This window comes from Apodemus sylvaticus, chromosome 4 (genome assembly GCF_947179515.1).
Source record: "Apodemus sylvaticus chromosome 4, mApoSyl1.1, whole genome shotgun sequence".
Classification (NCBI taxonomy): Eukaryota; Metazoa; Chordata; class Mammalia; order Rodentia; family Muridae; genus Apodemus; species Apodemus sylvaticus.
Window position 1 is genome coordinate 60,900,752 of NC_067475.1, and position 233,118 is coordinate 61,133,869.

A 233,118-nucleotide genomic window follows, 5' to 3' on the forward strand; every position below is an offset into this window, starting at 1 on the left:
TCATGTATTTAACAGATGAAGCACCTGAGCTCTGTCCCCAGCCCCATGACTGACATTCCACTGATTGCTGTTGACTACAATCAGTGATTTTCCTGAAAAGGAAATAAATAAAGGAGAAATTGACATTTTACATCATCAGGTCACAGAGAACATAACACTACCAACTGAGGCAGCACCGGAGGCTGAGGCAGGGCTGTGAGCTGTTGTAGTCCAGGCCCTCCGGAGATGAACCCCTTCCTCCCTCTCTTCTTTTTTGAGACATTTTTGTAAAAAGGGGAACGTTAATACACTACAGTGATAGGACAGTGGTGACATATCCCAAGAACCTCTAAAAACTGTCACAGCCAGTGAACTTAACAAGGTAAAAAGAAAGAGAAGTGACGTACCACGCGACCGCCTTACCTCCAGCTGAGCTAGTCTCTCCTGAACCTTACAGAACTGGTTATCATCCACCTGAACAGCTCTCCGCATCACCGCTCCCATTTCACAGATTCTATCGATCTGACTTTCAATTTCCTGCAAAAACAAGATGAAGAAAGAGTTCCTAGCTGTGAAGACCATGGAATGTATGCACAATATGAATTTTATGTCTACTAAAAACCTTGAGAAATAAGAATAAGTGGGAGTGGTTCACTTAGTACGTGCTACAGAACTTACACTTCAATAGCACTGTATTTCGAGCTATGATAATTCAATCTGTGGCATTTCAGGTAATTTCCAAGTTTCAAAAGAATGTTTGATATCCTGGTGCCAGGTGTGATGGCACACTTGTGCAATCCTAGCCCTTGGGAGGCCCAGGAAGGATGGTTAGGAATTAAGAGGTCAGCCTGGGCTAAATGAGACCTAGCCTCAAAACAAAACAAAATGAAACAAAACCCTAAATAAACAAACAAAACACCCATCAAACCAACCAAAAAAGTAATAGAACAGACAACTCAAATATTTAAATATTTAAAAATATTCAAATATTTTAAACACTCCATTGCCTAAAACTCCTAACTATAGAAGATGAAATGTAGCACATCTTTCACTGTAATAAATAGTTGTTTCCAATTAATTACTATAGATTAAAACACAGTTCACACTAAAATAGGGCAAGGAAGCACCCTACAAACTACAAGGCAATTGCCGGCTCCTCCAAGTTAAACTCCTCCAAGTTAAACAGTAAGGGATCAAAGTGTAGGAACTGCTATAAAACAAACAAGGCTCACCCTCCCCTATAACCCAGCCTGAGTCATTTAATGACATTAGTGACTGCTTGCTATGTGGAAGAGAAGGATAAAATCCAACTCCTGCCCTTGGAACTACAAAGCTTAAGGCTTGATAAAATGTACAATAATCAGCTGAGTAGTCACTGAGCACCTTCAACGCTGGCTGGCAACGGCTTGGTATGTAGCTTGCTATGTAGCCCAGGTTGGCCTACTCTAAATCTCTCAGGGTCAGGTTGAAAAGAGATCCTTGGTGAGGCTGGGAGAGGCCCTTATCCCCTTCTCTTATTCCTATCTTCACAAAGCCACAGCCAAATACAGAGTGATTATGAAAATACACAGAAAGAGGAACATGGTTTTCTGCAAACAAAGGAACAACCTCACGATTTCAGTTCAATTTCTTTACAATTTATTTATCAGTGTTTCTTACTGCAGAGTGAGACTGGTGAGCTTTCAAAACTGGTTCAGCATCCACTGCTTTTTTAGCAACCATCAACTGTAACATCTGTTTCCGGTACTTGCTCATGATGAGTTCCAACGCATCCTGGTGCTCCTCCAAGGAAACCCACAGCTCTAAGAACGACAACCACAACAACGAAAAGCAAGCATTTGGGCAACAACGTCTATGACAGGTCTGAAGGCAAACCCAACAGTGGGAGCTCTCGGACATTCCACGGGACACTGGGAATCCAAAGTTGGAAATCAGTATTCAAGCCCACAGAAGTGAACCATGTACCTGAAAAACAACTCTCTAGGCTGTAGAGCCTTGTGGAAATAAAATGGGATGTGTAATCACAAGGCATGGACTGAATCCGGTTTTCTAATTTACTTCTTAGAAACAAAAATGAGCTCATTAAAAAAAAATTACTCCATTTAGTTGATTTGTGTGAACCACAGCACATGTGGGCTCAGAGACCTTGGTTCCTCGGAATCTTGGGTCCTCAGGATTGGCAATTCAGGCCTTCTGGCTGCTACCATCGCCTGCTGGCTCATTTCGCTGGTGCATGTGAACCCGTTTCTTAAACTGCATCGTGTAAATACTTGGACAGGGGGACATAGTGGAATGACAGATGTAAAAGATCTCTGTAAGACAACTACCATACTGTTGTCGTTAACAACCCTAAGAATATATATTTGGGGGACAAAGTTCTAGCCTTCCATCTTGCACAGGCACATTAAAGAAACCTTGATCTTAACTTTAGTGTTCACTCTAATTAATATAGAAATGTTACATTGGAGAGTATGAACTTTAGTTATACATGCCTTCATTTGGTATATGCCCACTCCCCAGTCATCTAACAACTTAACTCTACTAAACTACTAAACACCTTTTTCAAGGTCATCAATTAGAAGGCTTTTAAAAGAGCAATCTAACAGATTTTACAGTTACCAGTTGACCCTTTAAGCACTGGTCTAAATATAGTATGGGATGTGCACTTTTGTGAACTGTTCAGGTACTTGTGTAAGAACGTCCAAAGCATTACCAGAAAAAAAAAATCCTAGACACACACACACACACACACATGCCTGACTAACCTCTGTTTTCCTGCTGCAAGTCTCTAATCTGGGTATTCTCTTGAGACAGCAGAATATGAGGTTTATATTTAGACATGTCCTTCACGTCGGATGCATCCTCTTGGTACTGGACAGAGAGACAGACTAAGGCACTGCAAACACAGGCAGGTGCTGCGGGGGACGCAGCAGTCCCACCCACTACACAGGAAGTTCTCACATCCGCCCTGCCCTCCGGACCAAGATAGAACAGGACGTGCGACCCCACCCACCCGCCCGCAGCGTCCACCCAAGGGCGCGGCCCGGCCCCCGGCCGACCTGCTCCGGTAACACGGCGCCCGCCTCCCGCATCGCCGCCACCCGCCGGTGCAGCGCGGCCGACTGGTCAACCAGCGACTCAGCCGCCGCATCGTGCTCGCGCAGCCGCTCCAGCAGCGTCTTGGCGTCCGTCAAGATCTTCTCGATAGTGCAACTCATAGTGGCCGAGGAGGCGCGCCCGGCCCGCTAGCCTCGGCGATTCGCTCAGCCCTTCCCCGGCCCTGGCTCAGCACGACTTGCGTCACTTCCGGGTACACTTTAAAGGCGCCCCGTAGTAGCTCGGTTGGCGCCTGCGCAGTGGTGGATTCTTGGTTACCTTGAAGCTTCACCACAGCCTTGCAAGAGTGGAGCAGCAGAGGTCGGATTGGTGCCACATCCTGGTTTTTCACGATGTTATTTCTGTTCTGGTCTCAGTTCAACTTTTCTTCTGGTTTTGATTGATGCGGTTTGTTATTTAGTAATGGGTTTTTAACAAATTGATGAAACAACTACCCTCCCCCAACAAGTGGAAAATACACCGGAAGCTCTCCCTTCCTCCTTCCTTCCAATCCTTCTCTTCTTTCTCTTCATCCCCCCTTTCCTTCCCTCCCTTCTTCTTTTAAAATGTGAACAGTGTCTGGGAATGACACCTGAGGTTGTCGTTTGACTTCCACAACTGCACCTGTGTATACAAACAAACAGTTGCATGTGCATGCACATACACAATCAGAACTCTTTCCTTAATGCATTGTTGAAAGCCTTTTGATTTGGGAGGTATTCTGCTATTCTACAGCACTGACTGTGTTTAACGCGTTCAGTGGCTGACAAGGAATTCTTTCGTAAAACATTTTTGTCCAGAAGATTCTAGGACAGTAGAATAGTAGTAATGTTGTGTTTTAAAGAATCATTTTCCCTGTCCTACAGTCTCTTTTATTTTGAGTTCAGATGTAAAATTTAGAAACTCGTGATGTTAGGTGTACTTTTGTGATTTGGGGAAGTGCCTACTGTAAAATTTTACACCTATAAAACTGTGTTAAAAGGTTGCTTCTAGCCGAGCGGTGGTGATACACGCCTGTAATCCCAGCACTCTGGAAGGCAGAGGCAGGAGGATTTCTGAGTTCGAGGCCAGCCTGGTCTACAGAATGAGTTCCAGGACAGCCAGGCTATACAGAGAAATACTGTCTCGGTAAAAAAAAAATAAAAAAAAAAAAATAAAAAATAAAAAAAAAATTCAAACAAACAAACAAGAAAGAAAAGGTCGCTTCTGGGAAGATGAAATAATTTTCATGCAGAAGGAAAAGAACTTTGGAAAAATAGAAGAATAACCTCGAATAAGTTTACAACAAAGACCAGGATATATTTGTAAATGTTTTGTGGGGGAGCATTTCCCAGGACTCTTAGAAATAATTGAATATACAATTCCTTTGAAGTTGTGCAGGATGAGGGCTCAGATTATGTGAGCTGGACATTAAAAGATAAAGATTCCCTCAGTTCTGGATAAATTGAGGGGGACACTTGAATGGTATACTGGTAGCTCAAATAAACTTAATTAAGGCATGTGGACATAGGTTAGGACATTAGGAAGGGCTGAGGTGGGGGCAAGTTTCCAGTTACCAGCAGTACAGGTCTAAGATGAGAAGGGAGGGACCTCCCTGATGCCAGCTGCCACAGGTGAGACTAATCCAACTTGTGGACAGGCTAGGTGATTTATTTCTAACATACTTTGCTTCATTTCCTCCTCTTGTCTCTCTGGTACTCTTTAACTCTTAATTCCTTCTGATTGATTTTGGCCACACCTCTGACTTAAAGTTCTGTTCCTGTTCAGAAGACTGGCATTATATTTATTTATTGGATTATAGCTGTTGGGCCCTTGGTCTTAACTCAAGGACTTGGCGCATATGCAAGTGCGTACCAACACACAGGCACAGACATATAGACGTGCATGCGCGCGCGCGCGCACACACACACACACACACACACACACACACAAAGGCAGATGGAGACAGAAAGATACCAGTACTTCAGGTCTCAAAATGAAGCTATGACATTTTGGGATGCTGAAAATGCTTCAATATTAGATTGTGCAGATTGTAGAACTCTGGGAGGGTAAGCAAAACTACTGAAGAGCACTTTGCAGTGTGGCAGTGGCTGTTGGGATGATACCTAGGGATACAATGCAGTGCAACACACCCAAGACTTACATCTCTAGTGCATAGAACTCTACATCTTCCCACCCCCCACCCCTCACCCTCCATCCCCCCCAGCTACTCTTCTGAAGGTTCTGCGTTCAAATCCCAGCAACCACATGGTGACTCACAACCATCTGTAATGAGATCTGATGCCCTCTTCTGGGGTGTCTGAAGACAACTACAATGTACTTACATATAATAAATAAATAAATCTTAAAAAAAAAAACCAAACTAAAAGCTTAGTATAAACAGCAATTTCTATGAACAGAGTAAATTTAGCTTTAATAAATTGGAAAATTGAGTTGGATAAGTTTCTTTGCTTACTCTTTTTCTTTATAAAACTTTGGGAGTCAGCAAGAGGGCTGAGTGAGTAAAAGTGCTTGCCGGGACACACCCATACATTGTCCTCTGTCCCCAAACCCCAGTTAATCAAAATGCTAAAAAATAAGATGAGTGTCATTGGTCAGCAGATGGAGGTTCTTGCGTACAGGCTGACTGCCTGAGTTTGACTCCTGGATCCCACAAGTTGTTAGGGAAGATCTATGCTTGGGACTTGTCCTCGGACCTCTACACAGGCATCTGAATTAACACTCTTTCTCTGTCTTTCTCTCTCTCTCCCCTCCCTCTCCTCCCTTCTCCTTCTTCCTCCCTTACCCTTCCCATCTCCCCCTTACTTTCTATAAATAAATAAATAAATAAATAAATAGCCTTTAAAGCAATGAGTAGTCTCCGTATATGTGGGCGCATTGGTAGGGCTATGACGCCGGCTTTGCTCTTTCCGCGTGGCCATGTGGGAGAATTCCTCTCTGGCCTGTTGCCATTGTTCCCACAGGGTTTGGGGATTGTCAGTATTCTTAGTAAAGGTTAAGGAATGTCAAGTGACTCCCACACGACGTCAGCATTTTGGGTATCGTTAAACATTTTTCCCCTTTAAAAAAAAGTGGGATTTTTCTGGTCGATTTGACTTAATGTATCATCTTTACTAAGTAGAATAAAAATAGGGCTGTTGGGAAGACTTAGAGGATAAAGGCTCTTGCTGCTAGGCCTGAAAACCTAAATTCAATCCCGATACCAATGTAATTGGAGAGAACTTGCATCTACGAGCTGTCCTCTATCCTCAACATGCGCTTTGTGGCATGTGTGCAAATCCCACCCACTGCCTCATGTGAAAAATTAATACAATTAAAAACAGGAAAGTATCAAAACTTAAATTGAGTATATCCACCCAATGCACCTAAGTACCTTTACATTTTTATTTTTTCTTGTTAAGTGTTATGTGTTTTAGCGTTTCAGTTGTACACACAGAAGTGCACCTTGTACATGCAGTATGGTCAAAGCAAAGCCAGAGGTGGGCCTCAGATCCCCCTTGGAATGGAGTTATGGACAGCTGTTAGCTTGATGGGGCTGAGAACTGCATCTGAGTCCTCTGCAGCAGCAGCTGGTGGGTTTAACTATTGAGGTTCTTTTGTTTGTTTGTTTTTCAAGACAGGATCTCTCTGTGTATATAGCCCTGAATGTTCTGGAACTCACTCTGTAGACCAGGCTAGCCTCAAAGTCAGATATCCACCTGTCTCTGCCTCCAGAATGTTAGGATTAAAGGCGTGCACTGCCACCACTACCTGGCTGTTGAGGCATCTTTCCACCTCCCAAAGTATCTTATCACCGCCTGCACTACCACCTATACCACCACCACCATCATCACAGCAACACTGGAGATTCATTGACCACTTTTTGTGTTTTAGGCGTGTATAAACAGCTACAGGTATTACTTTAGTCTTCACAGAATTTTATCAAATAAACACCAATAGCCAGGTGTGGTGGTGGACATCTTTGATCTCAGCACTCAGGAGGCAAGGGAGGCAGAACTCTGTGAGTTTACAAAGTGAGTCCAGGACAACCATGGCTACATAGACAAACCCTGTCTTGAAAAACAAACAAAAACAAAAGAAAACAAAACAAAAAGAAGCATAGATTATATTTTAAAACTCTCCAATTTTTAAAAAATTTAATAATGGTAAGTTTTTAATTCTTTCTATTTCTATGTGTTGGGAACCTCACAGGTTCTAGGTGTGTGCTCTATCACTAAGCTACACCCCCAGCCTACATCTTAACATCGAAAAGAGAGAAGAAGCGAGACATGGTAGAATATGCCATGTCCGTACTTGGGAATCAAGTACTTGGGAGACCGAGGTAGGAGGCTCATGTGCCCTTGGCCAGTCCAGGTCACATATGATCTACAGTCTGGTCTAGACTTTATCAAGACCTCAGCTCAAAATAAACATAACCAACCGGCCAACCAACAACAAAACTACCAACTAATGTCTCAAACCAATAAAACAATAGGGAAAAAGAAAAAACAGAGAGGAAGAGATTAAAAGAGATTTAAATTGTACATTCAGATTTTTTTTTTTAAAGATAGGGTCTTACCGTGTAGCCTTGGCTGTTCTGAGCTCCCGGTGTAGATCAGGCCTCACAGTCACAGGGATCCACCTACCAGTGCCTTCTGAGTGCTGAGATAAAAGGTGCACTCCACCCTGGATGGCTATTTAAATACCCGTAAAGACTGTATAATAAAAAAAATAGTTGTTATGTCATTTTATCAGTAATATTCTTTCTTCCACCCAGCCTCTTCTTGAGGCACAGTCCTTCCATTTACTCCAGGCTGGCATTGTAGCATGCTGCCATGCCTACTTAATTTATTGTTGCTGTGGTGCTGGGAGTGGAGCCATGGGCTTACACATACTAGACAAATATTCAACCATAGACCCGAACCTACTCATGTTTACCAATTCAGTTTAATTTTAGCTTTATAATACTAAATATTTAAATAATTGTTCTACATATTTGATTGAAACTTGTAAGCCATACTATTTCCCTTAGCCTTATTGTTGCCTTGTATGTTATTTTAAAATTGAGTAACCAATTAAAACAGCCTTGGTTGTGCTGGAGTTCAGTGGTTAAAGCAGGCATGATGGCTCATCTTTGTAATCCCAACACTTGGAGGCAGGAGGATCAGGATCTGGAGTTCAAAATGAATGTGAGCTGCATAGTGAGTTTTAGGAGAACTTGGGCTATATGAGACCATGCGTCAAAAACAAACCACCATCACCACTACTACACCGTACCTCCTACCCCCTTCTCCCACCCACCCACAACTATCACAAGCACAACCACCTCCACCACCATCACCACCACCACCACCACCATAGTAGGCAAATGGGACTTGAAGGAAACATGAGTTCATTTTTGGTTTTAGTCTCTCCAACTGCTCTGTGGCCTTAAATACATTCCTCAGTTTTGGCTTTCCGCTGTGGACTGCCACCTTTGCTCACTCCTTTCATTTAGTTCTGATTTTTTTCTCCCTGGTGAACAGTTGTATGTTCCAGTAGATAAGGAAATTAGAATTTAGATTTGCTTTATATTTAGATTCTAATCTTACATCGATGCCACAATGTCATTTCTGGACGAAGGGAAATAATAGATATTTTACAGATGAGCATTAAATGGGATAAATAATCGAATAGTTCTTATGTAATAGATTGTAAATCAGTTTCTATCATTATTGATTCTGTAATCTTTAAATGCTGAAGATTGTCTTTTTTGAGACATGGTCTCTGTCTCTGTCTCTGTTTCTCTCTCCCCCCCCCTCTGTATGTGTGTTTGTGTGCCCATATATATGCATAAGTGTTTATGTGGAGGTCAGAGGTCAGCATCAGTGTCTTCCTCTATTGCTCTTTACCTTCTGAAGAGGTTTCTTGATGACTCAGGAACCATTCTTCTCAGAAACGTTGGAGAGATAATATGAGTACCTTTCCCCAGTGTCCAGGATTGGTACCAGCTTGGAGATTGTGTACACTGTTCCCTTAAAATAATCCTTTCTTTAATGAATCTCAGCTTTCTAAGTTTCTCAAATATATTTTCCATCTCATTCTTTTGAAATAATTTTCCTTTAAAATATTGAGGAGGCTTTTCCCCTTTCCCCTCAACATAGCTGTGGCTGTCCTGGAACTTACTGTATAGACCAGGTTGGCCTCAGACACACAGAGATCCTCCTGCCTCTGTCTCCTGAAAGCTAAGATTAAATATATATGCAACCATGCCCAACAAATGTTTTCTTATGCCTTATAGTTTCATAAAATGATACATTTTTTCCTGCATGCTAACCTGATACATTCTTTTATTTCTGACAGATCCTTTAAGGCCCAACTCAAATTATTTCTTATTTTTTGGACCTCAATTTAAGCATCTTTCATCAGAGAAAATTTCTGTAGTCTCTCTACGATAGTCTTGTCAACTTGACAAAATCTAGAAAAATCAGAAAGGTGGTTTAGATTAGATTGGCTGCAAACTTGTCTGTAAGGAATTCTCTTTGTTTGTCTTAGTTGAAGTGGGAAGAAACACCCCCAGTAGGTGGCATCATTCCCTAGTCAGGAACTTTTAAACTGAGGAGAAAGTAGGGGCTGGAAAGATGACTCAGAGGATAAAAATGGCTGCTTTGAGGAGGACCTGGACTCAATTTTAGCAGCAACCATGTAGTGGCTCACAACAACCATCTGTCCGTCCAGTTCAGGGGACTCAATGCCCTCTTGGCCTCTGTGGGAGCCAAGCACACAGGTGATATACATACAGACATACATGCAGGAAAAAAAATACACATACACAAAAAATTTTCAATTTTTAGAAGAGTGGAGAAAATGGAGAATGGAGAAGCAGCGAGTGTTTGTGTCTTTGTTGTCTCTGCTGTCGGCTGTGAATGTGCCCAGCAGCATCCAAGTTCCTGCTGCTTTGACTTTGCTGCTATGATAGACTGTGGTCCACAGTTGTGGCTGAGATAAACCCTCTCTCCTATCACAGTAACAGAGAACAAAACTAAGACACTGTCAGTTTTGTTAGTTCCTTCGTTCCATACTGGCCTAGTCCGTGCTTTTTAGAGTGCTTATTTCACTTAAATTATATTTTCCTTGGTTATGAGATTAATGTCCCATGTAAGACAGTAGTCTCCACAAAATTAGAAATGGTTGTTCCCTAGCATCTGAAAAAGTGCCTGAAAAGCAGTTGATACTCAATATTGTTAAAGAATGGATTGTAGCTGAGTAGGTGGTGGCACACACCTTTAGTCCCAGCACCCAGGAGGCAGAGGCAAACAGATCTCTGAGTTTGAGACCAGCCTGGTCTACAGAGTGAGTTTCAGGACAGCCAGGGGTACACGAAGAAATCCTGCCTTAACTCCACACCCCCAAATTAAAAAAAGAAAGAAAAGTATGGATTGTATTCTCTGGGCCTTCTGAACTAATATCTTTAGCTTGAATTTGAGTGCTCCTTAACTTGATTATGGAGGTGAGTCTACTTTGGAGGCAATTCTTGTGACTCCATTATGAGTGGTAGAGACTGCTTAACATCTTGGGTTAGGTCAACAGGTAGAACTATGGGAGAAGAATAGCCAGCTGCTGTTGTTAATTGCTGTTTGATGTCTATGGTTGGTTTGAGTGGAGAATCACTCATTTCAAAGTTATGTGTTGCCTATATAATGGCTACCATAACTGGAAGATAAAGTTTACAGTAAAAATTTATGAGACCCAAAGGAACGCTCAAAACTGCGTTGTAGATTTGGACCAGCAAAGACTTCCCAACCAGCTTTCTCATGCTCAGACAGTGTTCAAGCACACACTCTGTTCTCACTCCATGTGGTATTTGCAGTTGCAGCCAGAAAACTACAGTCTGCACAGTCTTCACTGGACAGGGCTAGGGTAGTGCTGTTGTCTGATCAGTTGGACTTTAGTCATAGGCCTGCATTTTAGCCGCAAGAGAGGATAGTTAAAAATTTATAGTGAAAGAAGGGCATATCGTATAAGAATAATATATGGGGAGATTTAATGAAAATAGACAAGAATTCAGATAGTAAATAGCCAGAAAAGAATAATGTCAACTATAAATGTTTGTTGTGGGAAATACAAATTATTTCTTCTATTGCTCTGTTCCTGTGAGTCTTTGTTTATCCAGTGATTACCACTGGATAGTATTATATGTATACATATATGTATTATAGTACATATAATATATGTACTATATAGTGTAGTATTATATGTATACATGTTTTCTTTTCAACCTGAAAGGAACTATGTTTTATTCATTTTTGCATTCCTTTAGTAACTAATAAACTTCTACCTTTATTGTAAATTAGGAAGGGTTTGGAATAGGCATTAATATGGGTTGTTGAGAACCTGCTGGCCAGCAATTCTATGAATACCTGCAAGTTCTACTGAGTTACATTTTTCATAGAGGCTTTTTACTTTAAATATTATGATCTGAAAATTCTTTAATTTGGTGTTCATATTCAATATGTAACAAAGATTTTCCTGATATCCATAATTCTTTTATCTTGAATTCTGAAGATTAAATAATTGTTGTGGCTTTTCTAAGTTAGCTCTCCTCTGCATTTTTATTTTCACCATCACCAGGGAATAGATTTATGTTAATTGACCCTAAAACAACTACTTAATGCTGCCTCATCCTTCCACCGCCTTTACTTTTTATCATATGCTCTCCTATTAGACTGAAGAAAACGGATCATTTTTTTTAACTTGAATTTTTAGTGTTTAGCTTTAGCTTGATAAAAATACTTAAATGTGTGTACCAAGTAAAAAATGAGGTTGCTAAAGGTTAATGCGTTAATGCTTTTAACAACTATCAGCAGCGTGCCTGCTTCTTGTCAGCGTGATGCATACTCTCTGTGAGGAACCAGAAGAGCTCCAAAGAGAGGATCCATTGATCTAGTCAAAAAAAGGAACAGTGAAGGCAATCCTTCTCCTCCCTAGATAATTTGGAAATGCCCATTCAGACTCTGGCATTAGCATAAATAAAACTGCCCGGTAGTTATAAACATTGCATCCAAAATGTGAATACTCCCTCCTTGCATTCAGAGCCTGATCTAATCCATCCCTGTCCACCGCACAAAGCCAGCTATCAGCGCTCCCGAGGAAAGTTCCCAGCTCTGCAGAGACACAAAGCAAAGAGAGAGGGCTGCCAGAACCGCTGCCGGAACCGCGAGTCTTCTGCAGCGTTAGGCCAGACAAGGCTTGAATAGAGAGTGCAGTGAAGCCGCAGTGGTTAATGGTATTCCACAAAAGATACAAAGTATCTGGCAGTCTAAAAGCAAAGGTGGGATTTCTAAGTAAAATACCAGAGTTCTAAATTCCCAGTGATAAGTTCAGTTCTTCAGTTCACACAAACGTACTTTACTTGGCCATTTCAACCAGTGGCTTTTTTTTTTTTTTTTTTTTTTTGAAAGGTGAGTTCTCTTAATACGAGCTCTTAGAGTTTTACTTTTTGTTTGTATGTTTTGACTTCATGTATTTGGGTGCACCTCGTGCCTGCCTGGTACCTGTGGAGGTCAGAAGGGAGTGTTGGATCCCCTGGAACTGGAGTTACAGATGGTTGTTAGTTGCCTTGTGGATATGGGGAAGTGAACGCCAGTACTCTCTAAGAGCAGCCAGTGTTCCTAATGCTGAATGAAACATTGCTTCAGCCCTGATAAGAGCTCATACATTTTTGACTGCAGTTATGCAAAAGATATCAGGCAATATTTATTTTCTTAATTCTCTAGATGGAAAAATTGTACTGTTACATTAGAAAATTTACTGTCCTTGATATTGAGATCATGAAATTTAATTTCTCCATAGTGATTTTCAATTTTTTTTTTAAATTAAGGCTTTAATAATGGCTCCAAAATCAAGATCGAGAGCATGGATTGCTCATACAGTGGACCCTGGTTCAGTTTCTCAGGACTAGCATGGCTGCTTACAACCATCTATATAACTATAGTTCCTGGGGATCTGGTGCCATATTCTAACTTCTACAGTCAATAGGCAGATAAGTGATGTACAACTTACATTCAGGCAAAAAGCTTATACACACAACAAAAAACCCAAAACCCTGTTGTGTGAAGGCAGACATGTGTGCATATGCGTGCGTGTGTGTGTGTGTGTGTGTGGGGGGGGGGGCAGAGGTGGTTGTTATGGTGTCTTATAACACTCTCCACTTTCATTTTTGATTATTATGCACAATGTATGCACAATGTGTGTTGTGAGGATCATGGCATCACGCATGTGAGGAAGACTGAAGACAGCTTTGTGGAGTCTGTTCTTTCCTTCTATTTTTATCTAGGTTCAGGGAGCACAAACCAGGCTGCAAGACTTGTATGATAAAGCTGTTTTACTCACAGAGCCTCTGCCTGTTCCCACTTCCACTTCATTATTTGGTACAGTGTCTTGCAATGTCTTTTATTGGCCATGGAGCTCATGGATTGGCTAAACTGTCTGGCACAATGGGGACCTGCCTGTTTCCCTTATAGGTACCACCATGCTGGCTTCATTGAATACTAGGGATCTGAGTCAGGTTATAGTCCCAGCTTTCATGCTGATTTAATTGATGTGTTTGGAATGTATATGTAAAAGACCACTAGAGCAATTTCATTAAAATGTCATCTAGTTCTAATTAGAAGCCATAATGTTTTGAGTCATTTTGAAAATTAAGACAGTTGTTGGGAACAGGGACATAGCTTGATGATAGAGTACTTGCTTAGCATGTTTGAAGTACTAGATTGGAACTGTAGTACTACAAAAGCCACCCATCCCCCATAACAGTAATACACCCCCTTAACATTATGTGTTGTTAGTTTTTGTTTTTGTTTTTGTTTTTGTTTTTTTTTTTTGTTAACTCGACAGAAGCTGAGTCATCTGGGAAAAGGGAAGTTCAATTGAGAAAACACCTCCATCAGATTGGACTGTAGGCAGGTAAATGGAGCAGCTTTTTGACAGATGATTGATTGATGTGGGAGGGTCCAGTCACAATGAGCAGTGTCAATCCTGGGCAGGTGGTCCTGGGTTATAAAAAAAAAAAGCAAGCCAGTAAGAGGCATTCTTCCATGGTCTCTGCTTCAGTTCCTGCCTCCTGGTTCCTGTTCTTTTTCAGTTCCTGCCTTGGCCTTTCTCAGTGTGGACTGGGATATGTAAGCCCTTCCCTCCCCCAGTTGCTTTTGGTGAAGCACATTTGGACTAATTATCAACAGGGTACAACAGGTAGAAATGGCCTTGACATTTGTTATAGATTATTCTGAAAAGTCTGTATTATATTACTATAGTAGGAACAGCATGGAAATCAAGAGAAAGAGGCTGGTGAGGTGGCCCAGCAGGGAGCAATGGTTCTCATGCACCCTGGGTACCTGAGTTTGATTCCTGCATCTCATAATGAAAGGAGAAAATGGATTCCCCCAAATTATCATCTGACCCAGAAGCTTATGCTGTGGCATGCACACACTCACACTCAAATGAGAATAATAAATAAAATGAAAAATTAAAGAAGAGAAAAAAATTTCAGAAGACGTGCTTTGGTTTCAACAAGTATTTATTGAATATTGTTTATACATAAATTTCTGTAGTAAGTACCAGGGAAGTAAAGATGGTGTCTCTTTTATAAAATATACACAACTGATTAGTTTAGGCAGATGTAAATGGAGACAGTTGCAACCCAGTGAGATAAAGCGTCGACAGAGGCACAAACAAACTGTCTACTGCTGGTGTTCAGCTGCACGCCTATAAAACTAGAGTCAATAGACCTTGTGTTCCAAACAGAAGGTCTGGGTCAGGAACTCCTTAACTGAGTGTTGCTCCTGTGTGCGGGAGGCAGTGTAGCTGTCACAGGAGCCAATCATTCTTCCTCATTTACCACACTGAGCTCGCCTTGAGGCAGGCCGTGTCAGCAGTGGGAGCTCAATCACGAAGAAGATGGAGACCAAGAGACTGCTGGAATAATAATCAGGGGAAAAGCATGTATTTGATCTCCTACCATATATTGGAGCTTATCTCTTTCTTCTTCTTCTTTTTAAAAAGATTTATTTATTTCATTTATATGAGTACATTGTAGTTGTCTTCAGACACACCAGAAGAAGGCATTGGATCCCAGTACAGATGGTTGTGAGTCACCATGTGGTTGCTGGGAATTGAACTCAGGATCTCTGGAAAAGCAGCCCATGCTCTTAACCACTGAGCCGTCTCTCCAGCCAGCCCTCTTTCTCTTTCTTCTTCTTCTTCTTCTTCTTCTTCTTCTTCTTCTTCTTCTTCTTCTTCTTCTTCTTCTTCTTCTTCTTCTTCTTCTTCTTCTTCTTCTTCTTTAAAAAAGAATATTTATTCATTTGAGTGCATGCATCTGCACACCATGGTGTATGTTGTCACAGAGGACAGAGAATTTGCAAGAGTTGGTTCTCTCATCCACTCTGTAGATTCTGGGGATCAAACTCAGGGCATCAGGCTTGGCAGCAAGAGACTTTTACCTGTTGAGTCAGCTCATGACTTTTTCTTACTCTACAGTTACAGACTGGTCCCTTTAGCTAGGCAAGTGCAATAATGAACTAAAACAATAGTTCAGCGGTCACACTCACCTGGCATCAGTCCTGCCTGCCATATGTGCTTCTATCTCCCACATGTTTTGAGCTGCATTGCAATATTTTCCTTGATCTTAAAAAAATTAGTGTCCGTAACCTTATAAAATATTAAACTTTAGGGAGGAATTATCACAATAAAGGAGTGTATCTTCTTACTAATTACTTAAAACTTTGTGGCATTCTCATTAAATCTGAGCAAACAAAATTTTGCAATTGGAAATTTAGTTTTGTTTTCTAGTATATATAAGCTATAATTTTGTCATGCCATCTCACGAGGAATGTGTCTTTCTGTTTTTTTAAATTCTAGAAATATATCTTTTTTATTAGATATTTTCTTTATTTGAAATACATCTTAGACTAAGAAATATGTTTTTTTTTCTGCTTCCTTTTACTTGGGATTGGAAAATAGCTAGATAGAAAACAAGATCTGCAGTGTGGCTTGTTTAAGTAGGGAATGCCATTTTTGCTATTTATACATGTAGATAAGTAGCTGGAAACTCAGCATTTCACATACTGGATAAAACACTTCTGTTAAATTACTATCCTTGTATAAAATAATTCAGATAGACTGCTGGACAGCTATGCCAAAGGACACATTGCGGGTCTCTAGAAAACAACAACAAAATAACTAAAATACTCATGTAATTAGTAGAAATAGCTTCTAACAGGCTCTTGCTTGTCCAAATCTTGTTCTTTGTTTAAATTCTGTGTGACAGCTTTTTATTAATGATTGGTGGTTTCTGTTTCATTAATGTGGTTGATAATGGTTAATTACTGAAGTTGAGTAAACAGTTGAGAGCCAGATTAAGACTGAAAAGCCAATTATATAGAAACAATCCAGCTGCAGTTAATATAGTTTCCTTTTGCTATTAAAAACCTCACGGATGTTTTTAAAATGCTTTAGGAAAAAAACCCAACTAAATCGCTTATCTTTAACTCTGGTTTGCACTGTTTTGTTTAGGATTAGAAGCTGCATCTAGTTTTGTTTTCAAATTCAATGAAACAGCTTCAAAACAAAATGGAATTCACGTGAACCAAACAAAAGGTGGATCAGTACTGTTAGAGGTCATTTCTGGTGGCTTAGTGTGAACTGTCTACAAAGTCTGGCTCATAAAAAATCAACTACGATTCATAAAACATAGAATTAACTATTGTAAAATATCTGTTTTATTATGTATATGAGCATTTGCCTCGTGTCTGAGAGACTTGCTTGTTTTTATGTTCACACATGCGTGTGCCTGGAAGCTGTGGAGGTCAGAAGGCATCTGATTCAATGGACCTGGAGTTACAAACGGCTGTGAGCTGCCATGTGGGTGCTGGGTATCGATACTGGGTTGTCTAGAGTGGCAGCTGGCATTCTCAGTTTCTGTTGTTATATCTCCCTTTTCATTTCAATTTTGTTAATTTGGATACTATCTCTGTGTCCTCTGGTTAGTCTGGCTAAGGGTTGATCTGTCTTGTTCATTTTCTCGAAGAACCAGCTCCTGGTTTTGTTGATTCTTTGTATGGCTCTCTTTGTTTTTACTTGATTGATTTCAGTCCTGAGTTTGATGATTTCCTGTCTTCTACTTCTCTTGGGTGAACTAGCTTCTTTTTGTTCCAGGGCTTTCAGGTGTGCTCTCTCCAGTTTCTTTTTAGAGGCACTCAGGGCTTTGAGTTTTCTTCTTAGCACTGCTTTCATTGTGTCCGATAAATTTGGGTATGTTGTACCTTCATTTTCATTAAATACTAAAAAGTCTTTGATTTCTTTCTTTACTTCTTCTTTCTTTATTTCTGAGTAGAGTATTGTTCAGCTTCCATGTGTATGTGGGCTTGCTTTTGAAGACCATAGTGATCTGATAGGAGGCACGGGATTAGTTCGATCTTCTTATATCTGTTGAGGTCTGTTTTGTGACCAATTATATGGTTGATTTTAGAGAAGGTACCATGAGGTGCTGAGGAAAAGGTATATTCTTTTGCTTTAGGATGAAATGTTTATATATATCTGTTAAATCCAATTGTCCCAAAGTTTCACTGTGTCCCTGTTTAGTTTCTGTTTTCCTGATAGGTCCATTGAGGAGAATAGAGTATTGAAGTCACCCACAATTATTGTGTTAGGTGCAATGTGTGCTTTGAGCTTTAGTAAAGTTTCTTTTTATGAATGAAGGTGCCCTTGCATTTGGAGCATAGATGTTCAGAAATGAGAGTTCTTCTTGGTGGATTTTTTTCTTTGACCAGCAAGAAGTGTCCTTCTGTGTCTCTTTTGATGACTTTAGGTTGAAAGTCAGTTTTATCTGATATTAGAATGGCTACTCCGGCTTGTTTTCTGAGATTATTTGCTTGTAAAATTGTTTTCCAGCCTTTTACTCTAAGGTAGTGTTTGTCTTTGACACTGAGGTGTGTTTCCTGTACGCAGCAAAATGTAGGGTCCTGCTTTTGTATCCAGTCTGTTAGTCTATGTCTTGAGTCCATTGATGTTAAGAGATATTAAGGAATAGTGATTGCTGCTTCCTGCTATTTTTTATGTTATTTTTATGCTTAAGTGGTTATCTTTTGGGTTTGATGAAAGAAGGTTACCATCTTGCTTTTTCCATGGTGTAGTTCCCTCCTTGTATTGGCATTTTCCACCTATTATCTTTGTAGGGCTGGGTTTGTGGAAAGATATTGTGTACATTTGGTTTTATAATGGAATATCTTGGTTTCTCCATCTATAGTGATTGAGAGTTTTGCTGGGTATAGCAGTCTTGGCTGGCATTTGTTTTCTCTTAGAGTCTGCATGAGATCTGCCCAGGATCTTCTAGCCTTGGTCTCTGGTGAGAAATCTGGTGTAATTCTGATAGGTCTTCCTTTATATGTTCTTGGCCTTTTTCTCTTGCTGCTTTTAATATTCTTTCTTTGTTTCTTTGTACATTTGGGGTTTTGATTATTATGTGATGGGAGGTATTTCTGTTCTGGTCCAGGCTTTTTGTATGCTCATGCTCATGGGTATCTCTCTCTTTAGGTTAGGGAAGTTTTCTTCCATAATTTTGTTGAAGATATTTCCTGGCCCTTTAAGTTGTAAATCTTCACTCTTATCTATACCTATAATCCTTAGGTTTGGTCTTCTCATTGTGTCCTGGATTTCTTGGATGTTTTGTGTTACAAGTTTTTTCCATTTTGTATTTTCTTTGACTGTTGAGTCAATGGTTTCTATGGTATCTTCGGCATCTGAGATTCTTTCTTCTACCTCTTGTATTCTGTTGTTGATATTTGCATCTATGACCCCTGATTTCTTCCCAAGGTTTTCTATCTCCAAAGTTGTCTCCCTTCGTGATTTCTTAGTTGTTTCTACTTCTGTTTTTAGATCCTGGATGGTTTTCTCAGTTCCTTCACTTGTTTGTTTGTGTTTTCCTGTAATTCTTTAAGAGATTTTTGTGTTTCCTCTTTCATGGCTTCTGCCTGTTGACCCAAATTCTTCTGTATTTCTTTAAGTGATTTTTTGCATTTCCTCTTTATTGGCTTCTATATGTTGACCCATTCTCCTGAATTTCTTTAAATGATTTTTGTTTCCCTTGTAAGGGCTTCTGCCTTTTGATTCATGTTCTCCTCTATTACTTTAAGAGATTTATTTATGTCTTTCTTGTAATTCTCTAATAGAATCAAGATATGTGGTTTTAAATCCAGATCTTGTTTATTCTGGTGTGTTGGGGTATCCAGGACTTGCTGTTGTTGGAGAATTGGGTTCGGATCCTGCCATATTGCCTTGATTTCTGTTAGTAATGTTTCTATGTTTGCCTTTTGGCATCTGGTTATCTCTGAAGCTAGTTGGTCCTGTTGTCACTGGCTGGTGCTTGAACCTCCTGTGAGCCTGTAAGGCTATTTCCACATCACTGGATGTGCCAGTGTTTCCCCTGGCACAGATTGCTGATGGGCTACCCTACTCTTGGGTGACGTTGGAGCTCTGGTGTGCCTTGCCCGAAACAACATTATACTTGGGTTGTCTCTGTGTACCTGGTATTGCCTGTCTGTTCTGTCCAGGAGCAAAGATGATGGAGGCTGTGGGGACCCCTTCCAAGTGCTGGTCACTCTGCAGGGCAAACGTCCCCAAACAGGGCTGGCATACAGATGGTCAGAAGAGCTGCCCAGGCCTTGGGTGCAGGCAGAAGCCTGGCGGGCTGTGTCCCGTGTGATGTTAAAGTTGGGATATCTCTGTGTACCTGGTGTTGCCTGTCTGGTCTGTCCGGGAGCAAAGATCTCGCCAGCACCTTCTAGTTCACTAGCACCTTTAGCTACTGAAACCTCTCCAGTCATTCTCTCTCCTGGGAGCTCAGAGAGTATTGAAGGTCTATGGTGGAAACTATATTTCAAACTTAAAGAGGCAAATGCCTTTGGCTATCTTGATTCATCAATTGTGAGTAGCAGTGAATTTGGGGACCTTGTATAGGAAACATGACAGTTTGGGGGGAAATAAGGAAGATGGTACTGCTGATTGGTTGCTCTTAGCAGCTCTGGATAAAGTGATAAAGGATAGGATGAGCAGTGGGATAAAATTAACCAACTGCAGAATATGGTAAAGGACAACAGTGAACTTAGTGATAAAGACAGACCAGTTCCAGATGCACAGAAACTGTCTGAAGTTTTCTAAGTGTGCCCTTGAAGAGAATCTTCTCTCTACCAGCCATAGGGCTTGTATTGTGGAAAATCAAACCAAAGCCCTCATATAAGGCTGGCTGAATTACAGAGAAAATTGAAGTCTCGGTTTCAGAGGGTATCAGCAGTTACAGTAAGGGTGTTAACTGGTAAAGAATGGAATCCTATAACTTGGTATGTGGCTGTGTGGGAGACCCTATTGAAGCTGAGAACTTTGAAACTTCATATTCTCAAGGGTTTATCTGACCCAAGGAAGCTGTACCCTCAGCCCCACCCCTTGAAATATTGCCTTCTCCGCCCCCCCCCCCCACTTTTTACTGAGAAAATCAATCCTTTGGTGTCAGCTAAAATAGTGGTGACTTTCTCTGAAAAAAAAAAAAAGCCAAGCAAGACAATGCTGATGTTCCTCACGACCCACCAACAGTTGCCTCTAGACCTATAACCTGACCGAAGGCCAAGCAGGCCCCTAGAGGGGGGTAGAAAGTGTAACCCATCAGAAAGTGTGGCACACTAATATTAGGAGCTTAATGAGTTTTTAGTTTATTCAAGCAGTAAAGTCTGGGAAATATGTGTGGATTATTGCAAAAAACAGTCTCAGCCAGTGAATCCATTTCTAGACTTGAGTCAGTTTTCAGACCTAGAACCCCTTGAATAAAGGGGTGTCCAGGTTCTCCTGGACCTTATCAAGGACTTTGATAAGACACCTAAAAGTTTTACTGTTAGCCTTACTTCAGTTCTTCCCCAGAGGGATCTATGTATGGCCTTTTACAGGATAACTGTACACTGGAGGAAAGGAAACAGATTTTCCAGAATCTGTTGGATACTGGTTATAAGTTGATGATAATTTCTGGTGATCCCAAGAAACAATGTGGTCCTCCAGTTAAAATAGGAGCTTATGGAGGTCATGTGATTAATGGAGTTTTGGCTGATGTCTGACTCAGAGTAGGTCCAGTGGAACCCTGAACCCATCCTGTGAACTTATTTCCACAGTCCCAGAAAGTATTACTGGGATAGATATACTTAGAAGTTGGTAGAATTTTTACATTGGTTCCCTGACCAATGGAGTGAGGGCTATTATGGTTGGAAAGGCTAAATGGAAGCCTTTAGAGTTGTCTCTGCCAAAGACAATAGTGAATCAAAAATGGTGTCACATCCCTGGAGGAATTGCAGAAATTAGTGCCACCATCAAGGACTTGAAAGATGCAGGGATGGTGTTTCCTACCAAATCTCCCTTTAACTCTATCTGTCCAGTGCAGAAGACAGATGGATTGTGAAGAATGACATTTGACTATCAACAACTTCAGCAGGTAGTAATTCCAATTGCAACTGCCTTACTAGAAGGGATGTCTTTACTTGAGCAAATTAACACATCTTCTGGTACACAGTATGCAGCTATTGATCTAGCAGATGTCTTTTTTGGTTGTTTTTTTTTTGTTTTTTTTTGTTTTTTTTGTTTTTTTTCCCCCCGAGACAGGGTTTCTCTGTATAGCCCTGGCTGTCCTGGAACTCACTCTGTAGACCAGGCTGGCCTCAAACTCAGAAATCCGCCTGCTTCTGCCTCCGCCTCCTGAGTGCTGGGAGTAAAGGCATGTGCCACCACTGCCTGGCACAGATGTCTTTTTCTCAGTACCTGACAATAAGGACTACCAGAAGGAATTTGCTTTCAGTTGGCAAGGGCAGCAGTATACCTTTACAGTTTTCCCTCAAGGATATATTAACTCTCCTGCCCTGTGTCACAGCTTAGTTAGAAGGGACCTTGATTGTCTCTTTCACAAAATCTCACAGTGGTCCACTATATTGATGACATTATGCTGACTGGACAAAGTGAGTAAGATGGTAGTAACTATTTTGGGCTCATTGGTAACATATATGTTTATCAGAGGATGGGAAATATCTTCAACCAAAATTCAAGGTCCTTCTACCTCAGTGAAATTCTTGGGAGTCCAGTGGTGTGGAGCATGCAGAGATATTCCTTCTAAGGTGAAGGATAAGTTATTACACCTGGCCCCTCTCACCACCCAGAAAGAAGCACAGCACCCAGAAAGAAGCACAGCATTTAGTGGACCTATTTGGATTCTGGAGACAGCACATTCCTCACTTGGGTGTGTTACTCTGGCTCATATATCAAGTGACGCAGAAAGCTGCAAGCTTTGTGTGGGGCCTGGAACAGGAGACGGCTCTTCAACAAGTCCAGGCTGCTGTGCAGGCTGTTCTACTACTTGGACCATATGATCCAGCAGATCCAATGGTATTTGAGGTGTCAGTGGCAGATAGAGATGCTGTTTGGAGCCTTTAGCAGGCTCTTATAGGTGAATCACAGAAGAGACCTTCGAGATTTTGGAGCAAGTCTCTTCCATCATCTGCAGAAAACTATTCTCCCTTTGAAAGATAGCTCTTGGTCTGCTATTGGGCTGGAGTAGAGACTGAATGTTTGACAATGGCCACCAAGTTCCCATGTGTCCTGAGCTGCTTTTTATGAGTTGGGTGTTATATGACTCTCCAAGTCATAAAGAAGGATGTGCACAGCAGCAGTCTATTATCAAATGGAAGATATATATATTGCTCAAGTAGTTCCTAAAAGTACAAGCAAGTTACATGAAGAAATTGTTGCCCATATGCCTAGGTTTCTCCTACTGTTAGGTTGCTGTCTGCTGCCAAGCATGCACCTAAATCTGCATAGGGTTTTCCCAGTGATTGGGAAGAGAATACTACAGCCTGGTTTACTCATGGTTCTGCATGTCATGCAGGCACCACCCAGAAGTGGGCAGCTGCAGCATTACAGCCACTTTCTGCAACAACCCTGAAAGATACTGGTGAAGGGATGTTCTTCATGGTGGTCAGAACCTGGGCAATACACACGGTCATACAATTTGTTTGGTAGGAGAAATGGCCAGATGCATGGGCTGTCTAGCCAGTGGATTGGTTGGATGGTCAGGGACTTGGAGAAATCATGATTGGAAAGTTGGTGAGAAGGACATCTGGGGAAGAAGTATGTGGATAGATCTCTCCAAATGGGCAAAGGATGTGAAGATATTTGTGTCCCATGTAAGTGCTCATTAAAAGGTGACTTCAGCTGAGGAGGAATTTAATAATCAAGTGGCTAAGATGAACCATTCTGTGGACAGTCAACCTTGCTGCTGAGTGCCAGACCTGCCAACAGCACAGACCAATAAAGAGCCTCAGATATGGCACCATTTCCTGGGGTGGTCAGCAAGCAACCTGGTCTCAGGTTGACTACATTGGGCCACTCTGTGGAAAGGACAAAGCATTGTACTCACTGTAGTAGATACTTATTCTGGTTATTGATTTGACTTTTTCACCCCATAATGCTTCTACAAAAACCACCATCTGTGGACTTACAGAATGCCTTATTTACCAATATGGTATTCCACATAGTATTGGTTCTAACTAAGAAACTCACTTCACAAGAAAAGTGTGACCGTGGGACCATGTTCATAGAATCTTACCATGGTCTGTACCATTCTGAAGCAGCTGGCCTAATAGAACCTTTAGAAGACACAGTTACAGTGACAATTAGGTGGCAGCAGGCTGGAGGCCTGGGACATAGTTCTCTAGAAGACAGTATATGCTTTGAATCAGCATTCAATATATGGTACAGTTTCTCCCATAGCCAGGATCCATGGGTCCAGGAATCAAGGGGTGGAAAAGAGAATAGTTCTACTCACTACCTTTCCTGGTGACTCATTAGGAAAATTTCTGCTTCTTGCTCCTGAGACCTGAAGTTCTGCTGGCCTAGAAGTTTTGGTTCCAGAGTGGAGGGCACACTTGCCAGGAACCACACAAACATTCCATTTTACTGGTAGCTCTGACTCTCAAGAACAGACTAAGAACCCAGTCTAGTTCTAACACTATGTAACAGTGTTAGGACTGGTGACTGATCCAAATTACCAAGGGAAATTGGATTGCTTCTCCACGATGGAGGTGAGAAAGATTACGTCTGGAGTGCTGGGTAGAGAGAGGATAGAGATGATTCATTTCTCCCAGGCTTGTAGCTTATCAGACGTGTGTGGGTGTGGCTGGGGTAGGGTAGAGAGAGTAATTTTCTCTCTGAAATCCAAACAGGTTGCACCAGAAAGGACTGCTGGTGTGTGTGCTGAGTCTGTCCTACTTTTCAAGCCAGGGCCCTTACTCCTGTGGCTTGCTGCTTGGCTGCCAGTGTTGACTTTGTAGGACCTTCAATGTGCCAGGGCTTGTAGCTGCTCTCAAACTGTTCGTGCTGGCTAAGCCTGTGGCCTAGCGGCAGAGGTGTGCTACCATTGGGTATGTGGGTGTGGGAAATGACTGAGCAGCAGCTTTAGTCCATCAAGTGTCCCTCAGGCTTTGAGAGTGTAGACTATAGTCAGGACAGAGCAGTGCTTGGGGTAGGGGTGAGGCAAGGCCTGGGTACTGAGTGGTTGTGCTTGCATGTGGCCTTACTGAATGGTCCTGTTTGCCCTCAGCCTAATTTCTCTATCCCAGCTCTATATGTGTGTGTGTATGTATGTGTATATATATATATACATACATACACACCACACTTTCGCCTTTCGCCTTTCTGCTTGGTGGCAAGGACCCTCTTTTCCTCCCTGGCTCCTTATTGTTTCTTTTACCAATTTAAAGCCTAGTGATCCTGGTTTTCATCTGGTCTTTAACTGTCCCTCAGTGACTGTCACATTCTTGGGGCTTTCCTTATCGCACATCATTCTATACAGCTGTGTGCTTTCTCAGTCTGCGGTTTGAAACACACACACAGTCGTTAGAAGGTGCCCAGCATCTCTAATCCTCCATATATATTTTTTTAACCAGGTTTCCTTTTATTTTCTTTTTTTCCCCCTTGGATTCTTTTTGCCACTACCCACCTTCTTTTCTTTTATTCAATATATTCTTTTTTCCTTTCCTTTTCTTTTCTTTTTTCTTTCTTTCTTTCTTTCTTTCTTTCTTTCTTTCTTTCTTTCTTTCTTTCTTTCTTTTTTTTGTTTTTTGGATTTGGTTTTTTTGAGGCAGGGTTTCTCTGTATAGCCCTGGCTGTCCTGGAACTCACTCTGTAGACCAGGCTGGCCTCAAACTCAGAAATCCACCTGCCTCTGCCTTCCAGAGTGCTGGGATCACTGGCATGCGCCGCCAACACCTGGCTTGATATATTCTTTATTTACATTTCAAATGATTTCCCCTTTCTTTGATTCTCCCCCAAAAGTCCCATAGGCCCTCTTCCTTCCCCCTGTTCCCCCATTCACCCCTTCCCACTTCCCTGTTCTGGTATTCCCCTACACTGCTGCACTTTCCACACAAACATTCCATTTTACTGGTAGCTCTAACTCTCAAGAACAGACTAAGAACCCAGTCTAGTTCTAACACTATATAACAGTGTCCTTTCCAGAACCAGGGGCCACTCCTTCCTTCTTCTTGGGCATCATCTGATATGTGGATTGTGCCTTGAGTATTCCAAGCTTCTAGGCTAATATTCGCTTATCAGTAAGTGCATACCATGAGTGTTCTTTTGAGACTGGGTTACCTCACTTAGGATGATGTTCTCCAGCTCCACCCATTTGTCTAAGAATTTCATGAATTCATTGTTTCTAATGGCTTAATAGTACTCTATTGTGTATATATACCACATTTTCTGTATCCATTCCTCTGTTGAGGGACACCTGGGTTCTTTCCAGCTTCTGACTATTATAAATAGGGTTGCTATGTACAAATTGGAGCATTCATCCTTATTGCATGCCAGGGAATCCTCTGGGTATATGCCCAGGAGTGGTATAGCAGGGTTCACAGGAAGTGTCGTGCCCAGTTTTCTGAGGAACCACCAGACTGATTTCCAGCATGGTTGTACCAGCTTGCAATCCCACCAGCAGTGGAGGAGTGTTCCTCTTTCTCCACATCCTCGCCAACACCTGCTGTCTCCTGAGTTTTTAATCTTAGCCATTCTGACTGGTGTAAGGTGAAATCTCAGGGTTGTTTTGATTTGCATTTCCCAAATGACTAATGATGGTGAACAAATCTTAAGGTACTTCTCAGCCATCTGAAGTTCTTCAGGTGAAAATTCTTTGTTTAGCTCTGTATCCCATTTTTTAATAGGGTTATTTGGTTTTCTGGGGTCTAACTTCTTGAGTTCTTTGTATATATTGGATATTAGCCCTCTGTCAGATGTAGAGTTGGTGAAGATCTTTTCCCAATTTTCTAACCCACCATCTTAACCAGGCCTTGGTAACATAACTTTGCTCTGTATTAGTCAAGCTTTGCAACACAGGCCTAGATACTAAGAGCTACCTGCCACTTAATTTCCAAATAGTCCCAGTTCACTGTCTTCAGCTTCTCATTTCTGGTCAGCTTCTGATCATGATTAGAGTGTTAGTTAGCGCTGGTGCTATATTCAAACCCTGCCCCAGATACCAGGAAAGAAGAGTTCTCTTACAACAGAGGGCCTAGGACTAGGCACATCTTTTTTTTATTTTATTTATTTATTTATTTATTTATTTATTTATTTGATTCCCCCCCCCCCCCCCAGACAGGGTTTCTCTGTATAGCCCTGGCTGTCCTGGAACTTACTCTGTAGATCAGGCTGGCCTCGAACTCAGAAATCCACCTGTCTCTACCTCCCAGAGTGCTGGGATTACAGGCATGTGCCACCACTGCCCAGCTTATCTTTTTTATTTTAACTTCTAGCTGCACGTAGGGGTTAAGTTAGGAGCAAATCAAGTCAGTAAGTCACAGGAAAGCACAGAGCAAGCCCAAGCACTGTGGCCAATTCATGCCTTTGGCTGTTTACATCCAGATACTATTGTTATCTGGATGTAAGAGTGGAGAGGTATCTGAGCTAGCTTGCCCACTGCCACCCTAGGCAGTCTTAGGAGTCTCGGAGTCACACTCTGCTTGTCAGGAAGCAGAAGCCCCCTAGGATTTTTATATCCTGAGCTCCAAAGGCCTCTACTCTCTGACAAACCTGGGACAAACTAACTGAGGTGCTATTAACATATCAACCTGGCCTCCAGGTTCTCCCAGCATCCCTCCATTACAGGTTCCTCCTGCCGGCACCTCCTACCCTGAACTCTCCAGCCCTGGCTGGGCCTGCCCTTCTCCCAGATGCTCTTTCTTATATAATCCACTTGTGTTGGATACTGACCTTTTACCCTTTCACCACTTTGGACTCTCCGACTCCTCTCCCCTCTCCCACTACATGGCCTGGCTCAGTCTGGCCATGTTCTTTCTGGACCCTTCCAGATTGCCTCTGACTATGCTCTCCCTTTATATATATATATATAATATATTCTTTATATATATATGCATATATATATATATATATTCTATATTCTTTGTTTACCTTCCAAATGATTTCCCCTTTCCCAGATCCCTCCTCCCCATATGTCCCATAAACCTTCTTCTCTCCACCCATTCTCCAACCACCTCTCTCCTTTTTCTCTGTCCTGATACTCCCCTCCAACGCTAGATCAATCCTTTCCAAGATCAGGACCCTCTCCATACTTCTTCATGGGAGTCATTTGTTATGCTATTTGTGCCTTGGGTATTCAGAGCTTCTGGGCTAATTAATATCCACTTATCAGAGATTGCATTCCATGTGTATTCTTTTGTGATTGGGTTACCTCACTTAGGATGATATTTTCCAGATCAAACCATTTGCCTAAAAATTTTGTGAATTGTTTCTAATTGCTGAGTAGTATTCCATTGTGTAAATATACCACATTTTCTGTATCCATTCCTCCTTTGAGGGACATCTGGGTTCTTTCCTATGCTCTTCCTTTTATCTACAATAAATTTTTTCCTCCACCACGCTTAGGAGCAGTCATGCTCTCCTCTGTCTTGAGACTTGGTGAAATGAAGTAATCATTTCCTAGCTCTACCTGTGACTAAGCAATGAGTGATACAGTTTTGATCAAGAGTCAAAGCAAAAATGATATTCATGTGAAAGACTAGGTATAGAGACTCAGTCTACTTTGATAAAGAGCATCTACAAAATTCCTTTAGCCAGCATCACAACGTTGGAAAGATACTTGGGTGCTAGCTGCTTGGGGTGGCCAAAGACCACAATCCTTGGGAAAGGCTGAGGAGGGCAGATCATTCAACGACAGCATGGCGTACCCAGGGAGTTCAAGTCTAGCTTGAGCTATGTGGGGAGACCTTGTCTAAAAAACAAAAACTTCCAGGCATGGTGACACCTGCCTTTAATCACAGCACTCTCAAGGCAGAGGCAGACAAACTGTGTGAGTTTGAGGTCTACACAGTGAGTTCTAGAACATCCAAGGGCTATATACTATCTCAAACAAACAAATGAACAAACATCCCAAACCACAAGAGTAAAAATAAATAAATAAATAATCAACCAACTGAACAGGCAACAAAAACAAACAAACAGAAAACCAAACCAAAAGGCCACTTTTTTTTCCTCTTAAGGTTGGGGATGAAGCTAGGATGTTTACTTTGATCATCAGGTTCACCATACTTCCTATAAAGATCCCCCTGAGATGACTTCTGCAGCTTATCTTTAATTTTGAACATTACACTAAAAAGTAGAGGTTATCGCTGGATGACGGCGGCATACACCCTTGATCCCAGCGCTTGGGTGGCAGAAGCAGAAAGATCTGAGTTTGAGGCCAGCATGATCTATATAGCTAGTACCAGGACAGCCAAGGGTGCCCAGAGAAACCCTGTCTCAAACCCAAACCCAAACCCAAACCCAAACCCAACCACACAAGACATAGAGGTTATGGAAAACTAAAATCTTGCCAGGTCCAGGCCCAGCATGTGTTACAGTACTAAGAGCAGTGTGGAAAATACACATCCACAGAAATGTTCTCAACTGAATTGTGACAAATGTGCAAAACAGTTCAAAGGAGAGCATACCACGTTTCAACAAATAGTTTCTGCAAATATCACCTTCCTGCAAAATGGAATTGAACATTCATAGACAAATACCAATGCCCCTGAGATTCCTTAACCCAAAGCTAATAGCTTATACATTTGTGACCTAAACATGTGTGAGACTTTAAATAAGGAAACAACTCTTCTGTATACACAATTAATCAATCAGGCATAGGGGTTTTATATTGAATGCTAGGAGCAGGATCCATAAACAGTGCATTTGATACATTGTAGATAATCAAAATGAAAAATGTTTGCTCTGCAAAAGACCTTTTGGAGCAGATAGAAAGACAAACTATGTCCTGGGACAGTCTTACAACTCACAAATGCCGAAACAGGCTGCCTAATAGATAAAGTTTAAAAATCAACAGTGGAAAGATAAACAGTTAGGATGGAAGCGGAGGAGGAGGGATGGGTGACGAGGACCTGAGATGTTTAGCATGATTAGCCACGAAAAGATGCAAATGAAAACCACTGCAAGTTATTTCAACACAGCAGTCAATCAAGTGATGATATTGAGCATAGATACATAAATAAGAGAAGTGGGTAGGTGTCTAGCCCTTCAGATCATTGCTGGCAAGGCAACCATGTTAATATTTATTATAAACAAATGCCAGGCAGTGGTGGTACATGCCTTTAATCCCAGCATTTGGGAGGCAGAGGCAGGTGGATTTCTGAGTTCAAGGCCAGCCTGGTCTACAAAATGAGTTCCAGGACAGTCAGGGCTACACAGAAAAACCATGTCTCGGAAAAACAAAAACAAAAACAAAAACAAAGAAAACCCCCAAACAAACAAACAAACAAACAAAACAACCCCCCCCCCCAATTTCTCTGTCTTTGGGATGTCCGTGACTGAATGATAGTCTCAGAGCATTCCCCACTGACCCTTTGGAGCACGCTGGTGAACTGTGCGATTGAGTTGAATGCAGGTGAGTGTCCTGTGCGAAATTTGAAAATTGCTTTGTTTCACAAAACAAAGTATCTAAAAACTTTGCCATATATTTACACATATCTTGAAATCTCTTGGAATGACCACTTCCCTGTTTCTTTTGCTTCTTCATGGTTGCGAGTATGATGAAATCAAACGGACAGGGTGGGAGCAGATCTTGCTGCCTTGTGTCTAGGTCTTTTGACTGCATGCCAAATCTGGGGTTGTTCATTCCACCTGTTTAACCTGCCTGGGACATCACTAATGTTCCCACCCCTGTGTTCATCAGTGATATCAATTTGCCAACAAACAAGGTTCATTGTCATAGTTAGAAACCGATGGTGACTTTGGAGCACAGCCAGGAGGGGGCCTTGCACTTTCTTGTTTTCAGCACTGTTGATTGAGTGTCCCTGTGCTCGGTGGTTCTGGTGGCACACAAGGATGACACGTGGAAGAGTGTTAACTCCCTTGTACAGTTAGAGCCTGTCTCTGGAATGCAAAGATCACCTGATCTAATTGTCCCGAGGTTTACCGCCTCTGTCTGCGCACCTAGGCCTGATCCTGGAAGCTTCTGGCCTCCATACAATCTAATCTAGGCTTAGAATATTTTCGGTCTCAGACTTACTGCTGGATGTTCTCACCCTTTCTTGTTCTTTCTGATCTCTGACTGGCTGATTCAACTCAGCTGTTCTGGCTCAAACTCCTCTCCAAACTAACAGATTCAATGTAGCTTCTTTATCTCTCCCGAATTGTTCTGCTTGGCCTCTTACTAACCTTGGCAATCTGTTCTAGTCTTCTGGCTCCTTCCCATTCTCTGGCTTTGCCTCATGTTCTGTCTTTACCTGTATCTAGCTTGTTCTCTCTTCAACCTATCTCTGTAAAACTTGCCTGGTAAAACTGCCTTCTTCTTTCTCTCTCTTAAGTAGCTTCCTCTCTCTCTTCTCCTAAGAGTTGGATATAGCCTATTCTGTCAAATCTTTCTCTGATTATCACTTTGTCTGCCACTCAGTTAGCCATCACTTTCAAACATGGTCGTTTCCTTTACAAACTAACTTTATCTTCATTGTTTGGGTGTGTCTGTATTCTAGCCAGAGGGATTAAGGGTGTGTGCTAAGGTTGAGCCATACCACCACTAGAAACAGGTTTTTTTCCCAGCAAATAACACAATTTCAGGGGTCACAGTGTGATCAAATATTCTGCAGCAGTGCTGTGACTTTATTATTTGGTGCATAGACTAAACATTTTGTGACATAGGACCTCCTATTAAGAAACTGGGCCTGGTGGTGATAGCATACACCTTTAATCCCAGTGCTCTTGAGACAGGCAGTCAGATCTCTGTGAGTTCAAAGTCAGGCTGTTCTGTAGAGTAAGTTCCAGGTCGGCTAGGCCTACACAGTAAAACCGTGTCTCAGAAAACAAACAAACAAACAAATAAAAAACACAAAAACCAAACAAAAACCAAACAATCAAGTTGGTACAACAGGGAACAGTGTTGCAAGTCTATAATTTCAGACATTGGGAGATAGAAGCAGGAGGATCAGAGGTTCGAGGTTGTCCCGAGTTATGTTGCAAATTTGGGCCAGCCTGGGCTATATGACACTCTGTCTCAATTTAAAACAAAAACAAAGATGAAAGCAGCACAGTTTAATGTGCCATGACTTGGAGATTTCATCAGGAGTTCTTCCTTGTGGAAATAAACTATAATTCACCATGAGTGTAACAGTTGCAAAGTCAGAAGCTGGGTTAAGATTAAAGCGGCAAGTCAGACAAAGCAGGTGAGGCCTTTGGCCAGAGAAGACATGACCAACAAAATCAGAGTTTAACAGTGGAACTGCGTAACCTTGCCTCCTAACAGTGCCTTAAAGCAGCGGTTCTCAACCTGTGGTCTGACACCCTTTAGGGGTCCAATGACCCTTTCACAGGAGTTGCCTAAGACCATCAGAAAACAGGGATGTTTGTGTTACGGTTCATAACAGTAGCAATGTTACAGTTATAAAGTAGCAACAAGAATAATTTTATGGTTGGGGGTCACCAGAACACGAGGAACTGTATTAAAGGGTCGTGGCATTAAGAAGGTTGCGGACCATTGCATTATAGGGATGAGATCATAAGACTAATGTCCAACACATTTTGCTTATATAAGCGGCATCTTATGAGACGACAGTAAAGCTATTTACATATCTTGCTTGGATGTACAAGGAGTCTCATCTCTTATTAATTGGCTATGAGAGTCTAAGCAAGCACTGGAGTCTGGTGTTTATTTATTTATATTACTTTTTTTTATGAGAGAGGAAGGAAACACAGAGAGTGATACACTGAACAGTGTACTAATTTATAAACCACTATTTATACACTTAATTGGTGTAGCAACTAATTTATAAACCACTACTTATACATTTAATTGGTGTAGGGAAAAGAAGATACAGGACAAACAAATTGTCCCATCACCTTTGCTAATGGATTTTTCAATCAATGTGGATCCTAGCTCTTCCTGCACAGGTCCCCCCACTTCTGCATGTATTACTTACTGGTTTGCAGAGACCCAATGTTTTCTAGCTAAAGTGGAAGAATATCAAATTCAAAACACAAAGCATTTGTTAAGTAAACAATAAGAAGCTCTGAAGAGGGGGACCTGCAGGTCCCAAAGGCCCCAGTCCCTGATGGACTGGTTATATTTTGATTTATGGCAGCCTGTAATTGCCCAGTTTTGACCCCAGAGAGGACTGTGTGGGAAGTTTGTCTGTGAGATAGAACTGAGGCACTGCTCTGCAGAGTGTCTGGAGCCTGCTAAGAGGATGCAACGTCCACTGTCCAGCCTCTGATAAGCCCGGGAAGTGCCTGCTGTACTCAGCTGGGAAGTCAACGGAGCTGTGCATTTCTGTTCTCATTCTGTAAGGAGGAGGGCAGACTGCAGGAACACTATCAAATTGTGAGTACTTCATTTTCTCTAAAATAAGACAATTTAAAAATCTTCCGCTGTCTGAATTAAATGAGTGTTAATTTTTTTGTTGGTTTGGGTGTATACTAAACTGTACAGTGTTGTCAAAAAGATATTTTGGGGGGCTTTAACCTCTACTATCACAAGTTCTTATTTTGCAAAAGTGAATGAGCCAATTGTTATTTAGAGGTAAACCCTGAAAACCACTTTCCTTAAAAATAAGAAATTGTGTGGATTACAGTAGATTATAAAGTAATTTCATTCTTGCCCATAGAAGCTCAGAGGGATTTTGGACGGTAGTTGAAGTTAGCTGACGATTGGTCTAATGATGTGATTCTCCAGGAGGGATGCTCACTGCCTCTCTTGCTGTTGGAACCTGTTTTTAAATCAAGAGCTTGCTGATATGTGCTTTGTCTTGAGAGGGAAGGTTATAAGTAGATCCCACGCACCATGAAATATACGCCGTGTCCGACATGTCTGTTGAAACTGTTATGATATAAAGACTAGACTAGGGAAATAGACACAAATTATGTTTCTGAAATATAATTTCAGTATTTTTAAAATATTAGCATGTTTTATCTTTTGCTATCATTACTAATCCATAAAATTTATTTGAGATAATTTTAAAAAATAAATACCTTTATTTTTTAAAACTATATGCCCAAACTTATGGCTCTTTTGCATGAAATATCTAGACTAGATGAATCTGTCAAAAAGGGAGGAGACATGATGACAGGTGTTTGGGAAAGGGTATGAGATGTGACCCATGCTGGATTTGAGGTCTGAAGGCATAAGGGGCTCTGGAGTTGTGTGGTGATGTGAATATTCTGAATTCTATAGTTAAAGTTGAGTTTCATGAGTTAATTATATGTCAATAAATTACTATCAAAAACTATAGGTTAATAGTCCATGTTGGAAAGTGCCTTCTATATTCTAAAGTATAAACTCTCATAGAAGAGTTAATAAACCTTATTTTCTGTTGTTCAAAGACATTTTTCTGATTTTCTCTGACTAGAGTAAATTTTGACTGTAGAACCTTGGCTAAAGATTCATCAGCATGAAAAGTCTTTTTTTTTTGTACAATATTTGCATTAAAGAATAGCTTTGCCATACAAAACATTTTTTTGTAATGATACATTATTCTTTTGGAAGTACTATGAAAATGAAAACATTTTCCTTCTAGAGCAATCTACTTCATTTATTCAGAATTCAGGTGATATACACTGTAAGAGTAGATCTCAATGGTGTGAAGCCCCCACCATGCCATCTAGTTCTCAAGAGTCAGTGTTTCTCTTTCCTGTTAAAAGTTGAGACAGAGAAAAATCTTTGAGACCAATGTTTTGATTAAGGAGAAGGAAATGCAAAAGCTTTTATAGAATTAAGCATCTTTTTAGCAGAACACCTACCAGTGGCAATTTGTGAAAAGTACACTTTTTAGTAAGTTATAGATATTAAAGGAAAAACAGATTTTGTCTATATCGAGTTGTTCATCTTGATAAAAGGTCCCGTGTTAGCTAAACTGTTTTGTTTTAAATAAATATTTACTAGGAAAGATAACAAGACAAAGTCCTTCCAGATCCACAGAGCTTTTGCTCTCTAGTAGGGCAGAAATTTTCTCATGCCTCTAGTTTACTAGTAACCTACTTGAGTGTTTTAAAAATTATGTTATATTTATTTATTTGTGTTGTTTGTGAGTGTGTGCACGAGCATGCAGACACATGTGGTATAAAGCCCGTGAGGAGGGCAGGAAACAACCTGTGGGAAGTGCTTTTCTCTTTCCATCATGAGGTGTCAATCACCAGGTCATCACATTACAGGGCAAGTGTCTCTACACAAAGGTGTGTCTTGTTGACCCTATAGCATGTTTTAAAATTAATTTTATTAATATTTTATTTTTGAAAGTTTATCTTGCTGTATATCTATATACGATACTCCTATTAAATATTTTAAGGACTTTGTTATACAACCTTGTAAATCAGAAAACATTTCAGCAAAATTAAATATGAAAAGTCTGGAATTTTGCGAAAAATTTGAGATAGAAAATGATGCAAATGCCAGGTGTTTAGTTGTTTTATACTGTGCTATATGAAGCTTAAATGATAAAGAGTCAATTTTAAAGATAAAGAACAACTTCAATATTCCATGTTCTTCTGCATCATTCTAGTGTCTAAGTGAAACTCAGAAAAGACATTTAGAAAGAACTATATGATATTGCTAAAATTAGTACCTAAATCAGACTAATAGTGCTTTTGTTTTTGAGACAAGTAGCCTAGGCTGGCCTTGAACTCACTCTGTGACTGCGTTGGCTTTGAACTCACAGTGTAGCTGAGGCTAGCCTTGAACTTACAGTGTAGCCGAGGTTGGCTTTGAATTTACTGTGTATCAATCAGAGGGGCCTTGAACTCCTGATCCTTCTTCCTCCACTTCCCAAGTGCTAAGGTTGTGGGACTGTGCTATCACATTCAACTCAGAATTCTCTTTATATGGCGAGTCAGCTGACCTGTGGTAATGGAGAGACAAACATGCAGCATGGTTGTTGGTGGTGTTATTACATGGGAAACTTCATATGGAAGCATTGCTCCTGCTTCATTCAATTCACGCCGTACAAGACTGTGATTGGACCAGTGGAAACTGGGAGGCTCATGTGTTTTTTAAAGGAGCAGGATATGACTTCTAGACATATCAGGGTGGGAATCATCTTTAGAGAGGAAGAAATCTTGCTTACAGAGCTCATTGGAGTAACACACCAGAGGAAAAAAATTAAAATAATTTCATGGCTGGAGAGATGGCTTGGTGGTTTAGAGCACTGACTGCTCTTCCAGAGGTCCTGAGTTCAATTCCCAGAAATAACATGGTGGCTCACAACTATTTGCTATGGGATCTGATGCCCTCTTCTGGTGAATCTGAAGACGGGCTGCAGTGTACTCATATAAATAAATAAGTGTTAAAAAATTTTCAGATACTCAGACCTGTGTCATTTGTATGTTTGGTTTTTTTTTTTGGGGGGGGGGGTGGGTGATTTAAAAATCCTGTCTTCTCTGGGTATGGTGGCACAACAAAGTCAGCCTGGGTTACATAAAACTTTATCTCAAAAAACAAAACAATCAAATAAACCAAAGAAAATAACTGTCTACATTCCTGTAAAGCAACAAACCCATCTTCTTTTCTGTTTTCTTTTGGGATAATATTTTTCATTCTTTTTGGTTCATTCTCTCTGTGTATTCCAGGCCTCAAACTCACGAGCCTCCTGCCTCAGTTTTCTGAGGACTGCAGCACTGAGTCAGCCCCTTCTCTTCTACTGGAGAGGAGAAAGCTCCAAACTGGGAGAGCCTCTATGACGATCTCCCTCCTTCCAAATGACTCCCAGCTTGGGAACTGTGCTATTTAAAGACACATCCTGTTTTGGAATTCCTTCCCGGGGAATAACAAAAACATGCAAATTCCCCCTAAGGAATAGTCTTAGATTGTGCTAATTTTTCCTAATAACTTTCACTTTTTTGTATCTTTCTATTCAAAGTATAGCTGATGGAACTTTGCCAACATTGATGCTTTAATATTTACCAAAAGTGTTTACAAAGGATGATTAGAAAATACCGTGAAAGCTATGGTTTCACAGTCCCCAACTTCCTCTGTATTTGCAAAAAAGTCATATTTTCTTTAAATCTCACCCTAATTTAGAACATGGAGATCTGAAAAACCATTAGAATAATTTAAAAAAGATTTGTTTATTTTGAGACAAGCTCTCATTGTGTCTCCCTGGCTTGCCTGGAACTCTCTGCTAGACCATCTCTTCAAAGTCAGAGAGATTCAATTGTCCTTTGCCTCCTCAATGCTGAGTTTAAAGGCATCTGCCACTATGCCTCCCTGAGTTAGAACAAAAAATTACAGTTCTCGCTCTCTCTTCCTCCTTTCCCTTCCCCCTTTCTCTCCCTTCCCCTTTCTGTGTGCAAGCTTGTGTGTGTGTGTGTGTGTGTGTGTGTGTGTGTGTGTGTGTGTGTGTGTGTGCATGCCAGAAGAGGGTGTTGGATTGCCTGGAGCTGGTGTTGCAGGCAGTTGTAAGCTTGAAACCAAACTTTGTCCTATGGGAGAGCAGCAGGTCTCTGAAATGCAGAGTCATCTCTCCAGTCCCTAGAGCAACAGTTTTGGGGACTCAGTTACTGTTAGGAGCTGTGCTGAGTTTCTCAGACACCAACAGCTTTGCTAGGAGAGTGTCTGTGCTACAGCTAAGGTTCAGAGAGGTGTAATAAGTTACCCAAAAGTAAGCAGTGAACCTATGTTTAAGTTCTAACTTCAAATTTGGTATGCCTCTAATGGTTATTGTCAAAACTATTAAAGGCTAAGCAATAAGAAACTGGCAAAATTAAATAACTTTGTGTTTGAAAACAAAAAAAATCATTATAATGGAAATATATGTCTCATGTATAAATTCTGCAAATTTCACTTCTTTTCTAAAAAATGTTAATATGTGTGTGTGCATGCACACATGTGTGCACATGTGATGTATGTGTGTGTGCACACATGCTATAGAACACAGGTGGAGGGCTGATGACAGCCTTCTGGGATTGGCTCTCTCCTCCCACAGTTCTGCAGATTCTGGGATTTGAACTCAGGTTGCCAGGCTTCTGCTGCAAGCTTCTTTATCCCATGAGCCATCTAACCAGCTTAAAATTTTTATATAAAAAAAATAAGCCATTGTAACTTGTTGTTGTTGGCACGGAATCGTGCTACATAGCTTGGGCTGGTTTTGAACTTACTGTGTAGTCCTGGATGTTTATAGTGACACTCTTCTTGTCTCAGTCTCTACAGTGCTGAAGTCACATGCATGTGCCACCATGCCTGGCTTTCCACTGTTATGTAATAAAATCATAAATAGTCTGTTACAATTCCACCCCCTCAGGTTTTATTCTGAAAGAGTTTAGCATTGCTTAAGGAAACAAACGGAAGCTGGACCAGAGAATGGCAAATACCTATGTCACAACGTCTGATGGGTACTACCTCGCTGAACCCACACAGTATTATGGTATGTAATAAAAATAAAATATTTTTGTGTGTGGCTGGATAGATGGCTCTGCAGTTAAGAGCACTGACTGCTTTTCCAGAAGATCAGAGTTAGATTCCTAGAACCCACATGTTTGCTCATAACCATCTGCAATTCTAGTTCTACAGGCTCTAATACCTTTCTCTGGCTTCTTCTGGTACCAGACACACAAGAGGCACACAACACAGACATACTTTAATGAAAAATTCTCACATACACAAAATAAGTAAGTCTAAAAAAAACTGTATTCAGTTAAAACAGGAATTAACTCACAAAAATTTACGGACAAATAGAGGCAAACTTTTATGTCAGATTGTACATGAATCTTACAGTAGTTATAGTTGATAGAATTTTTTGAAGATTAATTGTGTGTGTGTGTGTGTGTTTGCAGCACAGGTTCCCATGGAAGTCAGAGGCATTGGATTTGCTTGTGAATCTCAATGTGGGTGTTGGGAATTGAATCCCAGTCCCCCGCAAGAGCAGAATACATTTTTTCTTCTTTCATGCATTACATCATGACCAGAATTTTCCCTCCCTCCCCTTCTTCCTATGTCTCCTCTCTTCCAGATCTACCCCTTCTGCCTCCTGTCAGAAAAGAGCAGGCCTCACAGGGACATCAACTAAACATGGCATAACAAGCTACAAAAAGACCAGGCACATACCATCACATCAAGGCTGGACTAAGCAACCCAGTAGGAAGAAAGGGGTCCCACAAGCAGGCATAAGAGCCAGAGACACCCCTTCCCTGTCACCATGTACACTGTTAGGAATCCCACAAGAACATGCAGAACTCATTTGTAAAAGCTGAGCCTCCTCTCCAGCACTTGAAAAAATTGTTAAGATTCGTTTGCTTATTTTTCTATTTTCTGTGTATATCTGTGTGTGACTGTGTGCTCTCTGTGTACCACGTGAGAGTGGGTGCCGGGAAGGCAAGAAGCTGGGCTTACAGGCAGCCGTGAGCCACGCTGTGGGTCTGGGTATTGAAGCCTGGGCTCTCTGCGCCGGCTGCGAGGGCTCTTAGTTACGGCTATCTCCTCAGGCCCCAGCTGTGCTTGACATGCTAATATTAGTATAAATCTCATAAAACATAAAGACATGACAAGAAGAATGCAGGTAACACTAGAAACTTTCTACACACAGACTACAGCAATGCTATAGATGTAATATTACACACAGTTTTCAAAGGAACTTAAACTCTCATTCCATGGGGTGAGAAAGATTTGCTTTGGACAGTCAGCCAGTAGGCTCCCTTTAAAAAAAAATCTGTTTTACTGATTTCTTTTTTCTGGTTTGTTTGTGGTGCTGAGGACTGAACCCAGGATCTTGGCATGTTCTGCAAGCACTTTACTAGAGAACTGTATCCCCAGAGACATTTCCTTGTATCAAGCTATTTGATAGTATTCAGCCCTGCACTGGTGTTAGATGCTATAGGATTATAAATGATTTGTGTGAATAATTTTTATTGATCCTGATGGCAGACTTTTGAAGATAATTTTAAATCTAATTATCTGATGGCTCGGCTCCAGGAAAAAAATACAATCCTTACCAACTGCAGACATAGCATAACCAAGGACTGCTCAGCTCTTTCAGCAGATAGAGCTGCTGAAAATTTTTAATTAAGCCCAGAAATTTTCTTGAAAGCAGGGAATAAATTAGCTTTCGGAACTTCTGGTGATCATGGCCATCATGTGCTATCTTATAGTTTATATGTGCTTTAAATTTTTATTTATTTATTTATTTATTGCCAGGGTTGACACTACTTGACACTTGAGATGCTTGGAATTCTCTTCTTTCTGCCTCCCATCTCACTGTAGGAATGCTAAGATTAGAAATGTATACCACTGCATCAGGCTCTGGGTGGCCTCTGTTTATAGAACCAACAGGTCATCCAGCTTGGGTGGTTAATGTTTTTATGGGTCGGGCCATTTTGAGGACCCTAGGCTATGTTTTTTAAAAAAAAATTATATGTATGTGTCCCAAGAACACACACACACACACACACACACACACACACACCCAGGGTCAAGCATGCAACATACATTGAGGCATACTCATGCTGCAGTGTAAGCATAGAGGTCAGGGGCTAACCTTGGCCATCATCCTCACTTTCCATCTGGTTTGAGATAGTCTCTGCTTGGTTATTGCTGTTCTAGGTGCACTCTGATCTTGCTGAAGTCATTCTGGGATTACAGTGTACATTCCGGACCAGCTGGATGTGGGTTCTCCGAGACCCAACTCAGGTCTTTGTGCTTGAGCGAATTAGCCCACTGAGTCACCTTACCAGCCCCATTAATACAAGTCTTTAACTATCACATTTCATTTAAATCTTATAGTAATTCTTCAAGGTTGGGAAGTTGATCTATATATACATAATAAATTGAAAAAGAAGCTAGTAACACCGGCATACAAATATTAAAAGAGAGCACTGAGATGCTATAAAGGAGAATTCCAAACAAAAGGCCCTTTGCTGTTGTTTTGTTTTATTTGAAATGCGTGGGTTTTTTTTCCTTTTGGGGTGAGCTAATTTGCTAATTTATATTGTTTATGGCCCGGCTGTACTTTGAAGGTTAGAGACAGGTGTGGCTCAGTAGGCGCTTGGAGTTGGATCGTTCTTCAGATAAAAGGTTTATCAGAGCTCACTTCATGGTGGGGTCTGAAACAAATTCAGCAGGCTTAAGGAGCATAAAGGACATTCTATTATATTTTTTAATTAAAGAACATTTTTTGGAGACAAGGTCTTATTGTGTAAGGGTGTGAAATTGGGAGAGGCAGCTGACATGCCCCCAGGAAGTGGGTCTAAAGTTGACATTACCCAATTAGGCCAAGAGGCACTATTCTACGAGGTTTGGGCTGGACAGCTGTTTGGGAAGTCTCAAGAAATTTCCAGATAAGAATGGGCCTAGTTAAAACCCAACTAATGGGTTGGCTGTGGTCAATGGGTTGCCTCTGGGCCTGTGTGGGATGCTGAAAGCGTTCTTACCATGCCTGAAGCCTTCTCTGCTGTGCTGTGGCAACAACCACATGCATAAGGTAGGGAAAAACTCAATTAAAAATCTGGGAGATATTCAGTTTCCCTTAAGGAGAGAGACGAGATTGGTGCATGCACCACTAGCAACTAATGCCCTTTCTTCTGGCTCCTGACCTACCTCTGCACACCTCTGCGGTCACAGCATTTATTAGGTATTGTAGTTCCATTTACTGTGTTCCTATTGTTCTGGACAGCAAGCCCTGAGATGTAGTAGATATGTTGAACTAACTTTTTGTTAGTATAAAACATTTTGAAGTTTAAAGCAATTATGAATATGAATGTTTTTTAACCTTTTATGATTTGTTTTTTTATGTTAATAAAACCAGATATTTTGCCAGAACAATTCCATTATCAGCTGTGTAACACGGATTTCCAAGAACCACCCTATTGCCAATATTCCACTGCTCAGTTCCCTCCAGCATTACAGTCCCCATCTTTACAAAGCCATCTCAACACACATGGCTTGGATCCACAGTACAGTGGTGGCGGTTGGTGCGGACTCGACGCTCGAGAATCTAGTCAGTCCACTTATGTGGTTGTTCACGATGATGAGGATGGCTTCCCTGGGACACAGACATGCAGACCGACTTGTTCTTTACGCTGGAAGGGACAAGATGAGCTCTGCATGGTCTGTGGTGATAAGGCGTCAGGATATCACTACAATGCACTTACCTGTGAGGGCTGCAAAGGTAAGGGTAAGGTGGAACCAAACAGACGGTGCTGCACACAGCTGGTACACACACGTGTGTGTGTGTGTGTGTGTGTGTGTGTGTATGAAAAACAAAACCAGGAATCAATCTGTGATAAAAGACAGGAGAATAAAATGTTAAGTTTACGGTTAGTTTCTTCTTCCTTCTTTTTTCCTTCTTTTTTCTTTTGAAATAGGGTCTCATTGTGTAGCCCAGGCTGGCCTATAACTTACTATGGACATCAGATTGGCCTCAAACTCACAGAAAACTGCCTGTCTCTGTCTTAGGTGCTAGGATTAAGGTTGTGGGCCACCGTCCTGGCCCTAGGGTTCATTTCATTTCTTTCTTTTCTTTTTCTCTTCCCTCCTCATTCTTGTCTTCACCTTCCTCCCCTTCCTCTTCCTCCTCTTCTTCCCCCTCCTCCTCATTGTCTTTCTTCTTTTTTTGAGAAAAGGTCTCTCTATGCATCCCTGGCTGTCCTTGAACTCTCAGAAATCCACCTGCCTCTGTATCCTTACTGCTGGTATTAAGAGTGTTCACTCCCAGGTCTGTCTCTTCATTTTTGATGAAGACTTTCACATTTTACTTTAAACTCAATACATATAAGCAAATGTTTCCCCTGTTTTTAGAAGAATTTGATGCTGGAACAAAACATGACATTATAAAGATCTATCAACCTTTTTATGTGGTTGGAAAAAATTTGAAATAAATGATGTCTAGGATTCTAAGTCAAAAGATTTTTTTAAAGTCTTTCGAAAAGAAAAAGAACAAGCTGGGTATGTGGAGCTGAGGGCCAGGGTTGGCGGCGATGTTTGTAAAGAGCAAAGAGTGGCAGGGTCTTTGCTAATCACAGTTCTGAAGCAGCCCAGCACTTCAGTAATCAGTCAACATCGGGATGGGAATGCAGGTCGGTGGCAGAGCACTCAGCACCTACTTTTGGATTTGATCCTTGCACCCTCAGAAACAAAGCAAACCACGCCAAACAACAGAGAACAGTTCGCCAATATAACACAAATAAATGTGTTTGTTTAGGGTAAAATTTTATCTGTAAATCTTACACCTTGTCTTAGTCAAGGTTTCTATTCCTGCACACACTTCATGACCAAGAAGCAAGTTGGGGAGGAAAGGGTTTATTCAGCTTACACTTCCACATTGCTGTTTATCACCAAAGGAGGTCAGGACTGGAACTCAAGCAGGTCAGGAAGCAGGAGCTGATGGAGAGGCCATGGAGGGAGGTTTCTTACTTCCTGGCTTGCTCAGCTTGCTTTCTTACAGAACCTAAGACCACCAGCCCAGAGATGGCACCACCCACAATGGACCCTCCCCACTTGATCACTAATTGAGAAAATGCCCCACAGCTGGATCTCATGGAGGCACTTCCCCAACTGAAGCTCCTTTCTCTGTGCTAACTACAGCCTGTGTCAAGTTGACACACAAAACCAGCCAGCACACACCTCAACACTAGCAAAGGAAATAGGGTACAAGAGTTCTGAGGAGAGTAGTTAGGCTAGGCAGGGGTGGCCTGCTCTCGACGGGCTACTGTTAAAACTGAGCTGAAGAACCCTGCATAGTTTTGAAAACCTGAGCTGAGCCTTTTCTTCCTTAGTTGAATTGAAATGGTGAAACTCCATCTCTCAAGTGTCAACAGGAGAAGAATGAGTGGCGGGGCTTAAATGGGGCTTTGAGTAAGTGAGGCAGTTCATGGGAGGGAGAGCAGGGAATGGCAGGATTGCTGTGGATGAGGTTCGAAGGAGGAAAAGGGAAGGGAAAGGCTTTCTCATCTGACAAGTGCTGCGAAAGGGAGGGAAGGGAGTGTGCAGGGGGCAGACTGCCTTGTGGACTGGACTCAAACTGTGAGGGCTCAGAAAGCGAGACTTTTCTGATATTTTTGTTTATTTTAGGTGACTACGTATATTCTCAAAAGAAACTTGAGAGATGCTTTGTGGGCTCTTGATATTCTGTAAAGTGCAGTTTAAAATTCTTATAGGTAATTTACCTATAGTAGGGCAGAAAGTCGTATTAATGTGATAAAGATCCTCGGGCTGTAAAGACCCAGCCTCAGGATGTTAACTGGAAAGAATTAGATAACTTTCCAGATAAATGTATATTTAAACAAATATCCGGGGCTGGAGAGACGGCTCTTCCAAAGGTCATGAGTTCAAATCCCAGCAACTACATGAGGGTTCATAACCATCCATAATGAGATCTGATGCCCTCTTCTGGGGTGTCTGAAGACAGCTACAGCAAGCAAGCAGGACCAGGATGAGAAGGAAAAGTGTCTGAGGACAGCCACAGTGTACTTACATATAATAAATAAGTAAATCTTAAAAAAAAAACCAAACAAATATCAGGAGAGAAAAACCCCTCATTTAATTGAGATACAGTTAACTTGATTACTTTTTTTTTGTTTTTTTGGGTTTTTTTGTTTGTTTGTTTGTTTTTTGAGACAAGGTTTCTCTGTATCGCCCTGGCTGACCTGGCACTCACTCTGTAGACCAGGCTGACCTTGAACTCAGAAATCCACCTGCCTCTGCCTCCCAAATGCTGGGATTAAAAGTGTGTGCCACCATAGCCCGGCTTTGATTACTTTACTATAAAGGTAAAATGTTAATAAAAATGAGAAGTAACTAATATCAATGTTAAACTTTGACAATTTTTGTTGTTAGGTTTTTTCCGGCGCAGCATTACCAAAAATGCAGTGTATTCTTGCAAGAATGGTGGCCACTGTGAGATGGACTTGTACATGCGCAGAAAATGCCAAGAGTGCAGACTGAAAAAGTGCAAGGCGGTGGGGATGTTGGCAGAATGTAAGTGCCATTGTGCTCGCTGCTCGTGCTTCTGAGGGGATTTAACTTTTCCCAACCTTACTTTCCTGACAGGGAAGACATGATAACAGTGGTGGTTTTCTCAGGACAAGGTTCACCCATTGCACTAGGAGTGTGCTGACTGAGCCCTGTGGTTTCCACAAATGTGGGAAACTCGGTTGCATAATTTGTGTTAGAGGAGGACTGTATCCACACTCTCCTCTATTTATTAAAAATGAATTTAAAAATAATAAAAATGTAAAAATTTTCCAACCTTACTGAGAACATAAAGAGTTATTTTGAACATTGTCATATTCGTTTGTATATACACACCACACATGTACAGTGATTGTTCCATGTGGGTGGCTTGTTATCAATATAAGTAGTGCTTCCTATAAATGTTGCCCTGTACTATAGTGCTCTAATTTTGAAATCAGTGACAGTTCCATCTTAATTAGATGTTCTCTGGGAGCGGGAGAGTGGCTCAGCAGTTAAGAGCTTTTGCCCAGGCCCTGGGCCGCTTCCCAGCTTCCACACTGCAGCTCAGATCATTCCTTTTTTTATTTTTTTTTATTCGATATATTTTTTTTATTTACATTTCAAATGATTTCCCTTTTTCTGGCCTCCCACTCCCCGAAAGTCCCATAAGCCCCCTTCCCTCCCCCTGTTCTCCCACCCACCCCTTCCCACTTCCCTGTTCTGGTTTTCCCCTATACTGCTTCACTGAGTCTTTCCAGAACCAGGGGCCACTCCTCCGTTCTTCTTGTACCTCATTTGAAGTGTGGATTATGTTTTGGGTATTCCAGTTTTCTAGGTTAATATCCACTTATTAGTGAGTGCATACCATGATTGATCTTTTGAGACTGGGTTACCTCACTTAGTATGATGCTCTCCAGCTCCATCCATTTGCCTAAGAATTTTAAGAATTCATTGTTTCTAATGGCTGAATAGTACTCCATTGTGTATATATACCACATTTTTTGCATCCATTCTTCTGTTGAGGGATACCTGGGTTCTTTCCAGCTTCTGGCTATTATAAATAGGGCTGCTATGAACATAGTGGAGCATGTATCCTTATTACATGCTGGGGAATCCTCTGGGTATATGCCCAGGAGTGGTATAGCAGAATCTTCCGGAAGTGACGTGCCCAGTTTTCTGAGGAACCGCCAGACTGATTTCCAGAGTGGTTGTACTAATTTGCAACCCTCAACACTCTTCTGTTGAGGGATACCTGGGTTCTTTCCAACTTCTGGCAATTATAAATAGGGCTGCTATGAACATAGTGGAACATGTAGCCTTATTACATGCTGGGGAATCTTTTGGGTATATGCCTAGGAGTGGTATAGCAGGATCTTCTGGAAGTGAGGTGCCCAGTTTTCTGAGGAACCGCCAGACTGATTTCCAGAGTAGTTGTACCAATTTGCAACCCCACCAGCAGTGGAGGAGTGTTCCTCTTTCTCCACATCCTCGCCAACACCTGCTGTCTCCTGAATTTTTAATCTTAGCCATTCTGACTGGTGTAAGGTGAAATCTCAGGGTTGTTTTGATTTGCATTTCCCTAATGACTAATCAAGTTGAGCATTTTTTTAAGATGTTTCTCAGCCACCCGAAATTCTTCAGGTGAGAATTCTTTGTTTAACTCTGTACCCCATTTTTTAATAGGGTTGTTTGGTTTTCTGGAGTCTAACTTCTTGAGTTCTTTATATATATTGGATATTAGCCCTCTATCTGATGTAGGGTTGGTGAAGATCTTTTCCCAATTTGTTGGTTGCCGATTTGTCCTTTTGATGGTGTCCTTTGCCTTACAGAAACTTTGTAATTTTATGAGGTCCCATTTGTCAGTTCTTGATCTTAGAGCATATGCTATTGGTGTTCTGTTCAGAAACTTTCTCCCTGTACCGATGTCCTCAAGGGTCTTCCCCAGTTTCTTTTCTATTAGCTTCAGAGTATCTGGCTTTATGTGGAGGTCCTTGATCCATTTGGATTTGAGCTTAGTACAAGGAGACAAGGATGGATCAATTCACATTCTTCTGCATGCTGACCTCCAGTTGAACCAGCACCATTTGTTGGAAAGGCTATCTTTTTTCCATTGGGTGTTTTCAGCCCCTTTGTCGAGGATCAAGTGGCCATAGGTGTGTGGGTTCATTTCTGGATCTTCAATCCTGTTCCATTGATCTGCCTGCCTGTCACTGTACCAATACCATGCAGTTTTTAACACTATTGCTCTGTAGTATTGCTTGAGGTCAGGGATACTGATTCCCCCAGAATTTCTTTTGTTGATGAGAATAGTTTTAGCTATCCTGGGTTTTTTGTTATTCCAGATGAATTTGATAATTGCTCTTTCTAACTCTGTGAAGAATTAAGTTGGGATTTTGATGGGTATTGCATTGAATCTGTATATTGCTTTTGGCAAAATGGCCATTTTAACTATATTGATCCTGCTGATCCATGAGCATGGGAGGTTTTCCCATTTTTTGAGGTCTTCGTCCATTTCCTTCTTCAGTGTCTTGAAGTTCTTGTCATACAGATCTTTCACATGTTTGGTAAGAGTCACCCCAAGATACTTTATAGTGTTTGTGGCTATTGTGAAGGGGGTCATTTCCCTAATTTCTTTCTCAGCTCAGATCATTCCTAAGGCAGTCCCTGAGGATCCAAAGACCTCTACTGACCTCTGCAGGCAGGAATGGGTTGTGCATACACACACAAGCAAAACACTGACACACATAAAATAATCTACACAATGATTTAAAAAAAGATCTTGTATTTTTATGTTACTAAACCGAAAAATATATGCTGCCTTGAAAAGTGCAAAGTTAAAGTTAGTAGTTTCCAAAAAGAGAGAGGGGAGGAGGAGAAGGCGTTCTCAGAGTCCTAACACATGGCACTTAGGACAATTGTAAAGTAAATTGAAAAGTAAAGGATCCCTGATAACCTCACATGCAAAGTCCACTAATAGTCGTGCGCCAGGACCTATCTCCGAATATCAACTCATTAGACAGTAGCGCTTCAGTGAGCTTTGGGAGATACAATTCAGTCCAAAGCAACCCTTGAAGAAGTTGCCTTTTATTTTATTCATTAATTTAATTTGTATTCAGGATCTCACTTTGTAGCAGGCCTGCAACTTCCTATGTATGCCAGGCTGGCATCAAACTCAGAGATTCCCCCTGCCTTTCTGCCCTCCAATTTCTGGCCCAAAAGTGTTCTTTTAATCCTTGTCAGGAACCGTGTGTGGAAGGGATGTCGGAGTCTTCTGAGGGACTCTATACATAAAACGAGTCATTCTTCACTTTAACTTAATTAAATTCTGGCAACGTGAAGCTCCAGAGAATAGGTGAGCACAGTCACCGTGACTGGGGAGCACAAGCCTGGTCCACATGAGTCCCCGCCCACACCCTGCCTCTGCTGCTTGCATCTGCACACTACAGTTACCTTTCTTACTTTTTTTTTTCAATTTTTTTATTCGATATATTCCTTATTTACATTTCTTTTTTTCTTTATTTACATGTAAAATGATTTCCCCTTTCCTGGATCCTACAGTTACCTTTCAGTTGTCCTAATCCCGCTGTGTTAGTGCTCTGAAGGCCCCTCCTCTTCTCCTCTTCTCCTCTTCTCCTCTTCTCCTCTTCCTTTCCTCATTGTCTTCTCCTTTTCCTCTTTCTCCTCTTCTTTCTCTTCATCCTCCTCTTCTTCCCCCTCTTCTTCCTTCTCTTCTTCCTCCTCTCCCTCCTTTTCCTCTTCTTCTTCCTCCTCCTCTTCCTCCTCCTCTATTTTCTCCACTTCCTTCTCCTCCACCTCCTCCTCCTCCTTCTCCTCCTCCTCTTGTGGTTTTACTTCTTGTGGTACTGGGGGTTGAGTTCAGGTTTCCCATATCCTAGACAATCTACCACTAAGCTACACCCACAGACTCCTTTTCTATTAAAAAAATATTGAAGATGGGGTTTGTCTGAGTTGCCGTGGCTGGTATTCAATGTGTGATCATCTTGTAATAGTTCTCTTGAGTAGTTTGGGTTACAGGTGTTTACTACCATGTTCAATACTTAATATGCTTAACATGGCTTCTTTTTTGTGTATTCTGTTCTCTGACAAATAATAAAATAATATAGAAGGGTTTTTGTTTTGTTCCATACTTCAGCTCATTAGTTTTTAATTTTATAGGTATATTTTTAAATATTTATGAAAATGACAGATATATTAATACTTAAATACTTTTAGTAGCTGCTAAAAGGCTTAGGGAAGCTGCTGCTGGTCCAGTAATGACACAAATGGAAGATTCAACACTCTATAAAAACAACAATCCCCAGGCTGGAGGAACAGCTCAGTGATTAAGGGCATACACTAGTCCTACAGAAGACCTGAGTTCAGGTCTCAGCACTCATACTGGATAGCTTATGACCAACTCTAGTCCCAGCTCAAGGGGATGTGACCCCTCTGGGCTCTGTGGGCACCTGCTCTCACCTGTACCTTTCCCCATACAGACTCACACAAGTAATTATAATATATTTAAAAATAAACAAACAACCCTCAAATAAATATTATTTGCCTTTGAAAAAGAATTGAATGCTTTGTCTGGCTTATAGGAAAATTTGACTTATTTTTAAAAATCCTGAGATAGTCTTTCTTAACCTTATTAATAAAACCAGTGATAATAGTTATCATGTAATTCTACTAGTCTATCAAATGACTGCTTCACTTCCAAGATGCAACTAATGTGTAAATTTCTTATATAAAAACCTAAAAATAATTTGGAAATGAAAACGAATCCTTAATCTTAGTTATAACTATTTTCAAGCAGACAAGGCAGCCATGAAGGGAAAAGCAGTATAGGAAATTTAATAGATGCACACATGCTCAAGCAATGTCTTTGACTGTTTACTCACTTAAGACCATTTTAACCAAATCCCACAGTGTTGGCTTCCAAGCCAAAAGTACTTACTGTGAATTTTGTGATGTTGCAGGTTTGCTCACAGAGGTCCAGTGTAAGTCAAAGAGACTTCGAAAGAACTTCAAGCATGGGCCTGCCCTGTACCCTGCCACCCAAGTGGAAGATGAAGGAGCAGACACCAAACACGTGTCATCCACCTCTAGATCTGGGAAAGAGGCAAGACTTTTCTTCCATACAGTCTCTTGTTTCTTTACGAACAATGTGTAACAGGCACACATTACAGGTGCCCCTCTGTTTCCTTATAGGTTCAGGACAACGTGACTCTAACTCAAGAGGAACATCGTCTTCTGAATGCCATAGTGACTGCTCATCAAAAATCCCTGATTCCCTTAGGGGAAACAAGCACACTTGTATGTATCCATTACTGGCAAGAAGTAACTTGTAATGAATGTTGTTAGGAAATGATAGTATGCCTCAGTAATTATCAGGAAGACAATACTATGCATCATTTTAATTTCTTTTTATGGACCAGCTACAGGAGTCTTCCAACCCAGAACTAAGTTTTCTGAGACTCTCAGAGGTATTAATCCTGCACATCCACAGGCTGATGACGTTTACCAAGGGACTCCCAGGTAAAATTGTTTCATTATTTTTTTAAGATTTATTTATTTTTATGTTTATATGCATGTTTTTTGAAATTATATATCAATATCATGTATACAACATACTGTGGAGGCCAGAAGAGAGTATACCGGCTACCCTAGAACTGGAGTTTCTTACGGATGGCCGGTTGTGAGTTGTCATTGGGTGCTGGAACCAGAGTCTCTGCAAGAGCAAGAAATGCTCTGAACTGCTGACCTGTCTCTCAGCCCCAAAGTTTCTTTTCTTTTCTTTCTTTTTTTTTTTTTTTAAGGTAAAGCAATAGTATATCAAACAAAAACTTCTAATTGTGGTACTGGATAAACCGTTCAGAGGCAGAGCACCTGTCCAATGTATGTGAGGTCCTGGGTTTTCTAGCAATGTTGCTTCTAACTAAAAAAAAAAAAAAAAGTTTATTTTATCTTTGTCAATTAATCAGGTGAGTGACAATCTAAATATGTACAAAAATCATTACACTGATGTGGGTTTTTCTTAGATGAAACAAGAAACAAAGAAAGTTTCCTGTACAATACTAGAACAAGCCACAGTTTAACCAAAACTTACATATAACTCATCTTTATTATATATTTACAGGTACAGAAACTCTTTATAAAATTACATTCTTAAAGGCTAATGCAGCTATGTTTGATTTGTCTTTGCTATAAGAAAGTGTTACCTAGTTCTGATAAAAGTGTCCTAAAATATTACTATGTAGAATCAAGAATTTTATTCAGATTTGAATTTGTTCAAAATTCCCCAGAAACACTTAGGGTTAATAAGTAAATAAATATTTTTAAACATTTAATTTATGAACATTCTCTTTTGATATCTGTTTCTTCATGCTTTATTTTTTCTTTAAGGATTTGAAAATTTAACCACTGAGGATCAGACTGCGTTACAGAAGGAGTCAAAAACTGAAGTGATGTTCCTTCATGTAGCCCAGCTTTATGGTGGGAAAGGCTCAACCTCTGGAAGTAAAAAGAAAAAAAGAATTTTATTCAACTTTAAGTATACATAGACACACACAGACACACAGGCACACAGACACACACACACACACACACACACACAGACACACACACATTTTTAAACACTGTTTTTTTTGTTTGTTTGTTTTTTTGTTTTTTTTTTTTTGTTTTTTTTTTTTTTGTTTTTTGGGAAATAGAATTTCATGTGGCCCAGGCTACCTAGAACTCATTATGTAGCTAAGGAGGATCTTGAACTCCTGCTGTGTCTGCTCCTACCTGCCAAACAGAAGCCTAGAGACCTGTGCCTGTTTGGTGCTGGGGACAGGAGCCAAGGTCTGTGTTTAGTAAGCCAGAACTCTGCCTCTCATTTATCTTTTAATTTTATTTTACCTGTTAGCATAGGAACAATGTCTCATAATAGCTGTTTATAAATAGTTTCACATTCATCTAGCATTTTCTCTCCATAAAGTAATTCTTTGAACAACTGTATTTCTTGATCTTATGAGAATTTATACATGTATTAAGTATTTTTTCAATCTTACTCACCTCCCTTCCTGCCAACTCCTCCAGAATTCCCCATACTTTTCTCTCCTAACTTCATGTCCTCCTCTGACCCTTCTTTTTCACAATAACCCATTGACTCTAAATAGTGCTGCTCATGTACACGGGGGTTATCCACTGAAGCAAGGCCAACTTCGAGGGCTCAGCTCCCTAAAGAAACTGGACTGTTCCTCCCCTAGCAGCTGTCAACTGACAACAGCTCCTCAGCTGTGGGTGGGGTTTCTGTGCTTCCATTGAGGAGGACTTTACAGGTGATCAAACCCTAAAGTGTTGGTGATTCTAAGACACAAAGGAGCTCTGTGGGAGGGCTGTGAGCTTGTGTAGAAACTCATAATCACGACTACTGTTGGTGGAACACCTCTGCACTGGGGTGAAATGCTATTAGGTTAGTGTTGAACCAAGTATGCAGGACCTCACTTCCATAAAAGCACAAGCATTTTTTTTAAATCAATGAACCATTTGAATAGAGCAGGAAAGCCATCATTGTATAGTGTGTGAATGTAAGAATCCAATCTGTAAAGTTGTATGTTGGTTGAGGACATGGGAAGAGGCAGCATGACAAAATCAAAACCAAAGCCAACAAAACATTTGCCAGCAATGCCAGCTGCCTTCACTACCTGCACCTGTTGCAGTGCATAGCCTTTAAAAATATCCTTATTTATTGGTTGTTCTTCTCTGCATACACTAGACCAGAAGGCTGCCAAAGGGAGGCCCTTCACGGCCTGGTCCACGTTTGCTTGAGTAGTGTTTGCTTAAGAGTCTCCACAGCTTTTGGTGCACTGAGTGGTGTGTGGAGGGTGTGTGTTTAAGAAAGCCATTCTTAGTTTCCATTCCATTGTAATGCCATGGAAAACTCATTTTGGAGGGTCTTCTGTACAATATTTTTACAAAACATAAACTAATATCTGGTTTTATGTTCCAGTAACAAAAATGAGAGAGATATCATTTTAGGGGATTTTTTTTTTACATAATAGTTATGCTGGATTCTGAAAAGATACTGAATTTACTATTTATATAATGATTAGGAAAGAATATCAGACTTTGTGTTTTTCTCTTTTGCTAGGTACTGTGAGACCAGCAAAGCCCTCAGCTGGGACACTGGAGGTGCATAACCATAGGGGTGAGGAAAGTGGTCCTTCTTCAGGAAACTTGTTCAAGGAAGGCTACCCTTTGGCTACTCTAACTGGTAACATTGTGCAGTATGAAGCATCACCTTGGGTGGACATGATGTGCCCCTTTTCATTTGTTTAAAGAGAAGATCATGGTTCTCACAGTTCACAGGTGTCTCTACAGTGGCAAAGGGTTTATAGACATAGCCAATTCAGTTAGTGTTGGCAGGTCATCAGTGAGTATTCTATTTGTAACCATTTTCTTTTTTCTTTTTTCTTTTTTGTTTTGTTTTGCTTTTTTTTTTTTTTTTTTTTTTTTTGAGACAGGGTTTCTCTGTATAGCCCTGACTGTCCTGGAACTCACTCTGTGGACCAGGCTGGCCAAGAACTCAGAAATCCACCTGCCTCTGCCTCCCAAGTGCTGGGATTAAAGGCACACACCACCACCGCCTGGTGTTCTGGTCCTTTTCAGTAGCACACCAAACCAGCCCAATCTTGAGGTTCAGGCTTGGGCTTCAAGGGCACAACAAAGTGGATTGTTGGTGCTGGCCATCACACAGGCAGTCATCCTGAACCCCACCCAAGATAATCACAATGTGCTTCTGTGCTACCTGTGGATGAAAATTCACTTATATTAATCTTTTCAGGTATTACTAAAGAATTTATTGCCTCACTGTCTTACTTCTACAGAAGAATGAGTGAACTTAATGTAACGGATACTGAGTATGCTCTGCTTACAGCCACAACAGTGCTTTTCTCAGGTACACACCGTGAGAAGTTAGGCTCGGGTGACTTCCGGACAGGGAATCACTAAGTTCTTTTTATGGAACTATGAAGTGAAGTTGAATGTACAAATTTCATCCCACCGTGGTTTGCTTTCTGTGAGCATTCCTTTAGCTCACCACTGTGTTATAATTTCTTGCATCTTAAAAAAAATGCCTTCTTGTCCTCATAGCCCCTGAGATATACTCTCCCAGTCCCTGATAGAGAGAGGTTCTTTAGGGCGCTAGCCATATTCTAGTCTCCACCTTACTTCTGCTCACTCCTGAGTCCTCCACAGTCACATTTCATTCCACCCTCTCCAGTCCACTACAACCTGTCAGGATCTTCAGCACATGACATCGCTGATTGACTGGTCAATGCTCCGTCTTCATCTTATTTGATCCATTGGTGTATTTAGAGAAGATCATAAGCATCTGAAAGAAAATAAGGGGATATCCTATTTCCTGTGAGTCCTTCAGCAGAGTTTTGAAGCCATGGTGAAGATGTCTGGTGTGTTAGGAGAATTTCTCATGCTTTTTGTGTCAATTCATAGTCTTCTTGACATGCTTGTAACCTCATTACAAACTAGACCCAGGCTGAAGTGAGACAGTCGCTCAGTATGGGTAATCCATTGCCCAAGCCAGCCTAGTCTTCCTAGGGTGCCACTGTTCTGTCTCCTTTACTGATCCGGACATGTTTGTGTTCTTTTATATTCTAACTTGCTGTGATGTCAGGGTTCATGAACACTCACTAAGTATGAGCATCTGAAGTTGAATCACATAGGCTCTGGTGCAGCTACATTATATTGTCTACTTCTATTATGCTTCATTTCAAGAAGTTCTGTAAGCCACCATGTGATGAAAAGGGAAGAGTAAAGGACTTAGAAGGCAGGAGGGATAGCAGTGTTGGCTGTCATCGGAATATGAATATTTGGAAAACCAGCTTGGACTATTACCTAGGGACAGTTCACCTTGGCTGGACCATAAAAGTCTTCTTTCTTTCAGCCCAGTGTGGGAATTAAGCTACAAATTCTGGATGGTGTGGTACCTTAGAGCCTCGGTGTGCTGGCTGTGTGAGGATTTCCCTGTCTCTCAGGAGTGGGACTAATAATGCCTGTGGCCATCATCCTTTATCTTGCTTGGCAGATCTTTTTAAAACAAGGACTGCATCATACTCTCTACATTTAAGAATGTTTCAATGGGGCCAAGGGCTCCCCTAAATTATAAAGTTCTCATGAAGATACACTCATCACATCCCTTCAGCAGATCTTTGATTTTTCGGGGCTAATATTTGATTCCCAACAACTCACCCTTTCATAATCTTGGCATTCCTACTTACTGTTAGGTAGAAAATAGTATGTTCTCCTTGTAGACTGCATCCACCTAAAAACTTGCCTCCAGCCTTGTTAACATTCAACACCACAAGCAGAGCTAAAATCATGCAAAGAACTGTAGAAGCATGGCAGTCTCAGGAAGTTTCCACTCCCAAATAACCACCCACTCACTAACTCACATAGATGGTTTTGTTTCTTTTTGGTAGACATTTAAAATTCTATTTATTTATTTGTTTGCTTGTTTACTGTATTTTTGTGTGTACATGTTAGGCATGTGGAGGTCAGAGGACAGCCTATGGGAACTGTTTCTCTCTTTCTATTACGTGTGTCCTGGGGTTTAGGTAGTCAGGCTGGGTGACAGCATCGTCCCTGCTGAACCATCCCGCTGGCAGCGGTGTTGCCTCACTGAGTCTGGAACATCACCCTCCTGATTTCCCGTATTCTTTCTGTGCCTTCTTTCTTCTGCCATCTTCATCTCTCACAATGACAAATGCCTAAGTTGTCCTAGGACTCAGTTTTCTTTTAAATTATTTCATGCTTTTATGCATATGTTTCACCTGCATCTATGCACCATGGTGTGCCTCATGCTGCTGGTCAGAAGGTGTCAGATCCCTTGGGACATGGGTTACGGAGGTTGTGACAAGGCTAGGTTTTCTTTTCTTTTTTCTTTCTTTCTTTTTTTTTTTTTAGACTGAAAACTTGCTACTTTATTTTTTTTAAACAGTTTTTGTAATTTGTATTTTTTTATTTGATATATTCTTTATTTACATTTCAAATCATTTCCTCTTTCCTGGATCCCCCTCCCCAAAAGTCCCATACACCCTCTTCTTTCTCCCTGTTCCCCAATCACCCCCTACCCGCTTGTACTGAGCCTTTCCAGGACCAGAGGCCTCTCCTTCCTTCTTCTTGGGCATCATTTGATATGTGGATTGTTTCTTGGGTATTCCAAGCTTCTAGGCTAATATCTGCTTATCAGTGAGTGGATACCATGTGTGTTCTTTTGTGATTGGACCGTCTCACTCAGGATGACATTCTCCAGTTCCACCCACTTGCCAGGTTTTGTTCTGCACTGGCTTCCTTCCTGATTCCACCCTAACTCTTGGCATTAAAGGTCTGTGTGGATTTGAGACTCCCAGACTTATCTGTGAACTTGGTGTGCTCTTCAGAATGCATTAGCTTCCTCAGGATTTCCATGTAACTGTCAAGCAGGTATATCAAATTTAAAATGCCCAAAGCTGGACTCTTGACACCTTTATACCTTAGCTTTTCATATTCCTCTCCCATCTGGACTAAACCATATTTTCGTTTTCTAAATTGCGTGTGCAATTTTTTTTTTAAATCCTTACTTTCTTTTCTTTCTCTTATAGTCACATCACACATGCACCAATTCTGTTGATTCAACCCTAAGATAACCGCTTCCTACTGTGTGTAGCTTAGGCAGTGTAGTTGAATCCACTTTTCTAATTGGATTTTCTGACTCTATGTTTTATAGACTCTCTCTGTGTTAGTACACAGAGGGGTTTCCTGAATATGTAAGTCAGATGACAGTATTCCTCTGGAACCGTCCATGGCTTCCTAATTTGCTTAGACCGTTGGTCTAGTCTGTCTTGCTCCTTTGTTGTCCTCGCCCTGCCCACATTGCTTTGACACAGACATCCCTTGAGCCCTCCCTACAGGCTCCTGCTTCAGGCTCTACTGCTCTTGATGCATCTTTTGCCCCCTTTGCTCAGATGCCCACATGATGCCATCTTTCACTGTTTTGTCATTTTATTTATTTAGTTTTTCTCTTTTACCATTTTGGGTGTGGGTTAAATGTTGTTATATCCCTAATTAGTCTTTGCAAATAGCTACCATCCCTCCACCCAAGTCTTATCTATTTCCCTGTTTACTTTTCTTTATATTGCATCATTATTTTGATTTTGCTTTTTTAAAAAATATTTTTTATTCATTTACTTTTATTGATGTGTATGTCTCCTGTGTCTGTATGTATACCCCATGTGTGCAGTATCTGTGAGTCTGCAAGAAGGTGTCAGATCCCCTGGAACTGGAGTTACAAATGGTCATGAGCCACCATGTGGGTGTCGGAATTGAAGCCCAGTACTTGGGAAGAGTAGCCAGTGCTCTTAACTGTTGATAGGTCTCCCAACCTCTATTTTTATTTTTGAAGATGTGTGTAACTCTCTCCTTCCTTATTTCTTTCATATTAAGAATACAAGAACAATAAAGGGGGCTGGAGAGATAGCTCAGTGGTTAAGAGCACTGACTGCTCTTCTAGAGGTCCTGCGTTCAAATCCCAGCAACCACATGGTGGCTCACAACCATCTGTAATGGGAGCTGATACCCTCTTCTGATGTGTCTGAAGACAGCTACAGTGTACTTATATATAATAAATAAATTAAAAAAAAAGAACAATAAAGGGAGAAAATTTTGCTTGTGAATTTCTTTGTGGTATAGTTAGCAAAAATGACTGAATGAATAAAGGCTGTCTAAGCCCCCAGGACTTCCTGGTTAGCTTATCTACTTCTGTTGACTGTAGAGAGGTTACTTACTACTATTTTAAAGTTTCAGGCAAGCTTTCATGGCTGTTATATCCCCAACCTTACCCACTGATTGCTTCCTTCCCATGTGACTTTATGGAAATTACTTAACTCCCTACATTTCAGGTAGTTAATCTGAAAAATGTGATAAAAATAGAACGCAGCTCAATAGAATATAGTGATGATTAAGTGAAATCACGAATAAAGAGAATTTTATTAGCAAACCTAATGTGTATGAGGATTCTGCAAGTACTTATGATTTTATGACTCAATAACTCACTGTTTTAAGTGCATTCATTATTTCCACCGCTTTGAATCAACATTAAGATAAATATAATGTTTTTCAGATCGTCCATGTCTTAAAAATAAGCAGCATGTAGAAAACCTACAGGAACCAGTCCTGCAACTTTTGTTTAAGTATTCAAAACTGTACCATCCAGAAGACCCACAGCGCTTCGCTCACCTCATAGGGAGGCTTACTGAATTGAGAACTCTGAGTCATAGCCACTCAGAAATCCTTAGCACTTGGAAAGCAGAAGACCCCAAGCTGGTTATGTTATTCTCTGAGAAATGGGATTTGCACTCGCTTTACTGAAAATTTAGAGTGTTGAGGTTTGCCTTAAAATTTCAAAATCAAAATTGGATGAAAGATTTGAAAAACGTGAACAAAATCATTGAGTTATCACACAACATCGCAGCCTGGAGATCCGAGGGCTCCTTGGAGTTCCCCGAACTTTCAGCTCTTAGAAGTTGAACACTCCAGGGCTCTCCTCACGATTGGATGCAAAGGAGAAAATGGAGCAGGTGGTGGCATAGTCTCCACTCTTGAGAGACAGAGGCAAGAGGACCCCACGTTTAAGGCAGTCCTGGGCTATGTAGCGAGACTCATCTCAGAAGAAGAAAGGAAAGACTGACAGCCATCGTTTTGTCTACAGTCCTCACCTACAGAAATGATTTTTTTTTTTTTGCTTAGCTGAAATACATAATGTACAAATGTGAACAAAGGTCAGTTATGATTAGGATCAGGCAGTTTGTGTGCCTCACTGATTAAGGACACATGGATGGAATAGAAACTAATGCTTAGAACCTCTTCTTCACGAATGATTAAAGAGGAACAAACCCTTTTCAAATTGAATCTGCTTTATATTTTTAATAAGTACATGCTAAGTGTACAGAATGGTAGTTTTATTATGGAAATTTCATACATGTAGACTGGATATTTCTAGTGTTCCCCACACTGCTGATGCCCTTCTCACTTCCCCCCAATATTTCCCCTCCTCTTCCATGCCCTAAAAATCGAGATTCACACATGCAAGAAAACATTTGATCCCAGCCCAAGTCTGGCTTATTTCCTTTGACATGAATATCTCATCTATTTTTCTGCAAATGACACAATTCATTCCTCTAAGGACTGGATTGTGTGTGTATCGTCTGTATAGATCACATTTTATTTACCTAACTGCTGATGACACCTAGTTTGGTTCTGTATCCTGGCCACTATGAACCGTGCTGTAATAAACATGACTGTAGGTTTTGAGCTTTTATGTGGCTCTTCATTCCTTTAGGTGTTCTCCCAGAGGTGGTATGGATTATATGATAACTCTATTTTAGATTTGAAGGAAACTATGTAGTGATTTTCCCAGTGACTACCTTCTTCTCAACAGTGTATAAAGATTCATTTCCCTTCACAATTCTTGCCAACTTTTGTTTTTCTGTTTCCTTTTCTTTTTAGTTAAAAAGTGTGTTTGTGTGTGTGTGTGTGTGAGTGTGTGCGCGCACGCCATGGACATTGGAGGCCAGCTCTGTGGGATATATTCTCCTTCCACCTTTATGGGCCGTCTCCTCCAACCCCTATCTTGCCATGGCCTGCATGGCTTGGTTCTGGAAGCCTGACTGGGGTGAGGAGTGAATGAAGAAATGACAGACACGAAGACACAAGTACAGAAAAGCTGGGAGTGGGTGGTGTCTTAGTTTCTTTCCTATTGCTGTAAAGAGACACAGGGACCAAGGCAACTTATGAAAGAAAGCATTGCATTTGGGGGCTTGCTTACAGGTTTAAAGGGTGAGTCCATGATGATCGTGGCAGGCGGCACGGCACCAGGCATGCACTGGAGCAATATCTGAGGAGCTTACATTCTGATCTGCAAGTTGGAGGGAGGGGAGAGAAGAAAGTGGCTGACAGGGCGTGGGACAGGGTTTGGAAATCTCAAAGCCCATCCCTAGTGACACACGTCCTCCAACAAGGCCACACCCAGTCCTCCTCACATAGGTCCGCCAAGTAGGGACCAAGCAGTCAATATAGGAGGGAGTTGGGCCCAGGCCATTCAAACCACACAGTTGGGGCTCTGATGGAAGGCATCAACTACACCACAACCCAGAAACTTAGCACATTTATTATGCACACTACAAGGAGCCAGGATAGCTAGTCTTAGCTGAAGGTCCTTGAGGCTGGGCACGCTCAAGTTGTAGTCATCTCAGAGGAGGAAGCAGACGGTGCTAGTTTTTGCACACTGTCAATATCCACGCATGGAACAGGAAGGCTTTGCCATCCCATAGGTCTGAGGCATTGATCATTTTTGGCATGGCTGTATGCCCATCAATAACCCACATTCACTTAGCATTCCCTTTTACACTGCTTAATTTATTCCACCAAAGGAAATATCAGCTAAAGATAAAGGAATACATTTTTATTATTCTGTGATGTCATACATACAGATAGCCTTTTTTGTATGCATTAAATTTTTCTCTTGAGAGTACCCAGTGCAGCTTGATTTCAGTAGCTGAATTTTTAAAGAAAGATCTGAAATAAATGCTAATGAGAGATCTGGCTCTTTGATGGAACCATCAGGGCTGATGAACTTGTCAGAATTAATGTGAAAGTGAGGAGGTGAAGCTGAAACACTTTGAAGAGCAGTGTTTTTAAACAGTTTCATTTTTCTCCCTCTTTAGAACAGATGCAGATTTAATGGTCTATGTGGATGCACGGTGATCTCGTTAACTGCTGTCTACACGCAGTTCTGTGGGTTTAAACAGCATGCCTTCATATATAGCATGCAGATAATAGCATAGGATGTAAAAAGAAGCACTTAACCTTATGAACATCATTTATGAAATGTATTGCTATTACAATGTCTCTATTTGGGAAGAAGAAGGGGAGAAGGAAAAATAGAGCAAAAGAGATAAAAGAAAAAGAAAAGAAATAGAGCCAAAAAATTTTAAAAATAGCCATTAAGGTACCTCAGGGAACTTTTGAGTGTGGATACTGTTAGGTTTATAAAAAGAGAAAGAGGTTTAGAGAATATGGTATACGGCAGTGTGGGGAAGGGGTGCCCCAGCAGGCCCATGCCCAGGCATCCCTGCCCCCTGAGACACACACAGACATGGTATAGAGTTTATTCAGGGCAGAGGATGGGAGTAATGGGGTAGTGGAGGCAGAGAAAGGCAGAGAGAGCAGAGAGTAGAGAAGTGGAGGCCCGCCATGACCATGTTGGGGGGGAGAGGGGGGGAGGAGAGCCCAAGAGTGCAAGAGGAGTAAGAAGAGGGAGAGGAGGAGCCTAATACCCTCTTTTATAGGCCAGGCCTACCTGGCTGTTGCCAGGCAACTGTGGGGGAGGGGCATACCTGGCTGTTGCAGGTTAATTGTGGGATGGAGCTTAGACAGAATCCTAACATTTGTCAGTTTTGGTTTAATTAAAAGAAAAAAATTAAAAAAATGTGATGGCAAAGCAGGAGCCCTAACAGATCCAATGTAAGTACCCACTGCCACATTCTCCTGTCTCTAGGCCATATTATTTCCACATCCTGAGAAACTAAGGTTTAAATAACATAATAGTAATAATAATAATATTAATAATAATAATAAGCTAGTTTGTTTGGTAAAAGTCATCTTAAGATAGCATTATTGGGTGTGGTAGTTACTACTTACTGCTTTTAAGCAGTGTTTACAGCAACTGAGCAGAAAGATATGAAAAAATGTTCACTTTTTGGGTGGAAAGTATCTTGATCGATCTTAAACTGGCAGAGAGAAGGGTGTTACTTGTTAAGAATATTACTGCAGTTTAGGAGAAGTTTTTGAAAACAAGAGGCTCCTTAAGATCACTGATTGATACACTGTAAGACTCTAGCTTTCAAAAAACGCAAATTCATTTGGAAGGAGAGAGTGGATTGACAATGCACCTGAACACATGGGTTCTCTGCAGGGCTCCCTGCCTGAAAACAACCTCTTAAACAAGTGTTTCCCTAGATTTGGCCTCGAAGGCAGATAGAGGATGCTGTAGTTGAGGTCCAAGGAACCAGTTTATGTCTTCAGCTGGCGACAGAACTTGAAGGTCAGCACTGATTTTGCAGGCAGGCTAGATGCAAGAACGAGGGGGTCAGGAAAACTGTACCGCTCACTGAGATCAGGCAATATGTAATAGGGTCTGATTCCCTGCAAGCCGGCCCTGGAGGCGATTGTATGAAGCTGTGACGGTCAAGCCCCGGTTATAATGGAGAATCCAGCGTGGTTGGAGATGCCAGGACTGTGAAGTATCTGCTGAGGAAATCTGCAGGCATGAAGTGGAGTTAGCCCAGTCGGGCAGAGTTGGGTCATGGCATGTCTAAAGACTATAATGGTGATATATCTAGTTAGCCAAACCTGCTTCTTTGATTTCCCTTCCTTTTAAGTTAAAAGGCAAATGTATTTTCCAGCTGATACCTCATCTCCACCACCCCCGTGATCCATCATCTTGTCCTAGGTAGTAAAACGGGCTCACCCCATAAACCGGAAGCATTCTTCCTACCATGAATTTCTTCCAAGCATGATCATGCTAACCCTGATGCTCAAAATTTCACGAGCTTAACCTGTAAAGTCCAAAACACGCCCCGGCCCCAACCACAGTTTTAGCCTTCCCGCTCTTATGTCCAGCCTCACTTTCCATTTTCCTACCCAGTCCATCCCCCCTCCCTCATCCTACTTCTTGGTCTCATTAAGACTCACAGTTCCACCTGCTTAGTCGCGGGTCTTGTGTAGCCACAGCAAAAGCAGTTACAACACATACAGGACCTGCGAAGTTCTACAGACTCCCTAAGCCATCGTGGCACCCAGCGTCCGTCCTCAGGGATCCTTAGAAATGACTCCTTTTTATGTGGCTATGGCTGTAGCAGAGGACCCATGTTTGGTTCCCAGCATCCACATGGCAACAACCAACCACCTGTACCTACAAATCCAAGGGATCCTCCTCCCTCTTATGGCCGCCCGGGGCCCTGCACGTGGTGCACATGTGTACATACATTCACATGAAATGCTTAATAACACACACCCGAATGTAAGAAATCCTTAAAAAAAGAAAGAAGGAAAGAACTGAGACGCCTTTAAATGGCTATACGCTAATGTGATAGCTGGATAAGGTGGTGAGCTCCGCAGCTCTTTGGTCTGAGCGCCAGGAGAGTTTTCCCAGCGCTCTTTGACAATTCTGAAGGCAGACTTGGTGGAGAATCCGAACCCGCCGGTGGGAAGGGAAATCCCGCGAGAAGTGCCGCACGTGAGATCCCGGCCAGCTGCACCAACGGTTAAATTTAGCCGCTACAGCGCAGCTGCCCAGTCCGGCGTGTTCTCGGGCTTCCAGGAGGTTCTGGGGCAGAAGCTCGCGGTTCCATTCGATGTCTTCGTGAAGAAGCGCTCGCGGGGCACGGCGCCTGCCGACGGTGAGGGTGTGGAGGGTTTCCGGGGGCCCGAGGCCCACGCGCGCACGCAGCTCCGTCACGCGTGTCCGGGTGCGTGGCTTCGCGGGCTTCTCGGGCTAGGGAGGCCTAGCCTGGGCCTCAGGCCTTCGCAGGCCGCCTTCGAGGTTCGGGCAGGGCCTGTGGCCGCGTGGCGGCGGGAGCGGGGAGATGGCCGGACCGCGCAGGCTTTTACCCTGCAGGCCGCACGCCCCGTGGGGTGACACAAGGACGCCGGGCCCCTCGTGGGGACCTGGCTCACTCCGCGTCAGCTTTCTCACCAACCGCGTGACCTCTTCCCTTCCCCCGAGGCCCAGTGGACAGCATGGAGAAGCAAAAGCCCTTCACGTTGTTCGTCCCACCGAGACTGAGCAGCAGTCAAGTGTCGGCCGTGAAGCCGCAGACAGCGGGAGGAGACTCCAACTACTTCAAGGTCAGTTTGCGTGGGTCCTTCGAGAAGGTGCCTGGTGGTGGGGGCACTGCGTGGGGGAAGGCGCTTGCCGCCACGCCCGAAGACCCGAGTTCGATCCCTAGAACCCGCGAGGTCAGAGGCGAGGAGCAGCCCCCAAGTGTTTTCTGACTTCCACACCACGCGTGTCCGCGAGTCCGCAGAGGCACACGAGAGTTCGATGCTAATCAGAAAAACATGCCTTTCGTTTGTTACCGTGATAGCTGAGAGACACTAACATTTTGAATGGCTTTTTTTTTTGACCTGAAATTACAGGCTTTATTGTATGTTGACAGCATCCCAACTTTAAAAGACTTTTTTTTTTTTTTTTTAAGCTTTACGAAAAAGTTTTTATTTAAAAAAATTCAGCCGGGTGGTGGCGGTGGTGGCGGCGGCGGTGGCGCACGCCTGTAATCCCAGCACTTGGGAGGCAGAGGCAGGCGGATTTCTGAGTTCGAGGCCAGCCTGGTCTACAGAGTGAGTTCCAGGACAGCCAGGGCTACACAGAGAAACCCTGTCTCGAAAAATCAAAAACAAACAAACAAAAAACAAAAAAAAAACTAAAAAAATTCTAAGTTTTAACATGAATACATAAGTAAGGCATGTTCTGGTAAAGAATCTCTGCTGGGATGGAGAAATGGTTCCCCCCCCCAAACACATACAGTTGCCAATATTTCTGCTCTTGCAGGGCTGGGTCTTTGATATCATCTCTGTGTGTGTGTGTGTGTGTGTGTGTGTGTGTGGGCGCTCGCCCACACACACACACACACATACCCAAACACACAACTTAAAAATTTTAAAAGAATTGCTGCTGTAAAACTGCATAAATATAAATGATTTCCTTATTTAAATTATCTTCCTGCTTAAATGATTTGAAAATTTTTAATGTTTTTACTAGCATTAATTTGTAGGTAGTAATGGGTTTCATTATGACATTTTCACATATGTAAATTATACTTTAAACACTGTACTTAAAAGGGTTTATAATTATAGTGGCTTCTTTTAAAGTCACTATGTATATATGTATATGTGTGTGTATATACATGGTTATATATACATGTATACACACATGCATATATGTATATGCATGTGTGTATACATGTATATATATATGTAGATATATATTTAAAAATGTATTTGAGTATTAGCATTATTGAGTATCAAAGTGATATTGAATAGTATTTAAGAATCTCCATTCCCTTCTCATGCCCCTCCCACTAATTCCTTCCCTTCCCAACTGTTCCACCTTCTACTTTTATGCTTGTTTTGTGTGTGTGAGTGATCCAGCATGTTTCATTAGAGTTGCTTACTGAAGCATGAGCTCTTTCTTAACTAGTGGCTAAACCACTGAAGAATGTCTCTCAGGATTTGAGGCAGTTTATAAGGAAAAAAATACGAAAAAGGTAAAGATTTTACCAAGGAAAAATAAGACTATTTGGTGAAATAGTTCTATGTGGGTAGTAATTAATATTGTGACTAAGCTTCTTGGTAGGTAGGGTAAAAGGGAAATTCATTTATAGTAAAATTCTAATTGAAAAGAATTACACAAGATTTCTCAGGTGAAACAGCTTTTTATATTATTTAAATTTCTTAAGCTTTTTATATTTAAATTTCTTCACTTTCTATGAAAATGATATGTTAATATTTTAATTTTACATACTGCAGATAATTTCTGCTGTAGCCAAACTATATCATTGATATTTGATTCAATGAAGATCTCAATTTTGTTGAGATTGAAGGAAACCATATACTATTGAAATTACTAATATTCTAGAATATTTACAAAGCTTCTGTTATGTAATTTATAGTTTAGGTCCATCTTTTTTTGTTTTGTTTTGTTTTGTTTTGTTTTGTTTTTTGAGACAGGGTTTCTCTGTGCAGCTCTGGCTGTCCTGGAACTCACTCTGTAGACCAGGCTGTCTTGGAACTCAGAAATCCACCTGCCTCTGTCTCCTGAGTTCTGGGATTACAGGCATGCGCCACCAGGCCCAGCTAGGTCCATCTTACTAGAGGAGATAATTAAAATTTTTTGCTTTGTTTGCTTAGCAGAAGTATTTGATATTTTAAACACCATATATCATAAGATTTATCATTACAGTAACTAAGTATACTATATTTGCATACTATATTTGTATATTATACTGTGGTATTGATCAGAATATTTAAAGAACCTTTTTTTATTTCTAGACTGTCAGCAGATGTACAGAAGGTGATTTTGGTGTTCCATTTACAATGTCTAATCTATCAAAAAATCGGGAAAATATTGATACAGGTAGGTTTGGACAAATATGTAAACTTCATAGAAACATTTTTATATACCAGTTAGATAACACAAGTATTACATTAATACTCTTGACATTTAGCTAGATAAAGTAATATAAAATATAACATTTTCTTATTTTGCAGATCCTGCTTTTCAAAAACTTAGCATTTTGCCCATGCTCGAACAGGTTAGTAAGTGTGTGTCCATACAGTCTATTAGAGATTGAATTATTTGAAGAGCAAAAATTTGTAGTTGTGTTATTAGTTGTTTTGTGTAATTTAATTCTTATTACATTTATGTGTATATGTGCTTATGTATATTTATATGTATGTGAGGTGCACATACCATGATCTATGCATGGAGGTCATACTATGACTTGTAGACCTGGGCTCAAATCAGGTTATCATTGTGGCCATCATTGTTACTCATGGAGCCATTCTGCTAGTCATAGTCTAGTGTATTTAACTGTCATTAGTTTTAAAACTATAATCTTACAGGTGTTTTTTTCTTTTAGGTTGCTAATTCTGGCAGTTGCCACTATCAGGAAGGAATAAATGACTCTGATTTTGAGGTCAGATATTTCCTTCTTATTACTGGAATTTCATTTATTATTTGAATATATTCTTTTAAGTTCCCAAAGTATTCATATTTGATTAATGTTTTAAAATATATTCTTTGAAGTCTTTTAGTGGCTCTGGGGAAACCAGAGGCTCATGCACTTGGAAACCAGAGGCTCATGCACTTTAAAGTGGCAACTGTTCTATAACAAAGTTGTATAATTTTCATCTTAATGTATTTGAAGTGCTAATTTTTTGTATTTTTCTAGGTAAAAAGAAAACAATTCTTTTGAGGAAAAAATTATTTAATTTTAAATAAAAAAATTAAACTAGTGGAGTAGAGATAGATATGTGGAAAGGCCAGCATTTTACAAAAATAATCTTTTGACAGGTAAAATTGTCATTTGGCTGCTTTATTATATAAGAAATTTATTTGAAGAATATGGTATGGTTTCTGTATTATAAGAATCATTCTTACAGCATATCTTATAAATTAAGGGAAATTTCAGGGCCTGATAAGTGCTGTATGTGTATTGCAAGGGTTAATAGTGTCACAGAATAAAAAAAAATTGGAGTCAGTTTATATTTTGATATCAGGTATCAGTTTATTTTTTAAATATGACTTGGAGTATATTTTCATGTTAGAGTTATGTTATTTGTTTAGCATGTGAGATGCCCTGTGTTAGCTCACCAGCTCCAACATGAAAAGCAAACCCAAATTCCTCTAGCATTTATAAAATGATGTGGATAAAAAAAGGCAAGAAATCTAAAACCTCAGGCTCATTGAAAATTACATATTTTATTTGCTATTTTTGTTATTTTCTTAATACTCTTAATCCTCAAATGATTTCTCTAAACAAAGTGCTTTAATGCAGTTGTTAACATTTATGTATTTTCTGTGGAGTGATGTATTTTAGCTGTTATTAGTCAAATTCTCCTACTGTATTGTTTTAACTTTAGCATTTTTCAGTTTTGGTTTTATTCAGTAATTTTAGTGAAGTTTAGCATATGATGTCTTGATACTATGAAAGTTAATCTTGCTACAGTTTAAATCAAATAGTTTGTCACCATCAGTGTATATATGTATATGTGGTAGGTAACTATTGTTGGTTATATTAAAATTTAGACAATTAACTTTTAGAATTCAGAGCCAATGAGCAGACTGTATTCAAAGCTGTATAAAGAGGCTGAAAAGATAAAAAAGTGGAAAGTGAACATAGAATCTGAACTGAAGCAGAAAGAAAATAAGTTGCAAGAAAACAGAAAGATAATAGAAGCCCAGCGAAAAGCCATTCAGGAACTTCAGGTATAATGGCATTTTGATTTATAGATTTGGCAAATAAATACTGTTTGAATGAAAAAATAAAAGAAAGATAAAATATGGCACACATTAAATGTTAGCATAATGTATTGGAAATAGAACATTAATTCAAAGTGAATTGCATTTATGTGGCAGATATTTTGAGAACAAGGCTTTTTTAAATTTCACTAATAAAAGTTACAGGTCAGATTCGGGACTGAATATAGGACAAATTCCACAAAATTCCATGAAGATGATTAAGGAAATAATTAGATAATGTCAAATTTAGTCACATTCATTCATTAAAAAAGTAAAAATTTTTAAGTCCTATTATTGATGTTTAATTTGATATGATATATATCAGAATGTATTTATAAAACTTTGAAACTGTTTAGTTATAGCATAAAATGAGAAAGTGAAAGTATAAGCAGCTAATACACTTCAGTATTATTAGAGATAATATTCTCTATTATTGAATGCTTTTACTGGTCATTCAGCAAATTTTAAGCTGATAAAAGTGAAAGGTTCGCTCCTCCCTTTTTACATTATTTAGTATATTAATGTGTGTGTGTGTTTAAGTCAGAGGACAACTTCTGGGATTCAGTCTTCTGCCTTTATCAAGTAGGTTCTGAGGATTGAACTCAGCTCGCCAGGGATGATAGCATATATCTTAACTGGCTGAGTCATCTGTACTCCCTTTCCCTTTCTTGTGATGGCGTTTAGTCTTGTGTAGCTCAGGCTGGCCCCAGATTCCTGATGATCATGCTCCCACCTCCCAAAGACGACTCATATTTTTATGGACAATTCATAAGTTGTAACAAAAAATTTTCTTTTATGTGGAAAGAAAATAATTTTATAGAATTTATTTAATAATATGCTAGTAAAGAAAACTTGCTTAATGAATCTACTCTATGCTCACTAATTTTTAAGTGAAATGTAATTAACTTATTCTATTTTATAAATTAGTTTGAAAATGAAAAAGTAAGCTTGAAATTAGAAGAAGAAATTCAAGAAAATAAAGACTTAATAAAGGAGTAAGTAGTAATTTTACTTCCAAACTTATTATTAAAATAGTTTTTATTTGTTGAGTACTTTTTTGTGTTATACATCATAGCAATAATAATGTCTGAGTGTGTGGGGAGCCTAGAAAGCTCTGAGTGGTTGTGGAAGGAGTGGATGATGTCCTGAGTGAATGTGTACTGTTTGATGTAGCTAAGCCTTAGACCCTTGAGAGTGATGAGGCCTTTCCAGGGTGAAGCGTGAGGGATAAAAGCTTTAGGTTTTTGTTTTTGTTTTTTGTTTTTTTGTTTTTTTGTCTTTTGGATTTGTTTTTTTCGAGACAGGGTTTCTCTGTATAGCCCTGGCTGTCCTGGAACTTACCCTGTAGACCAGGCTGGCATGGAACCTCAGAAATCTGCCTGCCTCTGCCTCCCAGGAGTCCTGGATTACAGGCGTGCGCCACCACTGCCGGGCCTAAGAGAGTTAATTGTATGCAAGTAAGAATATTTATGAATGTTGACCACTGGGTTCAAACATTGGTAACTGTAGTTTCCTGAGGCTGCTCCCCTACAGAGTCCTCCTACCAAGACTAGCTCCTCCTGGTGTGTTGTCTATGAATTTATTATGTTTATTACATAATCTCATATTATTATATATTATATACAATATAACATTTTATAACTACATAACTATATAATTATACATAATGTATAATAAAACAGCATACTTATGTAATACAAAATATTTATATATATAATGTTATATAATATTATACAAAGTATATGAAATATATTACCTATATTATTTATGTAGTATAAAGTATGAGATAGTTAAATATTTATTGTGTACAACAACATGGTTGTTGCATAGTTGGGGCATCTCCATCAAAGTGAGCGCAGCTCACCTGATTCTGGCTTTTCTATATGTGTGTCTGTGTGTCCTTTCTTCATTCCTTTGCCACTTCAGTTAAGTTTCCAGGACCAAGCCATCAGGTCATGGCATCAGTCATATGGAAAAAAAGGAAGTATGCCTATTTTACCTTTTTAGATTTAGCAAGCTAGCTAATGATGAATAACTTCTCACTTTCTAAAATGTCAGGGGTCAGGAAGAATCATTTCCTGGAATCAAAAAAGATGTCTTTAAACTCCTTGGCATGTTGTCCATCTGCCTGTGTCACTGTTTAACACTTAAAGAACACAATTTGGAACTGCTTTTCCCTCTGAAATGCCTTTTTATTTTATTTTTTTTAAAAATCCTTTTGGTCTGTAGTAATTCATTTGTCCTGAAAAATTAAATGTTGAAAATTAAACCAAATTGTTCTTTATATTAGTAAATTATTACAGATAGAGATTTTGTTTACACAATGAACACCTACTGAGAAAATTAACCTTTTGGTTTTGAAGATTAGGCCTTGTGATTTTTTCTTTCCCCTCCCCTCCCCTCACCCTCCCCTCCCCTCCCCTTCCCTCCTCTCCCTCCCCCTCCCTCTCCTCCCTCCCCTCCCTCCCCCTCTCTCTCCCCTCCCCTCCCTCCCCCTCCCCTCCCCTCCCTTCTCCTCCCTCCCCCCCTCCCCATCCCTTCTCTTCCCTTTCCCTTTCCCCCTTTCCCCTTTTTTCCCCTTTCCCCTTTCCCCCCTTTTCCCCTTTTTCCCTTTCCCCCCTTCCCCCCTTTCCCCTCTTTTTTCCCCTTTTCCCCTTTCCCCTTTCCCTCCTTTTCCCCCTTTCCCCCTTCCCCCCCTTTCCTCCTTTCCCCTCTTTTTTCCCTTTCCCTCCTTTTCCTTTTTTCCCCCTTTCCCCTTTCCCTCCCTTTCCCCCCTTTCCTGCCTTTCCCCCCTTTCCCCCTTTTCCCCCTTCTCCTCTTTTTCCCCTTCCTTCCTTTTCCCCCTTTTCCCCCCTTTTCCCCCTTTTCCCCCTTCCCCTTTCCCCCCTTTTCCTCCTTTTTCCCTTTCCCCCTTTCCCACTTTCCCCTTTTTCTTCCTTCCCCCCCTTTCCCTCCTTTCCCCCCTTTTCTTCCTTTTCCCCTTCCCCCTTTTCCCTCCTTTCCCCCTTTCTCCCCTTTCTCCCTCTTTTCCCCTTTCCCCTTTCCCCTTCCCCCTTTTCCCTCTTTTCCCCCCTTTTACCCTTTCTCCCCCCTTTTCCCCTTTCCCCTTCCCCTTCCTCTTCCTTCTACCCCCTTCCCCTCCCCCTCCCATTTCTCTCCCCTCCCCTCCTCTTCCCTTCCCTTCATTTTTTATGTCTGTTAGAAGCTTGAGTCATCTTAGATGAGGGAGCCTCTATCAGATTGAACTATGGGCAAGTCTGGTACATTTTTCTTGATTGATTATTGATGTGGGAGAGCCTAGGCATTTGAGCAGTATCATTCTGGGCAGGTGGTCCCAGCTGTTAGGAAAGGAGGCTGAGTAAGCCATGAGGAGCAGATCAGCATTACTCCATATTTTCTGCCTTTGCACTTGCTTGTTCCTGCCCTGATTTCTCTCAGTGATTGACTGTGATCAGAACTTGGGAGGTCAAACTCTTTTCTAGTTGCTTCTAGTCCTGGTATATCACAGCAATAGAACTCAAACTAGAACAGGCATTAAGAACAGTTTAACATAATTAGTAAATGAAAAGTTTAACCCTGTACACTTATCATTTCTCCTAGACAAATCTGGAACATTTTTCTGAGAGGGTATTCATAGTAATAGTAATTTGCTAGAGACTGGGAAGGAGCTGTCCCTTTTACTCAGAGGAGGAAAGCAGTTATTAAGTGATTTGCCAATAGTACAGTCACTACCTGATTGTTACTGAGTGATATACCGTGCGCACAAAATTATTGTTTATAAATTTCTCTAAAATTTTAGCTATATATCTTATAAGTTTCATGTATGATTTTGCTTTCAGATCAGATTACATTTAGGGAAACTTTTTTTTTCAGGACTAATGCTACAATACATTGGTGTAACCTACTCAAGGAAACCTGTGCTAGATCTGCAGAAAAGACAAATAAATGTAGGTATCTTTCTTCTTTTATGTGGTTTTATCAATTTATTATTCATTTAATGGTGGAGGCAGGAGGAGAACCTGTTTTTTACTTGTTTTTTTTGTTTTTGGACTTTTTTTATTTGATATTTTCTTTATTTGTATTTCAGATGTTATCCTTTTTAGCTGTTCCTCCCACCCCCCCCAGAAATACCCTGTCACATCCCCACCTTCCCCTGCTTTTATGAGGGTGTTCCCCTACCCACCCACCCACTCCTGCCTCCCCACCCTGGCATTTCCCTACACTGGGGCATCGGAGCCTTCACAGGGCCTCTCCTTCCATTGATGCCCAACAGGCTATCCTCTGTTACATATGTGGCTGGAGCCATGGGTCTCTCCATGTCTACTCTAGTGTCTTAGTCAGGATTTCTATTCCTGCACACACTTCATGACCAAGAAGCAAGTTGGGGAGGAAAGGGTTTATTCAGCTTACACTTCCACATTGCTGTTGATCACCAAAGGAGGTCAGGACTGGAACTCAAGCAGGTCAGGAAGCAGGGGCTGACGCAGAGGCCATGGAGGGATGTTTCTTACTGGCTTGCTTCCCCTGGCTTGCTTAGCCTGCTCTCTTATAGACCTGGGACTACCAGCCCAGGGATGGCACCACCCACAAGGGGCCCTCCCCCATTGATCACTAATTGAGAAAATGCCCACAGCTGGATCTCATGGAGGCACTTCCCCAACTGAAGCTCCTTTCTTTGTGATAACTACAGCCTGTGTCAGGTTGACACACAAAATCAGCCAGTACATCTAGTTTTGGTAGTTTAGTCCCTGGGACTCTGGGGGTCTGGTTGTTTGTTATTGTTGTTCTTCCTATAGGGTTACAAACCTTACTTAATCCTTTCTCTGACTCCTCCATTGTGGACCCAGTGCTCAGTCCATTGCTTGGCTGCAAGCATCTGCCTCTGTATTTGTCAGGCTCTGGCAGAGCCTTTCAGGAGACAGCTATATCAGACTCTTGTCAGCATGCACTTCTTGGCATCCACAATAGTGTCTGGGTTTGGTAACTATATGGGATGGATCCCAAGGTGGGGCAGTCTCTGGATGGCTTTTGCTTCAGTATTTGCCCTACATTTTGTCTCCACATTTGCTCCTGTGAGTATTTTGTTCCCCCTTCTAAGAAGGATGGAAGCATCCACACTCTACTCTTCCTTCTTCTTGAACTTCATGTGGTCTGTATCTTGGGTATTCGGAGCTTTGGGGCTAATATCCACTTACCAACGAGTACATACCATGTATATCCTTTTGTGATTGGGTTACCTCACTCAGGATGATATTTTCTAGGCCCATCCATTTGTCTAAGAATTTCATGAATTCATCATTTTTAATAGCTGAGTAGTAGTACTACTTGTGTAAATGTACCACATATTCAGTATCCATTCCTTAGTTGAAGAACATCTGGGTTCTTTCCAGCTTCTGGCTATTACAAATAAGGCTGCTATGAACATAGTGGAGCATGTGTCCTTGTTATATGTTGGAGCATCTTTTGGGTATATGTCCAGGAGTGGTACATCTGGGTCCTCAGATAGTACTATGTCCAATTTTCTGAGGAACCGCCAAACTGAATTTCAGAGTTTGCCATCTCACCAACAATGGAGGAGTGTTACTCTTTCTCCACATCCTTGCCAACATCTGCTGTCACCTGAGTGTTTGATCTGACCCATTCTGATTGGTGTGAGGTGAAAACTCAGGGTTGTTTTGATTTGCATTTTCTGATGACTAAGGATGTTGAATATTTCTTTAGGGGCTTCTCCACCATTCTTTATTCCTTAGTTGAGAATTCTTTGTTTAGCTCTGTACCCCATTTTTAAATAGGGTTATTTGATTACCTGGAGTCTAACTTCTTGAAGTCTTTGTATATACTGGATATTAGCCCTCTAGATTTTTTCCCCCTGTCTGTTGGTTGCCATTTTGTCCTATTGCCTTAATGAATCTTTGCAATTTCTTGAGGTCCCATTTGTCTATTGTTGATCTTGGAGTGTAAGCCATTAGTGTTCTCTCCAGGAACTTTCCCCTGTGCCCATGTGTTAAAGGCTCTTCCCCACTTTCCCGTCTGTTAATTTCAGTGTATCTTGTTTTTATGTGGCGGTCCTTGGTCCACTTGGATTTGAGCTTTGTATAAGGAGATAAGAATGGATTGATTTGCATTCTTCTAAATTCTGACTTCCAGTTGAACCAGCACCTTTGTTCAAAGCTGTCTTTTTTTTCTACTGGATGGTTTTAGCTCCTTTGTCAAAAATCAAGTGAGCATAGGTGTGTGGGTTCATTTCTGGGTCTTCAATTCTATTCCATTGATCTCCCTGCCTGTCTCTGTACCAATACACCATACAGTTTTTTATCACTCTTGCTTTTTAGTATAGCTTGAGGTCAGGGATGGAACTTTCCCCAGAAGTTCTTTTATTGAGAATAGTTTTTGCTATCCTGAGTTTTTTTGTTATTCTAAATGAATTTGCAAATCATTTTTTCTAACTCTATGAAGAATTGAGTTGGAATTTTGATGGGGATTGGTTTTGGCAAGATGGCCATTTTTTCTTTTATTAACCCTCCCAATTCATTAGTTTGGGAAATATTTCCATCCTCTGACATCTTCTTTGATTTCTTTCTTCAGAGACTTGAAGTTCTTGTCATACAGATCTTTCACTTGCTTGGTTAGAGTCACATCATGGTATTTTATATTATTTGTGACTATTATGAAGGGTGTTGTTTCCCTAATTTCTTTCTCAGCCTATTTATAGAGGAAGGCTACTGATTTGAGTTAATTTTATATCCAGCCACTTTGCTGAAATTGTTTATAAGGTTTAGGAGTTCTCTGGTAGAATTTTGAGGTCATTTAAGTATACTATCATATCATCTGCAAACAGTGATGTTTTGACTTCTCCCTTTCCAATTTGTATCCCTTTGATCTCCTTTTGTTCTCTAATTGTTCTGGCTAGGACTTTGAGTCCCTGATTTTAGTGGGATTGCTTTAGGCTACTGGTTTGCTATATATTGCTTTTACTATGTTAAGGTATGGTTTTTGAATTCCTGGTCTTTCCAAGAGTTTTACCATGAAGGGGTATTGAATTTTGTCAAATGCTTTCTCAGCATCTAATGAGATGATCATGTATTTTTTTCTTTGAGTTTGTTTATATAGTGGATTACATTGGTGGATTTTCTTATATTGAACCATACCTGTATCCCTGGGATGAAGCCTATTTGATCATGATGGATGATTTTTTGATGTGTTCTTGGATTTGGTTTGCAAAAATTTTATTGAGTATTTTTTGCATCGATATTCATAAGGGAAATTGGTCTGAAGTTCTCTATCTTTGTTGGGTCTTTGTATGGTTTAGGTATAAGTGTAATTGTGGCTTCATAGAACAAATTGGGTAGTGTTCTTTCTGTTTCTATTTTGTGGAATAGTTTGAAGAAATATTGGTATTAGGTCTTCTGTGAAGGTCTGACAGAATTCTGCACTAAACCAATCTGGTCCTGTTTTTTTTTTGGGAGACTTTTAATGATGGCTTTTATTTCTTTAGGGTTATGGGACTGTTTCGATGGTTTATCTGATCCTGATTTAACTTTGGTATCTGGTATCTGTCTAGAAAATTATTTGTTTTATCCAGATTGTCCAGTTGTGTTGAATGTATGCTTTTGTTGTAGGATCTGATGATTTTTGAATTTCCTTGGTTTCTGTTGTTATATCTCCCTTTTCATTTCTGATTCTGTTAATTTGTGTATACTATCTCTGTGCCCTCTGGTTAGTCTGGCTAAGGGGTTTATCTATCTTGTTGATTTTTCTCTAAGAACCAGGTCCTGGTTTTGTTGATTGTTTGTACGGTTCTTTTTGTTTCTACATGGTTGATTTCAGCCCTGAGTTTGATTATTTCCTGCTATCTACTCCTCTTGGGTATATTTGCCTTTTTTTGTTCTAGAGCTTTCAGATGTGCTGTCAAGCTGCTAGTGTATGTTCTTTCTAGTTTGTTTTTGGAGGCACTTAGAGCTATGAGTTTTCTTCTTAGCACTGCTTTTATCGTGTCCCATAAGTTTTGGCATGTTGTGCCTTTATTTTCATTAAATTCTAAAAAAGTCTTTAATTTCTTTATTTTTTTCTTGACCAAATTATCACTGAGTAGAGCATTGTTCAGCTTCCATGTGTATGTGGGCTTTCTGTTGTTTTTGCTGCTATTGAAGACCAGCCTTAATCCATGGTGATCTGATTGGATACATGGGATTATTGCATCTTCTTGTAATGGTTGATGCCTGTTTTGTGACCAATTATATGGTTAGTTTTAGAGAAGGTACCATGAGGTACTGAGAAGAAGGTATATTCTCTTGTTTTGGGATGAAGTGTTCTATAGAAAGGAGGAGTGGCCCCTGGTTCTGGAAAGACTCAGTGAAACAGTATTCGGCAAAACCAGAACGGGGAAGTGGGAAGGGGTGGGTGGGAGGACAGGGGAAGAGAAGGGGGCTTACGAGACTTTCGGGGAGTGGGGGGGCTAGAAAAGGGGAAATCACCTGAAATGTAAATAAATTATATCGAATAAAAAAAATTTAAAAAAAAAGACATGAGAAAAAAAATCTGTTAAATCCATTTGGTTCATAACTTCTGTTAGTTTCACTATTTCTCTGTTTAGTTTCTGTTTCCATGATCTGTCCATTGATGAGAGTGGGATGTTGAAATCTCCCACTATTATTGAGTGAGGTGCAATGTGCGCTTTGAGCTTTAGTAGTTTCCTTTTTGAATGTTGGTGCCCTTCCATTTGGAGCATAGATGTTCAGAATTGAGAGTTTATCTTGGTAGATTTTTCCTTTGATGAGTATGAAGTGTCCTTCCTTTTCTTTTTTGATAACTTTGGACTGGGTGGGGGTTTGTGTTTCCCTGGTTCCTGTGGGAGGGTCCCAGTTATGCTGGGTGGCCTCATCTATGATCTTGAGTGTGTTAGAGCTCCAGTGCTTCTGGGGATGTCCGATCTCCTGGGAGTCGAGCTTCCTTTTTGATTTCGTGATCCTGTGATCCCATGATCCTGGGCGTTTCAGAGCATCTGAGAGTTGGACTCCCTTTATGTATTTTAAGAGTGGCTGAGGAGCCAGTGTCCCAGGTCTGTTCCAGGTGCTGGTTCACTCTGGAAGGAACCCGTGCCACTGTCTGGGTAGGAGTTCCTGTATCCCTGGATCCTGGGGACCCAGTTCCTCTGGGTGTTGGGGCAGATGTTGTGGTCTCCTTACCTGTGATTCTGGGTGTGTTAGAGCACCTGGGATTCCAGTTTTTGCACTTTTGATTTCAATGACTATTATGTATCTCAGACCTTTCTTATATAAGTTGCGTCTAAGTCTTTCCTTTTGAAAGGTAATAAATGTCAAGAAGTTCATATATTTGCAGTTTATAATTAGTTTCATTCATTAAAATGTGATTTATTTTGAGACAAGGTTTCTCTAGCCCTAGTTGTCCTGGCACTAACTATAGACCAGGATGGCCTTGAACTCATAGATTCTCATGCCCCTACCTCCTAAGTATTGGGATTAAAGGTATGAGCCACCATCACCTGGCTTAAAGTGTGACTTTAAGACTACCATTTTCTGTCTAGAACTACCATGGCATTTAATCAAGGATAAGATATATAGCCATGTTCATAATAGGAAATAATAATGCTGTGGGGTAGGCATACTATAGTAAGGTATAATAATACATTTTATAACTACACTAATGTCAATAAGAGAGTGCATAACAGGACATTGGTACCATAAAAATATAAAGAGTTAAATATTTTCATCTAGCAATGGATTGTTTGTAACACTGTAGACACTAATTTGTAGTAATGTTATATAAACACGTCTGCATTGCAAGTTGTATAAAAGTATATCACATATATTATTTAATATTAATAAGTATTACTGCTTTTCAAAGTTTCTAGACTAAATTTTAGGTTTCTATTTAAAAATGTGCATTAATATTAAATAAAGTTAGATTTAAAACAGTCTGAAGCAAGCCTTCAAAGGTATTCTAGATGAAAGCATTTTTGCCATAGGGTATGAACAGTTCCAGTGTGTTCCTGCACCTGAAAATTTTCCAATGGAGCAAGATATGGAAGTAGAATACAGTGATGTTTATTATCTTGATACTGTGTATGTATCAGATAAATTGTGTATATCTTCTTTTTAAGCAGAAAATTGAAATAGTGCTAGGTATAGTGATATAATGCTTTTCAACCCTAGCATTCAGGTAACTTAGTCTGAAAGATTACAAGTTTGAAGGCAGCATGGGTTATGCAGTTGGATTCTGTTTCAAAGAACAAAGGAAAAACGTGCTTAAAAAGGATATAAAGAAAAACTATTTTTGTATAGCTGTACAGTATTTTGTTTTGACTCTTGTAGACATTAAAGTTTATATTGTAAAATAGCTGCAACAAGCTTAGGCTAATTTATTATTAAAGGAAAAAAACCCTAAACTTATTATAATCCAATTGGGCAGGTTACTGGTGGTATGTAGTAATGTTCTAGGTCTTCACATTCACTTACCCCTCACTCATTGACTCACTCAGTAAAACTTACATAGATTATATATTGCACCAAGTAAGAATAAAGGTAACAAGACTAGCATGGGGGCACGTGCCTGTAATGGGAACTAGAGGCAGGATTTTGAATTCAAGGCCTGAGCTACATAGTGAAACCTTGTTTTAATAATTAAAAGTGAAGGCCTGTGACTGTAGCTTAGTGGTAGAGTACTTGTCTAGCATGTTTAAAACCCTGTGTTTGAACCTAGTACTGAAGAATTTTTTAAATTCTTCATTATTCCTTCTTTGATGCTTGTCTTTACACAGATCTGGATATCTTACTTATGCTACTTCCTTCTCTCTAAAGAACTTGTAACATTTTTGAAGCCTGTGTATTGACAGTAAATTCTCTCACCTTGTTTAGAGAAAGTTTAAAAGATTAAATTACATTTATTTATTGTGTGTGTGTGTATGTGTGCATATGTACACTATGGCACATTTGTGGAGGTCAGAGGACAACTTATGGGAGGTGATTGCTCTGATTCACCATGTAGTACTTGCTATCACTGGGCCTCAGTCTTCTCATCTAAGCCTTGCAAATAAAATGTTTTTATTTTCTTTCATTTATAATTTCTTTTTATATCTTAGTTATTTTATAATTCTTTGTTTCTTCATTAGAAATTTTCCTTTTAGTTTCTTTATCTTTGGTTTTATTTAGGTTGAACATGATAGAATTAGATGTAATTTTTTTCGTTTTTCTCTTTTGGTGTTTAACTTGCTTTTGTTCCCTGACTCTCCTAGATATGTGGTTCAGTGTCTGAATTTGGGGAAATTATTAGTTGTTATTGTCTGAAATATTCATTTGTTTCTTTTTTTTCTAGTGTTTCTGTGTGACTATTTTATCTTTAACAACTATCACAATTCTGTTGGTTTTTTTCTGAAAATTTCTTCTTGTTTTTCATTAAAATTTTTATTACATTGTTTTATGTTTATCGTAATTCCTGTCATCTCTGCCCAGTTTAGTCCTTGTTATGATGTTTAGTTTGCGGTTTTTGTCATTACTACTTTATAGCTGGACATGGAACTGGTATAAATTAGTCTTTAGTAAGCATGATACTGTATAGAGGATAGGGAGAAGTATAGGATATATTCTGTAGACCTGTGATTATGCCTCATTTTTTCTGTAAATCTTTGTCTACAAATTATGAACTTTCAAGTACTTTTCCTTCTCTTTAGGCGGGACAAGATACAAAATGCAAAATGGCTAGTGTGTGCTGGAGTTTGGTATTTAGTCTTTTCCCTTTTATCTTTCTCCTTTCCCTTTCCTTCCCTTTCCTCTTCCTCTCCCCTTCTTTCCCTTCCACCTTTTTTTTTTTTCATTTTCCCTCACTTTATTTCCCTTTTTTCTCCTATATAGTAGTCTAGAGATGGGTAGAACAGTATATTTTTATTCCTCTATATGGAAGGCTGGAATCATTTCTCTTTCCTACCCTAGGTCATTTTATGATTTAGCCCTAGTTTAGTTTCTCCTATAGGAAAACTCATATTAAGAACAGGATGCCTTAATCTCTATTTGCTTCTTATTTTTGGAATATGAGACAATATTTCTTTAAACCTAGGAAAAATTTAAGAGGTTAAACTTGTAAGGATGTTGTGCCTACTCAGATTCATCCACATGGAGTGTGTAGCAATGCCAGTTATAGTTTAGGTATTTTGCCTTTTGTTTTTTGAATGCTGACTCTGGTCTCCAGAATTTTTTTTTCTTTTCTTTTTTTTTTATTATTATTCGATATAATTTATTTACATTTCAAATGATTTCCCCTTTTCTAGCCCCCCCACTCCCCGAAAGTCCCGCAAGTCCCCTTCTCTTCCCCTGTCCTCCCACCCACCCCTTCCCACTTCCCCGTTCTGGTTTTGCTGAATACTGTTTCACTGAGTCTTTCCAGAACCAGGGGCCACTCCTCCTTTCTTCTTGTACCTCATTTGATGTGTGGATTATGTTTTGGGTATTCCAGTTTTCTAGGTTAATATCCACTTATTAGTGAGTGCATACCATGATTCACCTTTTGAGTCTGGGTTACCTCACTTAGTATGATATTCTCTAGCTCCATCCATTTGCCTAAGAATTTCATGAATTCATTGTTTCTAATGGCTGAATAGTACTCCATTGTGTAGATATACCACATTTTTTGCATCCACTCTTCTGTTGAGGGATACCTGGGTTCTTTCCAGCATCTGGCAATTACAAATAGGGCTGCTATGAACATAGTAGAACATGTATCCTTATTACATGGTGGGGAGTCTTCTGGGTATATGCCCAGGAGTGGTATAGCAGGATCTTCTGGAAGTAAGGTGCCCAGTTTTCGGAGGAACCGCCAGACTGATTTCCAGAGTGGTTGTACCAATTTGCAACCCCACCAGCAGTGGAGGAGTGTTCCTCTTTCTCCACACTCTCTCCAACACCTGCTGTCTCCTGAATTTTTAATCTTAGCCATTCTGACTGGTGTAAGATGAAATCTTAGGGTTGTTTTGATTTGCATTTCCCTAATGACTAATGAAGTTGAGCATTTTTTAAGATGCTTCTCCGCCATCTGAAGTTCTTCAGGTGAGAATTCTTTGTTTAACTCTGTACCCCATTTTTTAATAGGGTTGTTTGGTTTTCTGGAGTCTAACTTCTTGAGTTCTTTATATATATTGGATATTAGCCCTCTATCTGATGTAGGATTGGTGAAGATCTTTTCCCAATTTGTTGGTTGCCGATTTGTCCTCTTGATGGTGTCCTTTGCCTTACAGAAACTTTGTAATTTTATGAGGTCCCATTTGTCAATTCTTGCTCTTAGAGCATACGCTATTGGTGTTCTGTTCAGAAACTTTCTCCCTGTACCGATGTCCTCAAGGGTCTTCCCCAGTTTTTTTTCTATTAGCTTCAGAGTGTCTGGCTTTATGTGGAGGTCCTTGATCCATTTGGATTTGAGCTTAGTACAAGGAGACAAGGATGGATCAATTCGCATTCTTCTGCATGCTGAGGTCTCCAGAATTTTTTTGTTCCTTCCTCTCTGTTCAGATAAATTGTAAATTGTGGTTTTGCCTATCCATGTCTCTAATTTTGAAAGTAGTTGCTTGCTCTGTGACCTTGCTTTTTTGGGGGGTCAGAGAATTTTCAGTTTACCTTTTTTCTTGTTTATGGAATAGAAACCAAGCTTCTTGCATAACAGCTCAAAACCCAGACTATTTCTGACGCTAATTTTAGAAACCCAGAACTGAATTAAATACCCTCAGAATTTTAAATGTTTTTTTTAATGTTTTGGGATATTATAAGAATATCTTGTTGATGTTATATTTTAAAATTTAGTTTTGAAGTTTTTAAATAATAATTACAGATGAATATGAGCGGGAAGAAACCAGACAAGTTTACGTGGATCTAAATAATAACATTGAGGTAAGTGTTAGTGAAAATATTATTTTAAGTAAAAGAATTTCTAAGCCGAGAGTGATAGTTACAAAGGTTTTTGCTATAATTGCTATAACTTGTAATGAATAAAATTATTTATTGATGCATGACTGACTCACCAGCAAAATTCTTAAGGTTCTAAACTTTGAATACTTATTATGTTTTATGTATAGTAGCCTGTTTTTGGAGGGGAGATATAGAATATGCTCTTATATGGTTTAGGTGCATTGTCTTCAGGCCTCAGCATTCTGAGTGCTGGGATCATATGTGGAATTATAGTAGTAGCTCCCCCACCCCTTATTTGTGTGAATGTGTGTTCACATGAGTATGGGTGCATATATGCATGTATACATGGGAGCACAAGGTTGATGTTAGGAATTTTCTTCCAGTGCTCTACCACTTTATCTTTTGAAACAAGGGTGTGCCAACCAAACCCAGATCTTGCTGATGTGGCTGATCTCTCTAGCCAGCTTGCTTCAGGAATCTGTCTCTACCTTCCAAGGCTGAAATTACATGCAGGCCACCGCTCCTATTCAGGATTTATATAGATTCTAGGGATTCAGACTCTGGTTCTCTTGCTATATGGTATGCGATCTCATTGTAGAGTCCAACCCCATAATACCTCTAAAATTGACATGTTAGTAATAGTTTAATTTGTTAAGTATTTATTGACTCTATGTCAGGGACAGTACATTATGACATATAACAATTAAAAAAGGTGGGTACTTTTTTTAAATACTAATCTGTATTTTGTTTCTGCTTACCTTTGTTGTCTTATGCTTTACCACAGAAGATAGCATACTTTTTTATGTGTTTCAACAGAAAACAATTTCTGCTATAGCTTTTTTGTTTTTTTCCCCTCCCTGCCTCCCTCTCCCCCCCTTTCCTCTCTTTGAGACAGAGTTTCTCTGTGTAGCCCTGGCCATCCTGGAACTTGCTCTGTAGACCAGGCTGTCCTTGAACTCACAGAGATAGGCCTGCTCCCTTGAGTGCTGGGATTAAAGGTTTGCACCACCATGCCTGGTCCTTTTCTGTTTCTTGCTTTATCAAACTTTTTGGTTTTAATATTTTGTTTTTTTTCCAGAACTTTTGTGTTCTTATGTATGCTTATGAACAGTTCCCCTCTTAACTGTACTATTAATCTAAACATCTTTATTCTTCATTTAACTTTTATGAAGAATTCTTAAAACTATATTATAGTTATGTGATCTACAAGCTTATATGTATGCATATTGTTTTCTCATTCAATGTCAAATTTTAGTACAGTGGACTTTGTGTTATATCCTAAAGTTTATATTCTAAAATAAGTTCAGACACATGGTAGGTACTCAGTAAATATTTAGTGGATGAATGAATGAAAAATAATTTGATTTAACAAAGCAAGATTTATTGAATGCTGAGTAAGTGCATTCTATCTGCTGATGTAAATATAAATTTGAATTTTTATGGGACTGCCTTACATTAGTGGTGAAAAAAGAAATTTAATAAGCACAAATAAGTCTAAAATGATAGTTTGGATACTATTATATTTATTTTTGTTACTCCTTTAAAATCTTATGGATTGTGGCAGGGGATTATTGTATATTAAAATGTGTTATTAAGAGAATATAGTTGCAATACTTTGCTATTGTACAGTGTTATGTGATGTTAGGCATTCTATCATAGTTACATGTATATATCTTTAAATATATAAAATATTAGAAACGTAATTTATATGTATATGTGTGTGGGTATGTCTGCACAGTGTGCATGTAGAAGGTGGAGTTGGTTTTTAATTTTGCTATATGGATTCCAAGGATCAAACTATGGCTGAAAGGTTTGTTGATGGGCACATATCAGCTAATGTATCATATTGGCCTCATTATAGGCACAGCTTATACCTTTTTAGTAAATTATTGTTACAGTATTTTCATTGTTCAAAGGTGTATTAATTTATATCTAAAGATTATGAGGTAAAATTGGGGGGGAGGTGGGAGTGTGTCGGGTAGAGGGGCATACACATGGAGGCATGGGTGGGACGAGGGGTTGGGAATCTTTGGGGAGAGGGGCTTTTAGGAGGGGGAAAATTGCAAAGGTTTTACCATTGGCAATGTAAATGAAGAAGATACTCAATAAAGAAAAAGAAAAAATATTTTCAAAGTTTAAAAAGCATTTACATTTTAAAAGTTAAACTTTGTATTCTAGAAAATGATACTAGCTTTTGAGGAACTTCGTGTGCAAGCTGAGAATGCCAGACTGGAAATGCATTTTAAGTGTAGGATTCCTATTTATATATTTTCATGTTGTTTTTCTGCTACTTATGTTTTTACTAGATATTGTTAATATTTGTGTCTCTTTAATTTGATTCCTTCAACTATTGTAAATTTCACATTATCTTTGCTTTTATAAGTCCTTAAAAATCTTATTGGTGGCAGAGAATTAATATTTGTTACTTTTTCTTTTGGTTTTGAAACTACTTTTTCTATGAAATAAAATTTATTATGGCTTATATTTAATTTTTATAAGCATAGTTTTGCCGTATATGTTTTGGTGAATTATTAAGGTACAAATATCTAAGGTTTGTTATTTTAGATAAGTAAGTACTATTGTAAGAGCTGTAAGGTTTTAAGCTGTAATTTTGATAGTGTATTCAGTCACTATTTTACTAAAAAGAATTGGCAACAAGAAAATACAAGTTTTAGTGTACTCAATACTTGAAGTTTAGAATAACTTTGAGATAAAGAAATGAAATATTTAAATTTAGTTGGCAATGGAAAAGTTATGCAATTATGTTAAGACAAAGTTTATTTTTTTTTAAAGTAAAGGAAGATCATGAAAAAATCCAACATCTTGAAGAAGAATATCAGAAGGAAGTAAACAACAAGGAAAATCAGGTTTTTAAAAAATAACTCTATATTCTTTTAAAATTAATAATGTTTATGTATATATTTATGAGGTATGTGTGATGTTTTGGTTTGAGTAGTGATCAAATTAGGTTAGTTAGCATATCATACATCACTTAAACTTTATAGTAGATATATTTAAATTCTAACTATTTGGAGATTAATGCTATATTCTTTATATTTGTTAACTCATAATAATACCTACTATATCAAAAGCATTGTGTTTGCAGAAATATGAAATAATTTATATAAAAAGTTAATATATATATAAAAATCTTTAGCTTTTTTCTTAGTCAAATTCATTCTCATGATTCAATTAGACACTCACTGGAAGGTTAGCCCTCAGCAGTTTTTAATCAGTAAATCTACAAATATCACTTTACATTGCTGCAAAAATATGAGAAATTTTGTTTAGAAAACTTAATAAGATGATCATTGACAATACATTTCACATTTTGCAGTTTATTTTGAAATTAACTGTCTTTAACACTAATAAAAGGAAGCTAAAAAATTCTGTTGCTTCTTTCTATTAATATCACATAGTGGAAGACTTGTAAATGGTAAGCCTGTATTCTCTGATATTTGTAAGAATATAAATTTTAGGTTTGTATTATGTTATATCTTTTTCATGCCTTATGATTTTCAAATAGAAAGTGATATATAATAAGGGATCCTAGCTGGGAATGGTGATGCAGTCCTTTAATCCTTGTATTTAGGAAGCAAAAGCAGCCAGGTTTCTGAATTTGAGGCCGTACTGGTTGACACAATGATTCCAAGGACATCTATGGTTTCATAAAGAGACTTTGTTTCAAGAAGGGGCAAGGGATCCTCTTTTATTTCTTCCCATCATCTCTAGTTTTCTATAAGATAACTTGTTAAAGGAGTATCTTCTTAAATAATAACGAAAAATAATTAGAAGTACAGAAATGATGCTTAGAATTTTAAATTGTGATTAAAATATATTTCAGTTTCTAAGCTATACTTACACTGTATGAAAGAATTTTTAAACTAAAGTCCTTTTGTATTTTAACTTTATTTTTAACTGTATTTCTGGAAGAGGGAAGTCTTAAAAATTAAAATTGTGCTTATTTCACAAAATGCAAAGCTAGAATAAAATGCTACAGAAGATCATTTTGTAATTTTTGGTGCTGTGTTTGAGTCTATAGATTGTTAGGCCTTGCTAAGTTGGTGTTTGGCCTGCTAATTTTTTCCCTATGGGTATATAAATTACATTGTTTATAAAGTTTTTATAGACATTAAGAATCCCTGCCTGAGAATTCAAGGCCCATACCTAAACATAGTAAAAGCAATATACAGCAAACCGGTAGCCAGCATCAAACTAAATGGAGAGAAACTTGAAGCAATCCCACTAAAATCAGGGACTAGACAGGGCTGCCCCCTCTCTCCTTATCTTTTCAATATTGTACTTGAGGTACTAGCTCGGGCAATTCGACAACATAAGGAGGTCAAAGGGATACAAATTGGAAAGGAAGAAGTCAAACTATCATTATTTGCAGATAACATGATAGTCTACCTAAGTGACCCAAAAAACTCCACTAGAGAACTCCTACAGCTGATAAACAACTTCAGCAAAGTGGCAGGTTATAAAATCAACACAAGCAAATCAGTGGCCTTCCTATATATACTCAAAGGATAAGCAGGCTGAGAAAGAAATTAGGGAAATGACCCCCTTCACAATAGCCACAAACAGTATAAAGTATCTTGGGGTGACTCTTACCAAACATGTGAAAGATCTTTATGACAAGAACTTCAAGACTCTGAAGAAGGAAATGGAAGAAGACCTCAAAAAATGGGAAAACCTCCCATGCTCATGGATCGCCAGAATCAATATAGTTAAAATGGCCATTTTGCCAAAAGCAATATACAGATTCAATGCAATACCCATCAAAATCCCAACTCAATTCTTGACAGAGTTAGAAAAAGCAATTAACAAATTCATCTGGAATAACAAAAAACCCAGGATAGCTAAAACTATTCTCAGCAACAAAAGAAATTCTGGGGGAATCAGTATCCCTGACCTCAAGCAATACTACAGAGCAATAGTGTTAAAAACTGCATGGTATTGGTACAGTGACAGGCAGGCAGATCAATGGAACAGGATTGAAGATCCAGAAATGAACCCACACACCTATGGCCACTTGATCCTCGACAAAGGGGCTGAAAACATCCAATGGAAAAAAGATAGCCTTTTCAACAAATGGTGCTGGTTCAACTGGAGGTCAGCATGCAGAAGAATGCAAATTGATCCATCCTTGTCTCCTTGTACTAAGCTCAAATCCAAATGGATCAAGGATCTCCACATAAAGCCAGACACTCTGAAGCTAATAGAAAAGAAACTGGGGAAGACCCTTGAGGACATTGGTACAGGGAGAAAATTTCTGAACAGAACACCAATAGCGTATGCTCTAAGATCAAGAATTGACAAATGGGACCTCATAAAATTACAAAGTTTCTGTACGGCAAAGGACACCATCAAAAGGACAAATCAGCAACCAACAAATTGGGAAAAGATCTTCACCAATCCTACATCAGATAGAGGGCTAATATCCAATACATATAAAGAACTTAAGAAGTTAGACTCCAGAAAACCAAACAACCCTATTAAAAATGGGGTACAGAGTTAAACAGGGAATTCTCACCTGAAGAACTTCGGATGGCGGAGAAGCATCTTAAAAAATGCTCAACTTCATTAGTCATTAGGGAAATGCAAATCAAAACAACCCTGAGATTTCACCTTACACCAGTCAGAATGGCTAAGATTAAAAATTCAGGAGACAGCAGGTATTGGAGAGGATGTGGAGAAAGAGGAACACTCCTCCACTGCTGGTGGGGTTGCAAATTGGTATAACCACTCTGGAAATCAGTCTGGCGGTTCCTCCAAAAACTGGGCACCTCACTTCCAGAAGATCCTGCTATACCACTGCTGGACATATACCCAGAGGATTCCCCACCATGTAATAAGGATACATGCTCTACTATGTTCATAGCAGCCCTATTTATAATTGCCAGATGCTGGAAAGAACCCAGGTATCCCTCAACAGAAGAGTGGATGCAAAAAATGTGGTATATCTACACAATGGAGTACTATTCAGCCATTAGAAACAATGAATTCATGAAATTCTTAGGCAAATGGATGGAGCTAGAAAACATCATACTAAGTGAGGTAACCCAGACTCAAAAGGTGACTCATGGTATGCACTCACTAATAAGTGGATATTAACCTAGAAAACTGGAATACCCCAAACATAATCCATACATCAAATGAGGTACAAGAAGAAAGGAGGAGTGGCCCCTTGTTCTAGAAAGACTCAGTGAAGAAGTATAGGGCAAAACCAGAATGGGGAAGTGGGAAGGGGTGGGTGGTAGGACAGGGGGAGAGAAGGGGGCTTATGGGACTTTCGGCGAGTGGGGGGCTAGAAAAGGGGAAATCATTTGAAATGTAAATAAAAAAATATATCGAATTAAAAAAAAAGACAAAAAAAAATACAAGAATCCCTGCCTCAGGATAGAATGTAACAGATGATATTATAGAGCAGGGCTTAGCAGGGTTGTAAAGGTCAGCTGAGTGTAACAATTTTTATGCTGATTTTTTGCTATCTTTTATACCTCTTTTCTTACCTGCAATATTAATTTTAGAGGCGATTATTGTTTTGTTTTGTTGAGGTTCTTGAGCGTGAATCCAGGATCTTAGGTATGCTAGGTAAGTGGTCTCCTACATAGCACTATCTCTAACCTATCTGTTAAAGGTTCCTTGCAAAAATATTGCAGAGTTAGTTCTTGATGTCATTGGCTGGTAGGTGGTAGAGTCCAGAGTGAAGAAAGTGAATTTTCTTTTTTTGTGCTTAAGTCCGTCTGAAGTGTCCATGGCCTCTCTTTCTTAAAAAATTTTCAGGACTCTTTGGGTTAAGTTATCTTGCTTCTCATTAGTATCTCCCTCTGTATATTTGTATCAATTGTTTTCCTTCTTTACATGCTATGATTTGTGATAAAAATTATTCTCCACCTATGAAATGAGCCAATTCAGGCCAAATTAATGTATAAAGACAGTTTTTTTTGGGAAACAGCTGGTTCACCAACTTCATAGTAGATCAGTGAAGTTGCTATCCATGGAGAGGGGAGTCAAATGGGAGGGAAAAGAGAAAGATTGTGTGCATGCAGGGAGAGGGAGAGGAAGGAAGGAAGGAGAGAGGAGAGAGAATGAGAATGTGAGGAGAAACAAGAACAAAATGTCTACATTATATAGGGAAGAGCTTCTCGGGGAGGGAAGCCCTACCCTCTGGGTTGGAAAGTTCAGCATAGAGGGCAGGGTATATGCCAGCCACGCCCTGTAACTGGTAGGTACTGAGGGATGCTTGGAGAACCTGGAGGCCAGGTTAGCTTTGGTATGTAAAATACCTAGTTCACCCTGGGTCTAAACCCCAACAATTTGGATTATAAATGTTTTGTGGCTTTTTAGAGATGAAGCTTATCTCTGTTATTTTTGTGACTAATTTGTAGATGATTGGAGATAAAAAATAGGGAGTTAATTTTTTAAAATTTGAATCTCTAATTTTTTGCTATTTCTTTACATCTGAATACTTTTGGTTATCTATATTAAGATAGACAGTAGTTTGTCTTCTTAAATTAGCCTTAACAACTATTTCTCTTTGCCTTCCTGCCTGTCTTGTTGTCTTTCTGTTTTTTGAGACAGGGTCTTTCAAAATAGTCCTGGCTGTTCTAGAGCTTGCTATGTAGACCAGGCTGACCTTGAACTTAACTGTCTTTAAATACTTTACATCCTCCTACTACAGTGCTGGGATTAAAGGTGTGTGTTATCATGCCTGGTTTGCAAGATTAATTTCTATATATCAAGACTCATTTTAGCCTTTTGAAAGATTTACTACTTTGCATGAGATTGATTTAGATGTTCCTCTCCTAGACAGGCTTGGTGGCACATGCCTAAAGTCTTGGCACATGCCTAAAGTCTCAGCACTTGGGAGACAAAGACAGGTGTGTTTCTATGAGTTTAAGGTCATCCTGGTCTATATAGAACTCCAGACCAATAAAGAATACAGATAATAACTCTATCCAGAAAAACAAACACAAAAACAAAAGATAAAAAGCAAAACCCTCTTTCTCTCTTTTTTTTCTAGACAGGGTTTCTCTGGGTAGCCTTGGCTGTCCTGGAACTCACTCTGTAGATCAGGCTGGCCTCGAACTCAGAAATCTGCCTGCCTCTGCCTCCCAAGTGCTGGGATTAATGGTACAAAGACCTCTTATTACAAATACTAGTCAAAAGATAGCTTCTTTCCTGATTTTGATTTTTGTTCTATTACTGATGCTCAGGCGTAGTTGTTTGTATGAATGCTGAGTTTCTTAAAGGTGAGTTCTCTCATTTCTACATATTCAATACTTATTGTTTCTGGTGATTGAGTGAATGAATTTTCATCATGTACTTTCTCTTTAAAAGTTTGAAGTGAGTAGTGTAATTTTGAATATAGGTTTACTCATTCATTCAATAAATATTTTATAAGCATATATTAAATGGTAGGTACAATATCTAGAAACATATAAAATAAGTATATATAATTATAGGTGATAATAAATGCTAAGGTACTAATTTTAACTTTTCCATCTACAATTTTTTTTTAATTTAGGTATCACTACTATTGATCCAAAGTACTGAGCAAGAAAATAAAATGAAAGATTTAACATTTCTGCTAGAGGAATCCAGAGATAAAGCTAATCAATTAGAGGAAAAAACAAGTAAGAATTTATATAAAAATATGAGAGTGTGCCTTATGTATTCTTTTTTGTTTGAATTTTGGGTTTTGTCACAATTTCTAATAATACTATCCATTGCTTTGCTCTTACACTTGGTTTGGATCAGTTGAAAGAGGGCATAATTGAATCTCTTGGAGATTTTTATCAAAGCATAGATGCTCCTCTTTTTCCTTTTTTGTACTTTTAACCATCAGTTTCAACAATATGAAAAGACATTATTCTAGTTGTTTTGGACAATACATTTTTTTGTATATATGATGTACAAAGTACAGTTTTGGTTAATGTACATGCTTGGTAGAATCAGGGAACAGCCATATCAGGTTTCTGTCAGCAAGCAGTTCTTCTTATCAGCAGTAGTGTGGAGGTTTGGTATCTGCAGGTGGTATATATTCCTAGGTGGGGCCATTTCTGGATGGTCTTTCCTTCAGTCTCTGTTCCATTTTTTTGTCCTTGTCTTTCCTTTGGACAGGAACATTTCTGGGTTAAAAACTTTGAGGTGCATGGCTGGCCCCATCCCTCTTCTGGGGGCCATGCCTATCTATCTAGTTGAGGTGGTCTCTCCACTTTGTTGGATATTTTGGCTAAAGTCATCACCATTGACTCCCGGGAGCCTCTCACTTCCCTGGAATCTGGGAATTTCTTTTGGCTACCCCAGTTCCCCACCCCACTTTGCTACGAGTTTCTATTCAGTTTCCTGATCCTCTACTTCTCTTCTGTCCCTTCCAATACCTGGCCCTGCCCCCCTTTCCTCCCCCTCTTCCTCTCTCCATCCCAGGTCCCTCCTTTCCTCTAGCTCCTGTGATTATTTTGTTCCCCGTTCTATGTAGGATTGAAGCATCTATACTGGTCTTCCTTGTTTTTTTGTTTTTTTTTTAATTAAATATTTTCTTTATTTACATTTCAAATGTTATCCCTTTTCTGGTTTCCCCTCTGAAAACCCCTTAGCCCACCCCCCTTTCCCTGCTCACCAACCTACCCACTCCTGCTTCCCTTTCCTGGTATTCCCCTATACTGGGCATCCAAGCTTCTCAGAGCCAAGGGCCTCTCTTTCCCTTTGATGTTCAACAAGGCCATTCTTTGCTACATAATGCAGCTGGATCCATGGGGTCCCTCCATGTGTATTCTTTGGTTGGTAGTTTAGTCCCTGAGAGCTCTGAGGGTACTGGTTGGTTCATAATGTTGTTCCTCCTATGGGGATGACAGCTCCTTCAGCTCCTTGGTCCTTTCTCTAGCTCCTCCATTGGGGGCCTTGTGTTCAATCCAATGGTTAGCTGGGATCAGGAAAATGCAAATCAAAACAACCCTGAGATTCCACCTCACACCAGTCAGAATGGCTAGGATCAAAAACTCAGGTGATAGCAGGTGCTGGTGAGGATGTGGAGAAAGAGAAACACTCCTCTGCTGCTGGTGGGATTGCAAGCTGGTACAACCACTCTGGAAATCAGTTTGGTGGTTCCTCAGAAATTAGACGTAGTACTACCTGAGGACCCAGCTATACCACTCCTGGGCATAAACCCAGAAGATTCTCTTACATGTAATAAGGACACATGCTCCACTATGTTCATAGCAGCCTTATTTATAATAGCCAGAAGCTAGAAAGAACCCAGATGTTCCTTAACAGAGGAATGGATACAGAAACTGAGGTATATTTACACAATGGAATACTACTCAACTATTAAAAATGATGGATTTATGAAATTCTTAGGCAAATGGATGGAACTAGAAAATATCATCCTGAGTGAGGTAACCCAATCACAAAAGAACACACACGGTATGCACTCATTGATAAGTGGATATTAGTCCAGAAGCTTGGAATAGCCAAGATAAAATTCACAGACCAAATGAAGTTCGTGAAGAAGCAAGACCAAAGTATGGCTACATTGGTCATTCTTAGAAGGGAGAACAAAATACGGGAGGAAATACGTAGACAAAGTGTGGAGCAGAGACTGAAGGAAAGGCCATCTAGAGACTGCCCTACCTGGGGATCCATCCCATATACTGTCACCAAGCCCAGACACTAACGTGGATGCCAACAAGTGCCTGCGGACAGGAGCCTGATATAGCTGTCTCCTGAGAGGCTCTGCCAGTACCTGACATATACAGAGGTTGGTCTTCCTTCTTAAGCTGCATATGGTTTGTGGGTTGTATCATGAGTATTCTGAGCTTTTTGGCTAAAATCCACTTATTAGTGAGTATATACCATGTGTGTTCTTTTGTGTCTGGGTTACCTCACTCAGGATGGTATTTTCTAGTTCTGTTTGCCCACGAATTTCATGAAGTCATTTTTTTAATAGCTGAGTCGTTGTAAATGTACCACAATTTCTATATTCTTTCTTCTGTTGAGGGACATATGGGTTGTTTCCAGCTTCTGACCCAGGGGTTTTAAGAGCACTTTTTGTTCTTCCAGAGAACATGAGTTCAATTTCCAGCACATATGTGTTTGCCATTTTGACCTTTGTGGGCACCATATGCATGTGGTGCATAGATAGACATGATATCTATCATGTTTTATCTAGTAAACACTTATATACATAAAAATAAATCTTGGTAAAAAACCGTCATCAATCTAATTTTTGAACCTTTGAAAGTAAGGAAAGTTTTCTTTTTTCTTTTTCTTTCTTTAGATTTCCTTTATCTTTGGTTTCAGCTATTATAGAATGATGCTTCAAGATACTGATTCAGTTTGATAGTGTCTAGAAATTATAAATTAGTACTCTTTATTAGTTTCTTCTTAAGAATTCTCAGCATTAACTTTTTAAGATACTAGCTGCTCCATAATGTTTATTTTAGGTAGGATCTTGCTGTGTTAGCCTTGCTATCTTAACCTGAGCTGGGCCCTGAACTTGTGATCTTCTTCCCATAGCTTTTTTGTGAACTGCAGTGTTTTATAGGCATATGTTTTATTTGTACTGGTCTGGTTTCCTTTCTTTAGTAAAAAGATTGTCTGGTAAAAAATATCCCAACCCAAAACTATGGTTATTTAAAAATCCTATTTTCTGCCATATTCATTTTTTATTAATAATATCCTTGCTTTAGTAGTCTTTATTTTGGATAATATCTTTTGATCTATCTTGCAATTCACAAAATCTCTTTTTAATTAATTTTTTATTTACCAAGTGGTTGATTTCATTTTGGTATTTCAATACATATGTTTCATTATACTTTATTTTTATTCATGTTCTATTTCCATTATTCTTCTCTATCTACATTAGAATTTTGATGTGGATTGTATTCAGTCTGTAATTAACTCTTGGTTATATAGCTGTTTTCACAATATTCTGTCAGTTGAGTATGAAAGTTTTAAATGTAGTTTCTTATCCAATTTCTGTTTTCAGTGTCTTAAAGGTTTTAGTTGAGAAGTCTTTATTAGGATTATTTTCTATGAATTTACTTTTTGGAAGCTTTTGTGAATATGATATTCTTTGTATTTCTTTTACCATGTTTGTTAATAATTGAAAACTACTGAGTTTTTAACATTGATTTTCGTTTCATCCAATTTATTGTTTATCTGGCTTAAGAGTTTTCTGGTGCAGTAACTATATTATTTTAAAAATAGAATTTTATATGGTCTGCAACTCTGGATGATTTGATTTCATCTTTTCCTATTTGTATCCATTTTATATATTTCTGTTGTGTTACTATTTTAGCTAATGCTTCAAGCAGTATATTTTATAAGAGTTGAGAGTGTTCTCTTATTCCAGAGTTTTAGAGGAAATACTCTTTATTTGTCTCCCATTTAGTGTAATGATTGATATAGCCTTGTCACAGTAGCCTATATTATCTTGAGGTATATTCTGTCTATTCTTAATTTTTTTTCATGAATTCATGCTGAACTCTGTCACATACTCTTTTGTAAATATTATGATAATGTGCACTCTGTGTTATTTGTGTAGTGTTATTAGATTTATGATTTGCATATGTTGAGCCTACTTTGTATCAACTTTCATAACAACCTGCTTATGATGTGCGATTTTCTTAATGTGTTCTTCAATTTGATTTGCAAGCATTTTGTAGAGAATTTTTGCATCTATGTTCATCAGATAGATTGGTCTGTAGTTTTCTTTCTCTTTTATATATAAAACTTTGGATGAATTCAGCAATAAGTTCACTATATTCTGGACTTTATTTATGAAAAGCCTTTTAGTTACTCTTTCAGTCTCACTGGTTGTTATGGTGCTTTCAAGATTGTTTACATATTCTGAGCTGGCAATGTTGGTGGGTGCATGACTTTTAATCCTAGCAACTGGGAGATAGAGGCAGGTGGATCTCTGGGAGTTCAATATCAGCCTGGTCTACACAGTAAGTACCAGGCTAGCCTGTGCTACATATTGAAATCCTGTCTCAAAAGAAGCCTAGCTATTCAAGATTTAATTTTATAGGCCATATGATTTTCTAAATTCATCCATTTCTTACAGCTTTTCCAGCTTCTTTATATATAAAATTTCAAAGTATTTTCTAATGATGTTTTGGCTTTCATTTCAATCTTTTGCAACAAGTTTTGTTTTCATCTCTAACACCACACATCCAATTTTATTAAAATTTTTCCTCCCTTTGGTTAGTGTGACCATGGATATGTTGATCTTGTTGCTCTTTTTAATTTTTGATTTTTTAAGTCTCCATTTCCTTACTTTTGGCTCAATCTTTATTATTGTTTGTCATCTTTGGTTTCCTTTTCTTTTTCTAGAGCTATGATGTGATCATTTGGTTATTTGAGTTTGTGCTTCTCTCTCTCCTTTCCCTCTCTCTGTCTTTCTGTCTCTGTCTCTGTCTCTGTCTCTCTCTCTCTTTCTCTGTATGTGTGTGTGTGTGAACTTACAAGCTGTAAATTCCTTCTAAGATTGCCTTGGCTTTATTCTTGAGGTTCTGGTAGGTTGTACTGTTGTTCTCATTTACTTCTAGCCCCTAACTCTAACCAGTGTTGGTTATATTTGGTTTGTGTCTTTTCTATATATTTCTATAACCCCCAGTAAAAACTCATAACTATTTGTTATTGTTTGTTGATCTTCCTAGTTGGTTGTATTACAAATACATATATATCCAGGCCTGTTCTCTAGCATATAGCACCATTATTAACATCATAATAGCATTTATTAGCTATATATTGGCTATTGTAGTTAAACATTTTAAGCCATTATTATTATAACAGGAAGTCTTCAAAATGTCGACATTTTAATATCCCAATTGGATGGGAATAGTAGAGTCAAAATGGTTAAGTATTCTGGCATCTAATAAGAAAAGACAGTAAGTAGTAGATGGTGAGATGTCTCAGAAGCTAAAGGCACATGCTGCCAAGCTTGATGACTTGAGTTCAGTCCCCAAATTCTGTAGGAGGGAACCCAGTTATGCAAGGTTTTTTAGATGTATGTTGTGACACATACATGTTCTCATGCGGACACACAAAGACACCGATACACACACACACACAGATAATGTAGTAAAATTTTTAATAAGTGGTAGTATAATTTGAATCCAGAAAAGATGAAGTTTTCCCCTTAGTATTTATATGAGGTTTAAAAATGAATACACATATAAGGCACATAGACTATTTAACTGAGACTTAGAATTTAGTAAACATTAGCTATTAAGTGGAATCAAAACCTTTTTTTACATAACATAGCCCACCAATAAATATAATATTAAATATTTATTGTAGAAATTAGAAGCAAAGATAGGAAACTGTGAAAATAAAATCATGAATAATTTCACTATTGGAATATAAACTTAAAAGTACATTTTATTAATTATGCTTATGGCTTATACAAATGCTATTTTAACCTCATTTTTCTCCTATTTTATGACTGTGAGATTTCTATTATCATTTTTAGTTACTACTAATAAATGGTATATTAGTCCATTTATGTACAATCCTAGATTAGTGTCAGCTTTTGAATATTTATGTACTACACAGTGTTTTGCTATTTTAAAATATTTCATTCAGGCATGGTGGTACATGTGTATAATCCTTTAAGAGAGTCAGGTAAGAGATTGCCAAGTTCAAGGCTAGACTGGACTACATATTAATTTCTAGGCTACCCTTCCTGAAATATTAAATAAAAATGAGTTTCAGGTAACTAGGCTTTACATGGTGAGACCTTATCTTCAAAATAAAAGCAGACAGATCCACCACCATCACCACTAATACCCTCCAGAACAAAAAACAAAACTACAAAAACAAACCCTCTAGAAACACATATTTAACATTTTAGTGTAAAATATTTACCTTTGATGGAACCGTCATAGGGTTTTAGCATGTGTTATAATAAGAGAAAAAAAAATCCTTTAAAGCACCAAAGACTATCTTTGAAGACCACCTGAGGCTCAGGTTTTTGCATACTACCTATCAGTTATGATATTTCTGACCTAACAGAGCCTTAGCTTGCTTCACAATGGACAAAGCCTGCTTTTATTTTTCAAAATTTTGTTTTTGAGAAGGAGCATGAGCTATTCAGGGTTTTTTTCCCCCCCAATTTTTAGACATGAGCTTGACAAATTGCTCAGGTTGGCCTCTACTTTTAATCCTACTTCACCCTCCCTAGTAGCTAATGTTATAGACTTGCACTCACTGGACCTGGCTCCAAAACATATTTCTATTAACAAATGGAATAGGATATGGCATATATAAGCCACTTGACTCCTTGATAGCAATGTACGAATGAAAAATAAGAAATAGTTTGTTAATCTTCCTGTTAAAGCTGGGTTATATGTCTGTTTTCATTCTATTATAAATGTAGATACTGAAAAAATGTTAAAAATGTTCATTTTTGAGGTTTTGGGAAAAATAGTCTTATGAAATTTAGTGTGTATATGTGTATTGTTCTTTTTTTGGATTGTTTTCTAGTACAGGAAAAGGAGTAATTGATATAGCAATTAGTTTCCCTAATAACCATTTCTACCAAACAATGCCTATCTATAATTTTATCTTTTAGAACTACAAGATGAAAACTTAAAAGAATTAAATGAAACGAAGGATCATTTAACATCAGAACTTGAAGATATTAAGATGTCCATGCAAAGAAGTGTGGTATGATTTAAAAACAGACTAGTGACTACTGTATAGTATATATCATATAATCATTTAACAAATACTATTGGATACAACTAAAATGTATTATAGATTTTTTTTTTTTGAGACAGGGTTTCTCTGTATAGCCCTGGCTGACCTGGCACTCACTCTGTAGACCAGGCTGGCCTTGAACTCAGAAATCTGCCTGCCTCTGCCTCCCAAAGCGCTGGGATTACAGGTGTGTGCCACCACTGCCTGGCATCTAAAGTGTATTATGACTCAGAGATTCAAATAGAGAATTCAATTCTACCTTTAAAATGCTTCTAATAAGAGGAATTGCATTAAAAATACCTAAGCACGAATAGAATGACTACAGCTAATAAATAGTCATTAACAGTTCTAAGACTGTAGAGAACTGTATGGGCTAACTACATGGGAAATTTCTGTGGAGGGATCAGAACTATAGAGATTGGTTACTTGAAATTTGATAATGCATGAGTTATTTCAGTATGCCAAGGAAGGACAGTGGGAAGAAGGAAGTATGGAGTGCAAAGGCAAACAAATGTATAGAAGCAGCTGACTTAAGCCTTTAAACATTTTAGGATTTTGCATTATTCTTTCTGTTTTGTGTTTTATTTCACTTAGAGCACTCAGAAGGCTTTAGAGGAAGATTTGCAGATAGCAACAAAAACGATTTATCAGCTCACTGAAGAAAAAGAAACTCAAATGGAAGAACTCAATAAAGCTAAAACTACTCACTCATTTGTGGTGACTGAACTTAAAACTACTACATGCACCTTGGAGGAATTACTGAGAACAGAACAGAAAAGGTGAAACAGTTTTTAAACATATAAGTAAATACTGAACCATTAAACATCAGACATTCTTTGGAATAGTTCCCAGGCATGCATTGCTGTGGGGTCAAGTTATATGGACACGTTATTAAATGTTGGTTCAGTGATAGGACATGTTTATTAATAGTGGGGACCAGTGATTTTCAACCTTCCTAATGTTGTGAACCTTTGATATAGTTCCTCATGTTGTGGTGACTCCAACCATAAAATTTTTATTTCTCTTCAGAACTGTAATTTTGTGACTGTTATGAGTCATAAATGTTTTTGGAGACAGAGGTTAGACAGAGGGGTTATGAGCCACAGGTTGAGAATCACTGTGTACAGACAATTAGTATCATAGGAATAATGCCCAGGTTAAAGAATTTCTTTTACTGAGGTCTGTATCCTTAATTACAATGTATTAATTTAGCAACTATCTTGTAATAAAGTAAATACTGCTCTATATGTGATACATACTCATTTGCTTTTAACCTAAATTGTATTTATTTAAAATTAGATTGTTAACAACTACCTCTATTTTTCCTCATTTTATACAATTTTTAATATAAAAGTATGTTGAGGTCTAGGTAATTATTTTTTGTCCTGTTAGCTTGTAAATTTGGCAGAGGAACAAATTTCTTTCCCAACTTATATTTGGATCTTTTAAATTTTTCTTTTCTACTGTATATAGTGAGGAGAAAAATGTAACCTTTAAGCTCTTCTATTATATATTTCTGATTAACTTGTCAAAGCAATTTTTAAATAATAAAATTGTAAATTACTGTAGAATAATCTGTTATAATTACCTTAGTTAATTTTTTTTATTTTCTAAAAACTAAAAAAAACCCCTTTATGTGTATGGGTGTTTTGCCTGCATGTATGTCTATGCATCACATGCATACAGTCAACACAAAAGCCAGAAAAGGGTATTGAGTCTCTTTCAGAATTACAGACAGCTGTGAGCCCACTGCTAGGAATCAAACTCAGGTCCTCTGGAAGAGCAGTCAGTGTTCTTGGACAATGTGCCATCTCTCCAGCCCCTTATTTACTACATATATTTATGTGTGTATGCATGTGTATGTTTGTGTGCGTGCACACATGTGTGTAGATCAGAGAACAACTTGGAACAGCTTGTAGGAGTAGGTTCTCTACTGGGCATTAAATTCAGGTTGTTAGGGGGCTGGAGAGATGGCTCAGTGGGTTAAGAGCATTGACTGCTGTTTCGAAGGTCTTGAGTTCAAATCCCAGCACCCACATGGTGGCTCCAACCACTCATAAAGAGAACTGACGCCTTCTCCTGGTGCGTCTGAAGACAGCTACAGCGTCCTTACATATAATAAATAAATAAATCTTAAAAAAAAAAGCCCTATTTATAATTGCCAGATGCTGGAAAGAACCCAGGTATCCCTCAACAGAAGAGTGGATGCAAAAAATGTGGTATATCTACATAATGGAGTACTATTCAGCCATTAGAAACAATGAATTCATGAAGTTCTTAGGCAAATGGATGGAGCTAGAGAACATCATACTAAGTGAGGTAACCCTGACTCAAAAGGTGAATCATGGTATGCACTCACTAATAAGTGGATATTAACCTAGAAAACTGGAATACCCAAAACATAATCCATACATCAAATGAGGTACAAGAAGAAAGGAAGAGTGGCCCCTTGTTCTGGAAAGACTCAGTGAAGCAGTATTTGGCAAAACCAGAACGGGGAAGTGGGAAGGGGTGGGTGGGAGGACAGGGGGAGAGAAGGGGGCTTATGGGACTTTCGGGGAGTGGGGGGCTAGAAAAGGGAAATCATTTGAAATGTAAATAAAAAATATATCGAATAAAAAAAAAGAAATTAAAAAATAAATTCAGGTTGTTAGGCTTGGTAGCAAGCCCACTCATCTGTTGAGCTATCTCACCTTAGTTTTATGGTTTAAGGAAACAGAAAATAAGAAAAGCTTAAAATACATTTTTAAAATTTCGTTTTTGTTTTTCTACACAGAGTTTCTCTGGGCAATCTTCCTTGGTTGTCCCTGAAACTTGCTCTGTAGACCAGGCTGGGCTCAAAAGATCTGCCTACTTCTGCCTCCTAAGTGCTGGGATTAAAGGTTTACACTACCACCACCCAGCAATTAAGATACAAGTTATAAACCTTGAGGTTTTAGGTAGATATAATTATTATTACAATTATAATTTTGATTTTAAACTGCCTTATACAGATTAATACTTAATGTTTTTGAATCTATTTTAGATATATCAGTTGTTACATTGTGCACATTTTAGTTATTTGATGAATGGTACCTAAAATAATAATTTGAATTTTAAAATTTATCTCATAAGATTGGAAAAAAATGAAGATCAACTGAAGCTGATTACTATGGAGCTCCAGAAGAAATCAAGTGAACTAGGTAAGAGAGATTAGTATACTTTGATAACATTAATAACTAATTATAGATATAAATTTGAGGGTTTTGTTAAATATATTAAACTGTGTTTTTTAAATTTTTATTTATGTAGTTTTTAAAATTTATTTACATTTCAAGTGTTATCCCCTTACCCAGTTTCCCCCTCTCCCAGAAACCCCCTATTACTTCCCCCTCCCCCTCTACCCACCCACCCACTCCCACCTGCTCACCCACCCACTCCTGCCTCCCTACCCATGATTCCCTTATGCTGGGGCATCTATTGAACTTTCATAGGACCAAGAACCTCTCCTCCCATTGATGCCTGACAGCGCAGTCCTCTGCTACAAATGCAGCTGGAGCCATGTGTACTCCTTGGTTGGTGGCTTAGTTCCTGGGAGCTCTGGGAGGTCTGGTTGGTTGATATTGTTCTTCCTATGGGGTTGCAAACCCCTTCAGCTCCTTCAGTCCTTTCTCTAACTCTTCCATTGAACAACCTGTATTCAACCCTGTATTCAGTGCAGTGGTTGACTTTGAGCATCCAACTCTATTCACAAGGCTATGGGCAGGGCCTCTCAAAAGATAGCTATATCAGGCTCCTTTCAGCAAGCCTTTCTTAGCATCAACAATAGTGTTGGAGTTTGGTAACTGTATCTGGGATGAATCCCCAGGTGGGACAGTCTCTGGATGGCCTTTCCTTCAGTCTCTGCTTTGTACTTTGTTGCAATATTTGCTCCCGTGAGTATTTTGTTCCCCTTTCTAAGAAGGATGGAAGCACCCACACTTTGCTCTTCCTTCTCTTGAGCTTCATGTGGTCTATGAATTGTATCTTGGGTATTCTAAGCTTCTGGGCTAATATCCACTTATCAATGGGTACATACCATGTGTGTTCTTTTGTGATTGGGTTACCTCACTCAGAGTGATATTTTCTAGTTCCATCCATTTGTCTAAGAATTTCATTAATTCATCATTTTTAATGGCTGAGTAGTACTCTTTGTGTAAATGTACCACATATTCAGTATTCATTCCTCAGTTGAAGAACATCTGGGTTCTTTCCAGCTTCTGGCTATTATAAATAAGGCTGCTATGAACATAGTGGAGCATGTGTCCTTGTTATATGTTGGAGCATCTTTTGTGTATATGTGCAGGAGTGGTATAGCTGGGTTCTCAGGTAGTACTATGTCCAATTTTCTGAGGAACTGCCAGACTGATTTCCAGAGTTGTTGTACCAGCTTGCCATCTCACCAACAATGGAGGAGAGTGTTCCTCTTTCTCCACATCCTCACCAGCATCTTCTATTACCTGAGTGTTTGATCTTAGCCATTTTGACAGATGTGAGGTTCTCAGAGATGTTTTGATTTGCATTTCCCCGATGACTAAGGATGCTGAGCATTTCTTTAGGTGATTCTCAACCCTTTGAATTTCTTCAGTTGAGAATTCTGTGTTTAGACCTGTTCCCCATTTCTAAATAGGGTTATTTGGTTCTCTGGAGGTTTTTTTTTTGTGGGGGGGGGGGTTTCGAGACAGGGTTTCTCTGTGTAGCCCTGGCTGTCCTGGAACTCACTCTGTAGACCAGGCTGGCCTTGAACTCAGAAATCTGCCTGCCTCTGCCTCCCAAGTGCTGGGATTAAAGGCGTGTGCCACCACTGCCCGCCAGTTCTCTGGAGTCTCAACTTCTTGAGTTTTTTGTATATATTGGATATTAGCCCTCTATCAGATGTAGGATTGGTAAAGTTCTTTTCCCAGTCTGTTGGTTGCCATTTTGCCCTATTGACAGTGTCGTTTGCCTTATAGAAGCTTTGTAATTTTATGAGATCCCATTTGTTGATTCTTGATCTTAGAGCATAAGCCGTTGTGTTCTCTTTAGGAACTTTTCCCCTGTGCCCATGTGCTTGAGACTTTCCCCCACTTTCTCTTCTGTTAGATTCAATTTATCTGGTTTTTATGTGGAGGTCCTTGATCCACTTGGACTTGAGCTTTCTACAGGGAGATAAGAATGATCAATTTATTGAAATCTCCCACTGTTGTGTGAGGTACAATGTGTGCTTTAGTAAAGTTTCTTTTATGAATGTGGGTGCCCTTGCATTTGGAGAATAGATGTCCAGAATTTAGAGGTTTTTTTGGTAGATTTTTTTCATTTGATGAGTGAAGTGCTGTCCTTCCTTTTTTTTTTTTTTTTGATAACTTTAGGTTGAAAGTCAATTTTATTTGATATTAGAATGGCTACTCCAACTTGTTTCTTGGCACCATATGCTTGGAAAATTGTTTCCCAGCCTTTTACTGTGAGATGGTGTCTGTCTTTGTCACTGAGATGGGTTTCTTGTATGCAGCAACATGTTGGGTCCTGCTTATGTATCCAGTCTGTTAGTTTAGGTGTTTTTATTAGGCAATTGAGTCCATTAATGTTAAGAGATATGCAGGAATAGTGATTGTTGCTTCCTGTTATTTTTGATGTTATTTTTGTGTTTGTGTGGCTATCTTCTTTTGGATTTGTTGAAAGATTACTTTCTTGCTTTTTCTAGAGTGTAGTTTCCCTCGTGTTGGAGTTTTCCATCTATTATCCAGTAGGGCTGGATTTGTGGAAAGATACCATGTAAATTTGGAGTTGTCATGGAATATCTGGGTTTTTCCATAGTAGTCTGGGCTGGCATTTGTGTTCTCTGAGGTTCTGTATGACATCTGCCCAGGATCTTCTAGGTTTTATAGTCTCTGATAAGTCTGGTGTAATTCTGATAGGTCTTCCTTTATATGTTACTTGATCTTTTCCCTATACTGCTTTTAATATTCTTTCTTTCTTTTGTGAATTTGTTGTTTTGACTATTATGTGACAGGAGGAATTTCTTTTCAGGTCCAGTCTATTTGGAGTCTGTAGGCTTCTCTTTCTTTAGGTTAGGGAAGTTTTCTGTTATAATTTTGTTGAAGATATTTACTGGCCCATAAGTTGGGAATCTTCACTCTCTTCTATACCTATCATCCTTAGGTTTGGTCTTCTCATTTTGTCCTGGATTTCCTGGATGTTTTGGATTAGGAGCTTTTTGCATTTTGTATTTTCTTTGACTGTTGTGTCAATGTTTTCTATGGTATCTTCTCCACCTGAGATTCTTTCTTCTATCTCTTGTATTATCTTGGTAATGCTTACATCTATGACTCCTGATCTCTTTCCTGGATTTTCCATCTCCGGGGTTGTCTTCCTTTGTGATTTCTTTATTGTTTCTATTTCTATTTTAAATTCTGAATGGTTTTGTTCAATTCCTTCATCTGTTTGGTTGTGTGTTCCTGTAATTCTTTAAGGGATTTTTGTGTCCCCCCTTGAAGAGCTTCTACCTTTCTATCTGTGTTCTTGTATTTCTTGTACAAGAATACTCTTGTACAAGAATACTCTTGTATTTCTTTAAGGGAGTTATTTATGTCCTTCTTAAAGTCCGCTATCATCATCATGAGATGTGAATTTTTTTTTTTTTTGGATTTGTTTTTTTCGAGACAGGGTTTCTCGGTATAGCCCTGGCTGTCCTGGAACTCACTCTGTAGGCCACGCTGGCCTCAAACTCAGAAATCCACCTGCCTCTGCCTCCCAGAGTGCTGGGATTACAGGTGTGCACCACCACCACCCAGCGAGATGTGATTTTTAAATCAGTCTTGCTTTTCTGGAGTATTGGGTTATCCAGGGCTCGCTGTAGTGGGAGAACTGGGTTCTGATGATGCCAAGTAGCCTGGGTTTTTGTTGCTTATGTTCTTGCCCTTGCCTTTTTCTATCTGGTTATTTTTGGTGTTAGCTTTTCGTGATATCTCTGACTGTGGCTTGTCACTCCTGCAAGCCTCTGTGACAGTACTCCTGGGAAACCAGTTCTCTCTAGGAGGAATTCCTGGTACAGGGTCAGCTCTGGGGTGCAGACAGAAACCAGAAGGATACTGTTCCCAGCTGTTTCTTGGTTCCTGTGACCTGATGGCGCTGGGAGGGTCCCTCTTGGGCCAGGAATTTGAAAAGAATGGTGGTCTTACCTGTGGCCACAGTTGTGTTGGCTCTCCTGGGAGACCAGCTTTCTTCTGGTGGTATTTGTGTATGTAGCGCTTTGGCACAGGATCAGCTCTGGGCGCAGATGGAAACTGAAAGCCTCCTCTCCTAGGCTGCTCCTTGGTTCCTGTGTCCTGATGGTTCTGGGTGGGTTTCTCTGAGCAGCAGTGGTGGTTTTACCTGTGCTTACATGCTTGTTGGCATTCCTGGGAGGCTAGCTTTCTCCAGGCTTTATTTGAGTATTGAGCCCTGTGGCAGAGGATCAGCTCTGGGCCAGCTATTAAACTATTAACAAGCAGTTAAGAGTACTTACTGCTCTTGCAGAGGACTTAGATTTGTTTTTCCCATATCTTGCTCACAACTGTTTATTATTCTAGATTCAGGGAATCTTATTTGGCCTCTGTGGACAATATGCATACATGTCGTATTTATACATATGTGCAGAAAATATAAAAATATAAAAATATAAAAATTAGGGAAAAATCCTAATTAAATAGAGAATATTCCAATTTCAGTTAAAAGTTATTTTTATTTAATATACCTGAATTGACATGTATTTATCTATACTATTTTAATAATTTTCTATAAAGTTTCATATTAGTTTGAATATTTGTAGTGTTAGTTGAAGTACTTATACAGTTCATAAGTAGTTAGCTGTTTGGTTGATTTCCTTCTTAAAAATATTTTTATAAGCATATATTAATCATAACCAGTGTGAAAATTTTATACATTGTAAATTTTGATCACATTTACCTTTGCTTATGCCCCTCCCATTCCATTCCTGATAATGTCTTGTTTTTCCCAACTAGCCCTCTTTCTAGTTTAATGGTGCGTGCGTGTGTGTGTGTGTGTGTGTGTGTGTGTGTGTGTGTGTGTGAGTGTGTGTGAGAGAGAGAGAGAGAGAGAGAGAGAGACTGAGTGAGTTTCACTACAGTGTTTAGAGAAGTGTTGGTGACATTATGTTTATTGGAGCATAAGTACCTTATCAGGGATTACATCATGGAAGAAAATGTCTGTGCTATTGTATCAGATTTGGTTGAAGTATTGAACCATATTAATGCCTTTCCTTTTGCAGTGCGTACTTTCCCATTGTAGATTAATACTTGGTTAGCCAACCTTGTAGTGTCTAAATAATTTTATTTATAACTTCTTAGCATAATTATTAAAGATGGCCAGGTATGATGGCATAACACTTGAGAGGCAGAGATAGGTGAACCTCTGTGAGTTCAAGGCCAGCCATGTCTACATAATGAGTTCCAGGACAACCAGGGCTATATAGACAGACCCTGTCTCAGAAAACCAATTAACTTGACATCATGGTGGTGGTGCATGATTTTAATCCCAGCACTCAAGAGGCAGATGCAGGCAGATTTCTATGAGTTTGAGGACAACCTGATCTACAGAGTGAGTTCCAGAATAGCCAGAGATACACAAGATAAACCATGTCTTATAAAACCAATTCCCATCCCCCACTACCACCACCAAAAAAAATAAAAAAATAAAAAAATAAAACCACCAACCAACCAACTAATCAGCCAGCCAACCATGACCACAAAACCTAATTAACTAACCAGCCAACCAATGAAAACCCAAATATAATGGTTAAAGACAATTTCTTTTATCTAATTTAAAAATTGCTTCAGAATACTATGTATTATTTTTAAAACATTGCACTTACCTACTGTCTTTAGAATTGTTGAAGGTTGTAGATTAAGGAATAGTCTTAGTACTTTTAAATATCTTTATTATATATTTATAACAACTTTTTACTAGTAAGTGGCTGTTATGTATCACATTGTAATTTCAATACTTTGCCATACTAGAGTATTATGAGAAGTTTGTATTAGGAATTTTAGAACTGAAGCAGCATTATATATATTGTGGGAACATCAAAGTAAAACACTGTGCTCTTCAGAAATCTTTAATTACTATGAGGGAAAGCTTAAAGACATAAAATAAAACCACTGGGGTAATAGTATCCAGAATGACAGGAGGATGCAAAGTTATGTTAAAGTAAAAAGTGAAAATACCAAAACTTGTATTTTTAAGTTATATTTATGATTAATATAATACATATTTATATTACAGTTTTTGAAAACTATAAATACATATTCATATTTTTATATATTTATATATTTGAGGTGAATGCTCAGGTTTCTTATTGAATGTTAATGTTAATACCAAAAGAAAGCAAAAGAGTAGGAAAGGTACTAAGGAAGAGTTAGATATTATGAGTAGATTTTAAGGTATGGAAAGGCATTGGGTAGTTCTAAGTTGATAGAATGTTGAAAATACTATGTTTGGGAGTGCAAATTAAAATTAACATGTTAAGAGCACTGGCTGCTCATCCAGAGGTACCAGAAACCATATGATAGCTGATGCCCTCTTCTGTCTTTCTTGAAGGCATACATGTAAATAGAATACTCATGCATAAATAAAGAAATCTTTAAAAATATTTCAAAATTGGGAAGATTATGCTGAAAAGTTTTTATAAAATTAATACTGCATTCACAGAAATAACAATAAGTATAGGACCTCCTCTTGGGGAGACCCCCACTCCATTCTCGGGATAGTGTCCACCCAGGGAAACGTGAGAGACTGACTTGATGCAAACGCATGAGGCAGTTTATTATCAGAACTCTGGGCTGACACATATCTCACACAGGAGACAGAGGAGTCGACCCTGAGGCTCAAAAGTTAGGGGTTTATATAGGAAAAGTCAGGGAGTTTTGGCGCGGTTACACATGATTTGCTGATTCAAACATTGGCGGGGGATTCTGGCGCGCAGAGCTTTTTTGGTATACTTGCAGATCGGGCCATCAGCAATGTAGGAGGGCGGTTTACTTTTGTTAGCAGGAAGGTCACTTTGACATTAGTAAACTGCATCCAAGGGACAGGAGACAGGAGACTCCAGTCCAGATGGTGTATGACCCATAGGAGATTGCCCAGGCACACCCCTTATCTTTTATGGCCGGTCTGTTTGTGGAATGACTCAACCACAACCTTGCTTCAAGCTTGTCCGGTGTGCCTGGGCTCTAAGTCTGCTTACTGCCTCAACTATGGATTCTGAAAAGTCCCAACTCCCTTCATAAGCACTGTAAAGCACTACTTTTTCTGGTAGCAAGAAAGAAAGCTGTAAAAGCAAGAAAATAAGTAGAAATTAGAGAAGAAATAGGAATAATGCAAGGTCTTGGTAATTTAAGGTAGAAGGAAAAAACAGTAGGGAGTGTTTCATAAATCAAATATGACCCAGTTACACAGTAAGACTGGCATTGCAAAGTGCCTTTTGTTGGATTTTAAGGTCATAAAATTATTAATATCAAGGAGATATTAGTTTTACATGGAGTTAAAGAAATATATAATTAATAAGCAGGAATTTAAAAGATAATCTGAGAAATCAGATAGCTTGAAAGGACATAGAAGTTAATCAGGTATCTTTGCTTTTATATTTATATGGTGTGCTTGGTGGGATAGGAGAAAATAAGGATTTCTCTGCACAGAGTTGGTAGGTTTTAGAACAGATAGAGTTACAGAATAAGGGGATATTGAAATGCAAAGTGCAATGATCAGAATGAATTTGAAAGAAGATCAATTCTTTTAAATTTGAAGAGACGATTATGCAGACTAATTGTTTACTTTGCTATATGAGTTTTTGATTCATTTGGCTGTGAGTTAACCTAGAAACATAAGTGTTAATATTTATCCATTATTACTTTTGCATAGTTGATTTAGACTCCATATAAGCTTTCTTTTTTTTTTTATTCGATATATTCTTTATTTACATTTCAAATGATTTCCCCTTTTCTGGATGCCCCCCCCCCGAAAGTCCCATAAGCCCTCTTCCCTCCGTCTGTTCCCCAATCCACCCCTTCCCACTTCCCTGTCCTGGTATTCTCCTACACTGCTGCCCTGAGCCTTTCCAGGACCAGGGGCCACTCCTTCCTTCTTCTTGGGCATCATTTGATATGTGGATTGTGTCTTGGGTATTCCAAGCTTCTAGGCTAATATCCGCTTATCATGAGTGTTATTTTGAGACTGGGTTACTTCACTTAAAATGATGTTCTCCAGCTCCATCCATTTGTTTAAGAATTTCAGGAAATCATTGTTTCTAATGGCTGAATAGTACTCCATTGTGTATATATACCACATTTTCTGTATCCATTCCTCTGTTGAGGGACATCTGGGTTCTTTCCAGATTCTGGCTATTATAAGTAGGGCTATTATGAACATAGTGAACATGTATCCTTATTACATGCTAGGGAATCCTTTGGGTATATGCCCAGGAGTGGTAGAGCAGGGTCCTCCGGAAGTATCATTCCCAGTTTTCTGAGGAACTGCCAGACTGATTTCCAGAGTGGCTGTACCAGCTTGCAACCCCACTAGCAGTGGAGGAGTGTTCCTCTTTCTCCACATCCTCGCCAGCACTTGTTTTCTCCTGAGTTTTTTGATCTTAGCCATTCTGACTTGTGTGAGGTGAAATCTCAGGGTTGTTTTGATTTGTATTTCCCTGATGACTAAGGATGTTGAACATTTCTTTAGGTGCTTCTCAGCCATTTGATATTCCTCAGGTGAAAATTCTTTGTTTAGCTCTGTACCCCATTTTTTAAAGAGGGCCATATAAGCTTTCTTAAGTGTGTTAATCTATCTCTTTTGAGGGGTGTATGTGTTCATTTAGTAGCATAATAGTAGTAGTTTCTCCCTAGGCTTTATATGCTGTTTAGTCTGATAATGGTGCCAGATACAGGTTGATTCTTCTTTTCAAATGTCATTATGCTTATTTTTTATCTTTCCTACTTTTTTGGGGGGGAGGCTTGGCTTTTTTTTTTTTTTTTTTTTTTTTTTTTTCGAGACAGGGTTTCTCTGTGTAGCCCTGGCTGGCCTCGAACTCAGAAATCCACCTGCCTCTGCCTCCCAAGTGTTGGGATTAAAGGCGTGTGCCAACACCACCTGGCTCTTTCCTGTTTTTTTTTTTTAATCCAGCTATTAATACATTTTATTTTGTTTATTTTAGAAGAGATGACTAAATTTAAAAATAACAAAGAGGTGGAACTTGAAGAATTGAAATATATATTAGTAAGTATATATTTTTTCTTAACAATATCCTGTAATTACTTTAAAATAATTTTAAAATTAATGGCTGATATTTTCAAATTATACATATTTCATTCTAATTTTTCTCCTAAATATAAAAATTTTACATTTGCTTTTGAATAAAACTGCAGTTTTGTATATATCTATCTTTATAGATTTTTATTAACTATCTTGGCCAGGATGTTTATAATATTTAAATGTGTTGTTAGCACACTTACAATCAGAGTAAGTATGCATATTATGTTATACCACAAAGATTCAGTGAACAGTAGACACACTTGTCCTACATCTTCCTGAAATGGGTTTCAGTTTTTGTTTTCTGTTTTAGTGTGATATTGGTCATGGGTTTGTCAAATACACTTTTGCTACACTGAGGACTAAGTATAGTATGTTCAACATCCTTGAATAAATTATAGTTAATTTATTCAAGGATGTTATCATGAATAGATGTTTGATTTTATCAAAGGCTGTTTCTGTACCTGTTGAAAGGATCATGTGACTTATACCCTTGATTTTTTTTTATGTGCTACATTATATTTATTGATTCGCATATGTTGAACCATTTTTGTATTACTAGAATGAGACCAGCTCGATCATGGTACATAATATTCTTCTTTTTTTTGTAATAAAACATTTTATTTATTGAAAAGGGAAGTAAAAACTCTTTGTGATAAAATTAAAGGTTTACATGGAAAATATTTCAGATAAACACATTAAAATTGACAATTTTCATGGAAAATTAAAGAGTAAAGTGGTAGACATGCAAAACATTGCTAAATTAGTTGAAATATAGAATAGAAACATTTATGATAGAACTGAAGATTTACATAGGAAATATTTCTGATAAAATTTTAGAAAAATGTAGAAAAACATGTTCAAATTGAAGATTATCATGGAAAATTTTATATAGATATAATAATGGTAGTCATAAAAGTATTCCTAAGTTTATTAAAAGTGGAATTATAAACATTTTCTTATAAACTTGAAGATTTACATGGAAAATATTTCTGATAAAATTGAAGAAATATATAGAAAAACATGTTAAAATGAAAGATAATCATGGAAATTATATAGATAAAATGATAGGCATAAAGATAATTCAAGTTGATTGAAGGTGGAATTATAAACATTTTCAGATAACATAGAAGATTTACATGGAAAATATTTCTGGTGAAATTCAAGAAATATATAAACATGTTAAAATTTACTATTTCATGGAAAATTTTACATATAAAATGGTAGATATAAAAGCTCTAAATTAATTGAAGGTAGAATTAGAAACATTTGTGATAATATCAAAGCTTTACATTGAAAACATTTCTGATAAAATAGAGTAAGTATATAGAAAGATGCATTAAAATTGAAGATTATCATGAAAAATAATGCAGATAAAATGTTAGACATAAAACCATTACTAAATTAAAAGAGGGATTACAAACATTTTCTGATAACATTGAAGATTTACATGAGAAATATTTCATTAGACTTGTCTTTTTATTGGGGAGTTGAGTCCATTGTTAAGAGATATTAAGGAATAGTGATTGTTGCTTCCTGTTATTTTTGATGTTATTTTTATGTTTGTGTGGGTATCTTCTTTTGGGTTTATTGGAAGATTACTTTCTTGCTTTTCCTAGGGTGTAGTTTCCCTACTTGTGTTGGCATTTTCCATCAATTATCCTTTGTAGGGCTGCTTTTGTGGACAGATGTGTAAATTTGGTTTTATCATGGAATATCTTGGTTTCTCCATCTATGATGATTGAGGGTTTTGGTGGGTATAGTAGCCTGGGCTGGCATTTGTGTTCTCTTAGGGTCTGTATGAGGTCTGCCCAGGATCTTCTAGCTTTCATTGTCTCTGGTGAGAAGTCTGGTGTAATTCTGATAGGGCCACCTTTATAAGTTACTTGCTCTTTTCCCCTTATAAGTTACCTGCTTTTAATATTTTCTCTCTCTCTCTCTCTCTCTCTCTCTCTCTCTCTCTCTCTCTCTCTCTCTCTCTCTCTCTCTCTCTCTTTCTCTTTCTTTTTTTTGGTTTTGGTTTTTCGAGACAGGGTTTCTCTGTCTAGCCCCGGCTGTCTGTAGACTCTGTAGACTCTGTAGAGTGGCTGGCCTTTAACTCAGTAATCTGCCCTTCTCTGCCTCCCAAGTGCTGGGATTAAAGGTGTGTGCCACCATTGCCCGACTTTAATGTTCTTTCTTTGTTTAGTGAATTTGGTGTTTGGATTATTATGTGCCGGGAGGACTTTCTGTTCTGGTCCAGTCTGTTTGGAGTTCTGAAGGCTTCTTGTATGTTTGTGGCCATCTCTGTTTTTTAGGGAAATTTTCTTCTACAATTTTGTTGAATATATATACTAGGCCTTTAAGATGTAAATCCTTGCTCTCATCTATACCTATAAACCTTAGGTTTGGCCTTCTCATTGCGTCCTGGAGTTACTGGAAGTTTTGGCTTACCAGCTTTATGCATTTTGCATTTTCTTTGACTGTTGAGTCAATGTTTTTTATGGTATCTTCAGCACCTGAGGTTCTTTCTTCTATCTCTTGTAGTCTGTTGTTGATGCTTGCATTTATGACTCCTGAATTCTTTCCAAGGTTTTCTATCTCCAGAGATGTCTCACTTTGTGATTTCTTTGTTTCTACTTCCACTTTTAAATCCTGGATGGTTTTGTTCAGTTCCTTCACTTGATTGTTTGTGTTTTCCTGTAATTCTTTAAGAGATTTTTGTGTTTCTTCTTTAAGGGCTTTTACCTGTTGACCGATGTTCTCCTGTATTTCTTTAAGGGAGTATTTCTTTAAGTCTTTCTTGAAGCCCTCTATCAGCATCATGAGATAAGATTTTAAATCCAACTCTTGTTTTTCCAGTGTGTTAAGGGTATCCAGGACTTGCTGTGGTGGGAGAACTGGGTTCTGATGTTGCCATGTGACCTTAGTTTCTGTTGGCATGGTTCTTGTGCTTGCCTTTTTCCATCTGGTGCTAGTTGGTATTGTTGTATCTGGCTGGAGTTTATTCCTCCTGTGGGCCTGTAAGCCTGTGTCCTTACTCCTCTAAGCTCAAAAGTAAAAGCACTGCTGGGAGATCTCTTTCCTGGTGTGCTATGCACAGAAGGCTGTGGAGTTTCCTGACTCCCTGGTGCGAATGGCAGCAGGAAGACTTCTGTCCCAGCTCTATAATCTTCTTAAGATGCTTAAAAAGCATTTGACAAAATTCAGCATCCTTTTATGTTAAAGGTCTTGGAAAGAACAGGAATTTAAGGCCCATCCCTAAATATAATAAAAGCAATATACAGCAAACCAGTAGCCAACATCAAACTAAATGGAGAGAAACTTGAAGCAATCCCACTAAAATCAGGGACTAGACAAGGCTGCTCTCTCTCTCCATATTTATTCAGTATAGTTCTTGAAGTTCTAGCTGGAGCAATTAGACAACAAAAGGAAGTCAAAGGGGGGATACAAATTGGAAAGGAAGAAGTCAAATAATCACTATTTGCAGATGATATGATAGAATACTTAAGTGACCCAAAAAACTCCACCAGAGAACTCATATAACTGATAAAAACTTCAGCAAAGTAGCTGGTTATAAAATCAACTCAAGCAAATCAGTAGCCTTCCTATACTCAAAGGATAAACAGGCTGAGAAAGAAATTAAGGAAATGACACCCTTCACAATAGCCATAAACAATATAAATTATCTTGGTGTGACTCTAACCAAACAAGTGAAAGATCTGTATGACAGCAACTTCAAGTCTTTGAAGTAAGAAATTGAAGAAGACCTCAGAAAATAGAAAAACCTTCCACGCTCGTGGATTGGCAGGATTGATATAGTAAAAATGGCCATCTTGCCAAAAGCAGTATATAGATTCAATGCAATCCCCATCAAAATCCCAACTCAGTTCTACATAGAGTTAGAAAGAACAATTCTCAAATTCATTTGGAATAACAAAAGAAACAGGATAGCTAAAACTAGTCTCAACAGTAAAAGAACTTCTGGGGGAATCAGTATCCTGGACCTCAAGCAATACTACAGTGCAATACTGTTAAAAATTGCATGGTATTGGTACAGTGACAGGCAGGTAGAACAATGGAATATTATTGAAGACCCAGAAAACAACCCACACTTGGTCACTTGATCTTTGACAAAGGAGCTACAACCATCCAGTTGAAAAAAAGATAGCCTTTTCAACAAATGGTGCTGGTTCAACTGGAGGTCAGCATGCAGAAGAATGCAAATTGATCCATTCTTATCTCCTTGTACTAAGCTCAATTCCAAGTGGAGCAAGGACCTCCACATAAAACCAGACACTGAAACTAATAGAAAAGAAACTGGGGACTAGCCTTGAGCATAGGGCACAGGGGAAAAGTTTCTGAACAGAACACAAATAGCTTATGCTCTATGATCAAGAATTGACAAATGGGACCTCATAAAATTACAAAGTTTCTGTAAGGCAAAGGACACTGTCAAAAGGACAAAAGGGCAACCAACCAATTGGGAAAAGATGTTTACCAACCCTACATCAGACAGAGGGCTAATATTCAAGATATACAAAGAACTCAAGAAGGTAGACTCCAGAGAGCCAAATAATCCCCTTAAAATGGGGTACAGAGATAAAGAATTTTCATCTGAGGAATATCGAATTGTTGAGAAGCACCTAAAGAAATGTTCAATATCCTTAGTCATCAGGGAAATGCAAATCAAAACAACCCTGAGATTTCACCTCACACCAGTCAGAATGGCTAAGATAAAATACTCAGGAGAACACAGGTGCTGGTGAGGATGTGGAGAAAGAGGAACACTTCTCCACTGCTGGTGGGGTTGCAAGCTGGTACAACTACTCTGGAAATCAGTCTGGTGGTTCCTCAGAAAACTGGGCATGATACTACTGGAGGACCCCACTATACCACTCCTGGGCATATACCCAGAGGACTCCCCAGTATATAATAAGGACACATGCTCCACTATATTCATAGCAGCCCTATTTATAATAGCCAGAAGCTGGAAAGAACCCAGGTGTCCCTCAACGGAGGAATGGATACAGAAAATGTGGTATATTTACACTATGGAATACTACTCAGCTATTAAAAACAATGAAGTCATGACATTTTTAGGCAAGTGGATTGAACTGGAGAATATCATCCTAAGTAAGGTAACCCAGTCACAAAAGAGCACACATGGTATGCACTCACTGTTAAGCGGATATTAGCCCAGAAGCTCAGAATACCCAAGAAACAAATCACGTATCAAATGATGCCCAAGAAGAAGGAAGGAGAGGCCCCTGGTCCAGGAAAGACTCAGTGCAGCACTATTATAGGGGAATACCAGGACAGGGAAGCTGGAAGAGGTTGATTAGGGAACAGGGGGAGGGAAGAGGGCTTATGGGACTTTCGGGGAGGAGGTATGCAGGAAAGGGGAAATAATTTGAAATGTAAATAATATATCGAATAAAAAAAGAAACTCAAAAAAAAAGAAACTTTGAACTTAGGTTTGGTAAATATTTTGGTCTCTAGTATCCTTTTTGTTGTCTTCTTATTAAGTTTTGTTAGAAGGCTAATATAGGATTTATAAAATTATTTATAAAATTATTGAATATAATTCTGTGGACTGCTGGGGAAATATATATATTTAATAGCTATTGGATGGGATATTCTGTAAATGTGTATTAACATTTGATTTCTAATGCAGTTTTATTATGTGCAGTTTTATTATATGCATTTTTTGTCTAGGTGATACATTATTTGATGATATTTGACATTGAAATCACTTATTACTGTATCTTGGTCTTTCCATACATTTGTGTCCAGTAGATTTTCTTTTATGAAATTGGGTGCAGTAATATTTGTACATTCATTTCCAATCATATCTTCTTGTTGGATTATCACCTTTATTTGTAGTGACCTAGTTTTTGACTTGAAGTCTGCTTTTTCAGATACTACTATAGCTCCCCTTCTTGTTTTCAGTTTCTGCTTGCTTAATCTGTCTTAAAACTTGCTTTAAAAAAACAAGTTTTTTTCATGTTAATCTATCTTTGCCACTTAAGTGTGCTTTTTGAAGAGAACAGGTTTGTTTTTTAATCCATGGCTTTTCAACAAAATGGGTATAAGTAGAAATACATAGAAGTTATTTTGATAACATGAACAATTTAGCAAAGTAGAGTAAGTTCTCTATTAGGGCCTATTATATTTTTAGTCATGGGTTTTTCACTAGGTTTATCATACTAGGCAAGAACTCAGTCCTTGGACTAGGCCTCATACCTAATCACTTGGTTATCCCTATAACTGTGGTTATCTACATTGTACACTTACAGACCCATCTTGGTAGCCAGGTCAGTATATTAGTATGCAGGGTTCAGTGCTGCGAAAGAGACCATTGATGTCTTTTACCTAAGAACCTGTATTTTTCTATCCTTTCTAATTAAAATTGCTTCCTTGGGGTGGAAGATTGTAGGCGTTCATGTAGTTTTTCATGAACTACTCATTTTGGATAAGCCTTCTGCCACCTCCTCATTTCCCTATCTCTGCTACTCATCTACAACTCATTTATCCTCAATGAATGTGTTCCTTCTCTTTAGTATGGACTACTCCTTCCGTTTTTTTGTTGAAAAAGCTTACAAATGTAAGTATCCTTCATTATCTTTTTTGATACCTTTTAGTTGAAAGTCAGTTTTATTTGATATTAGAATGGCTACTCCAACTTGTTTCTTGAGACTATTTCCTTGGAAAAAATTTTTCCATCCTTTTACTCTGAGGTAGTGTCTTTGTCACTTAGGTGTGTTTCCTGTATGCAGCACAATGCTGGGTCCTGTTTACGTATCCAGTCTGTTAGTCTATATCTTTTTATTGGGGAATTGAGTCCATTGATGTTAAGAGATATTGAGGATCAGTGGTTGTTGTTTACAGTTATTTTTGTTGTTAAAGGTAGAATTATGTTTGTGTGGCTATCTTTTGGGTTTCATGACAGATTGCTTCTTTTAGGCTGTGGTTTCCCTCCTTGTGTTGGAGTTTTCCATCTATTATCCTTTGTAGGGCTGGATTTGTGGAAAGGAAGTGGGTAAACTTGGTTTTGTTGTGGTATTTATTGGTTTCTCCAACTATGGTAATTGAGAGTTTTGCTGGTGTAGTAGACTGGGCTGGCATTTGTGTGTTCTTAGGGTCTGGTCTGTATGACATCTGCCCAAGATCTTCTGGGTTTTAGAGTCTCGGTGATAAGTCTGGTGATAATTCTTGTTTTGTCCAGGATTTTCTGGATGTTTTGGGTTAGGAGCTTTTTGCATTTTGCATTTTCTTTGACTGTTGTTGTGTCAATGTTTTCTATGGTATCTTCTCCACCTGAGATTCTCTCTTCTATCACTTGTATTCTCTTGGTGATGCTTGCATCTATGACTTCTGATCTCCTTCCTAGGTTTTCTATCTCCAGGGTTGTCTCCCTTTGTGATTTTTTTTTTTGTTTCCATTTTCATTTTTAGATTCTTGATGGTACCTGTTTGGTTGTATTTTAATGTAATTCTTTTTTTCATTTTCATTTTTATTAATTCATTAATTTTTTACACTCCGTATTTTATTCCCTCCCAACCCCTGTCCACCCTCTGACTGTTCCACATCCCGTACCTCCTCCCCAAGCCCCTGTCTCCATGTGGATGCCCTCACCCCTCACCCCACCTGACCTCTAAACTTCCTGGGGCCTCCAGTCTCTCGAGGGTTAGGTGTATCATCTCTGAATGAACACAGACCCGTCAGTCCTCTACTATTCGTGTGTTGGGGGCCTCATATCAGCACCAGCTGTATGGATTTTTGTGTTCCCTCTTTAAGGGCTTCTTGCTGTTTACCTGCGATCTTCTGTATTTCTTTAAGGGAGTTATGTCCTCCTTAAGTCTTCTATCATCATCATGAGATGTGTTTTTAAATCTGAATCTTGCTTTTCCAGTGTGATAGGGTATCTAGGACTTACTGTAGTGAGAGAATTGGGTTCTGATGATGCCAGGTAGCCTTGGTTTCTGTTGCTTATGCTTTTCGCTTGCCTCTCACCATCTGGTTTTCTCTAGTGCTACCTGTCCTTGCTGTCTCTGGATGTAGCCTGTCCCTCCCGTGATCCTGGTTGTGTTAGAACTCCTCAGAGTCCAGCTGTTTCTGTGATCCTCTGATTCTGGGATCCTGTGATCCTGAGATCCTGGATGTGTCAGAACTCTGGGAATCAAGCTGCCTCTAGTATCCTGAAATCCTGGTGTGACCAAGCTCCTGAGAACATGTCGTGTCAGAGCTCCTGGCAGTCAAGCTTTCTCTGGGTGTTGTAGGGGTCGGTGGTGAGCCAGAGCCCTGGGTTTGCTCTGAGCAAAGATACAAACTGGAAAGAATCCATGCCTATTGTTGGGTGGAGGTTTGTGTTTTCCTGGTTCCTATGGGGGTCCCAGTTACTATGGGCATTGGGAAAGATGTTGTGGCCACAACTGTGATCTTGAATGTGTCAGAGCTTTAGTGCTCCTTGGATGTGCCCTATCTCCCGGGAGTTGAGCTTCTTCTGTGATCCTGTGATCCTGGGTGTTTCAGAGCACCTGGGAGTCGGGCTCCCTCTGGGTATTGTAAGAGTGGGTTCAGAGCCAGCACCCCAGGTCTGCTCTGGGTGCTGGTTCAGACCATAAGGAACCCGTGCCACTGGCTTTTCGGGGGTTCCTGTGTCCCTGGATCCTGGGGAACCCAGTTACTCCTGGTGTTGGGGCAGATGTTTTGGCCTCCTCACCTGTAATCCTGGCCTCTTTAGAGCACCTGGGTATCAAGTGTCATCTGGTTCACTGTAGGTCTTTTCATTATTCTTTGGGCAGCTTAATTATTTTCAATATGTATGTAGTTTGTCAGTCATGCTTTTTTTTCTACTATGTTTAGGCAGAAGACCAAAAACTTTTAGATGAAAAGAAACAAGTTGAGAAGCTTGCTGAAGAATTACAAGGGAAAAAGCAAGAACTAACTTTCCTTTTGCAAGCCAGAGAGGTTTGTTAAAGATATGTTTGTTTGTAATGTTTTATAAAGAGAATATAGATTTATAAAATACAGTATGGTATAATTATTTGCTTTGTGAAAGATTTCTTTATTTTTTATTTTTTAATTTTTTTTTGGCCTTGGAATTTTTTTTTTTTCTGAGACAGGGTTTCTCTGTGTAGCCCTGGCTGTCCTGGAACTCACTCTGTAGACCAGGCTGGCCTCGAACTCAGAAATCCGCCTGCCTCTGCCTCCCAAGTGCTGGGATTACAGGCGTGTGCCACCACTGCCCGGCCGATTTCTTTATTTTTTAAAGTGTGTCTTTCTATTATATTTAATGTGCTAATGACCGATTTAAAATATATTTAGGGAACTTCCATATTGTAATGTTGGAGAGAAAAGTCAACATTTAAGAATTAACTTATCAGGGGTTGGAGAGATAGCTGAGTGGTTCAGAGCACAGACTGCTCTTCCAGAGGACATGAATTTCTGCAACCACATGGTGGCTCACAAATATCTGTAATGTGACCCAATGCCTTCTTCTGGTGTGTCTGAAGACAGCAACAGTGTACTCATAAAATAAATAAAATCTTAAAAAAAATCAGCTTATGTATCATGTTAAGGTTTATAATAATTCTGTTTCTTGATGTCTTTAGTATTTGATACATTTAAATTTTAGCCTTTAAGCTGGATTCATATACTTTTTAAATAATATTTATATTTAAACTTAGCTTTTAATTTAAAGTATATTCATAGACCTATAACTTGGAACTGCTTTTTTATAATAGTTAGAACATCTTAGTTTATAAGACACTGTTTGACTACACTAATATACTTTTCCCTTACTAATATAAAATTTTAGTTCCAGTGTGGTGGTGGCAGCATACTCTTTCATCCTAATAGTCCATAGGCAGAAACAGTTGGTCTCTGTGAGTTTGAGACTGTCCTGTCCTGAATATAGTTCTAGACTAGCCAGGGCTAAATGGCTAGAGTCTGTTTCAGGAAAACAAACAAAAAACAACTAACAATAAGCAAAAGTAATATAAAATTTTAATTGGAATTAATCACTTGGTAGAATAAAATGGTTAAAATTATGTGTATACGTTTGTCTGAGCTTTAGGTTGTCCAAATAGAATTTACTTTATTGAATTTGTCACTGTCTACTTAAATTTAAAGTATTTAGCTGGACATGATATTTATGTCTATGTATAATCTTAGTATTTTGGAGGGAAAGGCAGGAAAATCAAGAGGTCAATGTCAGCCTCATTTTATATAGTGAGTTTGAGACTAGCCTGGGCTGAATGAGACTCTGTCTTAAAAATATTTTTTTTAGGACTGGAGAGATGTCTCAGTGGTTAAGAGCACTATCTGCTCTTCCAGAGGTCTTGAGTTCAGTTCCCAGCAAACACATGGTGGCTTATAACCATCTATAATGGGATTGGATATACTCTTCTGATGTCTGAAGACAGTGTATTCACAGACATAAAATAAATCTTTTTTTAAATACTTTTATCAAAAGATTTATATGGGTACATTGTAGCGGTCTTCAGAAATACCAGAAGGCATCAGTTCTCATTACATATGGTTGTGAGCCACCATGTAGTTGCTGGGACTTAAACTCAGGACCTTTGGAAGAACAGTCAGTGCTCTTAACCGCTGAGCCATCTCTCTAGCCCCCACGTCTTTTAAATATTTTTCTTTTTAACGTCCTGTCAAATTTCCTCCACTGTATTGCTTTATTACATGGAATAACCATATCTTTTTTTTTTTTTTTTAGTTTTTTTTCCTCTATTTTTTTTTTTTTCTTTTGAGACTGTCTGTGGAGCTTCTGCTTTCCTGGGATTCACTATTTTTATCAGGATAGTTTTGAACTTATAGAGATCTACCTTTCTTTGCCTCCCGAGTTTCCTGGATTGTGCCACCATGCCCAGTCTAACTATATATAAAAAAAAACCCAAACAAAACTGTAAGTCAGTATGTCTTTTATATGAAAAAAGTTGATAGAATACCTGTCATAAATATATACATTTATTTTACAGAAAGAAGTCCATGATTTGGAAGTACAAGTAACTGTCACTAAAACAAGTGAACAGCACTACTTAAAACAAGTTGAAGAAATGAAAACTGAGCTTGAAAAAGAGAAGTATGTTTTTCACCTAAGTATATAAAGTTAATTACTAAGCTTTATGGTAAAAGTAAAATAGTGTTTAGTATTTAGATCAATGGATTTGAAATCATGTTTTATTCCTACTTAAAGATAAAAATGAAAGCCAGGCATGGTGGTGCACAAATGTAATCTCGGTACTCTGGATGCTAAGTAAGAGAATTACGAATTCGAGGAATGTACTTTGTAGTGAAAAGCTTTATGTCAGGAAAGTTTGTATCATTTATGTAAAAGAACAAATAGATTATTTCATATCAGTATGTAGTTTTTTCTTTACTTTGTAGTGAAAAGCTTTATGTCAGGAAAGTTTGTATCATTTATGTAAAAGAACAAATAGATTATTTCATATCAGTATGTAGTTTTTTCTTAGTGTTTATGAACATTTGCTTCAAGAAACCCTGAACATACACTAATCTGTAGATATTCCTATATACAAAAAGCATAGTGCTTGCATATACACTATAAATATTCTCTTTCAAGTAAGTTTTAGCTCACTTTTAAACTACGTACAGTACTGAATATATAAATTCTGTGTAAATGTTTCTTTTACTGTATTCAGGAAATAATGGCAAGTTTTATGCTCAGTCCAGACATATCTTCCTGAACAGTTTCAATCTCTGGATGAATAAGCCCATGAATGTGGAATTTTAACATACAGAGAGGGCCTAACATTAATTTTGGAGAGGCAAATTTTAGTTTCCCATAATGATCATTATATGTGTTATTAAAATTTCAATATAAAAATTTATTTCTATGAATTGTATTTTGGGTACTCTGAGCATTGGGCTAATATCCACTTATCAGTGAGTACATACCATATGTGTTCTTTTGTGATTGGGTTACCTCACTCAGGATGATATTTTCTGGGTCCATCCATTTGCCTAAGAATTTCATGAATTCATTGTTTTTAATAGCTGTGCAGTACTCCATTGTGTAAATGTACCACATTTTCTGTATCCATTCCTCTGTTGAAGGACATCTGGGTTCTTTCCAGCTTCTGGCTATTATAAATAAGGCTCTCTCCTTGTTTATTCAAGGGAAAGGAGTGAAGAAGCTGAGGAGGTTTGCATGGCTCCATCTGCACATATAGCAGAGGATGGTCTTGTGGGAGGAGAGGCCCTTGGTTCTGTGAAGGCTTGATGCCCCAGGGTAGGGGAATTAAAGGATGGGGAGGCAGGAGTGTTTGGGTGGGTGGGGGAACCACCCTCATAGAAGCAGGGTAGGGGGGATAGGATAAGGGATTTCAAGGTACTGGGGGAGAATTGGGAAAAGGGATAACAATTGTAATCTAAATAAAGAAAATATCCAATAAAAATAAATTAAAAATAATTTAAAAATTACTTTGTATTATCAAAATATTCAATGGAATGATTTCACTTATTCAGCAAGTTTAGTTTAGTAATAATGATTTATCATGGGCTGGAGAGATGGCTTAGTAGTTAAGAGCACTGACTATTAAGAGCACTGACTGTTCTTCTAAAGGTTCAAATCCCAGCAACCACATGGTGGCTCACAACCATCTGTAATGAGATCTGACACCCTTTTCTAGTGTCTGAAGACAGCTACAGTGTTCTTAACATATAAATAAATCTTTTTAAAAAGTAATGATTTATCATGGAGAAAGAAGTAAATTTATTTTGTGGAATAGTTTGAAGAGTATTGGCATTAGGTTTCCTTTGAATGTCTGATAGAATTCTGCACTAAAGCTACTACAGAGCAATAGTGTTACGAGCTGTATGGTATTGGTACAGTGACAGGCAAGTAGATCAATGGAATAGAATTGAAGACCCGGAAATGAACCCACAGAATTATGGTCACATGGGAGTTACATCCATCCAGTGGAAAAGAGATAGCCTTTTCAACAAATGGTGCTGGTTCAACTGAAGGTCAGCCTGCAAAAGAATGCAAATTGATGCATTCTTATCTCCTTGTACTAAGCTCAAGTTGAAGTGGATCAAGAACTTCCACATAAAACCAGACACACTGAAACTAATAGAAAAAACTGGGAAAGACCCTTGAGTACATGGGCACAGGGGAAAATTTCCAGAACACCAATAGCTTGTGCTCTAAGATCAAGAATAGACAAATAGGACCTCATAAAATTAACAAAGTTTCTGTAAGGCAAGGGACACTGTCAAAAGGACAAAATGGCAACCAACAAATTGGGAAAAGATCTTTACCAACACTATATCCGACAGAGGGCTTATATCCAAGATATACAAAGAATTCAAGAAGGTAGACCCCAGAGAGCCAAATTTCCCCTTTAAAAAATGGGGTACAGAGCTAAACAAAGAATTTTCACCTGAGGAATATTGAATGGCTGAGAAGCACCTAAAGAAGTGTTCAACATCCTTAGTCATCAGGAAATGCAAATCAAAACAACCCTGAGATTTAACCACACACTAGTCAAAATGGCTAAGATCAAAAACTCAGGAGAAAACAGGTGCTGGTGAGGATGTGGAGAAAGAGGAACACTTTGCAAGCTGGTACAGCCACTCTGGAAATCAGTCTGGCAGTTCCTCAGAAAACAGGGAATGATACTTCCGGAGGACCCTGCTATACCACTCCTGGGCATATACCCAGAGGATTCTCCAGTATAAGGATACATGCTCAACTATGTTCATAGCAGCCCTATTTATAATAACCAGAAGCTGGAAAGAACCCAGATGTCCCTCAACAGAGGAATGGATACAGAAAATGTGGTATATATATACAGTGGAGTACTAGTCAGCCATTAGAAACAATGATTTCATGAAATTCTTAGACAAATGGATGGAGCTGGAGAACATCATCCTAAGTGAAGTAACCCAGTCTCAAAAGAACACTCATGGTATGCACTCACTGATAAGCAGATATTAGCCTAGAAGCTTGGAAAACCCAAGAGACAATTCACACATCAAATGATGCCCAAGAAGAAGGAGTGGCCCCTGGTCCTGGAAAGGCTCAGTGCAGCAGTATAGGGCAATACCAGGACAGAGAAGTAGGAAGTAGTTGATTGGGGAACAGGGGGAGGGAAGAGGACTTATGGGACTTTCGGGGACAGGGATCCAGGAAAGGGGAAATCATCTGAAATGTAACTAAAGAATATATCGAATTAAAAAAGAGTAAATTTAAATGCATGTTGATGGTAAACATTATTTTTCCCTTTTGATTGCTTCTCAGGAATAGATAAAATGGCAAGTAAAGTATTAGGTATGATGCCTCATGCCTAGAATTTTAACATTTGAGAGGCTGAGGAAGAAGGGTTGTTGTCAGTTTGAGGCCAGCTTAGTCTATATTACGCATCCCAAGCCTTTTTCTTGTAGCTCCATTCCCTCCTCCTGATATTCTTTCAACAGCTTTTTTTTTCAGGAGACCTAGGTAACATTCATTTATTAAAAATCCCCTTAAGGATGTCCTTTTCAGACATCAATGAGAGGAGAGGCCATTGGTCCTGTGAAGACTTGATGTCCCAGTGTAGGGGAATGCTAGGTCAGGAAAGTGGGGGAGGGGTGTTGGTAAGCAGGGGAAGGGAGAATGGGATAGGGGGTTTTCTGAGGGTAAGGAGGAAAGGAGATACCATTTGAAATGCAAGTAAAGCAAATATGTAATAAAATAAAAAAAATCTCTTTAAGAGTGGAGTGGTTATTTTTATATTTTAGTATCAACATTATTCTTGCTATATTTGTGTGTTTTTGTTTTGTTTTGTTTTGTTTGTTTGTTTGTTTTTCTAGAGGGGGTTTCTCTGTGTAGCTTTGGCTGTCCTGGAACTCTTCACTGTGTAGACCAGGTTGGCCTTGAACTCAGAAATCCTCCTGCCTCTGCTTCCCAAGTGCTGGGATTAAAGGCATGCACCACCACTGCCCGGCTATATTTGCTTTTTAATATCTCATTACTTAGGGAAAAAGAGCCTCCATTTTCTCTGCTGAGTTTCCAGTATTATTAAATAGGATGACGTAGTAGATGCTTCTGAAATCATTTGGTATTGCCACACCCTTCAAATAGATACTGGCTACAGCTAATAGCAACAATAAGTTCTCTTTTTCACTACGGAACATTTGTGACTTTGTAAGAATGGTTGCATTTAATTACAAATCGTTCATGCTTTAAGGACTATTCTAATTAAAGTTTCAGAAGTTTGAAATAGACTATTAGATATGTGCTTCATAATTTTTTAGAAGAAATGAGAGTATTGAGAATGCATAGAAATATATGTGACATATGAAATGTTAGTATGGAAGTAATTTATATATTCGAACAAATAATGTAATGAAGCAGCATGAAACTATAACTTTGCTTCAAGAATTAATTGCCAGTATTATTTGTATCCTGCCTTTTCCTTCCATTAAGATTATTTTGAATTAAATTTTATATATCATATTTAATTCTTTGTATATGACATGTTTTTTAAAATAGACTTAAGAATACTGAATTAACTGCAAGCTGTGACATGCTTTTGCTTGAGAACAAAAAATTGGTACAAGAAGCAAGTGATATGGCCCTAGAACTCAAGAAACATCAAGAAGATATTATTGTGAGTTGACAGAGTTATCAGTGACTTTGCTTTCTTACCTTCAAAATTAGAGGAACTTTAAAACATATGATCACTGACAGATCAGTTGACAGAGTTATCAGTGACTTTGCTTTCTTACCTTCAAAATTAGAGGAACTTTAAAACATATGATCACCTTTAGCTTAAAAAGTTTCATTATTTCTGAGTTGATTTTTCTTTTGGAGGAAAAGTTGCATACTATTCTGTGGTATGATACTGGACTACAAAAAATAGAGACTACCAGTATATGAAATTAATATAATTTTACATACTAACAGTTGTATTTAGTAACATATTTGGTCATAGATTTCTATGGAAGGTATAAAAATGAATAATCTTGTCATTTTTCTTTAAATTAATATAAAATAGTGTTCCAATATTTCAAGTAACATGTCGTATATTTTGATAATGTGATCAAAGTGTTATTTGAGTTCATCAGTTCACTCATGCCTTTATGGAAGAGAAGTTATCAGAGAACGACATTGATAATGGTCCTTGAAGATGAATTATGAATTTTGTTAATGATTAATGAAACATTATGAATAATATATAAAAGCCTCAAATACTAGTGGGAAATCAAACATTAACTGCTGTATATTATTAGGATTGTTATCAATATAGTCTATAAACCAGATTTATACAAATTAAATAACTCACTGTATTTGGCATTCTATTTCTGTGTGGAGCAAGTGCAAATGGGTAGAATGGGTTTAAAATAAGAATGAGGTCAAGAAGTATACAAAACCCTGAAAAATCTCATCTTGAGACCAGCAAGAGTAAGGATAGCTCCCTCCATAATCTCAGCCTGCATGCCCCAGGGCACATAGCCCCAAGACCCTACACCTCCATCAGAGAACTCACAGTTGCCTCTTAGCTGCTTTACAGAGGTTTAAGCACTCAGAATCCCTCTTCATGCAAATTAAGCATTCCCAGCTCCTCAGTTCTAAGGCATAATGTATACTCCTTGAAAAACTCCTACTCATTCCCCAAGGTTTATATAGCCCTGTTACCCTGGAATAAAAAGACCTGCTGTTTATGGAATATCATCTAGAAGAGCTGTTTTATGTACCCCTCCCCATAAAAAAAGCTCGCAACTAATGGTACCTGAATACCCTGAGGGCAGAAACAGCCAGACCTACAGAAGTTTATTTGGTTTACATATCTCAAGCATAGTCCATCATAAAGGGAATTCTAGGCAGGAGTTCAAGGCACTAACTAAAGTAGAGGCCCTGGAGAAGTGCTCATTACCAGCTTGTTCTTTAGGGTTTGTACAACCTGCTTTTTAAATAGACTCTAGAACACCTGTCCAGGGGTGGCACTGCGGTCAGTGGGTTCAGCCCTCCCACATTAATCCTCAGTGAAGATGACTCAGTGAAGACTTGTCTACAGTCAATCCTATGGAGGCAGGTTTTTTTTTTGACTCTAACTTGTGTTGAGCACACTCACATTATTGCTTTTTTGTATAATGAAATAAAATTTATGCTGACAGATGAAGGTTTTAAATACTCATTTCACTTATATTTTTGTTGAAAAATGATTAACATAAGCATTGTTGGTTATCTTCATAGAATTGCAAAAAGCAAGAAGAAAGGATGTTGAAACAAATAGAAAATTTGGAAGAAAAAGAAATGCATTTAAGGCAAGAGTAATGAATTTGTCTCTGTCTCAAAAAAGATTTTAGAATTTCTTTTTTATTGTTGAAAATATTAGGTATAAGTTAATGTTTGAAAATCTAGCCTAAACTTAAAATAAATTTATAGTTCAATAATTAAAAGCAAAATTATTTGTATTTAGTATTAAAACAGTAAAATTACATGAAAATTATTTTAAAGTATCATAAATCAGTTCTTCAAAGCTTAAAACATTATACTACCTGCATCTAGAAAATTTAGAATAAAAAATTTTAAAATTACTTTTATGAGCATTACTATTATATAGTATTAGAATATTTTTTATTGTTTTAAAAATATATTTTACTCTTACTCATAATCATATAAAATCTATTTGCACTTAGTATTTTCAGCATTATATTTCTTGATTTTTTTATAATAATATATTTGCATACATCATAATATTAACTTTATTTTGGGATATTTAGTATTTTGTATTTTTTGGTATTAACAATACTGGAGTAAACAAGGTACACATGTATTTTCTTTATTTTAAATTTGAGAGGATAACTTTTTTGAATTTATTAATAAGATCATAGAAATAATGATTCCAGTGACTTGGTAATTAACTGGATTCTAGTAATTTTTATTAATTGTAAAATACAGCAAAGATCGTGAGAAAACTCTATTTCTAAGATGTTTCATTTGTTATCTGGTATCATCACTAATTTTTGATAATTTTAAACATAAATAACAGTTTTCATGATTTGCAGTCATTATGTTTTGCATAAACTTTAGGATTTTTTTGAAATTTTCCCATAGCTATTTTTCTTTGTAAAATTATCTGCAAATATCTATACTGTTTAATCTTTTAAGGGCTTTATCATTTACTGTTTACTTAAACATTAAAATATCAATTCTTTATTACTTTATAGAATTCTATAGCTTGTTTTAGAGATTTTAATTTTGGGAAATTTTTTATTTACAGGAGTTTCAAATTTTTCTATTTGTTTTTCTTCTTGCGAATTTATACCATTGTTCTTATACTTAAATATTTTTGTTTCCCTGAATTCACATTCTTATTTTATTGTTCTTTTAAAATTTGTATACAGATATTTAGAATTCCATTTCTCTTAAAATTATACAAACATTTGAATAATCAGTTATTTGCACCCATATTTATGAATTTCTAACATGGTATTTTTATTATTTATTTTGATGTGGAATTTAAAATATTTTATTAATTCTTTTAGATTTTTATATATTTTGACCATATTCTTCCTTTTCCCTCAATTACTACTAGATCTACCCAGATCTCCTTATCTACTAAACTTCGTGTCATATATTGTTTTTCTTTAAACTTATCCAATTCAATATGTGATCCCCAGATATTCATATGTGGCTAATCCCTGGAATGTGACACTCTAAAAGAACATTTACTTTCCAATTTACTGTCCTTTTCATAGCATCTAACAGTTGCCAATAGCTCCTAAACTAAGGATGGTACTTTGCCTATCTTTCCTGTTCATGCTGGGATTTTGTCTGGCTTGAGCTTGCATAGGTCTAAGGCATGCTATCATAATCACTATGACTTCATATATGCAACCTGTTGTGTCTTTTTTCCTGTTGTCATCCACCATATCAGGGTTTTACTATCTTCTTTTCCTTCCACAATGATTGTTGAGCCTGGGCAGAGAGTGTGTGATAGAGATATTCCATTTAGGGCTGAGGACTCTGCAGTCTCTTATTCTCCACACATCGACCAGTTATGGTTGTCTTTGTGTTAACTGCCATCTATTCAGAGAGAAGCTTTTCTAATGGGTTAGACAGTTACACTTAATTATAGGTCTGCTTAAATTTGGAGGAGTCAGTTTAATAGTGTATTTAGCAGAATAATATTAGTAGCAGCCTAATCTGAGTGCCTACCAACTGATAAATAGATAATGAAAATATGATACATTCACATAATGGAATATTATTCAGCTGTTAAGAGAAAGGAAGTATGAAATTCATAGGTAAATGGAGCTAGAAATAATCATCCTGAATAAGGTAAACCATATCCAGAAAGACAACTATAATATGCTTTCTTCCATATGTGGCTTTTAGCTTTGAATGTTTCGATATGTGTGTTTCATTTGGAATACATATAGGGGTCAGGAATCTAGTAAGGGGCCATGAGTTGGAGGGAGATAATGTGAGTCATTGTGAGTAGAGGTGAATATGGTGCTTGATCCAGTCATTGCTTAATAAATTATTTGCTGTTAACTATTTTTTCAGACTTGAAAAACATCTTTTGCCAAGACCATGATTGATTTTGCCCTGTTTTGCTCAGCTTTCTTCTTCAGAAGCAACTGTTAGATATCTGATTAAACCACTGTACTTTTTTTTTTGCTTAAAATATGAAAACAAACTTTATATAGAAGCTGTTTTTTCCTTATGATTTAAAAAAGTTTAAATTCATTCACTCGTTTTTGAGACCAGGTCTAAGATGGCCTTTAACTGATCTTCCTGCCTCACTCAGACTTACAAATGCTGGAATTGATGGTGTGTACTACTACTCCTACAAGAACTTGTGTATGTGCACGTGTATGCATACTATGTGAGTGTGGAGGCCAGAGAACCTTAGATATCATTCTTCAGGTACTAGATATACCCTTGCCAGACGACTGGTATTTCACCACTTGTCTGGCTCTGAAATATGACTAGTTTGGAACTAACCAAGTAGGATAGCATGGCTAACAAGCAATTATCAGGGTACTACCTATTTTTTCCTTACCAGCACTGGGATAACAAATATGATACCTGCTGTTTTATGTAGTTTATGGGGATACAACTCAGGTCCTTAAGTTTTTTTTAATTAATTTATTTATTTTATTGAATACTTTATTTATTTACATTTCAAATGTTATCTTCTTTCCTGGTTTCTCCTCCACAACCCTCTCTTCCCCTCCCCCTCCCACTGCTTCTATGAAGATGTTCCCCAGCCACCCACTCACTCCCACCTTACTGCCCTGGCATTTCCCTATACCTATGGTATATTCCCATATACCTATGGTCCTATGGGGCATTGAGCCTTTATAGGACCAAGGGCCTCTCCCCCATCGATGCCTGACAAGGCCATCCTCTGCTACATATGCAGATGGAGCCATGCAAACCTCCTCAGCTTCTTCACTCCTTTTCCTAACTCCCCCACTGGGGACCCTGTGCTCAGTGCAATGGTTGGCTACTAGCATCCACATCTGTATTTATCATGCTCTAGCAGCGCCTCTCAGGGGTCCTTGCCTAACCTCTGGATATGGTCTCTACAGGTTCTCTTTCCTCTTTATTGGGTGATTCAGCTAATCTCATCCTCACTGGGTCCTGGGAACCGTTTTTTAACTGGCTTCTGGGATTTTCTGGTGGCTACACCCATCCAACATTGTTACACACCTCTGTTCAATTTCTTGAACCTCTGTATTACATCCCCTTCTTCTCCCATACCTGATCCTGTCCCTCCTTTTCTTCCTCCCTCTCCTCTCTTCCTCCCAAGTCCCTCCCACCCTTTACCTGTGAATATTTTATTCCCCCTTCCAAGAAGGACTGAAACATCCACACTTCGGTCTTCTTTTTGAGCTTCATATGGTCTGTGAGTTGTATCATGGTTATTCCAAGCTTTTTGCCTAATATCCACTTAACAGTGAGTACATACCATATGTGTTCTTCTGTGATTGGGTTACCTCACTCAGGATGGTATTTTCTGGGACCATCCATTTGCCTAAGAATTTCATGAATTCATTGTTTTTAATAGCTGAGTAGTACTCCATTGTGTAAATGTGTCACATTTTCTGTATCCATTCCTCTGTTGAGGAACATCTAGGTTCTTAACAGCTTCTGGCTATTATTATAAATAAGGCTGCTATGAACATAGTAGAGCATTGTGTCCTTGTTATATGTTGGAGCATCTTTTGTGTATATACCCAGGAGTGGTATAGCTGGGTTCTAAGGTAGTATTATGTCCAATTTTCTGAGGAACCACCAGACTGATTTCCAGAGAGGTTGTACCAGCTTGCCATCCTAGCAACAATGGAGGAGTGTTTATTTTCTCCATATCCTCTCCAGCATTTGCTGTTCCCTGAGTTTTTGATATTAGCCATTCTGACTGGTACGAGGTGGAATCTCAGGGTGGTTTTGATTTGCATTTCCCTGATTTTTTTTTTTTACATTTTTTTCTTTCTTTTTCTTTCTTTTTTTCTCCCCCTTCCCTCCCTCTGTTCTCCCGCCCATCTCTTCCCACTTCCCTGTTCTGGTTTTGTCTTATACTGCTACACTGGGTCTTTCCAGAACTTGGGGCCACTCCTCCGTTCTTCTTGTACCTCATTTGAAGTGTGGATTATGTTTTGCATATTCCAGTTTTCCACGATAATATTCACTTATTAGTGAGTGCATACCATGATTGATCTTTTGAGACTGGGTTATTTCACTTAGTATGTTGTTCTCCAGCTCCATCCATTTGCCTAAGAATTTCATGAATTCATTGTTTCTAATGGCTGAATAGTACTCCATTGTGTAGATATACCACATTTTTTGCATCCATTCTTCTGTTGAGGGATGCCTGTGTTCTTTCCAGCTTCTGGCTATTATAAATAGGGCTGCTATGAACATAGTGGAACATATATCCTTATTACATGCTGGGGAATCCTCTGGGTATATGCCCAGGAATGGTATAGCAGGATCTTTTGGAAGTGACATGCCCAGTTTTCTGAGGGACTGCCAGACTGATTTCCAGAGTGGTTGTACTAATTTGCAACCCCACCAGCAGTGGAGGAGTGTTCCTCTTTCTCCACATCCTCGCCAACATCTGCTGTCTCCTGAGTTTTTAATCTTAGCCATTCTGACTGGTATAAGGTGAAATCTCAGGGTTGTTTTGATTTGCATTTCCTGATGACTAGTGAAGTTGAGCATTTTTAAAGATGTTTCTCCACCATCCGAAGTTCTTCAGGTGAGAATTCTTTGTTTAACTCTGTACCCCATTTTTTAATAGGGTTATTTGGTTTTCTGGGGTCTAACTTCTTGAGTTCTTTGTATATATTGGATATTAGCCCTCTATCTGATGTAGGGTTGGTGAAGATCTTTTCCCAATTTGTTGGTTGCCGATTTGTAAGGATGTTGAACAATTCTTTGGGTGTTTCTCAGCCATCCGGTATTCCTCTTCTTCATAAAAATCTTGGAAAGATCAGCAATTCAAGGCCCATACCTAAACATAGTAAAAGCAATATACAGAAAACCAGTAGCCAACATCAAACTAAATGGAGAGAAACTTGAAGCAATCCCACTAGAATAAATCAGTGACTAGACAAGGCTGTCCACTCTCTCCCTACCTGTTCAATATAGTACTTGAAGTCCTAACCAGACCAATTAGACGACACAAGGAGGTCAAAGGGATTCAAATTGGAAAGAAAGAAGTCAAAGTATAACTATTTGCAGATGATATAGTATACTTAAGTGACCCCAAAAATTCCACCAGAGAACTCCTAAACCTGATAAACAACTTCAGCAACATGGCTGGATATAAAATTAACTCAGACAAATCAGTAGCCATTTTATACTTAAAGGATAAAGAGACTGAGAAAGAAATTAGGGAAATGATACCCTTCATAATAGTCATAAATAATATAAAATACCTTGATGTGACTCTAACCAAGCAAGTGAAAGATCTTATCTCTGAAGAAAGAAATTGAAGATCTCAGAAGATGAAAAGATCTCCCATGCTCATGGATTGGTAGTATTAATAGAGTAAAAATGGCCATCTTGCCTAAAGCAATCTACAGATTGAATGCAATCCCCATCAAAAAATTCCAACTCAATTCTTCATAGAGTTAGGAAAGACAATTTCCAAATTTATCTGGAATAACAAAAAACCCAGGATAGCGAAAACTATTCTCAACAGTAAAAGAACTTCTGGCAGAGTCCTCGTTCTTAATAGCTGAATAGTGTTCCATTGTGTAAATGAACCACATTTTCTGTATCCATTCTTCTCTTGTGGGACATCTTGGTTGTTTCTAGCTTCTTGCTCTCACAAACAAGGCCGCTATGAACATAGTGGAGCATGTTGCCCCTGGGGCATGGTGGGGCATCTTTTGGGTATATTCCAAAACATGATACTGCTGGGTCTTTAGGTATTTCCAATTTTCTGAGGAACCTCCAGATTGATATCTAGAGGGGTTGTATCAGTTTGCAGTCCCACCAGCAATGGAGGAGTATTCCTTTCTCCATATCCTTGCCAACATGTGTTGTCATCTGAGGTTTTGATCTTAGCCATTCTGGTGTAGAGTGGAATCTCAGGGTCATTTTGATTTGCATTTCTCTGATCACTAAAGACTTTAAACCTTTGTTTAGGCATTTCTCATCCATTTGAGATTCCTCTGTTGTGAATTCTTCATTTAGTTTTATACCCCATTTTTTGATTGGGTTTTTTGATTTTCTTTTTTGGTGATTAGCTTCTTGAGTTCTATATATGTTTTGCATATTAGCCCTCTATCTGATGTGGGGTTAGTGAAGATTTTTTCCCAATCTGTAAGTTGCCGATTTGTCTTATTGACTATGTTCTTTGCCTTAGAGAAGCTTTCCAGTTTCATGAGCTCCCACTTAATCAATTTTTAGAGCATAAGACATTGGAGTTCTGTTTAGGAAATTTCCCCTTGTGCCAGTGAGTTCAAGGCTCTTTCCTGCTTTCTCTTCTATTAGGTTCACTGTATCTGGTTTTATGTTGAGGTCCTTGATCCACTTGGACTTGAGCTTTCTGCAAGGTGACAAATATGGCTCTATTTTCATTTTTCTACATACAGACAGTAAGTTAGATCAGCATCATTTATTGAAGATGCTTTCTTTTTCATTGTATATTTTTGGGTTTTTTGTTAAAGATCAAATGTGTGTGAATATATGGTTTTATTTCTGGGTCTTCAATTCTATACCATTGATCAAAGTGTCTGTCTCTGTACCAATATCATTCAGTTTTTATCACTATTGCTCTGTAGTAGAGCTTGAGGTCAGGCTCTACTTTCCCCTAGCCAGGTTTTTTTTTTTTTTTGCCTTCTGGATGAAATTGAGAGTTGATTTTCCCATATATTTGAAGAATTGTGTTGGGATTTTGATGGGGATTTCATTGAATCTGTAGGTTGCTTTAGGCAAGATGGCCATTTTTACTATATAAATTCTGCCAATCCGTGAGCATAGGAGATCTCTCCATTTTTTGAGATCTTCGATTTCTTTCTTAACAGAATTGAAGGTCTTGTCATACAGATCTTTTACTTGTTTGGTTAGAGTTACTCAAAGATATTTTATTTATGTCTATTATGAAGGGAGTTGTTTCCCTAATTTCTTTTCAGCATGTTTATCATTTGTATAAAGGAAGGCTATTTGTTTATTTAAGTTAATTTTATATCCAACCACTTTGTTGAAGTTTTTTTTTTTTTTTTTTCAGCTGGAAAAGTTCTCTGGTAGAATTTTTGGTTCATTTGTATATACTGTTATATCATCTGCAAATAGTGATCCCTTTATATCTTTTTTGCCAAATTGTTTCCACTTGATCTATTTTTGTTGGCTTATTGTTTTAGCTTGTATTTTGAGTACTATATTGAATAGATATTGGGAGAGTGGGCATCCTTGTCTTGTTCTAGATTTTAGTGGGATTGCTTCAAGTATCTCTTCATTTAATTTGATACTGCTTGTTGGCCTGCAGTAAATCACATTTATTATGTTTAGATATGGGCCTTGAATTCCTGATTTATCCAATACTTTTACCATGAAGGGATATTATATTTTCTCAAATGCTTTTTCTGCAGCTAATGATGATCACGTGATTTCTTTCTTTGAGTTTTTTTTTTTTTTTTTTTTTTTTTTGGGTTTTTGTTTTTTATTTGTCAGTTTTTTTTAAATTTTCTATATTCTTTGTTTACATTCCAAATGATTTCCCCTTTCCCGGTTCCCCCGTCCCCATAAGTCCCATAAGCCCTCTTCCCTCCACCCGTTCCTCAATCAACCCCCTCCCACTTCTCCTAATAATCCCCTACATTGCTGCATCAAGCCTTTTCAGGACCAGGGCCCTCTCCTTCCTTCCTTCCTTCTTGGGAATCATTTGATATGTGAATTGTGTCTTATTCAGAGCTTCTGGGCTAATATCCACTTATCAGTGACTGCATTCCATGTGTATTCTTTTGTGATTGGGTTACCTCACTTAGGATGATATTTTCTAGTTCCAACCATTTGCCTAAGAATTTCATGAATTCATTGTTTTTAATTGCTGAGTAGTATTCCATTGTGTAGATATACTACATTCTCTGTACCCATTCCTCCATTAATGGACATCTGGGTTCTTTCCAGCTTCTGGCTATTATAAATAAGGCTGCTATGAACATAGTGGAGCATGTGTCCTTATTACATGTAAGAGAATCATCTGGGTATATGCCCAGGAGTGGTATAGCTGGGTCCTCAGGTAGTACTACGTCTAATTTCTGAGGAACCACCAAACTGATTTCCAGAGTGGTTGTACCAGCTTGCAACCCCACCAGCAGTGGAGGAGGGTTCCTCTTTTTCTACATCCTTGCCAACACTTGCTGTCTTCTGAGTTTTTAATCTTAGCCATTCTGACTGGTGTGAGGTGAAATCTCAGGGTTGTTTTGATTTGTATTTTCCTAATGACTAATAATGATGTTGAACATTTCTTAAGGTGCTTCTCAGCCATTTGAAATTCTTCAGGTGAAAATTCTTTGGCTAACTCTGTACCTCATTTTTTAATAGGGTTATTTAGTTCTTTGGAGTCTAACTTCTTGAGTTCTTTGTATATATTGGATATTAGCCCTCTGTCGGATGTACAATTGGTGAAGATCTTTTCCCAATTGATTGGTTGCTATTTTGTCCTTTTGACAGTGTCCTTTGCCTTACAGAAACTTTGTACTTTTATGAGGTCCCATTTGTCTATTCTTGATCTTAGAGTATAAGCTATTGGTGTTCTGTTAAGGAAATTTTCTCCTGTACCCACATGCTCAAGGCTCTTCCCTAGTTTCCTTAATCCACTTGGAGTTGAGCTTAGTACATGGAGATAAGAATATATTGATTTGCATTCTTCTGCATGCTGACCTCCAGTTGAACCAGCACCATTTGTTGAAAAGGCTATCTTTTTTCCCACTGGATAGTTGTAGCTCCTTTGTCAAAGATTAAGTGAACATAGGTGTGTGGGTTCAATTCTGGGTCTTCAATTCTATCGTTGATCTACCTGCCTGTCACTATACCAATACCATGCAGTTTTTAACACTATTGCTCTGTAGTACTGCTTAAGGTATGGGATACTGATTCCCTCAGAAGTTCTTTTACTTTTGAGAATAGTTTTTGCCTATCCTGGGTTTTTTTTTGTTATTCCAGATGAATTTGAGAATTGCTCTTTCTAACTCTATGTAGAACTGAGTTGGGATTTTGATGGGGATTGTATTGAATCTGTATATTGCTTTTGGCAGGATGGCCATTTTTACTTTATTAATCCTTACAATCCACGAGCATGGGAGATTTTTCCTTTTTCTGAGGTCTTCTTTGATTCCTTCTTCAGAGACTAGAAGTTCTTGTCATACAGATCTTTCACTTGTTTGGTTAGAGTCACACCAAGATACTTTATATTGTTCGTGGCTATTGTGAAGGGTGTCATTTCCCTAATTTCTATCTCAGCCTGCTTATCCTTTAAGTATAGGAAGGCTACTGATTTGCTTGAGTTGATTTTATAACCAGCTACTTTGCTGAAGTTGTTTTTCAGCTGTAGGAGTTCTCTGGTGGAGGTTTTTGGGTCACTTAAGTATACTATCATATCATTTGCAAGTAGTGATAGTTTGACTTCTTCCTTTCCAATTTGTATCCCTTTGACTTCCTTATGTTGTCTAATTGCTCTAGCTAGGACTTCAAGAACTATATTGAAAAGATATGGAGAGGGGGGCAGCCTTGTCTAGTCCCTGATTTTAGTGGGATTGCTTCAAGTTTCTCTCCATTTAGTTTGATGTTAGCTACTGGTTTGCTCTATATTGCTTTTACTATGTTTAGTTATGGGCCTTGAATTCCTATTCTTTCCAAGGCTTTTAGCATGAAAGGATGCTGAATTTTGTCAAATGCCTTTTCAGCATCTAATGAAATGATCATGTGGTTTTTTTCTTTGAGTTTGTTTATGTAGTGAATAGCATTGATGGATTTCCATATATTGAACCATCCCTGCATCCCTGGGATCAAGCCTACTTGATCATGGCGGATGATCATTTTGATGTGATCTTGGATTTGGTTGGCAAGAGTTTTATTGAGTATTTTTGAAATGATATTCATAAAGGAAACTGTCCTGAAGTTCTCTTTCTTTGTTGGATCTTTGTGAGGTTTTGGTATCAGTGTAATTGAGGCTTCGTAGAACGAGTTGGGTAGTGTTCCTTCTGTTTCTATTTTGTGGAATAGTTTGAAGAGTATTGGTATTAAGTCTTCTGGTCCTGCGGGTTTTTTTGTTTGTTTGTTTGTTTGTTTTTGGAAGGTCTTCTATGACCCCTTCTATTTCTTAGGGGTTATGGGACTGTTTAGATGATCTATTTGATCCTGATTTAATTTTGGTATTTGGTATCTATCTAAGCAATTGTTCATTTCCTCCGGATTCTCCAGTTGTGTTGAGTACAGTCTTTTGTAGTAAGATCTGATAATTTTTTGAATTTTCTCAGTTTCTATTGTTCTATCTCCCTTTTCATTCTAATTTTGTTAATTTGGATACTGTCTCTGTGCCCTTTGGTTGGTCTGGCTAAGGGTTTATCTGTCTTGCTGATTATTTTCAAAGAACCAGCTCCTGGATTCGTTGATTCTTTGTATGGTTCTCTTTGTTTCTCCTTGATTGATTTCAGCCCTGAGTTTGATTTCCTGTCTTCTCCTCCTCCTGGGTGAATTAGCTTCTTTTTGTTCTAGGGCTTTCAGTTGTGACGTTAAGTTAAGCTGCTAGTGTATGCTCTCTCCATTTTCTTTTTGGAGGCACTCAGGGCTATGAGTTTTTCCTCTTAGCACTGCTTTTATTGTGTCCCATAGATTTGGGTATGTTGTGCCTTAATTTTCATTAAATTCTAAAAAGTCTTTGATTTCTTTATTTCTTCCTTGACCAAGGTATCATTGAGTAAAGTATTGTTCAGTTTCCATGTGTAAGTGGACTTTCTGTTGTTTTTGTTGCTATTGAAGACCACTTTTACTCCATAGTGATCTGATAGGAGGCATGGGATTATTTCGATCTTCTTATATTTGTTGAGGTCTGTCTTGTGACCAATTATATGGTCGATTTGGGAGAAGGTACCATGAGGTGCTGAGAAAAAGGTATATTCTTTTGCTTTGGGATGAAATGTTCTCTATATATCTGTTAAATCTAATTGGTCCAAAGCTTCAAATAGTTTCACTGTGTCCCTGTAGGTGGCTTTATGTTCTTGTGGTTCTCTATTTTTGGTTTTGTTGTGAGATGATTAATATATTGTCTTTTCTTTGGTGTAGATACCTTCCTTGTTTTCCTTCTAGAATCCTCTGTAGAGCTGGATTGGTAGACAGATACTGTCTGAATTTGGTTTTGTCCTGGAATATTTTGTTTTCTCCATCTATGGTAATTGACAGTTTTGTAGCCTGAGTTGACATTTGTGTTCTCTTAGAGTCTGCATGACCTCTGACCAGTATCTTCTGTGTTTTAGTGTCTCTTGAGAAGTCTGGTATAATTTTGATAGGTCTCCCTTTGTATGTTACTTGGCCCTTTTTTCCCTTGAAGATTTTAATAGTCTTTCTTTGTTTGGTGTGTTTAGTGTTTTAATTATTATGTGATGAGAGGATTTTCTCTTCAGGCCCATTTTATTTGGTGTTCTATAGGCTCCTTGTACCTTTATGGCCATCTCTTTCTTTTGGTTAGGGAAATTTTCTTTTATAATTTTTGTTGAAGACATTTTTGGGTCCTTTGAGCTTGGAATCTTTGTTCTTCTCTATTCCAATTATTCTTAGATTTGACCTTTTCATTGTGTCCTGAATTTCCTGGATGTTTTGGGTTAGGAGTTTTTTATGTTTTGAAATTTCTTTGACAGTTACGTCAATCTCTTCTATAGTATCTTGTACACCTGAGATTCTGTCTTCTATCTCTTGTATTCTGTTGGTGATACATCTGTAATGTATTACCTGATCTCTTTCCTAGGTTTTCCATTTCCAGGTTTGCCTCTATTTGTATTTTCTTTGTTTCTACTTCCACTTTTAGGTCTTGGATTGCTTTATCCAATTCCTTCACCTGTTTAAAATTTTTAAGAAAAATCCAATCCTGGATTCAATTTTTGAAAGATCAAATCACTGATTACATTACTAGTGTAATAGTGATACAAAGGAAAACACGTAGAAAAATATCTTCAAGTGTCCACTGAGAAAATCACCAATATTTTCATCTGTAATATACAATGATTTTATGAAAGTATTAAAATTAATATGTGAATATAATATAAAATTTCAAAGGACAAAGGAGCACATGGATCAAGAACACTACCTTTCATTTGCCTTTTGCCTTTTTGCTGTCTAAACAGTTTCCCTTACCCAGAACATCACTACTCTTATGTTTCTGGGGATTCTCTGAACATGTAAAATGATGTATGTACATGTAAATATAATTTATTCATATACAGTTTTATATATGCACTAGAATAACTAAGAAAAGAAAAATGAAATATTTCTATAGTTTTTAAAACTAGGAAAATGATGACAAGGAGAATTTAAAGATAAATCTGTAATCTGTATAGTAACTTAAATGTAGGAATAGAAAGCACCTATTAATAGTCATGCATAAAAAGTTACTAGTCAAAGTGAGTACTCAAACGTAAAAAATTTATAAACAATCATTAAAAGAGTCCTAGGAGACAAAGTGAATGTATGGTGGATTCTGATGCTATTCTTTTGCATTTCCTTTTAGGGATGAACTGGAATCAGTAAGAAAAGAGTTCATACAGCAAGGAGATGAAGTTAAATGTAAACTGGACAAGAGTGAAGAAAATGTATGTTATATTTAACAATAGATTAGATTTAAAATTTTAAATTATAAAAGCAATACAGACAATAAAATGACATGTACTATTGTATAAATAACTAGTGATCTAGGTACTAAACCATTAACATTTAAAATATGGGTTAAAAGGTGCTAGAGAGATGACTTAGCCATTAAAAGCACTTGCTGCTTTTGTCAAGGACCCCCAGGTTCAGTTCTCATCACCCACATGATTTCTAACTCTCTGAAACTCTAGTTCTGTGAGATACAATACTATCTTCTGGATTCTGCAGACACTGAATACATGTGGAATATATACAGATAAGCAAAATACTTAAAATCCTTAAATGATAGGGGGCTAAGTTGGGTTGTTTTGCTTATGATTTATATTTTTAAGAAGTAGTCATATTTCAAACATATTTGAAAGATGTTCATTTAAGTTTTTTTCTATTTTATGTGTATGGGTTTTCTGACTGAATGAATGTCTGTGCACCTTGTGAATGCTTGGTGCCCATGGAGGCCAGAGATCCCCTGGAACTCAAGTTATAGATGGTTATGAGATACTAGTATTTACTGGGAAATGAACCCAGATTCTCTGGAAGAACAGCTAGGACTTAGCTACTAAGCCATATCTCTTGCTGTTCAGAACTTAATTTTGACTTATATTTCTAGGTTAAATTAAAGGTTCATGCTGTGTAGTAAAAATACTTACAAAATTCCAGCGTGGGGTTTCTTCCCACCTTTGACCACTTATGTTCCCAGATGAAAGACACACACAGCTTTATATTTTAAAATATTCCTTAGGCAGCACAATAACTGGGCAACTGCCTGCCTACTCACCATGCTGTTAGAATCCACTTCCCTATGATAACTTCTAGTCCCTACTTATTAATTTCTGTGTTCCATGTTGGCTGGTTCCATGTTAACTCCAATTGGCCAGCCCCTACGGCCATGTCTTTTATGGCTCAGCTATCCCATTGTGGCTCTCCTTCTCATTCCATGTTTTCCCTCTTCCATGGCGGCCCCTTTCTCCTCTTTCTCTTCTCCTCCTCCTGGTCCCAAGCCTGAGAAAACCTAAAACCTAACTATATCTCTTCTTCCCAGCTATTGGCTGCTGGCATTTGTATTTACAATCAAGAATTAATTGGGGTTGGGTTCCTCAGAGTCTTATGTGAGCAGTTTTGTCTTTGGGGCAGTTTTGGGAGACCCAAATTAACATTAATACAAACAGCTTCAGGTCAACTCACTACAAAGCTGTGATAATATTTAATATATTAAAAAGTGTGTATTGTTCCTTGAATATGGGTTCAGTAAATTGAGGTAAAATATCACAAAACAATGAGAATATAAAGTATGTCACATGATTATACAGTATAGTGTCTTATTGCTCAAAACTTACTAAGTTTGGGTATACTTTTTACAAGAAGGACTATCAATTAATTGGCTTAAGGTAACAGAAATTAGTAGAAGGTAGAATTTAACATGTAGAAGAATATTACAAAATTTTAAAAAGCCATAAATTATTTGAGAAATCACTGAACATATGAAAATCTATGAAGATTTTAAACAATTAATATTTATTATGGCTGGAATTTTGATGGCAATTGTGTTGAATCTGTGGATTGCTTTTGGTAGGATGATCCTTTTTATTATGCTAATTCTACAAACCTATGAGCATGGAAGATCTATCAATTATCTGAGTTCTTCAATTTCTTTCCTGAGAGACTTGAAGTTCTTTTCATTTTTTATTATTATCTGTAATCTCTTTTTTTACAGTCTAGTCATTATCCCCCTCCTGTTCTGCCCTCCAACAGTTCCTCATCCCATTTTTCCTCCCCCATCTCCAAGAGAATATTCCTGCAAACGCCTCATACCCCTCCAGGCCTCCCTACACCCTGGGGCCTCAAATCTCTCAAAGGTTAGGTGGGTTTTCTCTCATTGAGGCTAGACCAGGCAGTTGTCTGCTGTATATGTGTTGGGGACCTCAGACCAGTTAGTGTAGACTAGCTATATGTGTCTCCATGTCTGGGAGATTTCAGGGGTTTTGTTTGTTGAGATTGCTGGTCTTCCTATGGGGTTGCCCTCCTCTTCAACTTCTTCCAGCCTTTCCCTAATTCAATCACAGGGGATCCTGACTTCAGACCATTAATTGGGTACAAGTATCGGATTCTGTCATCTGCTTGTTGGGCCTCTCAGAGGGCAGTCATGCTAGGCTCCTATTTTTAAGTACATTATCGCATCAGTAATAGTGACAGGCCTTGAAATGGATCCCAATTTAGGCTAATCACTGGACCTCCTTTCAGATTCCTAGCACCTACATAAAAGGTGAACATAAGAGTACAAAGTCTTAAATCCTAGCTCTGGGAATGTAGAGACAGGTTTATCTCTGGAGTTCATTTGTTAGCCAGCTTAAATAAATTGATAAGCCTCAAGCTCAGTGAGAGACCAGAACTCACATGTATAGCACACAAGTATGTATAACACACAAACATGAGGGAGAGGGGGTGGGATGGGGAGGGGAACATAAAGAATTTAGAGTAAATTTGTAATAATGTTTATTAGTATAGAAAATAATAGTAATAAGAGGACTGGAGAGATGGCTTAAGCATTTAAGAGCAAGTAATGCTTTGTACAGAATACCTTTGTTTTGTAGCACTCATATTGTTTGGAAAGTCACAGCTGCCTGTAACTCTAGCAGCAGGGATCTGAAATCTTCCTCTGAACTCCATGGGTACCTGCATTTATGTGTCCAGGCCCACACAAACACACACATACACATAATTCAAAGTAATAACAAAAATATTTTTAAAAAGAAAATATTTGTAGTTAGGCATGAAATTAAATATATGATGTATATTGGTTTATTTCTGTTTTCTGCAGTTGGATTTCACTTTGCTAATTAAAAGTTTCCAGATAAATGATGAAATTATAAATAATTTTAGATAGTTTCCTTGGTGATTTATTGAATTACACTCCTTTTTTCCCCCAGTCCATTACCTTACTTTAGGTTGTTATTTTGCACATACTTTACCTATCTGAGCTCCACTTTCTTCATGTCTTCAAATAGAAGTAATAATACCTATCCTTTATATTTTACTGAGTTGTAAGTTTTATATAAATGCTTTTATTAGATGCATTTAAGACACAAGGATTTATTATATGCTGGGTGGCATAAACCTTTAATCCCAGCACTCAGGTGGCAAAAGCAGGGAGCTCTCCATGAGTTCGAGGCCAGCCTTGTCTATGTATGATCCAGGACAGCCAGAGATACACAGAGAAACCCTTTCTCATAAAACAAAACAAAATAGTATATATAGCATGTATATGTATAGCTTATGCATATATATTGTGAAATATTAAGGTAGTTAACACATCACATAAAGGTATATTCTTTTTTAAAAGGACAATGAAACAAACTGGATGAGCTGATATTTTGTAAATATGTAAAACTATGTAATTTCATTCTAAAATACATAATAAAATGTAATTCTATTTAGTATTTTAAATATGATTTCAAATAATTTTTTTAGGCTCGAAGCATTGAATGCGAAGTTTTAAAGAAAGAAAAGCAGATGAAGATATTAGAAAATAAGGTATTATCAATTTAAAATTTTGGGGATTAAGAATTTTATCAAAATATATGAGAGGATTTCGAAGGACCAGTCTTTCTATTATTCTCCTTTAGAAGGCTTTGAGGAATAATAAAATGTCTTGTTTTTTGTTTTAAATATTTTTATTATTTATTTTTATTTTATGTGCATTGGTTTTTTGTTTGTATGAGTGTGTCAGTTCCTTAGGACCTGGAGTTTGAGAGAATTGTGAGCTGTTCTGTGGGTGCTGGGAATTGAGTCCTCTGAAAGAGCAGCCAGCCCTCTCAACTGCCACACCAATCTCTCAAACTGAATACAGTGTTTTTTATTGATATTTCTTGGGAAAGACTCTGGATTCACCTATTTTTAATAGACCTTTAAAGAGAAAAATTTATTCAACTCTATTTTAGTGTTTTCTAAAATTGTATACTCATAAGTAGCTACATCCATCGTGAATAGTGTTAAAATAACAAGATGCTTCTAGAAGTCATTCAGCTATTTTTGCTCATTTCTGAAATTGAGCTACAGAAAAAAGTTTTACCCTCTTTATATGAAGTGGTTTTTATTTATCTGGGTTTTCCTTTCTCTGATCTCACTAAATAACTTGCCATACAATGAATCTTCATACAATGAATAATCCTCTGGAAAATGTAATTCACTGTCTGAATCTTTACCTTTAATGAACAATACTCATTCTTATTTTCAACTGAAGGAAAAAATTACTTCAGCTTGTAAATAAAATAGTTGTAGACTTATTAGAGAGCTCATCATGAGGATCTAAGTAGCATTTCTGCCAAAATAAAATGCTTAATTTTTTAATAAATAAAAATTTCGTGTAAAGATAGTTTTACCTGTTGTCATGGTTTTTGTTATTTTCATTTATTTATCGAGACAGTCTTTCAGTATTACCTTGACTGTCCTAGAATAGTGGACCAGGATGGCCTTGAACTTATAGAGATGGACTTGACTCTGCCTCCTTAGTGCTAGTATTAAGGATAATATGTTACCAAGCCTGGTACCAATGTATCAGATCAATGTGAAAAATCAGAGAAATGCTTTACATTTTTCATGAAGCTATTTTTTCTTAATTTTCTTTTGAAATTATTCTCAGTCTTCAGCTTTGGACATGTAAAATTTTAGATAAACTACTTGTAGCCAGAAACAGTGGTACATCCCTGTAATCCCAGTTTATAGGAGGCTAGGATAGGAAGACCATGGTTTGGAGTAAGTTTGGATACATAGTGAGACACTAATTTAAAGAGTAATCACTTGTAAACATAATGAAATAAAATTCACTTATATTCAGAATATTAGCTGACCATGGCCATGTATGCATATTACAAGAAAAATATTTGACAATATTTGGTGCTAATGAAGGAGACTAAATTTTTGTATGTGTGTGTGAGAATTCTTTTACTCTAATGGGTATTAGAACAATTTTAGGGCTTCTTAGAAATCTGTGCTGATTTTATGGTACTTAAGATATTCCATGGACTAATACACTTCTTTTAAAAGAATGGAATAGAGTTTATTTAGGGTATGGGGGAGTTGAAGGGAGTAGAGACAGAGAAAGGCAGAGAGAGGTGGGGAGGGGCTGGCCATGAACACATGGAGAGATAGGGGCGAGTGGAATGGGGTAGAAGGGACAGAGAGGAAAGAGAATAAGAGGGCAAGCGAATAAGAGAGTAAGAAAGCTGAACTAATACAGTTTAATTCAGTTTTGCATGTACTCAAATAACCACACCAAGTAACTTATTAAAAAATGGCTTAGTTAGTATATCAGGAAGAGGAATTGGAATTCTGCAGAGGTAGCATATCATATTATGCTTCTCTTCCAACTTTAATAACATTAGAATCTCAAAAATGAGAATGAGAGAAGTAATGAAGAAGACAGTATTTTTATTCTTACCATTACTGATGCTTTTTTCAGTCCTTCCAGTATTATGATCCAGTCTTCTGTATAGGCTTGACCAAGAAGCATATTTTATTTAAAATAGTTTATATTTATTAAATAGATTAAGAAATGTCATGTTTATATACTCATGTTTATTAAAAAATCCATATTTTTACATTGACAGAATGACTTGAAATCGCAAATGAGCCTTATGTTACTTCATACAATATTTTATTTCAAATTGTTTTGATTAGAATATTGAGTAAAATTGTTTAATTTTTGAAATAATTTTACAGTGTAATAATTTAAAGAAACAAGTTGAAAATAAAAGCAAGAATATTGAAGAGCTTCAACAGGAGGTAAGTTTTCTTAATATGTTCTCAAAATTATCCCAATATTTTCACTACAATTTTAGAGAGTAATGCATACATTTGCAGTGATTTATGTGTAAGTCATTGGCATTGTAAATCTTAATAAGCTTTGTGATTATTAATTATAATTAACTTTCCATAGAATAAAACCTTGAAAAAAAAGAGTTCGGCAGAAAACAAACAACTGAATGCATATGAGATAAAGGTATTTGACATTTTTATTTTTGTTTTCTTAAATACTAGTAGATACATGATACTTTAGAAATACTATACTACTTATTTATAATTTAATGTTTATCTTTCAATACTATTATATTTTTGTATTGGAGAGATTAATAAGTCTTATAGATGTGGCAGAATGTTTATTCTGATTTGGCTTGGTCAGAACCATGTGAACAACTTAAATATATATTTTCATGCTCTATGTATATGTGTGTGTGTGTATATATATATATATATATGTGTGTGTGTGTGTGTTTTAATTTTTAACTTATATATTGTAAAGCAATTAAGCATGGAATCTATATATTTTCTTATTTAAAAACTTCATTCATATAATATTTTTTGATCATGTTTATCTCCTCCCCAAGTTGCTTCAAGCTCATACCCACTTCCCTATTCACCCAAATTTGTTCTTTTTTTCTCTTTAAAAAAATACAAAAACAGAAAAAGAAGCACATACAAACCCTACAAAAACTGAAATCAAAATATATAAGCAAAAGACAAGATGCCAAATGCCCAAAGCAAAATGTGATAAAAGGCTTATTAAAATATTATTGAGTTTGTTTTATTTTGGCCAGCTACTCATTGGAATGGGGCTTGCTCTGGAGTATGTTAATATGCCTAGTGAGAGAGACTCCATTGGAGAAAGTTTTGATTTTTTTCTTTTGTCAGTGAGTATCAATTGCAAATAACTTCTTGGTTGAGGATGGAAACCTGTGTCTACTTCTCTACCTCTCAGAGCTGATGCCTGTCTGGTTTGAACCTGTGTAGACCTTGTGTCTGCTACCACACTCTCTGTGAGTTCATATTTTCATCATTCCTGTTGTGACTGGAAGACACTGTTTCCTTAGAATCATCCATCACTTCTGACTTTTACAATCTTTCTGCCTCCCTTTGATCATAGATCCCTGAGCCTTATGGGGGAGAGCTTTGATGAAAACATTTAAGATCAGTGCTCCAAAGTCTCTCACTCTGCGTTTTCATAGTTGTGGGTTTCCATGTTAGTTCTCATCCATTGCAAGAAGAAGCTTCTCTGATGAGGGCTGAGTGACGCATTGTTCTACAAGTTTAGCAGAATGTCACTAGGAGTCATTTATTGCTTTTTTTTTCTTTAGCAGAATAGTAAGGTTTTCTCCTAGACCTATGTTTCAGGTTCTTAGTTATTTTAGCAGAGGCAGGTATGGATTTTAGCTCCCGGAGTGGACCTAAATCCAATCAGAAATTGGTTGGTTACTTCCATAACATTTGTGCCACGGCTGGCACCAGTATATCTTACAGGCAGGTTGCTATAAAATATGGTTATTTTGTTGCACAAAGGGTAGAGAGCCATCAACTCTTTAGAGAATAAAGCCCTACAGTATAAGCCTATGATGTTAAGAGCCAAATTTTGTATTCTTTTTCTTTAGGCAATGATTGATACTTTTTAGGTATTTAATAAATATTTTTTAATCTTTAGTGGATAGTAGTTGTCATGTCAACATATTAAAAATTAATACTTTGTTGAAAATAAAGTATTTTATAGTATCTTGAAGTAACACTTGAAACAAATGTAAAAATTGTAATAAAAAGGCAAATAAGAATTATAAACTTCTGAAAATTATATAGAAAAGTAGTCAGTAGATACATTTTATAATTATGTACCTGAATTCCTGAGACAAAAATTACAAAAAATATTCATAGCAGTATTATTTATAGAAACACCAAATTGTAGAGTATACAGATAACCATTAGTAGTATAAAATTCGTTTTAGAAATTACCCTAAAATAACCTAAAAGTTGGACTTTGACCTGAAAAGTAGAATATATTATGAAACAAAAATTCATGTGGTCTTGATCATACATTTTTAAAATGAATAAAATGTTAGTAAAATTAAAGCTGTATAGGTAGAAATTTCAAGGATCACAGAAAATTTTTTGAAAAGAGAATAGTACCTTATAGGCTTATAGAATAGCACCAAAGTGTTTCAAAATTTGTAATTAGAATCTCTGAGGAAGAGAGGAGAAAAAAAGGCACAAAAGGAAATTATTTGTTGGGGGACTTATTAAATTTTTCTAGTTTTATTTTAAAATTTATATTGACAATTTTGAACATGTTTATAATACATTCTAGTTCCATTCATTCCTCACTTCTTGTCTTATTCTCATTCTATCAATTAGCCCTGCTTCCACCTAGTAACCATATTCTTTTCTTTTTATTTGGTTCTTGCTTTGTGACCAAATGGATTTAACCAGGGTGTATGTGTATGAGTAGGAAGATGTCCATGGGGACATGAGTAACTTGCCAGTGGCCACATTACAAAGTTTTTGGATTTTGATTAAACAAAAAACCTGAAAAACATAAATTTGGGTACCAGCAAGCTCAAAACAAGGTAAATAGAGTGAAAACTGCATAAAGTTTTATTAGTCAAAGTGCTAAACCAAGGAAAGACAGGAGCTAGAATCACACTGAAAAATGTCAGACTGTAGGACTGTGGTACAAATGATGATAGCAGATCTTATATAAGACCCAAGGATACAACACAACAAAGGCATGACATATATAAAATGCTGAAGGAAATAAGCTAACACTATAGGCCTTTTTATACAGAAAAATTAATGCTAAAATCTATGCTACCATAAGTATTGAAAGAACTCTTGAGGCTGAAAAAAAATTACATTAAATAAAAAATTAGATTACTGAAAATGAAAAGCACCAGAAATGGTAAATATTAAATATACAAAAATATGACATTATATATTTTAACTCCCTCTATTTTTAAAGGGATATACATATTGCTGCTTAAAAATGTTCAGAATTAGGCATTGTGGAGTTTATAAGTGCCACAGAAGTTTATATAGTACCTAAGGCTCAGGGAACATTGTGGAAAAGGAGACAGAAAGACTGTAAGAACTAAAGGATCCAGGAATTTGCTGTGAGATCACATCTCCTAGTAACATCAGAAGCTACATCCATAAGATTTCACTGACATGATTACCCAGATGTGAGCTGAACAAAGATGATACAAATGGATGCGCCAACTTGGATAGGGAAAAACCCATGAGTCCTCTACTCCTACACAAAGAATTCTAGGCAACTAAGGAAAGCTGGGGGTGGAAGTAGTTTTCTCCATAGAAGAATATACCATTTGGTTGTTCGTTACCAAATGGGGTCAGCACTGAAAATATACATACAGTGAACATTATATGAACTGAACAGGTTATATTTAGGTATATATGCATATGCATATACACACATGTATGGATGCAATGACATGGAAAAACAGACCATGAATTTGAGGAGAGCAGGAAGAGGTACATGGGAGGGCTTGGAAGGAGGAAAGGGAAGGGAGGAATGTTGCAGTTATAATCTTAAAACATTTAAAACTTAGATATTGTAGAGTTTATAAGTTCATAATGTCTATTTAGCACAAAGGATAGGGATGAAAATATAACTTTTCCTTATATATGTGCTTAAAATATATTTTGCTTATATATGCTTACATATTTTGCTTCATTTATATGAAGTAGTACATAATTAATTTCTGTGTGAATGTATGTGCATATACATGGATGTATGCATTTATGGAGGCCAGAAGATAACTTCGGTGTTTTATAAACATGACTTATGTACCTTCAGATAAGGTATAGTCTACATTTGTTATGTGAAATAGTTAATTAACAAGATTGTTAATCATGTCTTTAAATTTGTATATCCTTTTGATTCTGTATGTTAAAAATATTTCACATGATTATGGATTTCTCTTTTTTGGTAATTCAACTTTATTGTCAAGTCACATTATTGTGTGATTTTTATGTTTTTACTTTTTCTCTTTTTGTGGTTATTAATAATATTATATGAGATGGAACTTGTTATGAATATTTGGTATATATCTTATATACTTATATATGGTATATTTATTTAATGTTATCTTCTTTATGGCTAATAATATAATTGCTTTAGAACACAATTTTCTAGTGACCTTTTTCATACATTTGTTTGATACTATGAACTCTTGATGAGTATGTGAAAAAGGCAGAAGTCATACTCTGCTGTTAGCGATTCATTTATTTTTAAAGTTTTCAAATCTCTCTCTGTGTGTGTGTGTGTGTGTGTGTGTGAGAGAGAGAGAGAGAGAAAGAGAGAGAGAGAGAGAGAGAGAGAGAGAGAGAGAGAGAGAGAGAGAGGAGAGATGGGGTGGTTTAATGTGCATAGCATAGCACACATGTCAAGGTCGGAGAACAATTTTGAAGAGTTGGTTCTCTACTTTCACTTTATGTGGGTTCTGGGGATTAAACTCAAGTTCCTATGCTTGCACAGTAAGTACCTTTGCCTACCTAGCCCTACAGAGAATTCTAGACAGAAAACAGGGAGGGTACCTACACCAAAGAAAAGACAAGATATTAATCATCTTACAACAAAGCCAAAAGGAGAGAACCATAAGCACATAAAGCCACCTACAAAAACAAACATATCAGGAACCAACAGTCATCTGTCTTTAATATCTCTCAATATTAATGGACTCAACTCACCGATAAAGAGACATAAACTAACAGACTGGAATGCATTTTTGGTTATGAGCTTCTTTCTGAGTGGGTTAGCCATAATAAATGTTCTTCTACTAGCCTTGTTTCCTGCATCTGCTGTTGCTACTCTGCTTTGATCACAAGGGACATGGTGGGCCATTTTATTTCCATGTGCCTTGGTATTTGTAAGTTTATGTATATAGTATGCCTACATGTTTCACTTTGAAGGAAAAGCTGAAATCTATTCAAAGTTGTATTTAAAGTTTAATTCAATCTGACAGAATTTGCTAGGGCATATCAGTGGGGGCTTGTACATATTTTTATGGAACATTACTTACAATTTTTAAGAAAAATGCTTTGAAATAAAACATGTGGTTGTTTATATTATATTGATTGGCAAGACTAAATTCATATTTTAAGAGTCAAGTTAGACTTTGAAAATTAAAAAACATCTCTATATGAAAAATGTAAGAAAATTATTCAATCATAATATTCAAGAATCTTAGGGTTTATAAAACTACAGGTGAATATGGACTATTTTCAAGTATTCTGGAATTTACTAAAATTGATGTTACTTTCTTTACTTATAGGTCAGTAAATTAGAGTTGGAATTAGAAAGTACCAAGCAAAAATTTGAAGAAATGACTAACAACTACCAGAAAGAAATGGAGAACAAAAAGATATCAGAAGAAAAGCTTTTGGGAGAGGTAGGAAAGGCTAAATATGTCAAGAAATTACTCTGCTAAATGTTTGTTGATTAGCTTTAACAGTTAGTACTTTTGATGGGGGTGTGGGTTGGTGCATGCCTTTAGCCCTAGCACTGAGGAGGCAGATGCAGGTGGATCTCTGTTAGTTTGAGGCCAGCCAGGTCTACAGAGTGAGCTTTAGGGACAGCAAGGGCTACACAGAAAAAACTTGTCTCCAAGAATAAAAGAAAGTACTGTTAACTTTTAAATTGTAATTTAACAAGTTCTAATAGATTTATAATAAGAAAAACTATCAGATATAGAATATATTGTTCTAAATATTTAAATATTGAGTATCATGTAATTAAAAATTTTGTCAAATATTTATCAAAGTATCTATAATACATTTTACTTTTTAAAACATCCTAAAAAAGAAATCAAACAAGTGGCTCCTATTTTGCTTCATTTCTAATTTTCTGCTATTTTAGTTTTATATTTTACTTAAGTTCAATATATGATTCTTAAATGGAAAAGTTGAATTTTTAAAATGTGGTACAAGGTTCAGCACCAATAAATTAAAAGAAGTACTTTACAAAATTTTTTTTTAGGTTGAGAAAGCCAAAGCATCAGTTGATGAAGCGGTAAAGTTACAGAAAGAAATTGATTTACGATGCCAACATAAAATAGCTGAAATGGTAGCACTTATGGAAAAACATAAGGTAACAATATAATAAAATTAGTAATTAGAGTATATTTCTATTAAAATGAACTTAAGGCAGTCTTCTGATTTATCAAAGAAGCATTTTCTATATAACAGTAACTAATTATAGTTTGAATATTATTGATCCCCTGTTTCTCTAAGTTCAGGTCTTAATCACTTAAAGTTGAGCTGAGGTGCTACTTTCTCTAGTAAATATCTTGTTATCATTTATAGTAAAGAGAAGTATTCATGTTTTCTGAATTCTTCTAGTAGTTTCATATCATCTTTTATTAACTACATTCCCAGGATATTTCTCATGAATATTTCTATTTGCTAAATGTGTCTAACATTTACAAGCTGAACAAATTTTATCAAGGGAATAAATAAATGAAAAACTTATGACTGTGAGCCTAGCTTTTAATGGCTGACCCTTCCCCAGTCTGTGGAAAGACTTAATATTTGTTGTGATTCTTCTTTTAGGAAAGATTAATTTTCCTTCAGATTTGGACAGGAAGTAGGATACCCTCACTTAATAATTTTTAGAAATTGTTTCCAGAATCTAACATTATTATGAGGTAATATATTCACAGGAATTTGAATGCAGACTTTAAGTAATATTATAAACTAATAGATTGAAATTTGGTATCTTTCAGTCTAGTGCAGTTTATAGTCCATAATGAAAATTTGTTTTGCCTTTGTCCCAGAAGAACCTCTTCAAACTGATAAACAAGTCCTTTTGACCTGATTTGAATAGTCTTTGATTTTTTTTTTTTTTTGTCATGACAAAAAATTTTAAGGCTTGTATTGTGTTTCTGGTCTTAGATTTAGAGTAAATAACTTTTTGTAGCCCAGGTTGGCATTAACCTTATGATAATCAGGTCCCAGCCTCCCAAGTTGTAGGTTTATGGATTTGGTGAACTTACCCAACTTAGCTATACTTCTTAAATGGTGAAATTTAGTGTTTTCAATTAAAATAACTATTATTGTGTTAGACTATGTCCTAAGCTTGTTTATATTTCACTGTTTACGTTGTTAGAATATATTTATAGTGGCACTTTTTTTCTGTTATAGTGTACCAGTCTTATAAAAGATAAAATATTCCATTTTAATATGACTAAAATACCTTTTTTTTTTGTTTGATACAGCACCAATATGATAAGATTGTTGAAGAAAGAGACTCAGAATTAGGACTTTATAAAAACAGAGAACAAGAACAGTCATCAGCAAAGGTTGCTTTGGTAAGATAGAGAACAAATATCAATAAAGGCCAACTCTTCAAATGCCAGGATTGAGGAAATAGAATAACACTAAGTAGAGCCATTGTATTTGATCTGTAGAATCTGAAAGGATTTTTAGCTATTTTCTAGTTGAATGCTTTTCCAATTTATTTTACATTGTAGCCTAAAGTGTCTTTTCAACAGAGGTGTTAAAAAGTCAGTTAAACTGACTGATGTTTAGGAGAGGAGATTGCAGTAGAATTAGAGAATATAAGTATCTGTATGTTTCCATAGACTATTTTAGTTCTTAGAGAAAACTATGAAAATCTTGAAACTTATTTACATTAAGTTAGGTTATGTTCTATGTATTTTCTGAGTTAATTCTTTCTATAGCTGAATTTATTTGGAACACTAGATCACAGTCACTGATTTTAGAAAATGTAGAAGCACTTATGCACTTTATCTTTATTTTTCTTTAGGAGACTGAATTATCTAATATCAGAAATGAACTTGTATCCCTTAAGAAGCAACTTGAAGTAGAAAAAGAAGAAAAAGTAAGTTTTGTGGCATTACATATAAGATAACTAGGATTTTGGTATGGTTCAACTTGAGTCTTATTGATGTTATTAAATATTTTGACAAATTTTGGTAATAGTAAGAAAATATAGCTTTTCTCTGGTTGTTTCTACAAGTATTTTATATATTTCATTTAAAAATATATATACTTTCAAAAATAGAAATGCTTTTAGATATACAGTATTTGAGAAATATCTCAAGGGTTGGACAGATGACTCTCAAGAGCATGTACTTGCTTGCAGAGGATCCAAATGCAGTTCCCAGCACCTACTTCAGGCAGCTCATAGCTGCTTTATAATTCCAGATCCAGGAGGAAATCAAATACCTCTAGCCTCTTGTGGGCACCTGCACTCGAGTGCACATACCCAATTCAGATAGGCACACAAATTTAAAAATAAAGTCTTAAAAAGGAAACACTGTCTCAGAGTAAATGCTTATATATTTAATATGAGTTTTCAAAAAGCTATTCATAGTTATAGAAAAAATTCTTACATCCTTATGGTATTATGTGGTTTTTGCAAGGTGCTGTGACTACCAAATCTCCTTTAAGTTTTTTGTATAGCATATATGCTGAGTATAACTAGCTTAATAATTATTAAACAGCGTATGCAATATTTACTATGTTCTTTTTTGTAATGATTAGGTTATATATATATATATATATATATATTCAAGGTTACATAAGAAAATAGAATAGCTAGAATTAGTTCTATTTTCTATAATTTTAAAACCTGTTCTGTTACCTATGTAGCAATCTGATAGTAAATTACTGTTTTAATTGAAGCCTCAGTAACTTTGTTCTGTACTTAAGTCCTTTATCTTTTTTTCTTATTTTTTTAAGATTTATTTGTTTTATGTATGTGAGTATACTGTTGACCTCTTTAGACACACACTGAAACGTCATTGGCTCCCTCCCATTACAGATGGTTGTAGGAATTGAACTCAGGAATGAACAGAGGTCATTCAGTGACCACTTATCAGTGACTGCATTCCATGTGTGTTCTTTTGTGATTGGGTTACCTCACTTAGGATGATATTTTCTAGTTCCAACCATTTGCCTAAGAATTTCATGAATTCATTGTTTTTTATTGCTGAATAGTATTCTATTGTGTAAATATACCACATTTTCTGTATCCATTCCTCCATTGAGGGACATCTGGGTTCTTTTCAGCTTCTGGCTATTATAAATAAGGCTGCTATGAACATAGTGAAGCATGTGTCCTTATTACATGTAAGAGAATCCTCTGGGTGTATGCCCAGGAGTGGTATAACAGGGTCCTCCGGAAGAGTCATGCCCAGTTTGATTCCAGACTGATTTCCAGAGTGGTTGTACCAGCTTGCAATCCCACCAACAGTGGAGGAGGGTTCCTCTTTCTCCACATCCTTGCCAATACCTGCTGTCTCCTGGTTTTTAATCTTAGCCATTCTGACTGGTGTGAGGTGAAATCTCAGGGTTATTTTGAATTATATTTCCCAAATGACTAATGATGTTGAACATTTCTTAAGGTGCTTCTCAGCCATTTGAAATTCTTTGGGTGAAAATTCTTTGTTTAGCTCTGTACTCCATTTTTTAATAGGGTTATTTGGCTCTCTGGACTCTACTTTCTTGAGTTCTTTGTATATCTTGGATATTAGCTCTCTCTCTTGGATGTAGGGTTGGTGAAGATCTTTTCCCAATTTGTTGGTTGCTGTTTTGTCCTTTTGACAGTGTCCTTTGCCTTACAGAAACTTTGTAATAATTTTATGAGGTCCCATTTGTCAATTCTTGATCTTAGAGCACAAGCTATTGGTGTGTTCTAGTCAGGAAATTTTCACCTGTGCCCACGTGCTCAAGGCTCTTCCCTAGTTTCTTCTCTTTTAATTTCAGTGTGTCTGGTTTTATGTGGAGGTCCTTAATCCACTTGGAGTTGAGCTTAGTACATGGAGAAAGAATGTATTGATTTGCATTCTTCTGCATGCTGACCTCCAGTTGAACCAGCACCATTTGTTGAAAAGGCTATCTTTTTTTCCACTGGATGGTTGTAGCTCCTTTGTCAAAGATCAAGTGAGCATAGGTGTGTGGGTTCATTTCTGGGTCGTCATTTCTATTCCATTGATATACCTACCTGTCACTGTAACAATACCATGCAGTTTTTGTCACTATTGCTCTGTAGTAGAGCTTGAGGTCTGGGATACTGATTTCACCAGAAGTTCTTCTACTTTTGAGAATAGTTTTTACCTATCCTGGGTTTTTTGTTATTCCAGATGAATTTGAGAATTGTTCTTTCTAACTCTATGTAGAACTGAGTTGGGATTTTGATGGGGATTGCATTGAATCTGTAGATTGCTTTTGGCAAGATGGCCATTTTTACTTTATTAATCCTGACAATCTACGAGCATGGGAGATTTTTCCATTTTCTGAGGTCTTTGATTTCCTTCTTCAGAGACTAGAAGTTCTTGTCATACAGATCTTTCACTTGTTTGGTTAGAGTCACACTATGATACTTTATATTGTTCGTGGCTATTGTAAAGGGTGTCATTTCCCTAATTTCTTTCTCAGCCTGCTTATCCTTTAAGTATAGGAAGGCTACTGATTTGCTTGAGTTTTATAACCAGTCACTTTGCTGAAGTTGTTTATCAGCTGTTGGAGTTCTCTGGTGGAGGTTTTTGGGTCACTTAAGTATACTATCATATCATCTGCAAATATTGATAGTTTGACTTCTTCCTTTTCAATTTGTATCCCTTTGACCTCATGATGTTGTCTAATTGCTCTAGCTAGAACTTCAAGTACTATATTGAAAAGATATGGAGAGAGGGGGCAGCCTTGTCTAGTCCTTGATTTTAGTGAGATTGCTTCAAGTTTCTCTTCATTTAGTTTGATGTTGGCTACTGGTTTGCTGTATATTGCTTTTACTATGTTTAGTTATGGGCCTTGAATTCCTGTTCTTTCCAAGACTTTTAGCATGAAAGAATGTGAATTTTGTCACATGCTTTTTCAGCATCTAATGAAATGACCATGTGGTTTTTTTCTTTGAGTTTATGAAGTGTTATGTAGTGTTATATAGTGGATTGCATTGATGGATTTCCATATATTGAACCATCCCTGCATCCCTGGGATTAAGCCTACTTAATCATGGTGAATGATCGTTTTGAGGTGTTCTTGGATTCGGTTGACAAGAATTTTATTGAATATTTTTGCATCGATATTCATAAGTGAAATTGGTTGGAAGTTCTCTTTGTTGGAGCTTCATGTGGTTTTGGTATCAGTGTAATTATGGCTTCATAGAATGGGTTGGGTAGTGTTCCTTCTGTTTCTATTTTGTGGAATAGTTTGAAGACTGTTGGTGTTAGGTCTGATAGAATTCTGCACTAAAACCATCTGGTCCTGTGCTGGTTTTGGTTGGAAGACTTTCAACGACCACTTCTATGCTCTCTCCCGTTTCTTTTTGGAGGCACTCAGGGCTGTGAGTTTTTTTTTCTTAGCACCCCTTTCATTGTGTCCCATAGATTTGGGTATGTTTTGTGTTCATTTTCATTAAATTCTAAAAAGTCTTTGATTTCTTTCTTTATTTCTTCCTTGACCCAGGTATCATTGAGTATTGTTCAGCTTCCAAGTGTATGTGGACTTTCTGTTGTTTTTGTTGCTATTGAAGACCACTCTTACTCAATAGTGATCTGATAGGAGGCATGGGATTAATTCGATCTTCTTATATTTGTTGAGGTCTGTCTTGTGACCAATTATATGGTCGATTTTGGAGAAGGTACCATGAGGTGCTAAGAAAAAGGTATATTCTTTTGCTTTAGGATGAAGTGTTCTATATATGTATCTGTTAAATCCAATTGGTACAAAGTTTCACTTTGTCCCTGTTTAGTTTCTGTTTTCCTGATGGGTCCATTGAGGAGAATAGAGTGTTGAAGTCACCCACAATTATTGTGGTAGGTGCAATGTGTGCTTTGAGCTTTAGTAAAGTTTCTTTTTATGAATGAGGGTGCCCTTGCATTTGGAGCATACATGTTCAGAATTGAGAGTTCTTGGTGGAGTTTTCCTTTGACCAGTAAGAAGTGTCCTTCTGTGTCTCTTTTGATGACTTTAGGTTGAAAGTCAGTTTTATCTGATATTAGAATGGCTACTCCGGCTCGTTTCTTGAGACCATTTGCTTGTAAAATTGTTTTACAGCCTTTTACTCTGAGGTAGTGTTTGTCTTTGACACTGAGCTGTGTTTCCTGTATGCAGCAAAATGTAGGGTCCTGTTTTTGTATCCAGTCTATTAGTTTATGTCTTTTTATTGGGGAATGAGTCTATTGATGTTAAGAGATATTAAGGAATAGTGATTGCTGCTTCCTGCTATTTTTTATGTTATTTTTATGCTTAAGTGGTTATCTTCTTTTGGGTTTGATGAAAGAAGGTTACTATCTTGCTTTTTCCAGGGTGTAGTTCCCTTCTTGTATTGGCATTTTCCACCTATTATCCTTTGTAGGGCTGGGTTTGTGGAAAGATATTGTGTACATTTGGTTTTATAATGGAATATCTTGGTTTCTCCATCTATGGTGATTGATAGTTTTGCTGGGTATAGCAGTCTTGGCTGGCATTTGTGTTCTCTTAGAGTCTGTATGAGATCTGCCCAGGATCTTATAGCTTTCATGGTCTCTGGTGAGAAGTCTGGTGTAATTTTGATAGGCCTTCCTTTATATGTTCTTGGCCTTTTTCTCTTACTGCTTTTAATATTCTTTCTTTGTTTAGTACATTTGGGGTTTTGATTATTATGTGATGGGAGGTATTTCTGTTCTGGTCCAGGCTATTTGGAGTTCTGGCGGCTTCTTGTATGTTCATGGGCATCTCTCTCTTTAGGTTAGGGAAGTTTTCTTCCATAATTTTGTTGAAGATATGTCCTGGCCCTTTAAGTTGTAAATCTTCACTCTCATCTATACCTATAATCCTTAGGTTTGGTCTTCTTATTGTGTCCTGGATTTTCTGGATTTTTTGGGTTAGAAGCATTTTGCATTTTCTTTGACTGTTGAGTCAATGCTTTCTATGGTATCTTCAGCATCTGAGATTCTTTTTTCTATCACTTGTATTCTGTTGTTGATATTGGCATCTATGGCCCCTGATTTCTTCCCAAGGTTTTCTATCTCCAAAGTTGTCTCCTTTTGTGATTTCTTAGTTGTTTCTACTTCTTTTTTTAGATCCTGGATGGTTTTGCTCAGTTCCTTCACTTGTTTGTTTGTGTTTTCCTGTAATTCTTTAAGAGATTTTTGTGTTTCCTCTTTATTGGCTTCTATCTGTTCACCCATATTCTCCTGAATTTCTTTAAGTGATTTTTGTGTTTCCTTTGTAAGGGCTTCTACCTTTTGATTCATGTTCTCCTGTATTTCTTTAAGAGATTTATTTATGTCCGTCTTGTAATTCTATAATAGCATCATGATATGTGATTTTAAATCCAAGTCATGTTTTTCTGGTATGTTGGGGTATCCAGGACTTGCTGTTGTCAGAGAATTGGGTTCAGATGCTGCCAAATGGCCTTGATTTCTGTTAGTAATGTTCCTATGTTTGCCTTTTGCCATCTGGTTATCTCTGGTGTTAGTTGGTCCTGTTGTCACTGGCTGGTGCTTGAACCTCCTTTGAGCCAGTAAGGCTATTTCTGCACAACTGGGTGACTGGGTTTCTCCTGGCACAGATTGCTGATGGGATGCCCTACTCTTGGGTGCCATTGGATCCCTGGTGTGCCTTGCCTCAAGCAATGTTATACTTGGGTTGTCTCTGTGTACCTCGTGTTGCCCGTCTGGTCCTTCTGGGAGCGAAGATGGTAGATGCTGCGGGAACTCTTTCCAAGTGCTGATCACTCTGCAGGGCAAATGTCCCAGGACAGCCCTGGCACACAGACAACCTGCAGAGCTGCCCAGGCCTTGGGCACAGGCATAATCCTGGTGGGCTTTGTCCCAGGTGATGTTCAACTTGGGATATCTCTGTGTACCTGGTGTTGCCTGTCTGGTCAGTCCAGGAGCAAAGATCAGCCTGTTTTCTTATTACCCCTAGGATTACTACCCAGTGATGGAACCACATACAATGGGCTGGGCCTTTCCACATCATCAGTCAAGAAAATGTACTGTAGGCTTACCTGGTAGTGGCATTTTCTTAGTTGAGGTTTCCTCTTCTAAACAGACTGTAGCTGTGTTAGGTTGACATAAAAGTAGCCTTCATCACAGTTCATTTTTATATCTGTAAGCAAGACTTAGGTTTTCTTCTTTAGCTACTGAATAATTCCTATAGTTCAGTCTGCTATACTTTTAGCATTGTCTCATTTCTTCTTGAGTCTTTCTATACACATGTCTTCACCCAAAGTTAGATGTTGTTTATTAAGTTTGTATGTGTTTTGGAGCTTACTACTATGTTTATTTTTGCTTCTCAGCATGTTACTTCATACTTTATTTTGTGTTAAACGTTAGTTCATTATTTAAAGTCCCACTGAAATGTACTTTCTTATCATCTAAGGGAAAAGCAGGCTGAATCTTTCAATATAGACTATGATTTAGATTTTTGCAACTTGTAGTCATTTAGGTACTTGTCTGTAACCTTTACTTTGAGATTTTTTTTTTATCTATTTCAAATGTAAAATGTAAGAAAGTTGAGAGTCAAAGCTTAAAGAAACTCACTAGTCATTTCTCAGATGTACAGGAGAGAGGGAATAGAACTAAAAGATAAAGCCAAATAAAAACTCCGTAGAAATGATTGTTTAAACAGTTTGTTTTAATTTATGTTAGTAGTAATATTTGTTACATAATTTGCTATTTATTTTAATAGGAGAAACTAAAAATGGCAAAAGAAAGCACAGCTATTCTCAAAGATAAAAAAGACAAGGTAAGAGTTTTATGCCATTCTATTTTATTTAATAAACAATATATTTTCAGTTCAGGATGTTGGACATAGGCCCTTATGTCTGTCAGGGAAAGACACCCTTATGTTCTGCCACTGGGATGTAACTCAGTTATCAAATAATAATTAGAAATATTTCTTGTTGCTTGTAACTAGAAAAATAACTTTAAAATATATCACAATTTTATTTACCAAATTATTTCTTGCTATATTAATTTAAAGGCATTAGCTAAAATTTTTATACATTTGTTGTTTTGTTTTGTTTTGGAGATTTATAGATTGCTTTAATTTAATTCTTTAAAAATTTATTCTGTGTGTATATATGTGTGTGTGCACATGTGTGTGTGTGTGTGTGTGTGTGTGTGTATGTGTGTGTACATGCAAGAGTTCCTGTGTAGAAGCAGAGGACATTTTTTGAAAGCTGGTTTTCCTTCCATCATGTGAGTCCTGGGTATTGGATGAAGGTCAGTAGGCTATTTTCTGAGCCATCTCACCATATACAGAAAAATAATAAAACAATAATAAAAAAATAATAAAATGCATTTATATAGCTCCCCAATGTAATGAAGTTTCCTTGTGGGGATGAAGAGTTAATCTAGAGCCTCTGACTTACAAGTTTTGGGTTAAATTATTTTCTTCATGATGATAGAGCCTTTTAGTAGACATTTCTATTATTATAATTACATTGAAGTCAGAAACATAGTAGTCTGGAAATAACTCAGTTGTTAGGCATAGATAATGCTGCTGCTTTGTGACCTCTGAGTTAGAAAAAGAGAAGGAAGTATTGAACCTGTTTGTGAGTACTTAGTGCTTTATTTTCCCAGAGACTGCACTAGACACTTGAAAAAAGATTATCATTGAAGATATTATTAGGCGGTGGTGGCACACGCCTTTAATCCCAGCACTTGGGAGGCAGAGGCTGGCAGATTTCTGAGTTCTAGGCTAGCCTGGTCTGCAGTGAGTTCCAGAACAGCCAGGGCTGTACAGAGAAACCCTGTCTCGAAAAAAAAAAGTTATTACCATACTAAAATTAACCAAGAAGATTATAGTGCAATAGCTGATAAGATGAAAAATACTTAGTCACTAATATTTTTTTATAGATTTAACACATTCATATAATTAAATTATATATTATGTTTTCCTAGAGATAGGCTGATTCATGCTTAATTCTATAATATGTATTAATTATATCTGTTATCAGATTAGTAAGTGATAATTCTTTTATCTGAAGAGTTTACATGTTATATATGCTATAAAATGAACAAAATTATTAAAGAATTGAAGACATTTAAAAAGGCCTTTGAGAATTATATTTTTCTAACCAAACTGGATATCATAGACCTAATATAAACATTAAATTGATCAAATGTTTCTGATTTTGTGTAAGTTATTTAAAATTCTTCAATCCTTAATTTTCTCTAAAAGGATTTTCTTACCTGCATCTTCAATTTGTTAGGGAAGATTAAGTGAGATTGTATTTGTAATCTATTTAAAATAATCTTTAGCATAGAGTAAATGCCATATAAGATAAACACAACAGAATCAATGCATGTTCTATATCATTTGAAATAACATTATGACAAATTGTGTTTACAGAAATATACATTTCTTTCATTATTTCCATTATTATAAAGAAATATGTATTCTCCAAGGGATATGTGTGTGAAAGTCAGGCTTGCTTTTTAGGCTACCAAATAAGTGGCATTTCCCAGACATGGCCACAAGGTGGTGGCACAGTGACTTTAATTTTCCATTTTGTCCTGGAAAAGCTACAGTTGGAGGTTCCAAACATGTCTTCTGAAGAATCTAGAAATCAGGAAAAACATAAACTGTCATCAAAATCATACATTCAATTATAGTATAAAATATGTATAAAAAGGATACAGAAATACAATTGAAAAAAAGTGCCAGTACTTTATTTCTGCATTTAGGAGGTGAAGATTGCTTCAAGTTAAAAGACAACTTGATTTTTACATGTTCTTAAAACAAAGTTCAGAAAAATGAAAAACTTCTATGTGCTGAAAAAATGGTTATAATAATAGATCATTAGATCAAGGAAGAAACTGAATCATTTTCATTTAGTAACTCGACTTTCTAAATTGGCAAATTTAAATATGGAGACATACTTGTAATCACCTAGGAAGACTGTAATATACCCAGAGAAGAAAATATTGTATGCTCCTACTTTAGTAACTTTTAATACCACCTGCAGTCACTTAAATGTTTTGTTTGTTTGTTTACCTTCAACTCTTTTTTTTCTTTAACTTTTTGGTGTTCTGTTTGCATTTATGTCTTTGCACTATGTGCTGGCAGTGAGTACCGGATAAGGCCAGAAGAGGGCATCAGCTTCCCTACTACCTGAGTTACAATAGATTTTTGAGCTACCATGTGGGTGCTAGGAATGGAATTGGGGTACTCAGGAAGAGTATCCAGTGGTTTTATGTTTTTTGATTTTTGGTTTTTTTTTTTTTCCGAGACAGGGTTTCCTCTGTGTAGCCCTGGCTGTCCTGGAACTCACTCTGTAGACCAGGCTGACCTCGAACTCAGAAATCTGCCTGCCTCTGCCTCCCAGAGTGCTGGGATTACAGGTGTGCGCCACCACCGCCCGGCATCCAGTGGTTTTAATTACTGAGCAAATTCTCCAACCTTTTGTAGTCACTCTTTTTAGTTGTTCACCTATGCATAGTTTAAACTCACTCTCCAAGTTAAAATAGTAGACTTTTGAAACTCTCCTTCCTCCTATGTGTGTGTGTGTGCGTGCATGTGTATCTATATGCATTTAATTGAATGTTTTCCATAATTGATTTTTGGAGATGATGCTGACCAAAGAAAGAGGTAAAATAGAACATGATGTACTTGGAGTTCATATAATACTCCACTAAAGCAATTATTACTACCTTTTGAGAGCTTAGGATGGAACTGTAATAGAGGACTTTTTAGTATGTATATTGCTCTGCGTTTGACCTCATACTCCATTCTCCTTCCCCTGTCTGTTTGTGTGTGTGTATTTTAGTAGGAAAATTTTTACCTTTTACTGTGTTATATGTAATATATATGGAAAGAAATTACTAAAAATTTACCACATGAATTGCTAAGGATAGAAATGAGAAAAAATATTGGGTTGAAGGAAAAATACTTAGAGTAAATTTGTAACATTTTCTCACAATTGGAGCAAATGCCCATTTTTCAGGTTTTTTTTTTCCCCAGAAAATTTCCCTATTTCATTTTTTTTCCTTACCTTAAAAGATAAATTAGACTGCAAAGCTAAAACATTGTGGCATTTGAAGTTGACATGGGCTTCATAATGAGGCATTATTTTAAAAAACAAACACAAATTAACATGGTTTTATTCACTTGTGTTCAATGTAGAAAATACAGGCATCTTTACTGGAATCACCTGAAGCCAGTAGTTGGAAATTTGATTCTAAAACAACTTCTTCACAAAATATATCTCGGCTTTCCTCATCAATGGATAGTGGCAAATGCAAAGATAACAGAGATAACCTGCGGGCATCTGCCAAAAGCATTTTATCTACAACAGTTGCAAAGGTTTGTTGATAAATTTCTAAGATGATAGTAATTTTTTAATAAAAAAGGTTTGGTATTATATACCATACATTCATACACATATAAAACTATTTTTTAAAGACCTCTAAGCATGAAATAGTTTTGTTTTTTAAATCATTTTTTTCTTCATTATGTCCAAACTTAATGGCATCTTAGGCAGATTCCCTAACTTGCTTGTCATTTACCAATGCATTGTGTTGAATATGAGAAGTGCGGTTCTGATTTGAAGCTTTATATTACTGCTGTAGTTACCACCCCCCATTGCTATTTCTTTCCATATCATTTTATTTGCCTTTTATTTAGCAGTGATCTTGTAGTAATTGACATTAGCAAGATGATTCAATTTTATCTGCCTTCCACATGTTTATTTTGGTATTTTTGAGACAGGGTATTTCTTTGTAGTCTTGACTGTCCAAGAGCTTGCTATGTAGACTCACTAGCCTTGAACTTACTGAGATCCCCTACCTCTGCCTCTGAAGTGCTGGGATTAAAAACATGTGCCATTTTATTTCAGAGTTCTCCCTCTGATCCCTTCTGTTTTGGTGGTCATAGGTTAGGAATACAAAGACAGTCTTGCATATAACAATATTGTTGGGGAATAGTTTTAGAAATAACAGATGGGAGAGGCAAGACAAGAAGGACCAGGCAGAGGAAAATGCCCAACCAGGATACAATTTCAATAGAGTACTTAAATATCCTGTAAAGTATATCTGCAACTAGGGCATCCTTTCAGAATTGTCCTTTTTTATTGGATATTTTCTTTATTTACATTTCAGATGTTATCCCCTTTCCTGGTTTTCCCCACCACCCAGAACTTCCCTATCCTATCCCCTCTTCCCTTGCTTCTGTGAGGGCTCCCCTTGCTTCTGTGAGGGTGTTCCCCCACCCACCCACCCACTCCTGCCTCCCCAGAGCTCCTAGGGACTAAATCATCAACCAAAGAGTACACATAGAGGGACCCATGGCTCCAGCTGCATATGTAGCAGAGGATGGCCTTGTTTGGGCATCAAAGTGAGGAGAGGCCTTTGGTCATGTGAAGGCTTGATGCCCCCGTGTAGGGGAATGCTAGGGGTGTGAGGCAGGAGTGGGTAGGTTGGGGGGAGCACCTTCATAGAAATAGGAGGAGGGGGATGGGATAGGTGGGTTGTGGAGGGGAACTCCAGAAAGGGGATAACAATTGAAATGTAAATAAATAAAATAACCAATAAAAAATACTAACAAAAAATAAAAACATGTGCCACCATACATAGCTCACATATTTATTTGATCTGTAGGGAACAAGTGTAGAATTTTATTCTGACCCCTCTTTTATATGGTATTCTACTCTTAAGTTTCCTTTCCTCTTCTCAGCCAGACATAAGTATAGCTAAATAGATTTGTTACCCAGCTTCATAACTTAATAGAGAATATTAAACCCCTCTCCCACTGTTGAAAACCAGTTTATAAGGACCCTTTTTTTTTTTTGCAAGTTGAAGTAAAGAGTATCTGAACCTGTTTGTACTCTTTTAAGTTGAATTTTTGTATCTTATTTTCTTATTTCCTTGAAACAAATGAGAAGTGTTTGTTAATCATTGGGTCAGTTCTTTCACTTTTAAATAAGATTCAGAGATGAATTTGGCCTGTACATTGTTTATGATGTGGGCTACTAGCACTTAACTCCAGCTTTGAGTTCTGGTTGGCCATTCCAGCATGAAAGAAAAAGTTTTCAATCCTTTTATAAATAAATACAAATATGATTCAACTTGTGAAAATTAGTCAACTTTAGTTCTAACTTTCTATTATTGTGAAATATTCTATCATGGAGAAAAATTAGGGCAGGAACTAAAGCAGAGGCTGTGGAGGAGTGCTGATTACTGGCCTGATTCTCATTGCTTGCTCATCCTACTTTGTTATATAAACCCAGGGCTACCTGCCCAGGGTGCCACCACACCCAGTGGACCGAGCACGCTCTCTCTCTCTCTCTCTCTCTCTCTCATCAATCATTAATTAAGAAATGGATTGTTGCACAGAGTTGCCTACAGCCTAATCTTAAGGAGGCATTTTCTCAACTGAGGATCCCTCTTTCTAGATGATTCAAGCTTGTGTCAAGTTTTAACCAGCCAACATGACTTAGAAAGCCTTTATATTCAATTATGCATAACCTTCTTGTTTAAAATATTAAAGAATATTAAAGAATAACTCTATATTTTAAGAAAAATTATAGATCTAAGTTATTGACCTTAAATTAAACTAAACATAACTTTATAATGAACACTCAGATTAAAATAAAGCTTTACTGATTTTTCAGAAAAGCTCCAATCATTAGCCCTTCTTCTAAGATCAGTTATTGATTCTATTCCTCATGTAGCACATACTCTTTTTTATCTGTACTTCCTTTATTGAATGTTATGAGTTCACCCATGTTGTAGCTTTAAAGTTGTATGCCATTTTTACTATAACATTCTAGTGTATGATTGTTACAGTTTTTTTTTTTTTTTTGCATTTTCTCTCTTTTTTTTAATTCGGTATATTCTTTATTTACATTTCAAATGATTTCCCCTTTTCTGGCTCCCCACTCCCCGAAAGTCCCATAAGCCCTCTTCCCTCTCCCTGTTCCCCCCCCCTCTACTTCTTCCCACTTCCCTGTTCTGGTATTGCCCTATACTGCTGCACTGAGTCTTTCCAGAACCAGGGGCCACTCCTCCGTGGACATCATTTAATATGTGGATTATGTCTTGGGTATTCAAAGTGTCTAGGCTAATATCCACTTATCAGTGAGTGTATACCATGATTGATCTTTTGAGACTGGGTTACCTCACTTAGTATAATGTTCTCCAGCTCCATCCATTTGTCTAAAACTTTCATGAATTCATTGTTTCTAAAGGCTGAATAGTGCTCCATTGTGTAAATATACCACAGTTTTTGTATCCATTCCTCCGTTGAGGGACACCTAGGTTCTTTCCAGCTTCTGGCTACTACAAATAGGGCTGCTATGAACATAGTGGAGCATGTGTCCTTATTGCATGCTGGGGAATCCTCTGGGTATATGCCCAGGAGTGGTATAGCAGGGTCCTCCGGAAGTGTCATGCCCAGATTTCTGAGGAACCACCAGACTGATTTCCAAAGTAGTTACACCATCTTGCAATCCCACCAGCAGTGGAGAAGTATTCCTCTTTCTCTACATCCTCACCAACACCTGCTGTCTCCTGAGTTTTTGACCTTAGCCATTCTGACTGGTGTGAGGTGAAATCTCAGGGTTGTTTTGATTTGCATTTCCCTAATGATTAATGATGGTGAACATTTCTTAACGTGCTTCTCAGCCCTCCGAAGGTCTTCATGTGAAAATTCTTTGTTTAGCTCTGTACCCCACTTTTTTTATTCGATATATTTTTTATTTACATTTCAAATGATTTCCCCTTTTCTAGCCCCCCACTCCCCGAAAGTCCCGTAAGCCCCCTTCTCTCCCTCTGTCCTCCCACCCACCCCTTCCCGCTTCCCCGGTTCACTGAGTCTTTCCAGAACAAGGGGCCACTCTTCCTTTCTTCTTGTACCTCATTTGATGTGTGGATTATGTTTTGGGTATTCCAGTTTTCTAGGTTAATATCCACTTATTAGTGAGTGCATACCATGATTCACCTTTTGAGTCTGGGTTACCTCACTTAGTATGATGTTCTCTAGCTCCATCCATTTGCCTAAGAATTTCATGAATTCCTTGTTTCTAATGGCTGAATAGTACTCCATTGTGTAGATATACCACATTTTTTGCATCCACTCTTCTGTTGAGGGATACCTGGGTTCTTTCCAGCATCTGGCAATTATAAATAGGGCTGCTATGAACATAATATAGCATGTATCCATATTACATGGTGGGGAATCCTCTGGGTATATGCCCAGGAGTTGTACTCCACTTTTTAATGGGGTTATTTGGTTCTCTTGGTTCTACCTTCTTGAGTTCTTTGTATATATTAGATATTAGCCCTCTGTCGGATTTAGGGTTGGTGAAGATCCTTTCCCAATCTGTTGGTTGACGTTTTGTCCTTTTGACAGTGTCCTTTGCCTTATAGAAACTTTGTAGTTTTATGAGGTTCCGTTTGTCTATTCTTGATCTTAGAGCATAAGCTATTGGTGTTCTATTAAGGAACTTTTCCCCTGTGCCCATGTCCTCAAGGGTCTTCCCCAGTTTCTTTTCTATTAGTTTTGGTGTGTCAGGTTTTATGTGAAGGTCCTTGATCCATTTGGAGTTGAGCTTAGTACAAGGAGATAAGAACGGATCGTTCGCATTCTTCTGCGTGCTGACCTCCAATTGAACCAACACCATTTGTTGAAAGGCTATCTTTTTTCCACTAGATGCTTTCAGCTCCCTTGTCGAAGATCAAGTGACCATATGTGTGTGGGTTCATTTCTGGGTCTTCAATCCTATTCCATTGATCCGCTTGCCTGACATTGTACCAATACCATGCAGTTTTTATCACTATTGCTCTGTAGTAAAGTTTGAGGTCTGGGATACTGAATCCCCCAGAAGTTCTTTTACTGTTGAGAATAGTTTTAGCTATCCTGGGTTTTTTGTTATTCCAGATGGATTTGAGAACTGCCCTTTCTAGCTCTACGAAGAACTGGGTTGGGATTTTTATGGGGATAGCATTGAATCTGTAGATTGCCTTTGGCAAAATGTCCATTTTAACTATATTAATCCTGCCAATCCATGAGCATGGAAGATTTTTCCATTTTCTGAGATCTTCGATTTCCTTCTTCAGAGATCTGAAGTTATTGTCATATAGGTCTTTCACTTGTTTGGTTAGAGTCACCCCAAGACACTTTATGCTGTTTGTAGCTATTGTGAAGGGAGTCATTTCCCTAATTTCTTTCTCGGTCTGCTTATCCTTTGAATATATAAAGGCTACTGATTTCCTTGCATTGATTTTGTAGCCAGCCACTTTGCTGAAGTTGTTTATCAGATGTAGGAGTTCTCTAGTAGAGTTTTTTGGGTCATTTAAGTATACTATCATATCATCTGCAAGTAGTGATAGTTAGACTTCTTCCTTTCCAATTTGTATCCCTTTGACCTCCTTATGTTGTCTAATTTCTCTAGCTAGGACTTCAAGAACTATATTGAAAAGATATGGAGAGAGGGGGCAGCCTTGTCTAATCCCTGATTTTAGTGGGATTGCTTCAAGTTTCTGTCCATTTAGTTTGATGTTGGCTACCGGTTTGCTGTATATTGCTTTTACTATGTTTAGGTATGGGCCTTGAATTCCTGTCCTTTCTAAGACTTTTATCATGAAAGGATGCTGAATTTTGTCAAATGCTTTTTCAGCATCTAATGAAATCATTGTGCTAATGAATACTTTGGTAGTTTTCAGATTAGACTTTTTTTAATTTATCATATTTTTATTGGATATTTTTTATTTACATTTTAAGTGTTATCCCCCTCCCTCCTCTCCAGCCTTGATTTTCCTACAATGAGGCATTTATCAAGCCTCCATAGGACCAAGGACCTCTCCTCCCTTTGATACCTGACAAGGCCATCCTCTGCTACATATGCACTTGGAACCATGTGTACTCCTTGGTTGGCAGCTTAGTCCCTAGGAGCTCTGGGGGGCTGGTTGGTTGATATTGTTGTTCTTCCTATGAGGTTGCAAACTTCTTCAGCTCCTTCCTCTTCCAGTGGGGACTGCATGCTGCTCAGTCCAATGGTTGGCTGTGAGCAGCCAACTCTGTATTTGTAAGGCTCTGGCAGGGCCTCTCAGGAGACAGCCATATGAGGTTCCTTTCAGCAAGCATTTCTTAGCATCTACAATAGTGTTGGGCTTTGGTAACTGTATATGGGATGAATCCTCAGGTAGGAAAGTCTCTGGATGGCGTTTGCTTCAGACTCTGTCTACACTTTGCTTCTACATATTTGCCTCAGGTTAGACTTGTATGAAAAGTATTGTTATGAAAATTATAGTACCTGATATATACATTTTAGTTATGTATGTACAAAGGAATGAAATTGCTAGATTGTGAAGATATATTTAGTATATAGTGCCACTCATTTTTAGTGATTAATTTAAAGAATTTACATTGATTTAATTGATAAGTTAATTTACTAAAAAATACTAAATTATGAGTGGCAGTATATACTAAAATCTCCACATTCTAGCAATTATTCCTAGAGTCACCAAATGTTCTAATGGGTCTGTATTATTAGCTTTTCATTTTAGTCATTCTAGTGGGCATATTACCTTTTTTTTTTTAGTAAACTGCATTTGTGTATTTTCAGAATCTTGTCCTAAGGTAATACATAGAAGTTGTGCGTATTGTTTATCCAGGCTTTCCTACATGACAAATTTTTTAAAGCCAAAAAGCTTAAACTTACTAACTAAACTGGAGCTTTTACATGAATTTTGTAGTTTTTCTTTTTATTTAAAGATACAATTAATAAGCTAATTGCATTAAGTTGTCTTATCTCTTTATTCTTTGTCTTGCTTTTTTTTTTTTTTTGAAACTATTTTATACTGTAGCCAAACTAGTCTGACACTTGATATGTTACCTGTGCTCTGTTTAAATTCCTGAATACTGGGATTATAGATGGGAGCCATCATGCCTGGCTTCTTGATTTTAAACTTTTTTATTTTAATTTTTAATGAAGGCATTTGTAACTACAGCTTTTCCTCTAAGAATTGATTTTACTGTATCCCATAGACGTTCATGTACTATGATTTCATTTTTATATATCTCAAAATATATCTAGTTTCCTTGTAACTCTTCTTAAATTTTTGTTTTAGTTTGTGTAAAACAAAATTTCTTTGTGTAGTACTGTGGCTGTCTTGGGACACTCTTCTCTAGATGATGTGAGCCTCAAATTCAGATTTGCCTGCTTCTGCTTCAGAGATGGTACTAAAGGTTTCTGACACCACACCTGGCTATTACAATTCCACTTAACTAGTGAGTTAAGATATATATGATATGCGGGGCGATGGTGGTGCACACCTTTAATCCCAGCACTTGGGAGGCAGAGGCAGGTTCTGAGTTTGAGGCCAGCCTGGTCCACAGAGTGAGTTCCAGGACAGTCAGGGGTAAACAGAGAAACCCTGTCTCAGAAAAACCAAAAAAAAAAAAAGATATTTATGATATAAGATATTCAGGAGTGTGCTATATTCATATATTTATGAATTTCCCTAATACCCATTTGATTACATTATAGAATCTTTTAAGCCTTGTGTTTCCTTAACTTCTGTTTAGTTTTATTAATTAGTAAAAGTGAGGTTTTAAAATCACTATTTTTCTGGTTGTGGGTTTATGTGTTTTGGAGATCTGCTTATAACATATTTTGATAGATTAAACTCTTAAAAGTACTATTGTTTATCTTAAGTTTCGTTGAATAAGAATGTAGCTGGTCATGCCGGGCGGTGGTGGCGCACGCCTGTAATCCCAGGCAGAGGCAGGTGGATTTCTGAGTTCAAGGCCAGCCTGGTCTACCAAGTAAGTTCCAGGACAGCCAGGGCTACACAGAGAAACCCTGTCTCGAAAAAACCAAAAAAAAAAAAAAAAAAAGTAGCTGGTCCTCCTACAGGATTGCCCTTCTCTTCAGCTTCTTTCAGCCTTCCCTATTTCAACAGGGGTCAGCTACTTCTGTTCATTGAATGGGTGCAAATATCTACATCTGACTGTTTCAGCTGCTTGTTGGGTCTTCTGTAGTGCGGTCATGCTCGGTCCCTTTTTGTGAGTGCTCCATAGCCTCAGTAATAGTGTCAGGCCTTGGAACCTCCCCTTGAGCTGAATCTCAGTTTGCCTCTGTCTCTGGACCTTCTTTTCCTCAGGCTCCTCTCCATTTTCATCCCTGTAATTCTTTCAGAGAGGCACAATTATGGGTCAGAGTTGTGACTGTGGGATGGCCCCCCTCCCTCCTTTGATGCCCTGTCTTCCTGCTGGAGGTGGACTCTATAAGTTCCTTCTCCATCAGGACCTCTGAGATCTCTCAAACACTGGACCACCAAACAGGCAGCATACACCAGCTGATATGAGGCTCCCGACACATATATGGCAGAGGACTGCTGGGTCTTTGTTCATTCAGAGATGATGAACCTAACCCTCAAGAGACTGGAGGGTTAGGTGCACATTTTTCTACATAATTTATTCTATTACCCTTTGTCCTTTAGAGTGATTATTGACATGGGATTAATTACTGAGATGGTAGAATGTACTTCTATCATTTTGTTGCTTATGCCAAGTCTTACATCTATTTCTTGTATTTCTCTTTCCTTTTAGGTTAAGTATATTCTTTTTAGAGTGATGTTTTAATTTTGGGTTTTTACTGTTTTAAGAGTCATTGCTTGGTAGTGCTTTGACATTTATAACACCTTAAAATAATTTAATTCAAACTAGTGATTTCAATAGTGTTAAAAACATTTTCTTCAATATACTTTTATTTCATTTTAGACTTAAGGGTCTCACTTCATACAAGTATTTCTTGTATGAAAAGTCTATGAATGACAAGTTCTTTTTCTAGAAATTATATATTTATCATTCTGTATTATATATTAGTTATTACTATAGTACACTAATAATTATATATTAAGTTCTCTTTTGTGAAGTATACCGTTACTGGTGGTTGGGGGTCTGGGCTAGGTGTTTCCAGGTTCTTGGCCTTTTATCTAAATAATTTAAAATAAGGCCTCACATACATCTCCAAAACAGGCAAAGTAATCTTACTTGAAGCAAAGTGATATTGCAAGTTATAGAGGGATCCATGGTCAAGACTCACAGTTGAGTGAAAGTACTCAAGAATGAGATTATGTTCAGGTACCCCCATCTATGTGACTACTTTATAACAAGTGTAAATTATTTTATAGATCCTTTAATTATCATTTCATTGTTCATTTAACCATTAGCAAAGTACCATGTTTAAAACATGTAAAGTAAAATACACATACATATCACACTGTACATTATGAAGTGTACTGAAGGAGTCATGATAAACTAAAATTATTTTAGTTTTGATACTGCATAGTGATCTATCCAGCAAACTAGGATGTATAATATCAGAAATGTATGTCTTTATTTTCATCTTTTCTGCCAAAAGTTGTCTGAAAGTTTGAAGTAATGACTTGGATCAAATTGCATCCCACTCCTAAGATGTTTGCTTATTTAATGTTTTGTTTCCTCTGGAAATTCTTCCAGAGTCAACTAGTAGTAAAGAGTCCATAGACTAGCAACTTTACAACTTTTGAATTTTCAGGTAAAACATTATTAGATTAACTTTTAGAAAAACCTTTGCTATTATTCACACTAGTGAATATTTGTACAGTTTGAAAAAATATAAATGGTTATTGCTGATGACCATTCTTCTTCTATTGGAACTTCTCTCTGGAATATATTATACATGGACAGTTAAGAATCACCTCCAAAGTGGTTCTCTACATCCTCACCAGCATCTGCTGTCACCTGAGTTTTTGATCTTAGCCATTCTGAATGGTGTGAGGTGAAATCTCAGGGTTGTTTTGATTTGCATTTCCCTGGTGACTAAGGATGTTGAACATTTCTTTAGGTGCTTCTCGACCATTTGAGTTTCCTCAGTTGAGTATTCTTTGTTTATCTCTGTACTTCATCTTTTAATAGGCTTATTTGATTGTCTGGAGACTAATTTCTTGAGTTCTTTGTATATATTGCATAGTGGCCCTCTCTATTGGATATAGGATTGGTAAAGATCTTTTCCCAATTTCTTGGTTTCCATTTTGTCCTATTGACAGTGTCCTTTGCCTTTCTTTGACAGATTTGTCCATTCTTGATCTTAGAGCATAAGCTATTTGTGTTCTGTTCAGGAAATTTTCCCTTGTGTTCATGTATTCGAAGCTCTTCCCCACTTTCTCTTCTATTAGTTTCAGTCTATCTAGTTTTATGTGCAGTCCTTGATCCACTTGGACTTGAGCTTTGTACAAGGAGTTAAGAATGGATTGATTTGCATTCTTCTACATACTGTCTGCCAGTTGAACCAGCACCATTTGTTGAAAAGGCTATTTTTTTTCCACTGGATGTTTTAGCTCCTTTGTCAAAGATCAAGTGAGCATAGGTGTGTGGGTTCATTTCTGGGTCTTCAAATCTATTCCATTGATCTTCCTACCTGTCTCTGTACCAACATCATGCACCTGAAATTTGTGTAAAATAATAGTTATGAATTGGTATGTGGGTACTGGGAATTAATCAGTTTATTTTTATGGGGACATTCTGGGTTCAGGGGTTCAGATTCCTGGGGTTCAGAGAAGTACCTGGTTACCAAGTTTAGGTGATTTTCTATTTCATTGATAGATTAGGTCATATATTCATTTTCCCTACTACTTATTTCCTTTCCTTTAATGTTTCTAATTTTAAGCTTATGCATACCCAATTATATATAGGCATAAGGTGGTAACTAGGAGATTCTCACTTAAAGATTAATAGATGACAGAATTTTGTCCTTCTCTACAAAGATCCAAAACTAAGATCAGATCAGTCTTTGTATTCTTCATAAACAGTTAAGTGGGGGATGCTTATCTGAATAGAAATCTAAATTTAATTGTTGCTAGGAATGGGGAAACTTACACTATGTTCAGAGATAGGTGTAGGTTTTGGGGTGGGAGTATGAGAGATTCTGTGGTTGCTAAGCGCATTGTTTGAAGAAAGATGCATGTGCATATGTTCAGGCAAAGGAACTGCCAAGTGCATTGCTACAAGGTGGGACGTGTGCATAACTCCAAATGAGAATCCCAGCTAACTCTCTCCTATGATTGCTTGTCTGCCTCAATACTTTAGGTGAACATGGCAGGTCTTATTTTAACCATTTGAAAATACCAGCCCCTGTTCTTTAGGATTCCAAGGGCTGGCTAGTTGGTTATTTATTAACATTTATTTATTTGTATGCTTTTAAAAATCCTTTATTGATAGTGATTAGCTAGAGATCAGCAATGATGGGAACAAGGGTAAATTAAAACATCACAAAACTCCCTAGATGGCTGTAAGACCTTTGTTAATTTCCGGAATACTGAGAAATTCTGATCATTTTTACCAGTGTGTTTAATGTTAGAGAGGAGTGAGTTTTTAGAGCTCTCTATTGTGGCAATTTTGCTTATAGTCTCTTAAAATTAAGCATATTTTTCATTGAGAAGTGAGTTTTATGGGAATAGCAAAGTTTATTAAATATTTGGTTCTTAATTATGGTTTGAAAAATTAAACTTCTTGTAAAGAGTGTTAATTGCTGAAGCTGGGATAGAAATTTGACGTCCTTCCTCTGCTCTTTGTAGTTTATCAAAGCAAAGACTAAAATCTAATATTCTCAACATTTTGAAGACAATACTATATCAAAATCATTTGCATTAAATATCTGCCCAAAATGTCTGCTTGTTATGTTTGCTAATAATGGAAGCTTATTGCCAGTTTCAAATTGCCTTAAAGTACATGAACTAGAACTGGCAATGCTGTCCAGGTTGACCTCAAACTCATCCTCCTCCTTCAGCCTCCTGAAGGGGTCATAGGTATATTCTACTACATTAAGCAATCATGTATGTTTCTTTTCTTTTTACATAGGAATATACAGTGAAGACACCAACTAAAAAGAGCATGTATCAAAGAGAAGACAAGTATATACCTACTGGAAGAAGTAATAACAAGAGAAAAACATTCTTTGAATTTGATATTAATTCAGATAGTTCAGAAACTGCTGATCTCTTGGTAAAAATATTAAGAAGAACTAGCATTATTTTTACTTATGTCATTATTTCTTGATATAAATGTGTAATATATGTGCATAGAATCTACCATTGTGATAATAAAATACAACAAAACTGTCACAACACAGAATTAAGTGTTTTCATGCCATTTGACAGAAATTAAGGTTCAAATAATTTCTCTCTAAATTTCAGAAAACATGACACTTAAACCATATAATATTATATACTTGGCATATGAGATGATTAATTGTCATGATTTCCAGAAAAATATTATGAAGGAGGTTTTACTAGATTTAAAAACATAAAAGTGGGATTAATATTTTTAATATTGTCACAGCCAAATATGTTATTAAAGGTTCCATTTTTGCATATTTGTTGCTTTATTTTATACTACTACTGATTGGCATTTATATCACATTACTGGCAAACTGTAACATTCTATCACTCCTAAGGAGTAATGTATTAAGAATAGCATGTTTAAGGAATCTACTATTTTTATAAGAATGTTTACATTAAAGAATGGCTAGAGATAGCCTGGACTTTGGAAGTAAACATTCCAATGTTGAAATCCTGCTGTATTTCTACCAGAGTAATTTTGACCAATTTCTTAGCTACTGTGATATTCAAAATGTCTTTAAATTATTTCATTTTAATTTTTTAAAAGGAGAGTTGTATGGGCTAAAGTTATACCTCAGTGGTAGTATTTGTCTTGTATTGGTGCCTGAGCTCTAATCCCCAGCACTACAAAAACTGTGCAGAGTAAAACAAAATTATTGTGCATGACCCTGGGAACATGGTAAAGTGGGATATACCAGGAGTCTCTCGCATAGGCAACACTTATGCTGACAGAAATGAAAGGAACTGTTTTAGAACTCTAGACTTTTATTTCAGTTCCTATATTTTTCAGTGAAAATACTGGTTGGCAGTTGGGTTTTTGGTCAAGTTCAGTCTTAAATGGTAGTGACTAATGGTATATCCCAATCAACTACAGACCTGTGGCAGACAGCCACACTAGTGTTTCTGGTATAGTTTTTTATAGTAGTGTGCACCATAAGTATTTTGGTGCCAAATCTCAGGGTACAAATGTTACAGGTCCTATTATCCTTTTTTTTCTACTCTTTTTCTTCTACTTATTTTAGCTCTCATTCTCCTCATAGGTGATATGTTGACAAAATTTTAATAACCTGAAAAACTATAACATTGTATTTTTTCTCTTTTTCTTCAAGAGCTTGGTTTCAGAGGAAGATATATCAAACAAGCTTTACAATAAGAATCCACCAGATTCTCATCTGTTAGTCAAAACCCCCAAACAGCAGGTAGCTGTTAAATTTTATTCAGTAAGCAAAATTTAAAAGCAGGTGTCATTTTTAAATATATTAAGATATTGTTTTACTTTATTTTGTATTTAGACTCCTTCATCTCTATCAACTCCTGCATCTTTTATGAAGTTTGGAAGTCTGAAAAAATTGAGAGAAGACCGTTGGGCAACGATTGCTAAAATTGATAGGAAAAGAAGACTAAAGGAAGCAGAAAAGTTATTTACTTAATTTCAGAAAATCAATGTTGGTTACTAAAAACATTGAATAGTTAACTTTTATTATTTCCCAGAGAGCCAAACTTTACCAAGGAGTTCAGACTTTAAAATTAATTACATAAGTAACTTGTATTTATGTTATTATATTTGTGACCTAAATGTAAAATAACTATTTAATCTGAAATTTTTTACTGTATTCAGATACTTACATTTTGTTGCATATACTTTCAATGGATATTGAAATTTGAAGTTTTTTATTTGAGCTTTTGACCATTAGAAATGCAGTATTGAGATTTATAATCTGTTCTTTATTATTAAAATATTTTGGATGCAAATATTTCTTAATGATTTTTGTTAGGGTCTCTGAATAGCTAATCTTTATAATTTTGAGAGGTGGAAGTGATAAATTATATTAAGTAATACTCCTCAGAGATAAAATGAAATTGATGGGGATATCATTAGCAATTTTTCCAGTAGTTTCAGTGATTGGAAGAATTTAAGGAGAGAATGAGGGAGAAGAAATGGAGGCAGCTTTTGCTATTAAATGTAAATAGCTCAAGAAGTCATACATTGAAGGAAGAAGTTAAATGGGGTAATTCTAGAGAGGAAGTGAGTGAAAAATAAAACTTTTATAGAATGTTTTACAATAGGCAAGAGAGGTAGAATTTATTGGGTATATAAAGTATAAAACATTAGGAAGCATAACCATTTCTACATTAGTAACAGGTAAGAGGAAGTAATATATATCATAAGGTGATTGTAAATGAATGGAAGTTTATAGGAATTTTTGGTTTTATATGTTTTTTAAGGATTTATTTATGTATGAGTACACTATTGCTTTCTTCAGACACACCAAAAAGAGGGCATCTAATCTCATTACATATGTTTGTGAGCCACCATGTTGTTGCTGCGAATTGAACTCAGGATCTCTGGAAGAGCAGTTAGTGCTCTTAACCACAGAGCCATCTCTCTAGCCTAGCCCCCTTGGTTTTATATCTTAAGTTTTCTTAATGATTATCCTGGTTAGTTTTTTGTCAACTTGACAAACAGTAGCATCTCAGAAAAGGAACTTGAGAGTGAAGTGCTGCCTATCAGATTGCTTGTAGGCAAATCTATAGGCTTTCTCTCTCTCTTTTTCTCTTTATTTATGCCATTTACTCATTTTACATCCCAATTGGGCCCACTTCTAAGTCCCATCCTATCACACACCTCTTCCCTCTACTCCCCCTTCCCTCCTGATAAGGGAAGCCCCCCCCCCCCCCCCGTGGGTACCAACCTGTCCTAGCAAATCAAGTCTTAGCAGGACTTGGTATATCCTCTCCCACTGAGGCCAGAGAAGGCAGCCCTTCTAGGGGAAAGGGATCCAAAGAGAGGCAACAGTCATAGTCAGCACCCACCGTACCATGTTCAATTTAATGAGGAACCACCAGACTGATTTCTGGAGTGGTTGTACCAACTTGCAATCCCACTAACAGTGGAGGAGTGTTCTTCTTTTTCCACATCGTTGGCAGCATGTGCTGTCACCTAAGTTTTTTGACCTTAGCCATTCTGACTGGTGTGAGGTAGAATCTCAGGGTCATTTTGATTTGCATTTCTGTGATGACTAAGGATGTTCAACATTTCTTTCAGTGCTTGTTAGCCATTCAAGATTCTTCAGTTGAGAATTCTCTGTTTAGCTCTGTACCCATTTTTAAAATAGGATTATTTGATTTCCTGGAGTCTTAACCTCTTGAGTTCTTTATATATTTTGAATTTTAGCCCTATATCGGATTGAATTTTAGCCCTATATTGGTAAAGATCTTTTCCCAATCTGTGGGTTGCCATTTTGTCCTATTGACAGTATCCACACTCCTTCATGTTAAAAGTATTGAAGTGATTAGTAATTCAAGGTCCATACCTAAATAAAACCTAAATATACAGCAAACCAATAGTCAACATCAAACTAAACGGAGAGAAACTTGAAGCAATCTCACTAAAATCAGGGACAAGACAAAGCTGCCTACTCTCCCCATATCTATTCAATAGAGTACTCAAAGTTCTAGCCGGAGCAATTAGACAACAAAAGGAGATCAAAGGGATACAAATTAAAAAGGAGGAACTCAAGATATCATGATTTGCGGATGATATGATAGTATACATAAGTGACTTCCCCCACCCAAAAAAAAAAAAAATCCATGAGAGAACTCCTACAGCTGATAACAACTTCAGCAAAGTGGCTGGATATAAAATTAACTCAAACAAATCAGTAGCTTTACTCAAAGGATAAACAGGCTAAGAAAGAATTTAGGGAAACAACACCCTTTACCCTATATTATTTACAATAGTCATAAATAATATAAAAAACCTTGGTGTGACTCTAACCAAGCAAGTGAAAGATCTGTATAACAAAGAACTTCAAGTCTCTGAAGAAAGCAATCGAAGTTCTCAGAAGATGAAAAAATCTCCCATGCTCATGCTTTCATTTTTCTACTGTGTGGTTTTGGCTTCTTTACAAAAATATCAAGTGTCTGTAGTGTTTATTTCTGGGTCTTCGATTTGATTCCATTGATCAGTGTTTCTGTTTCTGTACAAATACTTTGCAGTTTTCATCACTATTGCTCTGTAGAAACAGCTTGTGGTCAGAGTTGGTAATTCCTCCAGAAGTTCTTTTATTCAGGATTGTTTTGGCTATCCTAGTTTTTTTTTTTTTTCATATGAAGTTGAAAATTGTACTTTCAAGATCTATAAAAAATTGTGCTAGAATTTTGATGAAGATTGCATTGAATCTTTTGGTAAGATGGTCATTTTTAACTATGTTAATCCTACTGATCCATGAGCATAAAAAAAATCTTTCCATCTTCTAATATATATTTCTTCTTCAGTTTCTTTCTACAGGGTCTTGAAGTTCTTGTTATACCAAGATATTTTATATCATTTGCGGTTATTATAAAGGGTGTTATTTTCCTAATTTCTTTCTCTGCCCATTTATCATTTGTATAAAAAAGGACTACTGATGTCTATGAGATAATTTTGTATGTAACCACTTTGCTGAAGGTGGTTATCAGCTGTAAGAGTTCTCTGGTAGAATTTTTGGGGTTGTGTATGCTGTTATTTATATGCTATTATATGTTCCAGAAATAGTAATAATTTCTTCCTTTCCAATTTGTATCCCCTTTATATCCTTTAGTTTTCTTATCGCTCTGGCTAGAACTTCAAAACTTTATTAAATAGATAGGAAGTAGGCAGTCTTGTCTTGTCCCTGATTTTAGTGGGATTGCTTTGATTATGTTTAGGTATGGGTCCTGTATCCCAAATTTCTCTAATACCATTTGCATGAAGGGATGTTGGATTTTATTAAAGGCTTGTTCAATGTCTAATTAGATAATCATGATATTTTCTTTCAGTTTATATGATGGATTATGTTGATGGATTTTTGTATATTGAACCATCCCTACATCCCTGGGATGAAGCCTACTTGATTTGATGGATGATGTCTTTGATGTGTTCCTGGATTCAGTTTGTGGGTATTGAGTAGTTTTGCATCAATGTTTATGAGGTAAATAAGTCTGAAGTTCTCTTTGTTGATTCTTTGTGTGGTTTAGCTACCAGGGTGACTGGTATCATAGAATGTGTTTGGCAGTGTTTCTTCTGTTTCTATTTTGTGGAATGGTTTGAGGAGTATTGGAATTAGCTCTTTGAAAGTCTGGTAGAATTTTGCACTAAAACCATCTGGCTCTGGGCTTTTTTTAGTTCAGAAAATTTTAATAACTGCTTCTATTTCTTTAGAGGTTATATGGCTGAATAGTTCACCTGGTCTTGATTTAAATTTGGTAAGTGGTGTCTGTCTAGAAAATCATCCATTTCATTAAGATTTTCCAATTTTGTTGAATATAGGTTTTTGAAGTAAGACCTAATGATTCTTTGTGTCAGTTATATCTCCCCTTTCATTATTGATTTTGTTTACATGCTTTATCTCTGTCTCTTGGTTAATTTGACTAAGAGTTTGTTTATCTTGTTGATTTTCTCAGAGAATCAGCTCTTGGTTTAGTAGATTCTTTGCATTGGTTTCTTTGTTTCTATTGATTGATTTCAGCCCTGGTTTCAATTATTTTCTGCCTTCTACTCCCCTTTGGTGTGCTTGCTACATTTTTTCTAGATCTTTCAGGTATACTTTTAAATTGCTGTATGAGAATTTTCTAATTTCTTTATGGAGGTACTTAGTGCTATGAACTTTCCTCTTAGCACTTCTTTCATTGTATCCCATAAATTTGGGTATGTTGTGCCTTTCATTTTCATTGAATTCTAGAAAGTTTTAAAATTCTTTGTTTGTTACCTGTTCAAGAGATCATTGAGAAGAGAGTTGTTCAATTTCCATGAGTGTGTAGGCTTTTTTTGTGCTTCTGTTGTTGTTGAAGTTCAGCTTTAATTCATGGTGGTCTGATAAGATACAAGGCATTATTTTAATTTTCTTTTATCTATTGAGGCTTGCTTTGTGACTAACTATATGGTGAATTTTGGAGAAGAATCCATGAGATGCTGAGAAGAAGGTATATTCCTTTGTGTTTGGATGAAACATTGTATAGATGTCTGTTAGGTACATTTGTTTCTTAATGTCTATTAGTTTTATTGTTTCTCTGTTTAGTTTTTGTCTAGATGTCCTGTCAGTTGGTGAAAGTAGGGTGTTGAAGTCTCCCACTATTAGTGTGTGGGATTCAGTGAGTGATTTAAGCTTCAGTAATACTTGTTTTACAAATGTGGGTACCCTTGTGTCTGGGGCATAGACGCTCAGAACTGAGATACCATTTTGGTAGATTTTTTCCTTTGATGAGTTTGAAGTGTTTTTTCTTGTCTATTTTGATGATTTTGGTTGAAAATCTATTTTATTAGATTTTAGGATAGCTACTACAGCTTGCTTCTTGAGCCCTTTATCTTGGAAAACTTTTTTCCAGCCCTTTACTTATATAGCGGAGGTTCATGGACCAGCCCATGTACACTCTTTGGTTGGTGGCTTAGTCCTTGGGAGCTCTGAGGAGTCTAGTTAGTTAATACTGTTGTTCGTCTTATGGGGTTGCAATCCTCTTCAGCTCCTTCAGTCCTTCCCCTATTTCTTCAGCAGCTCATTCCAATGGTTGGCTATAAGTATCTGCATCTGTCTCAGTCAGTTGCTGGTAAAGCCTCTCAGAGGATAGCCATTCCAGGCTCCTGTCTGCAAGCGCAACATGGCATCAGCAATATTATTGGGGTTTGGTGACTGCACTTGGAATGGATCCCAAGTTAGGGCTGTTTCTGGATGGCTTTTCCTTCAATCTCTGCTGTTTTTGTCCCTGAATTTTCTTTAGATAGGAACAATTCTGGGTCAAAAAATTTGAGATGGATAGGTGGCTCCATCCTTAAACTGAGAGCAATATCTATGTGCTAGAGATGGTCTCTGCAGGTTCCATCTCCCCACTGTTGGGAATTTCAGCTAAAGTCATTCCCTTGGGTCCTGGAAGTCTCTCACGTCCCTGTGTCTTGGAATTTCTAGAAGTTCCCCTGTCCCCCACCTCACTCTGCTACATATTTCTATTCATTCTGTTGGCCTTCTGAGCTTCTCTCCTGTCACATCCCCATACCTGATCCTGCCTCCTCTTTATTCTCTCCCTCTCCCCCTCCCCTCTCCCACCCAGATCCCTCCCTCCCCTTCTAAGTGGGATTGAAGCATCTATACTTGGGCCTTCCTTCTTGTTAAGCTTCATGTGGTTTTTGAGTTGTATCATGGATATTCTGAACTTTTTAACTAATATCCATTTATCAGCGAGTACATACCATGTATGTCCTTTTGTGGTCACCTCACTCAGGGTGATATTGTCTAGTTCCATCCATTTGCCTTCACAATTCATGATGTCCTTATTTTTAATAGATAAGTAGTAGTCCATTGTGTAAATGAATCACATTTTCTGTATCCATTCTTTGGTTGAGGGATATCTGGGCTGTTTCTATCTTCTGGTTATTATAAATAAGGCTGCTATGAACATAGTAGAGCACGTATCCTTGTGATACAGTACAGCATCTTTTGGGTATATGTCCAGGGTCTTCAGGTAGAACTATTTCCAGTTTTCTGAGGAACTGATAGATTGATTTCCAGACTGGTTGTACCAGCTAGCAATCCCACCAGCAATGGAGGAGTGTTCCTTTTTTCCCCCATTTCCTCACCAGGATCTGCTTTCACCTGAGGTTTTGATCTTAGTCATTCCTATTGGTGTAAGGTGGAACCTTAGGATCATTTTGATTTACATTTCCCTGATGACTAAGGATGTTGAACATTTCTTAAGTGCTTCTTGGCCATTCGAGATTCCTCTGTTGAGAATTCTTTAGCTCTATAGCCCAGTGGGTTACTTGTTTTTCTGGAGTCTAACTTCTTTGAGTTCTTTGTATATTTTGGATATTAACCCTCTATTAGATGTAGGGTTAGTGAAATGAAGATGCTTTTCCCAATCTGTAGGTTGCCATTTTGTCTTATTGACAATGTCCTTTGCCTTACAGAAGCTTTTCAGTTTCATGATGTCCCATTTGTCAATTTTTGATCTTAGAGCCTGAGCCATTGGTGATCTGTTCAGGGAAATTTTTCCTGGGCCAAGGCTATTTCCCACTTTCTCTTCCCTTAGATCCAGAGTATATGTTTTTATATGGAGGTCCTTGATCCACTGGGATTTGAGATTTGAGATCTGGATCATTTTGCATTTTGCATTTTTCTACACACATTTGTTGAAGATGCTTCCCCCACCCCCCACCATGTATGGTTTGGGCTTCTTTGTCAAAGATCAAGTGTCCATAGATGTGTGAGTTTATTTCTGGGTCGTCAATTCTATTCCACTAATCAACCTGACTTTCTCTGTTCTAATATCATGCAGTTTTTATCACTTTTGCTCTGCAGTATAGCTTGACATCAGGGATGATGATTCCCCAGAAGTTCATTTATTGTTGAGAATTGGTTTTGCTATTCTAGGTTTTTTGTTTTTCCATATGAAGTTGAGAGTTGCTTTTTCATGTCTGTGAAGAATTGAGTTGGAATTTTCATGGGGATTGCTTTGAATCTATAGATTACTTTTGGTAAAATGGACAGTTTTTACTATGTTAATCCTGCCAATCCATGAGCATGGGAGATCTTACCATCTTCTGAGGTCTTCTCTTTCTTGAGAAACTTGAAATTCTTGTCATACAGATCTTTCACTTGCTGGTAATGTGACTGTTGTAAAGGATGTTGTGATTGTTTGTATATGGTTGGTCCAGGGAGTGGTACTATTAGAAGGTGTGGCCCTATTGGAGTAGGTGTGGCTTTGTTGAAGTAGGTAAGTCACTGTGAGTATAGGCTTTACGACTCTCATCCTAGCTACCTGGAAGCCAGTCTTCCACTAGCAGCCTTCATATGAAGATGTAGAACTCTCAGCTCTGCCTGCACCATGCCTGCCTAGATGCTGCCCTACTCCCACCTAGATGATAATGGACTGAACCTCTGAACCTGTAAGCCAGACCCAATTAAATATTGCCCTTTATAAGACTTGCCTTGGTCATGGTGTTCGTTCATAGCAGTAAAACCCTAACTAGGACAGGTGTGGTTTCCCTAATTTCTTTCTTAGCCCATGTATCCTTTGTATAAAGGAAGACTGCTGCCTTTTTTGAGTTAATTTTGTATCCATCCCCTTGACTGAAGTTGTTTATCAACTGTAGGAGTTCTTTGCTAGAATTCTTGGGGTTGCTCATATAGACTATCATATCACCCACAAATAGTGATACCTTGACTTCGTCTTTGCCATTTTGTATTCATTTGACCTCCTTTTGTTGTCTAATTGCTTTAGCTAGATTGTGGAGTACTATATTGAATAAATAGGGAGAGAGCCTTATTTATAATAGCCAGAAGCTGGAAAGAACCCAGATATCCTTCAACAGAGGAATGGATACAGAAACTGTGGTATTACACAATGGAGTACTATTCAGCTATTAAAACCAATAAATTAATGAAATTCTTAGGCAAATGGATGAAACTAGAAAGTGTCATCCTGAGTGAGGTAACCCAATCATAAAAGAAAGCACATGGTATGTACTCACTAATAAGTGGATGTTAGCCCAAAAGCTCAAAAAATAAGCAAGTTACAATTCACCCAGCACCCGAAGCTCAAGAAGGAGGACTTAAGTGAGGGTGCTTTGGTTTCTCTGAGAAAGGGAACAAAATACTCACAGGAACAATAAAGGAGATAAAGTGTAGAGCAGAGACTGCCCTACCTGGGGATTCATCCTATAAACAGTCACCAAACCCTGGCACTGCTGTGGATGACAAGAAGTATATACCAAAAGGAGCATGGTATGTCTCCGGAGGGGCCCTGCCAGATCCTTGAAATATAGAGGCAGATGCTAGCAGCCAACCATTGATCTGGGCGTGGGGTCCCCAACGGAGGAGCTGGAGGGTGGTCTGGAGGAACTGAAGGAGTTAATAGCCCCATGGGGAGAGCAACAATGTTGGCCACCCAGACGCTCCAGGACTTCCAGGGACTAAACCATCAACCAAAGGATACACATGGTTCCAGCCAAAAATGTGGCAGAGGAATGCTTTGTTGGGCATCAGTGGGAGGAGAGGTCCTAGGCCAGGTGAAGGCCCTCAACAAAGAGAAATCAAGGGGGAGGGGAGATGGGAGTGGGTGGAGGGGCATATACTTGGAGGCAGGGGGTGGGAGGAGGGGTTAGGCATCTTTGGGGAGGGGGGAAATCGGGAAAGGTTTTACTATTGGAAATGTAAATGAAGACAATACTCAATAAAAAAAATTAAAATAGCCCCTGGTTCTGGAAAGACTCAGTGAAGCAGTATTCGACAAAACCAGAATGGGGAAGTGGGAAGGGGTGGGTGGGAGGACAGGGGAAGAGAAGGGGGCTTATGGGACTTTCACGAAGTGGGGGGCTAGAAAAGGGGAAATCATTTGAAATGTAAATAAATTATATCGAATAAAAAAAATTAAAAAAAAAGTAGGAAAAAAAATAAAAATAGGGAGAGCGAGCAGCCTTGTCCCTGATTTTAGTGGTATTCAAGTTTCTCACCATTTAATTTGATGTTGGCTATTGGTTTGCTGTATATTGCTTTTATTATGTTTAGGTATGTGCCTTGAATTCCTGATCTCTCCAAGACTTTTAACATGAATGGTATTGTATTTTGTCAAAGGCTTTTTCAGCATCTAATGAAATGATCATGTGATTTTTTCCCCTTGAATTTGTTTATAGAGTGAATTAAGTTGAGGAATTTCCATATTTTGAACTATCCCTGAATCCCTGGGATGAAGCCTACTTGATTGTGGTAAATGATCATTTTGATGTATTCTTGGATTTGGTTTGCAAGAATTTTACACAAAGTATTTTTGCATAAATATTCATAAGCAAAATTGGTCTGAAGTTCTCTTTCTTTGTTGAGTCTTTGTGTGTTTTAGGTATTAGATTAACTGTGGCTTCATAGAACAAAATAGATAGTATTTCTTTTGTTTTTATTGTGGAATAGTTTGAGGAGTATTGGTATCAGTTTTTCTTTGAGGAACTGGTAGAATTCTGCACTAAAACCATCTGGCTGTGACCCTTTTTTGGTTAGGAGACTTTAAATGACTGCTTCTATTTCATGGGTTTATGGGACTGTTTAGATTGTTTACCTGATCTTGATTTAACTTTGCTAAGTGCACCTGCTTGATTGTGTTTTCCTCTATTTCTTTAAGGGATTTATTTTGTTTGCCCATGTTTTCCTGTATTTTAGTGAGTTATTTATATCTTCCTGAAAGTCTCTGTTAATCTTCATGAGGTGGGCTTTTAGGTCATCATCTTGCTTTTCAGGTGTGTTAGGGTATCCAGGACTTGCTGTGGTAGGAGAACTGGGTTCTGATGGTGCCAAAGTACATAGGCTTCTGTTGCTTATGCTCTTGCATTTGCTTCTTGCCATCTCATTATCTCTGGCCCGTGTGTCTCTGACTGGTGCCAGCCTCTTTGGTGGCAGGTAGAGCTCTGTGACCTGGGTTAGAGCAGGCCTCCTAGGAGGCAGGCTCTGCTGTCTCTGGTTGGGGGGCTCCTATGTCCCTGGTTAGAGCAGGCCTCCTCTGTCCCTGGGTTAGGGCACCCCTCCTGTGACCTGGTTTTGACAGACCTCCTAGGAGACAGGCATGCTGTGTCCCTGGTTATAGTAGACTTCCTGAGAGACTGGGAGGATGTGTGTCCCTCGTTATGGTACACCTCCTGGGAGACTGGCAGACTGTGGGGTGTGGGAGAGGAGGTAGCATGCCGATCTGTCCTTGTGGAGGTGCAGACCTGTGTCCCTGACTATGGCAGATCTCCTGGGAGACTTGTAGAGTGTGGGGTGTGGAGAGGGGCAGACATGTCATTCTGCCTCTCTGAGGTGTATACTGGAAGGGAGGTAGACGTGTGTTTCTTGTATTCTGCAGAAGGGTGGATGCTCTTTTCACATCCATTGTGTTAGCCTTTGTCTTTTTATTGGGGAATCAATGTTGAGAGATATTAATGACCAATGATTGTTATTTCCTGTTATTTTGATGGTGGTGGTGGTGGTGGTGGTGGTGTGTTTGTTTGTGTATGTGTGTGTGTGTGTGTGTGTGTGTGTGTGTGTGTAGTTTCTTTGTTTTCGCTAGTATGGAATTGCTTATTTCCTATGTTTTCTTGGATGTAGTTACCATTTTTTGGTTGGAGGTTTTTTTTTTTCTGTAGGGCTGGATTTATGGATAGATATTGTTTGAATTTGAATTTGTCTTGAACTATTCTTGTTTTCTCCCTTTATTGTGACTGAGAGTTTTTCTGGGTATAGTAGTCTAGGTCTGTGGTTTATTTTAGAGGTTGCTGGATATCTGTCCTGTTCCTTCTAGCTTTTAGAGTCTCTGTTGAGAAGTCGGGTGTAATCCTAATTTGTCTTTGTATGCTACCTGCCTCTTTCCCTTACCACTTCTAATATTCTTTGTCCTGTAGATTTTGTGTTTTGATTATTATGTGCCAGGAGGATTTTGTTTTCTGGTCCAGTCTAGTTGGTGTTCTATAAGTTTCTTGTATGTTTATAGGCATCTCTTTCTTTAGTTTGGAAAAGTTTTCTTCTATGATTTTGTTGAGAACATTTTCTGGGCCTTGGAGCTGGGACTCTTCATCTTCTATTCCTATTAGTCATAGGTTAGATCTTTTCATAGTATCCCAGATTTGCTGGATGTTTTGTGTCAGGAATTTTTTAACTTTAACATTTTCTTTGATTGATAGATCAGTTTCTTCTATTGTATCTTCTATGCAGGAGATTCTCTCCTCCATGTTCTGTATTCTGTTGGTGATGGCTTGCATATGTTGTTTCTATTCTCTTCCCTAGGTTTTCCATCTTCAAGATTTCCTCAGTTTGTGTTTTCTTTATTGCTTCTATTTCCTCTTTCAGGTCTTGCACAGTTTTATTTCCTTCACCGGTTTAATTGTATTTTCTTATATGTCTTTAAAGGATTTGTTTCCTTTTTAAAGACTTCTATTTGTTTGATTGTATTTTTCTATATTCTTTAAGGGACTTATTAATTTCCTTTTTAAAGGCCTCTATCATCTTTATAAGATTGGATTTAAGATCATTTTCTTGTGTTTTGGTTGTGTTAGGATATCCAGGGCTAGCTGTAGTGGGGTAGTTGTGCTTTGAGGGTATCATGTTGCCATGGTTCTTGTTGATTGTGTTCTTTCAAGGTCCTTTAGCCATCTGGATAGTTTTGGTTCCTGGATGTCCTTGTTGTTGTAGGTATTGGAAAGGAGGTGAACCTCAATGGTCCTGGTGTGGCCTCTGATGGATATTCTTGCTTTATGGTTCTGGACCTGCAGTTCTGTATGGTTCAATAGTCTTAGGTCTGATGAAGGTGGGAAGAGAGGTGGCAGGAGAATGGATATCCCCCTGGGATAGCAGGCTGCTCAGGGTTATCTTGGCTTGGCCCAGAGGGATCAGACTGCAGGGAAGTTTAGCTTATGTGTTCAGGAGTCTGATGATGGTGGAGGAGAGGCAGCAGGAAAGTGGAGGTCCCCCTGGGATAGCAGGCTGCTCAGGGCAGTTTTTAACCCTTCTTTTGAAGCTATGTTCTGTTCATTTAATGTTTTGAGTATAATGCGATGTGGAAAATTTCTTTCTGGTCCTCTCTGTGTTCTGTATATCTCTTTTATCTGTATGAGTTTCCCTTTTCAAGATTTGAAATATTTTCTTCTAAGTTTTATTATATTTTATATGCCTTTTGCATAAAATTTTTCTCCTTCCTGTATACCTATAATATGTAGATTTTGCCTTTTTATGGAGTCCCAGATTTCTTGCATGTCCTAGTCATATATTAAAAGAAATTATCATTGACCTTAACTGAATGATTCAGTTACTCTCTTTTGTCTTTATGACCATACATTCTATCTTACACATGATCCATTTTGTGACTGGGGTTTTACATTTAACTTTTTATTTAACATACTCATTTCTATCATCAGAAATGGGTTTTTAGTTTGGGTTTTTATTAGTATTTCTCTTTATTAAATTATATTTTCATATGGATTAACTTCTTATTCAGCTGTTTTTCTGTTTTATAAGACTTTATTTATTTTATTTTACACATATGAGTATTTTGCCAACATGTACACATATGCACCTCATGTATTCCTGGTGCCATGGAACTGGAGTTATAGACAATTGTGAGCTGTCAAGTGAGCCTGGGAATTGGACCCAGGTCCTCTATAGGGACAGCCAGTGCTCTTAACCACCAAACCACCTCTTCATCCCCTTATTCAGCTGTTTATGCGCTCTTTGAAAATACTGAAGTCCTCTTTGGATTGTTGCTATATTTATAATCATTTAAAAAACCCTATGTACCTGGTATTTCATCAAGCCATTTTGATTGAGGGTTATTTGGGTGGAACTAGTAATTTTTGGAGACAAGTTGTCTTTTTTTTTTAATTTAATTTGTGGTTTTGCACTTGGACCTGCTTTTCTTGGGTTAGATTATGTGTTGAGATTTGTTTTTGTTTTGAAATTTAGGTTGTCTTCTTCTTTCAGTGTATGTGTTTGCAGTGTTCAGGAGAAACTAGTCCTGGTGATGTTTTTATCTGTTAGATTGTCACAAGATTCTATCTTCAGTCTGGCCCTGTAAATTGTGTAGCAACAGCTATCCAGGAGTTAACCCACTCTGATAATAGAATAGCAAGTGATTATAAAAGAGACACTTAAGTACTAATTAGTTTGGGGAATAAAGGGGCCCTGATGGTACAGTTCATATTAATACTTTAGTATGAATGAAAAGGAAAAGAAGAGATAAGCAATCCTGTGAGACTGGTGATGAATATTAGATTGGAAAATGTTGTTAGGTTTCAAATCTGAGACAAATGGTTAACTGAGGTACCTGTTTAGTATATCAAAATGGGCCTGGCTGCCAGGTTCTCCCAGGGTCCCTGAGTCCTTGCAGGTTACAGATTCCTTTTGGCTGGCATACCCTACTCCTTACCCTCAATTCTAGCCCAGGGGATATATTTACTTACTTGGACCTTTCCACCTTTTGTCTACTTTTTCATTCTCCTGGCTCCTCTTCACCTTACTGCCTCTCTTCACATGGCCAGGATCAGGGTCATGTTCCCTGATATCTGGCTTTGCTCTCCTTTTTTCTCTATAGAATAAACCTTCTGGAGATTTCATCATACCTAGAAGCAGTCATGTCTTTTCTTTTTATCCCCCTCCCCAATTTATTCAGGTGTGAAGTAGAGGAGAGGGATATACATAAGGGCAGGAATAATTCAAGGAAAGAAATGAGTGGAGAAGAGAGGTAGATATGTGGGAATTTTGGTTAATGGTAGACTACAAAAGGGAGTAGTATCAAAAAATATATACCCAGAAACCATAAACCACATCTTCCTCTGGGTTTCTGGACACTGTAAAAGTAGTGAGGTGGGTATCAAAAAAGAGAAAGTAAGAAAAAGATGAGGAGGAGAAGAGAAAAAGGAGAAAGGGGAGGGAGAAAAGAAGGGAGGGGGCGCGCAAATAGTAAAAGGAGGTATGGACAGTAGGGGACAGTGTTGGCCTGCTACAAAGTCCTTCTGAATGAACTGTAGTAGAAATGAAATAGCTGTAGGCAGGGAAGAGAGCTGGCTGGAGATACAAGATAATGGAACCACAGGGCAGCTAAAAGATAGCTGCAACAGGGAAGAAAGGAGGGGTGGAAACAGACAAAATTAGATCATTTTAAATTTGAATAGTTTTGAAAATTTTATAAGAACAATAATATTAATAACTTTTAGAATTTAAGAGCATACTAAAGATTCTTTTAGGAAAGAGCTTATATTTTTGCCTTGTTGGAAACACCTTTTGTCTTAAGCTACTATTAAAGGATCCAATTCATTTGATTAATGGTTTAGAGTGAATAAAGCTTAGTGGGTCCATGTTCTGTGTCTCCCTTGGGCATAGAAACTTTTGCTGTGTCTTCATATGACTTTTACAAGACAGCTAGAAAAGTGATTTTGTTTTGAAGGGATATATTTAATATACGAGACTATTAGAAAATGTAAATATTTTGATAAATACAGTGACTACTTTGTAAAGGAAATATATTAGCCTTTAATGGAACCAAATCTGATACTAATATGGCTTTATCTGAGTTTTCCCTTGAATCATTGAAGCCCATAGTAGTCTTCTATTTACAAGAGCTACTGGTTTTATCATAAAAGTTTATTTTATTTATTGGGTGTATGGTCTCTCTCTCTCTCTCTCTCTCTCTCTCTCTCTCTCTGTGTGTGTGTGTGTGTGTGTGTATGTGTGTGTGATTTTTCTCCCATTTAAGATACAAAGATTTAACTTAGTTTGTCAGGTTTAATGGCAAATGCCTTTCCTTGCTGAGCCACCTTGCTTGCCTAGAATTCACTGTTTTTTGTTTTTGTTTTTGTTTTTTAGATTACTGATTTTAGTGGATATTATATCAGCTTTGAAGCAAAAATGAGTAACTTGATATTGCTTGTGTGCCACAAACTTCATGAGAGTCACAGACTCCAGAAAAGGACCTGCTGGAGCTAAGAATATAAGGAGAATGAAAGGATTGATTTCTTTCCTTATAATGGGAATTATGACGGTTTGAATGAGAAATATCCCTGTTCTCTGTGGCATTTGAATGCTTAGATTCCAATTGGTGGCACTGTTTGGGGAAACTTAAAAGGCATGGCCTCTTTGGGGAGAAGTTGTCTGTGGAGACCGGCTGTGAAGGTTTTAAGACTTGCACCATTTCTAGTTCATCTGCTTCGAGATGTAAGTTATCACCTTACTGCATAGCCATTATGCACTTCCTGGCCATGTATTCTTATCTTTTTTTTTTTTTTTTTTTTTTTTGGAATGAGAAAAGTAATTTTACCATCTGATAAAGTTGTAATATCAAAAATATATACAGACATCACAAAACTAAATGTTCTAAAATAAAATACTCCAGATAAATAATAGGGTACAGATTTAAACCACAAACTCTCAACAGACAATCTCAAATGGCTGAGAAACACTTATTTTTTGTTTTTTTTTCTTTTTAACTTTTTATTGGTTCTTTGTGAGTTTCACATGATGCACCCCAACTCATTTCTCCCTCCCCTTGTACCTGCTCTCCATGCTTATAGCCTCCTACATGGCAGAGAAAAAAAATCACTGTGGAAGCTGTAATGTGTGATAGTGTTCCTTAGTAAACCATTTTGTCCATATTTCTTTTTTTATTTCATTTTATTAGATATTTGATTTATTTATATTTCAAATGGTATCTCCTTTCCTTGTTACCCCTCTAAAAACACCCTATCCCATACCCCCTTCCCCCTACTTAACTCCCCTCCCCACTTTCTTGACCTGTCATTCCCCTACACTGGGGCATCGAGCCTTCACAGTACCAAAGACCACTCTTCTCTTTGATGTCTGAAAAGGCCATCCTCTGCTACATATGTAGCTGGAGCCATGGGTCCCCTCCATGTGTACTCTTTGGTTGGTTGTTTAGTCCCTGGGAGCTTTGGGGGTACTGGTTGGTACATATTATTGTTCCTGAACTGCAGTCTTTAAGAAAGTTTACTTCTGTAGGTTGCCTTGGTTTTGATATATTATCACATCAATAGAAAGTAACTAATACAGGAACAGAATGTAGGACTTCATACTTGCTAATCAGATAGGCTACTACTGAGTTACATCTTCAGCCTGAAAAAAAAAAAAAACAAATTGGATTTGAAGTATTTTTGATCATTTATAATGTTAGAAGCATCATAGGATAAATACAGCTTGAATACTAAAGTAAGGTCAGTATTTAGTAATTATTGGCATATAAATGCCATTTAAAGTCTTGATCTAGGGCTTGCAAGATAGATCAGAGGTTAGCATTGTCTGATGCTCTTCCAGAAAACGCCAGTTTTGTTCCTGGCGTCAACATCAGGAGGCTTACAACTGCCTGTAACTAGTTTGAAGGGTTCTGCTGTCCTTTTCTGGTTTGTGAGAGCTCTTATATACATGACATACAACACACATGCACACACACACACACACACACACACACACAAAGAGGGGGGAGAGAGAGAGAGAGAGAGAGAGAGAGAGAGAGAGAGAGAGAGAGAGAGAAAGGGAGAGAGAGACACACAGAGAGAGGTAGAGAGAAAGGGAGAGGGAGAGAGGGGGACAGACAGAATAAAACAAAAATCCTAAAAATCAAGTCTTGGATTAGAAGTACACTTTTTAATAACATACTTGTACTGGCTAGTTTTGTGTGTCAACTTGATACAGGCTGGAGCTATCACAGAGAAAGGAGCTTCAGTTGGGGAAGTGCCTCCATGAGATCCAGCTGTGGGGCATTTTCTCAATTAGTGATCAAATGGGGAGGGCCTCTTGTGGGTGGTACCACCTTTGGGCTGGTGCTCTTGGGTTCTATAAGAGAGCAGGCTGAGCAAGCCAGTAAGAAACACCCCTCCATGGCTTCTGCATTAGCTCCTGTTTCCTGACCTGCTTGAGTTCCAGTCCTGACTTCCTTTAGTGATGAACTGCAACGTGGAAGTGTAAGTTCAACAAACCCTTTCCTCCCCAACTTGCTTCTTGGTCATGATGTTTGCGCAGGAATAGAAACCCTGACTAAGACAAATTGGTACCAGGAGTGGGGGTATTCCTGTGACAACCTGATCATGGGGAAGACTGTGGAAGGACTTTGGAACTTTGGGCTAGATGATCCATTCGGTGTTAAGAGCTCTGTGGAATGTTCTGTAGGAGCTTGGATGATAATGTTGAGAACATTGCAGAAGATGGAGGCCTGACTTGTGAAATTTCAGAGGGAAGATTAAAGACTCTTATCAGGGCCATGTTGATTGTGAAGATTCTGTGGTTTTGGTTAGCTGGGGCTGAAGAATCAGCTATGATTAACAAGATACCAGAACCACTAAATCGAACCTTTGTGTTACTGGGACTATTGATGCTGGTTAGCTGGAGCTAAGAAATTAGCGGTGATTAAGAAGAGACCAGCATCACTGAGATGAAATCTTCTTGGAAGTGTTTTCTGAGAGCACAGAGAGTGTGTTCCAGAGATAACCACAGTTGTATTTTGTGCTGTGGCTGGACTTGGTACTGTGTAAGAGTCACCCAGATGGTACAGGTTTTGAAGGCATGAAGGGGTCATGAAGAGCAGCTGAGGCTCTTGGCACAGTGAGAGGCCACAGAAGGCCATTGGTGAAGGTGCAGCCTCAGTTGTAATTAATGGCCCAGGACTTGAATGTCATACATACGAGCAGAGGCTTGTCATCATGAAGAGAGCCTATGAGAGGCTATTGGTGAAGCCTAATTACAGTAGAAGTCATCAGTGTTTTGGAGATGCCAGTACCATGCGATGACCACCAAGAACAGCAGCAGCAGTGGAGTACAGGCAGCTGGAGCCTAGAAGACAAGCTGTGTGCTACAAAGGGCAGAGCTGGAGAAGGGACCCACACCCTTGGAGGAGCCCGGAAGATTGTGACTTGGATCCCAGACACTGAACCATTGGAGTTTGAATTTTGCTTTTGGTTGTGACTGTGCCCTGATATGTTTCCCTCTTGAAGGAAGAAAGTATTTTTTTTTTTACTAATTTCTTTTTTTTTATTAACATTTTTTTTATTATTTGATATAATTTATTTACATTTCCAATGATTTCCCCTTTTCTAGCCCCCCCACTCCCCGAAAGTCCCGCAAGCCCCCTTCTCTTCCCCTGTCCTCCCACCCACCCCCTCCCACTTCCCCGTTCTGGTTTTGCTGAATACTGTTTCACTGAGTCTTTCCAGAACCAGGGGCCACTCCTCCTTTCTTCTTGTACCTCATTTGATGTGTGGATTATGTTTTGGGTATTCCAGTTTTCTAGGTTAATATCCACTTATTAGTGAGTGCATACCATGATTCACCTTTTGAGTCTGGGTTACCTCACTTAGTATGATATTCTCTAGCTCCATCCATTTGCCTAAGAATTTCATGAATTCATTGTTTCTAATGGCTGAATAGTACTCCATTGTGTAGATATACCACATTTTTTGCATCCACTCTTCTGTTGAGGGATACCTGGGTTCTTTCCAGCATCTGGCAATTACAAATAGGGCTGCTATGAACATAGTAGAACATGTATCCTTATTACATGGTGGGGAGTCTTCTGGGTATATGCCCAGGAGTGGTATAGCAGGATCTTCTGGAAGTGAGGTGCCCAGTTTTCGGAGGAACCGCCAGACTGATTTCCAGAGCGGTTGTACCAATTTGCAACCCCACCAGCAGTGGAGGAGTGTTCCTCTTTCTCCACACCCTCTCCAACACCTGCTGTCTCCTGAATTTTTAATCTTAGCCATTCTGACTGGTGTAAGATGAAATCTTAGGGTTGTTTTGATTTGCATTTCCCTAATGACTAATGAAGTTGAGCATTTTTTAAGATGCTTCTCCGCCATCCGAAGTTCTTCAGGTGAGAATTCTTTGTTTAACTCTGTACCCCATTTTTTAATAGGGTTGTTTGATTTTCTGGAGTCTAACTTCTTGAGTTCTTTATATATATTGGATATTAGCCCTCTATCTGATGTAGGATTGGTGAAGATCTTTTCCCAATTTGTTGGTTGCCAATTTGTCCTCTTGATGGTGTCCTTTGCCTTACAGAAACTTTGTAATTTTATGAGGTCCCATTTGTCAATTCTTGCTCTTAGAGCATACGCTATTGGTGTTCTGTTCAGAAACTTTCTCCCTGTACCGATGTCCTCAAGGGTCTTCCCCAGTTTCTTTTCTATTAGCTTCAGAGTGTCTGGCTTTATGTGGAGGTCCTTGATCCATTTGGATTTGAGCTTAGTACAAGGAGACAAGGATGGATCAACTCGCATTCTTCTGCATGCTGACCTCCAGTTGAACCAGCACCATTTGTTGAAAAGGCTATCTTTTTTCCATTGGATGTTTTCAGCCTCTTTGTCGAGGATCAAGTGGCCATAGGTGTGTGGGTTCATTTCTGGATCTTCAATCCTGTTCCATTGATCCTCCTGTCTGTCACTGTACCAATACCATGCAGTTTTTAACACTATTGCTCTGTAGTATTGCTTGAGGTCAGGGATACTGATTCCCCCAGATTTTCTTTTGTTGCTGAGAATAGTTTTAGCTATCCTGGGTTTTTTGTTGTTCCAGATGAATTTGATAATTGCTCTTTCTAACTCTGTGAAGAATTGAGTTGGGATTTTGATGGGTATTGCATTGAATCTGTATAGTGCTTTAGGCAAAATGGCCATTTTAACTATATTGATTCTACCGATCCAAGAGCATGGGAGGTTTTCCCATTTTTTGAGGTCTTCTTCCATTTCCTTCTTCAGAGTCTTGAAGTTCTTGTCATACAGATCTTTCACATGTTTGGTAAGAGTCACCCCAAGATACTTTATACTGTTTGTGGCTATTGTGAAGGGGGTCATTTGCCTAATTTCTTTCTCAGCCTGCTTATCCTTTGAGTATAGGAAGGCCACTGATTTGCTTGAGTTGATTTTATAACCTGCCACTTTGCTGAAGTTGTTTATCAGCTGTAGGAGCTCTCTAGTGGAGTTCTTTGGGTCACTTAGGTAGACGATCATGTCGTCTGCAAATAATGATAGTTTGACTTCTTCCTTTCCAATTTGTATCCCTTTGACCTCCTTATGTTGTCGAATTGCCCGAGCTAGTACCTCAAGTACAATATTGAAAAGATAAGGAGAAAGGGGGCAGCCTTGTCTGGTCCCTGATTTCAGTGGGATTGCTTCAAGTTTCTCTCCATTTAGTTTGATGCTGGCTACCGGTTTGCTGTATATTGCTTTTACTATGTTTAGGTATGGGCCTTGAATTCCTGTTCTCTCCAAGACTTTAAGCATGAAAGGATGCTGAATTTTGTCAAATGCTTTTTCAGCATCCAATGAAATGACCATGTGGTTTTGTTCTTTGAGTTTGTTTATGTAGTGGATTGTATTGATGGATTTCCGTATATTGAACCAACCCTGCATTCCCGGGATAAAGCCTACTTGATCATGGTGGATGATCGTTTTGATGTGTTCTTGGATTCGGTTGGCAAGAATTTTATTGAGTATTTTTGCATCGATGTTCATAAGGGAAATTGGTCTGAAGTTCTCTTTCTTTGTTGGATCTTTTTGTGGCTTTGGTATCAGCGTAATTGTGGCTTCGTAGAAGGAATTGGGTAGTGTTCCTTCTGTTTCTATTTTGTGGAATAGTTTGAAGAGTATTGGTGTTAACTCTTCTTTGAAGGTCTGGTAGAATTCTGCACTGAAGCCATCTGGTCCTGTGCTTTTTTTGGTTGGAAGACTTTCTATGACTCCTTCTATTTCTTTAGGCATTATGGGACTGTTTAGATGGTCTAGTTGGTCCTGATTTAATTTTGGTATTTGGTATCTGTCAAGGAAATTGTCCATTTCCTCCAGATTCTCCAGTTGTGTTGAGTACAGGCTCTTGTAGTAGGATCTGATGATTTTTTGGATTTCCTCAGTTTCCGTTGTTATATCTCCCTTTTCATTTCTAAGTTTGTTAATTTGGATACTTTCTCTGTGCCCTTTGGTCAGTCTGGCTAAGGGTTTATCTATCTTGTTGATTTTCTCAAAGAACCAGCTCCTGGTTTTGTTAATTTTTTGTATGGTTCTCTTTGTTTCTACTTGATTGATTTTGGCCCTGAGTTTGATGATTTCCTGCCTTCTACTCCTCCTGGGCGAAATAGCTTCTTTTTGTTCTAGGACTTTCAGGTGTGTCATTAAGTTGGTAATGTATGCTCTCTCCATTTTCTTTTTGGAGGCACTCAGGGCTATGAGTTTTCCTCTTAGCACTGCTTTCATTGTGTCCCATAGATTTGGGTATGTTGTGTTTTCATTTTCATTGTGTTCTAAAGAGTCTTTAATTTCTTTCTTTATTTCTTCCTTGACCAAGGTATCATTGAGTAGAGTATTGTTCAGTTTCCATGTGTATGTGGGTTTTCTGTTGTTTCTGTTGCTATTGAAGACCACTTTTACTCCATAGTGATCAGATAGGAGGCATGGGATTAGTTCTATCTTCTTATATTTGTTGAGGTCTGTCTTGTGACCAATTATATGGTCGATTTTGGAGAAGGTACCATGAGGTGCTGAGAAAAAGGTATATCCTTTTGTTTTAGGATAGAATGTTCTATATATGTCTGTTAAATCTAATTGGTCCAAAGCTTCAATTAGTTTCATTGTGTCCCTGTTTAGTTTTTGTTTTCCTGATCGGTCCATTGATGAAAGTGCAGTGTTGAAGTCACCCACAATTATTGTGTTAGGTGCAATGTGTGCTTTTAGTTTTAATAAAGTTTCTTTTACGAAAGAGGGTGCCCTTGCATTTGGGGCATAGATGTTCAGGATTGACAGTTCTTCTTTTTGTATTTTTCCTTTGACCAGCAAGAAGTGTCCCTCAGGGTCTCTTTTGATGACTTTGGGTTGAAAGTCAATTTTATCTGATATTAAAATGGCTACTCCAGCTTGTTTCCTGAGACCATTTGCTTGTAAAATTGTCTTCCAGCCTTTTACTCTAAGGTAGTGTTTGTCTTTGACCCTGAGGTGTGTTTCCTGTAAGCAGCAAAATGTAGGGTCCTGTTTACGTATCCATTCAGTTAGTCTGTGTCTTTTTATTGGGGCATTAAGTCCATTGATGTTAAGAGATATTAAGGAATAGTGATTGTTACTTCCTATCATTTTTGACGTTATTTTTTAAATTTGAATGCTTAACTTCTTTTGGGTTTGATGAAAGGTTACTATCTTGCTTTTTCCAGGGTGAAGTTTCCCTCCTTGTATTGGTGTTGTCCTCCTATTATCCTTTTTAGGGCCGGGTTTGTGGATAGATATTGGGTAAACTTGGTTTTGTCATGAAATATCTTAGTTTCTCCATCTATGGTGATTGAGAGTTTTGCTGGATATAGTAGTTTTGGTTGGCATTTGTGTTCTCTTAGAGTCTGCATGAGATCTGCCCAGGACCTTCTAGCCTTCATAGTCTCAGGTGAAAAGTCTGCTGTGATTCTGATAGGTCTTCCTTTATATGTTACTTGGCCTTTTTCTCTTACTGCCTTTAGTATTCTTTCTTTGTTTAGAACATTTGGTGTTTTGATTATTATGTGACGGGAAGTATTTCTGTTCTGGTCCAGTCTGTTTGGAGTTCTGTAGGCTTCTTGTATATTCATGGGCATCTCTCTCTTTAGGTTAGGGAAGTTTTCTTCCATAATTTTATTGAAGATATTTGCTGGCCCTTTAAGTTGTAAATCTTCACTCTCATCTATGCCTATAATCCTTAGGTTTGGTCTTCTCATTGTGTCCTGGATTTCCTGGATATTTTGGGTTACATGCTTTTTGCATTTTGCATTTTCTTTAACTGTTGAGTCCATGGTTTCTATGGAATCTTCAGCATCTGAGATTCTTTCTTCTATCTCTTGTATTCTGTTGTTGATATTTGCATCTCTGTCCCCTGATTTCTTCCCAAGGCTTTCTATCTCCAAAGTTGTCTCCCTTTGAGTTTTCTTAGTTGTTTCTACTTCTGATTTTAGATCCTGGATGGTTTTGCTTAGCTCCTTCACTTGCATGTTTGTGTTTTCCTGTAATTCTTTAAGAGATTTTTGTGTTTCCTCTTTCATGACCTCAGCCTGTTGACCAAAGTTCTCCTGTATTTCTTTAAGAGATTTTTGTGTTTCGTCTTTCATGACCTCAGCCTGTTGACCAAAGTTCTCCTGTATTTCTTTAAGTGTTTTTTGCATTTCCTCCTTGTTGGCTTTTGTATTCTCCTGGATTTCTTTCAATGATTTTTGTGTTTCCCTTGCAAGGGCTTCTAACTTTTGATCCATTTTCTCCTGAATTTCTTTAAGTGTGTCCTTCATGTGTTCCTGTACTAGCATCATGACCAGTGATTTTAAATCCAAATCTTGTTTTACTGGTGTGATGGGGTATCCAGGACATGTTGGTAGAGGAGAATTGGGTTCAGATGTTGCCATATTGCCTTGATTTCTGTTAGTGACGTTCCTGCGTTTGCCTTTTGCCATCTAGTTCTCACTGGTGTTAGTTTGTCTTGTCAGTGCTGGACTCACCAGTGCAAGCTGCCCCTTCCCAGTTGGCCTCCGGTGCACAGCTTACCTCCTGCACTGCTTGTAGACAGGGTGCTGCTGCCCAGCCTGTTCAGATCCCAAAGCAGGCACCCGAAGGCTCCCGCTGGGGTCCGCTGGATTCACTGGAGCACACTGACTTCTCCCAGCTGGCCGCCTGGAAACCCAGCTAGCCACTTGCAGGACTTGGTGATGTGGTGCTGCTGTCCAGGCTGATCTGGGCAGCAGAACTCCCAACCGGCTTGGTGCACACAAGGCTAGCCTAGCTGCTCAGGCCCTGAGTCTAGGCAAAAGCCTGGCAGGCCAATGTAGGTGCAAAGTTCCCCTCAGCTGTGGGTGTTAATTGGGTGTGTCAGGTGGCTAGGATGGTGGTGTGCACAAGTTCCCTGAGAGTGCTGGGAGAGTCTGCTGGGCTAACGACCTCCTGGCTGGGTCGGCACACAGATGGCCCACCAAGCAGCCCAGGGCCTGGGGGCAGTCCAGGGCCTGACTGTCTGAGACCCCTGCTATGTCTGCCTTGGGCTATGCCTATTAGCTGGTTTGGTTTTGTCTGCTAGTCTCTCTGGCTTCCCGTAGGCAAAATGGCGGTGGTGCGCGCCGGCCAGGGCAAACAAGCTCCTGGCTGGGTCGGCACACAGATGGCCCACCGAGCAGCCCAGGACCTGGGGGCAGTCCAGGGTCTGACCGTCTGAGACCCCTGCTATGTCCGCCTCGGGCTATGCCTGTTAGCCGGTTTGGTTTTGCCTGCTAGGTCTCTCTGGCTTCCCGTAGGCAAAATGGTGGCGGTATGCAAACGGCCCCCAATAAACAACCTCCTGGCCGGGTCGGCACACAGATGGCCCACCGAGCAGTCCTGGGCCTGGGGGCAGTCCAGGGCCTGACCGTCTGAGACCCCTGCTATGTCCGCCTTGTGCTATGCCTGTTAGCTGGTTTGGTTTTGCCTGTTAGGTCTCTCTGGCTTCCCGTAGGCAAAATGGCGGCAGCGTGCGCCGTCCCAGGCAAACAAGTTCCTGGCTGGGTCGGCACACAGATGGCCCACCGAGCAGCCCAGGACCTGGGGGCAGTCCAGGGCCTGACCGTCTGAGACCCCTGCTATGTCCGCTTCGGGCTATGCCTGTTAGCCGGTTTGGTTTTGCCTGCTAGGTCTCCCTGGCTTCCCTTAGGCAAAATGGCGGTGGTGCGCGTGCCGGCCCGGGAGGAAAAAACCCTCCTGGCCGGGTTTGCACCCTGGTGGCCCCCTCCCGATCAGCCCAGGGCCTGGGTGCAGGCCAACACCCGTCGGGCTTAGACCCCCACGATGTTGGTCTCGGGTTATATTTGCGTACCTCAGTCTGATTTCTCTGGCGACCGAGAACCAATATGGAGCCCTCGTAACTGACTGGCGGGAGGCAGAGTTCTAGGAAGAAAGTATTTTAGTGGAGCCCACAGTTAAAAGACTGAATTTTTAAAAGACTTTGAATTTTAAAGATATTGGATATTTTGAAGTGATTGAACTTTTAATATGCAAAGACTGTGGACATTTAAAGTAATTTAGATCTTGGGGATGAATAAGAAAGTAAGGGTTGAGGCTTAATAGTGATGTGTTTGTGTGTCAAGTTGACAAGCGGTCAATTGTACTGGCTGGTTTTGAGTGTCAACTTGACACAGGCTGGAGTTATCACAGAGAAAGGAGTTTCAGCTGGGGAAGTGCTTCCATGAGATCCAGCTCTGGGGCATTTTCTCAATTAGTGATCAAGTGGGGAGGGCCCCTTGTGGGTGGTACCACCTTTGGGCTGGTGCTCTTGGGTTCTATAAGAGAGCAGGCTGAGCAAGCCAGGGGAAGCAAGCCAGTAAGAAACATCCCTCTATGGCCTCTGCATCAGCTCCTGCTTCCTGACCTGCTTGAGTTCCAGTCCTGACTTCCTTTAGTGATGAACTGCAACATGGAAGTGTAAGCTCAATAAACCCTTTCCTCCCCAACTTGCTCCTTGGTCATGATGTTTGTGCAGGAATAGAAACCCTAAGACAACATGTAATTATAGAATCAAAAATAGTTAATACAGGAGCTTGAAGCAAAAATATCTGACAGAAATGGGGGATTGCCTAAGAAAGAGAGGCTAGTTGAAGAGAGGAAGCCTAAGGAGAATAGAAAAATTATAGAAACCTAGGAGTGAAGTGATTCAAGATGGGATCATCCCTCTTATCAAACCTCCTGAATGCCCTTACCTGAAGACAGAAAGATGCCATTGGATTGAGAATTGTCTGGAATAAGATAATTTCTGATCTCAAAGACATAGCCAAGTAGAAATATTTTATGTAAAAATAGACAAATCATTTATAATTAAGTAATTTGACAGTAGTCATGTCTACAGGCTACAGAAGGATGGGTGATAATTTTACATAAGTCATTCAGGCCACTTAAGAGATTGATTTTTGTATGTATTGGATATTATCCCTCTATCAGATGTAGGGTTGGTGAATATCCTTTCCCAATTTGATGGTTGCCGTTTTGTCCTTGTGTGTGTGTGTGTGTTTGTTTTGTTTTTTGAGACAGGCTTTCTCTGTGTAGCCCTGGCTGTCCTGGAACTCACTCTATAGACCAGGCTGGCCTCGAACTCAGAAATCCACCTGCCTCTGCCTCCCAAGTGCTGGGATTAAAGGCGTGTGCCACCCCCCCACCCCCCGCCCGGCTTCCTTTTGTCCTTTTTTTTTTTATTCGATATAATTTATTTACATTTCAAATGATTTCCCTTTTCTAGCACCCCCACTCCCTGAAAGTCCCGCAAGCCCCCTTCTCTTCCCCTGTCCTCCCACACACCCCTTCCCACTTCCCCGTTCTGGTTTTGCCGAATACTGTTTCACTGAGTCTTTCCAGAACCAGGGACCACTCCTCCTTTCTTCTTGTACCTCATTTGATGTGTGGATTATGTTTTGGGTATTCCAGTTTTCTAGATTAATATCCACTTATTAGTGAATGCATACCATGATTCACCTTTTGAGTCTGGGTTACCTCACTTAGTATGATATTCTCTAGCTCCATCCATTTGCCTAAGAATTTCATGAATTCATTGTTTCTAATGGCTGAATAGTACTCCATTGTGTAGATATACCACATTTTTTGCATCCACTCTTCTGTTGAGGGATACCTGGGTTCTTTCCAGCATCTGGCAATTATAAATAGGGCTGCTATGAACATAGTAGAACATGTATCCTTATTACATGGTGGGGGGTCTTCTGGGTATATACCCAGGAGTGGTATAGCAGGATCTTCTGGAAGTGAGGTGCCCAGTTTTCGGAGGAACCGCCAGACTGCTTTCCAGAGCGGTTGTACCAATTTGCAACCCCACCAGCAGTGGAGGAGTGTTCCTCTTTCTCCACACCCTCTCCAACACCTGCTGTCTCCTGAATTTTTAATCTTAGCCATTCTGACTGGTGTAAGATGAAATCTTAGGGTTGTTTTGATTTGCATTTCCCTAATGACTAATGAAGTTGAGCATTTTTAAAGATGCTTCTCCGCCATCCGAAGTTCTTCAGGTGAGAATTCTTTGTTTAACTCTGTACCCCATTTTTAATAGGGTTGTTTGGTTTTCTGGAGTCTAACTTCTTGAGTTCTTTATATATATTGGATATTAGCCCTCTATCTGATGTAGGATTGGTGAAGATCTTTTCCCAATTTGTTGGTTGCCGATTTGTCCTCTTGATGGTGTCTTTTGCCTTACAGAAACTTTGTAATTTTATGAGGTCCCATTTGTCAATTCTTGCTCTTAGAGCATACGCTATTGGTGTTCTGTTCAGAAACTTTCTCCCTGTACCGATGTCCTCAAGGGTCTTCCCCAGTTTCTTTTCTATTAGCTTCAGAGTGTCTGGCTTTATGTGGAGGTCCTTGATCCATTTGGATTTGAGCTTAGTACAAGGAGACAAGGATGGATCAACTCGCATTCTTCTGCATGCTGACCTCCAGTTGAACCAGCACCATTTGTTGAAAAGGCTATCTTTTTTCCATTGGATGTTTTCAGCCTCTTTGTCGAGGATCAAGTGGCCATAGGTGTGTGGGTTCATTTCTGGATCTTCAATCCTGTTCCATTGATCCTCCTGTCTGTCACTGTACCAATACCATGCAGTTTTTAACACTATTGCTCTGTAGTATTGCTTGAGGTCAGGGATACTGATTCCCCCAGATTTTCTTTTGTTGCTGAGAATAGTTTTAGCTATCCTGGGTTTTTTGTTGTTCCAGATGAATTTGATAATTGCTCTTTCTAACTCTGTGAAGAATTGAGTTGGGATTTTGATGGGTATTGCATTGAATCTGTATAGTGCTTTAGGCAAAATGGCCATTTTAACTATATTGATTCTACCGATCCAAGAGCATGGGAGGTTTTCCCATTTTTTGAGGTCTTCTTCCATTTCCTTCTTCAGAGTCTTGAAGTTCTTGTCATACAGATCTTTCACATGTTTGGTAAGAGTCACCCCAAGATACTTTATACTGTTTGTGGCTATTGTGAAGGGGGTCATTTGCCTAATTTCTTTCTCAGCCTGCTTATCCTTTGAGTATAGGAAGGCCACTGATTTGCTTGAGTTGATTTTATAACCTGCCACTTTGCTGAAGTTGTTTATCAGCTGTAGGAGCTCTCTAGTGGAGTTCTTTGGGTCACTTAGGTAGACGATCATGTCGTCTGCAAATAATGATAGTTTGACTTCTTCCTTTCCAATTTGTATCCCTTTGACCTCCTTATGTTGTCGAATTGCCCGAGCTAGTACCTCAAGTACAATATTGAAAAGATAAGGAGAAAGGGGGCAGCCTTGTCTGGTCCCTGATTTCAGTGGGATTGCTTCAAGTTTCTCTCCATTTAGTTTGATGCTGGCTACCGGTTTGCTGTATATTGCTTTTACTATGTTTAGGTATGGGCCTTGAATTCCTGTTCTCTCCAAGACTTTAAGCATGAAAGGATGCTGAATTTTGTCAAATGCTTTTTCAGCATCCAATGAAATGACCATGTGGTTTTGTTCTTTGAGTTTGTTTATGTAGTGGATTGTATTGATGGATTTCCGTATATTGAACCAACCCTGCATTCCCGGGATAAAGCCTACTTGATCATGGTGGATGATCGTTTTGATGTGTTCTTGGATTCGGTTGGCAAGAATTTTATTGAGTATTTTTGCATCGATGTTCATAAGGGAAATTGGTCTGAAGTTCTCTTTCTTTGTTGGATCTTTTTGTGGCTTTGGTATCAGCGTAATTGTGGCTTCGTAGAAGGAATTGGGTAGTGTTCCTTCTGTTTCTATTTTGTGGAATAGTTTGAAGAGTATTGGTGTTAACTCTTCTTTGAAGGTCTGGTAGAATTCTGCACTGAAGCCATCTGGTCCTGTGCTTTTTTTGGTTGGAAGACTTTCTATGACTCCTTCTATTTCTTTAGGCATTATGGGACTGTTTAGATGGTCTAGTTGGTCCTGATTTAATTTTGGTATTTGGTATCTGTCAAGGAAATTGTCCATTTCCTCCAGATTCTCCAGTTGTGTTGAGTACAGGCTCTTGTAGTAGGATCTGATGATTTTTTGGACAGAAAGATGCCATTGGATTGAGAATTGTCTGGAATAAGATAATTTCTGATCTCAAAGACATAGCCAAGTAGAAATATTTTATGTAAAAATAGACAAATCATTTATAATTAAGTAATTTGACAGTAGTCATGTCTACAGGCTACAGAAGGATGGGTGATAATTTTACATAAGTCATTCAGGCCACTTAAGAGATTGATTTTTGTATGTATTGGATATTATCCCTCTATCAGATGTAGGGTTGGTGAATATCCTTTCCCAATTTGATGGTTGCCGTTTTGTCCTTGTGTGTGTGTGTGTGTTTGTTTTGTTTTTTGAGACAGGCTTTCTCTGTGTAGCCCTGGCTGTCCTGGAACTCACTCTATAGACCAGGCTGGCCTCGAACTCAGAAATCCACCTGCCTCTGCCTCCCAAGTGCTGGGATTAAAGGCGTGTGCCACCCCCCCACCCCCCGCCCGGCTTCCTTTTGTCCTTTTTTTTTTTATTCGATATAATTTATTTACATTTCAAATGATTTCCCTTTTCTAGCACCCCCACTCCCTGAAAGTCCCGCAAGCCCCCTTCTCTTCCCCTGTCCTCCCACACACCCCTTCCCACTTCCCCGTTCTGGTTTTGCCGAATACTGTTTCACTGAGTCTTTCCAGAACCAGGGACCACTCCTCCTTTCTTCTTGTACCTCATTTGATGTGTGGATTATGTTTTGGGTATTCCAGTTTTCTAGATTAATATCCACTTATTAGTGAATGCATACCATGATTCACCTTTTGAGTCTGGGTTACCTCACTTAGTATGATATTCTCTAGCTCCATCCATTTGCCTAAGAATTTCATGAATTCATTGTTTCTAATGGCTGAATAGTACTCCATTGTGTAGATATACCACATTTTTTGCATCCACTCTTCTGTTGAGGGATACCTGGGTTCTTTCCAGCATCTGGCAATTATAAATAGGGCTGCTATGAACATAGTAGAACATGTATCCTTATTACATGGTGGGGGGTCTTCTGGGTATATACCCAGGAGTGGTATAGCAGGATCTTCTGGAAGTGAGGTGCCCAGTTTTCGGAGGAACCGCCAGACTGCTTTCCAGAGCGGTTGTACCAATTTGCAACCCCACCAGCAGTGGAGGAGTGTTCCTCTTTCTCCACACCCTCTCCAACACCTGCTGTCTCCTGAATTTTTAATCTTAGCCATTCTGACTGGTGTAAGATGAAATCTTAGGGTTGTTTTGATTTGCATTTCCCTAATGACTAATGAAGTTGAGCATTTTTAAAGATGCTTCTCCGCCATCCGAAGTTCTTCAGGTGAGAATTCTTTGTTTAACTCTGTACCCCATTTTTAATAGGGTTGTTTGGTTTTCTGGAGTCTAACTTCTTGAGTTCTTTATATATATTGGATATTAGCCCTCTATCTGATGTAGGATTGGTGAAGATCTTTTCCCAATTTGTTGGTTGCCGATTTGTCCTCTTGATGGTGTCTTTTGCCTTACAGAAACTTTGTAATTTTATGAGGTCTCATTTGTCAATTCTTGCTCTTAGAGCATACGCTATTGGTGTTCTGTTCAGAAACTTTCTCCCTGTACCGATGTCCTCAAGGGTCTTCCCCAGTTTCTTTTCTATTAGCTTCAGAGTGTCTGGCTTTATGTGGAGGTCCTTGATCCATTTGGATTTGAGCTTAGTACAAGGAGTCAAGGATGGATCAATTCACATTCTTCTGCATGCTGACCTCCAGTTGAACCAGCACCATTTGTTGAAAAGGCTATCTTTTTTCCATTGGATGTTTTCAGCCTCTTTGTCGAGGATCAAGTGGCCATAGGTGTGTGGGTTCATTTCTGGATCTTCAATCCTGTTCCATTGATCCTCCTGCCTGTCACTGTACCAATACCATGCAGTTTTTAACACTATTGCTCTGTAGTATTGCTTGAGGTCAGGGATACTGATTCCCCCAGATTTTCTTTTGTTGCTGAGAATAGTTTTAGCTATCCTGGGTTTTTTGTTGTTCCAGATGAATTTGATAATTGCTCTTTCTAACTCTGTGAAGAATTGAGTTGGGATTTTGATGGGTATTGCATTGAATCTGTATATTGCTTTTGGCAAAATGGCCATTTTAACTATATTGATTCTACCGATCCATGAGCATGGGAGGTTTTCCCATTTTTTGAGGTCTTCTTCCATTTCCTTCTTCAGAGTCTTGAAGTTCTTGTCATATAGATCTTTCATATGTTTGGTAAGAGTCACCCCAAGATACTTTATACTGTTTTGGCTATTGTGAAGGGGGCCATTTCCCTAATTTCTTTCTCAGCCTGCTTATCCTTTGAGTATAGGAAGGCCACTGATTTGCTTGAGTTGATTTTATAACCTGCCACTTTGCTGAAGTTGTTTATCAGCTGTAGGAGCTCTCTAGTGGAGTTCTTTGGGTCACTTAGGTAGACGATCATGTCGTCTGCAAATAATGATAGTTTGACTTCTTCCTTTCCAATTTGTATCTCTTTGACCTCCTTATGTTGTCGAATTGCCCGAGCTAGTACCTCAAGTACAATATTGAAAAGATAAGGAGAAAGGGGGCAGCCTTGTCTGGTCCCTGATTTCAGTGGGATTGCTTCAAGTTTCTCTCCATTTAGTTTGATGCTGGCTACCGGTTTGCTGTATATTGCTTTTACTATGTTTAGGTATAGGCCTTGAATTCCTGTTCTCTCCAAGACTTTAAGCATGAAAGAATGCTGAATTTTGTCAAATGCTTTTTCAGCATCCAATGAAATGACCATGTGGTTTTGTTCTTTGAGTTTGTTTATGTAGTGGATTGTATTGATGGATTTCCGTATATTGAACCAACCCTGCATTCCCGGGATAAAGCCTACTTGATCATGGTGGATGATCGTTTTGATGTGTTCTTGGATTCGGTTGGCAAGAATTTTATTGAGTATTTTTGCTTCGATGTTCATAAGGGAAATTGGTCTGAAGTTCTCTTTCTTTGTTGGATCTTTTTGTGGCTTTGGTATCAGCGTAATTGTGGCTTCGTAGAAGGAATTGGGTAGTGTTCCTTCTGTTTCTATTTTGTGGAATAGTTTGAAGAGTATTGGTGTTAACTCTTCTTTGAAGGTCTGATAGAATTCTGCACTGAAGCCATCTGGTCCTGTGCTTTTTTTGGTTGGAAGACTTTCTATGACTCCTTCTATTTCTTTAGGCATTATGGGACTGTTTAGATGGTCTAGTTGGTCCTGATTTAATTTTGGTATTTGGTATCTGTCAAGGAAATTGTCCATTTCCTCCAGATTCTCCAGTTGTGTTGAGTACAGGCTCTTGTAGTAGGATCTGATGATTTTTTGGATTTCCTCAGTTTCCGTTGTTATATCTCCCTTTTCATTTCTAAGTTTGTTAATTTGGATACTTTCTCTGTGCCCTTTGGTCAGTCTGGCTAAGGGTTTATCTATCTTGTTGATTTTCTCAAAGAACCAGCTCCTGGTTTTGTTGATTTTTTTGTATGGTTTTCTTTGTTTCTACTTGATTGATTTTGGCCCTGAGTTTGATGATTTCCTGCCTTCTACTCCTCCTGGGCGAAATAGCTTCTTTTTGTTCTAGGGCTTTCAGGTGTGTCATTAAGCTGGTAATGTATGCTCTCTCCATTTTCTTTTTGGAGGCACTCAGGGCTATGAGTTTTCCTCTTAGCACTGCTTTCATTGTGTCCCATAGATTTGGGTATGTTGTGTTTTCATTTTCATTGTGTTCTAAAGAGTCTTTAATTTCTTTCTTTATTTCTTCCTTGACCAAGGTATCATTGAGTAGAGTATTGTTCAGTTTCCATGTGTATGTGGGTTTTCTGTTGTTTCTGTTGCTATTGAAGACCACTTTTACTCCATAGTGATCAGATAGGAGGCATGGGATTAGTTCTATCTTCTTATATTTGTTGAGGTCTGTCTTGTGACCAATTATATGGTCGATTTTGGAGAAGGTACCATGAGGTGCTGAGAAAAAGGTATATCCTTTTGTTTTAGGATAGAATGTTCTATATATATCTGTTAAATCTAATTGGTCCAAAGCTTCAATTAGTTTCATTGTGTCCCTGTTTAGTTTCTGTTTTCCTGATCAGTCCATTGATGAAAGTGCAGTGTTGAAGTCACCCACAATTATTGTGTTAGGTGCAATGTGTGCTTTTAGTTTTAATAAAGTTTCTTTTACGAAAGAGGGTGCCCTTGCATTTGGGGCATAGATGTTCAGGATTGACAGTTCTTCTTTTTGTATTTTTCCTTTGACCAGCAAGAAGTGTCCCTCAGGGTCTCTTTTGATGACTTTGGGTTGAAAGTCAATTTTATCTGATATTAAAATGGCTACTCCAGCTTGTTTCCTGAGACCATTTGCTTGTAAAATTGTCTTCCAGCCTTTTACTCTAAGGTAGTGTTTGTCTTTGACCCTGAGGTGTGTTTCCTGTAAGCAGCAAAATGTAGGGTCCTGTTTACGTATCCATTCAGTTAGTCTGTGTCTTTTTATTGGGGCATTAAGTCCATTGATGTTAAGAGATATTAAGGAATAGTGATTGTTACTTCCTATCATTTTTGACGTTATTTTTTAAATTTGAATGCTTAACTTCTTTTGGGTTTGATGAAAGGTTACTATCTTGCTTTTTCCAGGGTGAAGTTTCCCTCCTTGTATTGGTGTTGTCCTCCTATTATCCTTTTTAGGGCCGGGTTTGTGGATAGATATTGGGTAAACTTGGTTTTGTCATGAAATATCTTAGTTTCTCCATCTATGGTGATTGAGAGTTTTGCTGGATATAGTAGTTTTGGTTGGCATTTGTGTTCTCTTAGAGTCTGCATGAGATCTGCCCAGGACCTTCTAGCCTTCATAGTCTCAGGTGAAAAGTCTGCTGTGATTCTGATAGGTCTTCCTTTATATGTTACTTGGCCTTTTTCTCTTACTGCCTTTAGTATTCTTTCTTTGTTTAGAACATTTGGTGTTTTGATTATTATGTGACGGGAAGTATTTCTGTTCTGGTCCAGTCTGTTTGGAGTTCTGTAGGCTTCTTGTATATTCATGGGCATCTCTCTCTTTAGGTTAGGGAAGTTTTCTTCCATAATTTTATTGAAGATATTTGCTGACCCTTTAAGTTGTAAATCTTCACTCTCATCTATGCCTATAATCCTTAGGTTTGGTCTTCTCATTGTGTCCTGGATTTCCTGGATATTTTGGGTTACAAGCTTTTTGCATTTTGCATTTTCTTTAACTGTTGAGTCCATGGTTTCTATGGAATCTTCAGCATCTGAGATTCTTTCTTCTATCTCTTGTATTGTGTTGTTGATATTTGCATCTCTGTCCCCCGATTTCTTCCCAAGGCTTTCTATCTCCAAAGTTGTCTCCCTTTGAGTTTTCTTAGTTGTTTCTACTGCTGATTTTAGATCCTGGATGGTTTTGCTTAGCTCCTTCACTTGCTTGTTTGTGCTTTCCTGTAATTCTTTAAGAGATTTTTGTGTTTCCTCTTTCATGACCTCAGCCTGTTGACCAAAGTTCTCCTGTATTTCTTTAAGAGATTTTTGTGTTTCGTCTTTCATGACCTCAGCCTGTTGACCAAAGTTCTCCTGTATTTCTTTAAGTGTTTTTCGCATTTCCTCCTTGTTGGCTTTTGTATTCTCCTGGATTTCTTTCAATGATTTTTGTGTTTCCCTTGCAAGGGCTTCTAACTTTTGATCCATTTTCTCCTGAATTTCTTTAAGTATGTCCTTCATGTGTTCCTGTACCAGCATCATGACCAGTGATTTTAAATCCAAATCTTGTTTTACTGGTGTGATGGGGTATCCAGGACATGTTGGTAGAGGAGAATTGGGTTCAGATGTTGCCATATTGCCTTGATTTCTGTTAGTGACGTTCCTGCGTTTGCCTTTTGCCATCTAGTTCTCACTGGTGTTAGTTTGTCTTGTCAGTGCTGGACTCACCAGTGCAAGCTGCCCCTTCCCAGTTGGCCTCCGGTGCACAGCTTACCTCCTGCACTGCTTGTAGACAGGGTGCTGCTGCCCAGGCTGTTCAGATCCCAAAGCAGGCACCCGAAGGCTCCCGCTGGGTCCCGCTGGATTCACTGGAGCACACTGACTTCTCCCAGCTGGCCGCCCGGAAGCCCAGCTAGCCTCTTGCAGGACTTGGAGATGTGGTGCCGCTGCCCAGGCTGATCTGGATCCGGAAGCGGAGAGAGTAGAGCTGAGGGCTTCCGCCTGAGGCCTTGCCCCAGATTGTGTCTGTGGACCAGATGGAGCCCGTGTGCACCCCCAGGGAGTGCAGACGGTGTATGCTGCTGTGACCTCCCCTGTGTTCCGCTCACTCCGCTGAGCAGCCGATCCGCCAACTGGGCTGGCGCACACAAGGTTAGCCTGGCCGCCCAGTCCCTGAGTCCAGGCAAATGCGTGGGAGGCCAAGGTCCGAGCAAAGTTCCCCTAGGGCTACGACTGTTAATTGGGTCCGCCAGGTGACTAGGATGGTGGGCGTGCGCGCCCTCGCTCCCTGAAAGCGCCGGGAGAGTCTGTTGTGCTAACAACCTCCTGGGCGGGTTGACTCACAGATGGCCCACCAAGCCGCCCAGTTCTTGGGGTCAGTCCTGTGCCTTTTGGGGCCTAGACCCCCGCTTTGTTAGCCTCAGGCTATGCCTGTTACAGGTCTGCCCGCCAGAGTTCTCTGTCGTCCTGCAGGCAAAATGGCGGCGCGCGTGCAGGCCTGGGCAAAAAACCTCCTGGCTGGGTTGGCACCCCGATGGCCCCCCGACCAGCCCAGGGCCTGGGTGCAGGCCAACGCCCGTCGGGCTCAGACCACCGAGGTGTTGGCCTTGGATTATGTTTGTGTACCTCAGTCTGTCTGATCCCTGGAGTCCAAAACCAAGATGGATGCACCTCTCCTGACTGGTGGGAGGCCGAGTTCTGAAGTGGCTTCTGTGCAGGAAAGGCGCTGCACAACTGCAGCTGCTTGCCGCCCGGCTGGTCAGCGAAGGTCAGTGGTCGTGGGCGCCGGGCCTAACTGGACCCTGTGTCACCTTGGTTCCACTGCTGATGGCCCTTCAGCTGGACCAGCCACTGCTGCGCTGCCACTGCCGCTGCCGCCGCCGCCGGAAGTCAAATTTCTTTTTTTGAGGTGGGGGGCCGCCGGAAGTCAAATTTCTTTTTTTGAGGTGGGGGGCCGCCGGAAGTCAAATTTCTTTTTTTGAGGTGGGGGAGTTATAATTTTAAATTTGAAGAAAAAAAAAAAACCAAAATGTTTCCAGAAATTCTACTGGGCTGCACTTTGAACACCATATGTTACCAGGTGAATTGAGGTCCTCTTTCTAGGTTTATCAGTCTTGCTGATAAGAGTATTTAAAAACAGACTCATGGACATGTCTGTTGGAGCTGGAGAGGCGTTTTGTCCTTTTAACAGTGTCCTTTGCCTTACAGAAACTTTGTAATTTTATGAGGTCCCATTTGTCAATTCTTGATCTTAGAGCATAAGCTATTGGTGTTCTGTTCAGGAACTTTTCCCCTGTGCCCATGTCCTCAAGGGTCTTTCCCAGTTTCTTTTCTATTAGTTTCAGTGTGTCTTGTTTTACATGGAGGTCCTTGATCCACTTGGAGTAAAGTTTAGTACATAGTTAGACCCCAGGGAACCAAATAACCCTATTAAAAAATGGGGTACAGATCTAAACAAAGAATTTTCACCTGAAGAAATTCGGATGGCCAAGAGGCACCACAGAAAATGTGGTATATTTACACAATGGAATACTATTCAGCAATTAGAAACAATGAATTCACAAAATTTTTAGGCAAATGGTTTGATCTGGAAAATATCATCCTAAGTGAGGTAACCCAATCACAAAAGAATACACATGGAATGCAATCTCTGATAAGTGGATATTAATTAGTCCAGAAGCTCTGAATACCCAAGGCACAAATTGCATAACAAATGACTCCCATGAAGAAGTATGGATAGGGTCCTGATCCTGGAAAGGATTGATTTAGCATTGGAGAGGAATAGAAGGACAGAGAAAAAGGAGGGAGGTGATTGGAGAATGGATGGAGAGAAGAAGGTTTATGGGACATATGGGGAGGGGGGATCTGGGAAAGGGGAAATCATTTGGAATGTAAACAAAGAATATAGAAAATAAAAATATTTTAAAAAAAGAGATTGACTTTTGGACATAAATAGGAGAACTAGAGTTGAACAAGACTAAGAAAGCAAATGTATAAAAAATAGCAATATAAAAATAGAATGAGATGAAGAATAGTTAGGAGAACCGATCTTCATTCACATATGTAGGACTATATCACTATTGTATTGCAGTTTTGGTTTGAAAAATGGAATAGTGTTTAAGGAAGGAACAGATCTTATTGTTTAAGATACCATCTTTTGAAATTTAAAATTTTGAAGATAATGAAGTATGCAGGCCTCTAATCCTAAACTGTCTTTTCAGCTGAGTAAAAAACTCATTTTAGGACGATCACTAAGAATAATAGGCAGGGCAAGGCTATTATCATCAAATGGTTCAATAAAAGTTGAAAACATTTTAGATTCTTTTGGATTAGGCCTAATGCATGTCCTATGACAAATATCCATAACTTCATCACTCTAGCTGATAATCAAATGTCTTCCACTTCCATAAATATAATTTAATGATGTCAAAAGGCAAATTGCTTTGGTTGATAGAAAGGTTAGAGATATATTATTCATAATTCAGGCAACCTGAATTCAAACTGTAGTAGTACATTGAGAACATCAGTGACAGATAAGCTGTGGATTACAAACAGAAAATGTTGAAGAGGAGAAGTGTGGCTTAATTCAGTTATGAAATCAGTGTTCCTGAAAGAAATAAAAAAGGTCATTTAATTTCAACATATCTGTGTTATAAAGGCAATTAAACTTAGGAAATAGTTGTAAAACATTACCTTTAACTTACTCAGGCATATCCATAACTTGTATAAATATAAAATGTTACCATATAATTAATCACTCTATAAATAGATGTTGAAAATATATTCTTTGGTAAAATATATTTTATAAACATCATGTCTCATAAATTTTCTAGCAAATTAGTAAAATCCATAGAGCAAGTCACCTATTTTATCAATTTCCAATTTTTAAATTTTAAAATGTTATTTGCATCATACAGACTTTTATATTGTTCAAAGAACCCTCTGTTTGAGCTATGACTTGGAAAAAGAAAATGAGTCATTTTCTCCCAATGACTTTCATCAATAATATTTAAATGACATTCAGTCCCCATAAGTAGAGTTTCTTGTCACCAAAAGTGTTTCTTATATTGCTGAGTTCTCGTAATGTTTGCTAAATTAATATCTATTTTATTAAGATATTCTTTGCCCTTGTAATAGTATCTGAGATTTTTATATACCATTTACTCACTAAAAAACAATCCACTTTGTTGGATTATACTTAGAGGAACTATTCAGTTCAGTGGACAGGTGACACAAATGTGTTAATGGTGTGGGATTTGTTTAGTTGCCCCTAACTCTGCCCTTCAGTTCCAAATAAATTTATTGGATATGATAACTAGAGGAGATTAAACATTTTATATTTTAATGAGGGGGCTATAAGATCGAGCTTTGTAAACCAGGCTGGCCTCAAATTCATAGTGGCCCTGGGCCTCAGCTTTCTAAGTTACACCCATTTAACTTGACACCTGGATTTTGTATGCATTTTGAAGGATGCTTGGTTCAAAATAACTGTTAACTAATGTTATCGCTAAATTTTAAAATGTATAAATTTTTAGTTAGTATGCAAAATACTGTTTCATTACAACATTCTCACATATGCATATAGTTGTACTTTTGCTAAGCATTCATCTGCCTGCTGCTCTTTCTGTTACCTTATCCTTCCTGCTGGTTACCTGCTTCTCCCAAGGAGTCTCTTCCACTTTCATATAATACATATTTAAACCTAGACTCCACACATGAGATAAAATGTGGTATTCTCCTACCCTGCCCCCCTTATTACTTTTATATTTTACAGTCCAGTTGTTGCCCCCTCCTGGTCCCTCCTCCCACAGTTCATTATCCCATTCCTCCTCCCCCCTTGTCTCCAAGAGGATGGCCTCCCACCACCCTTACCCCCACCAGACCTCCCCACTCTCTGGAGCCTCAAGTCTCTCAAGGGTTAGGTGACTCCTCTCCCACTGAGGCCAGATCAAGCAGTCCTCTACTGTATATGTGTCTGAGACCTCAGACCAGCTTCTGTGTGCTACCTGGTTGGCGGCTCAGTGTCTCAGGGGTCCAGGTTAGTTGAGACTGCTGGTCTTCTTATGGGGTCACTCTCCTCAGCTTCTTCCAGCCTTTCCCTAATTCAACCACAGGGGTCCCTGGCTTTAGTCTAATGTTTGGGTGTAAGTATCTGCTGTCTCAGCTGCTTGTTGGGCTTCTCAGAGAATAGCCATGCTAGGCTCCTGTCTGAAAGCACACCATAGCACCAGTAATAGTGTCAGGTCTTGGAGCCTCCTCCTTGAGATGGATCCCAATTTGGGCCGGTCACTGGGCTACCTTTCCCTCAGTATCTTTACCATTTTTTTCCTCGCAGTTCTTTTAGACAGGAACAATTCTGGGTCAGAATTTTTGACTGTGGGATGGTAAACCCATCCCTCCACTTGATTTGCTGTTTTTCTACTAGAGGTGGACTCTCCTCCCTGTTGAGCATTTCATCTAAGGTCCCTCCCTTTGAGTCCTGAGAGTCTCACACCTCCCAGGTCTCTGGTACTTTCTAGAGGGTCCTCCCCTCTCCCCCCCACCAGGTTGCATATTTCCATTCATCCTGCTGTCTCAAGAGGGCTTCTCCTGTCCCCCTCCCCCATACCTGATCATGTTCCTCTTTTCCCCTTCCTTTCTTCTCTCCCACACAGGTCCCCTCCCTCCCTCTGCCTCCCTGGTTGCTTTCTTCTCCCTCCCAAGTGGGAGTGAAGCATCCTCACTTGGGTCCTTCTGTTTGTTAGTCTTCTTGAGTTCTGTGTATTGTATCCTGGGTATTCTGTACTTTTTTGGCTAATATCTACTTAGTGAGTACATACCATGCATTTCATTTTGGGTCTGAGTTATCTCACTCAGGATAATATTTTCTAGTTCCATCCATTTGCCTGCAAAACTCAGGATGTTCTCATTCGTAATAGCTGAGTAATATTCCATTGTGTAAATGAACCACATTTTCTGTATCCATCCTTCTTTGGGGGACATCTGGGTTGTTTTCAGCTTCTGGCTACTACAAATAAGGCCAGTATGAATATAGTGGAGCATGTGTCCTTGTGGTATGGTGTGGGGGGCATCTTTTGGGTATATGCCCAAGAATGGTATAGGTGGGTCTTCAGGTAGATCTGTTTCCAATTTTCTGAGGAACTGTCAGACTGATTTCCACAGTGGTTGTACCAGCAATGGAAGAGTTCCTCTTTCTCCACATTTTCAGCAGTATGTGCTATCAGCTGAGTTTTTTATCTTAGCCATTCTGATTGGTATGAGGTGAGAATATCAGGGTCCTTTTGATTTTCATTTCCCCAAGGACTTTGAATGTTTCTTTAAGTGCTTCTCAGCCATTCGAGAGTCCTTTGTTGTGAATTCTCTGTTTAGCTTTATATCCCCTTTTTTGATTGGGTTGTTTGGATTTTTTGGAGGTTAGCTTCTTGAGTTCTTTATATATTTTGTATATTAGCCCTTGAGCAGATGGAGGGTTAGTGAAGATTTTTTCCCCAATTTGTAAGTTGCCAATTTGTCCTGTTGACTATGTCCTTGCCTTACAGAAGCTTTTCAGTTTCATGAGATCCCATTTATCAATTCTTGATCTTAGACCCTGAGCCATTGAAATTCTGTTTAGGAAATCCTCCCCTATGCCCTCCTGCCCCCTGGTACCAATGAGTTAGAGGCTCTTTCCCACTTTCTCTTCTATGAGATTTAGTGTATCTGGTTTTATGTTGAAGTCCTTGATCCACTTGGAATTGAGCTTTGTGCAAGGTGACAAATATTTTCGTTTTTATACATATAGACTGCCAGTTAGACAAGCATCATTTATTATATATTTTTGACTTCTTTGTCAAAGATCAAGTGTCTATAAGTTTGTGGGTTTATTTCTGGGTCTTCAATTCTATTCCATTGCTCTACCATACTCGGCAGGTTTTTTTTTTTTTTTTAATCACTATTGCTTTGTAGTACAGCCTATAGTCAGGGATAGTGATATTCCCCCTAGAAGTTCTTTTATTTTTGAGAATTGTTTTTGCTATTCTGGATTTTTTGTTTTTGCATATAAAATTGAGAACTACTTTTTCCATGTCTTTGAGGAATTGTTTCAGAATTGTGATGGGGATTGTGTTGAATCTGTAGATTGCTTTTGGTAGGATGGCCATTTTTACTATGTTAATCCTCCCAATCCATTAGCATGTGGGATCTCTCCATTTTCTGAAATCTTTGACTTCTTTCTTGAGAGTTCTTTAAGTTCTTTCCATACAGATCTTTCACTTGTTTGGTTAGAGTTACACTAAGCTATTTTATATTATTTGTAACTATCATGAAGGGTGTTGTTTCCCTATTTTCTTTCTCAGCCCATGCATCATTTGCATAAAGGAAGGCTACTGTTCTTCTTGAGTTAAGGTTATATTCAGCTTTGCTGGAGATTTTTTATCAGCTGTAGAGGTTCTATAGTAGAATTTTTGGGGTCCCTTATGTATACCACCATATCATTTGCAAATAGTGATACCATGGCTTCTTCTTTGCCAATTTGTATCCCATTGATCTCCTTTTGTTGTCTTAATTGCTTCAAGTATCTCTTCATTTAATTTGATTGTGGCTGTTGGTTTGCTGTATATTGATTTTATTATGTTTAGATGTGTGCCTTGAATTCCTGATCTTTCCAATACTTTTTAACATGAATGGGTGGTGTATTTTGTCAAAGACCTTTTCAGCATTTAATGAAATGATCATGTGATTTTTTCCTTGAGTTTGTTTATATAGTGGATTATGTTGATGGATTTCTGTATTTTGAACCATCCCTGCATCCTGACTTTCTCCCTCCAACTTTTCCTGGTTTTCCTCTGGTTATTTGAATGAGCAGTGTTCTTAGAGGTTTGTGTATTTGAACACTTGATCTCTTGTTAGTGGCCTTGTTTGGGAAGGTTATGCAACTTTTTGGTGAAGCCTTGCTAGAAGTATGTCATGGGGGAGTGCTTTCAGGTTATATAGCCTGGGCTTCCTTTTCTCATTCTTAGCTTCCTGTGTGTGGATCAATCTGCTCAGCCCACTTCTGCTCCTTTCACCATTTCTTTCTTGTCTGTGGCCATGTGTTCATTGCAATGGTAGACTTTATCCCTCGGGAACCAGAAGGCAAAACAAATTCTTTTTCATCAAAGTTGATTTTTGTTAGTTTATTCTGCCATTGCAGTAGAAAAATAATGGCTATTCTCTCCCCATCTTCAAAGCTTCATGTCCTCTTTTTTTTTTTTTCAATAATACACTAAGTTCAATTAATGCTGCCCATATATGGAGAGGTGTGGGACTGTCCTTTGATAGCATGGCTCAGGGATCACACCCTTAAAGAAAACCAACCTTTTATTTCTTGGCAGCTGTCAGATGTCTAAAGCTACTTTACTAGGGTAGACTCTCACATGCCTGTCAACCTCCATACCTGAATGTTGACTGGCTTGATCTTGTACATGTCTTATGCAAGCAACCATGGGTGCTATGAGTTCATGCCTGCGGTTATCCTGTCATGTCCACAAGACCACTTTCTTCAGTCTTCCCTGACTTCTGGTTCTTACAGTCTACCTGATTCCCTCTCCTATAATTACCTGAGCCTTGGGGGTGTGAAACAGGTATACCAGAGCTCTGCAAATACTTATTATTTGCATTTTGACTACTTGTGAGTGAGTCTCTGTATTAACCACTGTCCACTCTACCAAGAACCATTAACCATAATTAATATGTATGTGGATCACCCAGGTTTTTTAAACCAAAGTAACATGGAGAATGAAATTCCTATAGATGAACACATGAAGGCTAAAAATCAGGTAGTTCTGACCAGTCATCAGTGGCCATAGTATATCTTCACAATGTACTTCATCATAATAAACAAATACTATAAATATGTCTCAAGATATTCAGAAAAACCAATATCAAACTAGTCTTAAGCATTGAGAAGTATTTCCTAACTCAGAATTTAGTGTTTTAGTCACAACAAGACCATTACACTCATTCACATACAGTTAGAAGGTCTTCAAGCACTGTCTGCTAGTAGTAACTCCAGTGATGGAATGCCCTCTTTATATATATAATTTTACACATAAACTGTGTTACTTGTAGACAGCATTAGTTTTTATTTTACTTAGAAAATTTTAATTTTTTTATTTTGTGTGCACATGTGTATATGTTTAGACACATATGTGTCATGGCACATATGTGAAGGTCAGAGAACAACTTATAGGTAGGTGTTCTATTGTTCCACCATGTAGAACTGTTAAGCTTGGTGGCAGGCATCTTAATATGCTAAGCCATCTCACTGGCTCCTATAAAAGATCCGTTAAAGTTTTTGTCTGTCGTCTCTTGCCACCAAGTAAAACCTCTACTGTCAGGAATAGGTTTTATCTAATTCAGTCACTGGCCAAAGGGGGCCCGTAGAAAACCCCAAATATCACAGGCTATTGTCAAGGCTTATTGGCTGCTCTCCACAAACTGATGGTAAGGTCCTATTGCTGAAGAAGACACATATCTTTTGAACATGGAGAAGTTGAGATGCTACTAGATCCTTCACCTATTGATTAATGTTCATCATACTGGAAGGCACTCTGCATGATACTAGAGGAGAAAAGTAACCACTAACTCAGCTACAAACCCTGTGATCTACAATGGTGACCTACCTACATGACATGCTGGTGCAATTGAGGCACAAATGTGGGAGTAACCAGGCACTCAGATTAAATTTAAGGCTCATTCCACAAGATAAAACTCATGCCTGACAGTACTTGGATAGTCATGAACCTGAGATTAGATAGATTACGGGCCCAGGGGAAAATTTGCTAAAGGAACATAGCAACAAAAGACTTCTAATGACATTCTGCTATATCCATAGATTAGCACCTCCTCACTCAGCTATTGGAGAAACTTCCTCTTCAGTACATGGGATGACACATATAACTGGACAATGTGCAGAGACTGAGAGATTTTGGAACTCTCAGTCCAGTGGGTTTTCTTCATTATATGTCTCCCTTCCTGACTCAGGGAGCTATGTGGAAGAGGGGGCAGAAAGATTGCAGGAGCCGGGGGGATGGATGACAATGGGGAGACTGTTTTCCAGACACAAGGGTCCTGATGCACATGGACTCACAGAATGTGGCAACATGCACAGAGCCTGCTCAGGATTGAGCCAGACAAGATCCTTGTGCTGAGAGAAGGAACTGAACCCAAGCTCCTGTTCTTAACCAAGAAGCTATCTGCAACTGGCATTCAATGCCAAGGGAAAAAAAACTATAGTTTTCTCCCTTGGAGTCTCACTGGATATATTAATACACTTAACCCCATGCCCAGCAGTAGATGCCAACACAAAACAAACTCAATGTATTCTTATAGACTTTTTTTAGTCTTATATTGCTTTATTTAGGTATTGTTTTGTCTTTCACATGTATACTATAATGATATATATGTATATTATGGTTTCTGAGTTTGTGTTTATATGTTTTGTGTGTATGAGAGAGTATATTGTGTAAGTGTGTCTTTGTGTGTTTCTTATGGTTTTCTTTTTCTGCCTGTTTTCTAAATAAAAAGGATGTGGAGTTGATGGGTAGGAACAGAGGGGAGGATCTGGGAGGAGTTGGGGGAAAAGAAAAAAGCAAAAAAAAAAAAAAAAGAAGAAGAAAATAGATTTTGTCTGTGTACTGCACTATTTTTGTGTCTGTTTCTATATATCGATTTTTTTAATTCCAAACTTTTTTTTAAATTGCATTCTTTTTTTATTCGATATATTTTTTATTTACATTTCAAATGATTTCCCCTTTTCTAGCCCCCCACTCCCTGAAAGTCCCGTAAGCCCCCTTCTCTCCCCCTGTCCTCCCACCCACCCCTTCCCACTTCCCCGTTCTGGTTTTGCCAAATACTGCTTCACTGAGTCTTTCCAGAACAAGGGGCCACTCATCCTTTCTTCTTGTATCTCATTTTATGTGTGGATTATTTTTTGGGTATTCCAGTTTTCTAGGTTAATATCCACTTATTAGTGAGTGCATACCATGATTCACCTTTTGAGTCTGGGTTACCTCACTTAGTATGATGTTCTCTAGCTCCATCCATTTGCCTAAGAATTTCATGAATTCATTGTTTCTAATGGCTGAATAGAAACATTCGTTCATTGTGTAGATATACCATATTTTTGCATCCACTCTTCTGTTGAGGGATACCTGGGTTCTTTCCAGCATCTGGCAATTATAAATAGGGCTGCTAAGAACATAGTAGAGCATGTATCCTTATTACATGGTGGGGAATCCTCTGGGTATATGCCCAGGAGTGGTATAGCAGGATCTTCTGGAAGTGAGGTGCCCAGTTTTCGGAGGAACCGCCAGACTGCTTTCCAGAGTGGTTGTACCAATTTGCAACCCCACCAGCAGTGGAGGAGTGTTCCTCTTTCTCCACACCCTCTCCAACACCTGCTGTCTCCTGAATTTTTAATCTTAGCCATTCTGACTGGTGTAAGGTGAAATCTCAGGGTTGTTTTGATTTGCATTTCCCTAATGACTAATGAAGTTGAGCATTTTTTAAGATGCTTCTCCGCCATCCGAAGTTCTTCAGGTGGGAATTCTTTGTTTAACTCTGTACCCCATTTTTTAATAGGGTTGTTTGGTTTTCTGGAGTCTAACTTCTTGAGTTCTTTATATATATTCGATATTAGCCCTCTATCTGATGTAGGATTGGTGAAGATCTTTTCCCAATTTGTTGGTTGCCGATTTGTCCTCTTGATGGTGTCCTTTGCCTTACAGGAACTTTGTAATTTTATGAGGTCCCATTTGTCAATTCTTGCTTTTAGAGCATACGCTGTTGGTGTTCTGTTCAGAAACTTTCTCCCTGTACCGATGTCCTCAAGGGTCTTCCCCAGTTTCTTTTCTATTAGCTTCAGAGTGTCTGGCTTTATGTGGAGGTCCTTGATCCATTTGGATTTGAGCTTAGTACAAGGAGACAAGGATGGATCAATTCACATTCTTCTGCATGCTGACCTCCAGTTGAACCAGCACCATTTGTTGAAAAGGCTATCTTTTTTCCATTGGATGTTTTCAGCCTCTTTGTCGAGGATCAAGTGGCCATAGGCATGTGGGTTCATTTCTGGATCTTCAATCCTGTTCCATTGATCCTCCTGCCTGTCACTGTACCAATACCATGCAGTTTTTAACACTACTGCTCTGTAGTATTGCTTGAGGTCAGGGATACTGATTCCCCCAGAATTTCTTTGATGAGAATAATTTTAGCTATCCTGGATTTTTTGTTATTCCAGATGAATTTGATAATTGCTCTTTCTAACTCTGTGAAGAATTGAGTTGGGATTTTGATGGGTATTGCATTGAATCTGTATATTGCTTTTGGCAAAATGGCCATTTTAACTATATTGATTCTACCGATCCATGATTATGGGAGGTTTTCCCATTTTTTGAGGTCTTCTTCCATTTCCTTCTTCAGAGACTTGAAGTTCTTGTCATATAGATCTTTCACATGTTTGGTAAGAGTCACCCCAAGATACTTTATACTGTTTGTGGCTATTGTGAAGGGGGCCATTTCCCTAATTTCTTTCTCAGCCTGCTTATCCTTTGAGTATAGGAAGGCCACTGATTTGCTTGAGTTGATTTTATAACCTGCCACTTTGCTGAAGTTGTTTATCAGCTGTAGGAGTTCTCTAGTGGAGTTTTTTGGGTCATTTAGGTAGACTATCATGTCATCTGCAAATAATGATAGTTTGACTTCTTCCTTTCCAATTTGTATCCCTTTGACCTCCTTATGTTGTCTAATTGCCCTAGCTAGCACCTCAAGTACAATATTGAAAAGATAAGGAGAAAGGGGGCAGCCCTGTCTAGTCCCTGATTTTAGTGGGATTGCCTCAAGTTTCTCTCCATTTAGTTTGATGCTGGCTACCGGTTTGCTGTATATTGCTTTTACTATGTTTAGGTATGGGCCTCTATATATCGATTTTTATATGTCATATATTCCTATTGTTTTGCATGTGTGGTAATTATTATTGTGTGGCAGATATTGTAGATTTTACATTTTAATGTATTCAAATTTGCATGCAAGATTCATTACATTTTCTTACAGAATGCTGGAGTTGGTTCTTGCACACATTTAATCACTCCTGGATAACTTAATCTTTTTGAAAATTGCTTATTTGTTGTTGTTGTTGTTGTTGTTGTTGTTTTTGAGTAGCCGTAACTATGGCTATTATTACTCTGTGCTGAAAAGTCTGGTCACTTGACTTTGAACTCTGACACTTGTCTTCTCAACTCAGCAAGGCTGTCCATCTCTGTTTAGTTTCTGCTCTCAGTGCTGTGGCCTAGAAACTGCCTCTAGGCAGCAAAAGAGGAAAAATCATGGGGTTTAAGTTATGTTTCTTTTTCTTTTTGTACCAGCTGTGCGCCTGTTGTCAAGTGTCTGTGAGCTGTTGGTTTAAATACTTTCTTTTCTAGTTCTTGAAGTAGGAAGACAATTCTGGATTTTAATACATGATGGATGGAAGGAAAAAGGTATGTGGTGCTTTGGGGAAAGTTAAATAGTGTAGGCAGTAAACAATAAGAAAAATCATTAATGGGCTAGGCTCTGAGAGGCTTCTTGTACAAAGCAGGGTAAGTCTTTTGCAGTTTTTGGTTTCATCGAGGAATAGTTTCCATTGAATATGCTTGGGCCTTCTATTTTACATCTTGGGAAGCTCATTAAACCTGATTGATCTGAGACAAGAATAGCTGGCTTTGTTTTGTTCTGGCTTTTCCTAGAAGCAAGCCCAGAAGGGAATATTCTGGCCCAAGAAGGAGAGACATACAGCCCAGCTGAGGGATTTGGTGAGCACATTGTATTTGAGGTTCCTGTTCAAGACGAGTAAGTGCAAGCAGGCAGACAGGAAGGGAGCCTTCCTTCTCCCACTGTCCTCATGCAGGCCTCCAGCAGATGGTATGGCCCAGAGTAAAGGTGTGGTTACCATATCCGGGCACAAGAGGTTCTTTAATTGGAACTTGCTCTGTCCCAGGCAGGCCTTGAACTCAGAGATCTGCTTGTGTCTGTCTCCTGAGATTAAAGGTGTGTAACACCTTGCCTGGGCCTAAGCCTTTCATGGCCACTATGCCTCAAGATTTAGATCAAAAGCACATGTCGTCCAGCCTCAAGATCTGGATCACAGGTGTGGCCACCATTTCTGGCCTGTAGTTTATTCCAGACATAGTTGACAACTGGGAATAGCCACCACAGTTTCTTTTCTCATTTCTGTAACAAAAACAACGTGAGGAAGGAACTGTTTATTTAGGCTCACATTTTGAGGGTAGAGTCCACCATGGTGGGGAAGGCATGACGGCAGGACATGAGACAGCTGGTCCCACTGCATCTGCAGTCAGGAAGCAGAGACATGCGTGCTGGTGCTCAGCTCACTTTCCCTGCGTATTCAATTTGGAACCCCAGCCAATGGTTGGTGCTGCCCACATTTAAAATGAGTCTTCACACCTCACAGGTGTGCTCAGAGCTCGTTCTTCCTCTAGGAAAGTTTAGATCCCACCAGGCTGGCCATCAACACCAACGAAGCAGCCCAGTGGGGCTGGTGGATGACTGCTAAGAATGAACCCTTTGAGGGCAGCTTCTGCCATGATGTGGGACCTACTCAACAAATGAGATAATGGATTCCTGAACATCTATCATCCTCACTTAAAGATAATTTTAAACACTTGGACAAATTCACACATGTATAGTGAGGTAAGTTAGTTGCATTATGAGTTGATTATTGCTTGGTTACCACTGATTACAAACTTTCCTAGCTGAATCTTTTAGTGATTTTTGAAAATAACAATGCTGTTAATGCCTTTTAAAAGTAAAAGTGTGCAGAAGAAAAAGATAAAGAAAAGTATTTTTTTTTTCAGTAAGATCAATTGCATATTGCTGGTTAGCTGCTGAGAAGTAGTTACACCTGTTATTATGAGTTGAGTACAATTTATTCTGCTCATATTATTCATCCAGAGAAATATCTAATTACGAAGATGTTATATAAAGTAATATAAGTAGCAAGGCAAAATGTTATATGGAGGAGCAGAGGAACTGGTATAATACACAGGAAACACCGATGCTGATCTGACTTTATAACACTATGAATTTTATTACAAGAGATGCTAGCAATTCCTATTAACATTCATATATGACCTTAATTTTTAAAAAGTGCTCTGGATAGACTTTAGAGAGCTTATGTAAATTCATATACATTTGGAGTATTTGAGCCTTTCATCTGTTACCAAAAGAGAGAAGCAAAGTGACTTGTTCCATATTTAAATCAAATTTGTCATCCACTTAGGAGCTTTAGAGGATAAAGACATCACATTAGAGCTGGCTCTACCTGAGTTATATGCATTGGTTATGGAGCAAACATTACAAGAAGTTAGGTAACAAATGGTTTTGTTTTAAATGGCAGGCCATTATAATGTGACTCTCACAGGTAACTACTGATTTGAAAGTAAAGCTGCTGCCCCCAAATTAGGATCTTTTTTTTTTATTCGATATATTTTTTATTTACATTTCAAATGATTTCCCCTTTTCTAGCCCCCCACTCCCCGAAAGTCCCATAAGCCCCCTTTTCTCCCCCTGTCCTCCCACCCACCCCTTCCCACTTCCCCGTTCTGGTTTTGCCCTATACTTCTTCACTGAGTCTTTCTAGAACAAGGGGCCACTCCTCCTTATGGAAAGAGAGAATATTAGAAACTAGAAAAGCACCTGCCTCTGGGGAGGGGAGGGTGTTAACAAATCTGTTTCCTATTACAGTGATACTCCTCCATTGAGCTTCTGAGGATGGGTGGGTGGGCTTTTCCCCTTTTCTTTGAAAATGAGTTAAACTTTTAGTGTTATAACAGATGCCAAAAGCTTGTTTTTAAGTTTGGCTTTGTCTGCAGCTGTCTGTAGAATATCTGAGTGTTTTGGGATGCATTTAAGTGTGTTCTCTAGTGTTTCCATTTGCTTATACAATGGACAAGGACCTATTTTGAATACCTAATGTGCTTTGTGCTGGTTTGAATTCTGAGAATACAATGGTGGGTGAATGAGACAGAGCCCTTTTCCTGTAAGGTGCTTATATTCATTTTTGCAGGTGAATATACCTTAGTAACTAGTAGACACGTTACTATCAGGAAATGATATATGCTATGCCGTGAGAGGATAAAAATGACAGAAAATGTGTCCAGTTAGATGTGGTGGCTAGGGCAAACGTTCATCAAGCTGAGATGATAAAGAGGAAGCCATTCTAAAACCCGATGAGAGGGCTTTAATAAGGCACAGGCGGGAGGCCGAAAGCCCTGCTACAAGAACAAGTGTGGACTGCTCAGTGGAATATGGTGTCAAACAGGGTGTTCAGCTGTGTGGTGTGGGGAATGGAGGTTTAAGTAGGTCATGTGTACTACTGGACTTTAGGACAGCTTTGTTGGGTATTATTGAACAGTAAACTTCCTGTATTGGTTTCCTCTCTCCTGCTTCTGGCTGTCTTTAGTTTGTCTAGTCTTTTTACTTTGATTTTCACATGATATTCTCCCATTCATGTCTGTGTCTAACTTTCCCCCAAACATATCAAAAGGGATCTGTTCTATTCCAATATGACTTAGTCTTAATTGGAATCTGATATACTACAATTTAGAATTTCATGGAAGAGTTGTGGAGTTATGCAACCCGAATCTGCATATATTTAAAGTTCACAATCCAGTGAGATGGATACATCCTGTGAGTCATCTTGAATCAAGATAACATGTTTATCTTTCTAATGGCCCTCTTTCCCTTAGCCACCGTTCTCCAACCCTAGGCAATCATCACCTTTCTTATGTTTATTCTTATCAGAATCAGACAGCATGTACTTGTCTTTTGGATCTGACTTTTCTCACACACAGTAACTAGTTTAGAAACGCATTGACGTCATTGCTGTGCTAATGATTTATTTCTATTTATTACTGACAACTATTCTGTATATGTGCCATGGCTGTCACTGTGGACCACTATTAGGTTGTTTCTAATTTTAGTTCATTACAAACAAAGGCTTTGTGAATGTCAGCATATAAGTCTATGTGCGCAAACACATGGTTATGTTTCCCTTGAATAAATGCTTAGTAGTGGAATGGCTGAGTTATTTTGTGTGTATAGATGTGCTATCGTGTTAAATATGATGCAAGAATAGCAAAGGAAGGAGGTTGGGAAATGAGAAAATACAAAACATATCAAGGTTAAGTAAATGAAGAGAGGGATTTGAGAAGATTCTTTTTTTAATTTGTGTGTGTGTGTGTGTGTGTGTGTGTGTGTGTTGTATTTACATGTATGCCTGCATGACAGAAGAGGACCCATTATAGATGGTGAGTCCCTATGTGGTTGCTGGGAATTGAACTCAGGACCTCAGGAAGGGCATTCAGTGCTCTTAACCTCTGAGCCATCTTTCCAGCCCCAGAGAAGATTCTTATGGAAGTAAAATAACAAGAGATTAGAAAAATGGGAAAAACAAGAAGTGGTTCCCAATTATGAGAAAATTCAAATGAAAATTAGATAAACATAAAAAGGGGGATAAAATAACATTTCTTTAAACAACAATAACAAATGCTGCTAACAATGTAGTAGAGGAAGGAAAGGGGACAAACACAGAAGGCTCCTATAGAAGAAAGAAATGAAAGGAAAAGAATGAAGAATATCTGATAACAATAAATAAATAAAATTAGACAAATGTAATAATGTATAGTTGGAAGGAAGTATAGTGTGTGTGTGGTGGGGAGAAACCTAAAAATTGAAGAGAGGGCTGAGGCAGCTTCTTTCTGGATGTTCACAGATTGTAGACTGCTGTGTGTGCATGGAAGCGGGGAGGGTGAGCGGACTGAAGATGGCTGTAGTTGCTGTTGCTTATCCTGACTGTGAGCTTGTTAGACAAAGTGCCCATGTCTGCCAGAGCTGTCTTCACTTTAGTAGCTTCTCTTTTTTGCCTTCAAGGGGCCTCTGCTGGCCATACTTAGCTTTGCAGTCTGAGGACTGGGCAGGTTCTCTCTCTCTCTCTCTCTGAAACTCCACAGATACTCTGAAACTCCTGAATGGCTGTACTACTGTCCTTGAGGAAGAGGAGTTAGCTTCCAATGGAAGGAGGAAGTGAGAAACAATCAGAGCACTGGGGTCTGTACAAGGCGAGGACCTGGCTTTGTGTTTTCAAACTCTTTTTGGGCATCGATCACTCAGCTAGAGAGATGCTAGGAGAGGGTAGCAACCAAAAGCACTGGTGCTTCAGCTCTGGGACTCCACAGTAGTGGGTGATGGGTGGATGAGATGAGGCACGAGGCCCATGGCCCTGTCCTAGGGCAGTACTACTGGCCTTTCACTAGGGCCACCTGGCCCTTGGGAGGAGTCTTCTGCTTTCCTGAATAGCCAAATTACCTTTCAAAGGTGTTCGACTAGCAGTGCGAATATCTTGCTTATACTTCCATGTCTCCCTACCCTTCCCAGAACTTTTCAGTCCTCAGTGGGGATCTTGACTCACAGTCTGGCACAATTCCCTTCTGTACAGACCCACTGTGGTAAATTCTTTCAGATTTTACATAGCTGTATCCCCTACATGTCATCCTTTCTCTTCAGTTTTGAAGGATGATTTTCAATGACTGAAGAATTTTTGAGGACTTTAATTTCTTACAGAATTTAATTTAATTTCTTAGAATCATGACATTTTTCTAAATTCATCAAACCTTAGTTACATTTTTAAATTGTTTTCACTGTGTATCTCATTTAAAATTGCTTATATTAAAAATTCTCAGCTTTATTAATCTTTCCTTTTCAGTTTCTAATCTGTCATATACATTATATCTGTTACAGCATAGTTTTGTCTTTTATGCTTCTATTTAATCTTTCCTCTAATTACTTGAGTTTATGGAAATTGGTTATAAAGTAATGCCTAGCTTCTTGTTGTTATATGTTAATTCTTTTATGTATACTAGTTTTGGCTCAATTCCAACTAGTCACTTCCTCTTCATTAGGAATTATACTTCTCTGCTTCTTTACATTCTAGAGTTTATCTTTTTAAACTGATGCCACATATTATAGCTTATTCCTTACTGGGCACATTCTCTATGAATTCTGAGACTGCCACTGTGGCAGGCTGCTGAGGACACTGTGTCTGGATGGTTCTCTTTCGTCTTTCTCAGGATCCTGCCCTACCTTTCAGCTAGTCTTCATCTGAGTACAAAAAGAGATCCTCTACACTCTGCAGAGGTCTTCCTGTGCATCTCTGCTCTTCCCAGTCTTCTGTGCGAACTCATGGTGCATTGGGCCCATGGACTCTCAGGCCTCCCACACTGATTAGAAGTACTTTCCTCTCGGCCTTATTTCCCTTCAACACGACCAAGACAGTGTCTTCAAGGAGTAAAACTTAGATCTTTGCTTCTCTTCTCTTTGGCATCAGTCTTTATTTTTCCCCTATTACCCAGTGTTCGTGAAATGGTGATTTCACATATTTTGACCTAGGTGGGAAAACAAATGTGTCAGAATTGCAAGTTAAATATGTATGGGTTCATTCATATGCATTCATGTGTGTGTGCCCATGTGTGTGTGTCAGAGAGATAGGCAGAGACACAGAGAGAGAGATATAGAGACTCTATTAATCCACGAGAAAAGCTTTGAGAAATAGGGAAAAACTTTCAAAAGTTGTGTTTTCTAAGATTAACCGTGAAGTTCATCTATATCTATCTATCTATCTATCTATCTATCTATCTATCTACCTACCTACCTACCTATTTACTTACCTACTGATGCATGTAACTATACAAGAAACCAAGTTCCTGAATTAATGATTAATGTTTTATGCCACAGAGGCACAAATTCCATAAGAAACACCTAATATTCCTTACCATTCTTTTGTACTGGTGAATTGCCTGGAACGACTTGAGCAAGATTTCCGGCATCTGACTTCTACTTTTCATACTTTCTTAGTTATATTCCTGCATAGTAACTTGCATTTCTTCATTTTTTTTTAATTTTTGAGATTGTAATGATAACATTTCTCTCTTTCATTTCTTCTCTCCAGACACTCCCATATCCATATACCTTTCCCTGTTCTTCAAATTCATGGTCTCTCTCTCTCTCTCTCTCTCTCTCTCTCTCTCTCTCTCTCTCTCCCTCTCTGCTAATTGTTACTACATGAATGTATATATATATATATATATATATATATATATATATATATATATATATATATATATATATATGTATATATTCCTAAATATAACCTGTTCGGTCTGCATAATGTTACTTGTATATATGTTTAAGGCTGACCATTTGACACTGCTGTGCTTTCCCCTTGGGAGGACCACCCTATTAGCAGCTCAGGTGCCTGTAATTCTCTGTGTGGGATTGAGGCTTGTGGGCTCTCCCTCATCCACTTTGTCATCCTCAGAGCACTATGATCTCACACGTGTCCATGGTCAACTCTCCTTTGGGCAGTTGTGTTGCTGAGACTATGGCTATAGCTTCTGATGTTACCCAGAAACACGTTCTCGGCCAACCACCCATCTTCTGGTTCCTTCTATCTTTCTGCCCCTCTTTCTCAATGCTCTCTGAGCCTTAGGTTAAGAGAGTGTTTTGTAGATGTGTTTATTTGGACTATCCTCTACAAATCTGCATATTTATCTCCTGTAGTTTTCTGTTGGGCTTCCATCTGTTGTAAAGAGAAGTCTCTTTGATGAGGGGCAAAGACTGCTTATCTTTGTATATTTGTATAAGGACAAGTGCTTAGACTGTTGTTAGGGATTGTACTGGTTTAGTAACTTAACAGTTATAAATTCTTCTCCAGTAACAGTGGATCTATAGCATGGAGTAGTTAGGTTTCTAGTACAAGGCAAGGCTTAGAGATTAATATGTAGTAGCTTGTATTTTTAAGATGTACAGAATTTAAGAATACCCTGGACTGGGTATTCTTGTTTTGTAGCTGTTAAACTATATGTCATTTGTGAATACCTGCAGACTGAGTCCCTCCTTAATGAACTTCAGCCAAATTTAGTATGCATACTAGCTAAAAACCCAATTTAGTACACTTGGTGGTAAATAGCTGTCTTAGTCAAATAACACTCAGACCTTATCACTCACGAGCAGCCAATTGATCAGAACATGGTCATGTAAGCCGCTCTGTGGATGGCACCCAGGCTGACTGTTTCTGGGCCTCACTCTGCTCTCTGCACAGATGCCCTGGCTTGTGCTGTTGCCGAGCTCTCCTCAGCTTTCTTTCCACAGCTATCTGATTTGTGGACCTCTTTTTGTTCAGTTGAACTCCATTAAATGTGTTTTTCCTAAAGTTTTTCCTGCACTTTGCCATCATCCTTCAGGGAGAGTCACCTATGCCAGAAATCATATTTTGTCTCTAACATACATTAATAATAAAGGTTAAAGTAAGTAAAAACAAATTGGATTTGCAGTAACCCCTAAGAATATCTAGGATTTTACTCAACATCTACCATATGCCAGGGGTTCTATATATCTAATTCTCTTAAAACTCCTAATCATTAGAAAAGCCTTGAATAATCAGAGAAGGTTTTGCAAAAGTGGTGTATTCTCAGATAAGCCATGAAAGATGAATAGGAGTTACCTGAGATGAGACGCGGCACGAAGCCCTGGGCAGGTGCTCCAATGGAGGGAACAGA

At 38.4% G+C, this 233,118-nt stretch overlaps 3 protein-coding genes and 1 non-coding gene across 7 annotated transcripts in view; 3 read left to right on the top strand and 1 right to left on the bottom strand.

The window, feature by feature from the left end:
* The window catches only part of Sike1 (suppressor of IKBKE 1), a 6,822-nt gene extending 3,538 nt beyond the window's left edge, over window positions 1-3,284 (bottom strand). The window contains exons 1-4 of one of the 2 annotated variants that reach the window (XM_052179621.1): window positions 3,039-3,283; window positions 2,745-2,850; window positions 1,639-1,781; window positions 403-516 (exon numbers count right to left, since the gene is read on the bottom strand). In XM_052179621.1, coding sequence (XP_052035581.1) covers window positions 403-516; window positions 1,639-1,781; window positions 2,745-2,850; window positions 3,039-3,197 — 522 coding nt within the window. In that variant the 5' untranslated portion in view covers window positions 3,198-3,283. Of the gene's footprint in view, window positions 1-402; window positions 517-1,638; window positions 1,782-2,744; window positions 2,851-3,038 lie in introns of both variants that reach the window. The other variant, XM_052179622.1, reaches the window with a different exon arrangement.
* Window positions 3,285-32,920: 29,636 nt separating this feature from the next.
* Window positions 32,921-58,966, top strand: LOC127682154 (bile acid receptor-like). The gene is made up of 11 exons (XM_052178550.1): window positions 32,921-32,986; window positions 37,893-38,015; window positions 41,388-41,750; window positions 44,417-44,557; window positions 49,510-49,652; window positions 49,742-49,846; window positions 49,969-50,068; window positions 50,936-51,049; window positions 52,668-52,790; window positions 53,361-53,474; window positions 57,693-58,966. The coding sequence occupies exons 2-11, from the start codon at window positions 37,952-37,954 to the stop codon at window positions 57,938-57,940; spliced, it is 1,515 nt and encodes a 504-aa protein (XP_052034510.1). The 5' UTR covers window positions 32,921-32,986; window positions 37,893-37,951; the 3' UTR covers window positions 57,941-58,966.
* LOC127683877 (U1 spliceosomal RNA) lies at window positions 44,615-44,779 on the top strand. Its single transcript, XR_007977663.1, has one exon. It is a non-coding gene; the product is annotated as a U1 spliceosomal RNA (small nuclear RNA).
* Window positions 58,967-63,368: 4,402 nt separating the features above from the next.
* On the top strand, window positions 63,369-177,293 carry Sycp1 (synaptonemal complex protein 1). 3 transcript variants are annotated; one of them, XM_052178551.1, is made up of 32 exons: window positions 63,369-63,478; window positions 65,681-65,765; window positions 65,900-65,943; window positions 66,271-66,327; window positions 67,455-67,619; window positions 68,580-68,647; window positions 71,526-71,599; window positions 81,483-81,541; window positions 83,738-83,807; window positions 84,353-84,426; window positions 90,093-90,201; window positions 97,146-97,240; window positions 97,868-98,052; window positions 100,388-100,455; window positions 109,473-109,534; window positions 118,415-118,519; window positions 120,547-120,650; window positions 125,067-125,184; window positions 126,771-126,841; window positions 139,765-139,846; window positions 143,367-143,429; window positions 145,617-145,679; window positions 145,834-145,896; window positions 151,007-151,123; window positions 151,711-151,821; window positions 152,948-153,040; window positions 153,499-153,573; window positions 160,374-160,430; window positions 163,815-163,994; window positions 175,533-175,676; window positions 176,902-176,991; window positions 177,085-177,293. In XM_052178551.1, exons 1-32 carry the CDS (start codon window positions 63,371-63,373, stop codon window positions 177,220-177,222), a joined length of 2,997 nt encoding a protein of 998 aa, XP_052034511.1. In that variant the 5' UTR covers window positions 63,369-63,370; the 3' UTR covers window positions 177,223-177,293. The 3 variants fall into 3 exon arrangements, with proteins under 3 accessions (XP_052034511.1, XP_052034512.1, XP_052034513.1); XM_052178552.1 differs by lacking the exon at window positions 143,367-143,429; XM_052178553.1 differs by lacking the exons at window positions 143,367-143,429; window positions 153,499-153,573.
* The last annotated feature ends 55,825 nt before the right edge of the window (window positions 177,294-233,118 follow it).

What these genes read in the sequence shown, in the direction of transcription:
- Sycp1 (XM_052178551.1), top strand. Translation starts at nt 63,371, where the DNA reads ATGGAGAAGCAAAAGCCCTTCACGTTGTTCGTCCCACCGAGACTGAGC. An exon ending in TCAATTAGAGGAAAAAACAA is followed by an intron (nt 90,202 to 97,145) that starts GTAAGAATTTAT and finishes TTTATCTTTTAG; the next exon opens with AACTACAAGATGAAAACTTA. An exon ending in CATCAGCAAAGGTTGCTTTG is followed by an intron (nt 153,041 to 153,498) that starts GTAAGATAGAGA and finishes ATTTTTCTTTAG; the next exon opens with GAGACTGAATTATCTAATAT.
- LOC127682154 (XM_052178550.1), top strand. Translation starts at nt 37,952, where the DNA reads ATGGCAAATACCTATGTCACAACGTCTGATGGGTACTACCTCGCTGAA. An exon ending in CCTCTAGATCTGGGAAAGAG is followed by an intron (nt 49,653 to 49,741) that starts GCAAGACTTTTC and finishes GTTTCCTTATAG; the next exon opens with GTTCAGGACAACGTGACTCT. An exon ending in CACAACAGTGCTTTTCTCAG is followed by an intron (nt 53,475 to 57,692) that starts GTACACACCGTG and finishes AATGTTTTTCAG; the next exon opens with ATCGTCCATGTCTTAAAAAT.